Genomic DNA, 248,351 nt, shown 5'->3' with positions numbered 1-248,351 from the left:
GCATTACGCCAGAGCGCCATTGATCGAATTTGCTTTAATTTAGCACAACAGACTCCATCACTTGGAAAATGCGCTTATCTGTCCCGGCTCCAGTCTAGCCTTATAGTATTTTTATTTTACCGTATTAGATTGTTTGCTTGTTCGTATTTGCAAATGATGAAAATGACGGAGAACTTGCTGCAAATACTTAATCAGTAAATACTCTTCAACATGACGTTTGACAGTATGCTGCTATTCCACCGCAGTGAGTTTTCACGTTTAGCTAGGCAAATGAATCAACCACGAGAGGCAATTTTTGTAATTGTACTTAAGTGGCCGAGCAACACAGAGCGATTTACACATTGCAAAATGGAATTGTTTTCTTACATCTTCTTAAAAGAGCGAGTCAGCAAAGACTCTCAGCGTCGTCAACTATACCTAAGAATAGCTTTTAAATATTGCGGCTACTGATTGCCAGCTTTAACTTTCCTTCAGTACCTCTGGTATTAACCACCATCATCTACGGCAGAAGCCATTCCGCAAGGTTCCAAATTTAAAGAATTTAGTCCCACGCGAATTCATTCCGAAAAAGAGAAAGAAGTTGGCACTTTCACGAAGGAATGCTTGACTTGACCCGTGCGGCGACGACTTTGCAGCATTATTAGCAACGATTAAAATAGCATTCGGCACATTGTGTTACTTTGCAACGTATGTTGACCAGGCGAAACCGATTCGCTGGTGCAGTCGCTGCTCTCGCACACACGGTCGACGCAGCGGCTGTTTTGCGGAGAACAGCAGCAACGCGTCAATTGGTCATTAAGCACGCGAGAGAGGCGAGACGTTTGGATGGAGTTTCGCGCGAACCCTTGTCTGCAGCAAATCGCGAGGCCTTGTTTCTGTACAAAGATAGGATAAGCCTTGTCCCATTTATTTTATGTACCGCCGTTCAAGGCATAAAGCTTCCGCTAATTACTGGTGGTCACAACATGACGTTCAATAGTCGCACAACGACAGAAGGAAAGTAAAGAAACATTCTGGAAACAAGAGTGTATTTTCATGCCTGAGGATGTCAATAATCTTGATATATTGTGTAAAGAGATGATTGTATTAAAGTACATTTGGACCGAGAGCCCCGTCCACGTCGACGTTTTGCTGTTCCTCGTGAGAGTACCAGATACGGGAAGGTTATTCGCAAATATTACATTCCAACATTTTTGATAATGGTGTGTAGAGATGTTTTCCATAGATGGCCGCAAAGCTAAGAATAACCTTTTGAAGTTTAATTCATTTAAACCTGTCTTTATCATTTTTCGTATGTTCCCATGTCTCCAGCGGCCGGGTACTGCCCTTCAAGCCGAAGATGTTACATTTAAGTATATAATCGCCTTGCTTCAAGCCCTCGTTAGGCTTTGGTAGGCCAGCTTTTGTACACTGTTGTTATAATCTGATAAACAATATTATTATTATTATTATTATTATTATTATTATTATTATTATTATTATTATTATTATTATTATTATTATTATTGTTGTTGTTGTTGTTGTTGTTGTTGTTGTTGTTGTTGTTGTTGTTGTTGTTGTTGTTGTTGTTGTTGTTGTTGTTGTTGTTGTTGTTGTTGTTGCTGCTGCTGCTGCTGTTGTTGCAAGGAACTTGTCTTTAAGGGCGTCAAACGCTTAAAACCGTCTTTTTCGTGTGGTCCTGGTGACAGTCCACCTGCTTTGATCAAGACGTACAGGTCCTTGCTTGTTCCAGTGCTTACTTGTATTTTTAATTCTGCCTTAAAGACGAACATGTTCCTAAAGGCTTGGAAAACAGCGCGCGTCGTTCTAGTCACTAAGTCAGGGGTAAAAAAGGCTGCGAGTAACTGCAGGCCTATTTCTCTCCTATACGCAGCATCTAAATTATTCGAGTCAACTCTGCGCTCAATAATTTCATTCTCTATTAGAAATAAAATCATTGCTCAGCAGCATGGATTCATATCGGGACGATCCATAACCACCATCCTCGTTAGCTTCACGAAGCATGCCTCTCAAGCAGTGTATAGGAAGCGACAGCTGGGTGTCATTTATTTTGACCTGATTAAGGCGTTTGATGTTGTATGCCACAAAATAATCATTCAAAAGTTGATGCAACTTGATCTGCACCACTCTGTCACAGCGCTGATGAGAAGCTACGTACGCGACCGGTATACTGATACGTCAGCGTAGATGATCAGTCGCCAGAACTTTATGCGGTTACAAGTGGAGTTGCTCAAGGGTCTGTCTTGGGCCCTCTTCTTTTCTCGCTATTTATTAACGACGTTTCGGCAGTCCTTCAAAACTTTTCAATTTCGTTATATGCTGATGACGCGAAACTTTTCGAAGCGGTAAAGAAATGTTGATTGCGCAGCTCTTCAGAAGGACATAGGGAATTTTGCGTCATGGTGCGCTGCAAGCAAGCTGGTCATAAATGCACCAAAAACGAAGGTTGTAAGCTTCACGCGGAAGACTGAACAGGGCTTTATTTCCCTATAGCGTTAAAGACGTTCTTTTGCCAAGAGCTCAGGGAACGAAGGACCTTGGAGTGTACTTCGATAGCTCTCCGAGTTTCTCGTCCCACGCTCAACAGACGAGCAGCGCTCACTTCGAACGCTCGGCACAGTATGTCGGGTGACGAGAGACTTCAAACAACCTGGGCCATCTGTAACGTTATATAAGAGCGTATGCCTTCCAGTTCTTGAGTACGCCTCCGTCGTTTGGGATTGCACTTGTAGGTCAAATTGAGAACTTTCCGAAAATGCGCAAAAAAGTTCACATCTGTGAACAACGATTCTGTCAAAAGCATCCCATCTCCATCGAGCTAACACAGACACTCACGTTACCTATGCTCACCTGTACACGCAACAAATCGGATGTTCTTTTTTTCCCCACAAATTATTACACGAAAAAATCTGCTGCCCACACTTGCTTTCTAATGTGCGCTTTTACATTCCGCAGAAAGGCACAAGGAAACAGCGCGCCTTTCAGCCAACAGATTTTACAGCGAAGCTGTATACCTCTACCCTCCAAGGAAATTTTCGTGTCGTAAGCAAAAAATTCTCCATACGTCGGCCGGTTCCGGAGATAGTGCAATGCCGGGCCGACCCGCGAGGGAGGTGAAGCAGGCGTTAAGCATTCCCCATAGGTGGGCTGATCCCGAAGATAGTGCCATACCATGCAGGCCGACCCGCGGCGGAGGTGATGCAGGCGTTAAGCACTCCCCATACGTAGTCCGATGCCGAATATAGTGCGACACCGGCCTGACCCGCGGCGGAGGTGAAGCAGGCGTTAAGCAGTCCCCGTACGTGGGCCGATCCCGGAGATAGTGCATGCCGTGCCGACCCGCGGTGGAGGTGCATTTCGTCATCAAGGGGCCCACATGCACAGCCTCGCTGGTCATCCTTTTTCACAGAGTGGAAGGGCACTGAGATGTTTTTTTTTTGTGACCCTCTATCTAGAGTGCAGGTGACATACAAAGCCCATTCAGAGCGCCTGGATATCATGATGGCTAACTTTAATGCTTTCCTAAAAGGAGTGCCAGACGAATTTCAATAACAAACAAAAGCTCTTATATCTGTTGTGCGTTCCGTCATTCTGTAATCCTTTTTTTTTCTGTTTCTCCACTTTTGATTTGTATTCTCTTCGTGTACACATTTTATGCTCTGTTAAAATCTGTATCAGCGAAAAAGAAATAGTAAACAACACCTTTCTGGCGGAAATGGCGGCCTTTGCTTTCTTTGGGGGCGGGGAATTCGAACGTTTCCACTGTAAGTTTGCCGTCATGTTTCAGGCTCGTAGTAGTGGCACCATGGTTTGTGCTCGATCACAATTGCAGACAAGAAGTCGTCACCCTCATTGTGATACCGGATCAGATGAGTCAAGGCAGCGCAAAACCTTCTTCTGGCGGTGGTTCAAAATCTTGGGCATCCATTGCGCACACAAGAGCCGATGACCGAGAGGTATTATGGTGTGAACCGAACCGCGACTGATGTTCACACGCTCTGCCAGTTCATCGATGTTTATCCTCCATTCTTGTCTCATCAGCTCATCAACTTTTGCACTTGTGTTGGGGGTGATTGCACGATGGCTTTGGCCCGGTCTTGGATCGTCTTGGCAACTTTCACGTCCTTTTTCAACCGTTTGCTCCAATGCTTCACAGTGGCCAATGAAATGCAATATTCAACGTACACGGCAGCCATACGGCGAATAATTTCCTTTTGGGAAACACCTTCAGCTGTCAAAACATTCACGGCACCCCGCTGCTCAACTTCTGAAGTGTCCATTACGTCACGCAACCATGTTCAATCCAGTGTATGAGAGCATTAAAGAACATTTACCCTCACATCTGCGTTTCAGTTTTGTAAATGAAAGATGCCTGTGTGCTACGCGCATGCCTCGCAGATAATGAAGCGAACTATTATTTCGAGAGGTGGGTAGGCTCACTTTCATTTAACTCGCCCTCGTTCATTAGAAATGCGAAGATACAATGGAATATACAAATGCTTGATAAAGGGCAAAAAAGTGTCACTCGAAAGAAAGTTCACTGCACGTATACACAGAACCTCGCAACAAGATATTTAAATATACGTATAAGTCTCCAATGAATCTACGTATCTAAGAAAAAGTCACTCTTTATAATGCGTCAAGCAAGGCATGTAGCGCAATCACAGATTCACAGAATCCTAGATGCCGCCCCCATTCCATCCACTCCATCCGATGTATCACGTGCGACGAAAGGCGGCGTGCTTGCTCCCCGCTTTTCTCCTTTGAGCACGCAAGACTGAGCCACCATTGTCGGCTCACCCGTTCCCCCCCCCCCCCTCCCCTACTCTTTCACTCGCACATACAGCATGCGACGCGCGGTCATGGCGTTATTGCCCTGAAACTTCATACGAAACATGAGGGCGACGGCGACAGCAGGAATGCGCCTGGAGTCTCCATATAATTGCTATCACAATAATATAATAATAGTATCCGACAACCGAAGCGTGCCGTGGCCGATTACTTCCTGCAAGAGAAGTAACAAACTGTCACCATGCGACAATTCGCTGCGCTGCAACAATGCATCTTTCTTTTTCCTTTTGTGCGGCGGGGGCATCGAAATGAAAAAAAAAACGCAAAGAAGAGTATGGTGGCCACAATCTAATGCCTACTTTGGGCACCTAATGTGGCTACCGAATGAATATCGAAGAAAACGTGAGTCACTTGGTCCACCGAGAACCATACGCATAGTGCTCGGTATTTTACACCGGCGAGACAAAACTTTCCGGAGAGGTTGCGCTCAGGCGAACACGGTGTAATTCGTGAAGTCTTCACAGTGATGGCGGTAAGCGACCATTGTTTTTTTTTCTCTTCTGGTAGCCAGAAGGCGTCGAAAACTCTGCCAGGCGAGAATTCACTCTGCCAGAGAAAACCACACGCGCACAGAAGTACGCCGCGCGGTGGTTTCGGGGCAACACAAGAAAAACGCATGTGCTCTGGCTGGCTCTGGCAGCCCGCGAGTATGGTAGCGAGAATAAAAAAAAATTAAGAGGCTCAATGTATCCTCACAAATAAAAGTCAAAGTAGAAAAAATAAATAAGAACGTAGTTACCCTCGCTGGCTTTAGTGTCTTGACATGGATGCTTTGGCGTAGGTGAAAAAAAAAAAAATGTTGATACTTTTTTATGCGACATGACGGCACAAATGAACCACCACAACGATTCGTCTCATCGTATCTCGCTGCGTGTTTGCGTGTTTTGTCAACTTGTCTGATAGTGTGTTGATTTGGCTTGTCTCGCTGTATGTTCCGATCTAAGACTTTAGAAAAGTAAATGCACCTTTGGCGTCAAATGTTTATAACAACATTAAAGTTCCCGAATTGAAAATCTAAAGCATGACTTTGGAAATATCAATGCACCTTTGGCATCAAAAGTTTATTAGAACTTTATACCCATAAAGTGCCAGAATTTAAATCCAAGCGCTCCCGATTCCGCGGCCTCAGCGAGATGCCGCGACAAGCCCGGCCGCCACGCATTTGGAACTTTGTGCTCGGATGGAGCTCCTTGCGTTACGACATGTGACTCCCGGTGCATGGGCGTTGCCGCGAAATCCAGCCCGATTTCGCAATGTTCGCGCTAAAATCTTTTTTCGAGCGTGAAATGGACATTCTAGACAATATCGAGCATGATTTTTGGCGCCGGGTGTTGTTTTGGCCGGCGGCGCGCATGGACAGCACGAAAAAATTTCGGGGAGGGGGGCTGAAGCCCCATAAGCCCCCCCCCCTGGCTACGCCCCTGTTGGACACGGTAGATAAACAGCCATTGATTGATTGATTGATTGATTGATTGATTGATTGATTGATTGATTGATTGATTGATTGATTGATTGATTATTTGAACGAATGTGGGGCTTACGGTGTCTACCTCGCGGCGTCAACCATTTTTTTTCCAGAGTAAGCGTGACCATGAGATGGTTTCCACCTGTTGATCAGTCGAGAGAAAAAAAGAAAAAGATCGTATGCAGTTGCGAAAGAAGAGATGTTTATTTCGTAGGAGTTTCCACTGCAAGGCTTTCAAGAGTTCTACAGCACGTCTTGTACACAAAGACAAAGAACACAAATTTCATACAATACTATAATACCAGTATGTGAACACAATTTAAACGAATTAAAAAAATCTGATGCATCACTACATGCACATCTATGCTACAGTAACAACTATACCATTGTGTGCTTGATGCGGGGGAAGAAAGTGGTGCAATTTGGGGAAGAGTGAACGTGCTCAAGTGGCAATTTTGTGACGATTTGTCGAAGCCTGCCACCCGTTTTTGGCATATGAATATTATTTTCATCGCCGTTCGGATGGCCCAAAGTGCTTTCGATTCCTGTGGTTTGCGAATGCGGCCCTTAAATAAGTTTGGTGACACAGTTTCAATGTCCACACCAGATGTCAGACGCATCGCACTGCGGGACGGATGCGTACCCGTAAAAATCGATTTACCTTTCCAATACACGAAAAATTAGTCTCTATTGACAGACATTAGTGTCGAGGACACACTGTACGTGTACGCCTTTCTTTCTTGATTGAGAACGGTGGCAAACTTCAATGTAAAACACGAGGAGAAAACAACACATGGGTACCATATGAAACAATAACTAGTATATGTACAAGACATGTGCATGCTTTACATTTGATGAGCGAGGTTGGTATATATATATATTTATATAGACTATCTACACTTAAAGCTATGAGCCTAGATATGAACGCACGACGAGAAATCGGGACAAAGCTGCTATTGCGGCAGCGTCCGAGCGTACAACTTGCGTACAACAGGGAAAAAAAATTAAATCGCGACCACGTGACTGTGAAAAGTTTGCTGCTGTGCACAACTAGCGTGCAACTCGCTCACGGCTGGTGACACGCCTTGTCGGTGTTCCACTCCGTAATTCTGTCCGAGTAGAAGTATCAGAGGATCAAAATCTTCTTTTAGGAGCAGCCTGTCGCGTACGTTCAACTGTGTACTTCTAGTGCGGGTACTGGTTCTGTGCTAGCACCAACGGCGAATAGCAACAAGCTGGTAGAAAGGTATAAAAGTACAAAAGTGAAAAAACGCCTTTCAAATATCCACCGTTGGTTGCAGGCCTTTGCTGTGAGGCTGCATAGCCGTCTCTTTAAATGCGCTGTACAGTTTGTCACTGCGGCCTTCGTCACGATAGGACGGTGCGAGTTTTGACATTTTTCATGCTTGAGCATCTGGTGCGAGTGCTCCTGGCACACTGTTATTGACCTAAGGAACATATGTTGTTGATGGAGTCGATTGGGGACAAAGCCGTACAAAATTGACGCTCCAATGTCGCCATCTGTGCGAGGGACCGTGGAAAACGTGACGAAGGCAGCACTGACACATCCCCTCTCACACACGCTCATCACTTGTTCTTCGGAAGCCCCTCAGTTGTAAAATTCTAAAAATACATCTCAATCGCATCTCCAGCCTATGACACTCATGTTCTATAGCTTTTCCTAAAGCTCACTTCGCATAATGAAGTTCCTTTTTAGCCACCTACCGTGCACTTCAATTTTATTTCGATTTATTGCTTCACATAATATTTACAGCTCATCGAGTATGCTGCCAAGCTCACCATCGAATGCCAATAGCGTGGATCCTTTGTTCGCGCCCAGCTACCGCAGGTATTATCGTTCGTTGATACGATCAGTACTGGGTACTGTCAAGCGCCTCAACAAGAACGCCTCTGCAACGAAATGACCTGCGTAACGAAGCAATAATTCTATCCCGCCTCCATTGTGAGCTGCAGTGCACGACCTTTGCAACGAAGTGACCCGTATAACGAATGATTACGGAGGGCCCAAGCACTTAGTTATAAAGGTCAACTGCATCACGATTAGGTTCTAAACTCCTGTGATTTGGTACATTTTAGTCAGGCATTTCTTTTTTCCGAAATGACATACATTTCTGGCTTGCAGTAAGCGGGCCGCTCTGGGTATAGATGGTCGAATATATATCAGATTGCGGTGCTTTTAGCAACACTGTAGCTCGGAGAACTCTCGCCGACTACAGACACAATAGATTTGAAGCGGGCCCGAACGTGTGCTTTTCGTCCGCCTTCCAGTATTGGTCCGCTGAATAGCCAGTTTTTACTGGCGGGAAAGCTACGACGTGCAGAAAAAAAAAAAAAAAATGGTTGTTCGGCTGAACACGTACGCGTACACGGAGCTCACTACCGCAGCCGAAATTCGAATAGCAGACATAAAAAGAAGGTTCGACCTTCGCAATGCGTTAAAGGGACTCTAAATAGACGAGTAGGTCAAGCCTTATGAGTAAATTACATTTCTATAATACCAACAAAGCCACTCAGAGGGTTAGAGCAGGCTTGGTCAGCTGTGAAACGTAAGGCGGGCGGCGACGCCGGCTTGAAGTTTCTGCACCACTTCGCTGTGACGTCATTGATTTTGACGGCGAGCCTAGTTATTGCAAAGATGTACTTCCTCGTATTCTGAAAGAGCCAGATGTCTGTAAGCTAGTTTAGAGAACAGTCACTGCGCTACAACGACCGAAATACGTGAAAATACTTTGAGATACGTGACGTCATACTGACGTAACTGCGAAATTCAAGAAATAGAAGTTTGGCATACGTTTTACCTTCTAATGACGGACGTTTCACAGCGAAATTAACAAAAACACACTTTTCAAAGTATGCTTTATCAGTGTGATTTGGTTCAGGGTTTTTATTTAGCGTCCCTTTAAGGGCGCCTCGCGACGACCGGTTTCGGAACCAGAAAGGAACACACGTGGAGTGCACGGTTCAGCGCAAGCACACGGAAGGTGATGTAGCACTCGCTGCGCGATTTTCTTTTTCACTGTACATTTCACATTGCACTCGCATAAAACTGGCTTAACTTGCGCTCACAAACTTGTCAAATATACGTTCAGAACATTTACAAAGCAGCGAAACTAAGCTGCACTCACTGTAGAACGCAGAAAATGGCAGTAAGATTCGAAAGGCGCATGGCTAATGAAAGGATGCAAGCTCGATTACTAGGGAATTAAATACGCGTCACGATTCTTACATGGAGTAAAATGTGTGGGAAAAAGATGCGATGACGTTACCTGAGTATTGCTCGCAGGTGCATACCAGCCAAAAGTGGCACGTGTGCAAATAAATTGTTGCGCTACTATCAAATTAAAGCCAGAGGGCGCTTGTTGCCTTCAAATCTTAAGTAAGCATATTGTTTATACTTCTTTCTTGAAGGAATTTTTTTTTACAAGCTAGGCACACCTTGAACACGTTTAAGTCCATCAGAACTGCGACAGCTCCCGCTGATCATCGTGTGTTGTTGTCGAATCTCGTGATGTGTTCTTTATTGTTATTCTTTTCGTTGTGACGTTGTAACTGCGTGTCGTCAAGACTGTCAATAACGTCACTGCAACTTTTGAGGGACAGAATAGTCAAAGCTTTTATAGCGGCATCTCGGGCCTTTTACACGTAAGAAAAGACGGCATTGGAGGCTGAGGAAGTTTAATGCAAAAGGGTAATTAACAGCAGAGCTTCGTACCGGCGCAAGTTTCTTTTATTATTATTTTAACGCATGTAGTTTAGAACTTCTGACGTTTCACAATCATCTTTGACGACGTTTTCTGCTATACTTTCAGTGACAAATCTGCATCCAACGTTTGTTTTCTCATCGCGATGAGTTGGGAGAAGACGTCATCGCGCTTAATTTGCTGTTCTTCTCAGAATTACAGTTAGCACGTTAACTTATTCGGCGGCTCTGTGCGTATTCCTGTTTCCTGGGAAACTTAAGTGTGATCCGGCTTTCGCACCCAAGGACGGCAAACACACCTAAAATTTCGCTGAGGGTCTACACTTTCTAAATACCAGAAAGAAAAAAAGAAAAGGCTTTGATTTTATAGACGAGAGTCTTCATTTGTCGTCCACTAGCGCTTAAGTAAAATTACAGCTATCGCCTTCGTATTTCAGCGTTCAGTATCAACGTTCTTTGCCTTCCAAATTGTTTGTGCTATGCGTTTTGACACTGCGCTGTTGATAATATTCATACGTATTCTTCTCATCTGCCGATGTGGTGTGTTTGCTTGCCTTTCCTTGAGTTTAAATTTCTTTCCTTCAGCAGGTGCGTGCTTCAAAATGGATCGCTCTCAAAGCTGCATTGTATTCCTCGGGTCATAGTTTAAAGACGAAAAAAAAAAAGAATCTATGGCTACCGAGTTATGTCCTGAGTACGAAGTGAGTTGAAATGCAATTGCGCTTCGCAGTAAAGCAATGAGCTACTTTGCTAAGTCTAAAACGGGAGGGACAAGACTCGGTGCTACAGAGCAGGTGTGCTGCTCTGGACAGCATACGCCCGTCGCAAGAACTACTGTACTAGGCACAGCACAGCAATAGATAAACAAGGCCGACACAAGCTAGTGAGGTAGGTAAGGATTGACTGCGTGCGACGTCCCTCGATTGGGGACTTCCTAAATGCCTCTATACTTGCAATAGCTTTGTCGTTGCAAGTGCCCGTACATATGAAATATAGATGAAACCTTTAGAGTATAGCTAAGGAGATTAACTATACGAAATGGAAGAAAAGATTAGCTTGCCTATACTCTTCGCTGGCTACACGGAGAAGCTAATCGAGTGGTTTCTCTGACACGTTACAGAATTCGCCTTTTATATTCAGTGCGCTGTTTACGAACAGCCAGCAAATAAATAATTTGTGGGGAAGTTGTCCTTGTAATTTGATGCGTGCGACGTGCTGCTGCTCTGTTGAGATAAAGTGTCGGAGCCTTGGGTTAGGAACGCGTTCATCGCCTGGCATGCGATGTGATAAATACATTTCTTTGTATGAGAAACGATGCATTAGAAAAATGAGGGAAGGCAGCGGATACAATTTTTTTTTCTTAGAGGCCATGCTGCCAGTGAAATGATGTTAATAAATAACGAGTACAAAAGGTATTCGTGGTGGAAGCGTTTTTAGTTTAGTTGAAGAACAGAGTCTTTTAGAAAAAGCAGATGAAGTTTGATCGGGTGATGTTACTTCAGACGCTTACCGAGAACTCGGGACAAATAATTGCGCAACAAGTAAATCGCTTCAGGACTCAGAATAGTGATCAGATACACGTTTCCAATGCAAGGAATGAGCACAAAATAAATAGTGTAGAACAACCGTCGAATCGTTGAACATATCAAAGATGCGGGGAGCCGGGATCAGTGTACCAGAGCTGATAAATATTTGTCGCTAAAACTGGACCATGGTACTGGACCACGTATATTAATTTCCGACTGGGGAACCTCTGCTCCAACTGGATAAATAGCAGATAACAGGTAATAAGTAAGATTTTAATTTACGAAGGATATCAAGTGAGCACCTAACAACGTAGTTGTCTTAAACTTTCAGTTTGTAAACAGTACATGTTGGAACCTTACTACAGCTCTCAGAACAATTAGACAGCGCATATAAGAGGAAGGTCCTTCGCTTGCTTAATTGAGAAAAAAGAAAGAGGTAAAAGAAAGAAAAGTAACAGAGGAGAGCGAGGCTCGGAGTATTGATGCCCCGCGTTGTATGTAAACAATCGCGTGCTTTTCCTCTTTCAGATCTTTTGAACTCTTGCTAACGCCAGCGCTCCTGCACCTTACTACGCACAGGAACGTCGAAAGGAACAGAAATGCGAGAAACGTTCGAACATGTACCTGATACACGCACACACACGTAAAAAAAAAAAAAAGAGAGCACGGAATCTGAACAGCAACAAAATCCACTTTAGACGCCACTTCATTCGTCATAAGGCGTGCCTCAACATGTATATACAAAAAAAAAGAAATTACAGTGATTAAACTACCGTTTCTAGCTATGGCAGTAGAAAAGAATCAAAATGCATGGCTAGCAGTAGCTCAGTATATTGGCGCCTGCAGCGAGACGACCACATTAAGTGGTGCCGTATACAGGAACGAGGGAGTGTTCCCGGACGACGAAGCGAAAGCCGTGGCAGACCACGACATGCACTCGGGCATGATACCGAACAATGTGCCTGCATATGGCTCTCGTGTAAAAGGACTCTAATACCGAACGACTCGGCGCGCCCTCTTGTTTGTGCGGGATCACGTCTGAGGACGAAATAAGCGAACTGTCCTCGCATCGCGTCGCCGTTATGAGAAAGCATTGACGTTGTGAATGGCACACCACCCGGCTCGCCTGAGGCCACATCAAAGCACTCCTTCTTTTTCGGAAAAAAATGTAGATCTTCGCGTAGTCAGTGTTGCGAAGCTAGCGTAAACATCACAAAGCGCGCACTTCAGTAGTGCGCATTGCATCGGCACGTTGTCACAACTCCTCGAGAAACAATACTACCCTTGTGGGGTCACCAACGTCCTCTTTCATGACTGCGAACAGCTTTGTGTGCTTCACATAAAGATAAAAAAGAAGAAAAAGAACACAACAACATGCACATACGCGATGCTGTAGCAACTCGAGATAACACAGCCTTATAGTTCGTTCCACAAGCATACTCGGTCCACTCCACTTTGCGATGGTCTCCAAGCGTCGTAGATGGGTACATACAGTCCAGACATCAGCAGTGCGTTGATTCCAGCAAGCCGAACAGCATGGATGTCCCAGTATATAGCGCCCGCACTCGTCGAAGTGCGAACAAGCATTTAGCGCCCGCCAACAAACAATGTCGTTCATTGCAGAATTTTTTTTCTTTATCTAGAGAGCACAACAAGTTACACAGGCATATGCTTCCAACTAAATAAATGCAGGCCGTTCACATGCTTTTCGGATGTGAACAACTAGAAGCCAAAAGTTCTTGTATGCTTCAAACTAGGGACATGACCTTGTTCGTACTAATAGAATTTCGACGACATTGCGAACGTTCGTTGCCTTCTGCCAATCGAATACAAGGCCACAACGTAATAACAGATAAAGCGTGCAGTCAGTTTTCGCTGTTATGACTCGATGCCGGACATTAAACAGGATTTAGTTCATAGCAATTCCGGAGGACACCGTTAAACCAAGGCCACACGCATTCGGCATATACGAACGGAGCAGCTTCGTAGGACCACAAAGTTTCTAGGAGCCACTTGATCATATGGAGCGCCTCCCACTGTGTTTTTTTTTTCTTCGTACTAGAACAAGAGCTGCAGCAGTGCATTCGTTTCTGCGTTCGTCAACGATATTATCGTGCGCCAGTAAGCGCACCGCGAGAGAACAAAACGGTGAAGTGTGAAACGCACGACTGTGGTTCTTGTGCTAGCAAAATGAAGAACCCGCGTTGAACAGCATGCGCGGGACGAGGCAGTGACACTGGAGAAAGCACCGCCGTGGAACGCGCAAACAGTGCAGGAAGACGCGTCGGCCAAGTGCGAGCGCGCAGGTCACGGCTACCACTGCTGGAAGGCCATTCAGCGGCGATCCTGTCGGCCGCTGGAACCCATTAGACGGCACGCAATGTCGAAATATGTCGTTGTCGATCTCGAAGACGTAAGCAACGGCACTGCAGCAGAATTAGTCCGATGGGACCGGCTTTTCATTCTGGTGCTGTCACCGGCGATGTTGTGTGTCACGCGGCACGAGGCAACAGCCATGCCGACTGTCGCGCCGTTGGCGGGGAGGCCTCGGAAGTCTTGGGAGAGAACGACGACTGCTGGGCTGCTCTGTATAACGCAATAACGCAGGATGACGACCCGCGGCTTCTCGTCTACGGGACTCAGGGCTTGAAGTCCTTGACACTCCTGGGCAGGAAGTTCGTGCCCTTCTGTCGCGGCCGGCGACCCCTCTTGACGTGTCCGTTCTTGCCGATGGACAGGTACCACCGCCAGCGGGTGCCGCGCGAATAGCGCATCGACGAGAAGGTGGTGTACGAGTTGGGCAGCTCGGTCAGCTGGAAGATGCACTTCTCCGAGCGGCGCTTCTGCGAAGACAAAGAACAGAACGTCAAGACGTGAGCAGAGTTCTGTCTTTAAAGCACTAACTTGCACAAGCGTCATGACTAACGTGAAGAGGCTAGACTTTCCTAAACATTCATAATCATGGCAGGCTATAAAAAAACCTGAACTTATAATGGTATATATCAAATATGATGGGAGGTACATGTATATAAGCAAGCACAAGCAAAGAAAATAATAATAGTAATACAAGAACAGACAAAAAATACCCACTCAGCAGCTGCAACAAGTCGAGCGACTAATGCGAATGTAAAGGCGAAAAAAAAATGTCAGATGACCCAAGAGGAGACTGTGTCCAATATAGTTGATTAAGCCAGAACACGGACAACGGCAGCACGTAGCAGCGGAATCACATGAACATGTTATGAAAACACTGCTTAAGCTATTGTGCATTGTGTAGCACAAAATACAATTCATAAGTTGACGCATGCCACGTGACACGATTCATTGTCGCTGCTACAACAATGCTCCGAAGACAGTTTTTAATCGACTCCTTATAGGTTACTGTATAACTATGCATACCTTCTGTGAAGAACGCGACTGAAAAATTTTATGCAGGCACGTTGACAAGTGCAATAGTGTACTTTTGAAAATACATCTTGCTTCGGATTCATCAAGTGCTGCGAGAGGCACACTGGCGAACGCTAACAGCAAGAACGTTAGCCCGAGTCGCAGGCGCCTACTCTCGCATACGCACTTGCGTTTGCACACATACCATATGCAAGTGCAGGCGCAATTTTGAGTATTGAAATACTTGAAACAGCTGTTCGGCGGAGCAGTTGCGCGATGTTGGCGCAGCCGCATAGTAAGCGTGCAGAATGGGAGAACAATGGTGCCTTGATCACTCATCGCAACGGCTGTGTCAACTGCAACATTGTATCTGAAAATAACATGACGCGCCACTTCCCCACCATGTTTGTATGACATCTAGCTTTGAAGTTTTGTTTGGGCCATGCATTCGGGAGGGGGGGGGGGGGCTACGCAGCCTTTGACACTATCTGTCACTGCCTGTCCAGCTCAGCATAGGCAAATGATAAGAGATGATTTAAACGTTAGCACTATAATCCGTGTCTTGTGAAGACATGTAAGGACATAGGACAAACCGATACGCCAGCAAGCGGCAGGGACAAGCACTTGTCCCTGCCACTTTGTGTTTCCGCACTGGTTCAGTATCGATAATGCAGTACCAACATGCCCAAATCGCAACCTTGTTGGGTTATATACTTTGCGTAAGAGTATGAATGACGTGTAACCGAGATGTCCCAGTTCAATGTCGTGGAAGTGCCGAGTGAAACCAGTGCAGCAGAGTCTGAACACACTCGCACGTTAAATATACGTTTAAATTAGTTACTTTTGTTTTGAAAGCGGCGGGCCGACAAGAGAGGATAGAGCCATCGGCGGTGGCAAGCTTTGACGAGAGCCTGAATATGGCCGCGGTTGCAATGATGTTGCCACAGGTGAAGTCAGCCTGGCAGACATGACCTGCAGTTGTTAACCTGAGCGCCTCTTTCCGCGCCAAATATGTTACCATGTGACAAACAGTGCAGAAATCTTGCAGAAATCTTGCAGAAATCTTAGAAGATTGTGCAAAGCTTTCTTGCGCGCTATCCGCGGTTCACTGCGGAAGACTAACTGTCTGCACGTTCCTGAGGAAAGCTTCTCATGCCGTCCAGAAGCCTACTGCTTTCAGAATAGAAGCGCTTGCAAGACCAGATGAAGTGCTCTATGATCGGCCACTTCGTTGCACTCAGTGCAAGATGGGGAAGCAGCAGCGCTGGCCTTAAACATCTAATGCCGGAGTGTGCAGGCCGGTCCTGTTCTTTCTCTATATAGGAAGGTGGCTTCCATGAGGCTAAGTGCTTTTGCAACACAGGGCTGATGCGGTGGTTCCCGATATGAACGAAAGTGGCAACGGCTAGTCTTTTTATGCAGTTGGTATTTCACCGGAGCTCTCACTTTTGTCTGCCTTGAAAGCGTTTCTTTGCTTTAACCTCTGACCAAATCTATCATAACACCGTGGTGCAGACTGTGCCTCATGAAGAGGGTAAAATAACTTCTAAGTGTGTCCTTGTTATTGTGTGGTTAAGCATGCCTATCTAGTTCTCAAAGCAACTAAGTTTAACGAAGTCTTGGACGCATATCTAACGATTCTCTTCACAAGAGCGTTACACAACAGCAGGGACATCTGCCCACACGCTGCGCCAAGTTCTACTTTTTCCCACGATTTCTGCTTCTCAGCACAGGGGACATAGCCGTAACCTGCAATAAATTCTTACTAGTTGGTCGTCTTACTCTTCGCGTATACTCGTGTGTATTGCATTTCCTTTCCACGCGACAGAGTGGTCATGCAGGCTCGCACGAGGAAGTCCCGCTGTGACGTCTACTATACACGGCTTGTCGCTGACCGCATGGCGCATCCCCCTTTACTATTCGAGCGATTACTAATTTGTCTCGACGTGTCTTAGCGGGTAGTTTCGTTTGCTTCTACATAGTCCGAAGTGCGCAAACAGGTTTTCCGAATCGCCATTCTCGAGGCAGACAAACGGCTTAGCCTGTCCTAATGTCGATTCTTGCAGATAGTGCCAAAAGAAATCCGCTCGACTTTCCCGCCTTGGCGGGGGAAATGAGTTGGTCTCTGGGCCAGCAGCGTCTGATCCTTTTAAGCACGTGTTTTGAAACCGTATCCATTGTATGCAGTGCGTAGTCGGAGTGCACTACGCATAATAAAAATTTCACATTTCATTTTTTTTTTTCAAGGATTGAACTTTGTAAAGATAAAGCAGGGTATCCTCAGAAGGTTAGTTCACGAATGCAATAGTGAAACTGCATGGCGCTTTGAAACAAGGTGGCACACTTCAAACAAGGCTATAGTTAATAGCGCCTATCGTACTGTGGTAGAATCTCATACTTCCAGCTTGCACAGTGTCATGTGTCGTTCAGAAAGAGGAACAAAAATGCGACATTATCCGATATTAGGAATCTTCTCTTACACTTCTATTTTTCTGATAATGTGTTTCGAGATATATCCAGCCTCAAAGAGACCTCGCAAATTTGAATATTCGACTCAGAATCACTCTGTGCACGTTACCTGCACTTTGCTGTCCGCAATAAATGCCGGGTTTCCTTGACTTAGCATTTGAAGCGCTTGAAACAGCTTTATCTGTCGTATGGGATTCGACGTCGATGAGAAGAACGTTGTTTTCGCAGAGCACTCTTTATTTGCAACATAAAAAAAATCTGGGCCAAATACGTATACAACGACATAAAGCCATGGCTAATAACGAAGACAAAGAAGTTGGTACAACACATGTTCTTTGTAATATTTAGACACAAGCCCAAAGCCATGTTGTTTGTGACGTTATTTCGTTGCCTTGCAGGAGCACGCGCAGTAAGAAGTGCATACGACTCGTTTCTTCACTAGATTGCCGGTTGAATGTCAGTACTTGTGTTGTGTCTACGCCTTCGTCTTCAGGGCTGCTGAGCACGAGGTCGCGGGATCGAATCCCGGCCACGGCGGCCGCATTTCGATGGGGGTGAAATGCGAAAACACCCGTGTACTTAGATTTAGGTACACGTTAAAGAACCCCAGGTGGTCGAAATTTCCGGAGTCCTCCACTACGGCGTGCCTCATAATCAGAAAGTGGTTTTGGCACGTAAAACCACATAATTTAATTTTTTTCGTCTTAAGTGCATACGTGGTTATTATTATCCATGAATCGATACCAACTTGCCTAGTTTTCTATCATCTTCAGGCGCCGCCAACATTTATCTGTTGGCTTCATAGGGTTTTGACTGACAAAAAATCGGGCTCCATGGTACTCATTCTTCTCCTTTATCACAAATACATATTGCCTGTGTAAGCACTGGGCTTAGCACGATATATTCGATCTCGTACACTATTCTTTTTGTATTTCCCAAGAGCATGAAACCAGGATTTAAAAAAGAAAGTCTTATTCGCTGCATGAGAGTTTTCGCGCAAGTAAGTTTTTTTATTTAGAAGCTGCATGTGACAAACTCTTCAAAACCATTTGCTACGAGAAGCCGCTCGAGGCCTGCAATCGTTGTCGAATGTAAGAATTCTGAGCGGCGATATTTTCCACAGCAGCAACAGCACTGCAGTGGCTTTTCTGAACGTCACCTTGGAAACGCTAAGACTGCCAGTTTAGTTTTGATAGAACGCTGTGCTACGAGGCATGTCCCGGGGACCGGACCGGCGGACTCCGACAGGGCCAGTCTGGATTCGCTCTTGGCTTTTGCCGAAGACGCGCAGCTGCTAGTATGGCTTTGAATGCCCTTTCCTAATCCACCTAATAGGCCTTCGAGCCGACCCTTAACAAAAACATTTGAGCCATAATCAGCAGTGACAACTGTGAAGCTTCGTGCCGTAGGGGGTACATGATGGGGACCGAATACTTATATGCAGTGCACTCGGGCAGTTTTTACGAGTTCGTTTTTCTGTTGATCATTTAGGGTACGCGAGGTGGGAGCGCGATTACATAGATAAGCCAAGTTAAGCCAGGATAAGCCAGCCAACTACCGTTAAATGCGATTACATTTTATCCCTACACTTCTTCACGAATGCGCCGGAACAGAGAAAAAAGAAGGCAAAATATGATGAAGAGAAGAAGGGAATAGAATAAAAGAATGAACAAGCAAGATAAACATAAATTAAAGAAGACAATGAGAAAAGGAGCATTTCTAAAAAGGACGCGACAATCTCAGGACCTAATCCTCAGGACATAGACATAACCTCGACAAATCACCGGCAGACCGGGTGGTCGCAGGCGGGCGCGCCATCATCGCTCTTTTTCTCTGCGCGGTAACTTGGGAACTTTGCGATTTCTTCTTTCTTTTCGGCGTTTCGCTTTCTCCGTACCAGTTTAGAGAATCGGAGCGAATGAAAGAGGGGAATCAGGAAGCATCGAAAAGGGCGGCAGGGGGAACGCTGGCGGGCACGCAGCAGCTTGCCCTCGCCGTTCGTCGGTTGCCCGCATGCGCGGGCTGTTTACCTACAGCGCAGGCGACGGCTGCAGTGTATGCGGCAGCCGTCAGCGAGGGCAACTGTGTAGCTGCCAATGCCACGCGGGGGGGCCTCCCCCTGCGACAGTCGCGCGCCGTAGACAACAATGTCTGCGCGCGGCACACGTGCTCTGTCGCGACTCGGCTCTGGAGCCTCTTCCGCGTTCGCTCTCTCTTTCTCTCTCTCTCCTGCTCGGGGCACGGCGCCGGGACGGCACCCGAGCTCGGCGGCGTCGGCGGCGACAGAGACGCGACGGCGAAGGGGTGGAGCTCCGAGGCGGGACAGGTGGTCCGAGTCGGCGATAGAGCGGCGCACCACTCTCCGTGAGTGCGTTAAGTCAACGCCACCTAGGTTAAGCGCATTGTCAAAAGAGACTGGGAGTGTCGGAGAATATTCGGTGGTTGCGATGAACAGGACAAGAACGCTTCATTGCATGTGTGTGTCCGCGCATGCTGTGAACTTCTCTCCTTTCTTTAATCTTTCAGTCCCCCTTTCCAAGAGCAGGGTAGCCAACTGAGCTCAGTCTGGTAAACCTCCCTGCCTTTTCCTTATCATCTCTCTCTCTCTCTCTCTCTCTCTCTCTCTCTCTCTCTCTCTCTCTCTCTCTCTCTCTCTCTCTCTCTCTCTCTCTCTCAGTGCTAGGGAAAGCAAGAAACAAACACGATCGCCGACCTAGAATTGAATGCTTCTATTGTTGGGGACGAGAGCAAACTTATGACGAATTTTACCAGGACCCTTTTCCCAATTTGCAAGAGTGCTGCTCCGCATTGCATACGTATTAGTCCAACTTTTAGCGGTACCGGCCATCGTTCACGTGAAGACGAAGTACTCGCTGCACAGGCTGTGGCTCGTAGAGCCACCCACACATTAAAAAAAATGTTTTTGAGACAAGCAAACTATGCCCGCACGCGCTGGATGCAAAAACGATTGCGATATCAGCAAGCAAACTTCCTCGCGAATCCAGTGACCGGCGTCCCTGTCCTCGTGCTGCATGACATGAGTGACCAAAGACCCCAGACACTTGGCGCACAGAACCCTAAAGCTTGATGGTTTGATCTTTGCTTAATCAGTGCTACTCCTACTCAATCTACGGTTTATGTATAACAGTAATAATAAAAAAGGAAATTTATGTAATAACTGTAAATGAAAACGACCGCATGCTTCCTAGTCAACTCTTTTCTAACGCTGTACTTCTTCATTGCTGTCATCTGTGCTGTTTTTTCTCACAGAATGTCATTAACTGTGTCATTAACTCGCTCGAATAGGCAGAGGCTGACAGTGGGCTCGAGCGTCCCGAAGATCATGACTACGCCTACGAGCAGGCAGAGCGGCAAAGCTTTAAAGTCTGATGGAGAAGCATCACGGTTAAGTTGCGCGTCGCCTTTTTTTTTATTTTAACAACCATCGCAATAGCCGAAACCCATTCAAATTAAACGCCGCGCTGACGACAGCACGATGTTCGTCAGATAGCGCCGGGCACTGCGAATTAACAATGAATACTAGCTTTCATAACAAGTGAGTTTTATCACTACGAATATTTATGCTGCACTGTAAGACAGCTTATCACGAGAAGAAGCCTGACTAAAGGCTGCAAACTAAAATAAAGCAATAGCTCAGACCTAGCGAAAGCAACTTCCACAGTGATTGACCTGTGCGTTACGACGCAGCCCAATCTCTTAAAAAAACAATTTTCACAGCTCCCAGAAGAAGAAAAGAAAGTTGTGCGATAAAATAAACAGATGTATCAAGTTAATTACCCAGATAAAAATATTGTACGTGTCACTATCATAAAACATACCATAAGAAGCCAACAAACAACGACACCAAGGACAACACAGGGGAAATTACTTGTACTTACTAATCGAAATAAAGAAATTAGAAATTAATGGAATTGAAAGTGGATGAAAAACAACTTGCCGCAGGTGGGGAACGAGCCCACGTCTTCGCATTACGAGTGCGATGCTCTACCAGTTGAGCTACAGGGAACATGAGATTAGTAACTGGTCATGCACAGATGAAAACGCTATCAGACCAGTTGAGCTGCGCTCTGGCAATAAGCCAGCTTTCAGAATTTCCATTCACCAGTCGCGCTTAAAATTTAAGCAAGCGCACAGACGAGGAGATAAGGAAGACAGGCGAATGCATAGCGTCAGTGCCAACAACAGGCGCCGGCCGCACCGACTGATAGCATGGTTACGTTGGCTATGTAGGCAGTCCACAGCTCGCGGCTTCCGCTCAAGTGCCACTAGCACAATGGTTCTCTTAGTTTCTGGAAGTGCGGGCGCTTTTTCACGACGGCGTAAACGCCTTGAGAGCTAGGAATGCCGGTCTTAACGAGAAGACAAAGGACCCTAAAAATTACTAAACTGGGACGCGGAGCAACGACTGTTTCACACGCAAGGTAAGCATGTGTCTTCCCATGGTTTTGCGGCACTTAAATACGATCTATAATTTAGTATGTGAGACTTCTGAATGCCTCAGTGACTGCGCACGCAGCGAATGACATTAAGGACACGAAAATAATAATAAAAAAGGCCTAACCTCTAAGCGCGTGTGTGAGACAGAAAACAATCGGATTTCTTGGAAGGGAACGGCGCATTTGGCCTGGGCAATCATGCGCCGACCGGTGCTGGCCCCGAATCGGCGACCCACGGCCAAATTGTGATATCGTAAGACTCGAGCTCACTATATGATTTCCGTGGTAAAGCTGGAATTCTTTCATCTGCTTTCATTTACGCAAAGTAGAAGAGGCAGGAACGTGGAATATGCTATAGAGCCCGTATCATCGCAGGAAACAGTCGTAAACATAACCGCATGCTTGTACGGCAAGCTAACAAAAACATATACACACAAACTAACGCGGAACGGGGAGTCATAAAAACTGCATGGGCAGACGCAACGCCGGAGCCTAAGCTAGCACTTTCTTCTCTGGCTCGGCAAACAGTCGCGAAGTAAACGTTTGCGCTCTTCCACTTGGAAAAAAAAAAAGATGAAAAGAAATAAAAAGAAGCGGAGAGAAAGAAACGCTAACGTTGAGGGTTTAGGAGCTACTTTCGGCTGAAATGTGGGCGCGGTAACGTAGTTAGCAGAGCCCGGCCAGGCGGCCTAAATGGATGCCTCGTGTACTGAACGTTTCCTCGACACAGACATTTCTCGGCGCGTTCTTTTCTTCTGGGGATTTCTGGCCGCTTTGAGCTTGTTTCCGTCTCGCCTATGTCTTTGGCCCAGTAACTGAGGTGAATCAGGTTTGCAGACGGCGCCATGCCCTCCGAGAATGAAGACAAGCAAAGATGGGATAAGAGAAGTAAGAATGGAAAATGCAAGTAGTGTAGTGCTTTGCAGGCAAGGATCGATCCGGCCGAGGTCAACGTCCTTTTGGACAGGAGGGTTACAATGTAATCGTTGTGGTGAAGCAGGGAGAGGGAGTGTGCGCGGAGCAGATACTCCCCCCGCAGTGTCGTAGTTGGCGCGAGGCATATCAAAGAGCAAGCACGAGCACTGCCAACTTCCGGGGAGGAAACCCCTTGTATCGCCACGCCCGCTGCATTAGTGAGCACTTCCGTGTCATACCGAAGTATTTGCGGTATTGACAGAGGCAGTTTCAGAGTTCATGTTTTCAGCTTATGGGATTTAAGGAAAGTCTGTTTGGTTATAGTAGGTTTTGATGAACTAATAATAATAAAGGCTAGATGGACATGATATGCATGTTTGCCACATAGAGCTTTGTTCATAGGTTTTTTCTTTGTCTATACTAAATTGCTATGAGTGTTCGCGAAGCTCTCCTAAGAGAGACAGAAGAAAGGGGAAAGGCAGGGAGGTTAACCCGGATGAGTAGATCCGGTTTGCTGCCCTACGCTGGGGAGAGAGAGGAGATGTCCCAAGACGGCCTATAGTTAGTTCTGTCAGGAGAAAAGCTATCAGCAAATTGTAGATAGCTGGTATATATAAGTGGGTACATATATAATCTTCGTTTTTGTTGTCTGTCGTGTTAACGTGCCTGACAGAATGTTTTTTTTTTTTTACACTTTTCGCTGTGATGAAGGAGAAAAGTATTTATGCTAAAAATTGAATACGATACAGCGTTTACCAGAAATAATTGTAACAATATACCTTATCATAAACATGCAGCCTTGCTTTTAAATCGCCAGCATATTATATAGCTGAAATAGAAAGGTGGTGTGCGTTCCCAGAGAGCTATACATGTTGCGGACTGCCGCAAGCGCTGGGTTCTGAGAGCGTCCCTACCCAAGGTTCTCATTTTTGGTCACTCAGCGCTTTGCCAGGAGCATCTCATGCATCTAACGCCGGGAAAATATCATGCGTTCCCCCATGCGAACAGGATTTCCCATTACTGTCACTGCAATGTTTGTGAACCGCTTGAACACATGAAGATCGAGAAGGAAGGAAAGGCCGGGAGGCTTATTTGACTTTGTCCAGTTTGCTGCCCTGCAAGTGGGAAGGAGAATGTGAGAGTGAAAAAAAAAGAGAGAGAGACATGAGTCCTGATGACACTTTCACACGCACCAAGCCAGGTGCAGCCTATCTACGTATAGTCGGGCTCTCAACTCGAGCTCCTGTACAGTATCTGAAGAAATGAAAGAATTCGTTTAACTTATTACGCAATTAAGTATACGCTAGAGAGAGAAAGACGAAATGTGTGATTAAGTAAGAATAGGCCATAGTAGATGAAGGAAGAAGTGTACGGGTGGTTTCACAGAATATATATATATATCACTTTCGCCATAAGGGCGAAGCACTGAATGCGATAGCAACATGTTAAAATAATATTACACGAAGTGTGAGACTCGTAGCTGTAGTGTCAGTATGAATTGAAGTAAACGTAAGCTGCTAAAGTAAAAACGAGCTGTTGTACTACGGGTCCTCTGTTTGAATGCTGCCATCGGAGACTTTCAGTTATATATATTAATGAAAGCCAACGTCTTTCTTAAGCGACTTCACCAGCACTCTTCCGTATCGGGTATGTTTCCAACCCCTTTCCTAGGCCGATCCTGAAGGTATAGTGCGCAGTCTCGCCAACATTATTTTCAGGTTTGAGCTCTGTTATTGCTTCGCACTTTTAATATTTACGTCTGAGAAGATTTAAGACAAAAGGCATGCGCTGTCGGTGTTTTGCTTCGTGATATATTTGTTTGTGGGCTGCCATCATCAAAATTCTGAGGAATAATTTTGTCAAGAATGTGAGATCTGGTATGAACAACTTTAGTGATAGAATTGTGTGGCACTATAAACCGCATATACATGTCATACAGCATGGCATGGCATATGGCATCATCATCATCATCAGCCTAGTTACGCCCACTGCAGGGCAAAGGCCTCTCCCATACTTCTCCAACTACCCCGGTCATGTACTAATTGTGGCCATGTTGTCCCTGCAAACGTCTTAATGTCATCCGCCCACCTAACTTTCTGCCGCCCCCTGCTACGCATCCCTTCCCTTGGAATCCAGTCCGTAACCCTTAGTGACCATCGGTTATCTTCCCTCCTCATTACATGTCCGGCCCATGCCCATTTCTTTTTCTTGATTTCAACTAAGATGTCGTTGACCCGCGTTTGTTGCCTCACCCAATCTGCTCTTTTCTTATCCCTTAATGTCACACCCATCATTCTTCTTTCCATAGCTCGTTGCGTCGTCCTCAATTTCAGCAGAACCCTTTTCGTAAGTCTCCAGGTTTCTGCCCCATATGTGAGTACTGGTAACACACAGCTGTTATACACTTTCCTTTTGAGGGATAGTGGCATCCTGCTGTTCATGATTTGAGAATGCCTGCCAAACGCACCCCAGCCCATTCTTATTCTTCTGGTTATTTCAGTCTCATGATCCGGATCCGTGGTCACTACCTGCCCTAAGTAGATGTAGTCCCTTACCCCTTCCAGTGCTTCGCTACCTATCGTAAACTGCTGTTCTCTTCCGAGCCTGTTAAACATTACTTTAGTTTTCTGCAGATTAATTTTCAGACCCACCCTTCTGCTTTGCCTCTCCAGGTCAGTGAGCATGCATTGCAATTGGTCTCCTGAGTTACTAAGCAAGGCAATATCATCAGCGAATCGCAAGTTGCTAAGGTATTCTCCATCAACTTTTATCCCCAATTCTTCCCACTCCAGGCCTCTGAATACCTCCTGTAAACATGCTGTGAATAGCATTGGAGATATCGTATCTCCCTGTCTGACGCCTTTCTTTATAGGGATTTTGTTGCTTTCTTTGTGGAGGACTACGGTGGCTGTGGAGCCGCTATAGATATCTTCCAGTATCTTTACATATGGCTCATCTACACCCTGATTCCGTAATGCCTCCATGACTGCTGAGGTTTCGACTGAATCAAACGCTTTCTCGTAATCAATGAAAGCTATATATAACGGTTGGTTATATTCTGCACATTTCTCTATCACTTGATTGATAGTGTGAATATGGTCTATTGTTGAGTAGCCTTTACGGAATCCTGCCTGGTCCTTTGGTTGACAGAAGTCTAAGGTGTTCCTGATTCTATTTGCGATTACCTTAGTAAATACTTTGTAGGCAACGGACAGTAAGCTGATCGGTCTATAATTTTTCAAGTCTTTGGCGTCCCCTTTCTTATGGATTAGGATTATGTTAGCGTTCTTCCAAGATTCCGGTACGCTCGAGGTTATGAGGCATTGCGTATACAGGGTGGCCAGTTTCTCTAGAACAATCTGACCACCATCCTTCAACAAATCTGCTGTTACCTGATCCTCACCAGCTGCCTTCCCCCTTTGCATAGCTCCTAAGGCTTTCTTTACTTCTTCTGGCGTTACCTGTGGGATTTCGAATTCCTCTAGGCTATTCTCTCTTCCACTATCGTCGTGGGTGCCACTGGTACTATATAAATCTCTATAGAACTCCTCAGCCACTTGAACTATCTCATCCATATCAGTAACGATATTGCCGGCTTTGTCTCTTAACGCACACATCTGATTCTTGCCTATTCCTAGTTTCTTCTTCACTGTTTTTAGGCTTCCTCCGTTCCTGAGAGCCTGTTCAATTCTATCCATATTATAGTTCCTGATGTCTGCTGTCTTACGCTTGTTGATTAACTTAGAAAGTTCTGCCAGTTCTATTCTAGCTGTAGGGTTAGAGGCTTTCATACATTGGCGTTTCTTGATCAGATCTTTCGTCTCCTGCGATAGCTTACTGGTTTCCTGTCTAACGGAGTTACCACCGACTTCTATTGCGCACTCCTTAATGGTTCCCATGAGATAGTCGTTCATTGCTTCAACACTAAGGTCCTCTTCCTGAGTTAAAGCCGAATACCTGTTCTGTAGCTTGATCCGGAATTCCTCTAGTTTCCCTCTTACCGCTAACTCATTGATTGGCTTCTTGTGTACCAGTTTCTTCCGTTCCCTCCTCAAGTCTAGGCTAATTCGAGTTCTTACCATCCTATGGTCACTGCAGCGTACCTTGCCGAGTACGTCTACATCTTGTATGATGCCAGGGTTCGCGCAGAGTATGAAGTCGATTTCATTTCTAGTCTCACCATTCGGGCTCCTCCACGTCCACTTTCGACTAACCCGCTTGCGGAAAAAGGTGTTCATTATCCGCATATTATTCTGTTCTGCAAACTCTACTAATAATTCTCCTCTGCTATTCCTAGAGCCTATGCCATATTCCCCCACTGACTTGTCTCCAGCCTGCTTCTTGCCTACCCTGGCATTGAAGTCGCCCATCAGTATAGTGTATTTTGTTTTGACTTTACCCATCGCCGATTCCACGTCTTCATAAAAGCTTTCGACTTCCTGGTCATCATGACTGCATGTAGGGGCATAGACTTGTACCACCTTCAATTTGTACCTCTTATTAAGTTTCACAACAAGACCTGCCACCCTCTCGTTAATGCTATAGAATTCCTGTATGTTGCCAGCTATTTCCTTATTAATCAGGAATCCGACTCCTAGTTCTCGTCTCTCCGCTAAGCCCCTGTAACACAGTACATGCCCGCTTTTTAGCACTGTATATGCTTCTTTTGTCCTCCTAACCTCACTGAGCCCTATTATATCCCATTTACTACCCTCTAATTCCTCCAATAACACTGCTAGACTCGCCTCACTAGATAGCGTTCTAACGTTAAACGTTGCCAGGTTCAGATTCCAATGGCGGCCTGTCCGGAGCCAGGTATTCTTAGCACCCTCTGCAGCGTTACATTGAAATTACTGACATTGAAATTGCTGATGCAGCGGAAAGCATTGCACCGGATGCACATATATAGAACTGTGTATGTTGAGCGAGATAAGAGCTGCACTATAGGCATCGCAGGCAGTTATAACTGGAGGAAAACTTGGCAAGTGCGCCTCGAATGATAAATTGTTTTGTCTAAAACCGAAACAGCGCGAATTGGTAGGCTGCATGAAAGAGAGACATTCTTATTGAATGACAGGAAGTTATTCGGCATATATCTGGCGATCACTCAGGAAATGGTTGTTGTGGAACGACGAGTCGGTTCTGATGTACTTCGCTATAAAAACGCGCGAGATAGTGTCGAGCAGCCTATATTGGCTTTTGTGTGTGTATATATATATCAATTCTAAATATTGTAAGGCAGTTTGTCGTGTGCGTATCATGGACACGCATGCTTATATCGCCTTCCGTTTCCCTACCACGGTTGCGCTTTAAAACCAACAGCGCGCGCATGCGATCCCATAGATGAGATGAATACATATATATAGAAAAGTATCAGTCATAGCTCTCGTAGTATAGCCTTCTGAGCCGTTTCCCTTTTCTTTTTCTTCTCTTTGTTTTTTCTTTGAAAGAAGTCCTATTAGGGTTATTATAATTACACGAAGGTATTTCGCCCTCGCCAGCAGCAGTACTTGAGATAGCTATTCCGGCGGCTAGCTTCCCACGCTATGCGTGGCGCCCCCGCACCTGTTTAAGCTTTTTCCTAGACGCTAGAGCTACACAATATCCGCGCAACCTTGAGCGATCGGAAAGCGCGTTTTCCACCCTGGGCCGACGGAGAGGGGAGATTTCGTTCCGGCCGCGAAGCTCTCTACATCTCAGTAAGGTGCCTCGCGGTGGTCTCGTGCTGAAGGTGCCCTCTCGGTGAGCGCATATTTCCCCCCTCATCTTTTAAGAGATTCAATACATACAAGCATTTGTCTCGCAAACCAGATTTATTTCAAGGGAATTTCCCACGTCTCAATAATTTCTCTCGTCGTATACGAGTGCTGATTGCCGTGTTATAGTTTGTTAACGAAGCTTCCCCTCAAGTCTAAATATTTTAAGGCAGTTTTCCTAGTGTATAAAGCCGCTCGAGTTCACGCTGCTCCTCTGGCGGCCATTTTTTCAAAGAAATTATGCCTTCCAACCACTCAGAATCAGCAAAAATCGACTGCCGCGGACAACATCAGTCCCTTTCCACATAAGTATGAGGCTCGGAGTAGGAGCTTTGGCGCTTGAAAGTAACCGTTGGCTTGACGAACCAACCGACTGAGCTACCTTTCCGGGCAACATTGAAGGATCACGAGTTCAAATCACATGTTATGTTCCTTTTTTCTTCCTTTTTTTTCTTTTTCTTTTAATGTATTTTCCTTCCTTTTATCACTGTACGGAAACCCTCCTAAAAAAAAAATTATATATCCTCAATTATGTGTGGCCACACATGTGCAGGTCATAAATACCAGGTTCTCTAGCCGAGTGCCATCCATGCGGTATAACCGAGCTCAGATTGGTCCACCTTGACTGATCAAATAGGGCACCACTGTAGGTTAAATGAGGTGTACAACTCCTGCGGGACCCGCCGTGGTTGCTCAGTGGTCATGGTGTTAGACTGCTGAGCACGAGGTCGCGGGATCGGACCCCGGCCACGGCGGCCGCATTTCGATGGGGGCGAAATGCGAAAACACCCGTGTACTTAGAATTAGGTGCACGTTAAAGAACCCCAGGTGGTCGAAATTTTCGGAGTCCTCCACTACGGCGTGCATAATCAGAAAGTGGTTTTGTCACGCAAAACACCATAATTCAATTTTTAATTTAACTCCTGCGGGGACGGTAGAGTATCCGTCTCCAGTGCAAGAGGACCGTGATTCAAATCCCGGTGCCGCGCAATTCTCCACCGGGAAATACAAAAAAAAACCGTGTGTTGGAGAAAATTGCACAAACAGGCCTGGAGTGCGGCCTGATCCCGGTGACCAGAACCGGTAACGCACTCTCTCACCAGAGCAGGATTGGCCACCCTGGTGCAGTACTTGGCCACAACCTCCTATATGAATACAACAATCAAACCCCGGCCCTCAGTCCCCAGCAGCCGCGAAGCAACTGACCACGGCGGCGGTCAGATCTGTAACGCGGCATATGGCATACATATACCTAAATATACGGAACCTCACGACGACGCCTATCGTAAATGATTGCTCGGAGTATCTATATAATTGCTATTTCAAAAATATGCGGCAACACAGTATAAAAGTGACAGATGTCGTCAGCCAATGAAGAGCGCGAAAAAGCACGTGTTCCCTCCGCGCCAGAACGATCGTCTGCTCAGTGCCAAGCGCTGCAGTCTTGTGCGCACGCCTGGTAGGTTTTATTGCGCTGTGCGACAGAGTAAGGAGCGCTACGCTGGAACGAAAAAGAAAGACAGCACGCTCTGCGGCGTGTAAGTAGGCGCACAGATTAAAGTGAATAGGAGCTCATTCGAAGTGCTCTGTGCATCGGGCCTCTCTGTGCCAAAAGCAGACGACGAAGATGACAAATCTGTAGCGCACGTTTCGCACCAATCCTTCGAGTCCTTTCGACGACTCGTCTGGGGCGTTGTCCGGCATCCGGGGCTGACTTCTTTCTCGCGAGCGTTCGTTCTTTTTTCTCGGCACAGCCCTTTGAAGGCACCGCCGCTCGGATGCGCAATCAGAGCCCGCAATAAGAAATAATGTAGTACGCGTCTGCGTTCCTGGCCCGTAGCCATTCCCGCCGCACGTGCTTCTGGCCGCCAAATATTATACGCGCCGGCGTGAAAAAGAAGCGGCGTTCCCCTTGACGCAACAGCCCGAGTTTCTTGATTGGCGTCCCGGTGAGTTTGCTGCGACACACGCGTGCGCGCTGCGCCGCGGGTGTCGGGCGTCTCACCCGCGTGCGAAGCTCTCGCGGCGTACTGCTCTGCTCTTTTTCATTTCCTCTTCAGCTTAGCCAGAGAAAAAGGAGTGTGTCTCTGTGTCGTCGATGCTAAGCCGCAACCAGTTTCGCCCATGGCTCTCGTCACGGCCGGGCAGATTCCGGCGTCGCCCTCATTCGATCGGCGCGGCTGTTGTTCGCAGCGACGCTTGTGTGTACACCTCGTGGAGTCGCGTGTCAATGCTCACTCGTGTGCGGTGACCTTGCCTTTGACGCCGTTTTTGACGTGAGTCACTTTCCTCGTCATAAATGACAGGGCCGCACCACTCCCAGCTCACACGCACAGTGTATACGTTGCGTCAACGTGAGGGCTCGTATTTTTTGTTGCTGTACGCATCCTTTCGCGGTGAGTGCGAGCGGCGCCTTCTGCACTCACTCACTCACTCACTCACTCACTCACTCACTCACTCACTCACTCACTCACTCACTCACTCACTCACTCACTCACTCACTCACTCACTCACTCACTCACTCACTCACTCACTCACTCACTCACTCACTCACTCACTCACTCACTCACTCACTCACTCACTCACTCACTCACTCACTCACTCACTCACTCACTCACTCACTCACTCACTCACTCACTCACTCACTCACTCACTCACTCACTCACTCACTCACTCACTCACTCACTCACTCACTCACTCACTCACTCACTCACTCACTCACTCACTCACTCACTCACTCACTCACTCACTCACTCACTCACTCACTCACTCACTCACTCACTCACTCACTCACTCACTCACTCACTCACTCACTCACTCACTCACTCACTCACTCACTCACTCACTCACTCACTCACTCACTCACTCACTCACTCACTCACTCACTCACCATATAGCAACTTCGGCATTCACTGAGCCAGCGACAACCTCACGGGCTCAGCCAATGTTCAACTCAATGTTTAGCTTCGTACGCTTATGCTTCTGCTACATATTTCTTTCCTTTACCTACCACGGGTTTGTTTACCAACTGCACAGATTTGCTTGAACAGTGAACTGGCACCGTGAGCGGAAACCTCGAGAGGCCGGTCATGAAAGCAAGAAAAGTACTCACTTGTCCAGAGAGCTGTCCCTTGCGGTTCATGCAGAGGTAGCGTTTGCTGGCGACTCCGCGAATACTGTACAGCTTCACCGCCACTGCGTTCATCTCCAGGACGGCTGCGAGGATAAGAAGAAACAATGGGTCAAGCACCAGTTCATGTTTTGTGTTTATTTGGTGGAAGTCATAGAACGACAAGTGCACCTTTATCGAGATGATACCAGACTGGGATATTTTGCTGATTGGCTCATCCAGATAGATTATGAGAACTCTCTTATTATCGTATTAGCTGTTGTGGAGGGCATATGTCTCTATCGTACAGTCATACAGACCCTACCTGAAGAAATAATGAGAAATTACACTTCTCAGTACGACTAACGTCTATGATATATAAGCACAGCCCTTTCGAGGAACTTGGTGATGGACTCTGGCGCCTCGCAATCGAAGCACATCACAATTAATGCTCCGACGCGACGTATACTTGCGCACTTATGCATGTTTGCTCTAAATATATAAACTCTGTAGCACGCTCAAAGAATAGATCAGGGTGTGGCAATAAAAACTAATTGGGGCCACCATAAATCACTTTTGAGACCTTGAAAGCAGGACAGACGTTATACGCACGCATTCACCGGATGATGACCTGCATTGAACCTCGTCTGATCAGCAAACTCAACCTTTCACGAGACGAAGGCTCCTTCGAAGCCTCCAGTTTACGGCTCAGTATTGCTGTTTTGCAAACGCTACCCCTCCCACCAAGAGCAGAGTAAAGAGCGGAGTCACGCTGGACGTCAGCAGTGGCGCAGCTTCGCCAAGCATTTTCTTTTTATTCTTCCCCACCACCCCAGTTTCCTTGGATAAGACAGCCGTGCTGGCACGGAGAAAGGGGAGTGTTTCATTAAAGCTCACTGAGCACCCAGCGTTCGAAGCCGGGGCCTTTTTCTTCTTTGTTTCGCGTGGCTCAGACGTCTGAACGCCCCGTCGCCTCCGCAACGCCACTTCCATCCGCTTCGCAAGGCACCGGTCATTTGTCACGGTGCGCCCGGATAGAGTTCGCCACGACCGAGGAGGCGCAGTTTAGCCGCCGCCGCCGCCGCCGCCGCGGCGGCGGGCTACGGCGTGTGTAATTAAATGCCACCGTGGCCCCCGCCACCACTGTGCCGCGGAAGAGAGCGATTGCGCCGGCGAGATTGTAGGTTGCACTCAAGCAGGTATGCATGCACGCACGGGGCGTGCGTGCGTGCGTGCGCGCAGCTTCCAGCGCGGCGCGCTCCCCCGTGGGCGCTGACGTCTTCATCAAATAAACGGACTTTTATCATGACAGGGTGGGGCACGATACGACGCCCCGTGCGTATAAGCGAGCGGTGCGTTCCCAAGCGCGGCGGAAGAGTTCAATGAGGGAGGTGATTGCACGCGCCCCGAGCGACGGCGGACACTTGGGAGGCAGACCGAGGGATGGGTTCGATCCCCCCGAGACCGTTCCGCTCCCCCCTTCTGCACCCGATGCCGCAGCGTCGCGGACGCAGCTGTCTTCTCGCTGTAGGATGGCAGAGAGGTTGAACGAACCCTCCTCATCGCTCCGTCGTCTCTATCTCGCGCACAAGCTTCTCGCATTCGGTAGTAACGACAATGACGAAACTGAGACCGCATTCGTAACGATATTTTAGGTCGCAAGCTGATCTGTCATTGCGAAGCATCATCGCAGTTCTCATCTCGTTCTCGGTCGTGATTGGCCGACGCCCATTGTTACAAACGCGCTTCTTGCTTCGGAGCGCTTTGGCGCACGAAGCCCACACGCCATTCCTGTCGTTGAGCACCGGTCGTTAGCATTGTGTCCACAGCGTCTGTGTGGCCACTGCAGTTTCCTCAGACTGCACGTATAAGAGCAATGTCTGCGCGACAAGACGTCTGTAGTCAAAAGGAGGTAATCATAATGACTTTTGCTTCTGGGCGGCACTCAACGCTAAGGCCGAACGACGGGCATCTCTCTGAGCAGCACTGGTAATTTCCTTCGCTGGCAGCGCGCACACAGGCTGTGTGTTGTTTCTACGGTCTCCGTGCATAAGGAAGCAGCCTTTCTACGCTCCCAGGCTGTTGCATCGCCGCGGGCTGACGTGAGCAAAATAGCGCTGACCGCATTTTAGATGAGAGCGACGTACTCTGTGCATACACGCACACCCAAGCAATGCCGCGACATCGTCCGGACACATTAGGCGCTCGTTAAGGCGGCGAAAAATGCCCGAGAGCGCCGATCATCGCTTTTTCCGGGCATCTCTCCTGTCGCAATTATGCGTCCCCGAGAGACGAGCTCCGCCGCGAACCGGTGGTGCCTGCTGCTCGTGCGGGGAATGCATGCATGCATGCGTGCGTGCGGGTGTCGTGATTAAGCGCGGACGGCCCGCCTTCCGCGCGATGCCGCCGACAAGTTGCTCGGGTCGTCGCGAAGTGCCGTGACTAACGGGTTAGCACTTGAGACGAGAATAATTAACGCCGGATCAAACCGTGAGGCGGTGAAGACGAGCCGAAGGCGTCGGGCTTGGCGGCGAAGATAGACGGTGCGCCGTGGCCGGCTGCGAGTGGGTGCCGCGTTGAATGCCGAGACGGATCCTGTTGCACGGTGTTTTGACAAATCCGATTACCGAGTGTCTCGTGCTCTCCGAGGGATCCTTTTTTTTTTTCTCTCGTTTCTGAATTCCTTTTCCATCTCCTAATGTTCTTCTGTTGTGACGCGCCGTGGTGGTTCACTGGATATATGACGTGGTGGTCCTGCTGAGCACGAGGTTGCGGGTTCGATTCCAGACTGCAGCGACACATTTCTAGTGGGGGCGGAGTGCAGGAACGCTTTAACGTGCACATTAACGAGCCACACATGGTCAGAATATAAGCGGAGAACTTCGCTACGGCGGGTCTCATAACCTTATCACTTTCTATCGTTAATATCAATCAATCAATCAATTCTTCCATTCCCCCGCCAATTATTAACCACTATATATATATATATATATATATATATATATATATATATATATATATATATATATATATATATATATATATATATATGTTATCGTGTCTTTTCAGACCGTTATGCGAAGAGAGCTTAAAAGAGTAAAAGAGCGATTACTACGAGCTATGAATGCGCAGAGAGCTACGAGATTCATTTGAGTAGTAGCGAGTTAAATGCATGAGAGACTCCACATAAGGAATAATTGCAATTATGCACTGTCTGCAGCAGTTCCATATACGGCCTTCATATAGGTCCGGCTAAATTAAAGAAAACCGCTCAGTTAACTGCGTCGTGGTATAATCGTGATCTCATACAACATAACGGTAATATATGTAATCAAACGTAAGAGACCCATGCTTTGTTACGTATCTTCTTTAGTCGTGAGCAATACATATATTTTATACGTATGGAGCTCAGGCTTGTATACTTTGCTATCCCTCTTAATAACACAGTATATAAGAATAATAGTTTTTCATCCCGTCCAGCATTCGCCGCTATAATTGTGTACTGCTAACGCGCAAGTTTAGTCGGCGCACAATAATAGTTAATTGGATGGGCTCCGTCAAGAGTTGTGTGCTCGCCGCATATTCTTAATCAACAGGATCGCGTATATATTGCGCCAGATAGAACCATCCCACGCCACAGAATACACGGCAGGAAAGGTAACGCCCAACCGTTCAAGCTTGGAGTGCCCACGCTGACGATGACCATGCCGTCTGGCCTCACGTGGCTATTACGGTCATCAATAAGCCATGTTGGTTTCGATACCACGCACACGCGCATGTGTAGTCGGCTGCAACACAGCTTTCTCGGAACCCGCGCCCGACACCTCCCCTCTGCTTCTTGTGTAATCAATTACACACTGCGAGAGCGCCGCGCGTAGCGTAACTGTGGGGGAGGGAAGCGCGTGCTTAGCGATGCGTGGCCGCGTGTCCCAATGACCCCATGCTGAGCACGGGAGAGGGAGCGCTAATTAAAAACGCGGCTCTCCGTCCGGAGGCGCGCTGTGCACCCTTTCCCTGTGCACGGTGTGTACACGAGCGAGCGGAGAGTGATCTATGCTAAAGCAAACGCAATTACCTGCAGTCCCGCTTCGTTTGACCCGTCCTTTGGAACGCCGTGCGCATTCTCTGTCAACTCGCTTCCAGTTCTCGTCCGTCGAGAACCCTCGAAAAGGAAAGCTAAAAGCAGTCGGTGAAGGCCGCGCTCTTGAGAGCTCGCTGGCTCGCCGTTGCCAAGCCACCGCACGCACGGTACGTGGAGCTGCGACGTTGCCGAAGCGCGAGTATCAGTGGCAGCAAGCTCGACGCACAGTGGATGCGATTGGAAGAAGCCGAGGGGAGGAACGAATGGTGGGGGGGTCCGCGGTGGTTCTGGCGTCTTTATCGAACAGGGCGGCGGGGATCGTTAGGGGCGGAGGTGCGCGCTGGCACATCGCTGCCGCAGCGTCTCATTATTGCCGCCATGATGAGTGACCGTTGCGCCGCCAGTCACGGAGTTGCAGTAAATTTGCCCGCCCATTAGTCTTGCGCGCGGAGGCCAGGCTGGAAACCCGATCGTTCCTGCGCCGTAATGGACGCTCAAGTACCACTCGCGCATGCTGTCTATAGATTGCGGCTGTGTTCTTCTGGATGCTGTGCGTCGAGGCGCGGCACGATGCGTTTTCTGTCCAACCAGTGAAGAGGGGGCAGCGGGTCAACGCTGATCCCACGCATCGAATCGTCTGGATCGTGTGCGTTACCACGTGTAGTATAGCTTAGAGGTGCGTTTACCCTCCTCCTATTGCCCTTCGTCTGTGCATTCGCTTGAGACTGCATTCGAACCCATAGATGAGTCAAAATTCCGCAAGCGTCAATAATAATAATAATAATAATAATAAATGTTGGGAGTAATCACCTTTGAATATGCAGGATTATATAGCATACGCCACCGTGCTTGGGCTAAGTGCTCAAGTTTTGCTCTCTCCAAGTTTTACACAGCCACCGGGGCTGTGAGAATCTATCATCTGGACAATATATGGAATTTCGCAACCCTATTGAGAACGTACATACTCAAACATATTGTGAACTGTTATTAGCGCAAGTGAGATACGGTTCCCTGTTAACGGAGTCACTGTGGCAGAACGCAAAAGCTGCCAGCATTAGAATCACTTGCTGTTACGTTTAGTTATGTAGCTACCCCTCTGTCAAAAGCGTATAGAATTAGTCAGGTTGTCGTATTCTGGGACGACGGTGCAATAACAGCAAGATAACGTCAATACATAAAAAAAAGACATATCACCGCTACGTGCGCGATGTCACGTGCTGGATAAGGTGGCCTCATTGCGGCGCAGCGATAGCGAGGATACATGCTGATGCAAATGTTACCACTTTATCGGTAATGTCAGTGACAATTCGGATGCTAGCTTGTCTTGCTAGCTCCGTTGCAAAAATTGTCCCTTTCAAACTGATTCAAAATCTCTGTGCGACACAACCATTTTAGCATCCTTTCCCTTTTGACAACCGTCAGTACTGTGAGTTACGGCTGTGACGTCACTTCTAGAGCGCCGGTGACGATCTCTCTATTAGCCGATGTGAAAAACTGTCGAAGGGCTTTCGCCTTCGGGGTCGATGAGTCTCTTTCGAAGTGCGCGCAACCTTGACACTGAGTTTGGCTTCGCAGCGTTCCCCCGCCGAGAGCGCAATGGCCATTCAATCATGTTTTTCACGGGGTTCACGGATTCATCCATGGCTTCACTTCTACGCCCCAGCGGGTGGCACCTCTGAGGTGTCTCTCGATTTAGAGTCCAGCTCGGGCAATGCCATCGCCGGAGGCGTCGTTCACTATGTTTTCAACGACACCCACGAGTCGAGAAACTCTATAATTGGCAATTATAAATTGCAACAGCTTTCCACTGACACTTCTGCTTTTTTTTTTCACTCTGTGATCTTGTGACCTATGATCTTCGCTCACATACCAGTGTTTCAACATTAAGGTGAATGCTGCGCTGGAAAACAAATGACTAAGCGCACGCTCAGTTGTGTTCTTGAAAAATAATTACCAACCGTGCGGCGAATTGTAAACGGGTTTTGCTGCACCACCTGAACACGACTTATGAATACCGGATGAGCTGCACAATAGCGTGAAACTTGTTCTTAAGCGAAACCACGCTTATAACCTTTGTTCGTGAGCAATACGTGTTTCGATCGGTTCTGTATAGTAGTAAAACAGTGAAAGCGCTGAAATGATCTTCGATATTGTAGAGACAGAGTGAGAGCGTACGGTTCGCCTGTCGCGCGGTTAATGTGAAAATGTAGTTGCCGAACATTAAGCGGTTTTGAGCTATTATGCACGGGGTCCGAGGAAAGCGTCCACAAGGATGACGCTTTGCCGGTCGATGTCAATACGCGCTCGCGAACTTCAACGTAATCCTTCACAGCTTCTTCATTCGGAGACACGTAAATGCGAGACCATCAACGGACGCTGATGTTGCCGTCTCGGCACATTGAACGTCTCCCGTCAGGTGCAATTGCGGCATGCATGCATTCGCTCGCGGGCTATTTCGGAGCGGTTGATCGATTTCGGCGCGGAGTTACGGGACCCGCTTATTGTCCTACGCGGTCTGTGCTTGTTGACAAGACGCTGATTGATCGACGCTGCAGATGGGCTTATGAATCGGCATATACCCGTACTTCTTGCTTGATCGCCGCGACAGTGGACGACGATTTCATGGCGCATATAGCTGACGTCGAGAAGAGAACCTTGTAGAAGCCATCAAAGCTCGAATTATAATGTCACCCGGAGTGGTGGCGTAGTGGTTTTCGCGTTGCGCTGCTAAGCCCTCGGGCACACGATCTAATTCCGGCGGTTGCCGCTGCATTTCGATGGGGGCAAAATGCAAAAACGCCCGTGCACCACGCATTGGGAGCACCGTCAAGAGCCCCAGGTGGTCAAAATGAATCCGGAGTCCACTTCTAAGCTGTGCCTCATAATCATATCGTGGTAATGGCACGTAAAACCCCCAGTTTTCTTTAAGCTATACTGTTTTATGGAAGACAAGGACCGTGAAGGATGGCAAAAACAAGCGATGATGTAACGCCTCGTCTCTGATGTGAAACTGCATAATTAATAACTCGCGCGCCAAAATTTTGTTCGTGCAATCGTCCTTGAGCTTCTTTCTTAAAAGTTGCCTGCAATAGAAGATAAAAGAGTGTGAGAAATTCTGTTCTCACAATTTGCTCTCCTGCGTTGTCTGCGCTTCTTATATATATCATTCGTCGGAAACCAAACAGATAAAGAAAATTTAAAAAAAAGACAGAAAGATTAATCGGAGCCGATTGCGGATGCGCTTATACTTTACCCAGGAGGGACGGTAGAGTACAAAAGGAAAGGTGCGGCAAAAATAAGATTAGTTAGAGTGGAATGTAGCTATGTAGCGCCACAGATGTGAACCCGATCAGGGGGCGGACATCTAAATGTGAAGCGGCACCTCTTTGTGTGCGCCGGGAATTCCCCTATCACCCACGAAGGATATAAATGTACCCGGGAGACACAGCCGCGCACGGAACGCGCTACTTCCGTATATGGAATGGATGCCAGACATGCATGCTTAGGGGAACGGTTGAGCCCGCGATATCGCGCAAGTTCTTGTTAACTTGATCACTATATACATGAGGTGAACCTGAAGCATGCCAGCAATTTTTAACGGATCATGGTTCCGCCGAACACACGAAGTCATGGGCTTGCCAATTTAACCCCGTGGTATGTAGGCTCCATCCCCAGCCCCGCTTTCGAGCAACGGGATGCCATCCCTCGCAGCGATGACCCTGACGGGCTGCAATGGCTCGTCGGTCGGGCCCTGGCAGCGGTGGAAACTAGAGGGCGGCCGGACCAGGCTGCTCTCCCATTCGACTCGTAAAATTTTTATGCTGAATAAATTTTTTTCACTCAATCCGTCAAACAATGAAGCTGTTGTTCTATTCCGACAGGCTTTGTATATGACAGACTGCGTCGCGCGCTCCTTCGCATGTCTACCAAACCACTTTCTTCTTTTTTCCCTGTAAGTTGCACGTACAAATCACTGTCCCCTGCCCTCGGAGTGGTGAAGCGGAGTTACTTCCGGTCGATTTCTCGGAACACGTACAGATACTTTTTTCTTTTTTTTTTTCAGCTGGTCCTTGCAGCGTGAATGGACCTCTCGTTGCCATTGACGAGCAGTGTGTGCTTAACAAGGAAGCCAATTAATAGGTAGCGTATACAGAGACGATATCGCGCGGAGATGCTAGTTGTGTTGACACAGTGCGTTTCCTCGAAGCAACGACTCGCGTAATTTACTTGCGCTGCTCGCTGGCGTAAGCGAATAAAAAAAAGAAAGAAAGGCTGGTTGCCCGGTGATAGCTTTGGGCAAACACAGGTAGATAAGTAGATATTACGTACTTCATCCGACGGCAGGCCCTTAATCCTGACCGCTAAAGGGAGACATGTGTTCTTTCTTTTTTTTTTTTTTGCGCCACACTAAATGGGTGCTTCAATGTTGGCATGAGCGTAGGCGCGCCTAATTACACTACGATGTTAATTGCGAGTCGTTATGATGCTGCGTCTCGTAAAGCAAACAAGCGCGCACTCAGTACTTACGCCTATGAGTCTCCCTCCCCCAGCAGTTTATTCTTTTTGGACGAGCCCATCGGCTTTCTCCAGATTCAGTATTATGGCATTTTTGTGCACACATATCGATAAGGAGCCGCTTCTTGCCTCGTGCACGTCTGCGATTATCCGCTCGCGCTCCCTTGCCGGCCAGGAAAAGAAGCCACCGTGTCTCGGGGCCTCCCTGTCGCATGCCACTGTCGCTGGCGTCGCAGAGGTTCAGCAACAACAACACTGCCGGGTTCTGCAGACGGGTTTCTCAGAAGCCAGTGGCTCTCCCGAGGAAGACTGAACACCGACAAGCGTCCCGCACCCTTCCTCAACGCCTGGTGCCCAAATTGGTATCACTCGCTTTCTCCACACGCGAAGCGTGCTGTGACTACGTAAAGTGACTTTGGGGCGCTCCTTCAGTGTGTATTTGTTCTTCGGCGCGTGTATTATAAATGCGAGCGTCCCTGCTGATCTCCGGCTGGGTTATCGGGCGCGACGCGCTGAATAATATATACAGCGTTATTTTGTTTTTTCTTCTTTTCCGTCGTGTGCATGCACGGCTGTGCGCATACGCGTGGGTTGCTGATAAATGAACGGGTTCAATTAGTGCGGAACAAGTGATAGCGTCGACTTCGCCAGCGTTTAATTTCACCCCGACACCGCCGCCGCTGCTGCGACGATGGCCAGGTTCCGGCGCTGTCTCGAGGTCCGCGTGTCGCGTAAAAGTGACACTGGTAATTAAGCCTCGTAGACTTTGGTGTGGCCCTGCTGTATACTGCGGGTCATTGAAACGTGCGGCTCGTAGCCCGCAATGAAGAGTAAAAACTAGAAACGAAAATGGAGTCAGAGAAGACGTGTCCGTCGTGTCTTCGCGAGAACATAAGTTTTAGCCAGGGCCGTGCATTTCTGACGAGGTGCGGGGCGTTTTATTCACTTTTGGATTTGTTTATTCACTATTGAGATTGTTTATTCCGTTTTGGGATTGCCGAATTTCCACCACATGAGTTTACATGTCGCGCCTAAGGATTGGCAGTAACTTAAGTAACCTTACGTGAGTTGAATGCGAAAGCATTAGGACTTGTATAAGTTATCCCGTTAAATTAAAGCACCACTTTCCACCTTAATCCACCGTGCTGTAATTTGCACCAACCTTAATTCACTTTAATCCACCTTAATTAAATTTCGGGGCTGGGTCACGGCGTCCGTCCGACCCTGTGGCTGTTCACCGTGGGATTTTGCAGTACGAACCGCAGCAGCTCCAGCGCCGGAAACGTGACGTCATCACTTGGTCACGTGGGTCTTCTTGCCATCCGATGTTAATGCCGGACGCTTGCCAGATTTACCGCTTCATGGGGCATACAAGGCTTTCGCCTTAACGAGCGAGGACAACTCCTCCTATCACCCGCTCCTCTGTGCATTCGAGCGGCGTTATCGTGCCAGAGAACCATCACAAGTTCAAAAAGGATGCCGCAGTACCTGCTGACATCTAATTATTTAGCGAGCATTTATATGTGTTCGTTGGTTTTCAAGCAACGCAATTGGACTTGATTTGCTGTCGTTATTTCATGACCATACGTTCCGCATCTAAACCACATGCCAACGTCATTAAAGGAATGTGAAAAACTTGTGCACTGTTCGAAATAGGAACGCTGTTAATTAAAAGAGACTGCACAGCTAGCAACCTCACTCGCACATGAGAAACACAGTAGGCTGCATAATTTTAAGGGCATTCATGTGGAAGAGTGTTAAATCCAACTCGTGATACATACGCAGCTGATTTGATCAGTAGTGTGTAAACAAGAGAAGTCTTATTACACAGCCAACGTGCCGACATTTATTTTTTTTTTCAGAGTCCTGGCGAAGGCGAATTTACTTTTCGAAACGTTCGCTGCGGTCTTAGGCTTGCCGCATTCGTCTACAGTGTTTATATATTCCATCAAGTTAATAGTTTCTGTGACCACTTTGTTTTGTTTGAATGCTCTGAACGTCTGTTTGAAAACAGATGTTCACTCACGCCGTTAACTTTTTTCACGATTCTACACGAGCTAGAAAATCCTTGATTTTAGGGACCTATCGTCACGATCGTTCGACTTATAGTCGAAACCAGCGTGTCTTTGTATACTTAATCATTTATTCCGTTTGGTAAACTTCATAAAACAAAAACACCCCATCGCTGCGCGTGCTTTTCGTTTACATTATGTGACTCCTTGAGCTGACCGTGCAGCTGAAAATAAGGATCACTCTGTTCTTTATTGTCATAAGATGTGCGGCGCGTTTCATTTACTAAACCGCTTTTCATTGTCACACTGATCCTGTGCCCCCTTCCCGCGCAAGTGTCACGGACAGGGTAGCGGTCATGCCAATAGAGAGATCTGCGTCCGCACACACGCGCATCCGTTTGTAGAAATACGCACCCGCACTAGAGACACATGTTTCACCCCAATGAGAAATTGCCGTCTGTCTCCGTGCAAATAGCAGAGATGAATCGTCTCCCCAACGAGGCTCGTTCGCGCTCAGACACTCCGGGCAGGGACTCTTCTGTGTTTGTGTGCCGAGGAGGTGGTGTTCTCAGCGGAGCTTGTTTGCGGCGCAGCGGGAAGCTGATGAAAGCGAGCAGAAACGAGCGTTTTCGGACGCAGGTCACGTTGCGCAGTTGCGAAGCAACCAGGGGGCCAGTCGGCGTCAATCCGTGCTCACGCTTTTTTGTGTGACGCGGTCTCCCAAATGCTAACAGCGAACAGCTCGCTCCTCATGAAGCGCCTCCGTGGCTCTCGTGTGCGGCGGGCCAGCGGGAGGAATCCCGAGGCACACACCGCTGACACGCAGTCAAACTGCAGGCCTGTCAAACCGCGTGAAAGTGTCCCCTCGAACGCGCGCGTCCTGCCTCGCCCCATCCGGCGTAACGACGTCTTCGTCATCCTTCACCTCGTTGTTGTTGTCCTCCCGTGTCTAGCGACCGGATTCGAAACAAGGCCGAAGAAAGCCGTCGAGAGACAAATTCTCACGAGTCGGCCAAGAAGGGGACAGATAAAGGGGGAGCACGGGGGAGAGGCGCAGCTTTGTCCACGAAAAAAAGGAATAAATGAAGCGTGGCTAGCGGAGACGTGTGTAATGAGGCATGCTCTGACGAGTTCCCCGGGGGACTAGCGTCGTCCAACAAGCTCGCAGTAGCGAAGCCCCTGGGTGACCCCGCGATCTAGAGGTCTTGTCGCGAAATGAGACGCAAGTAGGAGCGTGACAACGGCAGAAATGCTATGGTATTTCTCGGACCTGCATTCATTTGATGTGTGCAGAGCGCCGAGTCGAAGTGAAAAGCGGCGTCACCAGAGCAGTCTGCCAAGTGTTAAGATCGAGGTGAAGAAATATATAGAAATGGGTTATCTGCTTCGTTTGAAGAGTACACAAGATAGAGAGAAAGAGAGAGAATAATGTCGGATCTTATGTATTCTTCCGTCTGCTACGTTGCGAGATGCATCAAAATGTAACCCTGAGACCCCCTCGACAGCAAGCTGTGATCCGTTGTCCTTGTGGCAGATGTGATAACGTCAGGGCTCCCTGTCCAGCCTGACACAGCTCACAAGTGTCAAAGTGAAGCCGCGCTGGCATCGAGGTGGTGGGTCGAGCGATCTCCGTCGTTGGGACGCATTCGCCAGCCACAACTGGTTCGCGTCAGCGACCGGCCGAGGTGTTCCGATGGATGACGGCGAGAGGCAGCTTGTCGCGGCGACGCCTCGGTACTCCCGCCCTGTCAGGGTACGCCTTGGCGAGAGTAGCTATCCCCACGGTCATCAAAATACACGGATAAGCATGGTCTGTGCGCATTCCCTCACGCAGGCTATCTGCGCACGCACGTCTACGGAGAGAAGCAAAGTGCTTATTCAGAGTGACGGTGTTTAGACAGACTGGTTTTGGTCAAGGTCGCTTTCATTGCGTCGCGTGGCTGTCGATCAGCACGGTGTCGCTTCTCTTATGTAAGCAGATAGTCCGTTCATGGCCTGTAGGTTCCCTATCAGCGTACCGCTCGTAATAGTCATCATCGTGGTTTGCCCTGCCAGGAGCACTCACGACCATGAGCTTGCCTTCGCTTGGAGAGACGTGTGCGACGGACATTGTGGTGTGGTACTATCATAACGCGCATATAGTGGTCCGCCATATAGTGGAAAGTGAGCCATGCAGGAGATATGCCTGTCCGCACAAAGATTAACAAATACAAATAAACCAAATGAGCTTACAGCGCCTTTCCAACAATTGGCACGCTGGACAGCTAAATAATAACCAGGGAGGAGGAGGAAGGAATAAATAGAGAAGGCAGAGATGTTAACCAGAATTGCGTCTGGTTGGCTACCCTACTCTGGGGGACGGGAAAGAGGGAATAGAAAGATAAGACAGAGAGAGAGGGAGGGGAGGGGAAGGAAAGCTACGGTGAGCTCTCGCACGCACGCGGATGGCCTGAGTGAGTGAAAGGCGTTCACATAGGCTAGTCGCCCTCAAGAAAGACAAAAGTGCCTTCATAGCTTTGTGGGCCGTTGAGCGATGGGGACGGTCTTCAAGTAGCACCTGCACAGACAACGGCCGATCGTCCAGCCGTCGCAATGCGATAGATAATGTTTGTCTTTCCGACTGAAATCAATGACAATGGCACAATAAATGTTCGATGTTCTCTTCCACGCCGCAGACGTCGCATGCAGCACTGTCGTTCATTCTAATCAAAGTAGTGTACGCCTTCGTGAAAGCTACTCTTAACCACAGCCGGTATAGAAGCGATGCCTCACGTCGGTGAAGACATTCGCATGCTGCAGACCGATTTCATTCTCAGTCATTCTAGGCTTTATTTAATCACTGGCGGGGATTACGACCCCGTCTGTATTAAGTGCGACCACGGAGTGTTCGCCACTCGGACACACATTCTCTGGGGATGCGAAGGTAACCCTCCCCCACAATCATTACTGCCAGCTCCCTCCGAGAAGGGTTGGGACCGGCTGCTGACAAGAGCAGACAAGAAAACAACTGGCACTCGTCTCGTGGGTCCAAGACGTCGCCCCCACCTGGGAGCCACACTAGGCCTACCTGCCTTACTTCCAACCCTGCAGTAACAAATAAAGTTCTTTCTCTCTTCTCTCTCTGGAGGTCGGAGTTGTAGTGAAGGGTTCAGTTTGTACAACCTGGTGCGCCTCATGTTTGGGATGTTCCACTCTGTTAAAGAGAGCTCGCGTGCCAAGTGACGAAGTGGCCCTGCTGGGTCTGTCCTGGAAAGAGGAATGGGAACGATATGTTGTTCTTGATGCGACTCTCGAACAGCTTTGTCTGCTTGATTATTTCCACTGATCCCGCAATGGCCAGGTAGCCACTGGAAAATCCAGGGAGAATAACCAGGAAATAATCAGGGAGAATATTTATGCCCTTCGGGCTCACACATTCAGTTTATACCACAAAGTCACAAAACGAAGTGTCAGCTCAGCCGGTGCTTTCTGACAGATAGCGAAGGAGCCTTATTTTGTAACGATCTACATCATTCTCCATTGTTCTTATTACCTGTCACGCCGAGTGGCCGATCCCGGCGGCAACGGTGGCGAGGCGACGTGCAGGCTAATGAGCCAGGGCGAAAAAAAAAATTAATAGAATCATTACAAAGTACTGCCCACACAGTCTCACGATTTGCGCCTTCTTTTTACGGCAGCACCGCGATCTCCACCATGTACGAGCGCAGAACTTCGAGTTCTCTTATCTTTACTCGACTTCGGGGTCATGCCGGCGCGGCGCAGAGTGAGAAAGCCTAAATAAAAGATCGTTCCCCGAAATCAACCACAAATATTTGAGAGAGAGAGAGAGAGAGAGAGAGAGAGAGAGAGAGAGAGAGAGAGAGAGAGAGAGAGAGAGAGAGAGAGAGAGAGAGAGAGAGAGAGAGAGGGGGGGGGGGGGGGGGCGATAAGCGAAAGAAATGCAAGGAAGTTAACCAGGCTAAATTCGGTTGGCTACCCTTCACTGTGCACGGAAAAGGGACGGAAAGATGAGAAGGACAGAAGTTCACAGTATGCAAGCACGCACACGCAATGAGGTCTTCACCGTTCAGCTTGTCACAAGCGGCCACGTAGGCTAGTTCGTCTGAAGAAGCGGATGCAGCAGCGCTTGTGTGGCTTCACACATAGCAGACGCTCGAAGTCGCGGTCGCATGGGTCCCAGAATACCAGGCGTGCCATCTAGTTTTCCTGAAGCTGTTCCAAGGGCAAACATCTGGCCTCCGAGCTATGGGCTGTGGCACAGCAGGTGATTTAGAGTTTCTTCTGTGCCATATGTGTAAGAACCGGCGCTGTCCGCGATTACAATTAAGAGGAAGCTTTAGCTCGGGCCCAACTCCGACGCGGCCTATTCAAATACATGTAAAAACGCAGAAACGTTTTTCGGAGATAACCCCTGGACCGATTTCAATGAAATTTGTTGCATTTGAGAGAGAAAGTTAAACTCTAGTGACTGTTGGAAGCGTATTTTTGATTTAGGGCTTGAATTTTGTTAAAAAGATTTTCAAAAATTCAGAAGTTCGAAAAATATAGAAGCACGAAGTTTAGAAACTAATAGCTCTGTATCAAGAACAGATATCACGGTTCTGTAAACTGCATCCATTAGATTCTTCAAAGCGGACAAATTTGATATGTCATTTTACATCTTATGTGGATTTATTACGTTGTTTACGAGGGTTCTGCACCCCCAAGTTGTAATTACATATTAATAAATTTTTAGAGATTCATGTGTAAGATGTCAAATTTGTCCGCTTTAGATGTGCTATTAGGTACAATTCATATCATTGCGATAAAATTTTTTCTTGCTTAGTTACGGAGTTATAAATTTGATAGTTTCGTTTTCTTAAAATTTGCGAGTTTTGCCAATCTTTAATAAAATATTGACGACCTAAATAAGAAATTCGAAACCAACAGTCACTAGATATAAAGTTTTTCTTTTTAATGCAAGAAACCCCGTCAAATTTCGTGCAGTGGTTGCCGAGAAAAACGAATTCTCCTTTTATATGTATTTGAATAGGAGCACCCGAGCTGAAGCTTCCTCTTAAGAATGAATATGATGGCTGATACAGTAGCGTCCTCAGGCAGTGCCAGCACAGCAGACACGCGCAACATACCATTCAGAGCATCGTTATTTAGTAACTGATAAATGTAATGTTTTTCTCCTTTCTTTAAAGGTGCGTATTGACATTTAACAGGACATGATACGGTAGGCGCTCCAAATTGCCTTTGCCGTGTTATGTCATGTTAACTACGAATCATAATAACAAAGGAGGCCACGTGATTTTCGTTGCTCAATTCCGGGAGCACAAGAATGGCCTTAGATGGACTATATCGGAGCACCTTCACATCCTGCAATTGTTCAGCATCGCAGGTCTTGCTACCTATATTGTGGTGTAGACAATTACTGTAGTTAAGTATTTGGAGAATGCACATGGCGGCATAAGACGACGATTATTTGCCTAAAAGCTGTGTAAGTGCATCTGTGAGCGCACCATCCTCATCGTTTACATGCCGGGAAGTCAAAACCAATTCCACACATAGATAGCATGCAACGACATTATAACTGATTGTTGCATATTGAAGAGGACGTGTATCTCTTACGTCTGCACAAGTTCGGTCTGGTTACATTGCTAAGCAACAAGCGCAAAACACGAAACCACAAGAACAAAAAATAAAAAAAGAGAAAAGGACGGATAAATCATCGTTCGGGGCGCCTTGCCCCCTCGAAGCTCAGCCGCGCGGGCGTTTAGCAGGGTAAACGGCCGTTGAGAATCTTTGACACCGTGACAACAACCGGAACAAGGCTCGCCGCATGCAGCGCCGCTTTCTCCGCTGTTTCGTCGCATTAGGCCAGCGTTACGCTCGTCCGTCACACCGCATGCAAGCCAACTGACAGGGCAGCCACAAAGGGAGTGCACGCGGCGCGTGCTCACGCGCACGGGCGAACGGCCGCGCGCGTCGCTGCGGTGGACCACCCTTTGAGCCATAATGGGAGACCCGCTGCAGGATAAACACTTTTGATGCATACTCTTTTTTTGTCCGCACTCCTACTGAGCATTGTCAGCCTTCCCACGCTTGGCTCCGGTTCGCGTGCGCCGCAAGAGCGCTCTCTACGCCTTTGCTCGCAGTAAAGCGTTCTGTAGCGAGGGTTGTAGCCGTTGTATGGCTACGATCCGTGAAGCCGAGGCACGTTCAAAACCGATGCCTTTCCCCAGACCCAACCTACCGGCCCTTCCTTCGGGTCAGTCTAACAAATAGCATACTCGGAGTTCGCAATTAAACGAGCAAACTGTAAGTGACGGCAAGCTATATTTCATGCGTCTAAAAAAAAAAAGAAAGAAAGAAAGAAAGAAAGAAAGAAAGAAAGAAAGAAAGAAAGAAAGAAAGAAAGAAAGAAAGAAAGAAAGAAAGAAAGAAAGTTAACCCGAACACCCTGCAAAGACAGCCGATCGCTTTTCTCCTATGCTCCATGCATGCAACTTAGCTGAAAACCCTGTGGCAGGAGCACATGTTATTGTTACATAGCGATACATTGGCAAACAAAATGTACTAAGATAAGGGAATGGCCTTCACGGAACGCTGGTACTGTACTTGACCAATGCGATACGCCTGTAACGAAGATATATGAGAGTGATATTTGACCTATGTGATGCGAATCTGCGGGCCTGTGCGAATAAGGCTCCGTAGCCGAGCACATACGACTGTCGTTTTCTACACCTTGTATTGTTCGTCTTTGGTGCTGTAGCATTCCTACCATGCAGCCCGAGCCAATCGATCCCTGTCGGCTCGACAGCGCGCGAGTCTACACGAATTAGAAAGCACCGACGAAGGAGTGCACCAGTTACACAGTGCCTGTGTTCCTAACAATGGTTGCACAGTGCGGGTTACAAGCTTTCCTTGTGCATTTATTTAGTTATTTTCTTCTCACTGTTTCGTGGCTTACCAGCGCTTTCGAAAAGCAGCGTCGCCACCGAGCCTACACTGCGAGCCAGCGCGAACTTAACGCCTCTGCGGTCCGCCGAGGTGAAACCGTGAGAGGCGGCTCCACCCATTCTCGATGCGGCATAATAGACCCCGTGATTACCGGCGACCACCCCGAAGATTTGGCAGCTTCGATGGGGATTCCACTTTCGCGCGTGGGGGCCCATTACACGATTAATGCCTGCAAGCAGTACGCGTTGTCCGTCTCCGGCCCTGTACTCTGGTATACACTTGTTGCAGCCGGCAATGAACCACTTCCAGGGTGCTTGCCCACAGACAGTGGGTATTTTTCTCATGACTGTGCGCTCCTGGCGAGCCGCTCCTTCGTCTGATGATATGGGCGTGACTGCTAATGAATAAGAATTGACGCCGATACTGAGGAGGGCTGGCGGAGTCACAATTCATCCACGGGCAGAGCGCGGGGCGAGGCGTACGCCTGGTAACCGACACGGGCTCGTTCACCCACGGGGAAAGTGCCAGAATGCTGGAGATTGCAGGCGAGTACGCGGGAATCCTCAGAACTTAGTTGTACGGGACGCTGGCTACTTGCTCTATGAACTCGTCGCGGAAAGCGAAAGTCCAGCGAGCGACGGTCAAGAAATGGGGCGGTCGCTGCTGCTTCTGCGAAGAATCACGGCAGAGGTGAGCAATCAGGAATGAGGGATTTGTTATTGTTCTTTTATAGCAATCTCTGACGCGGCTTCTCATTATAACAATTTACTGTAATGTTCATTAAAGGAGACGGGTAAGAGGAAAGTGCGCACTCCGCCTATAGCGACGTTACAGTATGTATGTGTTCGCAGAACCGTCGATTTCGTCACCAGCTTATCAAGTTGCAGCATTGCAGGTTTACGGCTCGACGTTTCTTTGTGCGCCCTTTCCTGCTACTGCACAATTATGGCTTGGTTATGATGGCTATCCTTCAATGGCGATTTGGACACTCCGTGTCGTTTACCATTGAGTTGTGCGTGCCTCTTTACGACTGCTCACGTTGCAGGCAGAACGTGTAGTTGTGTAAGTAAATGCAAGTATACAGAAGCGCTGCATGTATGTTCTCTTTCTCGCTTCGCGCATGCATCGTTAAAATGGCTTAAAATATTCCGGGTGCTAGGGGCCCGGCTAAACTTATTGCTCTATACCAGGACGAACTCGTTGTTCCGTGGTGTCTTATGTATACATACGTGCTTAGACCGTCTGTAATTTCATCTTTCATCGCACTTTCCCCCCTTCCTCTTTTTTTCTGTCATTCATCTGTCATCTTTCCTTAAGCTTACGCGTGTTTTGTACCATTTTCATACATATTTATTTTCGCTTTCAGATATCCGCGAAATATACGGTGTCCCTTCGTGCACGAGGGGGAAGCTATGCGAACGCTGAGTTATTTGCTTCCTTCAAGAGCCCAGTAATTATGCGCGAAGTATAGAAACGCTCCGTATGCCACAACCGCAATGAAACCTGCCGCTTTTGATGATTGCTGGACCATGCGACCTCCGCTGATTGAATTGAGAACGGGCATGTATGTGCGCGCATGGTTTCACTGATTCTTTCCCTCATCATTTCTGCCCCATCCGCCCCCTAAGGTAGCAAACCAGACGCCAACCCGTTTAGGCTCAGCACATTTCCTTCTTGATGCCGCCTACACAGCCAATAAAAGACTACCAAAGAAGGGAACCCATTGAGGGCTTCATGGGGGTGTGCCGGGAGGTTGAATTTGGCTGGTTGGACCCACTTACGCAGCCCGCGCATACTACAGAAGACGTAGGACAGGCAGCATTTGTCCCAGAGTCCATATCGTCCTTGTAGACTGCGTGCGCGCTGTGTACCATATACGCAGTCATTCGGGACGTCTTCGGCGGAAGTTGCGACCCAGAGCGCGACTAGACGGTCGCACGCGCCGCCCCGATTCTCCTCGTGTCGGCGAGCGCGCCGGCCAATTGGAGGAAATCACGCGAGCCCCTCGTTGAGACCCGCTGCTCTTCGGCCGGCACGGCGCGGACGACGCCAACTCGAGGTCTGAGCGAGCAGGACGCGGAGAGAGCGATGGAAATAGAAAGGGCAGGGAGCCACGCGGAGACGAGAGCCGCGTGCCGCACCTTATGCCGCACGCGCCGAGATTGGATCTGCATACGGCGCGAGCGCGCTTCCTCGACGGCGGCTCAATTGGTCGGGTTCAACAAACCGGACACCGGCTGGGCGCTGCCTTTGCGCGAGCACGCATGCGACACAATAGGCAGGCGAAGGGACGGCCTGACGGCAGCTGCGAATATCGGGGCGAGGAGAGAGAGAACGGGTTAACTCGGCGTTTCAGCGTCGTGTTTCATTAAAAGCATGCAGTGTTTTAAAGGCTGGTGTCGACGTTAGTTGCCGTAAGAGGCGCACCCATTATTCTCGGTCGTTCGTTGGGAAGTAGCCTTTCTGGTGCTTGCTGACGGTACCTCCTCTCTTATAGTTCGTGCAGGAGCGCGGTAGCAGATCGCCTAACGCCCCGCCCCCCTCGCCTCAACCTCCAATCATTGCCTTCTTTCTCACAGCAAACATTTAAACATTGAGAAGAAAGGACGTTGTACCGCACTACGCGCGCGTTTATCCGAACTGGAAGATCGCGCTTGCATATAGAGGCAAGCAGACACGGAAAGTGCTTGACACAAAGAGCAGCGACGCGGGCCAGGACAAACCCGGCGTGCAGGCGGCATCTTCAAAGGGCGCGCAACAGAAGCGTTTGTCTTTTCGGCTGGGTCCGGCAAACCGCACAACCTTCTTAGGTGTAGCGGTTTCAAAGAAGGAGACGAGTCTTGCATTTGATTGCCTTCGGAAGGGAAGAGGCGCAGCGATAAATTACTCCAGCTTTCTCGCCCACTCGAGTTTGCTTCTGAAACGCGGATGCAAATAGACTATCCTGAAAGAAGGCAAAAACGCTTTACTTTATGCATAATGCTTGCATAGTACCTTCACGGCCGATTCGGATTTCGGCATTGTACTAATTCGGATATCTCAGGCCAGCATCCATTGTGTACAACGTGTTGGGGTTCGGTATGAAGGACATACCTAATCGCGCCAAGCTAAATGATAAGAGTCACCGACGACGAAAAGAAAACCTTGGATGAATATGGAAAGATGGAATCGGCTACCAAGAAAGAGAGAGGGAGGAAGCGAAGTGCTCAAGAGAATGGTAGGGAGGTTGCTACTCCAGGCTGAGCTTAGTTGGCTAGCCTAAACTGAAGAAGCGGTAAAGGGTGATGAAAGATGAGCTGAACAGATGGTATCGACAGAAACAATGCTCCACGCTCTACTGTAGTCTGCCACGTACTCCAGCAATGTGATTGACGCGTTTCTAATGTTCCATAGGGGTTTCCTATGAGACTTCAGGCGAAGCAAAGTGATACTTAATTAAGGTCCGGCACAGTTTTTTTTTTCTTTTTATACGTGAACCTGATAGGTATCATTAACTAATATTGCGGTACTTATTATTTGCAGTTGAGATATTGCCGCGCTTTTTATTATGCGACCTTTGGATGATGCGAAAGATTTCTGGGCTTGCGTAAAATTTGTATCGTTGTGATTGTAGCAAACCTAATTTTAACAGTTTACAGAGGTCTTTGCACCCACCATTGCATTTTTCAATTTTTACAGAGGGCACGCATGCACAGGTTCGAGATGACCTCCTCTCCACTCATTGCAGCTCAGGTTCCTAAAATAGAAACAGCATTCACTTGGCCACATCTCATCCGGGAACGACAAAAGCGCCCCTTCCAGATCTTTTCCCTATCCAGCTAGCCCGGTTTTCACAATCCTGGCTGCGAGCCATTTCTGATTGACTAATTATATTCTGTACGTGTGTGTGCGTTTTTCTAAATTTATTGTTGTGATACTCGTACTGTGCGCTGCATTGTTTGCTACTTCGGCGTGGATTCTACCAAGGCTCTCTGTAAAGGGGGCATGACGAATTCTTAAATAACATGGAACGTGTTCATTCTGCCGAAAAGGCTTGGGGCAACGTCCTCGAAATGATCAGAACGAGGCCAGTTATTATACAGGGACGCCGTCACTGCAACGAAAATAACCTTTTCTCTTTTCTTGTTTTAAAAATTTTAGCTTTGAACTGAATTGTAATGTTCCTTTCTTTTCTTCTCATGTGCGTTTAAGGCTAAATATATACGCCCCGTTGTGATGGTTTTCCTACTCTCCTGAATACAACACATCCATTTTTTTCAAGAACTCGACCTTCTTCCATAGCTGCAGTCACTTTATGAATCTGCTTGCGTTAGCTTTCATTAGAATAAGAAAAAATAAAACAAGAAAACATTCTTGCTCAGAGACACGCTTCTTCGCGGGAAATGTTCCAGATTCAAAGATGCACTTTGTGTCGTATGTGACACCGGATGTGCCTTTACATAAAGGAATATGATAAAAAATTACGTATATGCAAAAAAGAAAAGATGCATGAGCGATGCGCAGAGGCATGCTTCCATAGACTCACAAAAAAGGAGACAGAGAGAGAGGGAGAGAGAGAGAGAAACAGACAAAAAAAGAAAGGAGCTCCCTGAGTAGCTCTGCAGTGGAAGCAAGTATATGTCTTTCCCTTCACGCCTGCACAGCAGAGTGTGTCAATCGGCATGTGTCTCTTCATAGCACATTACTGGGCTGCACTTGTGGCGCTTCTGGAACCGTCAACCCTTCTGACACAATGCGAAAATAGGCCGCGCAGACGGAAGAAAGTTTTGGATCTTTGCCGGACGCGCGTAGCGCCGCCGCCAAGATCAGGCGACGTCGGAAGCCTGCAGTCTGTGCGATGGCCATTCGCAACCGAGCCATGGATGCGTGCGCTCTTCTCTGGTTAAAACGGTGCAGCATGGCGGAAAGCCACATGTGGCATCAGCAGATATAACGCCTTATAAATAACGCTAAGCCTAAGAGTTTGTAGCGCTGACGTTGCGTAGGTTTGCCGACGTTCCCATTCTCATTCTATGACGTGAAAACTTACAAACGAGAAAGGTTTCGGCTCGACCGTCGCCTTTCCGTATAGGGATTTGATGAGCGACGCTCTCTGAACTTTGTCTTACATTAATGGGTAAACTGGAGTGAAGTTACCGCTAGCGTCATGTTGATCAGAAGCGGGATCATGCGAATTCGCGTGATCATTCGCGCTGGAGCGCCGTTTACTGTCTCGAGATGTCTCGAACGGCCAGAGCATGTCTCGCAGCATCTACTACACAGCCAGAATATTGTGAAAGAGAGTCTCGGAGACTTGGCGGCGCGTTATTGTAGTGGCGACGTCTTTCCTTGTTGAGAAGCACTCTGACCACGCGACTCTGACGAAAGCGCGTGGTGGACGTTGGTGTTCCTCTCCCGCAGTCTCTGTTTGATTGTGCGCGCTTTGTCTATGACGTCACAGCTCCATGCACTGGCACCCGTGCAACGTTCGAGATACAGTGATGTGGCGTATTCCGAAGGATACTTATTTTTCGATAACACGCATTCCGTACATCGCTCGTTGGCGCTTTGCATTCTTGATCCTTCGCGATCGCTTTCATTGGAAAGCAGGTCACCGTCGCACTATGTGATACGGGCCGCAGTCGATCACCGTCACATTGCTTGAGTCTACTTTTGGCTGTTGTGATTGGATTGTGCGTGGGGCGCCGCGGCTTTGGATCACGTGTACACAGCTGTAGCCCTGCTAACTTCTCGGCCTTGTGGAGCGAAATCTTTGACCCATTCTTTATTCTGGCTGACCTGAGTCGTGATTTCTCTCAGTTGTGCTGCAAGTTGCACCTACAACTCGCCATGTATTTCGCTATAGCCGCGACGCGTTCCAAAATGTCCCCTTTTAGGAACGGAAGTAGATGATCGTCATGTTATATGTGCACCTGTCCGGCGAGGCCCAAGCGATCCACTTAACTTCCAGAAGCAGCTATAAAGGCCTTCGCCACAACTCGTGCTCAGCTGTATGATCGATAGCTGCGCGGGACAACCGTAGACGCTGTTTCAACCTACACTGAACACTGGCCCCAAACCGCGTGCGGAACCTTGTTGTCATGGGAACAGCTGTGCAAATATCGCTCGACTTATGCTAATTAACTCATCTTGTATATTAATAATCAGTGTATCGCATTGAAGTAACCTGTATGTGGCAAGGAAAAGTGAAGCACATTATTTTTCTGGCAGCGATATTATTAAAGAGTATCGTGTATAAAAAAGCCCGACGTGGTTTCCTTCGTCCCCACCCCCCTTGTCATTCGTTTCTCACAGAATGCACAGTATACTGCAAATGAAATAATAAATTTGAGAAGAAAGGAAAGAGTGAAGGAGGGCAGGAAGGGCGGCATAATAAGTAATCACACACACGCGCACACACACACACACACACACACACACACACACACACACACACACACACACACACACACACGCGCACGCGCACGCGCACGCGCACACGCACGCGCACACGCACGCGCACGCACGCACACGGAGTAGCGGAGTAGGAGTATATAGGAGTAGCGGCCGTCACCACCGAAAGGTGAATGATCTGCTCCTTTTACTTTCAGGCTCCCGGACTAGTTGATACCGGCTCTGTAGTTTACGCATTGCTGCACGGTATTAGTGAGCTGTAGTACACGGACTGATCTGTGGCGCCCGCTCGGCACGTCAACAGCCAGCGACAGCTTCGCTACGTGCAGCTGTGCCGCAAAGCAGGCGCCGATCGAAACGCCGGCACGCCGACCACACAGTGGGCGCACTATACATGCAAATGGCCGCACGAGAGCGCCGGCCGTTGTTTGCTTACGCATTCCCTTCGTCGCCTGACGTAACAGATTGGCTCTCTGCCAGGGAGGTGCTTGAACTTCTTCACGCTCGCCACCACACGCGTAATAGCTGTAACGTGGATAAACCGGCTCGGCGTTCTTAACACGTCCGCGTGAAGGGTGTCGAGTTAAGCGAGGCTTAGTGGCCTGTCACTCTCGTTTTGTTTCGTTTGCATCGTTATACCTGGAGGTGTGCCTGGCATCTTGTTACGATTTCTTTCAAAGCCCAAACACAAGGGTTGTCATTGGCAATAAAGAACGAAAGATCGTCGAGGTACAATGACTCCAAATAGACTTTTTACGTGTACGGGTTGGAACGATATGAAATTAAACACTAAATCAGCGTTGATTACCATCCGTTATGCTTAATTTAGCGCTCAAAAACAGAATATACCGCGGGTAGATTCTTGAATACAACAATAATTTAGCGACTTACAGCAAGTGAGCTTTGAACCTACACATTCGCACTAGAACTTTTGCTTGAATATACCCTCCCTTGCATAGTGATCAACACTATATAATGGTTGACCTGACAACGCAGTAAATGAGTTGTCAGAGCAGATGTGCTCGGAACAGGCGTTAAACTGTGTGCTTCTAGCTCGTTTTGTTTCCCGAACGCACGCATACATCTACGCATTACAGTTCTAAATGTAGTTACAAATATATTGTTAAATATAAATATATAGTTATAAATATAGCGCTACATTACTGGCTCGTTTACTGACGCTCCGCGAATCACTCGACGCACAACTCGTGACGGAACTAATACGAGCGAAAGTAGGCGCGCGTGGAAGCGTATGTGCTGTCAGGACATCTTACACCAGGAAGCGCGATGCACTTGAGCGAGATAAGACCCTTATCTGAACACAGACGTGTACAAGGGTACGGCCTGCAGCAACAGTGTACGACAGAGCACATCGTTGCACTTAAGCGCCTATATATGCGTAACGCCAGCGTTGGTTTCGATACGAGTTGTTACGCTTGCTGCAGGAGACGGGAGTCCTCTTCGTTGAGCGCACAGTAAACAGGAGGTAAAGGACAAAGTTGTAACACTGCACTTACGCGTCGGTGCCTCTTATCTCGCGATACAACGCTCACACGGGCTCACACGGGCTCTCTCTTTCTTTTCTTTTTTGTGCACTAGCTCTTCGACTCCGAACTGGGTGGGTCGTCACGAGTCACGTTCCTCATGCAGCGCACAATGAATCTCTCGCGTCTCACACTCTCGAAAATTATACCTACAGTTACCCTACTCAGACGACCGTCTTTTATACATCTACGACGTATAACACATTACGTGATCTTTCTCACGGTTTCACTCAGGTTCTGTCCTGCTTTATAGTATGGCTTACAATGCCTAATGGTATAAGAAGATGGAGAGGTCGAAAGTTCCCAGCACGAACGAACATCGTTTAGTCCTCTTCACTGTAAAATAATTTACGCCATTAAAAGTGAAAAAGGGTGTAAATGTGCCTATAAATCGCACCCTTAGGGTGCGATTTATATAACTGACACCCTGAGGGTGTCAGTTATAGACACATTTACGTAGTTTTTCACTTTTTAGGGTGTAAATTATTTTACAGTGCTTCTCTCATTGCAGGGCGGCCAACCCGCCCTATATATATATATATATATATATATATATATATATATATATATATATATATATATATATATATATATATATATATATATATATATATATATATATATATATATATATATATATATATATATATATATATATCCTATTATAACGTTAGTGATGACATCTTTGAGGCATTTAACATCTAGTAATATTTAGATCACTAATACTTTACACGCTATATTTTTCTCGACCGTCTAACGATACGTTCATTTTATTCTCTGAACAGCGTGTTACCACAGCTTTCAGCTTCAATTCAATATAGAAAGCACCGATGTAAACCGACGCATTGGAAGTTTCTTTTCGTATAGGACACCTGCACCCACTCCCGCGCTTGTGTAAATTTTTGTATATCGCAACAAGCCTCAGTTCCCAGCCTCTTTGGCGAGGTCATCCTTCGCATCGATCAAGCATTCGATTTGTGTACGCACAAATGTACCCGCACGCGCAATCAACGTCTTCTGAAAGACAATACCAGGAAGCGCGAATCACGCGAAACGCGACGACTTGCGTTCGCGGGCGAACCCAAAGCACGGACTCGGGTACGCGCTTACCTTTTCCCACGCTCTTCCTTTTTGGCAGAAATTAAAAGTGCGGCTGCGCGCGTCCCTCAAGGTCGTCTCACAACGTGTCATTGTGTCGACGAGAGAAGATTAATGCAATATTGCCACTTTTCGCCTCTATTCGTCATTCCTCGACGTTCATTCTATTATCTCTACCGGTGGATTTCTTTGACTCGCCTCAATCAGATCACGACCACCATTGTTCGATGCCAGAAAGGTCACCCACAAGTGAAGCCCGTCTACCCTGCATGCCTCTACTGCCGCACGATACGACGCGAATGTGGCAGCAAAATGAACGCACGCGCAGACCAAACGACTGCGAAAAGAGCGAAAACAGACAAGACTGGAAGCTGAGATCATTCATTTCCACTTCCACGCACGCACAAACAAAGACTCACACAAAAATGATGAGGTGCCAGCCGTGGTCCTTTTAATTAGCTCGTGGCGCGTTTCGCGTCGTCAACGGATCACTTCCGCTCTGTGTCGTCAATTTCCCACGCGCGTGCACCTGCTTGTGCGAGCTGGAAGAATAAGATCGGGAACGTGACTCCGAGGTTGTCGCGGTCGTGTGGCGCCTGACTAATACTGTGCAGTGCTGCGGCAGCTGTGAATGGCTTCATCCGATCAGAATGTACATTCTTAGAGCTGTCCGCACGTGAAAACGATTCGGGGTTGGCCGAAATCATTGTTGTTCATTGACAGCACAATACTGCCCACCCAGGTATGTATAACGAACCAACAAATTCATAAGCTTAGCCTCTACTTAGCCGACACGTTCTTTTTTTAAAAATTGAGATGTATAAGACTGTATAAGATGAAATAATGCCCTGGTCAAAGCACGCTACTCCCTTTCGGCTATTTTTACGAAGATCACGTAGGCGCATGATACTTTGATAAATACTAGAAAGAAAAAAAAGAATTAATCTAAATACATATAGAATGTAGAAGGAATAAATTACAATTAGTTACGATGACAACGCGTATATAAAATGTGCACATAGGAAAGCACAGAAGGCTACATATACTACAAGTGACGTGCAGTTCGTAGCTCACGTAGACATTTTGCGCGGTACCTAATGTAATTGCCGAAACAATGCGCGGCTTTCAGAGGTATAAACTGCACAGTTACTTCGCGTGCCTATATTTTTTGCCGATTTCAGCTGCGTTCTCAAGCAGCAATGAGCGCCCCGTGTATACGCTTCGAGTGCAAACCGGACATTCTCCAGGGCGCCCCGCGTCAAAACCTGTAGCGGTTAACGTTGCGTCCAAGTGGCCCGGCCGAGCCTGTTTATACTCCGCGAAGGGGCCGCAGGCGACGTAGCGAAGGCGGTCCACTTGCTAATTGACGGCGGATTCACACAAGTCCAGCCGAAGCAACGGTCACCGGAGAAGAAAACACCGCTATGCGGTGGCCGCAGCTGATTCCAAGCAGAGATTAACGGCGACTACGTTTCGGGCGTGCGCCTGTGGTCAGCGCACCGCTAGCTGACCACGCGGCCGGCACGAGTTGCAGCGTGCGCAGCGCGGCTGGGTTAGCGCGAATTCGCCCGTTATTGCGACGCCCAGATAAGGAAAGATAACATCGTGGAACGCGGTCTGGCTTTTCTGTTCTTGTCTCGCGTGCACGGCTTCATTTCTCACATTACGATTACCCCTTATAGTTTTTGTTATCGTGCCTTTCTTTTTTTCACTGCTCTTCCAGGGGATGCAGTGCAGACAACCGGAACCTGCTCTGGTTGTACACTCACTGTATTTTATCAGTGTTGTTTTCTCTACCTCTCTCACTGTAGCTGCAGCAGAGCTGTGTTTGCTCTTCCGGGGTCTTCGGCGTCTTGGACGATATTTGCAGTATCCCAGTTTATGTTCCCTTTATTGCTACAGTGCATGGGGACAACTACCAGCGTTGTTCCAATAATTTGGTAAAATTGCTGACACCCAAGAATGTCAGTCCACGGTGATTTATAGCTATATACTAACGTACGATTCCCGGATAATCCTTATCGTGCATGTCTATGTCACCGGGTTGTTTACAAAGAGAAAAAGCGCCAAGTAAACCGCTCGCGTAATAGCGCACTCGCACCTTCAGCGATGTAGCGACATGATAGCGCTGTAGCGACCAGGAAGACGTTGCTAAAGGCGCGTATCACTAAAACTGAACACTGCGGCGGCGCTGTTTCAGATACAAGTGATACAAGCTTGACAGTTCAGTGGGGCCGCTGCTCTGTAGGGAACGGGTTATTGCATTCACAGCAGCACTCCTATACTCTCAAAAATATCGTTTCATAGCTGAGTACGGTAAACGTATATCAGGCTGACACACATACTCATGAGCAAAGCGGGAAAAAGAATAACAGAGTGACAGGCTGTATGTTCAGATGTTACGCTTATAACAGCTGTGAAGTGACACCATCGCGGCTTTTCGTTACACCCATGAAAACAGCGCAAGGACTGATCACATCATAGCAAAATTCAGACGCGCAAAGTCGTGTGCGAACCGACCTGCAGAACAACGTGGCACCAGATGAATTGCATAGGCTATAAAAAAAGGGAGAAAAATGCAAGAGAGAGATAAGTCATACGGGAAAGGCAGGCAGGTTAACCAGGCTGAGCCCGGTAGGCTACTTTGCACTGAGGAAAGGGGAAAGGGATTTGAAAGAGAATTAAGGAAGAAAGAAGTTCACAGTTTGCACTGTTACGTAAGCTTTCATCGCTGAGTAATTCACAGGCGGTCACACAGGCTGGTGCGTTTCAATAAACGCACCGTGCCTTTGTGGCCTTGCACATAGACGCACGAGGCCATGGTCCTAAGATCTTCTCCTCTGTGAAGGGCCCGTCGTCTAAGTGCCCCAAAGCTGTCCGAAAGGCAGCTTTCGGGCAGTTTTGGGGCACTTAAACAAAAGTAAGATGGGGCATACTGAAATCGCCTATGGGGTGTGCACGGTACGGGCTCAGTAAATTAAATCCCGAGCTAGCCGCAATGAGGTGCGCTATACCAAACGGCATCAAGCCAGAAAACAGCAATAATAAAAGAAGGTTACAAGAACTATACTCTGCCGAACCCGACATCCAGCACAGAGCCAAAGATAAAAAGGAAGAAAAAAGCTAAGCTTTCTAAATTTTCGCGCGGCCGAGCCACAGTGCCAATAGTGCGTCTCCGGGAGCGTGCGTGATTGACGTATGGGGCGCTTATAGAGCGCGTCGTGCCAGCGCTGGTGAGAATGCTCGTCAGAAGCGGGGGAGAAAGCACCATGCAAAGCACGTCTGTCAGTGTCACCGCGACTTAGCCCCGGGGTCAAGGCGCTCCATCAAGTCTTCCATGCACCCGCCGTCTCCGCACCATTTATGTTGCTGCGTACGCCTTGTTCATCTCTACCCCCTTCCATCTCTCTCTCTCTCTCTCTTCAGTATACGCATGCAGATTGGTCATGAGCTAGTTTCATACAGCGCCCCGCTTAACTTGGAGTGGAAAAGAACACGCTCAGCCGATGCGTCATTCCTCAGCTTCGGATCACCTTTCACCGAATTGAGGATGGCAGACGTCACCATCAAGGACAAAAATGGAAAATATGCTCGGATGAGAAATGAAACTCACTCTGAGTGAAATGCCATAATACAAGAAGATATATAAGGATGACTTGTTCTGCAGGACTGACGAAACTTTGAGAACATTTTATAATTTGTTCAGAGCTTTCGGCAGCTTGCAATTATTTCATTTAGCGTCTTTTGCGGGACAACGATCGATGTCAACGACGAAAGGAAGATCAAGTAAGCTTCGTAATATAAGGGCACACTTTTTTTATTCGAATGAGCCACACGTATACTCTTATATCACAAAAGCACCGTCGCAAGGTTATCCGAACGCTGCACTTCGTTTGTCGTAAGAGCAAGCGTCGTCGGCTTTGTGAGCGTCGCTTGGTTAATTACTAGCCCCATTTTGCGTTTAGTTTGTCACTGGCCAGTGCGCAATACCAGCACAAGCCCCGTTGCTCCGTCCTGTCCTAACTCGTGTCGGGTACACCTTGCTCTCGTTTGCGAGAGACGCATGCGCCGCCGCCGCAACACAGTGATTGGTTGCCTTCGGAAAGGCACGCTCCTTTCACCGGGCAAGGCGAGTTCTCTGGGTCCGTCGGCGCCCATGACTTCTGGCGCCGGCGCCCGTCAGGGGAAGGCGGCAGCCCGCGTACGCTGATGATATACTATGTGCGCGCAAATTTAAGGGTGTGTGCACCGGGGCAGGGGGCCATGTACGCAACCATTTCTCTTTCGGCGGCAGCTCTCGCTTCACTGCAGGGACGGCCCTGCAGCTTCCACTTGAGCTGAGACAGGTGTTTATGCAAATTGGAGCACGTGGAGAAGCAATGCTCACTCGCACTAGTACCGTGCACTGGTCTAGAAGTTGGGAGACGTGCCAAGGCGTTCACTAGCCAGCGGCGACATGTGGTTCACCTGAATTCAACTCGGGTGTGTTTTACATAAATATCCAGAGACCGACGGCTAAAAGCTGCATGCTATGAATAACGCGAAGAGCGGATAAGCTCTTTACACGCATACACATACACAGAGAAAAATGGAAATACCAAACAAACAGATGACTGACAGAGTGAAAACTTTCAATCTTCCCACAGACCTCGTTTGAACTTTTGCTGACGCTCAAAGTTGATGGTCTATAAACGTCGCACGAACTTCTATGGAACTATAGAACTGTCCAGCGCAAAATGACCTAGCCATGATTGCTTGTGGCGCATAACGCCTGCGGGACAATGTACAGAAAAAAAATAACCAGACGAGGCAACAGGCGCAGACATGTTTGTTACCCTGTAATAGTTTGCCACACGCGGTCGAACATGGGACTCAGCGAACCTTGATATCTTGATCGGCTCATGCAGCCACCGGCCTCAACAACAGTGCACCCATCTGACGAGGCCGGTTTTAGTTGGCGCTTGGGCGCGCATCCGCCTGCTCCCAACTGAAGACAGCCGGGCGAAAGCGTTGCCGCCGTGCCGAACGGGGTGGTCCGGTGTGGGTCACCGGGACGCAACAACACGCCTCGCACGCCGCCCTTCACCCCCGAACACGCTCTCACCCTCCTTCCTTGCGCTTGGCTTACAAACCGTCCCTGTTACGATGCGCTCCCCGCTGCGCGAACATGCGCAAATCGCGTTCGAATGATAAAACGCCGACGCCTTTCTTGGGCGCCGCGCACGATTTCGGTGTTCGCCAGTGTAAGTAGTGCGAAAAGCAGGCGACGTCCCACTTGCACCTGCACTGACGTGTCTGTACTACATAGAGCCGGCAGCGGTCAAGATGGCATGCGCCTTGAAGCGGCGAGAGTAGGGAACATGAACGACGTGGCGTTGCGCAAGAGCATAAACGCCGCTACACGCTGGAGACTATGGAACACGGAGTACGTGGGTATGATCGAAAGTAGTCGCAAAGAGAGAGAGAGAGAGAGAGAGAGAGAGAGAGTAAATCGAGGTGTCGCGACTTTGAGACAATTTGGTAACAACGGTGTAGGATTCATTCCGCTACAACTGATGACCAACAGAACCTTTTCCATGCGGTTGCGCTGAGGGAGTCTGTTGAGGAAAACCACTCTATGAGTTCTGATATAAAAATACGCTGAACGACAAGGGAAAACACGGTTGACGTGGCGTCGACGACTAAAGCAAATGATGTTGCCGCTGCTTCGGACGCACGGAGCCCTTGAGATTATTTCGAGGAATTCTGCAATTAGAAAGACGGCGCGATGCGAGCGTTCGACGAGAAAGATAACACAAACGGCGACTTGCCACGTATGTAGCAATCTCATCGCAAACACAAAAAGCCAAGCCGTCACAAGTGCACACGTGCCTTTGCGTTTGCTGGCGATTTGCTGGCCGGTGTTATTAGTACAGCCAATGACGTACGGGCGGCCACCGACCACGAACAACTCGTAGAGTGGTACAACATGTGCAGCTCTACAAGGCGTTTTCGTTCTGATTATATATATATATATATATATATATATATATATATATATATATATATATATATATATATATATATATATATATATATATATATTGCATAAGGTTCACAGGTAAAGAGAAAATGTGATAACGCTTGCCGGCTTGCCTTGCATATAAACGGTGCAAATATGCGAGAATGCATTCGTGACACGAGAGTCCTATTCAGGGCAAGTTGGTTCGCCCGTTCAACATGCCGAACAGGCAAGTGATATTAACGTGAAAGGTGCATTGTTCAGCGCGTCTTTCCTTCTTGCATCACCTCGCATGCGCTTTTCACCGTATCCATATAAGATTACAAACGTCACCACCACCATGCTTTTCCATGCAACAGAAGAACGGGAAGCTTGGCCGCCATTTTCTCAGCTAAGAACGCACCCTTTTCCTTTCTGAAATCACTCTCTCTATCTCGCCACATACGTATGGTTCGGAAAGGGCAGCCTATATATCAGCTTAAACTCATTTCACGTCCCTCATTAGCATCCCCCCTTGAACCGGAATGTGCCTGACAGGCCGAAGATTCTAATGACATAGTGGCACCGACGACGAAGCGAGTGTCTTCAGAGTTGTGTCAACGTCCCGTCTGCCGACCCGAAGTCGGAGGAAAGGGCACCGCTCATTCACCTCGGGGCGCGAACCAGGCAACTCCTCATCGGAGAAGTGCCAAACGGCCTGCTTCTCCTCATGCGCGCGAACAAGTGCGCTTCGTTTACGACACGTCACCGCCGCGTCGCCGTCTCGCGCGATGATCGAGTTGGGTCGCTGCTTTCGGTGGTTCACTTTTTCGGAAGGGCCGCGCGGGTCTCGCCGCGGGCGTCATCGGTCCGATGAATGAGCGCGCTTTGAAGAGCAGGCTACCCCACCGCGACTGAAGCGGCAGCGCGCGTCGCCCTTGTTCCACATTTCGAGAGCGTTTTTCTTCCTGCGGGTTTCCTTACTTGACACGCGCGCTTTCGCTCCCGTCTGGCGAAGCTTCGGAAATCCCCTCGCGACGGCGCTCGTCTTCCTGCAGACCTTGCGACGTCGGACAAAGAAAAACAGTGGCGCATACACGAGTGTGCGCGTATCCGTGTTCGCGTGCCCGGCCCCGTCTTCCGTTGTTTTTACTGGCGCTCGCGTTCCTACCGCAGAAGCACGTGTCTGGGACGGCAAAGGGTGGCAGCGCGTGCAGAGGCTGTTGATACAAACGAATGACACCAATTGAATGAGGGGCGAGTTAGTCCGCGCCAAGCAGAATACAGTTGAAGGGCTCGCGGTGAATCCATTGGTGGTATTAACTATGTGTACATTAGATTAAAAACGAAATAAAAAATAAAGCGAATATCGTTGGCCTGTACGGTACAGAGGGATGCTTCTGAAAAAGCGTCTTTGTTTATATATTCTGGGTTCCCACGGGGTAAGATCACGATCTGGTCTGTTGAGGCGCTCAGGCCGTAGGAGGTGGCTCCGGATTAATTTTCATCACCTGAGGCGCATGAGGTTCCTTAACATGCGCCTAAATCTAAGCACACGCCAGCATTGTGGATTTCTCCCCAATCGAAGTGCGGCCGCCGCGGCTTGGATGGATCGAACCCGCGACCTCGAGCTCGATCAGCAGCGCCACGCCATTGCCACCGAGCTAGAGGTATACGTCTCCGTTTCCCAGAAGGGTAGACTTGTGGATACCGGCCGCAACCAATTGTTTTGGGCCATTCGAAAGCGAATGCGCTTCGAATAATTCCCGGGCGTTGCATTGTTGTTGGCTGTGCGTGCCTTCTCTTTTTAACAGCGATGATTATAGTTTTTTTATCTTTATTCAGTATAGGCATGTATAGGCGCTGACAAGAGGGCTCTCTGAAAGTACTGAAGAAGGTCGACAGCTGCGCGATTACTGTCATTTTACCTGCCATGGCTGACGTCGAAGTGCGCTAACCAACGAGGAAAGCCCATTGGTTCGCGTGAGATAACTGCGCGTGATACATTCGGCGGCGCGGTCCAACCACGCCTTCTTTTCGGGAATATCTGCATGGTTTCTTCCATGTCGCTGACAGCTCTATATCGGTCGACGCACAGAAAAACGTTAAATGATCTGCGGGTTAATCTCTTCGCACAAGCTGTTTTACTTGCGGATATAACGAGACTTCGTCAGTGACATAGAAAAAGAGCAAAATTAACTTGTCCGAAAGGGAGACACCTATCAGCTGGCGTCCTATAGAGTATGGGTGTCCTACGGTTTCATTTTGGAAAGTGGCTGCTTTAGAACAGTGGACCTGGATCCACAAGGGGGCGCACTTATGTGAGCGCATGTTATGATTGAGCCGTATTTTTACAACGCAACAATCTTAGGCTCTTTAGAGATGATGAACACGTCTCACTTGTCTCCGATTCTCGTTTCCTAGTAGTACTGTCGGATAACACTTTCGCTTTGTGTCAGCAAACTTCACAGTTCAAGACGTGAGTTTGTCAGATTTTCAAGAGACAGCCTCTCTTGAAGCCCGGTTGTCTGCATTTTGTTTATGCAGCGACGCGGGCCAGGAAAAATAAAATAAAAAAGTGCATGTGTAAACAACATCTGACCCGATAGCGAGCCACCGTCAGGGATCCGCTGTTTTCTCGCGTCCGTCGCACCAGACAGCTGGGCGACGGATCCCGCGAATGGCTCTGCGATATAACCTTGGCCGTTGTCACGACGGTGACGGGCGCGCCTGCATCGTGCGCGCTCTCAGCACGCGGAGGTCAGGGAGTCGGTGAAAGAGAAAACAGGCCGATAAGGAGCAGGCATGCAGGACGATGAACCGGACAAAGCCGCAACCGGCTGTTCTCTTGGTCGTTCCGGAGAAGCGAATACATCACCGAGAGTTTTAAATACTTGATAATACTCTGCCTTGGTCCTTATCACATGGCCCCCCATAAAGTCTCCAATCAGTGCGAAAGAAAACTATACTGAGAAAAAAAAATTTGCTGTTAATCAGGTCAGCTGGGAAAACTCTCCCTTCATATGTTCTTTCCCATGTACTTTCAAATGTACGCCAGGACGCACAGATCCATCATCATCATCATCATCATCCTGGTTACGCCCACTGCAGGGCAAAGGCCTCTCCCATACTTCTCCAACTACCCCGGTCATGTACTAATTGTGGCCATGTTGTCCCTGCAAACTTCTTAATCTCATCCGCCCACCTAACTTTCTGCCGCCCTCTGCTACGCTTCCCTTCCCTTGGAATCCATCCGGTAACTCTTAATGACCATCGGTTATCTTCCCTCCTCATTACGTGTCCTGCCCACGCCCCATTTCTTTTTCTTGATTTCAACTAAGATATCATTAACTCGCGTTTGTTCCCTCACCCAATCTGCCCTTTTCTTATCCCTTAATGTTACACCTATCATTCTTCTTTCCATAGCTCGTTGCGTCGTCCTCAATTTAAGTAGAACCCTTTTCGTAAGCCTCCAGGTTTCTGCCCCGTACGTGAGTACTGGTAAGGCACAGCTGTTATAAACCTTTCTCTTGGGGGATAATGGCAATCTCACAGATCCTTAGGGGTGATCATTGATCGAGACCTCAGCTGGAGTCCCCATGTGGTCTACCTGAAGAAACGCCTAACGGCCATTTAACACCTTTTCAAGTTTCTTGGAGTGAGAACTTGGATTACGTCAGTAAACGCGATATTACAACTCTACGGGACGCTGTTTCTCGGATATCTGAGGTATAGCTTAACTGTACTGAGCAATACTTGCAGAAGTAACATCCGCACAATCGAGAGTGCACAGGCGCAGGCATTCAGGGTTTGTCTTGGATTGCCGCGCTGCACATCAACAGCGGAGACAATTACGTTAGCTCAGTATTACCCAATCACAACTCATATGACATTGGCAGTGCTCAGAGCATACATCAGGCACTTTGCCCGCGCCCCTTTCCCCCACCTCGCCGCGCTACCGAAAGACCCGCCCAGTGCCTTTTTTTGCCAGGAGATATCGGCGTACCGTGATTGCCTCCCTAGAGATTATACGCCTGCCGAGAGGCTCCTTGCCCCTCTTTGGTGTTTGGCTCGCCCACAAGTTTGACTCTCAGTACCGGGAATTCCAGCGCAAGCAGGACTTTTGTCGCCAGCTCTCAAGCAGCTATCTTTACTCATGGTGCACGAGACATGCAAGGACCATCTCCAGATTTACGCTGATGGCTCGACAACTGTGGACGGATCTACAGGAGCTGTGATCTTTCCCGAAAAAGCCGTGACCATACATTTTAAGTCATCTCATCGGACAACGTCGACTGCTGCGGAGCTTGCCGCACTCCGCATGATCCATGAATACCTACCTCGAAGATGGAGCATATTCACCGACTCGAAGGCAGCCCTGCATTGTTTACTCTCCGCTCTACGTCGTGAACCACAAGACCAACTTGCGCAAGAAATAAGGCTGCTATATATTTCCTCTGCCGGTTATATGCATGCGGCATTTATGAGTTCATTATTCATGATTATGAATCGATGACGGAGAAAGCAATAGGTTCAATTGATCCAGCATTCCACTCCGCTCTCTCTCTTTCTCTCTCTCTCTCTCTCTGTCACACACACGCACACGCACGCACGCACACACACGACACACACGCACCCCCCCCCTCCCCCCCCGCACACACAAGCACACCGCAAATACCCTGCCTCGGTCTGGTCCTCTGGTCTGTCCAGAGGATTAGAGGACCATCCCGTGCTTTGAGCCGCGTCTTCTAAGGCAATTTGTACTGAATATAGCTAAAAGATATAAAGACAGGTATCGCACCGTTCGTGGTCCTCCCCTCCCCCCATTTCACACCAGGCGTAGCAGTGGGCGCGCTAACTGCGTGTCAGCATAAATCTCCATTGTGGCATATCTGGAATCCCCTCCCTCGTCTGCGTTCTGCCGCGCCGCTCTGGTGGGCGTCGGGAGAGCCGCGCCGGCTTAAGTGGTTCCGACGGGAGCGCGCGTGATGAAATCCCTTTCGCGACAGACACGCCAGGGAAGCGCTGAAACACGAATGTCGCACCCCTTTTCCTCCGCAGTGCCGAGAAAAGACGCGCCGGGCATTCTGCTTTTGCTATTTTCGGCAGCCGCTTATATTTAGAGGCCGCCGCGAAGATTTGTGACTTTTATTCGCGCGCCTTCTCGCTCCTTGCTTAGCTCCCTGCTGTTCCGACGCGACCCACAAGAGAGAAGAAGCCCGAGAGAAAGCGCCGCGTCCGTTTGCCATTTTTGCGTCTTTGCTTCGTCTGCTTTGTCACCGCTGGTCGCGGGTACGTGAATAGGATCGCGGAAGTAGGGCCCTGGCTATGACCATAAGCGTGCCAAACGGCCGGCGGCGCGCTCCTGGGACGCGTCTGCCGCGGCTACTGGGAGCCGCCGGCTTTCTGGCGAGCGGGCGCTGCACCTGTATAGACCTCATTAGAATGCAACTTCCATTTGGCTCGGACGTCTCGCTATATATTTGCGAGGTTCCTGAGTATGCGTAATGGTGGTCTCCCTATAGTACATCGAGAATCGCCTACGCAGTCTCTCGAAAACTGTGCACCTTGCGGTGTACGTGGCAGCGTATACGCTTATTTATACTACACCGCGGATTGCTTCTGCGCGCAGCAGCTAGCACGTCAGCCACACACCGCTGTTGCGCGAGGAGATCACTGAGATAGTTCGGTATCTGATTTGCGATATTTGCGGTATTTGCAGTATTAGCGATAGCGAATATAGGTCGCTTACGCTTCAAGGACGACGTTTCAAGGTCAGTAAACTGTAGTACTGTACTCTCTAAATATGGCATGACCTGCGCGATGTAGTCACATAGCCGACTGATGCCCTCAGGAACCGAGCCCTTACTGTGGCTTTGTATAAAAACACGTCTGCAGCTTTTACGGGCTTGACTGTGCAGATTGTTTCAACAGTACTGAAGTTCATACGATTGGTGCTGCTTGGGCTGTTGGGAACGTCTGCCCTGTTGCGTTTCGCCTGCGACACGTGGTTTTGCCGGCGCAACTGCGGCGGGGCGGCAGACATTTTGGCCCGATCGTCGTCGCCGCAACACTCATCGCCAGGTGTTTCCAGGCGCGACTGCGGCGATGCGACCGCCTAGGGATCATCCTCGCATTCCAGTCATTGTGCCCGAAACAGGCGATGCCAAAGCAGGGATCTCATTCCAGTCATTGTGCCCGAAACAGGCGATGCCAAAGCAGGGATCTCGTTCCAGTCATTGTGCCCGAAACAGGCGATGCCAAAGCAGGGACCATCCTCTCATTACAGTCATTGTGTCCGACCGGCAGCGCCACGACAGGGTGCTACGAGATCGTGCTCGACATGGTGCTACGGCATCGCTACGACAGTGTGCGTCACCATTAGCCCATTGTACATTCACGTGCTCGTCTTTTGAGGGGTTCCTTCTTGCCCTCAACTGCGAGAGTATAAAAACAGCTGCCCCCGGACGCCAAAAGGAGGGCTCCGATTTCTTCTGTTGAGTGAAGTGCTCTCCCGTCTCTCTACTACGGTCAAACCTGACCGCCAACTCTTTGCGATGTTAAAATAAACAAGTTGTTTCGTTGTTACCAGTCGACTCATGCTTTGCCGGGACCTTCGGATGCTTCCAGTTGTACCCCAGGCCGCCAGGCCAACGCTACCCTTGGGGCTTGCGACCCAGGTACAACCACGGGCGTCAGCGCCGAGTTCCCAACAGATCGTACCAGCAGTCCGATCCCAAACATCTGGTTGCCAGCGGTGAGATCGCCTCCGACTTCAAACATCTGGTTGCCAGCGGTGAGATCGCCTCCGACTTCAAACAACTGTCTGCCAGCGGTGAGATCGCGAAAACGGAGGCCAGCAGCGAAGAGATGCAGTTGACTGTATGCTGAGCAGCTCAACGACGATCCGGGAGCAGTGCAACGAGCCCTGTGTGACGACTGGTTGCCTGCAGCGGAACGACTGCGCGGAATTCCTGCCTGCGAGGTTTGGTGAGTGCGGGACTTTCTTCTTCTGAGCTTTGCCAGGCTTTTGTTAGTGTTAGAAACAGAGCTGGTAATTGTGGTTGTCGTTGCTGCCGGGTTAGTTGCGGCAAGACAATAGTAAGCAGTAGAGAAAGCAGCATTCAGAGCAGCCATGGATTTGAAGTCGTTGCGCAAACCGAAATTGTTGGAGCTTGCAAGAGAGTTGGGTCTGGATGTCTCAGACAAACTAAGAAAACCGGAACTGATAAAGGCTATTCTTGAGTTAGAGGCTGAGGATGACGAGCTGTCGGAATGCCTTGAGACCATTGAAGAGAGAGAGACTGCAAAAAGACAGGAGCGCGAACTTAAAGAACAGAAAGAAAAAGAAGAGCGTGAACGTAAAGAACAGAAAGAGCGAGAGCAACAAGAGCGTGACCGTCAACACGCTTTGGAAATGAAGCGTCTTGAGGTAGAGATGGAACGCGCTCGTAATGGAAGTCAGGCACACGGTGCAGGAGAACGCGTATTGTTCAAAATGACGGACCTGATGCGGCCGTTTAAGCTTGGAGAGGACATTGGTTTGTTCCTGGTTAACTTTGAGCGAACGTGCGAGAAGCAGGGGTTCTCTCGGGAAACGTGGCCACAGCGCTTGCTCACTTTGTTACCCGGCGAGGCGGCCGACGTAGTCGCTCGCTTGGATAGAGAGGAGGCAGAGGATTTCGACACAGTGAAATCGAGTCTTCTAAAAAAGTACCGGCTGTCTGCGGAGGCGTTCCGTCGGAAGTTTCGGGAAAATGAGAAAGGCAGAAGTGAGTCATATACAGAGTTTGCGTATAGGCTTATGTCGAACATGCAGGAGTGGCTCAAAGAAGAGAAAGCGTTTGGTGACCACGATAAAGTTCTGCAGTGTTTCGGGCTAGAACAGTTTTATAGTCGGTTACCGGAGAACGTGCGATACTGGGTCTTGGATAGGCCAGACGTTTGTACGGTGGCTAAAGCCGCTGAGCTAGCCGAGGAGTTTGTGACGCGTCGGGCTCGCGGAGCTAAGGACGGTCAAAAGGGTGAATTTGGCTCGAAGTTTGAGAGGCCGAAGTTCACGCCCATGAGATTAAAGGGGGACACGCGTAGGGAGGATGCGAGTGAAAGCAGTCCGACCAAACGTAAAGAGACGGCGGCAGCCAAACGCAGAAAGCGGTTCGAGATGAGGCGAGCGCGCTTGTGTTATACGTGCCAGAAGCCGGGTCACTTTTCGGCGCAGTGTCCGGAAACGACACCAAAAGTTGTGTTTTTTTCAATAGGCAGCACTGACGAGAACATGAAGCTTCTCGAGCCTTACATGCGAGACCTCCTCGTGAACGGGAAAGAGTGCCGAGTGCTTCGCGATTCCGCAGCTACGATGGATGTAGTTCACCCGTCTTACGTAGAACCCCATATGTTCACGGGCGAGTGCGCGTGGATCAAGCAAGCCGTGGAAGCTCATAGCGTGTGTCTGCCAGTAGCAAAGGTGCTTATTGAAGGACCTTTCGGAGCGCTTGAGACGGAGGCGGCAGTGTCATCTATGCTGCCACCCCAGTACCCGTACCTATTTTCAAACAGGTCCGATCACCTCCTGCGCGAGAAGGGGCTTTTGTTTGGTGAAGCTAGTGTTCAGGCCTTAACCAGATCGAAGGTTCGGGAGCTCGCTGCAAAGGCGGTAGTTGCGGGGCCGACGTTATCAAACAACGAAAAAGGGTCAGAGGCGCAGCAAGCTGATATTCCGAGCACGCCCGAACTGAATAAACTTGAGTCTGTAACGTTAAAGGCGCCAGATACTGGAGAGGAAACGCCCGACGCGGGAAAGTTAGAAGAGCTATCTACTGATTTGCTCATCGCGCCTACGTCAGACGGACTTGATAGGTTGCTAAAAGTCAGCCGGACGGCTTTGATAGCCGAGCAAAAAAAGGATGGCAGCCTGGAAAACGTGCGCTGCAATGTCAAAGAAGGTATCGCCAGGAAAACTGCGCGTTTTGTGGAAAGAGGTGGAGTCCTGTACCGGAAGTATCTAGACCGCCGAGGAGTGGAGTTCGATCAGCTGGTCGTGCCTCAATGCTATCGTCAGGATCTGTTGCGCTTGTCACATGGGGGTTCGTGGTCCGGACACCTAGGAGTTAAGAAAACTAAGGACCGTCTCTTGCAAGAGTACTATTGGCCAGGGTGTTTTCGGGACGCAGACCATTTCGTGAGGACATGTGACACTTGTCAGCGGGTGGGCAAACCAGGGGACAAATCGAGGGCGCCGTTGAAATTGGTACCTATCATTACGGAGCCTTTTAGACGGCTCGTTATTGATACTGTGGGACCTCTGCCGGTAACAGCCACGGGGTACAGACACATTTTGACTGTGATCTGCCCAGCGACAAAGTTCCCTGAAGCAGTGCCGCTTAAAGAACTCAGCTCAGTTGAGATAGTTAATGCACTACTGTCCATATTTGCGCGAGTTGGTTTTCCTGCGGAAATTCAATCAGATCAGGGCACAGTGTTTACTAGCGCTTTGACGACAACTTTTCTCGAAAGGTGTGGGGTAAAGCTGTTACACAGCTCAGTGTACCACCCACAGTCGAATTCCGTTGAGAAGCTCCACTCCGTCATGAAGCGCGTGTTGAGAGCCTTGTGTTTTGAACATCAAACTGACTGGGAGCTGTGTCTGCCTGGGGTGATGTTTGCTTTAAGGACCGCGCCGCATGCGGCTACGGGGTTTTCGCCAGCTGAACTGGTGTACGGTCGCTCGCTTCGATCTCCGCTTCGCATGCTTCGAGAATCATGGGAAGGTAGGGGCGACGACCCAGTCGTGGTGGAGTACGTACTTAAGCTCCTCGAACGCTTAAGAAGGGCACAGGAGTTGTCAGGTGAAGCAATGACAAAGGCCCAGCAGAGGGCCAAGGTTTATTATGATCGGACAGCCAGGGCCCGTCGTTTTGAGGTTGGCGATGAGGTCATGATATTGCGCACATCGCTAAACAACAAACTAGACGTGCAGTGGGAGGGCCCAGCGCGAATTGTTCAGGAACTGTCGGACGTTAACTACGTGGTAAGTCTGCCAGGAAAGCGGAAAGCACAGCAAGTTTACCACTGTAATCTGCTCAAACCTTATAGACAAAGGGAAGCAGTGGTGTGCCTGATGGTAAACGTTCCTGAAGAGCTTCCGGTCGAGCTTCCGGGACTAGGCTCAGTGACGAACAGGGAAGACACCGGTCAAGTCATTAGTGACCTTATCAGTAAAGCATCGCTGTCGCCTGAGCAGAAAACCGAACTACACCAGCTATTACAAGAGTTTCAAGGTCTGTTCTCTGAGAGGCCTGGTAGGACTTCGGTACTTACTCATGATATAGAACTTACCTCCCCAGAGCCAGTACGATCCAAGGCGTATCGGGTGTCACCCCGCCAGAGCGATATTATGGAGGCTGAGGTAAAGAAAATGCTACAGCTCGGTGTTATTGAGGCAGGTGAGAGTGATTATACCTCCCCTTTGATTTTAGTTGAGGTACCGGGCAAGGAACCTCGTCCTTGCGTCGACTACCGCAGGCTTAATTCCATCACTAAGGATCAAATTTATCCGATCCCTAACATCGAGGAGCGCCTTGAGAAAGTTAGTAGCGCTCAGTTTATTTCCACCCTAGATCTTGTCAGGGGTTATTGGCAGGTTCCACTTACAGAAGAGGCTAGTAGGTATGCGGCGTTCATTTCACCAATGGGAACATTCCGTCCTAAAGTGTTGAGTTTTGGTTTGAAGAACGCGCCATACTGTTTTTCAAGTCTCATGGATAAAGTGTTGCGGGGACAGCAAGAATTCGCTTTACCGTATCTAGACGACGTAGCGATATTCTCCGCATCCTGGTCTGAGCATATGGCACACTTGCGGGCAGTGCTAACCCGCCTGCGCGAAGCGGGCTTGACAGTCAAGGCTCCTAAGTGCCAGATAGCACAGGCCGAGGTTGTCTACCTCGGTCACGTGATTGGTCAGGGTCGTCGCCGCCCCTCTGAAATAAAAGTGGCCGCTGTGCGAGACTTTCCGCAACCGCGCACCAAGACCGATATTCGGTCGTTCTTGGGTGTCGCCGGCTACTATCAGAGGTACATCCCTAGGTACTCTGATATCGCGGCTCCCCTGACGGATGCTCTAAGAAAGACAGAGCCTCAAACAGTCGTCTGGGACGAGACCAAGGAAAGAGCTTTTAGCGCCCTAAAGAGTGCCCTAACAAGCCAGCCTGTGCTACGATCGCCAGACTATACAAAAGGGTTCATTGTTCAGTGCGATGCTAGTGAGCGAGGCATGGGCGTTGTACTGTGCCAACGGGAAAATGGAGAAGTAGAACACCCCGTCCTGTATGCTAGTCGTAAGCTGACCAGTCGTGAGCAGGCGTATAGCGCCACCGAGAAAGAGTGTGCATGTCTCGTGTGGGCCGTTCAGAAATTGTCATGCTATCTAGCCGGCTCGAGGTTTATCATTGAGACAGATCACTGCCCTCTCCAATGGCTGCAGACCATCTCTCCCAAAAATGGCCGCCTCCTGCGCTGGAGCCTCGCTTTACAACAATATTCCTTTGAGGTGCGTTACAAAAAGGGGAGTCTCAACGGTAACGCCGATGGCTTAAGTCGAAGCCCCTAACGTAGGAATCAGCCTCAAAATTGTTTGTTACTGATGTTTTCTTCCTGAGGCAGGATTTTTTTTTTAACATATTGCTTTTGTTTAGTGTTTCAAAGTGATGATATGCTTTCTAGTGCAATTTTTCAATTTGTGGACGCGTTCTGAGTGATGCTAGACTACTGTAAGGAACTAGGCAGTGGTATAAAAAGGGGAAAGAGCCTGGCAGGGCTTAGTGAGGGTTGTGCCGTGCTTGCTGACTGAGCGGTTGAGTTTCAGCGTAGTTCTAACGCTTGCCGGGAACGAGAACAAAAATGTGAACTCTCCCGAAGTCACTTTGCAGTGTCCCGTGCGAACCTGAACAAGAGAACGAGGCCTTCTCTGTGCGCTGCGCTCAAGAAACGTCGAGGGACGCCCGACTTCGGTTATGAGCATCATCGAGCGACATCCCTCCGGACAGCGGATGCAGTCCCCTGTCCATCGGGATCTCCTTCCCCCGGCGGGGCGGTCTGTTGCGTTTCGCCTGCGACACGTGGTTTTGCCGGCGCAACTGCGGCGGGGCGGCAGACATTTTGGCCCGATCGTCGTCGCCGCAACACTCATCGCCAGGTGTTTCCAGGCGCGACTGCGGCGATGCGACCGCCTAGGGATCATCCTCGCATTCCAGTCATTGTGCCCGAAACAGGCGATGCCAAAGCAGGGATCTCATTCCAGTCATTGTGCCCGAAACAGGCGATGCCAAAGCAGGGATCTCGTTCCAGTCATTGTGCCCGAAACAGGCGATGCCAAAGCAGGGACCATCCTCTCATTACAGTCATTGTGTCCGACCGGCAGCGCCACGACAGGGTGCTACGAGATCGTGCTCGACATGGTGCTACGGCATCGCTACGACAGTGTGCGTCACCATTAGCCCATTGTACATTCACGTGCTCGTCTTTTGAGGGGTTCCTTCTTGCCCTCAACTGCGAGAGTATAAAAACAGCTGCCCCCGGACGCCAAAAGGAGGGCTCCGATTTCTTCTGTTGAGTGAAGTGCTCTCCCGTCTCTCTACTACGGTCAAACCTGACCGCCAACTCTTTGCGATGTTAAAATAAACAAGTTGTTTCGTTGTTACCAGTCGACTCATGCTTTGCCGGGACCTTCGGATGCTTCCAGTTGTACCCCAGGCCGCCAGGCCAACGCTACCCTTGGGGCTTGCGACCCAGGTACAACCACGGGCGTCAGCGCCGAGTTCCCAACAGATCGTACCAGCAGTCCGATCCCAAACAGCCCGCACTGCCATTTGTTTCCGTCAGTTTAGTTCTTGTATGCGTGGAAAAAGAGATATGGCTCGAATGTATGCGTTTCAAAATTTCCTTCCGGAAATTAGTTCCCGCTTTGGTTGCTTTGTGCAATATATCTAAGTCAGAAGTTTATCATATAAACATTGCGGCTTTTACGCAGCATATAGAAACTTACGGGTCGCTCGTGCATTGTAGTGCAAGGCTGACCACTTTTGGGCGAAGTGCCCGACTGGTATTCATTCAATCCGGTGTAGTTATAATATTTTAATGGAGGAGGTGGACGGGAAGGGAGTGGTCTACACGACACCTAGCGCACGCATCTACTAATTAAAGCTATATCCGGATGCTTTTATCGAAAATTAAGCTGCGGAGGTTTCCGTACAAAATACTTTTAAAAAATACGTGCCAAAGCGCTTTTAATACTGGACGTGTCTGTACATAAAGAGATCGTTTGTCTACGATCTGTCGCAAAATGCTTTTTGAAGTAATAGAGATAAAATATGTTATTTCTGACAATAAAAGCTGACACAGGGAGTATTTGTAATAGGCCCCGGCGTACGCGTGCAGGACTACAGACAGACCTCAGACGTACAGACGCCGTATGCTGCCCGTGACAACCTTTGCCGCTGTCTTGCGATAGCACTGTTCGATGAAACGGCGCGACCGAGGACAGTAAGTGCCTGTCGCATCGAACAATAACCTTCCCGGAGAAAGCGATGCGTCGGGAAACACGATTCCGCCGCGGCTTCGCTTCCTCCGCACGCAGCGTCTGGGACCTGTATGCAACTGCTTGTGTCATTACACCTTGGAAAAATGAAACTGCCGCTCCGAAAATGTCGGCGAGGATTCGGCCAAGGTGGTTGCGAAATTCACGCACTCGCTGCAGCATACGCAAGTATTCATCAGTTGCTGTTGCTAACGCTGCTTACGTGCATGCGTTACACTGTCTTGTCATCTTCTCAAAAGGATGCATAAGCAACTCTATATGCTGTGTTCCAGTATTTGCGTAGACGGCAAAGTAGACGGCTAAGCGGAAAGCGGTCACCTTAATTCTCGTTTTAATTCTGACCCAGAGGTCAAAGACAGCTTCGCGAAGACAGCATCCACGTTAAGCACGATGCTGGCTACCTCGCTGTCCCAACAAGATGGCAGGTGAGCAGGGAGCTTAGAAACTCGACGGGAAGGTCGTCTGCACACAAGAAGACGTAGTCACGCTTTCCTATGCGCCTAATGTAATTCAATTCGTGTTTTTCATAGGTTCGCACGCGCAGAAACTTAAAATACACAGACAAGATATGCTTTCCTTCGTTTTTTTTTTTCCCGCGAGCTGGCTTCACGTCGCAGAGGCGCTTTCCGTGCCTCTTACAGACGGTTCCAGACGCGTTCCATTACTTGTGCTCCAAGCTGTCTCCTTAGCTGTCTACGTAGACTGCCTCCGATGCTGCCCATAATTGGAACACTGAGGAACTATCTTTCTTGAAGAGTCCACTTTTTGTTTATATATTTATATTTTATTGACACTATATAAGGTGATATTGGCGCACAAATACGCCGCCGGCGATTCCTTGGCTCTTGAATAGGTGGTACATACAACGTACAGGTCTGTGGTATCGAGTGCAGCTGTAGTGTGTTTCGCAAACTTAGTTTTTTGCTTCTTTCCTCTCTTATCAAGCCTCTGGTCACGGTACGACTGACCTTCTTTTGATTTTCTTGAAACAATTAAGCTTCACTTAATATGTTTCTTTATACAATTTTTCTCTTGGTTCTGATATTTAATTGCAGAGAAAACTATGAAAAGAGAGACACATAGCATACTGTGCTCGAGGTGTTGTTAACTATTCTACTCATTATGTGAAAGTTACGCTGTTGTTGTTGTTAAAGTCTATGACCAAGTTCTCCCAGCGCGGAGTTCGTACGCCTGACCTTTATTGACCACGGCGCCTGCCAGGACACTTATTTCACCGTAACCGATGGCCGTTAGTCGGCAGTCTAACCACTCCGCTGCCAGAAATTCAGGAGTCTCACAGACGTCAAGCTTGCTCTCCCAGTGCCAGTACCGTGGGAATGACAGATCGTGCATCGCATCGGAGGAAGAGCCACGCGCGCTAGTGTCTCGCCCGAAGCTACTTTCTTTTTCCATTCTACATCCGAGGAACTTCCATTTCGCGCCCACAGCAGCTCTGAAAAAATGTCGCCCTCCATCATGTGGCAAGGGTCAACGACAACGTGCTCGAAGCACGTATGCAAACGTATTTAGCATGGTAGCTCTCCTTCTGCACTTTTCTCTCTACAAGCGAGCAATTCAATATCTGAGACAGCGAGGCACACCTCAACTTTTTTGAAGGATGACGTGCCTCTTGCATACGACGGACCACCCTTCTGCGAAAGTTGACCGTAAATCCAACTCCGCCACGAACTCGCGTGTCTTCACCGCGCGCATTCGGGGGAACGAGAAGCGACACAATGCGGCGGTGTGAACAAGATCGTAAACGACGCAGCGCTCAAGTAGTGACGATAAGCGTAACCAAAGACTCGGCAAATGAGCATACGGAAGCGCGAGAGTGTGAAGGCGCGACTGGTTATGTCTGCCGCGCAGCGTGGGACTCGTCTACGGAGAAGCGAAGGAGAGCAAGCGAAGAACACGTGTCTCCTCTACCTCCCTCCCTCCCCAAGCGACTCCTGTTCCGCGGCGTCTCACGGGTGGTTACCACTTTAGGACGACGGCGACATTTGTTTCGCGTCTCGATGTTCTCGACCGTCTGGCCCAGCTGTAGGCTTCCGGCCGCGTCATCGCCAACGGACTCAAAGCGGAAACGTCCCCTGCAGAAGGAAGAATTGTGACCCCTGTACCCTGTACTAACGCGCAAGAACATAGTCATACGCTGCTGGTAGTAGTAGTATAATGGACAGTTAAAGCAGTTTGGAAATGCGATCTCGGTTTGAAGTATGACTCGGTAATGTTATCAACGTCGTTGTTATCAACAAAGTTCCCGGGACTTCTCAAAGAAATGACCACACGTAAGATGGACAGCACCTTTGACATGTAAACAGTGCATGCTTGTTAGGGAGAGTATGCCTCACTTATACAGAGTGTCATGATTAGCAGCTTTACGAAATCACACCCCAGTATTTCCTTCCATGCTTTTTTTAAATAAAATCCTCTCGTTAATGCCTCCAACGTGAAAATAAATAAATAAATAAATAAATAAATAAATAAATAAATAAATAAATAAATAAATAAATAAATAAATTTGTCATTTCTGTATTCAATATTCTGCCGTTGTCCTCCAGTGAATGCGGCACTAGAAGCCAGTGGCACCTTCTTATACCAATGTCTTCTGCATCTTGCTGCCATTACAGCTTCTCTATATCTAGGTTTCCGAGAATGCTGTCTTATAGCACTTCGACATACTCAATGTGTTTTACTGTGGATCGTTCGGAAACGGGCGTATACGTATTTATGCGTCAAAGCACCGAGAACCAACCTTTTCTCGCGCAAATTCCGAACGGAGGTGCAGCCACCGTTAAACTGTCCCCCTGAGGGAGATCTAAGTTAACATCAGTCGTAATCTGGCCTCACTTGCAGCTTCGCCGTGAACAGACACCGCGTCCTTTGGTTCGAGGGCCCAGGGAGATTGATTCGCCATAAGCGACTCGTAAAGTAGCGACGAGCGCGTCACCAACACACACACCTTGGGTGTGAGAGATTAAAGTGACGCCTTTAATGCCTCGTCCCCCGCCCGACCCGTCTCTTCTCTTGGTCTCTGACTCAGCCTATCGCACGAAGATCAGTGACTCGCCCTTCGCACAGCTTTAGGGCACTTACACGACAGATATTTTTTACAGAAGAAAAGATTCTTGGACCGCGGCCTTGTGCGTCTGCACTGTGTGCAAAGCCACAAAAGCGTTGCTGCGTTTCGTGGGGTGCACCAGCCTGTATGGCCGCTTGTGAGGAACCGAACGATGAACGCTTCATTGCGTGTGTGTCCTTGCACAATCTGAACTTCTCGTTTTTCCCTTCCCTTTCTCCCTTACCCACTGCAGACTAGCCAACCAGCCAACCTCCCTGCCTTTCCCTCATCACTTCGCCCCCCTCTCTCTCTCCTCTGCATTGCGCCTTACATGTACATAATTGTAAGTGCAGGTCAAGTTCTTATTTACTGTGAGTTTCATTGAATTTGAGCGATTGTGAAGAGGTCTGAGGCCGTATTCACAACGCTTCTCGTTCGTAGGTGCTCATAAGCAGGCCGCCTTCGCTAATATGTCCAGCATCAGGTTTGGCTGGAATTCGCTCTTACGAACAGTTCTAGTGTAAGAGCTTTCTGTGGATACAAACCCTGGTTGTCTCTACTTTGCTATTTCTCTTGCTTTCTCGTTCAGTGCCGTCGTAGTCGTCTGCGATATTGAGATAGCCAGCTCTTCAATAGCCAAACTTCCCATGCGTCGCACAGCCTCTGTCTGACTTTCCTTCGCCTTGCGATTGACCTACCTGCAAGCTGTTATATGCGGTCCTTCATCGTCTGCAGCTGTAGTGTCGTATCTAGTGCGATACTTGACATGGTACAGCGATGTTCTGAGTGGTGTGGTATACCGCGGTGTGGGGTGGTGTAATGTGATGTTCGTTGACGCATAATGACTAGTGGTGGCACTGTGGAGTGGCGCGGTGTTTGGTGTGGCGTGGCGTAACGCGGTGCTGTGCGGTGTAGATAACTGAAGTGCATCGCAATCAGCATTATCCGTCTTTATCGTTCCTTTAAAGACGAAGGCACCGAAAACGAACCACCACTGCGCTTTGTCGTCTGCCTGTCCCGCCATTTTGCGTGCACCAGCGCCCTTTGTTTACTGTCGCAACGAGCACCGCTTCCGCCTTCGGCTTTATGCTGACGCCAAAACCTTTCGAAAGAGCAAGAGCAGGATGGAAGACGCGCACTACACCTGCTCGGGATGCCCTTTCGTGCTCTACACCAGTGTGTGCTGGCCGGCGAGCTCGGCGCGGTGCACTGTTTGGCGCCGTTGTTGACGGGTCGCTGCTGCTGCCAGCGGCGGCGGCGACGGCGGCGGCTGCAGCTATTTCCAAAGTGCGCGCCAGCGAGAGAGCCCCGAGGTTTCTGACCCCGCCGCCGGTGCCAGTCGGTACATAGGGGAGGAAAGGAGTGAGCGTCTTTCATTTCGAATCTGTGCAATCAGGCAGGCGAGGCAAAGACGTCAGCGGCCTGCCGCTGCCTAGAATTTCTTAATTTATGCGGCTGCCCGAGCTCGCTCTAGGCGGGTCGAGTGTCGAGTGAGTGATTGTCCGGAACGCGTGCTTTCCTCTACTTTTCCGAACCCTGTTGTTTGCCAGTTTCGTCTCCTTTCTTAGGTGCACTCTTCGAGCGCGCACAAGAAGGGTTTTGTTGAAATAGTTGGCCTATAAAAGGGACTTAAGAGGAAGCCGAAAGACAACAGAACTAACTAGCAGGATGAACGCTCGACGGAGGATGGAACGCCAATAAGGCGAGCGTGTGATTTTCACTGCACGATACGCCACGATAATGCTTGATTATGTAGCAATTCGTTGCACGACGTCAAGAACACATGACGAAACAGGCGATGGGGGCGACGAAAGGGGTCTGTTATTTGTACTCTTTTTTTCTTTTCGCTTTGTGCGCACTGCATTACGCCACTCCAACAAGCCACGTCATCTACCCTCGGGATTATGGCGACGTTCACAATCTTTCAAAGGGCGCACAGCACAACCACCATGCATGCACGCAGTACAGCAAAGGACACGCTCTAGCGTCATCGCATTGAATCGTCGCACACTATCGCTAATGTTTGTCTGCCTCCTTTTCTGCGAATTAGCTCTTAAATTCCACCATTATTAACACCGGAATTCACGCGTCTAATTAGGAAAAAAAAAGATAAATGACGACAACAGTGCCTCAGTTAAAGTACTCGGCTCCAAAACATCGCGCTGTCTGTCAGATTTCTGCCAGAGGCTGTGCATCTGGCCGCTATTTATTCCGGCGAACGGGTAAGCCAAATAGTTACTTTCTGTAAAGGACGATGTCTGCACGCAGGCGACGCTAGTCCATTAAAAGCGCTGCAGCCGCAGAAGCTTTCTAACCGGTGCCAGGCTTGACTTAATTGTTTTACGACTTCAGCTTCACCTGCCGACAGACAGACTTCGTGCAAAATACACAAACTCCGTCCTCCGGTGAATATCTTAGACAGGCTCTTCTGTCGCGCTTCGCCTGCATTTACGGCTTAACCACAAGCAACTAACTGCTCCTGCTCACACAATGTTTGGAATGAGAACTCTGAGAAAGTGGTGCATTTTCCAGTCGATCTTCAAGAGCCAAGGTCGAGACAGCTTGGCCGCGTAACGAGACTTGCTGATAACTGTACTTCGGCTGGAAATATTGTAACTGGAGTCAAGTGGAACCGAATGAACGGAAGTAAGGGGAAAGAGAGGCACGAAGGGAAGTTAATTGAAAAGGCGCGTGGTTGGCAACCCTATGCTGTGGATAATAGAGAAGGGACAAAGTAAAATAGAAAAGGGGAAGGTAGAGGGTATACGCACGGCTTTACTGCAAGCGGTCACAGAATCCGGCTGAGTTTCAATGGCCTTGCATTCTGTTAGCTTACTGCACAAAAGCGTTCCGTGTCCAGTAAACCAAGAAGGACATGTTGCTGGGCTGTGGTAGGTGCGCTCGTCCTTGTGGTCGAGCGGTTCACGCAAGGGTATATTTATTTACACTGACAAAAGATGTTTTTCATCCCTAAACAGTGTACGATCTGACCGACTAGATTACCGCAGTGGGATACTGCGCTCGTTGTATGAAGGACAATGACAAAAACAAAGCGTTCAAAGCTATCTTTTCAGCCGCTATATGCACCCGACACTACCAGACATTTGAATACGGAACGAGTAAATGAGATAGGCTTCATAAAAAGCATTAATGCGGTATATTAAAAGACATCATTGTTCAGGATGGAATCCGTAAACTATCGGACAAGGTAGAAGCTCATTAAGGACACGGGCATATCGTGAATGATTGGGCATTGCTGAAACACTTGACACACACGCAGACCGGCAGGCAGGTGCAAACAAACCTCAAGGCCTTGCCCTGACGAGGAAAAAGGAAACGTACGAAACAATAAAACGGAACAATAAACTCGAGCATATAATATACCGCATTTCCATGTGACACTACAGAGTTCTCCAGGGCAAATGTTGCAGTGCAGTGAAAGAAAGAAACTCACTTCTGCAGAAGAGAATCAAGTATTATGACCAGCAACACGATGCGATATGACACACACTGGCCGAAACTGAGGCCGAAGTTACGCTCGTCAGACAGTCTCGTCACGAGCGTCTCGTGGTACGCTAAATGCCTTTTGTCTCTGCTAGACAAGGTCATCTACCCTGAGAGAGAGTTAAGGGAGAAGAAACTGTGCAATAACGTCACGAACATTAACCACCCACGAAGTCGTCGGAGAACGCAGGAGGTTCAGCGAAAGGCTGGGTGGGGATGACTCGAAACAACGCTGCTGTTCCTACGCTTAACTAAAGAGCCCGGATCATTCCGACCTCCACGGGAGAAACGCGAGAGCCAGGGTTAGAGATGGGGGCGCCCTCATTATCTTCTCGTGGTCTCTGAATCTCAGCTAGGGGAAAAGCGGACGGGCAAGAAGCCTGCTTTCAATCACGACGCCGGGCTTGAACTGCTTTTGGCCCTTAACCCGGTTTAACGGACACGACATCGTGTCCCGAGAAACAACTTGAAAGATGCGCGCGAGAGCGGGGAAAGTCACCAAATTGGAGCTCCGAAGCTCTGCGGCGATCTTCCTTTTGGTGTTCTAGTTTTCTTCGTCCGCGGAAAGCCCCGCTCCCACCATTGCGCGCTCTTGAACTGCCCCGGAGAGCATGCAGCAGTGGAGCGCCGGAAATAGAGTGACTTATGTTCCAGCGGGTGAATGCCGGCCTCCGCTAGCGTCGCCAGAAAGTCTCAGAAAAAATGAAAATAAAAAAGAGAGAACAGTCCCGTTAACCTCTCACCAGTATCGTAATGGGTAAAGAGCGTTCCACGGGAACGCGGATGAAAAACGGCGCGGCATCGAGACACAGACACGAGTCGAGCCTGGTAGGACAAAAAATTTGCGTGGTTGGAAATTTTGTCTTTCAAGAAGTCTCCCAGACTCTGACTGGTGAAAGCGCACTCGATCAGGCGTCAGTCGCTCGCCGGTTGCTGTCCTCTCTGACTCGCTTGTCTGTAGAAAGCGAACATGCCCAAGGAACGGTTCCGCTTCCCGGTGATCTTCCAAGTGAGCGTTTGGTGGGCTTGCCGTTACCGTCTCGCCTTTTTTGGCATCGGCCTGTTTACAAGCTATCTTGCCCTTCGCAGAAGTTTTTTTCTTTCGTCTCACCTTCTCCTGTATAACTGTAACTGACCTAACGTCTCTGTGGGCCCATGCTTGAATCCGTTTACTTTGTCTGAATGAACTTCGTGTGTTGCCAATCCCCCTCCCCGTCTCCCCCTTAGCTTCAATTACCTCGAGAAATACTAAAATACTCTAAGAGATCCGCCGTGGTTGCTTAGTGGCTATGGTGTTGGGCTGCTAAGCACGAGTTCGCGGGATCGCATCCCGGCCACGGCGGCCGCATTTCGGTGAGGGCGAAATGCGAAAACACCCGTGTAAATAGATTTAGGTGCACGGTAAGGAACCCCAGGTGATACGGAATTTCCCACTACTTGCGTGCCTCATAATCGGAAAGTGGTTTTGGCACGTAAAACCCCATAATTTTTTCTAATACTGTAAGGGGTTCGTCAGGCGTAGTTGCGGTGTTCACTTGCTGAAAGTCTCAAACCAAACATTTCAAAAAGCATCTCTTAGTAGCCTGCAGAGCCTTCCTCGCTCAAGTCCTCTAGAGATTCAGCGAGACGCATCTCACAGTATTTTTGTTTTAACGACCATAGAAACTTGATTACATGAGCGGTGCGATGAACTCTGGGACCAGGCAATGACCTTTGTATAGCATCAAGATCCTCAACTGAAATGTGGCATGCAACGAAGAAGATAAATTATGCCTCTGCGATCGGTTTCCAGCTGAATCGTCTATGGCAGCACAGAGTTAAAATCAAAAGTCGTTTGCTTGTAAAGTCACTTCACCGCATACTTTTGTGTAAGGCTGTGAAGCATCAAGCATGGGGGGGGAAAAAGTTTGGAGGCTGCTGACGGCGAAGCACAGCGAGCATATATGCACAGAACTTAGGGATAATGCCTAAAATTACGAGTAGAAATAAAATCTAATACTACACTTTAGTCAATCGCGAGGTGTTCTTGTTTTACATTCTTCAATCCAGCGGTCGTATATTGTAACGACCCGTCCCACTTCGCGTTCTTGTTTCCTTTTTATTAGTCTCACCAAAAAGGCCAATGCTAGCAATATCGGCGGCATAGCGGCGTCAGAACGAATGACGAAGGGCGATAAAAACAACAAAAAATGAAGTGAATAGTTTCAGTATGCAGCCCCGCAGCAAGACAGTCCAAGGACCCGTGGAGTGTTTTGTATGATTTGCCTACACGTGCGCCACTCGTAAAATTGAAACTTCACTCTAGCGTTGCCAAGTTTAATATGGTCTGGTTGTCATTGGAGAGCGTGGGCGACGCCCATGTGGCCCTGAAAAATGCTAGAGTGCTAGAGCTAACGTAGCAAAGCGCATAAGCGGCCAGATTAGTTCTATTTTTACTGCCACCGTTTTACAGCTGCTCCTGTGCTCCCTTATCCAAGCAAATGAAGTCGTAACCGCCGTTTTACTGCTGCGGCCGAGACGAGATGAAATAGTGCTGAGGATTATAGTCTCTCTCACCAAATATGTGCAGTGTTACGAAAGCTATAGAGACGTCATATGCAAGTCGGGGCCACGAATTCATTCGTTAGAATGGTAAGAAAATGGCACATGGACAATTGTGTTCCTGGCTATGATATTTAGCCAGCGAACGAGAGAAGGCCAATCAGGAACCACCTTTGCGTGCGAGTGACTTCGTATTTTTGATTCCTGCATGGCCCGCGTCATTTCCACAACACTGCACGGTATAGTGACCCCAAGTATAGCAGCATCCATGCCGCCTCCACTCCATCTGAGGCCAGTCAGTCGTTTGCGGGCTGTATTTATATACATTGTAAACGTTGACTAGTAAAACTTGACGCTGACGCGAAGGCCCGAGAGTCGATGCAAGTTCCGTTCGTCTGCGAGTGTGTGTACGTGTTTTTATGCAAAGCAGTGGGAAGGGGAGAGTTTATCCACGTGTTCTCCGAGCAGATAGTAATAATGAAAGAAAAGAGCCCTTCCGGTTTCAGAACGCGGGTCGTAAGCACGCGGTGAAGCCATTTATTTCGTATTCCGCTAGCGTTTTGCGGCGCTTTGGGGCCGTCTCTGAACCTACCGTAGCCCTCGATAAAAGGCGCGCTGGTGGCGAGCTGTATCCCACCGCTGTATCCACCGCTCTGTCCCTTCAAACTGTCATTTGGTGTACCGGCTGGCATGCTACCATCTCCAGACTATGCCGTGAAATGCTAACTCACGCGGGCTATGATAATTCCTTTTTTTTTCTGGTCTTTCTTCTTTATTTTTTTTTTTTTGCAACCGAGCAGCGATAAGTCTAGCTCAAGAATTTATGTCTGCTCGTCAGAAGTTTTCTCTCTCTCTCTCTCTTTCGGCAGAAACCAAATTATAGGTAAAAATAGGCTGCAAAGGGGGTGGGGGGAAGTCACTGTTGCAATAGCACCGGAGACAAAGAACGCTGGAAGTATTGATATCAATTAAGTCGAGAGATCAGGGCCTGCCTTCACACAGACACAAAAAAACGAAACAGGAAAAAAAAATTATTAGGCTAATAGCGCTAGATGTCAGCCAATCGTCATGTCAAACATATTTTATCGATCGCGGCAGACCAATGACAAGGAGCCCTAGCAAACTAAAAGCTTTGTGAATTCGGCACCATGCATCTGAATATTCTTTTTAGGTTTGTTTGATCGTTTTCGTTTAATGTTTCTTCATATCGTCTGCATTCCCGAACACTCATTATCCTGGAAGTCTGTACGACCTTGGGCTAGAAATCACCACGCTTCACTTTCGTAAGAACTGTCTATTTCCACATTTTAAGAGACGAGTTTAATGACGTCGACCTTATAAAAAAGATCAAAGGAGCCAACGAGCGATCTCCAAGACTGGCGAGGCTTTTGAAATAATAATTGATTGTTCAGCTCGAGGCTTCATAGTCGTATACTTGTTTCAGCAGGGGAACCGAAACAAACGATGTACTAAAAAACAGAGGAAACTTCTTCTAGCACTTATACTGTCACTATAGGGGCCTGTTGACGTCACTTGTGTATTCCGAAGCAGGCTTAGCGACAAACTTTGTCTTTAGTCTTTCGTATGTGCAAATAAAACAAACGGCCGTGCTGTCAACTAGCTGCCACTTGTAGCCTCTTAACGGGAGCAGGTCCATCAGTTTTCTTGGTTGGGGCAACACAGCCCTCATACGCTTGCCTGCACACGTGTGACGTGCGCCAGTCGTCCGGCCGAACCTTAGAGAATTTGATATCACTATCTTTCTTTCCTTCTTTTCACTCTCTCTTCTACTTCATTTATTGATTCATTCATTTTTCTTTTTCGCTCTCGCTCTGACCGCGCTAGTTAGGCTCATTGAAATTCCTAACTGGCGTGAAAGAACGCTCAATTCTGTCGTGGCGCCTCGTTCGACAAGCGTCGTAAAACACTGTCATCAAGTTGCAGGCCGCTTCAGGCCAAAACGATGATTCGGGTACATCGATATGAACACTTGTCTCTTTTCGCGAGATTATACCCGGAGATATGGTGCGGGCGGCTCGCTAGCTCTGCTCGACTCGTCCTCGGCATAAATCCCCGCCTCATGAATTAAAGCTAATGCCCCGATCGACGCCAGCAATGGCAAAACAGCGTCGCGATTGGCCAGAGAGAAATACCGGCGTCGAACTGTTTCATACGTGATGTCCCGCTAAATCCATGCAGCGTATCGGAAGTTACGAGGATTGCAGAGGTGGCCGCTAGTGATCAGAGGAACGTGATATCAATTTGACCACAGTTTATGCCGCATATTTGTTCTTTTGCACCAATGCGGACACAGGGAAATGTTTAATGATTTCAGGAATACGAAAGAGCAGCTAGAAATGTTTGCCTGGCAGCGCCTCTTACAGGCACATCCAAAGGACAACGGTGACATATGAATGGACGGAAGGGTAAACATTAAATTGAAGTCGGTATCGTTGTTAAAGACCTGCAGTTATACATTAGGAGCACGAACAATGGTTGAAATTAATATACCCAGCTGTTTGGCGTTTGTGCAATTAGTCGATTTTCATTAAAGGACACACACGCGGCCAATCCAGAGCAAGCCTTTCTCAAAGGATGCCATTAGTCGTTGCGCGTTTTCGCGCAATTTATACATGCTATTCTTTTGCTACGTCATCTGTGCGGACCGAGGCGACTTTCTAGACAGTGAACGACGTTGCCTGGTGTGCCACGGAGAGACAGCGCTTCCACATGTTCCCTATTCTGACTGAACAACGCCTGCCATAGCTTAAATAGTGTTGCACAGTTTTACAGAGACCGAGTGCAGAGCCGGCCCACGGTCCTGCAGCTGCGGCCCCAATTAAACGCAGAAGAATCCAGTTGGACGTGGCTCCTCGATGTATGGGCTCCAGTCACCGTGTCGGCACGCTCATCAGTATGACAAACACAGAGCTCCCACGCACTGCGATCTTCGGCGCAGCCGCGGCGCTTCGAAAGGAGCTGTCAACGCGAATTTACGACGGTGCGAAGCCAGGCCTCCCATGTTGACTTAAGCGGAGCAGCTTATTAGCAGCTTAAGGCAGCGATAAGAATTCTCTCTTCGGCCGCAAAATTCGGCGAAAAGAATGGACAGTGTTCTCTGTTCGGTGAGATGCTCGAGCGTGGTCTGCAAACTTCATAGCTGGCCTTTTTTTTTCTCTCTCTCTCTCTCTTTCGTTTCTTTTTCTGTGGGAGTTCTGGAATGCGTGATGTCTTCATACGGTGACCCGTATTGGTATTGGCGGAGACGAGGCGTATAATAAGCGAATAAAGTAGGATTACAACAGCCGCGGGCTCACGGGAAAAACACACAAAGAGGCGTCGCCCTAGCGTGCGCGCAGGACGACAAGAACGCGCAGGACTCTGCTGCCGACTCCAGCGCCATGGTGCGCGAGAGAGAGAAGAAAAACTATACCACCAGAATTTCGGGGCGCGTGAGTCGAGGTTGTTTCATGTCGATAGAGCTATTGACTCAGCATACGAATTGTGAAAGGCCTCGTCTTCGAATGAACGGGGGGAGGAGGGGGGAAGTGACCTTAAGGTGAAGAAACAGAACGGCACCTCGGCACGCGAATGTCGTGAGAGCAGAGCGCGACTTTTGATAAATGTTTTACTTCAACAAGGCAAGAATGAAATATTCTTTGAGGAAGTCGTAAATGGAAAACATATATTACTCGGTCTCATGGGTATCATACGTGAGTGCGGTAATCCAGTAGCACGAACGATGTACACTGTCTCACTAATACTGTACAGTGCTATAGAAGGGAGTGCTGGCACTAACTAATGAGGACAAGGGCGTCGCGGCGTTCTTCCTCTGTTCAACAGATGTGGACGACTGTGCAGAAAGGGCACTTGTGCCAAACGCTCACTCGGAATTATGAGCACTTCTGGTAGTTGGAAAGCAGATGGCGTTTTAGTGAACGAATGTGGATCATTAATGATATGCCGAATTTCGGCACTTCCACCGTTACGTCTATTCCTCTGCACTGCATGGATTTTGTCGTGCGCATTGAGCATGGGTAACATGTGGGCAACGCGACTATAAACGTGGAGTATTTAGTAGTGCATTGCACTCCGGAACATTGCCTGTCACCGCCGCGAAGTGTGCAACGAATAGGCCCGCACTTGTCTCAACGACACGGCGTATATATACAGCTTTACCGCACATGGATGTCTTAACTTTTGAATGGAGCAGCAAGTTCTGTACATGGGGCTTTCGCACGCTATACACTGAAGGAGCCGTCAGCAATGCGCCAGGTACGGCGAAACGCTATGTAACTTTTTAGAACAAGTACGCTATATGCGCAAGCGCCCGGAGTCTAGAATATAGCGCGACGAGGCCTTAGGATCTTCGTTCCAGGGAGGCAGTTGGCCGTCTACGCTTGTGCATAAACGCTACGTTTCGTAACGTGGCGTGTTCCGGGAACGTTATATACACCGAACCTTATCGACCGTAAATGCAGATCTTAGTTTTCTTTTGGACACACTCGCACGGCATGCGTATTTCAACTCCGTGCTCAGCGGAGCAATGGCCTCAACTAACCAAACCAAGCATTTCATGATGGCTTCGTTTGGTTTGTGTATACCAGCAGCTAAAGCGCGAGAGAAGTTCGGCAGGCATATCCGCTCGTTAAGAAGGAAAACAAGAAGCGATCGCTGCGAACAAACCCCCGCATACTAACTTCCCTTTTACAGACAGTTTCTGGAAAAAAGGTATGTATACGCCACGGAAAGAGTTGCCTTGCGCGAGTAGTTTACGACGTGCGGCCCTCTGTCTTCTTGTTTTCGTGTGCGAAGCGTTCCGCGATGAGACGCGGCAGAGAGGAGGCGTTGGACGACGTTGTTCTCGCTGCATGGCGCCCCTGCAGCAACATGCCGCCAGTAACCCGGCCGTCCTGCAGCAGATCAGCTCCCAACCGCTTTTCTGCGCCTGTTCGTCGGACTTGGGTCGTACGTCAAGGTCCTCATCACGCTGGCCCGCGCTCTTTATTGGTTGTTGCCCGTTTGGCAGCGCGGGGCCACTGCCTGGCGAACACGAGTTGTTTCGCAGCGCCGTGCCACGCCACCGCATGCAGGGCGTGCACACAAGCCTTTTGACGAAGATGGTTTGTGTCCGGCGTTCCTCGCGTTCCTGTGCAGAGCTTCGCAGCAGAGCACGGAGCACGCATGCGGGCGGCGCATGATACGTCTCGGCGATTTCTGGCCGACATCACCACGTCGCATACGACCAGATGCTTCACGTTTCGGGTCGAATCTAATTCCAGGCCGTGGGCACTCGATCGTTGCAGAACTTTGCCCACGCTACGCTGCACCATTGCTTTGCGACTTCGATGGCCGTAGACGCACGCAGAATCTCCAGAAAGTAGGCAACCGACTGTATATACGCGCTTTATGCGTGCGGGTAACACGCATTGCCTGCCGTTCAGGGGTTCATCTTTATACGCGAGATGCGGGCGCCCCGCCGTCTACACTTCCGTCACGAAAGGCGAGCGTGAAAGACGGCTTTTAGCTCGCGTAAACACGACCTACCGAAACCGCAGTCCCTTTAATCGCACCCGGACCGTGCCCATCGAAAGGAAACGAGGGCGCGGCGCCCTATCCGGATATACGGGAGGTCCGCGAGGGTAAGGTACATTTCTTTCGTGCCCCGCGTCTAACGAGCCGGCGTGCCAGGGACGGAGCTCGATGTGTCATGCAGGTCTGTGCACTCCGGATACACGCATGCTCTATCGCTTCCTATACCGAGAGATGGGACCACTGACCCAGGCCCTCGTATCTTTGGAGGACATCCCAAGCGCAGCACTCTCACCAACTGCGGGCCGACTAAGAAGAGCGTCTGGCGGCCCATCGGAGCGGCGTCTCGTCTGGTAGCGGCCATGCATCCTTGTGACTGACCAGACAGGGCCATGAGATGGTCCGAAGAAGGACGAGGAGGAGGTGGCGGCTGCCAAGGGGCTAGAGGCGAGACTGCCCAATTATGGACCCCTAATCACACGCCTGCGCCTCCCGCCGCAGCTTCCTGCAGCTGCCCATGTTCGCATCCTCCTCCTTACCATCCACCTCGGCGGTACGTCCTGCGCGTTCCTTCCAGCTGAGTTGCTCCTCCAGCTTTTCACGCCGAGAGCTTTTGATGCTTCCGAAACGCCATGCGTTTTTGCTCCTGCGTGCGCGAATTTGTTTGTTCGTTCGTTTGCTTGTTTCCTCGCATGCGCGCGACCTTTTCCTTTCTCTCTCGCGCCGCTGCGCACCATAGTTCGCGGCGATCGCTGTTGCTTCGATTGGGGGGGGAGGGCGTCGGGCTGCCCCCCGGAACGTGTCCGGCGCGTCTGCGAGTGACGTTCCAGCATGCGAGCATTCCGACCGCGCCGATAGCGTTTGCCTGCTTGCTTCTTTTTTCTTTCGTCTGTGCAGCATTGCACGCGCGCTTTGAATGAATGGCACCGTCGCCTCCAGTCATAGTAACCCGTTTCCATCTCCACCAGGCAACACTCATTTGTCGGCAGCTCTCGAAGCTTCGTTCGGAAGGTATTGCCGATGTCCCTTTCGTCTTCTCAGCTCCTCAATCTACTCGGTGTCGTTAAACGTTTTGTGTATCTTTGCAGTGTCTACATTTGCAGTGCGCCGCGATGCCGCCCAAGGTATGACCATAAATGTCGGCAGAATTGCGGAAGGGAAGAGGGCGGCCGGCATGCCGTTGGCCGTGCAGAGGTCAGGACGAGACGCGCTGTGCGGACGATGGCCGTTCCTCACAGGGCCACTGACATTTGTTGCCAGGCCTGTACAGTGGGCAGCAAATAGTCCGCGTTACTTCTGGCGGGGAAGGAACGTGTACCAGGGAAAAGGAAAAGCATATATATGTAGCAGATCGTCCTCGATGTTACCCCAAGGAAAAAGAAAACGAAATAATACATCAGTGTTGAAGTACAGGTGGGGAGGTCATTTACTGTGTAGAACGCATGCCACTGGTTCATTGCAGTATCAGAAAGGGTGCCAAGGCGACGAAAACGCAGCGGTTCGCGGCAAAGAATTAGACGGAGTGATTCAAATGAGTAATTTTGCGAACACCGGATGAGTATACGGCTGACGCAGGCCAGGGGTCGTAGACCTCTAGCAGATGCGTTCGCTCTTCTGTGGTTCTACATCGGTTGATGATAGCGAGTACCATAATGTCGAGGCTTAGAGCAGCGTTCCGTAATTGCTAAGTAACTTCCCATTATTTTGGAAGAATATCATGTCTACTCTGGTCCTGAAAGATGTTCTCAGTTCATATAAATCGAATTGCGTTGTCCCTTAGTTTAATACTTATACAGTTGCTTAATTGTTAATCCCACGCTGTGCCAAGTAAATTTCAAACGGGGCAGTAAACCCCTGTGCGCAGAATTGAGCGCCGGGTCGACATCCGCAACGTCATTTGCTCAGAGCTCCGTGCGTTAGGAAAGCACAATAATAAATCTCTAGATGTGAGCCAGTGATGTATACTCTGTGGCGCACTCTGATATATACTGTAATTCCGAGAAGATGAAAAAAATATTGGAACCGTTCGTCTAGTATACTATACCTATGCGTATACTACAGTGCACTCACCTAAACGCGCCGTAACAAAACGGCCTCTTATTGGACAAACAAACGAACAAGGCAAGCGAAGGGAGCAAGCAAACAAATAGAACAAACTTCGGTGATAACCGAACTGTCATAGCGGCGGCGTGAAAGAGCCGGCGACGCACTCGCACGCAAACAGTGGCTGCAGTGGTTAGAGAGTCGACCGCTGGAGAGGTGGTTTGTTTAGCTGATGGATGGGCCCGGCCCGACACACTCAGGTGGACGGCGGATGAAATGACAGGTTGTCGCTGTTAGCGGTGGGCCTCCGCTCCTCCTCCTCTACCCGAGCAGCTCGTGCCCTCTGCCACGCGTGTGGCGAGTCCCACCACTCGCCGCTCAAGTTCGCAGCGATGGCACGTTGACAGGTGTTTCGCCCCGCCATCGAGCGAAGACTATTCTTCGCACGAAGGTGGTCTTCGAGGCCTCCCGTCTTGGCCGGTCGTTCGCTCTCCCGCGAGGTGACGCCGCGATTCTCGTTGGCTTTTGCGCTGGTTTTTCGTGTGAGCGAGTGTACGCACTTGGGTTTTCGCTGTTTCTTGCCTGACACGAAGGCGGTAATTTGCACTTGACTTCGAGGAAAACAACGGGTTGAGTTGCTACGCCTACTAGTTAGGGCCGTTGTCGTCGTTAGTCGTACCGCTAAAGGGGGCCGGGCGTGTTCGTTCATCCCTTTGTGTTCGTGGAGCGTGCGTTGTTACATTGTACTAGCGCCTTCCAGTCGTTAACGCTACGTCGACGGGAAATAGCGGGGCGTTAACTGCGGTGGCCTGTTTTCGGCTCCACTAGCGCTATGGTTATTGCTGTGGTGATTTTTAGTCTTACAAGAAGGTTCTAACTACCTTGTGGCCTTGCGTTCTTTTCAATGGTTAGGTTTCTGCAGCTTGCATTTCGGAGCGTCGATGGCCTCCAGCAACGCAAGTAAATGCATTTTACTGCGAACTGGTTTCACTGTCGAGAGCCTCAAAATAGCAACCGCCAGCAAGAAAACAGTGTAACACCATTAAAAGGCGGCTCAACTTCTCCGCAATAGCTGGGAATATATATATATATATATATATATATATATATATATATATATATATATATATATATATATATATATATATATATATATATATATATATATATATATATATATATTATCGGCGCACATACATACGATCGGGTGGGCAGCGTTTCTAACCAGCCAGTTTTGCGGAGCTAGCCCCTCCCGCTACCTTCAATTTCAGTTCTTCTTTCTGTACTATTTTGTTTCCTTCCTCTTTAGTCTCGCGGAATCGGTCGCTGGTTCTGCATGATTCACGCGACAGCGGGACCAGTTGAGCTGTAGCGAGTTGGAGAAGCAGCATCAGCAAGCGGGAGCCGGAAGCAGAGCCACCAACGTACGTGGTATATACGCGGGGCGACCCGCGTGGTTTTGTCTCGCGGCAACGACGACGCCAAGGAGGCGGCGGCGGCGACCACGGACTGCATTGCGGTGCGTTTCGCGCGACTTGCGGCGAGCGAGGCACGACAGGCGCCGGTCGCGCGGATGCATGCGCGCCACCGGAGCAGCTGTCGCCTCTGTCACGCTGGCTTTGTCGCGCACCGGTGGGCGAGAGCAGGTTGCATAACCACGAGATGACTTTATCGCCTCGCTATTGTGGCTGCCGAAAGGCACCTCTTTGACAACGGAAGGCGCGAAATAAAAAAATAGATACAGAGAGAACATGAAAATCAGAGACGTTAACCAGGTTGAACCTGCTTTGCTACCCTATACGATGGTGGAGGAGAAGGTGGGAAGAAAATGATAAACAAAGATTTGTGAAGGACTGATGTGCGTGCATGCATTATGTATATCGATAGTTTTGAGCATCGATGAGGGTTACGCGGGAAGGATACCGCACACTAGCATGTTGTTAGTTTTTGGGTACAATAACAGAAATACACGCACAATATCTCACCGTCAAAGAAAATCCTTAAGTCAAGAACGACTTAACTGAGAGTAACATTGCAAATAAAGGTAGCCTAAAAAAAGTAATGATGTACAATGGAAAATATCAAAAGGTGGCATGGCCGCTACGCTTAGCGCTCTCTCTTCCCATATCGTCATCTTTAATGGAAGTGTACATAAACTTTCTTCCATGACGGCAGAATGAGAGCGTGAATATGTTCCGTGTCAGGAAGGGCCAGCACAGAATATGGCTGGCAAATGTATTTCTGAACGGACTATACACGGGCAAACTGTAGTCAGAAGTTAACTTTCTGGCCATATATACAGTATTCGTAACTCAGTGAACATTTATAACTCCGTGAACGTCGTCCATCGTGTGTCAGGCTCCCCCACTGTCTGATATCTTAATTTCTCTGCTACATTCATACATTTATGTTAACAACAACCAGAATGTGCTGTTATCGGCGCACACAGGGAACGCCAACAAAAAATCGTCTGTGCAATTCGCAATGTAAATAACCTAATGTTGCCGCAATACTTTGTTTACTGCCAGAGCAAAACTTCGTGGTAATAAGAATGACCGGCGCCATGCTGCAGGCAATTGAGAAGCGTGCGCATATGTGTTGTCGGTCGCCTGAACGTCAGTCGCAAGCCGAATTACACGTTTTCCACCACGAAAATCGGTAATTATGGCAGTGTCACACGTTGAAACGATGTTATGATGGCAACAATAATAATAATCCGCACTTTAGCAGAATACCTTGCTGTCATGTCACTGGTAACTTTAGTCACAATGGTTGCGTTAGCCCTACAGGAAGGAGCGAGTGTGCGTGCGTGTGCGTGTGCGTGTGTGCGTGTGTGCGTGTGTGTCTTGCGACAAGGATCTCCTAGATTTAAACGGGACAGCGGTGAAAAGGTGCTATAAAAATAGAACGCCGGAGCGTGTCACGTGCAGGTAGACGAAGGTCCCCCTGACTTTCCGGAAGGTGCTGACAATCGTAAGATAATCTGCAATGTTGTTCGCGGCGTCTACCATAGCCGGAAGAAGCAGCATGTCGCTTACGTCGATGTTGGAGGCTGACACATCTCGAATAGCCGGCTAGAACACTCGTTGAGGTCGACCTCTCACTTTTCTCCATATAACAAATCACCTCTTTCTCTCCAGAATCTTTACTATTGACATGTACGCAGTGAAAAATTGTGTTCATGCTTATGCGAAAGCTCGCGGCACACTTTGACGGGGAGACATATGCGGCCAACTGGAAGGTCTTCAACCCCGATCCATGCTCTATCACTGAAGGTCAGCAACCTCCAGCATCACGGAGAGGGTATTTCGTGAACGGGAAAAACAGCGATGAAAACACGAGCGAAAAAAAAAAAGAAGATACATGGCGTGCAAATATCAACCCGGAACAGATGGATTAGGGGTGTCGACAACAATCAATCATCTTTTGCGACGCTCTCCGTGCGTGCGTAAGCAAGCTCCGTAGTCGTATCCGCTTAGTTAAGTTGTCGTACAATAGATGGGCGTTTTTGAAATTCGCTTTCGCAGCATCCTCGGATATGCAGTAATGGGACAGGACCTTCGCGCACTGTGCACACGGTAGCTTCTGCGCACTGGTCGCTCAAGCATATGCGTCGAGGCACGGAAGCTTTCACATTCGCATCCTCACGTGCATGGAGTTATTCACCTGCATACGCGCAAAACTCTTTCAACAACATCGGACGTTGTTGCGGTTGTTGCGAACGCATGCCGGTATCCTCATGAAGGGCTACGACAGCGATTGCTGCACAGTATATAACACCCGTTGATGGAGTTTATTGTTCAAAGGCGCGGACAATCACAAAATTCGTAGTGGAGAGGTTCGTGCAACGTATGTAAGGCTGCCAAATATCAACAATTCAATCATAAAGGAAAGTCATAGCAATCAGCCATAAAATATAGTTACAAAAATCGAGCAGAGGAATAGTTACCTTTGTTGACGGTGGTACTGATCAAGGTTCTGATTCAGTAGCCATTTAAAATCATTGAAGATAAGAAAACAAAGGGATTAATAAAATGACCTGGGCCTGTGGTCTAGCCCCTGTGAGGAGCTCAAACTTCTCTGTAGTTCCCCTGAGCCTGCAGCGAAGGCTTGCCATTTACTGTGGCTGTGTCCAAGGACAAAGGCAACGAGAGAGAAAGCGCTAGGTGCCGGAATATTGACGGACAAGCCGACATACTACGAACGGTCAATTACGGGCAGTGCTTTACAAACCACTCGTGTAGTTTTTCTTTTCTTTTCTTTTTTTACAAAGAAGGCCTGCACGCATTAGTTTAATTATTATAGACCGTATAGCAGCGCGTTGTGGCAAAAAAAAAAAAAATTAAGTGGCGCCTATCATTAGAAACACCCTCAGTTATCGAAATTATAACTCTTACTTTTACATGTGTAAGACACGGCAATGTTCCGCTAATACTGTGCATTGTTTCGAGGCCGGTCACTATCGCCTCAGTTTCGAGTCCATTGCGCGAAGTGGTTTGAATGTACGAAATAACCGAAACCTCAAACCTCCAGAAGCTAGCATCTCATTTATTGCAATTAGCATATCTTCCTCATTCTTTCCTACGGGACGCGCCCTTGCTTGCTGTGATACCCTCAAGTCGCCTTATTTCTTCCTTTTTGGGTCATATACGGTTTCTTCTTTTCTTATAGATTTCTTTAACGTGTGGTCAGCGAACAACGAAACTCTAACCTTTAGTTAGAAGGTTTGTTTTTGCGTCGCGCCGTCCTATTAAGCTACTTAACGGGTTCGCCGATATCACCTGTTCGTATACGAATCGGCCGAATCCCCACGAAGGCTACACCGAAACTAAAAGGACATTTTTAAACAAACTTTCTGTGTGTAAAACAAACAGGGACAAAGAAAAGGAGCAACGCAAGGACTAGGCCGACTCGCAGTTATGCTAAAAGGGCAGCTGGCAAAAACCAAACTGGAGACCTCGTGAGCTATGTAGTACAACCTTAGCTCTTGCATTCGCTTTCGGTCGACTGACGTGCGCATAATCTTGTTCGGCACCCCGCACGAAGAAAGCGTCGGTGGTTCCACCAAAAAGGAAAGTACATCCTCTCCAGTGGCCCGTGTGTATCGACACCTCGTGTCGGCCGGGGCATCTTTCGAAGTAGCACTGCTCTTAATGATAACTCCGCCGAACGGGCGGACCGGTTTTGCTCGTTTCGAGGATTATTCTTCCTGCAGTGCCAGCGATGCAGTAAACAGGCGCAGAAACAAGAGCATGGTCGCCGGCTAGTCTTCCTCCGCCGCGCAGTTTGCGGAGCATTCTCTATACCGACTGCGTCACTGCAACGGTGCGAGGTTGTTGCCGAAGGCGTGATGCTCCCTATTTATTTTTCATTTTTCTTGTTCTTTCATTTTTCTTTCTTGAGAGCAACGCATGCAGACCGTCGATACCGAAGCTCATTACGGGGCCTGCCTTGCGGCTTCATTAACACCGATACTCGTTTGGGAGTTCTTTCGTACGAAACAGTGGCCATTCGCTCTATAGCTCTTTGCTGGTTCCCTCGCACGCGCTTGAGCGTCCGGCTTAAAACCGTGCACCGTAGTTGAAGCTGACTGTGGTGCCAGCTAAGCGGTAGTCCGAATTAAGAAAAAGAAAACGATAGCGATTGGCACTTGACTAAGCTTTGCCGATCCTGTAGTTGGCTACCGTCGATCACTCACTGGTCATTCTCAACGGCCAGCGACATGTTTTCCATGTCGTCGTCCAATGACGAGCCGTCATCACGAGCGAACAGTCGCCGTGAGCTCGATCCCTCGCTGTATCTGGCTCCAGCCGTAGCGTCCACAATGCTGCACCGTTTTTAGTGAAAGTGCGAGAACACACAGCGTAGAAGGATATACAGAGAGATAGATATTTCTTTTCCAAAGCAAGAAAATACAACTTCCGCATTCCTTGATATTTTCTTTCCGCTTATCCGATTTTCTGTCTGCCAAAGCCAACAGAAAGACACTGAGCCGAAACGCCCTCTTGGTGCAGAGTTCAGGAGATGCATGTTTATTTTCTTAGATGTCGTGTTCACAGCCTTCTCGTTCACGCCCTTCTAATGCAACCTCTCTGCCCTCCGGCGTCTTCGCTGTGCCTATGTGCTACAATGCAACCAGTGCGAAAGTCACCGCCGGCCTAAAAGAACCGGCTTCTTCTCCCGGCAGCTTAAAGCCCGGGCCATCGATGTTTTGATGCCGTTGATAGCGCGAGCTTAAAATGGGCCGGAGTAGCCGGCGTCCCGTAATTCCCTTTTCTCATTAACAGCTGCAGCCTGAACCACGCTCCATTGTTCTACGGGAAGTGGCTTATCAATCATCGTCTGTCACAATATGCCAGCACTGGCTGGCATACGCCTGAAAAGCGCCATTCCGGCTCGGAAATGAGTAGAAAGGAAAAGCATGGTAAGCTTATAAACCGCCACTCATGAGGTCGCTGACCAGAAGTTCAAGCGTGGCATCTAGTCAAGCGCCGCCACACTCATCCCTTGGTTATTTGCACCACGATGTTTACGATGTATGAAGGACGCATGCGTTTAGTGTTACGTTTAGTGTATGTTACGCGAGATAAATCGCTTCTCGCCGCGTTGACTGGATATCCTTAGGCCAATTGCGCATTGGTAATCGTCTGGTCACTCCTCTGAAGCGCTGATTGCGTGCGTGCCTTAGGATGTCAACTATATTGTGCAAACTCGTGCTGTTATCTCACACGCCTTCTATGTGTACGAGAGTAGCTGACGGTTGCGCTCGTGTAAACACAAACAAACAAACAAACACGCACGCTCGCAACGCGACGACTGACTGCAGTGTTGGTGCTGCAAGCAACCAAACTTTGCTGCGCTGCAAGATTGCAGTGCACCTTGTATATGAAACCACAGACGGCCACTGCCATATGTTGGAGGGTTTCTCCAATAAGGCGTCCTCTCAAGGGGGGTCCCGTCTCCGAGCGGAGAAGACCTAAAGCAGAGCAAGGAATGCGAGGAGACGGAGCGAGAGCGTGGCAGATACGCAACCGTGTCGACGGGCACTCGAATTCAGTCGAGCGATCACCTTATCGCGAGCCGCGGTGCCTTTCTCGCGTGCCCCACGTTGCGACAGTGTTGCGAGGTGATCCTAGACGAAAGGGCTCGCGGCAGCTGTTGACGGACTACCGGGGCTGCCTTTATTTGAGTATGCGGATGAGCGACCGATAAGCTTCGCTGCACGCGTCGTCTGGGCGCGCTCCTCTTTCTCCGACGCTCTTCGTGTGTCCCATTGAGCGTGACGTAATCGAATTGAACGAAGCTATGTCCGGCAAAAGAAATTCCGGATACGCGTTCACGATGACCCGATTGGTGAAACGACCTTTGACTAAGAAGGTGAACAGGTTCGATGTATCTGGAAAGAGTAGTGGGAGCATGGTCTGATACATTTGCATGAAAGCAGTGTTTTAAGACCGTGCTCACGTCATGACTAGCATGGAGAAAATTCAGAGCTTTTCGTTCGTAAACGAAAATGTTGGACGCATTACGACGGCGGCCGGCCAATTGGAAACAGCGCTTGTAAGTGCTGCTTCGGCCGGCCGTCGTAGTAATACGTCCAACATACTAATCGCTTCCCTTGAATCTGTTCAGAATCGTGCAGCCCAGTTTATTCTATCAAATTATTCCCGCTACGCTTCTGTATCCACAATTAAGAACACACTAAACCTGCCTGATCTGCCTTTACATCGTAAATTTCTTCATCTCTGCCTTTTTCACAATATTGTTGGAATCGCACCGCTGGCACGAGTTGTTGGGAACTCGGCGCTGACGCCCGTTGTTGCACCTGGGTCGCAAGCCCCAAGGGTAGCGTTGGCCTGGCGGCCTGGGGTACAACTGGAAGCATCCGAAGGTCCCGGCAAAGCATGAGTCGACTGGTAACAACAAAACAACTTGTTTATTCTAACATCGCAAAGAGTTGGCGGTCAGGTTGACCGAAGTAGAGAGACGGGAGTGCACGTTACTCAACAGAAGAAATCGGAGCCCCCTTTTTGGCGTCCGGGGGCAGCTGCTTTTATACTCTCGCAGTTGAGGGCAAGAAGGAACCCCTCTATAGACGAGCACGTGACTGTGCCGCTCGGGAACAAAGGGATGAGAAGGTGGCGTAGCCGTCGTGTCGGCGCCGTTCGGGCACAATGGGAAGAGAAGGTGGCGCATACGTCGTGTCGGCGCCGGTCAGACCCCCTCGCTTCACAGTTGGGGGAGCTCCTCTCCCCGGCTGCCGCGCTTCGACAAGCGTGGGCACCAACATGCACATACACACACACACGCACATGAAGACACGTGGCATTAGAACAGGCCTGGACGCGCTTGGCGGGGAGGCGTAGCGGCGGCGCCGAACGGGCCAAAATGTCTGCCGCTTTGAACGAAGCCCCGGCGTCCGTTGCAGCCGCGCCGGCTAAACCGCGCGTCGTAGGCGAAACGTAACAATATCTATCATCAAAATGAAGTGTTAAAAAGCTATCTTTTTCTTTAACCGATGCACATTTCATCGCTTGTGGACCACAAGTTCAAGGTTGGTGTGCCATTTTGCCGAACCAACTTATATAATTGTTCTTTCATTCCCAAAGCCAGCGCATAATGGAACCACCTTCCTGCATCCATCGCAGCCATTATCGACACTAAGTTCAGAAGTGCCATTGAAGATTACTTATTTTGTTAACTTGTATTTTCATAAACTGTATTATTGCACACGTGTATATGTATTAACCACTCCTTTCTGTAATGCCCTCGGGCTGTGAAAGTAGTTGTAATAAATAAATAAATAAATAAATAAATAAATAAATAAATAAATAAATAAATAAATAAATAAATAAATAAATACATAAATAAATAAATAAATTATTAAATAAATAAATAAATAAACATTGGCTGACACTACGAATAGTTCTAGTGTGTGTGTGTGCGTGTGCGCGTGCGCGTTGTGAAGTTGCCAGTGTGGTAATCAAAGGCTCTTTTCTGAATAATCATTTTACGATCACATGGTTGGCAATTGCTATTCGCCAGGATACTTCTGCTGGCACACCGCTGTCACATGCGAAATTATTTGCAAATTCGACTGTCGAAGTACGGCATTTGCTGCTCCCCCAGCCCGTTTCTTGTTTTCTCCTTTATCACCCTATTGAATGTCCACCGAGAAATGGTGGCATTATTTTGCTGGCAGTTTCATCAAACAGCCGATCAGACATAGCTGGTTGGTTCTGTTGATGTCGTCATGATTCAAGAGCTACGGAACATACAAAGTAGAATTCAGGAAGCTTTTCATTTCTGTATAGCGCTTTTGTTATAATATCGCCAGCTGTTGGTAATGGACAGCGCCCGTTCTTATTCGAACCATCCTTGCGTGGCGTGCGGCCTTCTGAGAGCGAGTTTTGGTGCGAGGAACCGGAAACGTGCACGGAAGACCAGTGGAATAACAAACAAGTAAAGGTGCAGGCGTGACTACGGAACGATGTACGGAGCTGGGTGATACGGGACGCTTTGTAGAAGTAGTGGCCGAGGCCAAAGAAGGAAAGAGCGAGTGGTTGCAGAGGCTCCTTTCCTGCATCGGAAACGGGACCGGCTGCCAGCAATGAATGACGAGGTGATGAATAAAACAATATCGCCAAACTATATCATCTAAAATCAGTGCAAGTGTCGAAATAATAATTACTCATGCAAATCGCCATGTAAAAAACGAATAGGAAAGAAAGGGGGGGGGGGGGGAGGCTAGCCTACATACAATCAATGAAGCGAGGAATTCTTCAGCGGACAAGCAAAGAGGAAAAGGGGCACGCGGAAGCAGCAGCACCGCTGAATGTTGTCATATGGAGACAGAACAACATGATAAGCTTGTTTACACCAGATTAGACAAGCGTTAGAGGGCGAGTGCGAAGCCACGTGCAGGCATGCAGGTATACGAATGCCTTGCGGAGTGCTCTCGTATTGTGCAGAGAGGCTCCTTACAGTGCAATACAGCTGGAGGGCACACTGCTCCTAAAGAAATTTATACACAAGGGCTAGATGGTGCACCTCCACCTATAATGACACAATCTCAGTGTGTTAAATAGACCAAGAATCGGTTGGTAGTAGCTAACGCAAAAAATAAATGCAGCTATTGAGGAAACATATGGCAGGTGTAGGAAATCGTAGTGTGAACGCCTAGTCAGCCTCGCAAGAGCAGGAAAAATTTAAGCCCTGAGGCTGGCGTTCCTATTTCCGTTCCCTTCCCCTTCTTCCAACGTTTACGTGCAAAATGTAACGGTGAGTAGCTAAAGTTCCAAGCACTGTCCGACTGTACAACCAAACGCTATAACAATCTAAAGCAGTGAACATCTGAGAAAGATTCTTTTTATACGTTCGAGGAGGAAAGCAATAAAAGAAAGGTTATCGATCAAAGAGCCGGCTATCTTAACATTATCAGTAATAAATGCCCACTGAGAACGAAAGAAAAAGAAACGTAAAGATAAAGGAAGAGAGAGAAGAAAGAACAGAAATATGGAATGTAAATAAAGAAGTAAGGGTAGGCGTGGCCGTTCAAAGACACAGAAAGAATGCTTCAGTGCTGCACGGGGAACAAGAATAAAAAGAACAGCGTGCACAGTTTGAGATCTCACGTAACAGGTGGACTAGAATTAAAGGATATTTCTAACTTTGGACGGAGCGAATTTGACCGATCAATTGAAATACGCACATCGCAGAACGATCATCACGATGCAAGAGGCTAAGACTCGGTACATCGCGACTCTTGTAGTAGAAACCGAGCCGCTGTCACATGGAAAGCGTTCGCGACATGCGCAATCAAACGACAAGTCGGTTGCGACGTGCGCTAATGCAGTTTAATTCACCGCTCGAGCACACGTTGACTTTTTCTTGGGTGAGTGTGCTAATGCCAGCACGCATTCCAATGTTAAGAGCGATAAAAGGGGCGGAAGCTTGGCGGGAGGACTCCGCAGTTTCGTCCACTCCACACCCTTTATACGCAAGACTTGGCAACAAATCTCACACCATGCATAAATGCTCGAAGTAAAACGAGGCCGTACGGCGTTACACTCATCCTATGGGCCGAGGCATATTTCGCGGCCAGCACGCGTCACCCTCTAACTGAAATGAACCGCACCGGCCGCCGAGAGCTCGAATAGATTTCGTGCTGCAGAAAACTGAGAGATCACTGAGAATGCAAGAGAAAATAGTTGCTCGACCACAGCTCCGTTTGGCTGACTTTGTGCAGAGGCGGCAGATGAAGGCGCGGAAAGATTCATGGTACGAAAATTATTTAAAATACTATTCGGTTTGAAAACGTATATACAGTTGACACAGAGAAAAATAAGGTGAGAAGCTGGGGCTCGCAACAGCTACACTATACCGAATGGGGCGCAACGCTTGCCTACGCTGCAGGAAGGAAGGCGTAGAAATATAGAAATTGAAGATGTGAAAAAGAACTAAACAAGAGAGAAGACAAAATGACACATGAAAAAGATTCGAGTGAACCAATGAAGAAAAAAAGGTGGGGGGGGGGGGAGAGAGGGGGCATGAAAAGACACTTCTGTGCAAAGTGAGGCATATAAAACAAAATGAATTGACCTTTTTATTCAGCTTGTGTTCTTTCCGAACCATGAATCCCTGCCAGTTTTCTCAGCTTTTTGTAATTCCAAGAAGGGAAGAATGAATGAAAAAAGTATCCAAAGATTACAATATTCCCTAATGCGAAATTTGAGCCCAGCTCGATACTGTTTTCATTTCGCGGTATATCGAGGCAGAGAATTTGAGACCGAAATCACCGCACCGACTGGCATTGGGCCAGTGTCGTCAACGCCTTCGCAGAGGAAGGGCAGTATGGGAACGCTGGCATGATGAGCGGCATCGGAGCCAGCTGTGGACGACGACGACGACGACGGCGAACGCGCTAACAGTGGCACGAGCGCGTTCACGCGGTTACGCCGAGGGACGCCGACGCTCAACCCAGGAACGGGCGCCTAAGAGCTGCGCTCTAAATGTATAGGCTGGCACGGAGCCCTATACTGCACAGCAGCACCTTTAGAGCCATTCGTACTGAGCGCAGGACCACAGTCCTCTACATGCAATGGCACGCCACTTATATGCGAGAATACTCTGGAAAGGCGCAAGAAGGCGTGATAAAATTGAACAACATAGTCGGCGCACACAATCCTGTCACCTGGTCAGACAACCAAACTATCTAAATACTTCAACTTGTCAAGAAGATCAAGCGATGGCGCACACTCACCCAGGTATTGGACCTCATCTGTGAATTGCTTATACGCTTCGAAAATTTCACGCGCATAACCTTTGTATCGCATAAGTATTCTGCAATGCTCGAAATTCGGTGTACAGCTGCACGAAGCTGCATGAACGGCTCTTTCGCCCTGTTTTGAGAGCCTGTGCATGTTGGGTAAGTCGTTCAGGCACCGGCCTGTTGATGTTATATAGTGTGCCCTCGTGTTCTCCAATCTTGTGCCGTCTTCTCGCACTGTTCCCAAGTTCAGTTTGGGGCCCTTCTGTGTAGTTTACACTTTGTATAGTGTGATTGAGGACGGACTTCTTTTTCGCGCGTGAAAACGAGAGAAGTAACAAAAAATGGTGCGTGATAGTCTCGTGCCCTTCTCGGACGTCGTCGGACACCACAAGAGGGGCTTTCAGCCATTTCTGTTGAAAGCAACATGTGTGCTTGTAAAAGTTGTGCTATGAAGCGGACGACGTTAGACAATTGAATAACGTCGAAGTTGATCGTGATAAATACGCACCTGTAAATGAAAAATGGAGGAAATCGTCGGAACGTCGTTGAATCTTAATTGTCTCGTGTAAGCATAAGCGACCGTGAGCGAAGCTTATCGCATCGCCCGCTCTCGAAAATGTGATGACGACAGCGCGGTGCCTCGTCTGCTGAACGCACTGCTGCCTCAGCTTCAGTAACAACTCCCTCGCGAGAATGCAACAGCCATGCAACGCAATATTCGTCGGCAAAATACCGAAAGCACAAACTAAACGTGGCCTTGCGGTATACGAGCTCATTGATAATCCCCGTATCGCGCCGGAATTGTCCAAAGTGCGTGTTTTTGGCGTGGCTAGCAAGCCTAGGCCAGTGAGCAAGTGGGCTCGCAGGGCGTTAAACCCGCATCTCATGCCTCACAAACGCGGGCGAAGCGACCGCATACACAACGCTGTGTCGAAAGCACGTTTCGTCTCACAAGTGTGCGAAGACAAACATACGTGCCACACTTGAGGACAGGAACAAGCATAAGGGGGGGAGGATATAGCAAAATGTGGGCAGGACTTGGCGCGAGTTATGGAACCGTTCCCCCGCCGGATTTCGCAACAACGTCTCTCCGATACTCCGCAGATGGGAGTCTCGCGCCTTCAAAAATACCGGTCGGCTAACACGCGGGCTCTTGACCGGGTGAACGACATCTCGATGGCCAGCCTCCGTGCGTCTTCACGGCCTCCTCGTGTGGTACCCGACAAACGGCTGAACAAGAACGGCACCGCCGACGGGGGGTTCCAGAAGAAACACAAACAGGGCATCGCGTCTGTGCAGGTGGCAACGCTCATTTAATCGCGCGCGTATCGTTTCAGCAGCCCGCTCCTTTACAAATCGGTGCCCCCCTCTGCTCGTGGCGTTACACATACACGCACTCGACTAAAAAGAGAAACAAACGCGGCCAGCATCGATGACGCGAAGGTCATTTTTTTTCTTCCACGCCCATGACTTATGGATTTTCCGTCGATGCGATGCTGACGACCCCCAGGTCGTTTACATCTCTGACATGCAAGCACGGTCAGCGGCTATTTTCTGACGCTTATTGTTATTCTTTTTGGTGGCCCTGGAAGGACCGGCAAGAGAGAGAAGAAAGCACGTGTCGGGCTGAAAATTGTGAATTATCGTCGGAAGTTTCTGGCTTCGGTGGCACTCGCCTCTCCTCCGCCTTCGAACCTCATTTCTCTTCACTCTCTCTTCCGTTAACCGCATCACTAGAACTGCGCAGCGCTGTCCAGGCTACGAGGCATGCATTCACCAGCGTGCTGAAAGAAGGGGTGCCGAGTAACGACGCTGCTTATACGTTGCACTTGTTTACGTGGGTCACCCTCTCCAGACAAATTATGTTCATCCACTAAAGCCCGCTGATGTCACTCCGCAAGATCTGTGGCACATTCCGTCAGCTATTTTCATCACCGCAGTGCGTTCCACCGGACTTAACTTCATACTTATGCTTCTGCCACGCAGACTGGTCAGTCTTGGTCGAGAATGTGCGTGGGGCGTTTCTCGAGAAACTTTCGAAAAACGAAAATAACGGGGCTGCAGTTGAATTCGAGTAGAACCGCCACGACTATGATGCAATTTGCAATTCGATTCCTATTCTGCTTCAACTCTTTATCAGTAATTGACGCAAGGGCCACCACGTTACCAGGAGGACTGGCGAGTCGGTAGAGCAGGTTAGGACCTAATTAGCCTAATAGAATGTAACCTAGCTGTGCCAGAAAAGGTTATAACATGGATATATTATCGTTAAACAAGCTTAAACAAGGTGATTGCGGAAGCGGAGGCGCTTCCCCGGCATGCACTCGCTTAACTGGCTTCAATCTGAAGCTCCGCGATACTGCATGGTTCTCGGAGGTTAGCGCACATGTAGGGCTTGGCGAAGCAGGACGGCTTCGCAACGTGGCCGGCGTAGCGCGCGTATTCACCGCGTTTATCAGCGCCGGGCGCCGCAGTTTATTGCTTTTTTTTTTTTTAACAATCTGACAGCGCGCCGTCGACGGGCATGTTTTGGTGGGCGCGCGGAGAAGCTCGGCAGCTCGCTCACTTTTCATCGCGCTTTTCGCGGCTGCCGCGACCGGGAGCGTTTTCACGGTCTGCGCCGCGAGGCCCCTTCTTCTGCGCTCTCTTTTTCTTTCCCTATACACACACTCTCGTTCGCGTACTTTTCTTTGCTCGCGTTCGCCGCGAAGGCTGGGTTGGCCCCTTCCTGCATTTGTTTCTATTTGGAGCCTCCTTATTCAACGCGCGCGCATTTGTTTCGGTGGCCTTGACGTGTTTACAAATTTTAATCGGCGGCAATGAGAATGTGAAACATGTTTCACAGTGTTCCAGCTGCTGCCAATTAGAGCCTCGTTCTCAGAATAAGACGGGAAATCCGCGTGGCGTTATAGATATGGCCAAGAAACGCTTGTCATGTTAATGTAAACACGGCAATTACGACGGCGTGTTGGCTTAAACAAGACGGAACAGCCTCGTCTCTATTCATTCCTGAGCATAAGTTCGGCTACGGCGGCATAGTATAGTAGTTGCGCAACAAGCCGCTCAGCTTTCCAAAGCGTAATGATGATAATTGCGTCTTTCTTTCCTTACACCATCATAGTACATTTATGTGCGAGACCGTTTTGAGGTATCAGTTTGCCCCTTTCATCTGTGCAGTAGTTGAAAAATTAATAGCGATATTTTGTTTTTGACACTTGACTAGCCATCCCGCCCTTCTGGTGAGTAATATTCTTATCAAAGTGCTGCCGCCAGATCATCAAACTCGGCGCGCATACGACAGCGTGGGTGTTTTTGATTGCTACCTAAATGTCTCGTACAGTCAAGCGACATGTGATGATAAGACATCACAAATGACATGCATGGGGGAGAAACGACTTACATCCATTATCCAACTCAAAATAAGGCATTGCGTGACAAGTGTATAGATCGGTTTACCAATGTCACGTTATTCCGTTGTAAAATGCATGCATTAAAGCTTCAACGACGTTACTTTGCGGCCTGCAATTCATGCAGCGCTGCATAATTAACCCAACTAAGCAAACGAAATCAACGAGAGCTGCGTTCTTGTTATCAACTGTATAGCTTATTGAAAGCAATATGACAAATAAGTACACTGACGTCAGTTATTTTATCTGTTGAGCCTGCCTATAAGACTAAAACCTCAGAATCACTTTCCTGTGTGCGCAAAGCAGACCAAGTAGTTCTCGTGGCCTAAGTTCGATCAACTTGAGCGTTAGGGCTACACGCGAAGCTTTTCCCTCTTCCTTCTTCAGAAAGCTCTCTGCATGAGTATTCCGCACGCGGGTAATACAAATTTCACAAATACAGGAATAAAGGGCACGTCTCAAAAATTATTCGTAGTTTCAGTCAGTATCGGCTATATATTCTTCAGGAGCCATCCAAACTTTTTTTTCGGCCTATCTACGCGAAATGAACATTTTCTCTTTTGTTTATCGCACTGCGTCAGTACAGATGCTCTCAGGAGTCATAGAGAACGGACCATTAGCGAGCCATTTATCAAAGCCCCACCGCACGAATCGCCAGCAAAAACGCATCGAGTTTCCTGTACCTATAATGCCGGCCCCGAGAAAGTAACATTGACGCGTGCCCCTTATTTGCAAGAAAATAAAGCAACCCTCCGCGCGCCGCCCAGTTGAGATGCCGGCGATAGCGGATTTTCGGCTGGTCTTCCCAATGCCGGCATAGCGTGCGGCTACTTTTCTTTTTCTCGAGATGGTCACTTGCTACACCGTACCCGCGGCGGCGCCGATAAGCGTCGGAAAATATGTTCTCTAAGGCGCGCGATGTCGGCTTCGTCTCCGCTCGCCAAGTAGGAACTGCGCGTATATAAGCCTTTCCTTGCCTCTCGAAAGGCGAGAGAATGGCACTTTGATGGCTGCGAGGAAGAGGGAAATAAAAGAACAAAACGGAGTATGACCGGCAGATCACCGCGCGCTGTGGAATCTTTGAGCCCGACCTGGGTCCTTCGCCTGTCCTTTTTGCTCTGGAAATCAAATCCAGCTGCCTCGGTGTCGAGCTGTCTCGCAACAGTGCCGGGTACTGAACTGGTTTCCCCTGGGGGACCACGCGTGTGTAGAGCTTTTATGGGGAACGCGCGGCGTCTTCTTTTAATGCAGCCCTCTTTCTTTTAGCTTTAGCCGAGAACGTCACGCCGCAGGCACAGGGCCACGCCGGTGGTGAGAACGGAAAGGGTTAACGACCCACCCGGCAAAGCCTGGCCGAGTAGTGCGCGCGGTTCGCCTCGCGGAGAATTGTGCGGCACAACGCGTGAGCTAAATCATTGGCTCGCGCTCATCTGTGCAAGCGAAAACGGCGTGGGATTGGGTGTCTCCGCTTATAACAACAGGACTGCGCGCATTGACTGCCTTGCCTCGCTGTAGATGAGGAGGTTGTGAAATGTTCTGGGCAGGGAGAACCGATGGTCCATCGGCGTGACAGAATGGATGCGAAGTGGTTTGAAACGCGCAGTCGACGGCGGCAGTAAATCAACGGAGTCTCTCTACTTAGCCCACAGACGATGTATAGACGAAAATATCCCCCCCCCCTTTTTTTTTAAGGTTGAATTTCACGTTGCTATGGCTACCGACTGACCAGCGCGCGCGAGATCGCGCCAATTCATCTATCTACCTACATGCACATATATTATAAGTCTTCCTTTAAACGCCGACAGCTTTTGCGAATTTGGCCTCGTATAAATCGATGTGTGCTCAACTAATTCACGGTTTAAATCAGCTGATGACATATTACGCAATGAGAAGAGGCACCAAACGCCTAGGAGGTATTACAATGATGCCGTGCACATCTTCCTTTCAAGTCCATTATTTTGAAACATTGGCAAACGTGGAAGTGCAAAACACCAATGGCTGTCGTTGTACTTCTTTATGAAAGACCGTGGGCGGCGTCATTTCAAAGTGCGAGGTTGGTTTTGTATAGCTATTTTATGTTACAGTGATACATTGAATGGCTATTACTCTCTCTCTCTCTCTCTCTCTCTCTCTCTCTCTCTCTCTCTCTCTCTCTCTCTCTCTCTCTCTCTCTCTCTCTCTCTCTCTCCATCTCAACTGCATGTCTCAGGCGAATGTAAGCGGATCGCCTTCAATTTCACCGCTCGTGCTTGTCTAATTTAGGTCCGTCGTCTACACGTTCTTGTATGGCTCCAGTTCTTCCCCGCGGCTTGAAATATTATCCCCAGCTTCTTTCTCCCCCAGATCGAAATATTACCACCTGATCGTTCCCTAGGCTAGACCTATTACCGATTCGCCGTGCTTCGTACTCTTGCGAGATTTATGTGTGGGCGTCACGGATCTTTGCAAGTTCCAATTACATTCCCTCGTAATTACCGTCCTACAGTGGCCTCTGTGATCATTATCGTCAGTGTGTCACGTCCGCTCGTTACTGAAGATTTCATGTCCACCGAAACACTCAAGCGCAAACCGGCTGTGAAAACATGTAGCAGTGAGCTAGGCGACCTGAGAGAAGTTAAAATGACCGAACCCTTTAACGGCCGACGTGCCAATATCGCATGCAATAGTAACAACAAGAACGGACGTAACGTAATGGAAGCGATTCGCAGCAAATCTACGCATATCTCGCCGTGCTATCTAATATATGCGCGGATTTGGGAGGACGAAAACAAGTTGTCGCTCACGCGTTTTGCGCCAGAAAGCGTCGAATCGACGGAAGCCACTGCGCCTTCCCACCTCACGACACGCGAATCAGAGTTGCGTGCGTGTAAGGCGGTGGGATTATAAAGTCAAATGACGGATAAGGAGCGGAGTGGCGGCGGCCCGCTGTAAGTGGCCATTTCTCGGCGCGTCTATACAAGTGGGGCTCTCCGCCGCATAATCCTTTTCTTTTTTTCCTTCGCGCCGCCCGGTGGTCGGTCTTCACTCTGCATCGGCGGCGCCTCTGACTTCCATTCAAGCAGCACATGTATGCACACCTTTTCTGGTGAGAGGCAGGCGAGCAAGAGGGCAAGAGAACACGCGTCTCTCACTAAAAGTGTGCATGGCCGTGGTTGCAGCGAGTGCATGCAGACGCTGTCAATTCCACGTGTGCGCCAGTAAATACGTGTATAGTAGCGCGTTTCCATTGTGTACGAATGGAATCCGCCGCAGCGGTTCAGTGACTACGGCGTTCTGTTGCTTAGGCTGGCGAGTTCGACTCTCGGCACTGGTGGCACGGCAATGAGCTTGCTGTGGTAAATGTTAATCTGGAGCCGTGAGCTACGGCAATCCGTCTCTCAATACGTATCTCATAGCCTTCGTGTTTCCCTGGTGCTTTAAAATCAATCAAGCAAGCAAGCAAGCAATCAATCAATCGAATACGCTTGAATTTACATCCAGTTGAAGCAGGAATAGGCGAATAGACACGCGGCCAACCACCCTTTATTATCAGGCGGGAGTTCGAGCATTATGCATAAATACACACTACCAAGTTGTTTTGGTTTCACTGTCAGCTGCGCAAAACACCTCGGCGTTCAGCAGGATGACGTAAAGTTACTTCAGGACCTCAGAAGCAACCGTGTTTCTTCGTACATTGTACAGATATGTGCAGCCCAGTCTGATGCGGTGGTTATGAACTCATGAACCAATATTTTCCTCGCATCTCGATATAATTTAACAAAGCAGTGCTCATGTTGTTTTGTGACAGGTGGGTAACTTACTGAGTAGATATCGATGAACTGGATTTCCTCTGCATCAATGTGCGCCATGCTGTATACCCAAAGCGAATCAAGCCGTTTGCATTGGATGGTGCTATACGCACGAACTTACTGTTTCTTTCTTTCTTTTTTTTTTTTAGACACGGCAATTCACCTTGACGTTCCTTAATATCATACCCCTGAAGGACAAAATTAATTTTTTCGAAACGTTGGCTCCAGAGACACCTATCCTTCGAACACTATACATCATTTATCATTTCATGCCGTTTTTTTTTTTCGGCATATAAGCCATGGTCTCAAACTAAGTATTTAAGTTATCAGTTCCAGCTCTATCTCCTCGTTATTGACTTCTTTATGTGTTCTGTTCACCTCCTAATTTCTCTCCGTGTAACCGTCTTCTTGACGTTATCGACAGCCGACGGCACCGGCGTGGATGCCGACACCGAGGAGCCGCGATGTGCGTCGGCTTGCTCCGCCCTGTTGATTGGCTGCGCAAGCTCCACGGCACTGCACGCTTTTAGCAGGAAAGCGTATAAGAGACGCGTTCGAGACCTTGCGGCGCCCTGCTGCCAAAGCCGACATTAATAAGGAGCGTGATCAATCGAAACACCGATTGGCCCGGCCTTTGACCGTCTGTTCGGGAGCAGCTTCAAGCAGACGGCTATCTGAAGGCCTTTCTCCCTTCTTTTCGCAGCGTACAGGCATGAATGCACAACGGAGACACGAATCCTGGAGAGGAGAATGATGCACGGTAAAGAAGCAGCGGGAAGCCAGAATGATTGCTAATGAGTGGCCACACCGAACATAATCGACAGTTCGCTGTGCACGTAACAGTGCACGTTTGCGCATCGTGAGTTGGCGGCGCGAGTAGAAGAGAAAAAATTGCTCGCTATTGAACACGGGCGTGCGCCGAAACCAAATTCATCAGGTGGCGAAATATCTTTTTATTCTCCTGGCATAGGGGGGGGGGGGGGGGGTTCGTTTACATTGGGTTAAGTTTTAACCTGGTGGTGACGGAGTGAGTAACGCGACTTTGCCAGTGCCATCAAGATCTATTAGCTGAGGTAGCCAACGAAGTGGGCGAGCGCGTAATTTATCTTACAGGGATCCGAAGTCTAGAGCAGATACCGAGATCGTGGGGGGGGGGGGGGGATGTCGTCCTAAAACAAGTACGAAATGCAAGGACATATACAGGAGTCCTAGCTGTTACGCTTGATAGTTGCTTAATGTGCGAAAAGGCAAAGCGCGCCGCTATAGTGTGGGGATGCGGGATTTTAAGTCGGATAGGCTTTGTGTGATGAGAACATTACAGAGCGACATTACTAATTTAAGTGCTGTCTATCGAGTCCATGTTGCGCTGGAGTGGAGGGGAACATTGCTCGTGCTTGAAGGTGCGTGAGCAAGAAATTGTTGATAGGCTTGGGTAAGTTGTTTCTAGATTTTACGAGGTTATGCTAGGTTTTGCTAAGTTGTTGTCTCGGCGGACTTAACGCTGGAAGTTTTCGAGCAGTCGCAGGCCGGGATCACTTTCTCGGCGACGTCAAGCGTTCAGGCGCCGACTCTCGCGTTTCCTGGGCTGAAACTCGGGATTCTCGACTCGGCGTCGCCTCTTCTCGGCCCCAGATTCGGCGCGGCGTTCCGGATCAGCTCGGAGGCGACACATCGCTTCTCGCTTGGAAGTGCGGCGCTCTTCCAGGTAAGCTGCTTCTTCGTCAGATGTCCAGAATTTCTTCGGTCTTCCCATGGCAGCAGCACGTACGCACGGAGTAGAGGAGGCGAGAGGCGTTTATATAGGTGTTCTGTGCGAGAGGTGTGTCGCCACACCGGCTGTTCCGAGCTTTCACTCGCCTGTGACGTCCCGACTCCGCCTTACGCGCGTGGGGTGCGAGAAGGTTAAGTGGCTCGGTGCTCTCGAACGTGGTTGCTACGCAACGCGAGGCGGCGCACAGCTGGGCTGAGTTTTCTGGTAACGCTCCACGGCGGAACTAAAAGCTTAAACAACTCCGCTGTTATAAAGATTGCTACGTCATGCTTTTAAACGTGCTTAATATTCTACAGAAAGGATGGTTCAAAAATAAATAAATTATGCGGTTTTACGTGCCAAAATCACTTTCTGATTATGAGGCACACCGTAGTGGAGGACTCCGGAAATTTCGACCACCTGGGGATCTTTAACGTGCACCTAAATCTAAGTACACGGGTGTTTTCGCATTTCGCCCCCATCGAAATGCGGCCGCCATGGCCGGGATTCGGTCCCGCGACTTCGTGCTCAGCAGCACAACACCATAGCCACTGAGCAACCACGGCGTGTAAAGGATGGTTCAGGCTACGTTATATTTGAATGGGATGGTGAATAAGTAAACGAATCAACCTGTCGAATGATTTCAATGTAGGCGGAGCTACGGTACAGCTATTTCTGTCGCGTTAATTTGTACACAAACGTGTCTTACAAGACAAGCTCATGGTTATGAAGACGCTCCTGGCAAGATCAACAAGTCAGTGCAAGCAATTTACTCGCATTCTACGCAAGCGGGAAACTTCCATTTTTGTATCGCCTGTTTAATTTCACTGGCTTGTTGATCTTGCCAGCAGTTATATTTGCTCTCTCGCGTAATGAGAACATTCACCGCGAGAGAGCAAATATAACCGGTTGTCCTCTGTGCCACGATTAAACACGGTTATGCCAGCAAAGTAACAGAAAGCAAGCAAAAGAAACGTGCGAGTTTCGTTTCGCCCGCTTCATCGTCTTGCGGCAAGGCCAAAACAGAGTGCGGCCTTCCACAGCGGAATTCGCACTCCACGCATTCGCCACAGCGGGACGAGAACGTCGCCCTTCTCTGGCGCGCAACATCTTCGCACCGCTGACACCCTGAGCGAGCGGATCTGACGCTGCGAGCTCTCTCCTGCTCCTGACACCTCCAAGTTAGCGACAGAGAGAACGAGAGAGAGTGAAGAGAAAGGGATACGATGGGAGGAGGAGGAGGAGGGTTTACGGCAATGACGGGGAGTACAGGGCGCCTTAGCGTGCTCAGCGCCGGTGAGGTGAAATGAGGGAGAGAGACAGAGAGAAAGCGCAGGCATCCATGGCGTAAACAAAGCCAAAGATGCCACTGGCTTCCCTCGCGCCCTGAGCTTGACATTGGCAACAGCTCTAAATCCGTACTGATGACGGTTGGGAGAAGCTCACCGACGAGTGAGGAGGAATAGGTGGTGGGGCAGACTAGACACGCGAGTGAAGGCAGATGGGAAAGAACAAGCGAGTAGTTCTAGGAGAGTACGGTGACATCTTTTATAATGTATGGATTACGCAAAATGACACGAAGGAAAAGAATTGGAAAGGGACGTAGATATATATATATATATATATATATATATATATATATATATATATATTGTTGGAGGAAGCTAAAAAAACTATGAAAAAGAAAAAAAAGGTGCTTGTTATGAAAGAGGGCGAGTGACATCTCCAACTGCAGACGCCATGACGTGACGAGAGCCGGCGTACTCGGCATGACGTGGCAGATGGCCAGAAGGAGAACGAGCACAGAAGCGAACTGAGGAGAGAAGCCGGCTGAGAAAGTGAGAGAGAGAGAAGGAGGAGAGTGCGCGGAGGTCGAGAAAAGCGCACAGCGAAGAAATGCAAAAGCAGGAAAAGGTGAGCGTGTCCCTGGCGAGGTCTGCCCGATGAGGCATGGACAATTTCCGAAAGGAAGGTAGGAGGTGATTTATAGCGACCGCGCAGGTTGATCGCCACGATGAGGACGCAGGGGGGAGGGGGTGGAGAGGGCAGTGACGCGCATCGGCCTGGAATCGAGAGAGTGTTTGCGAGCGAGTGATTTAGGAGAACAGTGAGACGGGAGTGTGTACGTAAAATGTCGACCGAATCGCGGGTTCTCATTCAGAGGCGCGTTCTGTCTATCTGGAGAGTTTGCTAGAATCTGCCAGCCATGTTGATTAAAACGTTCAGGCCCGTTTAATTTCAAGATAATGCGGCGACTTGATCAAGGAAGGCAGAGGGACAGCCTCGAGCGGGAAGGAAAGTTGATATCTCTGTTTTCTCCCTATAAGAAAAAAAAGAAAACAATGTGAACTGACCGTGGCTTCGAGTGACAGGAAAGCTTTCGTCCATTTTCGTAGAGATAGCGTTAAAATCCTTCCTCCGAAAAGCGCCGAAAAAATAAAACCGAAAGAAAGCTGCATTGAGGCCTAACATTTCATACCTTCTTATTTTTATTATTCGACCAAAAGTCTTGGATTTTTCGCTTCCTCACTTCCTCCACTCAACTCGTGCTGAGGAGCTCCCGGCTGCTGTCTTCTAAATCAGTTAGCTTACGCATGCTGCATGCGCTCCTTGAGTAATGCGAAAGATCAATTGGTTCTGTCAGTCGTACCCACAAAACTGATTGCAGTGTGGGCATCTGATGTACGCAAGAAATATCAAGTGACGGCCCGTTCTGGCATTCTTTCTACTGTTTTCTATGATATTATTTAACATGTATGTATAAGCAGAAAAATTGTTCTCATGCGCATTGAAATCTTATTCCATTTAGCAAACGTATATTCGAAACCCACAGGCAAATCAGTTTAAATTTAACATTTCGCACAAGTACCTCGTGGCAGTCCTGACACGGCGTGACAAAGAAATTACACAATAGAAACAGCGCTTACTATTTCCTCATGATGATTAACATTGACGCGAGCTGTCACGCTGCATACTAAAATAAAATACAGCGGTGAAGCGGCGATTTGTAGAAGGTGTCGTCGTGAACAGGACGTTCATAGATGCCTGCTTGACTGGGCAAACATAGTCTTGTGGTTCCAGCAATCTTTTCCCGTGGATAGTATTTGTTTCAAGACGTAAAAAAAAGCAATCGTCGAGTATCGGCTACTGAAGAAAGACAGATCTCAGTGCGCTGATATGCCGGAGGAACCCTATAATCGATATATCTAAACGATGTGAGGAAAATAAAAACATAATCATAAAAAGCAACCGTTGGGGTGGGAGGAGAAGAAAAAAATACTAATGTATTACTGTTCTGCCCGCGTCTGTTCGTCGAAAGTGTTTTTTTCTTCCTTTTATTTCCCGCTCCAACACATTCGTTCTCGCCAGTGCCACCGCGTCTCAGTAGGCGGCAGAAAGCGGTCGACCCACTCCGTCAGTATACATATGCACACACATTCTCGTTACAGCTACGGACCGAGCGACACATTCCCTGTCAGTGCACGGTGGGCCGCATCAGTTTTATTACGGGCACACTCAACAGCAGCCAGTACGGCCTTGTGTACACACACACGCGCGCGCGCGCATGCGTATTCCCGGAATTTACCGCCGTCACCGCGCCGTCCCTCTGCATAGTCGCTTCTCCCCGCAGCGCACGCGGTGTCGCACGGCCGCTCGCGAGCGCGTGTGTGCGGGTACCGCGGGAATACAAAGTAGCCCGCAGGCGCCCAATGGCATCATTTTTCTTTCGCTGTCCTCCGCGTGGCCTGTGCACTGACCAGCTCTGTGCACCGCGCAGCCGCACTGCCGCGTCGGGCTTCGCCGCACGGCTGGTGCCTTATCGGTGGCGACCGCCCTCAGCTGCCGCCCCGGTGTGGTATACCCCTTCACCGGACGTTACGGAATCTTGATTGATCCGCCGATCACAAAGCGCTAAAAAAAAAAGAGAGAAAAGAAGAGAAACCGAGATGGGGAGGGCAACGAGGAGCGCCTACGCGGCTTCCTTTGCGTCGCTCTCCGCTGCGCACCTTTCGGACAGCACATGACGCTTAGGAGTGCTAATGGATGGGGCTTTCGACTTCTGCCTTCGGACTACCGCTGACGCCTGCTCACGCGGTATCCCGCACGTTCAAAGTCAAGATGGGGGCAACGCGCTTGCTTTCCGACAGCGAGAGCCTGTAAAAGCGCGGTGTCGATATGGAAAAACAAAACAACGAGCGAACCAACTAACATATTGACCTAGGAATTCAGTTCGTAAACGTCGAAACTCACCCTACTTCAGTTGCTCGCTTGCGGTCGTGATGTATAATCACAAGCATGAAAAGCTGGCTTTCCTGCTCTCGCTAATGCTTGCCCTTGAAGGTGGCACGCAACGATATAAGCGTGCGGTCCTGATTGTAGGTCCCTGTCCAACGAAATTGCACCTATGTGCTAGCCGAATTTGGAAATCGTGAGAGGCCATATAGTATAAAACTGTATTAGTTACAGTTGACTGTCTTGACCAAACGTTTTTACTGCAGTCTTCGCCCAGCTGCGAGAAAATACGCAAATGTCTGAGCCGAGCGTTCGGGCATGATCGGGTCACCTAGCTGAAACACCCGTAGCCCTCAACCGAGCTGCCCCTGAGTAACGCAGACAATATAGAGAGTGCAGTGGTGCCTGTCTGTTGTTCTGCAACTTGGTTCGGTACTATATAAAGGTGAACACTAGCTGTACGTAATGTCTTCATTGTTCTTTTCTGGAGCTAAGTGCGTCAAATGTTACAATACTGTAAGAACGCTCAGCTAAGACACAGCGTGTTGTTGACACAATGTTCTGTCGAATATTCTTCTTCAATGTTTGACTGACGAGTGGTGCGAACGAACGAACAGCGTGAACCCAAGCGAGATGGTCAACATGACCGTCTTATACCAGTGTCACATGAACATTTTCGATCGCTATCAAGCACGATCCGGATTGTAATTCTCGACCGCGATTCGCTCCCGCGTGCAGCTTGCGCAAAGGAGCCAATCACGACCGAGCATTCGATCCAGATCGGGCTTTGTCGCCATCAAAAGTGCGCCGTGTGACACCCGCATTGCATACCAAAGCAAGTGCTCGCTGTTTGCCCGTTACAAACGAGTACCAACCGACTGAAACGTTTGTAACCAGACGTTTTCGGGACACGGCAATAAACGGAACGGGGACAGCGTCCGGCAATGATGGACATCCATAACTGCGCGTCCGTTCGAGTTGCATTGAGTTAAGCCGGTGCGCGCGCACCACGCCGTCTACTACCAGCTGCGAGAGAAGGCGTCTCCCGCGTGCTCCGAACGCGTTGGCAGGGAATGCGTTTGCCGCAGCTCCGTTTATTTACCATAAATCATTGCTTTCTCTCCCGCAACACGGTTCCCTCTCCGCTTCCCACTCTCGTCGGAGCTTGGTGTTTCGAGTTCGACCTCCGCTTCTCCAGACGCGATCGAGCGCTCTTCCGCTTTCGCGCGAGCAGACGAACCCTGCCATGCGCACAGCTCCATATTCAGCCTCGTTATATTCGTTATCTCTAAATATGCTCAGCGCTTTAAAAGCCACAGTTTATAGGATCGAAGTGCTAGCTGTATCTGTTGACACGAAGCAAAACCTCCTCTGCTCTATCTCCAGCTGTCTCCCCCCTTCCACTCGTTTTCTCTTTTTATCCCCCTATACATCCCCCCCCCGTGCAGGGTAGCCAACCAGAAGTACAATCTGGTTAACCTGCCCCCCCCCCCCTTCCTTTGCATCCTTTTCTCTATCTCCTCTGCTTCAAGAAAAGGTAGGCCCGTGTCTTGATTATCGCGTCATTGATATTGGCTTTCCACCACTGCTGCATCGTGTGCTACAAGTAGCTATAGTCTTCGGCGTGCATCGATTGGTTAAAACAACGGAAGCAGACGCAAAAGAAATTTATTGGGGGGGGGGGGGGGGCGTACATAGTATATTACGGTTATTTGTACATCAAGGGCCTTCTTCATGCGCGTGACAGCGCATGATAAGCAGAAACGTCGTGAAATTGCTGAGTGCCTTTCGCTTTACTGATAGATTGTGTTGGATGTTATGCCCCAGAAAATCGTAAGGCGGCAACCGCGTAAAGCGCATTGCCCACGTGTAGTAGGCGCAGCGGCGTCTGTAGCAATACATGCGCGCTGTAGCCACTGCTGAAGCACATAGCCTTTCGTTGCTGCTTTAAGGTAAAATCACAACGCCTATCTGCTCCCGATGTAGCCTGGTAATCGCAGCAGCGAGGCGCCGCGATTGCAAACACGCTTAAACTACTTTGTTTTGGCGTCGCTTAAGTGTTGCGGAAAGCCCTTCATCAGCGCACAGCTCGCGGCTTCCACGTGCTGCACCATTTTGACGAAACCGGAAACGGGAGCATCTTTTTCTCCTCCGCTCAACACGCCCTGCGCCGTCGCTCATACCGTATATCTTATGTCCGTGTCTGCAGTGTTGGGGTAAAGCGGTTCCTGCGGGTAAATTACGGCAGAGACGATAACAAGACATTGGGGCTTGGCCACGGGCGGCAGCGCAGCCCGGCGGGGTGCAGACGAGGCACGGCTTGCCCAAGCGAAAGCTTGACGAAGGGGTGCGAGTATGTCTACATGCCGGTTGCTTCCGCTTGGTGTGCGTGAATATAAACACAAGAGCGCAGGAGCGTGAACGAGCGAAGCAGTTCCGCATGCTCGCCAGTGGCTTTCCCTTCTCATGCGCGATATGGAAGTAAACGAGGAGAACTTGCTCTCTTTCGATATTTTTTTTTTGTCTTCTAAAAGAGTGTTCGGCGCTTCAGTGCCCCTTTTTTGCGCGTAATAAAACGAAGTAGGCATTGCTACCTAATCATTGTATTTAATCGAAACAGTTGTAGTAAATTGTGGTTTAACGCCCCGAAACTGCACAGTTTACGAGCGACTCCGTAGCAGAGGGCTCCGAATTCGTTTTTATCAGATGCGGTTCTTTAACGAGCGCACATAGCATGGTAGACGAGCGTTTTTCATTTTCCCCCGATGAATGGAACCCACGGCCCCATTTTGAGCAGCACAGCGCCAAACAATTCTAGCCTACAGGCGAAGCGGCAGCTACGGCATGATGACATACTGGCTTTTATAGTGACATTCACGCGTCGTCGACAACAGCTGTCGTTTTTTCCCACTGGTGACGAAGCCTGATATAACCTAGTGAGGCTTCGATCATTACTTAAAGAAAAAAAATAGTAGATAGGGAGTACTTGCCCTAAAGAGGTGCGCTGAATATTTCTTGCGAACGACGCAGGCACTGGACCACACTCAAAAGCAACGCTAAGTCGAGATGTACACTCATGAAAACGCGCACGGATGGGAACGAAAAAAAAAAAAACTGCGTTTTGACAGCGCACACCCAGCTGCTCGAGCTAATCTTTCCAGACTGCCATCAACATTTATACGTATGCACAGGCGAGTACGCGAGCACGGTCACTGAACCACGTTTATGACACAAAAAATGGGGGGGGGGGGGAGATTCATAGAACCAGTGCTAGCGAATGGTCGCTGTGAGCGTAACACAGGACAGTACGGGTTCCCCGAACCGCCGCCCGCCTAATGAGAAAGGAAAAGACGACAGAAACAAGAGTGCGCTGCTTTGCGCAGCTGTGCTTGCACCCTCGCTTCAGTGCACTCGTAATACTATTGCGCGTGTACGGCGCGCCACTCTTCAATCGCTCCGGTCAGAAGGAGTGGCCGCTTCAGGAAGCGGCGCGGGAATAACGTCACATAGTCCGAGAAGACCAGATACATTCCGTGCTACCGGAACCCCGTAAGAAAAGAAAAAGAGACGGTAAAAGAAGAGAGAGAGAGAGAGATAAACACCGGCACGCGAACCACCGAAGCACTACGAGTATTTGCGATGCGTCCGCAAGAATCTTGCGACTAGCCCGTGTATAGGAGAACAGCCAGTAGCGGCACACGCAGACGCGGCAATCCGTGGGTCTCAAAGGAGGGCGGGGAGGGAGGGGGATTACGCTGCAAGACCGCCACAACCACGCACGTCGGCAAACGACTTCGAGTGCACATGTGAGTGTGCGGCGGCGGTCAGTGCGGCGGCGAAGGGAGGGACGTTAAACCCAGCGTATCGATCACGTGCGCGCCGGCCAACACCGAAACCCCCCGCCCGCCTGAAACCACGCTCGCCACGTTTCTTTCGAGAGCCCGCAGAACAAACTGAGACCTTCTTTGCATCGCGCAGTGGAGGGTATGAAACGACGCTCTGCCTGAGGGAACATCCGTGTGCCAAAGGGGTTGCACGTACTGGACAGGTCAACGTACGGGCGTGCCGAAGATCTGCGCGTAGTTAAAAGTCCTTACCCGTAGCCTGGAAAGTCACTATATGGCCCTACGTTCGGCTCTCGCGTCCAGATATCCGTACCCGCGCAGCAAATATTTAAGCTTAAGTGATGCGTTGTAGGATGCAAAACCTTCAACTGCACATAAACTGCATGCGTGTGTTTGACTGTCGCTCGCGTATTAGCACGTCCAACTTAGAATTTTGCAGCTATATGTGCTTGAGGCAACATGTTCTTGATGCGCATGGGCCTAACTGGGCGTATACCTCGCAAGGCGAATTTGCGCAAAGTGAAAATGGGCGCAGCTGCCATGTTTATACAAAGGAAAGCTTACACGCATCCGCGATGAACCTGTCAAACGGATGTCGTTATTTTAAACGTGCAGATGTGACGTAATGAGCGCAAATAACCACAGGACATAGTATCGTGTTACTTCTTTGTTTTTGTCGATGATATGAGACAACGCACAGTTCTTTACTGCTGCCATGCACATTTCAGTTCTTAGATTACTTTGCTCCTCAATTGCACATATGCGGTTCCTCAGTCACCAAAGCTGCTGAAAATGATGTGTCTGTTGTCAAATGGATAGGATTTACTCTTTCATCTCTAGAAAATTCTCGTCAATTCCTCAGCCATGAAACGCCAAACGATACAAAATCAAGACGTCTCACAAATGTAGATTATGATCACGGTGTCTACCCTAAGGCAATGTCGCGCACTTGTCTAGAGTTGACCAACGCATTCAAGACACTTTTTTCTTGCATGGATTCTGCCAGAATGATTTTCCAGGATGTGGTTGATAATTGTGGAGGCTGTTCGACGCGGTGTCATTTTAATTCCGGCTGCAGAGTTCTACTTTAGTCTTTAGATTTGTCCTGTTGCAGTGTTCAACTTTGGTCTTTAGATTTGTCCTGTTGCTCTCCTTTCCTCTTTCCTTTTTCCTCCCCACCTTCCTATCTTCCATTCCTGTGTTGCTGTCACCTCCCTTCAGAAGAGTAGGCAGGCGTTGTGCCCCTTCCGGTGGCAGTTGCCAGCCTGCTCCTCGCTTTCCCTTTCCTGTTACCTGTGTATATGTGTTCAGAACAAATAATAATAATAATAATAATAATAATAATAATAATAATAATAATAATAATAATAATAATAATAATAATAATAATAATAATAATAATAATTTTCCAGCTCCGACAGGGTAAGCCAGATAATTTTGTGAACCTGCTAAGGCGTTAGCCTACATCGATGGCCGCAGTGTTTATTAAATGCTAATTGCAAAATTCGTCATACTTTACAAAATAAAGTGTGCCGGATGAGTTGCATGATAATATATCTCATCGCGATTACAAAAGACAGGCATTAAAGATAACGGTTGCCATTTCTGATAACATATCGTACTTAAGCTGCACTGAATATCGGCTATAACCTACTATTATGTCAGCACATATCCGCTCATAAATCAATTATGCTCTAAATGCGGACAGTTGCTGCTAAACGAGGTCAAATTTATCCTTATATAACAAAGACTCCGTGGTGGCTTAGCGGCTGTGCACGAGGTCGCGGGATCAAATCCCGGTCGCGGCGGCCGCGTTTCGATGAGTGCGACTTGAAAAAAACGCCCAGAGTCTCCCACTAGGACGTGTCTCATAATCACATGGTGGCTTTGGCGCGTAGAACCACAGAATTCAGCTCAAATGTAAGCGCTGGTTCGAGTTTTTCAGCATTCCAGGAGGAGGTGTGCAATGCGGTGAAGAGCGTATCACATCGACCGGAGCGCGTGGTGCTGCACCCGAACACTGACATTTTATGGCTCAAATAAAGAGAAATTCCTGTGAACATCCCTAGCAGGTCAAAATGCAGGCGATGTCTACAAGTGAATGCGCTCCGCAACTTGTTTCTTTTCTCTCGTATCACCAACGTATACATATAGGCAGAAAACATGTTAAGTGTTTCCGAACCGAATTTTTAAAACAAATTAATAGCTTTTCTAAACCAGCCTTAGGACTTTCGTATTGTCCTGAGATGTGACCTCAGCAATGAAAGCAGGACGGCACAGGCCCGTCGCGACTATGGCTTTGCTCTGCTGAGCTTGAGGTAGCCGCGGCCGCATGTTGATGCGGGTGAAATTAAGAAAAAAAAAATGCTCGTGTACCTAAATTTATATACACGTTAAGGAACCCCAGGTAGTCAAAATTTGTCCGGGGTCTCCCACTACGGCGTGCTTGATAACAATATCGTGGTTTTGGAAAGTAAAATTCCAGAATTTAATTTTTAATCAGAACAACACGGGGCTTGCTGAATGAGGCATGCGCTGTGGTCGTTCGCAACACAAGGGGCCCCGCTGGGCGCCGACAGCAAGCGCCCGCGCGTCACTGGAACATCTAGTCCATCTAGGAAGTCACCGAGCCACTAGCTATTCACTAGTGACTTCCAATTCACTAGTACAGGTAAACGTTGTAATATTTCATGCAATCTTCCGAAATAAATGTGAAAAAAAAAACTGAATTTGAAGGTCATACGGTGTCACACAAGGGATTACGTTAAGCGATAGATTTTGCGGAATGGAGGTGCCATCAAAATCCCTCTGAATGTAAAGGCCACGACTGCGCTTCCTTGGGTGTCACGCGCAGGTTTAACCCCCGGAGGCTCCGACATAAAGGACGCGAAGATGCCCGGTGTGTTAGGCATATTGAGAATGCTACCGAAAACTGAGAAGTAGGTTGACTCAAAGATACGTACGAGAACTGCGTCCCCCTATGTCAACAAGGTAAGCGGCTCGAGACAAAGAACGACAGGTCAAATGACACCAGGGTCACGGAAAGATTATGGGGTTTTACGTGCCAAAACCACGATTTGATTATGAGGAACGCCGCAGTGAACACGGGTGTTTTCGCATTTCGCCCCCACTGAAATGCGGCCGCCGTGGCCGGGATTCGATCTCGTGCTTAGCAGCCCAGCACCATGCCAGGGTCACGTCCAAAGATTCTTTAGCATTAAGCGGCTATAAGCAGCATTTGCGCCAGATTCAGAAATATGTGCCAAAGACGAAGCCGTTCTGGCAAAAAGTTGTTGCGATAACAAAGCAAGGCTATAGAAATATTTAAACGAACAAGAAACGCATTCATGGGAGGCAAAGTCTTCAGTCTCTCGCTCGACGGAAAGAAACGATGTCGAGAGAATAAACGAAAGCAAAACATCGACGTGCATGAATGTCAAAAAATAGATAATTACTGTTATCACCAGCTTCAGAAGTGTGTGCTTCAAAATACGACACTACGGTCGCTATCTAAAGAAGATTTTCTGGAAAATAAACTTAGACCTCATAAGTGACTATAACATACACCGGCGGTTTTCGTAACAGCCGCGCCTCTTCTCGAACACATTCTTGTCCGTCAGCAGTTCCTCATCTCCCCTTCCCGTCCTTCTGATGCACTTCACCCGTGGAGTTAGTTCTCCATCGCCCACTTTAATGAAACAGGCCAAATTACCAACCGTATGATCGGAAACGAGCGTACAACGGAAAGCTTTTGTGCGAACGCTGGCATGATACACAGCGTTGCATCCCGAACACGTCGGCTAGCTGCTGCGTTATATAGAGTGCGTAAAGAGGTTGCGTCGCGGACACCAGATAAGCTCTGCTTCAGGAATGAAATAATGAAATGAAAAGGCGTAGGCGATATGAAGAGGGACTGCCAATGCAGCGCAAGCGCGGATTGCTATCAGTTTTCAAACACGTGTCGCGATAACTGCCGTCGGTAAATTGTATTCGCGCCATTCATCAAAGATAAGCCGCACGACTCCGATCCTCCCTCATCTTAAGCTTCACTTCGTCGGCGCTTTCTGCTTCACCGGCTCGCATTCGTAACGCTGAGGTAACTAATGGACTCGGCTCGACATGACCGACGCCTATGAAAGCACTCTCTCCGATGCCACGACCTCCCCGAGCCCTCGTAGCAAAATGGGACCATCGGGATTTCCCGACCTTATCGCGCGGGTAATCAATAGTTGAAAAGAAAAAGAAAAAAAAAAGAAACGGGTGCATAGACGTATATGTGAAAAATGTTGCACCACCGTTATGTACACAATAAACGAGTTTGACAGTTGTAAAAAAAAGGAAAAAAAAAACACGTGTAAGCAAGAACAAACAACGAAGTTAGTCAAGCGCGTGCTAAAGTTTGCGTAACACGCTGACGTCAGTACGCTGAGAAACCTCACTGTTGCTCGCGGTCGGCTGGACACCGAAGCACGTCACTCTGAATGCTGACAGCCTAAATTAGCCGTAAAACGCTGCAGGTCGCGTCAAGCAATAAGGTTAGGTCGCGCGCAGGTGACGTGCGCCGTCGACAGGTTAGCATGTATCGAGGTCACCTCGTCTCCGTTTACCGCCTCTGGGATATGCACAGAGTAATAAAACGTGGCGAACTAGTTCAGCCGAGCACCATTTCAAGTGACGGCACGCAATGCATCCTCCTTTGAAAGCGAGCGCGCCGACCTTGCTCGACTCGCCAGGCAGGGTCACCAACTCGCTACTATATATCTAAGGCGACGATTGTGTGTAGATCCGCCCCGGTGTCCAGGCATAAGCTTTCACTTTGGATAGAAGCCCAACTCTTGCGCAACCTTATATATATATATATATATATATATATATATATATATATATATATATATATATATATATGCGCCTACCAGCAATTTAAGCATAAAACGCTAGCGCGAGTTCTCATGAACAGTTCCGGACCACGCGCGCGCAAACCAGGCATCCCGGGTCGCGCGCACATGGTGAGCATATTGAGTTCTTTCCTATACCAAGTGGTAAGGTTCACGATTAAAATAAAAAGAAATCGTTTCGTCGTAGTCTTTGTGCCATAGTTTGTAGCTGAGCGCCGTTCGTGCTTCGCCTCACAAATGAGAAGCAAAAAAAAAAAAATTAAATAACGCTAGAGGGGGGAAGGCAGGCGTGCCGCACCGCACAACGCGAAAGCCATGCGGTGCAACAATATAGAAGGCGCAGGGGAAGCAAAATTGAAGAACGAGAACTGGTCTAACTCCACGAGCGTCGGCATTTGGTTGCGTGCTACGTGCTGCAGGGGAGCGTCCAAGGTGCCGTCGCAGCGAGAGCGATAAAACAGCCGGGGAGACGCGAGGGGTCACCGGCGAACGATCGAGACTGGCGACAACTGCCATCAGGGTGAACTCCAAACAGGACCCACGAGGGCACGCCGAGAACCTATTTATCGTAACTTCCGTTTATTGATGCCGACAAGTTGCTGTCAGAGGAAATAAAAAAAAAAACTTCGCTTCGAATTCTACTACTGTCAGTGTTACATCGTAATCTGGCGAACGTGGAGCTCTGCAGCTAATCTTGGCCGTATCAGTATCAGTCAAGGCAGACGGCCTCGATACACTGTTGTGCTCAGTGGGCGCTGAAATATATGGATGCGCATGGAAGATGTAGCTGACTAGTCATGAGTAATTATTGCGACGAGAAGTTAAGTAGCCAATGCAGTGTAAATGCATCAAGGCCAACACTGGATAAAGAAGAGAAAAATAAAAGTGATGCAGATCGGCAGCAATCAACTGCGTCAAGCATTGACACAGACGACCGCCACCGCCTCCGCGCTATCACATGCTGGTTGTCGCGGCATTCGTCAGTCGGCTTCTTCGGCGGGACCGGCGTCGGTCGGCGGAAATTCAGCGCACAAAATCAAAGCGATCCGCACACCGGTGCTCAGAGTGAGAACTGCGGAGGAGCACAGAGCCGTGCACTGACCGTATCGGTTCCGGTCCTCCCTGGTCCCGTTGACCTTCCCGTTGGCGTGGATGACCAGGTTGTATCCGGTGCGGCAGTAGAGCTGCAGGTAGCGGCTCGTGCCGCGCGGGTGCTTGACGGCCTCGTTGGCGTCGCTCGGGTCGTCGGCCACCATCCCTCCACCACCACTGTCCTGCTCCTCGGACGAGGAGGAGCCTTCGCCCAGTTCATCGGCGTCCGCACTAGCAGCGATCGCGGCGGCACGCGCCCGTCCGTGTCGCAGCCGGCGCACCGTCGTCTCCTGCGAGCTGTCGCTGCTCGCGTTGTCGTCGGAATCTTCGGCGCTGGCGTCGACGCCGCGCGACGACGCCGCCGCCGGAGCAGCGCGCGCCTTCGGCGAGGCGGCGACCAGAAGGAGAAGGAGCATCGCGAGGAGCACCACGACCAGGTTCCGGCATCCCGGCAGCGGCATGCATGATCATCGCGGCACCGCGGAGCACTGCACAGCCTGACGGCCCCTGAGCCGGCGCCGCTTTTGAAAGCTCCCCTTTGCCGCGCGAGCGCACTACCCCCTTCCCCCGCGCGCCGCCTCGCGATTGGGCCGCCCCTGCAACCCCTTCGTCTTCGCCCTCCCCCGCGCGGCTCTTTCCCCGCGCACTGCTGCCGTCGCGAGAGCGAGACGTCGACGACGACGCGCGCGTCAAAGCCGCGTGTCTCGCGCGCGCGTGCGTCCGCTTCGGCGTACCGCGCCAGCCGAGAGGAACGCGTTACAACTTCTCTCCGGGGTCACCCCTCCCACTTCTTCCGCGATTGCTCTGCGGCTTCTTCTTCCTCTGTGATGCTGTAACACCGAATGAGTCACGTGTCCGGAGCTGCCATCAGGGGTCGCACTGAATCCACGCGCTTCTTCGTTCCCCCTCTCCGAGGAAATTCCGCCTCCCTCGCCGAATGTGTTTGTTTTAGTTTTCCGGCAAAAACGAGCGCGAGAAAGCGAAAATGCGGCCACTGAGGCGAGCCCGTTTCCTAATTTGGTTCACAGATTCTCCGGCGTGGAACGCTGCGATTCGAAGAGCATCGGCAGCGATTTGTTATTCCTCGTAGTCGCGAATCGGTGTTGAAATTGGAGATACCGCCTCACAGAATGAAATATGGGTCGCTTTTCTTAGCGTACGTGAAGAAAGTACGCGTAAGACTTTCTTGGTCACACAACTCGCTTAAGCCGTCTTGAAAACGTATTCCTAATTTCTTACCAAACATATGTAGAGTATCGGAAAGGAATCTCTGAATATTATGCAACTGGATCAAGAGAAGCGTGGGTCCGTGACTTGAATTCCTAAACCGGGCAGCAGCTCTTTCTAATTTGTGCCTGTTTCGTACCCTCACATTGACATGCGCTCATACCAAGAAACTTTCGAGTTTCTTTTTCTTTCTTTTCCTTCTTTTTTGTTCTCGCTTTTTGTCTGACCGTCAGTGCTGACAATATTAATTAGGCCCCTCCTTTCCTTAACTCTATATCAGACGCGCGAGCCATCGCCTCTACAAGCGTACGTTTACGGACAGCGGCGTTTATCTCGAGCTACTCACGCGGAAATTCATCCGGCTGGTTTTGCCGTCCGTTCCCTTACACTTGTTCTTACGTTCACTGACAGTTTGGTCGGCTTAGGCAAACAACCCGGCACTTAGCTCTCTCCGGTGTCAAGGCTGCGTGCCGCGACGCTGGGCGATTATTGATCATTAAAGAGCGAGGGTTCGTCGCAGGCAAGAGGCATTTCTCGCCCGCGCACGGCAGCAGCAGTGCAGCCGTGCACCGCCTGATAAAACCGGGCCCTGCACCTGCGTCGCCGCCGACATAAGAGGAGGCTCCCGTCGCGAGAAACCGGCAGCTGCTCCGACGCACGACGACAGGGAGCCGCGCGAGGAGAGACGTGGTTCCGCTCCTGCGCGGTGCTCTGCGCCTGGTTGCTCCCGCGCGAGCGCGCTGGACTTGACGCGCTCCCAGGCGAAGGTACCGTACGGCGGGCCCGCGCCGGCCGCATCTCCGAGAAAACGTACGTAGCGCTACGCTCGTCGTCGGGTTGACGTGACCCGAGCGCCAGCAGGTCACCACTGACCTAAGCGCAAGACCTGCCACAGAGTTGGCCATGTCAAACAGTCTGTTGCACGAAGTCCACTGGACGTTCTTACACTAGCCTTCTTGTCTCATTGGTATGTATATTACGCGGTCGTCACCAGCTTTGTTTTTCTTCCTTTGACATTCAGTCCTCAGCAATTAGTTGCCAAAACAAAACACCACATTGGTTGTAACAGAATTTTGGTTGCCAGGTGTGCGCATCACATGACGGGCCATACTGCTATTTTTCCTCTTGATTTCAGCAGGAATGTCATAGATTTGCCATTGTTCACTACCTGCGCTCACGTTCGTGTGGATTGACGCAATTTGGCCTCCAAAAAAGTAGCGATGGTTGCCGTCTTGGTAGTGACTGTTGTCAGTTCAGTGACTTGTCATAGCGTTTTATCTATGGAAGAAAACTGACGCGTAGTCCGGCTTTCTGACGTCACTAGTACAGGATGCAAGTAGGTGAATTGTTTGAGGACGGGTGATATAGTTTGTACTCAGTAGCTGGAGTTCCAGTTTAACAACTACGAATTTCAATGAGCGTTGACTTTGAAACTCGAGTAGCGCGGTAGGTGTCCTTCATATGCATACAGGCCACTTTGTCGCTCTATCCAGGTTATCGGTTGTCTGGTTTCTCAGGACATTAATACTATAAGTTTATTTTCTTATGCTGCGTGTACGTTAAGTTTTTGGTTATTATTAAGCGTAACTCATGTTGGCGGAGAACTTTACGCAGTTTAAGGCGTTTTATGCTTTCCTTGTTCTCGAAGCAAGGGCTACCCTCTCATTGGCATGTCCAAGTTATTGCTTGCGGCGTTTAGGCCTTCAAGCTATAGCTTCGAAAAGCAAAGCGATTTATTTGTACAAAGCCAAAATAATTTTCTTTCACCATATTTTTTTACTTGTGTGTTCATGACCTAGGTTCATTAAAAGGTTTAGTTCACAGTAACCCCCTTTTCCTACTACGGCTTCTAAGTTTACACTGACGCTCTGTTGTTTGTACGTATTCGGGCTTGTAAGCCACTTTATTATTTTTGTATGTTGTCAGAGCTCCATTGGTGTGAATTCTCTGCCCTACCCACACTCTCTGCTTCAGATCCTCAGATGTCCTTCATAATGAACCTTGCATATCGGAGTAATAGGCTGCATGGCGCAGATCTCGTGTGGAAAAAAAGTCGCTAATTTGTGCATAGTCTCTTGAACGCGGATGGAATGTTGAAGCAGTGCTTTCAGCCAAGCCTCGCTGCGGAAATCCGCCAGACACTGAGCGTTCAACAAAAAATAATAATAAATCAATAAGAAGTCCCTTTCCCCGAATGTAGCCTGCGGCTCACGTAGGCATCCAGGGCACGTACGTCCTCGAGAGCACAGTGTGGTTGACCATTAAAAAAATAAAGCTACAGTATTGAGCTCGAAATTAAGACCAATGCGAAATGAGGTAAGCGCAAAACTGTAGCACAACGCAGCGCATTGACCGAATGACATTTTGTCGACCGCTTATGAACAAATAAAACGACGTACGCACAGCACGTAGTCACCGCGATGCTTTTGTTTTTTTCCGCATGCATAAACCCACTTCCTGTTAAGCCTGGCAGTGATGTACGTCACAAGCAGGAAAAGCAGGACTGAACGCTGTCTCTCATCATGCGCTCATGCGTTACCGGCTGCGCGTGGAGGTCCGGACTCTAAAAGTAAAAGTGAATGCGCTTCGTATTTTCGTTGTTGTTCACACTTGAAAAAGTTACACGCAGGCATTTGAACAGATTTTTGCGTAGTAATCACTCAGTGGCTTAGCTTTTGCGTTTATCAACCGCATCTGTCCCGTTTAGCGACTGCGAACTGTCCGAACACTTAGTCGAAATTCTTTTGTACAAATACAGATAAGCGAAGCAGTTATAGTCTTGAAAGCGATTAAGCGATAACGTTTCACGAAACTTGCATCATATTGGCGCCTTATCGCACCAGTACGCATATATGTTATTCGTTATGCAGCAAAACTACCAACTCGTAATAAATTTCATACAGGCCCGCCGCGTTGGCGCAGTAACTGTAACGTTCTGCTGCTGGGCGCGTGGTTGCGGGTTCGATACCAGGCCGCGGTGGCCGCATTTCGGTAGGGGCGAAATGCAGGAACGCTCGCTTGACTAGATTTAGGTGCGTGTTAATGAACCTTCACAATTAATATTGAGCACTCCACTGGGACATCCCTCATGACACGCTGTGCAGTTCCAAGGCGTTAGACCCCATAATCGCACGGAAATATGTTTCTACAGAAACGCGCGCATGCACCTTACGCATTCAAAACAGTGTCCAACAAACTACCACCAATACGCGGTAATATTAATTTTTCATGTTCTCAGGTCAGAGAGAAAGAGACAGAGAGTGTGTGTGTGTGTAATGCTAACTGGACAGGTTAGCTTACAAGCTTAACATTTTACTCCAGGTCACTGTTCAATCCTACAGCATTGTCTTCGTATAAAAAACCACACACTGTGTCGTTCTGCATATGGTAGTGTAGACGAGATGACAGAGCGGCACGTTGGTGGCATTTCTGAGATGCGGGTGCTGCATTCCTGAGAGGCAGTATATTAAAATACACGTAGTTACCTTCTTTTTCTTTTTTCCGCCTCTTCCATGCGTACGAATTAACCAAAGCTCACGACTAGCCTGAGGGCTAGACTGAAGTTAAAATTTGCGTACAACTGTCAGCATACTCTCGAGAAGTCGTAGCCACGTACCCTCGAAAGGGTGACAGACCACACTGACGTGAGAAGCAATTGAAGTTTTAGGTGTCGTAATCAGAAAGAGAGAAGAGAGGCAGCGAGGTTGACCAGATAGCAAAATCCGGTTTGCTGCCCTACGCTGCCGAACATGGAAGGGGGAGGTCGAAAGATAAGAAGAGAGAGATGCCACAGACACACGATCACAGCTGGTCACGATCACTGCACGTCATCACGTGCAGCGCAGTGAACACCAATTCAGGCTAAAACTGTTATAAGCAACAGATCCGTTGTTTTTAACAACTGTGGAAGTGCCTGCGTAGCCCTCTGCTGCGATGGCTTATTATGTCGGTATTCTAAAATGGTTTGCTCCGATAATGGTCATTGATCAAAGCGACCTAGCGCAGTTGCGAACTATCGTCTCTGTACATGTACTGCAGCGAGGACAGTCGCAAAGAACGCGTTGAAGGGTCTCCTCGCAACCACAGTCATCGCGCGTGGCGTTGTTGGCCGTCCCAACGCGAAAAACAAGGCTTCGTAAAGGCCCCTCCTAGCCGTGGCCGACAAAGCAGGGTGGCCTCTCGTCGGAAGAGTCCATGTTGCAGTCAGATTTTTCAGCGATCTGAAAGGGTGCGGCAATTCAAGTTTTTCTCGCTTTCGTGCCGCGCACTTGGGTTTTTCGTTTTCTTTTTTCCCCCCACTCCTGCGCGGGCACTTTCAGGGGGGTGTAGACGCGCACGCGTTAAGGAGAAGTTTAAAACTTGTCTGGCTTAGGAGGTGGCGAGGTGGAAACGCGAAGGGCTCGCGCATCCGGAGCTGTACCGAAGCGGGAGCGATAGTGAGCCAAGAAAATAAAACGAAAATCACATGGATTTATACGCGATTGGCATCCTTACGCCATTTACAACACGCGATTGGCATCCTTACGCCATTTACAACGCAGATCAGTTCACTGGGCATAATTGTTTTCGCTCCTTTCATTCAAGCGTAAGTGAAGCGCACTTGTACGCTCCCCGACGCTCTGAGATACCGTGCTTTGCATCGCCTTCTAGTGAGAGTGCAGCACACTGTTTCGTGTCACCTTTTATTTGAAAATTGTCTTTACCCTCTTCAGCAGCTCAGAGGCTACGTTTCTTCTTCTACATATAGCGCCGAGTCGCGGGTTCGATCCCCAGTCTCGTTGCCCGCGAGTTCCGATTGTCGTGGATTGTAGAGACGCTCGTGTGCTTAGACGTACCTAAACATTAAAGAAGACGCCAGATGCTCTAAATTGACCCGGAGCCCCCAAATGGCGACGCCTCTTGTAGGCCAGCTGCTGCTTTGGGAAATTAAACTCAGTCAGTCAAAATGGCGTTTCGTGTGTACTATAGCTCAGGCACTGGATGAGCGCAAGCGCGTCGAAACACATCTTTAATAGAACGTGGTAGTCGGTATACGCGAACACTTTCTCGCTGCTTTATCGTGGTGGAAGTAGGCTCTACGTCAGACAGGTTCGCGCGGATATTCTTTCTGCCCGAGAATTGACGATAACAGCGTACGTTAAGCGCTGCACTCAGAAGGCCCCCTAAAATACAGCAGTCCAAGATGGCGCCGCCAGCCACGCAGAAGCCGAAGTCGGCTGCTGAACGACACGTGCGCGTGGGCGTCCGCTCGCAGGAAAAGCACGGTTGGTCAATCTGCTTTTTTTTACATTTCGTACCGAGAGCGCTTACGAAACCACCTCATTAGCGAAGCCGCGGTAATTTAATTGTGTTCTTGCCGTTGTGCTTTTGTTTTGCTTCCTGACGCAACTAGGATGGGCGGGGCTTCGCGATTCAGCGCAGACAGGGTGAATGTCACAAGAGAAGGTCGCACGTTGTCCTTAATTTCCGCCGGTGCTTTTTTTTTTCTCTCGTGTATTCTTTTGCCTACGAGCGAGCACACGAGGTGATGATGGCCGATGAGTTATATCTTCCTCGTAAAAAACGCCGCGGCGGGCGTTTACTCTGGTGAATATAAAAAGGAAAGAAAACGCGTACGTGACATTCCAAACCTAAGATAGTACCGTGTTATTCGCTCATTGAGCACATCGTTGGGTTTTTTTTTTATCGGTTTATGCACCTCTTGTGTTTCCCTTCTGCTACTTTTTATTTCCTCGTAAAAGGCAGCGCTTGCTTCACGCGACGCTGTTTGTTTCCCTTTAGCCACCATACGGCGCGCTAACGTGCAAATACGGGGGTGGTGTAAACGGCGCCGCTGAATATTCATGGGGATGTTTTCTCTGGCGTTATACACTGCTGCCGCTGCCTACGTGAGCGGCGGCGCGTACTAGTCAAGCCGCCGTTAAGAACAAAAAACGCGGCAGGCCGCGACCGCTAACAGGCGCGGCAGCTGCGGCGGCCTCTAATCCGCGCAGAGGTCGAACGCGTCAGCCAGCAGGCCGATCCTTGGTCGCGATCACGTAGGCCCCTCGCTGCTCGTTTCACTGTACGACCCGCGATCGGGAGCGTACAATGGTTTTCCTTCCGCACCGCTTGGAGGCGGAAACGAGGGTAGATTGCGGGTTACACTGCATCTCAGTGCAGCGTGCGAGTGGCCGGTGGAAGCACTCTCCCGCCGCCGCCGCGCAACTCTCCGTCTAAGCGACCAAACCAGCACCACCGCCGCAACCAGCAGACACAGCATACAGGCCGCCCCCTTTCTCTTTTCCCGTTGTTCATTGTCCTACTGCGCTCGAGTCCTTCCGTCCCGACAGACCTCCCCCCTTTCCCTCGCCCTCCATCCCTCTCTCGAGTCTGTTATTCCCATTGCCCTGGCGCCGTCTGTGTCTGGTCTAGCCTGTGCTCCATTACCAACGAGTAACTTCGAGCGGTGCTTTGCGTGCGTGCGCTGGGCTTTTCGAGGCAGCAGCAAGAAAATTTCCCGCCGGCGGAAACACGCTCGATCTGATTGCGCGCCCTTTTATATAGGCACCAATCGGTGCCTGTTCAATTCTGGGACAAAAAGTAACAAGCTGTCCTCCTTTTTTTCTTTCCCTCTCCCTCTCTTCCTTAATTTATTTTCGCTCCTTCACAGAGTGGCAGGCGCGGAAGGAACAACAGCGTGTATGTGCCTACGTGCTCGGCAGGCGGTGGCGTAATGGTTGCACAGCTGACAGGAGAAGCCTTGTGTCTGTTTTGAGTGCGTGCGTTGTGTTTGTCTGGATGCGTTCGTAACGCGAGTGACCCCAGCCGATCGCTCGCGCCGCGCCCGACTGACTCGCGCTAGCGAAACGCGAGGCCGCTGCAAGGTGAAAAGCTGCACGGTTGACGTACGTTGCGTTCTCGTCTGCTCAAAGCTGCGTGCTGGAAAAACAAAACAAAAACGAAACAACACAAAGAGGAGCGGACGTGTAAGGCACCACTTGCGCTGAGAAGACGCGTGTAGGCAGAACAAGTGCGTGAAAAGAAGATTGGTACCGGCGGGACAGAGTATGAACAATGCTGGAAGGCTTCCCACCGATTAGCGCACGTTTTTGGCAAGGGGCGTCGTCTTCGCGCAGCCCTGACGAAAGCGCGTGCCCACGTCAGAAATTATGCTCCAAACCAACCATCATTCCGGCAACGTTCGGGTTCCATTTTGATACATCGAAGATCCTTTTTTTTCTTTCTTCATTTCATTTGGAGCTGATTCTTCCGGTTCTCATTGTGTGCGTCTGCACGCCGTGCAAAAAAAAAAAAAAAACTGTCATCATTACGTCGTCATGTCAACGATGAACTAAACTAAATAAATATTGAACAGAAGAAGACACCGTCTAGATCTTGGGAATTCCCTTCCACCGATGCTGATGTCGTCGTCGTCAGGCTATGTAAAGCTGTTTTAGGTCGCACTTGAGGATATCTTAAATTTGACCCTCTGATTTTTCTTTCTTCACTAAAAGATTTCACGAAACACTAGGAAATCTTGCTGTGTGCTGTGAGAAACATAGTGCGTCGTGTACATAATTGTGTACACGAAGATAGTGCATCAAAAGCAAAAGCACTGATTAAAATAATCATATTTGAAATGTATCTCATACATCTTGAAACACTTATTGTAATTGTTCTGTAATTTTGAATATATCTACAAAATGGTTTTAGCAAAATGAGTGGGAAGGTAGACGGTTGGGTGCTTTACTCGGTGTCAGTATGTGGTACGTATCAGGTACACTTCTTTCATTTCTTTTTCGCAATGTCTTTGTGCTAGGCATAATTTTCAAGTGGCTGGATAAGTGGTTTTCACGCTTTTCAGAACACGAAATAGCTGATGTTCTCATATTTGACGCTCCTGCAGTGAGTTATCGCGTGGGGTCCACACTCTGTAAACTTAACAAAGCTCACTAAAGAATTGAAAATTCCTAATCTTTTCTGCAGCTGTGCACTTTCTATGATTCTGAAGAAGCAAGAAATGTTGCAAAGGTGAGTTTTCAATCATCAATATAACGTGGCGTCTGAAAGGGTATGACGTACGCTGCAGCCGTAGTCAGGCGTAGCGCTGTCGAAGAAGATAGCAACCGCAGTAGACAGAGGCCGTTGTTACGATTCGCCTGCGACACGTGGTTTTGCCGGCGCCAACTGCGGCGGGGCGGCAGACATTTTGGCCCGATCGTCGTCGCCGCAACACTCATCGCCAGGTGTTTCCAGGCGCGTCTGCGGCGATGCGACCGCCTAGGGATCCCCCTCGCATTCCAGTCATTGTGCCCGAAACAGGCGATGCCAAAGCAGGGATCTCATTCCAGTTATTGGGCCCGAAACAGGCGATGCCAAAGCAGGGATCTCGTTCCAGTCATTGTGCCCGAAACAGGCGAAGCCAAAGCAGGGACCATCTTCTCGTTACAGTCATTGTGTCCGACCGGCAGCGCCACGACCAGTTGCTACGAGATCTTGCGCAGCGCCACGACATGGTGCTACGGCATCGCTACGACAGTGTGCGTCACCATTAGCCCATTGTACATTCACGTGCTCGTCTTTTGAGGGGTTCCTTCTTGCCCTCAACTGCGAGAGTATAAAAACAGCTGCCCCCGGACGCCAGAAAAAAGGCTCCGATTTCTTCAGTTGAGTGAAGTGCTCTCCCGTCTCTCTACTTCGGTCAAACCTGACCGCCAACTCTTTGCGATGTTAAAATAAACAAGTTGTATCGTTGTTACCAGTCGACTCATGCTTTGCCGGGACCTTCGGATGCTTGCAGTTGTACCCCAGGCCGCCAGGCCAACGCTACCCTTGGGGCTTGCGACCCAGGTACAACCACGGGCGTCAGCGCCGAGTTCCCAACAGATCGTACCAGCAGTCGGATCCAAACATCTGGTTGCCAGCGGTGAGATCGCCTACGACTTCAAACAACTGTCTGCCAGCGGCGAGATCACGACAACGGAGGCCAGCAGCAAAGAGATGCAGTTGACAGTATGCTGAGCAGCTCAACGACGATCCGGGAGCAGTGCAACGAGCCCTGTGTGACGACTGGTTGCCTGCAGCGGAACGACTGCGCGGAATTCCTGCCTGCGAGGTTTGGTGAGTGCGGGACTTTCTTCTTCTGAGCTTTGCCAGGCTTTTGTTAGTGTTAGAAACAGAGCTGGTAATTGTGGTTGTCGTTGCTGCCGGGTTAGTTGCGGCAAGACAATAGTAAGCAGTAGAGAAAGCAGCATTCAGAGCAGCCATGGATTTGAAGTCGTTGCGCAAACCGAAATTGTTGGAGCTTGCAAGAGAGTTGGGTCTGGATGTCTCGGACAAACTCAGAAAACCAGAACTGATAAAGGCTATTCTTGAGTTAGAGGCTGAGGATGACGAGCTGTCGGAATGCCTTGAGACAATTGAAGAGAGGGAGACTGCAAAAAGACAGGAGCGCGAACTTAAAGAGCAAAAAGAAAAAGAAGAGCGCGAACGTAAAGAACAGAAAGAAAAAGAAGAGCGTGAACGTAAAGAACAGAAAGAGCGAGAGCAACAAGAGCGTGACCGTCAACACGCTTTGGAAATGAAGCGTCTTGAGGTAGAGATGGAACGCGCTCGTAATGGAAGTCAGGCACACGGTGCAGGAGAACGCGTATTGTTCAAAATGACTGACCTGATGCGGCCGTTTAAGCTTGGAGAGGACATTGGTTTGTTCCTGGTTAACTTTGAGCGAACGTGCGAGAAGCAGGGGTTCTCTCGGGAAACGTGGCCACAGCGCTTGCTCACTTTGTTACCCGGCGAGGCGGCCGACGTAGTCGCTCGCTTGGATAGAGAGGAGGCAGAGGATTTCGACACAGTGAAATCGAGTCTTCTAAAAAAGTACCGGCTGTCTGCGGAGGCGTTCCGTCGGAAGTTTCGGGAAAATGAGAAAGGCAGAAGTGAGTCATATACAGAGTTTGCGTATAGGCTTATGTCGAACATGCAGGAGTGGCTCAAAGAAGAGAAAGCGTTTGGTGACCACGATAAAGTTCTGCAGTGTTTCGGGCTAGAACAGTTTTATAGTCGGTTACCGGAGAACGTGCGATACTGGGTCTTGGATAGGCCAGACGTGAGTACGGTGGCTAGAGCCGCTGAGCTAGCCGAGGAGTTTGTGACGCGTCGAGCTCGCGGAGCTAAGGACGGTCAAAAGGGTGAATTTGGCTCCAAGTCTGAGAGGCCAAGGTTCACGCCCATGAGATTTAAGGGGGACACGCGTAGTGAGGATGCGAGTGAAAGCAATCCGACCAAACGTAAAGAGACGGCAGCCGAAGCCGAACGCAGAAAGCGGTTCGAGATGAGGCGAGCGGGCGTTTGTTATACGTGCCAGAAGCCGGGTCACTTTTCGGCGCAGTGTCCGGAAACAACACCAAAAGTTGTGTTTTTTTCATTAGGCAGCACTGACGAGAACATGAAGCTTCTCGAGCCTTACATGCGAGACCTCCTCGTGAACGGGAAAGAGTGCCGGGTGCTTCGCGATTCCGCAGCTACGATGGATGTAGTTCACCCCTCCTACGTAGAACCCCATATGTTCACGGGCGAGTGCGCGTGGATCAAGCAAGCCGTGGAAGCTCATAGCGTGTGTCTGCCAGTAGCAAAAGTGCTTATTGAAGGACCTTTCGGAGCGCTTGAGACAGAGGCGGCAGTGTCATCTATGCTGCCACCCCAGTACCCGTACCTATTTTCAAACAGGTCCGATCACCTCCTGCGCGAGAAGGGGCTTTTGTTTGGTGAAGCTAGTGTTCAGGCCTTAACCAGATCGAAGGTTCGGGAGCTCGCTGCAAAGGCGGTAGTTGCGGGGCCGACGTTATCAACCAACGAAAAAGGGTCAGAGGCGCAGCAAACTGATATTCAGAGCACGCCCGAACAGAATAAAATTGAGTCTGTAGCGTTGAAGGCGCCAGATACTGGAGAGGAAAATCCCGACACGGGAAAGTTAGAAGAGCTATCTACTGATTTGCTCATCGCGCCTACGTCAGACGGACTTGATAGGTTGCTAAAAGTCAGCCGGTCGGCTTTGATAGCCGAGCAAAAAAAGGATGGCAGCCTGGAAAACGTGCGCTGCAATGTCAAAGAAGGTATCGCCAGGAAAACTGCGCGTTTTGTGGAAAGAGGGGGAGTCCTGTACCGGAAGTATCTAGACCGCCGAGGAGTGGAGTTCGATCAACTGGTCGTGCCTCAATGCTATCGTCAGGATCTGTTGCGCTTGTCACACGGGGGTTCGTGGTCCGGACACCTAGGAGTTAAGAAAACTAAGGACCGTCTCTTGCAAGAGTACTATTGGCCAGGGTGTTTTCGGGACGCAGACCATTTCGTGAGGACATGTGACACTTGTCAGCGGGTAGGCAAACCAGGGGACAAATCGAGGGCGCCGTTGAAATTGGTACCTATCATTACGGAGCCTTTTAGACGGCTCGTTATTGATACTGTGGGACCTCTGCCGGTAACAGCCACGGGGTACAGACACATTTTGACTGTGATCTGCCCAGCGACAAAGTTCCCTGAAGCAGTGCCGCTTAAAGAACTCAGCTCAGTTGAGATAGTTAATGCACTACTGTCCATATTTGCGCGAGTTGGTTTTCCTGCGGAAATCCAATCAGATCAGGGCACAGTGTTTACTAGCGCTTTGACGACAACTTTTCTCGAAAGGTGTGGGGTAAAGCTGTTACACAGCTCAGTGTACCACCCACAGTCGAATTCCGTTGAGAAGCTCCACTCCGTCATGAAGCGCGTGTTGAGAGCGTTGTGTTTTGAACATCGAACTGACTGGGAGCTGTGTCTGCCTGGGGTGATGTTTGCTTTAAGGACCGCGCCGCATGCGGCTACGGGGTTTTCGCCAGCTGAACTGGTGAACGGTCGCTCGCTTCGATCTCCGCTTCGCATGCTTCGAGAATCATGGGAAGGTAGGGGCGACGACCCAGTCGTGGTGGAGTACGTGCTTAAGCTCCTCGAACGCTTAAGAAGGGCACAGGAGTTGTCAGGTGAAGCAATGACAAAGGCCCAGCAGAGGGCCAAGGTTTATTATGATCGGACAGCCAGGGCCCGTCGTTTTGAGGTTGGCGATGAGGTCATGATATTGCGCACATCGCCAAACAACAAACTAGACGTGCAGTGGGAGGGCCCAGCGCGAATTGTTCAGAAACTGTCGGACGTTAACTACGTGGTAAGTCTGCCAGGAAAGCGGAAAGCACAGCAAGTTTACCACTGTAATCTGCTCAAACCTTATAGACAAAGGGAAGCAGTGGTGTGCATGATGGTAAACGTTCCTGAAGAGCTTCCGGTCGAGCTTCCAGGACTAGGCTTAGTGACGAACGGGGAAGACACCGGTCAAGTCATTAGTGACCTTATCAGTAAAGCACCGCTGTCGCCCGAGCAGAAAACCGAACTACACCAGCTATTACAAGAGTTTCAAGGTCTGTTCTCTGAGAGGCCTGGTAGGACTTCTGTACTTACTCATGATATTGAACTTACCTCCCCAGAGCCAGTACGATCCAAGGCGTATCGGGTGTCACCCCGCCAGAGCGATATTATGGAGGCTGAGGTAAAGAAAATGCTACAGCTCGGTGTTATTGAGGCAGGTGAGAGTGATTATACCTCCCCTTTGATTTTAGTTGAGGTACCGGGCAAGGAACCTCGTCCTTGCGTCGACTACCGCAGGCTTAATTCCATCACTAAGGATCAAATTTATCCGATCCCTAACATCGAGGAGCGCCTTGAGAAAGTTAGTAGCGCTCAGTTTATTTCCACCCTAGATCTTGTCAGGGGTTATTGGCAGGTTCCACTTACAGAAGAGGCTAGTAGGTATGCGGCGTTCATTTCACCAATGGGAACATTCCGTCCTAAAGTGTTGAGTTTTGGTTTGAAGAACGCGCCATACTGTTTTTCAAGTCTCATGGATAAAGTGTTGCGGGGACAGCAAGAATTCGCTTTACCGTATCTAGACGACGTAGCGATATTCTCCGCATCCTGGTCTGAGCATATGACACACTTGCGGGCAGTGCTAACCCGCCTGCGCGAAGCAGGCTTGACAGTAAAGGCTCCTAAGTGCCAGTTAGCACAGGCCGAGGTTGTCTACCTCGGTCACGTGATTGGTCAGGGTCGTCGCCGCCCCTCTGAAATAAAAGTGGCCGCTGTGCGAGACTTTCCGCAACCGCGCACAAAGACCGATATTCGGTCGTTCTTAGGTGTCGCCGGCTACTATCAGAGGTACATCCCTAGGTACTCTGATATCGCGGCTCCCCTGACGGATGCTCTAAGAAAGACAGAGCCTCAAACAGTCGTCTGGGACGAGACCAAAGAAAGAGCTTTTAGCGCCCTAAAGAGTGCCCTAACAAGCCAGCCTGTGCTACGATCGCCAGACTATACAAAAGAGTTCATTGTTCAGTGCGATGCTAGTGAGCGAGGCATGGGCGTTGTACTGTGCCAACGGGAAAATGGAGAAGTAGAACACCCCGTCCTGTATGCTAGTCGTAAGCTGACCAGTCGTGAGCAGGCGTATAGCGCCACCGAGAAAGAGTGTGCATGTCTCGTGTGGGCCGTTCAGAAATTGTCATGCTATCTAGCCGGCTCGAGGTTTATCATTGAGACAGATCACTGCCCTCTCCAATGGCTGCAGACCATCTCTCCCAAAAATGGCCGCCTCCTGCGCTGGAGCCTCGCTTTACAACAATATTCCTTTGAGGTGCGTTACAAAAAGGGGAGTCTCAACGGTAACGCCGATGGCTTAAGTCGAAGCCCCTAACGTAGGAATCAGCCTCAAAATTGTTTGTTACTGATGTTTTTCTTCCTGAGGCAGGATTTTTTTTAACATATTGCTTTTGTTTAGTGTTTCAAAGTGATGATATGCTTTCTAGTGCAATTTTTCAATTTGTGGACGCGTTCTGAGTGATGCTAGACTACTGTAAGGAACTAGGCAGTGGTATAAAAAGGGGAAAGAGCCTGGCAGGGCTTAGTGAGGGTTGTGCCGTGCTTGCTGACTGAGCGGTTGAGTTTTCAGCGTAGTTCTAACGCTTGCCGGGAACGAGAACAAAAATGTGAACTCTCCCGAAGTCACTTTGCAGTGTCCCGTGCGAACCTGAACGAGAGAACGAGGCCTTCTCTGTGCGCTGCGCTCAAGAAACGTCAAGGGACGCCCGACTTCGGTTATGAGCATCATCGAGCGACATCCCTCCGGACAGCGGATGCAGTCCCCTGTCCATCGGGATCTCCTTTCCCCGGCGGGGCGGTCTGTTACGATTCGCCTGCGACACGTGGTTTTGCCGGCGCCAACTGCGGCGGGGCGGCAGACATTTTGGCCCGATCGTCGTCGCCGCAACACTCATCGCCAGGTGTTTCCAGGCGCGTCTGCGGCGATGCGACCGCCTAGGGATCCCCCTCGCATTCCAGTCATTGTGCCCGAAACAGGCGATGCCAAAGCAGGGATCTCATTCCAGTTATTGGGCCCGAAACAGGCGATGCCAAAGCAGGGATCTCGTTCCAGTCATTGTGCCCGAAACAGGCGAAGCCAAAGCAGGGACCATCTTCTCGTTACAGTCATTGTGTCCGACCGGCAGCGCCACGACCAGTTGCTACGAGATCTTGCGCAGCGCCACGACATGGTGCTACGGCATCGCTACGACAGTGTGCGTCACCATTAGCCCATTGTACATTCACGTGCTCGTCTTTTGAGGGGTTCCTTCTTGCCCTCAACTGCGAGAGTATAAAAACAGCTGCCCCCGGACGCCAGAAAAAAGGCTCCGATTTCTTCAGTTGAGTGAAGTGCTCTCCCGTCTCTCTACTTCGGTCAAACCTGACCGCCAACTCTTTGCGATGTTAAAATAAACAAGTTGTATCGTTGTTACCAGTCGACTCATGCTTTGCCGGGACCTTCGGATGCTTGCAGTTGTACCCCAGGCCGCCAGGCCAACGCTACCCTTGGGGCTTGCGACCCAGGTACAACCACGGGCGTCAGCGCCGAGTTCCCAACAGATCGTACCAGCAGTCGGATCCAAACACCGTGTTCGCGGTAGGTCACTTTTGAGGACGCCATTACCACAGCGCGTTTATTGCGTAAGGCAGCCGAAGTGAATGCAGTATCAGGACTTCTGATTTATTTATTTATTTATTTATTTATTTATTTATTTATTTATTTATTTATTTATTTATTTATTTATTTATTTATTTATTTATACTGCAACCCTAGAAAGGTTATCGCAGGAGTGGGGTACACAGATCATCAAACATAAAGAACACAATGTAAATTGCACGAATGCAATAAAAAAATAGGAACCATACATTGTCCTAAGAAGTACAAAGTAAGCAATCGTCGATTACAGCAATGAACTCGTTAAATGGCACGTTTCAAATGTCAGGGGGAACTGGTTCCAGATTTCACTGGTTCGGGGAAATGAGCTATATTGACATTTCTCAGCCCTTGTGTACAGTGCTGTAATACTCAAAGGATGAACATTTATTGTAGTAGACGGTTTAGCAAACTTGATGTATTTAAAAGCTGAGCAACGTTCAGAGTAATAGTAGTGCAAAAAAATTTAATACTTTCTACGTGACGCCGTTCTGCAAAAGAAGGTTCAAGAAAGGCAATTTAGAAGAAGAAGAGAAGTCGTTATCATAACGCTGGTTGGTACATAGGTATAATGGCTTTCTAATGCACTGGCATTATAGGAGTGTCGAAGTGGAAAAAATTATTCGGATCCCACGCACTGTTGGGATCGATGTAAGCGAAGCTTCGCATGCTGTTTTCTTTGATTGACGATAATTAGCAGTGATGTTGGCGGCGAATGTGTAATTTCTTCAGCGTTTAGTCCAAATGGGAGAGCGCTGAGTTGATGTTAAACGTTACCTTGCGTGCACCGCTGCTGCTTGTCTGCGGGTGTCCTCGACGCTGAGTGCGCACTTTGGAGTCATTTTGCTGGCGCCTGTTTACGTGCTCCGTCTGCACACGTGGCCAGCACGCCAGCGCCGAGCAGTCTCTTCGCGCTATGGGCGATTGTAAGTGAGAAGGGCGGTATAGTTTGAGCTGGCTGGTAATCCATAGTCTAATAAATTTAACAATAATAAGTCGTGCCGTCTTCGTTCGCGCTTTAAGCTTATTGGTCGATTGTAATGTTTACACTATCACCGCCCAGCACCTGCGTTTTTGTCGCATAGTAAAGCAAGCACAGAATGTGTCATACGCACAAACAGTGAAACTCTGCCGCGGTGGCGGCGGCCGGGATGCGCCGAGGCGAGCGCCATCTGGTGGTGTTGCAAGATACCCAGTGGCGCGCGCGAGCAAGGCCACAGTAGTAACAGCAGCGTCCGGAAAGTCGGGAGAAGAGGCAAACAACGCTTAGCTTTAAAAAATACGTATATATATATATATATAGTTGCAGAAACGAAGGAGCACACTTACGAAAATTTCATTTTTAATGTGTTAACGTTAAAACAGTAAAAATGACATTTTCGTAAGTGTGCTTCTTGGTTTCTTCAACTACCTATGCACCGGACCTACAGAACGTTTCCTTGACACACACACACACGCACACACACACACACACACACACACACACACACACACACACACACACACACACACACACACACACACACACATATATATATATATATATATATATATATATATATATATATATATATATATATATATATATATATATATATATATATATATATATATATATATATGATATTCAAGTGTCAGAACGAAATTCGCAGAGGGGAAGCTATAACTCATGCAGAGCAAGATAGGCACATAATTTTTCTTGTTCAAGAATGTTTCAAACTGAAACAGCAGTAGTGTTTTATTTCGTTTCATTGTTGTTGTTGTCGTTCTTGTAGCGCTACTGTGCATTGTCTCGTAGTATCGCATACACTCTCCTGACGAATAAAACAACAATAAGTCTTTCGAATAAGATAGTATATACCTGCGAGGAGGCAAACTTGATCGTATCGACTGCAGCAGGCGAGGACTGTGTGTGCGCAAGGCCACAATGTGTGCCCCTTTAGTTATTAATCGTTGGCTGCAGAGGAAAATCGAAATCGCAAACACCGCCGAATAAACTAAGCGGACGTTTGGTTGTGTTTGCTTCATTGGCTGTGCTTCGCTAGCTACCTGATGACCAGCTTAAAAATAAGGAGGCATTTATTTACGTCTCCATCTGGGAGCTTATCAGCGAAGCGAAGTGTAACGATAATGGCTTCGTTAAAGCTAATGTACGGTTCTGAAAGCACGGCCTCGTCGGTATCTTAATTAAAATCTCAAAACGCTGGCTCTCTTTTATTGCCCCGGTGCTCCGATCAAAGGCCGTCAACCAGTATCTGGTCAGCCTTCTTTCTTTCTTCTTTGTCACACCCGTTCTCACTGCAAACACTTTACTGCGCGTGGATGCTGTGCTTCTTCCTGCTGCGAATCTCGATCGCAGATCTGTCACGTGAGACCTTTGAATTTGCGAACACTGTTTCGTCTCGGGGAAGAACAGTTTCCCGATCGGCTCCTGCGCACGCGCCGTCTCTGGCGTAGAGCTGTCTAACAAAGCCAGCCGAGGTTTGAATTTGTTTGTTTCTTTTTAGATTGATGCGTACTTAGTCACTCGTGATGAACCACAGGGCCGACAGTGTTACATCTGCCGCCATGTAAAGGGCTCCAAAGCAGCTAAACAGTGGACTTGCATTCACGTTTGTTGCGCAAAATCGAAGACGCGCACACTGAGAAAGAAACGAAATAGGCGGGACCGGCGCTCGTCCCGTATATTTCGTCTCTTACTTTGTGGCACGCGTCTTCTTCACTTTTACGCTGCAAATGCGAATGCAAGCTCTAGCAACCAAATATGCCGCCTTGCCACCTTGACAGATCGAAGACCTCTCTAGTAGGTCAAGTTCTTGAGGTCATTGTCTCGCAAACAGCAGCTGCGTATATTTCTCGCATGTAGTAACAAAATGCCGCGTGCATGAATTGTAAGCATATTCAACATGTACTAACTGAGGCTATTTCTAGAATAAAGAAAACTGGAAACAAACTACAGCAAACAAAGATCATTCTACACTCTTACAACGCTACTCAACAAAATGCTGAGCGCAAACGCATTACCAAAAGACACCATAGTTCAGAACTTCATTGACGCTTTCTCGGTATTGTAAAGAAAATATATATGTTCTTGAAGTACTAAAGCGCCAAACAGACGACACAAGAAGAGACACGGACGAGCGGTTGTGTCGTCTGTTTGGCGCTTTAGTACTTCAGTAACATGCACCAACTAGCGCAACAAAAAGTTTTGCTGGAATATACGTTCTTATTTATTGCTTTGTTGCTTAATTCGGTGACCACTTCTTTCAAGTATTCTTTGTGCATCGATTGTAGAGATTGTTTTTAATGTGTTTGTCTTAACCAACTCTCTTGCGTACCACTGTCTCCTGCTTTGAAGAGTGGCGAGTTGAAGGCCAGTCAAGCTGACAAGTTCAGCTCTTTTCCTTTGGCTCGTCCACTTTCTATAGTTAAATACATATGATTTCGAATAAACCTTAATTTGATTTCTGCATTTCTTTGTCCTCATCCCTCGCTACACCGTAACGATACATTTCCTATTACAATCATTCTTTTTTAATTTTCTATTTTGGGTGCATTGAGTGCAAGTAGCCTGTATAACAAAGGTACGTAGAGGTCAGGGAAAGGAGAGGAAGATGACAGATGAACTACGTGTACAGCGCACACGCGATCATCGAGATGACTGTCAACCACGTGACTTTGTTACCCGTTGCCATAGCCACTGGGCTATGGCGTGTCATTACATGTTATTACGTGTTAAACATGTCATTTTCATCGCCAGATATCCCGAATCCAAATTCCGCAACGCACCAAATCTTTAACGTGATGTCCGTGATGTCCGTGAAGGTTCAATCGCGGCTGTGGTAGCCGCATTTGGGCCGCATTTCTACGGGGGTGAAATAAAAACAAAAGACTCCTGTACTTAGATTTAGGTGCACGTTAAGGAATCCCAGGTGATTAAAGAATTATCAGGAGACCCTCACTCTGCGTGCCTCATAATCAGGTCGTGGTTTCGGCACGTAAAAAACCCAATCTTTCAGAACGCATTCACGATTCTTCAGCGTATAGCGTCACCGATTTGGCCTCGTTCAGGCGGATGGAAACGGGTGATGCATCGTTGCCCCCAGCGACCCGTAGTGGGTCTGCAGACATTGACTTGGGCATGGCATCGCAAGGGAGCGTCAGCAGGATTTCGGTATGCTGTCGCTCTCAGATCGGATGCCGTGATTCAAGGCCTGACTTCACCCATTTCATGACGCCATAAGTTTCGTGCGAACTTCTGCACGTACTGTGTACGCGCGAGCTGGTTTCATATAATCCCTCCTTATTTTTCAATCCATTTACCTTTAGTGTAGCACGAAGGCTCACCCTCACCCTAAGCCTCACTCCCATAATTTCCCTTTACATTTATTACATATTTTGACTTCGGTCAAGGGGCTATATATTCTTTCAGAGTAAACGTGTTATTCTCATCGCAAGGCATCCCGAATCCAAATTCCGCAACACGCTACATTTTTAACGTGATGTCCGTGAATTGGGCGGCCATCACAAGTTTTCCAAAAACGTGGAGGACGACGTAATAGTACTGCGGAAACCCGCAAAGTGGAGAGCAGTAATTAATCAAGGGAAAATGAGACATCCACCAATCGTAGCAATTGCTACAAAGAAAACCCATACGGGTTCCTCGAAAGAAAAGACCTCGCAGTTGAAGAAAAATTCGTCCTGGTTGGGGACCCGAACACGGGACCACCGCGTTTCCGGGGCAGCCGTTCTACCATCTGAGGATTTTTCTTTCGAGGAACTCGTATCGGTTTCCTTTGTAGTAATTGCTACGGTTGGATGGATGTCTCATTTTCCCTTAATTAACGTAGAGGACGCTTAAGCTTCGCCTTTAAGAGTGGAACGCGATAGTCTTGCGCTAGCTGATTCCAACGTGAGCTTGCAAATTACTGAGGCAGGGGCTACAAGCACTGACTCATCTCAAGTAAAAAGGGGTTTGTGTATGAGTTTCCGCGTAACAGAATTATGTTCTCTCGTATATTCATATTACAATCGGACGCTATCATGTCTGCAGGTTGTGCGTGTCGTACTTAACGGATCTTCTGACGCATGTTCACGTGAAGAAATTCAATTAGTTCAGTAACGCTTATGCGCCACGCGGAAGGAGGGCCTGCGTGGTTGTGGTTCGGGATGGTATTTTTTGACGGACAACACCGCCGACGCGGACACCGGATTTTCTGCGACCCGGGGCCCTTAACGCTTTCGCGTTAAAACCCTTGAACGATGACAGAAATACTCGCTTAAAAAACCCCGGAAATTACGTTTAACCCTGCCACAAGTTTCAGGAAAAATAAAGCAAATAAAAAGCCATTGTCACCTTACATGACAGCTTTCAGAACATATTACTGTCGTATGTATGTGGTAATCCACCTTGACTTTGGCACGGGAAACAAGGAGTGAAGATTCTACAGGTGTTCTTACGACCAGCGCCAGAAGCACAAAACAAGTAGTCGCATACGCAGGAAAAGGATTATGCTAGCAGAATGATTGATCTCTTCGAAAGGAAGGTGTTCCAGAATAAAAAAATGCAGATCTAACGCGCCTGTTGGAATGTCTATGAAGCGAAACGTTTCTGAAAGGGGTAATAAAATGTTGTACAACTAACAGCGAGGCGTAGAAGTCTGTATATAACGTTTAATACATCGTATAGAAAGTTTAATCACTTGCACTTTTTATCTTCACACACCACACAGATCACAACTTTAATGTCAGGCAATATTTATGTTTATGTAATACGCCACTTCCAACTTATGCGAAAACGCAAACACTAAATCATGCGAACGCATAGTGTGAGATGTCGACGTAGCGATGTCACGACGATGAAGACCATGATTGATAATGCTAATAATAGTTTATTATTCAACGAAAGTACAAGATACAATGTGCAGGTTTGCCAAAGCCACAGAGGGCTTTTCTGGCATAGTCTGGCAGACAGCATGCAACCACATTTTTTTAAGATATAGAACAGAAAATGAACTAGTAAACGTACTTCAGGGTGTTACCAAGGTTACCAGGTTACCAAGCACATTATTTCATTACTTCGGTACATGGGAAAATACGGCAAATAATTTTGACATATCACTGACAGGTAATAAACAGTAATAACAGTATATCCTGAGCACATACTCAAAACGCTGCAAATACGGAAGAATACATGCATTTTCAAAGCAGTAGATACAGTACAAGAACAGAAAAACAAATATGCGGGAACAGAGATACTGTATCGCTTATGTGCTGCAGTAAGGTAAATCTAGGCTCCTGAAGGATCATTTAAGCTAATGTTTAGTTGTAGATAACAATATGGTACGGAGCAATCTGTTGAATATATTTTTGGCATAAAACTCGCGCGTTCTTTCCCGATATCTGGTCATGCAGCGTGGTATTCTGTCTATTCGGTCTAAGGCAGCGAGGTATGACGTACGGTATCTTGAACTGATCGTCCCAGAAATGTCTGACGATGATTTCGATTAACAGAGAGTTGAAATTCGGCATGGCGAAAAGGAAGGAGTGTTTATCAAACTGCAAATCGTAAGGTTCCGCCTTTAACAGAGAGCGCAGTAAAGCGTTGATTCTGTTTTGCCATCGAAGGGACCAGTGACTGAATGCTGTAATGCTATAGCGGAGCGCACTATAAGCTACAACATGCAAAATTGCTTTTCTTATCGATTGCGGCTTGTAGTAACATGTCTTGTATAACGAACACAGCACCGCGCGTAATCTTTGGCAGATATAGTTACGATGCGTATTCCGTGCAAAATCACTGTCGAAATGTATGCCTAGGTATTTCATCGAGGTTGAGTAATCAATTGGATCACAGGCACATGAGGAGCAGCAGGTTGTATGAGGTAAGATTCCCTGATTAAGTTGGACCTTCTTTAGGGGTTGTGAAAATAGATGAGTTTTGTTTTAGCGACGTTGGGGGAGGGGGGGGGGTAATAATCAAATTCGCTGCAATCCAGTTCATTTTCTTAATTGCAGCATCTTGTAGGTAAGAGAACGCGTCTGTGAATTACGGTGCACAGGACAGAAGAACAGTGTCGTCAGCATACTGAAATAACGGAACAAGAATGGTAACAGAAAGACCATTGACCTAGATGTTTAACAGCAGTGGACTTAGTTTCGACCACTGGGGTACACCTGCTTCGATTAATGCCTTATTACTTCAGGAATGACCTATGACATACGGTAACTGGTCTGTAAGAAATTTTTCAGTAGTGATAAGACAGAACCACGGAATCCTGTTAGGGAAAGCTTTTCCAATGACAGGTTATGACATAGACTGTCGAATGCTTTGCTCAAGTTTAAGAACAGTGCGCATGCAACCTGCTTTCGGTCAGTGCAGAGGTTAAGTGCGTCGGAAAAATTATCAAGAAGAAATTGCATGCCTTTTCCCCTTATAAAACCATATTGATTGGGTGACAAAATGTTGTGCATATCCAGGAAACTGTTGATGGTCAAAAACAGGTGCTTTTCTGAAATTTGAGCTAGACAAGCTAAAATTGAAATGGGCCGATAGTTATGAATTTCATTTCGAGAACCGCTCTTATAGAGCGGAATAAATTCTAACAGTCTTCAGTTTTACAGGAATTTCGTTGGTGTCAATAATGCCGTTGTCAATTGATAACAAAACGTATTTAATGATCGAGTAGTTACGCCGTAGCTCAATAACAGAAATACCATGAATACCAATGCAATTAGTCATTCTAAGGCTAAAGACAATCGATTTCTGATCAACTTCTGGGTGAGAAGGGAGGCACGCCAATTCCAGAGTGCAAGTTTGCAGAGTGCACCTACTGTACTGGTTCCCAACAGCTCCTGACGAACGAGCAAAGAAACGATGTTTGTCGAAAAAAGAAAGATGCGGAGAGGTGTATGCACAGAGAAGTAGGTCACATGTTTAAATATACATGCATAAGCATTAATACTACATTAATGCCTTAAATGAAAGAATAAAGGGCTTTTCTACCCCTTCTGTCACAGTGACACATACCCATTCTGAGAGAGAGATGGAGAAGTCGTAAGGGAAAGGTAGGAAGGTTGACCAGGCTGAGCCCGGTAGGCTAATCTGCATTGGGGAAGTGGGAAAGGGGATTGAAAGAGGAAAAGGAAGAAAGAAGGTCAGTCTCCACTGTTACGCACACAGGTGTGCATCGCTGAGTCAGTCACAGGAGGTCGTAAAGGCTGGGGCTTTCAGAGGTTTTCTGTGTGCCCAATACCCAATTCTGGGATATTGGTAAAGAATGGGCACCTACCCAGTGGCGCATACCCATTTGCTCCAACCCGTGGAACAAATGTAAACAAAACAAACAACAGAAAAACGAAGTAAGCCTTTGAATATAAAGTGCTATTTTTAAGAAGTATGTGTGCTTCCGAGACGCCTATGAGCTCACGTTATAGGTAAAGGTGTTATGTTGGCATATATTGCCTAATTCCGCAGAACAGAGGTGCATTCACTTGCACTACGTTGTAGGTCAGAAATATGTGCTATATAAGCCGGAGCGTCTGGCGAAGAGATACCGGCCGACCCAGCAGCAGCAGCAGCAGCAGCAGCAGCAGCCATTTTGTACATGTGTCATTTAGTTTACGTGTAACTGTGCCTTTCCGTGGTTATACGTGTTTATATGTTGGTGCGTGAGGACTCGGACATTACTTACGTTGAAAACGTGCTGTGTTTCGTTTCTTACATGTTATCGTCCCGGTGGAATTGTGCCGTGATTATGACTCGGTGTTCCTATCGTCTCTCGTCGAAATAAACTTTTTCTAAACACGCCAAACCATTGGGGATACAAATGAAGGTATCTTCAAAAATGTGTTATTGTCGTTGATGATAATGTTGCCTTTAGCGGCAGATAGTAAACGCGAGAAAGCGGGTGCGCGAGAAAACAGTCAAGCAATGGTTTCCAGTTTCAAATATTAAGAAGGGTGCCTCGGGTGCTCCTACCTAAATCCCTGTAAAAGGAGAATTCGTTTTTCTCGGCCACCACGAGGCACCAAATTTGACGAGGTTTGTTGCATTTGAAAGAAAAACTTAAAAGCTAGTGACTGTTTCTTTCGAATTTTTGATTTAGGTCGTCAATTATTTATTAAAGTTGACAAAAATCGAACATTTTCAGAAAACGTAACTATCAAGTTTACGACTCTAACTCAGCAACAAAAAATGATATCACAATTCCGTGATTTGCATCTAATAGTACATCTAAAGCGGACAACATTAATGTGTTACACATAAATCCTAAAAAAAAATGGTAATATGGAAATGCAGCTTTTGCAGAACTCCTATACACAACGTAGCAAGTTCATGTAAGATATAAATTGACATAGCACATTTGTCCGCGTTGAATGATCTAATGGATGCCGTCTACAGAACCGCGATATCTGTTTTGAAGCATAGCTATTAATTTGTTAACTTCGCGCTTCTATTCTTTTCGAACTTTCAAAGTTTCGAAATTTCTTACAAAATTGACGCCCTAAATTGAAATTCCGCTTCCCACAGTCACTAGAATTTAACATTTTCTTTCAAATGCAACACATTTGATTAAAATGGGTCCAATGGTTATCTCAGAAAAGCGTTCTTGCGTTTTACATGTATTTGAATAGGCAGCGTCGGAGTTGGGCCCGAGCTAAAGCTTCCTCTTAAGAGTAGTTTATGCTCTTACAGAGTTCAATAGATCACATCACGCAGTGAATTTCTATCAGAGTCCTTCAGTACTTTTTTAGGACTCCGTTTCTGTGATTCTATGTGCATGGATTGGTAGCAGGACAAAAAACTTCTATAGCGCGCATTTATAAGCCTTTACACACTGCAGTGAGTGAGTGAGTGAGTGAGTGAGTGAGTGAGTGAGTGAGTGAGTGAGTGAGTGAGTGAGTGAGTGAGTGAGTGAGTGAGTGAGTGAGTGAGTGAGTGAGTGAGTGAGTGAGTGATTAGCTGAGCTGGTTGGTTAGCTGGTTGGCTAGCTGATTAGTTAGTTGGTTAGTTAGTGAGTGAGTGAGTGAGTGAGTGAGTGAGTGAGTGAGTGAGTGAGTGAGTGAGTTAGTTAGTTAGTTAGTTAGTTAGTTAGTTAGTTAGTTAGTTAGTTAGTTAGTTAGTTAGTTAGTTAGTTAGTTAGTTAGTTAGTTAGTTGTGTGCTCCAAGTGATGTATATGTGATTGATTATGTAATTACGCGGTAGCAAGTCCGTGTCCGTCAGTGGCTTCAAAATGGGGGGCGGTGCCCCTCTCACCATAGACTTCATGTTAGATCCTTCAGCGCGCTGTCATGTGGTTGTATTTAAGTACTTCGCACAGGGGCAAGTCACAAACGCCTGGCTTTGAGCATGTTGTTCTCTTTCTTCAGTTCAGTTTCAGTTTCAACTTATTCAGACATACATTGCCTGGGTTGAAAGGACCAAAGGCAGATGAACTCTGCCTGACTAGGTCCCCCCACCTATACTTTACCCTATTCTTTTCATTTTGCATTTGTTTGTAGGCTATTTCATTTATTAGACTACAAGTACTGTTGGCAGCATTTCACTTGGAACCAAGGAACCAACGAATCTCGTTGGCAAGCCTGTCAGACTTTCATTCAAGAGCAGCGAAAAGCAGCAGTCGAAAAAAAAAAAAGGAAAACAAAGGTCGGGAATAAAATTGTTGAGCACTGTTCACCTTCCTGTTTTTCGAAGTGGTAAAATTAAGAGCGCTGTTGGGCTATCGTGCGCGTTAAAAAGCTCTAAGGAGAAAAATTATTCATTCAGTGAGGACATTCTTTATGTAGCAGAGAAACCTTGGCTTGCGAAAGCTGAGTGAGGATTTGCGCTATAATTAGTTCGAGTTTCCTGCGTTTTCGTCCTTCTCTCTGAAACTTGCAAAGCTGTACGATTGCGCTGAGCTACTCATGAATGCTACTATACGCGCCCCTATTGGTTCAAAAAACGTTGCATTTGTGGCTGAATTTGCACTTCGGGTTTTTCTTTGGCAGTAGATTTTCAGTGAACGAACTCCTTGTTGGCCCTGATCATCTTGTGTACGTGCGTGTAGGCGACGAGGGTTTTACGTGAAGTTTATGACTTCAGCCTGGGTTTTGGAGAAAAAATCGGCTCACGGTAGCAGACGCTTGTATTCTTATAGTCGGTGTAACGAACAGTGATAACGCACGCATTGTACCCTGTTTTCATACTTTTCATTGCCCTCATTTGGCAGCGAACGAACTATTTCAGGTTTGGTCGCTTGAAAACATGCGTTGATCGGCTAAATCGAATTTATCGTCATATGAAAAGCTCACATTTGTGGAAGTGCCTGCCTTCCGACATTTAATTCGCGCGCTCTTGCTTCTAATTTTAGTTAAACTTTATTTTCTTTAATTCCAATACCTTGCCCTGTGGCGCATGCCGGTATGCTTTTGTATTTTGTAAAATGTGTTGTAATAAATAAATAAATAAATAAATAATGAATGAATGAATGAATGAATGAAAGCGCGGAGGCTCGAAATCTCCTCGTGCAAGGATTGAATAGCGGTTTATAGAACTTATTGACCATTAGCCAACCCTTACAACTGTCTGTCTGATCAGTTCGTTAGTTGGCAGCTCTGAGAATTCTCTCTCATGTAGCCTTCACTCCTAAGCGGTAGAGCCACAACAGTTGGTGAATGTACGGTGTAGACGACGGAGAAGAACAGTTCGGGCATCTGATAGGACATTCAGGTGCTCGACTTCAGGCCCCAATAACGGATGGTATAACGGCCGTCCGAAGTTCTACATCTACCTTTGCTGCCTGTAACAGCTGCAAACTTGAAGGAAAGTTACAGATGGTGCAATGAGGGCTGGGGTGGAAAATGACAGACGTAACGGTAAGAGATAAGAGAACGGTAGCGTTGGTTATAGAATAAACGCGGCTAGCGGATATGATAATCAAGTCAAGGGTAAGAGGGAAAAGTAGAGCTGGGTAGGGCGTGCAATGTGTAGCAGATAACACGTGGTCTAGTACAGTAACAGAGATGGGAGCAAAGGGAGAGAAATGCTGTCAATAGCGGCTGTTTATTAGATGGTGTGATAAGATTAGAAATCATGCAGACAGATGACGGAGTCAGCTGATGCAAGGCAAACGTAACAGATGAGAGGGTGTACGCCCTGCAGTGGTCTCGAAATTCACGACATAGGTTGACGAGGACGATGATCGGTGGCAGCAGCGCGGTGCAGCTTTACTGTGCTGCGCATGCGTAGATGCCAACCGGAAATGGCGGTAAGTCCAGAAATGCTTAAAGGAGCTAGTGGTATAAAATATTCTGAAGCCCGCCACAATTATATAGAAAGAAAACGTGTCTCAGGTTTATTCACAGTAGACTTACGAATCTAATGGCAATGCAATCGACGCCCGTGATGGCTGTTAAAGCTTCCCGCGGGCCGGCGCTCTGAGGTCGGCCGCGTCTTCCATATTCCGCCGCAAAGCGCGCGGCGACGGCGGCGAAGCCAGCGCCGTCCTCTCGTCGGAGCGCGCAGTCGTACGAGCGGCAGCGGCGGGCGGCGCATACACAACAAGGTCGCGCGGTCGACTCTCCTTCCCACCGGAGCACGTGCTAATAATAAGCATACCTTGCCGCTCCGGCCGGCCAACGTGCCGCAGTGCACGTAGCGCCGCCGCTGCCGCTGGCCGAGGCACAGAGCACGGCCGACGTCGATCGGCTCTCTGCCGCCTCCCCCTTTCCCCCGTTTTGTCTTTTTTCCTCCCCCGGCATTGCAAATGCAGAATAGCGGACGCGTCGCCGTGTGACGTCACGAATGCGCGGACGTCGCGTCATGCATACGTGTACGGCTCATAACGGCGGCTGCGCCGACGCGAGAGTAAAAGTCGCGCCGGATAAAGATAGCAGGCGACGCGAGCGCTGTTCGCGCGACCTAGTGACGTTAAGGTGCGAGGGGGAGGGTGCCGGCGACCGATGATGGGATTGCGAGCGGACGTGTGGAAGGAAGGGTTGTGCCGGTGCGCTAAGAAGCCCGCTCGAGAGGCGAAGGGTCGTTGACGGACGGAGTTGCGCGAGCGGTGCGGTAGCTTCCGAAGGGCGCCAACTCACGGCCCGGAATTCGCGCCACTGCTACGCCGTCGCCGCCTCGAATTGCGACCGGAATTCTCAAAAACGCGCTTCTTAGACGCTACTTGGCGACGAGCGCTATACGTTTCCGCTGGAAGGCGTAAAGGGAAACGAGCTGGTTAATCGCGACTACGTGCGGGGGCTCACGGGTCTGACTAGACGAGAAATCACGTTGCTCCTAGGACGCGAAAGTAAACGAGCGAGAAAATGTTCTCGGAAGAGACATCACCTTCTTCACGCGCGCATACTCCTCGGGGTAGTCCCGTCCAGTTTGGTTCATCTCTATGTGATGAGCGAAAAAAGAAAGTAAAACAAACCCCCTTAGTCACTCTCGGCTGCAACATGATTCTTTTGGAGGTCACGAAAATATTTTGCGATTTATAAGCGCCGAAAGTGCTTTGTTTCCCTTTCCCTTTACGGACGACCAATCTTCTGTGCGCTGACACCCGTTCTTATCATCGTGCACACTAATATGAGCGTAAACCACCATTCAGGTCATTTCGCAGCGCTCTTCAAATCATTCACGAAGACGGAGCACATTTACCGATGCCATGGCAGCCCTGCAATGCCTGATATTTGCTCTACGTCGTGGACCACAAGACCAACTAGTGCTGGAAATAAGACAGCTGTATATCACTTACTAGCAGAATAAGGACATGACATCACTGCGACATCATGGGCAATCAGAGAGAGAGAGAGAATGCATAGAAAGGCTGGGAGGTTAACGACAGGTAATTCCGGTTAGCTACCCTGCACGGGTGGAAGGAGTAGGGGGATAAAAAGAGAAAAAGAGTGGAAGGGGGATAGAGAGGAAGAAGAGCACTAACAAACCGTGTACACTGTAGAGCTGTAGGGGGTGGCGTTCACACACGTACTCCAGCGTTCCTCTCTCTCTCTCTCTGTGTGCGTGTGTGTGCGTGTGTGTGCGTGCGTGCGTGCGTGCGTGTGCGTGTGCGTGCGTGCGTGCGTGTGCGTGTGTGTGTGTGTGCGTGTGTGTGTGTGTGTGTGTGTGTGTGTGTGTGTGTGTGTGTGTGTGTGTGTGTGTGTGTGTGTGTGTGTGTGTGTGTGTGTGTGTGTGTGTGTTTAGAGTCAAGCTTTCTCTCTCTCACTGATTCGTCCGTGAGCGCCGAAAACTCACTGCAGGAAAGCCAACTTACGCATCGGCGTAGAACACTACAGTTTACATTCGCAATTGTACCGGTAAGAACAACGTTAACAATGTCATGCTGTCGACCAATGGGAAAACGCCACGCTACCCAAACGAACTGCACACTCAGACGAATGCAATGCATTCCCGGCCCTGAAGAGACGCAACTCTTCAGGTGGTTCCGCGTCGAGTCGCTGGCCGCGTTCTCCCGGTTGCGAAGCTCGGGATCAGCGGAGCGACGACGTCTGGTTTCCGTCTCGTTGATGCGCATGCTTGGATCGAATTACCTAAAGGTTGCTCTTGAGCACACCCATAGTTTGCCGGCGCAAATGGACAATGATGAATCATAGCCTCGGAAGTGTTAAAGCAAAACTTGCGTTGCCTCCTCGTTGGAAATGCGGCTTCAACGGCCGCGATTGAACCCACGCTATAGACATCTGTACCTGAGGTTTATGTCGTCTCCTGGCACAGTAAACTACACTCCCACCGTTTGCTATTTCAGAAATATGCATAGTTTAACATTACATTCTTCTGTAGCATACTGCTAATGCACATATTTATCAACGTGTCCCTCCCATGCAAGTTGAGTCCTGCACATCAACCATGCACGGAAATTTGGAAATTGATCGGTATTGCATCGTGATACCCGCCACATTGATACGCGTTCAAACTGTCACCTTCGCATACGCCGATGCTTCTCTGCCTGCGTCATTCGCGCCCGCCGAAACGGCCTGTTGTAACGCATCGTGAAACATGGTATATTATAACGTTTTCTTGTATGCTACAAAACGTGGAATTAATATACATTTTACAGGTTTATTAACGTGCATGTGTTCCCGTGTGCAATAAAATATGGACCGCAGGCTCACCGAAAATACTGACCAAATGATATGGACGGGTCTACTGACGAGTTCGCATTGCTAAGTTTGGACTGGCGCTCCTCAGTTTCAATTTACATTCATAGGCAAAGAAGAAAATCGTGTCGGCGCCCATGGTAAATCCGGAATACTACCCCGAGACCATTTATGAGTGGTTTTGGTCATCATGCATCTAAGTCCTCCAGAGGAATCCTGTTACGGTGCACACAGGTTTTGAGTCATCCCGCTTGAATTCTATATCGTGTTACAGTGTTAGGATACCCCCAATTATTTTTTAATCTGTCACCTGCAGCGAACATTAGTCAACGTGCAGACATATATATAGTTCTTCCAGTGCGGTGCCTCAGCCGCTGACTTTTGTCCTTCATACTTCGCGTTTTCCCCGATAGCATATCGCACAAATAAAACGAAACTGAACACCGAAACTGAACCCCAAAGCAAACAGTGTCGTGGACTGTATGTCCGTCTCATCCGGAGACCATCTGTCGTTCCTCCAGCACCTCCTCCGGCCACTGTCACTTTCGAACAAGATGTATTGGTGTTTGGGTGGCCACTAGAGGCTTTACATCAAGTGGCCTTCTACTCTATCTTTCGTAAGACCTTTTCCTCCTAGACAGAAGCTCTTTATAGGTGAAACAAGCTATTGAGACCGACGGCTACTAATTCAAACGGTCTAAAGGCCGTTCTGCTCATACTCTTCCATGTTTTGTGTTTAGCCATCGCCTTTCCATTTTTCCTTTCGCCGCTTACTCTGTGGGCCAGTGCCCTTGGCAGCGAGGCTGACGCGACAAGGGCGGCTGTCAGCGCGAGATTCACTTACGTGAGCTGCGGGTATGTTTGGCAGCTGCTGCTGCTGCTTAGGCAGGAAGCAGCCCAACAACAGCTCGCTTGCAAAACTCTTCTGTTATCGGACATCACAGACCGCTTGTCTTCGGACCCTTTCGCGGATAACCACGGCTAAGTAACACTCGAGGAAAAAAAAAGAACGTGCGCTCCGCCTCACATGGAGTTCGCGGCGCGATTTTGGCTCTCATGCAAAAGGACGTCACGCGTTGCGCCGCATAATGCTATCGCACTCTCTCTCCACAACTCTTTCCCTTCGGTGCGGTCGTGACTGGCGCGTAATCCGTAATGGAGACCCTCTTGTTCAGGTACATGCGACCTGGCTCCAGGATCAATTGAATGAATTATTACGAAGCTATTATCGTATACCGCTCATTATTGTTCTTCTCCTCCGCTTCGCCGTTGCGTACGTGAGAGGAAGCTTCCTGTGCGTGTGTGGAGGGGGGGGGAGGGGGCGTTGCATAGCAAACGTTGCCATTTTTTTTTTCGCATTGCTCGCGGACAGCTTTAAGCGTCAAAAGTAGGCAATTAACTTGAATTATTTTACAACATGTCGCTTTGACTCGTGCAATAGCTCCTTTCGTGCAATCTTTGATGATGATGTCACGAACTTGATCGGACACAGCTACAGGAATTCAGCTTTGTTACTCTTAGACATATTATTTTCCTTTGTATAGCAAACATCCCTGTGCGGTTCCTTTCAGTTCTGTGCATCTAGTGCGTCTGCCGTTCCGCACTTGCCATAAAGCAAGTGTAATGCACGGAGTTTTATTCATTACACCTTTCATTCCAAGATACTTGCGGAGGACGGTGGATAGGATACACTCCGTGCATTGTCGGGACACCTGGCAAAGACCGAGCACGTTCGAAGTACGTGTGTGGGAATTGCTTCATGCTTTGACAAAGTCGGCACCACTTGTTGTCAACCCTCACAGTTGCTGGGACAAGCTCCCGTGCACACTTCGCATGCCACGTCCCCTGGTGAGCGTTGGTGAAATTTTGCAGAGCTCCATCTTTTGAGGTGTCGGCAGTGGTAAAATGCACCCCTTAAGCAGATTCCTTCATTTCCTTAACGAAAAAAAAAACTGGGGGGGGGGGGGGGTCAACAACTGGAAACTACCTATAGAGGTCGCTCTAACGACCTTCAGGGACACGTAAGTGCGGCAACGAAGAATAGAGACAGAAGAGAGACAAAAGAACACGAGCGGGTGGGGGCAAAGTCAGCTAGAGGGGGAAGGCGGCTCGTTTGCGTGCGCTCGTCCTCGTGCATACTGAGAAGAAAGAAAGACGTGCTGTTCTTGGCAAGGTCCCTTCGCGTCGCGGCGGATCTCTTGGCTACGGCGCTGCTACGGCACGTCGGCCTATCGCGGAGAGAGGCTCGCTCTTTCCTCTCGCCCACAATGCCTTCCCAATGTCGGCCGCATCGCCGCTTTATCGGGGCGTTCCCCGCACCAGCCGCCTCGCCTGCTTCGGTGCGTCAGGGTTACAAGCCGCGCAGGGATTCCAGGAAGGACACGTCCTGTGCACTGCGCAATCTGTCGGCCACGCGTCCACCCGGGAGAAGACGCGCGCCATGTCCGTATACGGGCGCCTGATTCTTTATAGGACAATTCAAACCGGAGACTCCATCCACTTCAAGAGCCGAACTCGTCAGCGAATTATTGTCGATTGGCGGCTTTGGCTTCGCAAGTAGCTATTGGGAGTAGCTGCTGTGTGTGCCGTTCTCCTCCAGATAGTTGGTCGCGGGTTCAACACAAGAGCAGTGGCCGCATCTCGATGGAGACGGAATGCGAGAACGCACAAGTCTTGAGATTTATGAGTGTTTTAAAGCATCTCAAGTCGTCAAATATAACTGGAAATCATCATCATGGTATTCTTGAGAGCTTCTAATATGTTGTAGCGCAGGCACAACGACACGGACATAGAATGCGCACGAGACAACACACAGCGTTAACTTCCCAAGAACAGATTTATTTTCAGTTTTCACAGCCGCGCTTACAACACTTGAAACGTCATGGGATACCTGTACATATAAATGTGGAAAGTTGGGCGTGTTGGTATACATTCGTAATGGCAACAGCGCGAACAAGACGACGACGGCGTGAAAGGACACAGGGCACAGGATCCAGGTCCTGTGTCCTTTCACTCCGTCGTCGTCTTGTTCGTGCTGCTACCATTATGAATACCTGTACATTGCTAGGTGAGCACAAACAAAACCCCAGAAACCACAATCCCGCTTTTGAGGACACACTGATTTTAGAGAGGGTTTTGCTTAGCGCATGTGAAGATATTCTAGTTTTATCTTTTTTCATAATATCATCCAGGGTTTATAACTCATGCGTCACCAACTCGAAGTTGCTATGTTTCTAGCTTCCATAACCAAGCGCGTCATTTTAATACTGTGCTTGAAGGGGTATTTGACAGAACGTTGACAGTGAGTGGTGGCAGTGACAGTAATGTAGCGGTAGTCATGTTTTATTCGTCTTTAGCGTTGAAGACTTGCTCGCTGGCACTTGCTTCGCCAAAGTAATAGTAAGAAACTGTTCTTTTTATAAACAGTTGAGCAAAAAGTATTTCACTGCTGGTCAAAATGTCCGGCGTGTTGAAGAAATGTGAGAAAGACACACGTGATCTCTCGTTTACCAGTTCGATTCCTGCCGCTTTTATTTGTTTATATATACATTTTGGGGACCCCAAGACAGTGTCTTCTGCAGTGCCTGTTGCCTATCCTCTGTGTCTGAAGCTTCCCTTTTGGGAAAAGAGGGCACTCTTGAAAAACTGAAGTGTAACATGGACCAGGAACATAATAGAAGACGCTGTGTCCTCTATGGCTGCCCCTTCCTACTGTATTAGGTACACGTTGTCTTTTTTTTTTTTTAGCTTGCAGACGAGTGCAACATTTGTGAACAAAAAATAGGCATTTTTATATAAGGTGGCACAGACGTAACAACGTAGCGGTGCATTGTAGTGCGCATATATAACAGAAGGTGGGGCTTAGGTTGCCTAAGCACGAAAACATACCGGAGCAAATATTCGCAACAAGATGAAGCATTTGTGTACTGCAGCAATAATCCGGAGACCACTCAGCACATCCTAATGGAATGCGAAGGGATTCACCCAGTGCGACCCGGAGGTGCGCCTACTAGAAGTGCTTGGATTTAAAGTAGGCGGAAGCATTAACGGATCAACAGTTGACAAAACCAAGAGGCGTTTATAGTATTGGTGCGAAAAAAGAAGCAGGGAATAAATGGATACGACCAGGTCCGCTACATGCAGGCATAGGTAGCGATACAAGTTAAATAAGTTTTGAGAGAAAAAAAGGAAAAGATTATGGAGATGTATACAAATATACTGGAATGAAAAACGTGTACAGTATGCCTGATTATATAAAGCAGGCTAGGTGACTATTTGTCACCGTCCCGTTTGGGATGCCAATAAATCGTCGTCATCATCATTATCATTGTTACTACCATTATTTTAAACTTCGAACCTTGCAATGTTACGAGATCGAGCACAACAAAATTACCCTGCGTGACATTTCGCACCGGAATCGCTGATTATATAAACCTTCTTGTGCACCACGGCACTTTGCCGTGTAGCACGTAAACTTTGTTACAAAGTTGTAAAGCGATGTGTACTTTGTTTTCTTGCGCACTGATATAGCTACCAAGCATACGTTTAAGAGACGTCAATATTGGGCTTAGTTTTCGTATTTGTCGTGCTTGTGAATGCTCGTGGTCGCCCTTTTAAACTTTTTAAATGTCTTGAAGTAGAAACCAGCTCGACCGCCAAGAATTCCTATTGCACACTGACCACTTCGGTGTCCCAAAAAAAGCTCTTCGATGCGGTCTTTTCTCCTATTCTGAGTGAATCACTTTTATTACTTTCGCTTCGCTGTCTCACGAGTAAGCATCACAATCATGCTTTCCTCATGCAAATTCTTTATTCTTCATTTTAATCCCCTCGTCCTCCTTGCAAGGCGTTCGTGTACGAAAACCCTCTGGCCAGGTAGAGCTGACAAATATATTTGTCCTTTAAAAAAAGATTCCTTTTTGTCCATGTTCGTAGTTGGGAAAAAGATCACAGCCTCATTCAGCTGATGACAGATATAGCTCCCGACGCGTTGCACGCTCTGTCAAATCAGAAGAGGTTCGATTCAGTGAGTTGCTGCGTTACACCCGCCACTCTACCTCACGTGATATCTCTCCTTCCAGCTGGCATTGCGGTTATCTATACAAGAGCGACTGACAACGAATATTGTTTTTTAAAACTCCACGCGTGCGAGATAGCGCGAGCCGTAGTATTCGAAGCGCAACGTTAATCTGCGGGCGAAAGTCCTTATCGGCAGCTTGAAACAGACCTTGTGGCTTAGCGCGATGGCTAAGCTTTCGTCGTGTGGCGAGAAGGTCGCGAGAGAGATAGCTCGAAGGAGCACCAGATAGACCCTGCTCCTCGTGATACGGCATGAAAGTCCCGTCACCCGTTCCTTCCGAGCTCGGCCAAACAAGCAAGTTCTACGAAACTCGCAATACACTTCTGACTGAGCGTTCTCGAGAAATGACCAGTCGGTGAAGTTGTAGGCGAGATAAGCTATTCGAAGTGCACGAACAAAACTGTCAGTGTCGATAATTATATTAGATACAACCTACCTGCTTTGGAAGGATTAACAACATCGATTGCACTGGTCCGTGTCGTTATGCATTATCTATTACCTTTTTTGGCATGATGGAAACTTGCCGCGCACTCCTCGGCGTCGCGCGGATGGCAAGGTGAAGCTTTCAGTACGTGCTGATGAAAGGAAAAGTTGTCATTGACCGGAATGGTGGTCTAATGCTACTCACAAAACTCTTTGTAGCATTTCCTTCCATGAATCCCCTTTTATGTTGCAGTTTACATTCTCACAAGGGATACAAGTGCCCGGTGGTGTTATATACAGGGTGTGCAAACTATCATGCACAAAGATTTAAAAATATGCATGCGCCACGTAGCTGGACAGAACCAAGGTAATCTTCTTTGCCGTCGCTTGTAGATACTCAGATCATTTTTTGCATTCCGCCTAATTACATAATTAGCCTTAATTAATCAACTGATCAAATATTACAATTAGATGATAAGTGTAAATGAGAAAATTGTAGAGCAACATGAAAAGCTCCTAGTACAGCTTTCAGTTGTCCAATATGTGCTACATTCGCATATTTTTTTTAAAATTTTGATGCATGGTAGTTGAGACACCCTGTAGAAAGGGATCCCGCAGCATGAAACTGCAGCCTAAGCTCACGTTATCCTCTGCACAGAATACGTAAATATATATGCGTCAGCTGAGTTCAGAAGAGAAAAATAAACCGAGACACAAGTGATACAACCTCTTCGAAGTAACAAAAATTTACCTTTGCAGCATTGGGATAACATTCAGATATAGTCGGCAGCGTTTAATATCATGAATCGTGCACCTTGACCTTGCTGTTATCTTCGCAAGTAATTCAGAACAGAACTAAACGTGAATTAATATGTCGCGTGGCACTTTTGTGAATTTTCCATCTTTAGGAATGTGCGACATGGCGTTCAAACACAAAATTCATGCTACGATATCAAGAAAAGAATTCGGCAGACGTGACGTAGGTAGAGGATGGAGTAGTTGACAAAGATTTCAGATGGAGTGCTCCTGCACTCGCATATAGGCGATGTGCCGTCAACGTTGGCAAGCTAGCAGTAATGGCACTCCAAAATAGCCTTTTCTACAGCCCGGCACTGACAATAGTGGGCACCGATATAAGAAACGGGACCAATGCTGGACGCAGGGACCATAGATCTATCCTAGCCAACCTTGGTACAATGAGGTTCACTTTAAGCCTCCATTGGCCCTACCACGCCTGCCTCGCTACCAATGTTGGCCCATCGTATTGGGCTGACTGGAGAGATATCCTAGCGGTGTTCTACTGCATATATCCTCCTTAGACTCGAAGAGAGCTCAGGGACATAATCGCTTTTCAAGCCGTCTCTTATCCCCATTTGGTATGCTACGGACGTGAAAAGCAAATTATTAGTTCAAATATTGTGATTAAATGCCAGGAGCAGCGTCTCAATGTATACGTGGAGAAAGTAACCGTCGCCTCGTGCTCCTCAGTGCAAAAAACCGCTTTTCTTTATCTGAACCCAGTGATGAAGATACAACGAAGTTAAATAAATTGCATGTCGAACATAGTTGTTTCGGACATTCTTCTTTTCTTGTACAATGTCGGACTCAAACAAGCTTCTGATCATGTTGCAACTGTTGCGTCAAACGGTGTGTTTAATGCATCTTTTAAATAGCATTCCATGGGCACGAGCTGCTCCAGTCTTGAGTGATGATATTTTCTTCACATCATGTTTAGTTGTATTCTCGATTTTACATTGTACAATTTCGTGGCTAGCTTTCCTCTACATGCATTGTGTTTCGGGAATTGTATTGGTGTACTATATCAATTCAAATACACACAGACTCTAATGCCGGCTAGAGCTTTATGTAATGAAATAAATTAAAAGAAAGAACAATATATAGCTGATAGACATGTGATCTTGGTGTTATATGCAGAATTTTAATGTCAACTCGTAGTATTCTAAGCTCACTTCACAGGCATTTTTCATTGTCTATATATATAAAATTAGTGTCAGTTTTTACCAAAGCTGCCGGCAAGAATATGATTAAACTATTTCTATACAGTTTCGCATGTATCCGGCTTTTTCGAATTTTCGAAGTAATCGTTTCAAGGTCAATTTTGAAAAACTAATAAAAAGAATGTGCATTACAATGTGCAAGGAGTCTTGAAAAATATAGCCACTAAACGAAGCCGAGCGATAGGCACGTGTGCCGAGGGAACATGGACAGACGCTGATAGAGAAGCGTCTTCTTTATTGCAACGGTGCAATAAAGAAGCCGAGCGCACCCCATCCTGTCGGCACCGCTCCACAGCTGTTATCCAACTGCTCCACAGATTAAACATACGACCTCGTCCTTGAGCGGGACATTTGGCGAATTGTTTTCTGCGTGAACTTGTAACCTCTGGTCATTTACCTCCGTCTGTACCTACCGTACGAGCTTGGCTAACGACTGTGCATGATAACCCATATGCGGACTCGACACCAAGGCTGTCTGCTACCTATAGCAAATCGTCTCCTCGCTTTCAAATTTATTTATTTATTTATTTATTTATTTATTTATTTATTTATTTATTTATTTATCACAGTAAAGTGGCGAGGAAAAGTGTTGAGCAGGCATCTGGACTTGGCGATACTACATCGCTTAAACAACTCAGTAAAAAAAAATTGAGGCACAAGCGAAATTCCCGGCAACAAGCAAGAATTTAAAACGCCGGCGCTACCTGCACAGATGTGCGTCAGCATGACCTTCTATTTATTCATTTACGGCACTGAAAAAATAAACAAATAAAATAAAATTAAATTTAAGAAAGTCCTGACTGCATGCAAAACGACACTTCGCGTGATATGCGCTTACAATGAACAGAATTCGTAACTCTGCTCCGCTTGGCACACATAGGCTCATCCACTCATAAATAGAATTCAATAATAATCAAATGGTCATCACTCTAACTACTAATGCTTTCAACCCACTCTCAGGTAAAAAAAAATTAAGTAAGAAAAGTTACGATAGTAAAAGCTGTTGCATCACTACAACGCTGCTGGTATGGCAATCGTTAGAGCATTCTTGCTGGAAGTATAAACACATTATTAAAAGTTAAAGTCCACATCCACACACACGACAAATTTCTCTTTCGTGATCCTTCCTACCCTTCTAAAGGATCTCCGCAAACCTAACTTGCAGAAATCCAAATATTATATTATTCAGGGAAATCTCACTATATTATTGTTATTTGAAAGCATATGTACACTTTATAGGAAATGGGAGGAAAGAGGAAAGAAAGAGCACTATGACGAATCTCAAAGAATAAAGGTCACGCACAAGGGCTGACCACTGTTGGGCACGCTACTAAAGAATGTTAAAATCGAAGAAGTAGTGTCTGCAGTCTTCTCATTTGAAGACAGAAATATGCTACGAACGCGAACCTAATAGCGTCTAGAACACTCAGGAGAGGGCGATGAGCCTGATCACGTCGAGACGCACAACCACTAGGGTGCAAGCATTCGTCGAGTGTTGCACACCGCGAGACAAGGAGGCGGTAGTCGCTCAGTAGCGACGTGCACTGGGCAATGAAAGCGGAACACACTCCAACATTTGGGGCTGAAGTGTCTCGCAGCAGCCGCAAGACGTACACGACGGGCGGGCCACACGTCCTTGTCGGCATGGACGTTCGCGCACGTTCGCACAGCCAAGCCTTAGCTTGAGTAGTTTTGCTCAAGTACTCAAGTACGACGTATATCTCATTATATACGGCGCTTTGAATAAACCACGCATATCCTGGGCATGTTAAACATAAGTAACAAATCAGGCAATGATTGAGACAACCTTCAGTCATATTTAGGTTACGATATGTAGACTACATGCACAATTTCATTCCGGTAAATATTCGTTAATGCAGTGTACGGTGTCTTGTACTGATCAGCATTACAGTGGCTGTTTGCTGCACATGCTCGCCAATTACGTGCAGGAATGCTTTGCAAGGGCATGCTACTCTTATCAGTTGCTGTACCTTGCATGTCCGTCGCGGATGTTTTCGACACCACAGGTTCTCAAAGGCTACAGCGACCCTTATCGGCTTCTGTACCACACGCCTAAAGTATCCCCCACCCCCTCCCCCACTTCCATTAAAAAGGAGAGAAAAAAAACGATCCGTTTCGTCTACTTCTGCTAAGAGCAAGTAAGCTCCTCACGACCGCAGGATGCAACCACACAACACACTTCCACCGCGAGTGACAGCTCGGACTTATGAAGTCGCTCATGTTCTTTGTCTTGGTCAAACAGTCTTACGCTATGAAACTGCGCCCCAGAAAAACTCTTATCTGCTCTGCCAATCACAATCTCCCGACATCGGCGCGGAGACTACGGCTCGGTCACGGCGCCGAAAAGTTGCGCAGCCCCCTCTTGTCTGCTGCCCAAGCTTTTCTTTCTTTCCTTGTGTGTGTGTGTGTTTCTGTTACGTAATTTACGAACCCTCCCCCGTGTAAAAGAAGATGGAGGAGGCGAGGCCTCCCGTTATACCGCGAGCCCACCGACACGTTGACAAGCTGCTGCAGGGGGGCGCGATAAGCGGAAGCGTCACTCTGCGGGGAAGGCAGCACAACGACCGAGTCTCTGCCGCCGGTGAAGGGAACGAGAGCCGGTGGTGCAGTAGGGAGAAGGCAATCTCGGATTCACTTGGCACTGGTGTTCCGTTAAGCCTCCAACGCGCCCGCGCCGTCAAGCAATGCAGTTCAAAGGAAATGGAGGGGAGGTGGATCCATCGTGAGAACAACGGTTGTGAATCTCTTCAAGTTATACTGTCTCACGCGAACGTTCTTCAAGCAGCAAGGGATTGAAAGAAGCAATATCAATGAAGGCAACGGCTCGGCGCGTTAAAATCAGACAAGAAAAGCAAGCGGATAGAATAGTGGGTAAATTGGATAACAATAGCTGCGAGAGAGGCTAAGGTCGTTCAATGTCTGCCAGGTGCAATAAAAAAAGAACTAGCGAACGGGCGTGGCCGAAGTGCAACTGGCCACAAGGCCATAAAGACGCGCCGTTCGAAGCGTACGGCGATAACAATGGTGCCGAAATCAAAGCAGCCGATAGATAAATAGATGAACTAACGTTCTTTCCCGCTGCGGACAACGAAGCATCCACAAAGGCCAGCCAGAAAAGGCAGCGGAAAGATTCAAGCGACTGAGAGAATAACCGGAGCAACGCGGGGAGTGCAGAACGACGGCTCTAAGGAGCCGCGACATCGCAATCCCAGGTGCGCTCGGCGGGATACCAGAGCGAGCGGGCGAAACGGGCAGCGTGCGCGCGGGGTCTTAGGAGCTCGGCAGCAGCGTGATCGCCCGCGGTGCGCAGCTCCGCAGGGTCTCTGCGCGTCTTCGCTGTCGGCAAGTCGCGGTTTCGATCACGCCGCATCACCGCTATCTGGGCTTGGCGCGAAACGAGACTTCGACGGGAATGGGCGCGCGGCCGCTTCTCTTTGATCAGGGAGGCCGCTCCGGGAGGTTTCTTTGTTTAGGCGGCGTCCTTCACTTGCCCCGATCATGTAGGAGCATCGAGGGGCTTGGCTGTGCGGCATTCAGTGAGGATGAGCTCACCGAGAAGGCATCGCGTGCGAGACTTCCTGTTGCGGAACGGCCACCTTCGCGCGGTTCGTTGCTATTCTCGCTCCGAGATAATCGCAACACCAACAAAGTGGAGGAGCGAGAGCGCTGAAATGGGTTCCTTGTTGATAAACAGAAGCAAGCAACGAACAACGACGACATTCATTAGCGCTCAAAGGTGTCCGAATTAGAAACTTTTTAAAAAAAGAGGAGGGGGTGGGGAAAGGATGGAATGCTTGGTTTTCCATCGAGAAGGAATACGGATCCTCAATAGGCTCCGCAGTGGGAGGCCTTGAATTAAATGTGGCAGCGGACGGTTGCTGAAATGTGCGCAGTAGTTGGACGTCGCATACGTTGCTTTGGCTCCTATATCGCCCCTTTCCCCACACTATTTCGTGGCAAGTACAGCACATGTGGCCAGAAGTTAAGCGACGGAAAGTGCGTGTTAGGTGCATGAAGCAACGTGAAAATCGGCTTCTATATGCATATGTATACTAGGTGAGGATCTGTCATACGTAGCCCTTAGTATTAGCGATCTAAGCAAAGCACTGCACTTCTACCATACCCAGAACGACCGACAACGTAATACAAAGTTAAAAACGACAGCAACGAGTCACATACGGCTTGCAGGTGGCAGCGCTGCGTAGAACGAATTGATTAACACGCTAGCGCGGTGCACTCGGTAAGTGAGCGGCGTTGTCTCGTTACGAGTGAAGCAGCTGCATGTTACCCGTAATATTATCTCCGAGGCGGTGGCCCTGTTCCTTTCTGCTCTCTTTTTGCTTCAGTTTAAACTAGTTTGTTTACATTGCGCCCGGACTTCATTGCACTGGAATTCAGGGAGAAGTGTAGCGATCTACGAGCCCACTGAAGCCAGGTACGAAGCCTTCTTTGCCTTTTCCCTCGGAGTGTCTCCAACCGCTACGGCGGTAGTTCAGCCGAGAATGGCCACACGAGCCCTATGACCACTAGCGTGTTTTGAGGCACATGAGTGCAACACAGGAACGCGTCCAAGATTCTGCCAGCACACACCATGTGCATGACATCATCAAGCCGGCACAGCTAGTCCTTGAACATCAAGGCACTGACGGCCCGCCTCCGTTGACCATGGTGGAACCCAGCGAAGGTGAGAGCAAGAGGCCTCGTCTTGATGAGACACCCAATCAGGAGAACGACAGTACTTCAAACTATGAACTAAGTAATTCTGAAGCCACTGAGTGTGATGAAGAACCTTTCAAATTCGTGACATACAAAAAGAAGTGAAGGAATCCCGGTGTTGTTCCGACCATCAGAAGAAGGACACAATTTTTGGCAAGTGAATCCAAATCGTACTGCATCGGAAATTGTCTCGGCGGCAAAGGAAAGAGTTCGAACGTTCCGAGTAAGCAGAGATGGCAGTTTTTCAGTGAGTTTTACCTTATGTGGCATCTGCGAAAAACCCGCTTTTACTGCACGAAGTCGCAGGGCTAAGAGTTGAGCCCTACATACCGGCTTCGTGCACTCGAAATGTCGGAAAGATTTGTCACGTGCTACTTCAGTACACTGAACGGCAACTGCTCGAGTTTTCGAAAGATTTTGGAGTAGTATCAGTCCGTACTGTCCATACTGTTTGCTGCAGTGCGAGCAATTGTCACAGTTCTACTTCAGGCGAACAAGCTTCCAGAGGTAAAGGCACTGTGGGCTATGGAGCCATTAATGAGCCATCTGTCCACATCACTGCTGCCGGATGGCAATCCTGAATAGTCGTTACGAAAAGGTCGTAGTATTTCAGTGGAACGCTAATAACTTTCGATCCAAATCTGCTTATTTTCGCAAGTTAGTTGCACAATACAGCTTACGTGTGCTGTGCATACAAGAGGCTGGAGTACGTGATGATTTCCGTCTTCCTAATTACATAATATATAAATCCTCTCGCCCAGCTGGAAACAGTAGAACAATGCCCTGCGTTCGAAAAGATTCGCCCTCTCCCCTCATTCAATCAAGTAGTTCAGATTTTCCTGAATATGTAGCCTGCAAGGTATATCTCGCAAAACTATGTGTAACAGTCGTAAGCATATTTTTGGCATCACAGGATCAAACATTATCATATGTGGGGACTTTAACGCACAGAACGTAACATGGGGGAGTAACCACTGTGATTCCCGTGAGAATATCGTTCAATGCGCCGCGGAAAGATGCAGCCTGTCAGTTTTCAATGATGGATCTGTCACATTTATGCGGGGATATCTACGCCAGTTGCATAGACGTAACACACACACACACACACACACACACACACACACACACACACACACACACACACACACACACACACACACACATATATATATATATATATATATATATATATATATATATATATATATATATATATATATATATATATATGTATAGAAGCCAACAAACAATGACAGCAACGACAACAAATGGGAAAGTATCTATCTACAGCTCTTAATTGAAATAACGAAATGATAAATAAATGGGAAAATTAAAGTCGATCAAAAGACAACTGGCCGCAGCTGGGATAGGAACCCACGTCTTCGCAGCTGTCCTTGGTGTCATTGTTTGTTGACTTCTTATGATATATACTATATGACGTCTTTTGCATGAACTTGTGAATGCGGCTCTCGATCGCATAGTCAAACTTGCGACTTTACGCCTATAGCGCACTGATAACTAACCGTGTACTGAGATTTAGTTACACTTCAAGCGCCTAATTGCGAAAATATTGACCGAGAGTCCTCCACAACGTCGTCTCTCATTGCTGTCGCTCTCTTTGGCATGGTAGGATCGTGACTGGTTTTTCGTATGGCCGAATCGAGAAATTGAATCGTCCGATTTGCATTCCTGCCAGAAATATTGTTATTTGGTGCTTCTAAAACATGTTCAACTTTCCTTAATAATCAACAGTGAAACGATACAGTTAATAATGAAGGAAAATTCAGCATTTCTCTTGGGTGGGGGCGCGTTGTGCCGACTTTGCCCCGGACATGTGAAGGCTACACATAGGGAAAATGGCCGAGGAAATGGCGTCAAGGAACACTGACTTGCAGAGGCGAGGTGAGCTGGCGACTGGACTCTTTTGCGAAACGTCACTTCTGGACGTCATGTCGACGCTGACGCTGTCGTCGCTTTCTTCGCAGTTTATGACGTCACCCCGAAAGGACAGCTCCGAAAAGAAATCCTTGCAGAATACGGCCCCCGTGGGGACGAGCTCCGAGAGATCCGCCCCTCGTCGTTTGACGGAAAGTAAGAAAAATGACGCTGCGAACCGGCGTCACCGCGGAAAAACGTCGCAAACATGCGTGACAGGGACATATTTCTCTTCTGCATGTCGCAGCTGTTATTCGCAAAGCCTGAAGGAAAGTCTGTGCAGCCAATGCGTAAACAGCAGTCACCGTTTTGCGTCAGTATAATCCGGTAACGTACGTTAGCTTAATACAGGATGGGTGCCGTCGTTCATTCTATATCACTGTAGAGTTGCTGTGTGTGCTCCCCTCCCGTAGGGAGCATGCACGGTAACTCTGGGAAACGTAGTGGGAAGCGGAGAGCCACCTGCGAAACGACGACGACGACTATATGGAATCATACTATAGAGGTATTATTATTATTATTATTATTATTATTATTATTATTATTATTATTATTATTATTATTATTATTATTATTATTATTATTATTATTATTATTATTATTATTATTATTATTATTATTATTTCCTCATGCGAATCTACTTGGCGAATCCCGAGCCAGAAAACCATGTGAAGCCCACTTGAAAACAATATGATACAATTGACTAAAACCAGTAGATTTACGCTGTAACAAAGGCTGCAGTGAACGCGATGCGCAAACGCGAAGAAAACCACGCAGTAAAGGGTCGCGCGTTGACTTGCGAAGGACTCTTATTTACGAAAATCTTGCGCTAAACATAGTATTGAAGTATTTGTACGTAAGTATTCTGTATCATCCTTCGTTGGCCGTGGTTGCGTTGTCGGGTGTTAGGTCAGGCATAGGAGCCCGTAGTCCTGTCATTGTTAATAACAACTGCGAAAAAAAAAAAACGATTTTGATCTCTACCGTATGCCCTTTCAAAGTGGAGTTGCTACAAGGTCCTCATTGTTCTACTGCAAGAGCAGTGATTCTTTCAGACACAGAAGCATGCGGTGATTCTTGTGAAAGGTCGAAACCTTCAACACGTTGGGCGGGTAATAAGTTGAAAGCGACCTTCTAATCGCCATAACGTGAATGCACGCATAACGTACAGACGCACTCCTCCCTCGTGCAAAATAATAATAATAAATCAAAGTAAATTAGTCATATGGAATTAGCGGAATAGTTTCGTTGAGAGACAGCTGTCCACAACCTTTTGAAACGTTCCGTATGTGATTCCAATAATTCCGCAAGTTTTCGTGTAGTTCTTACGGAATCTATATAAATTCCGCATAAATTCCGTAACTTTCCCATAAGAATCATACGGAAAAGCTACGGAATTATTGGAATGCGTACGGAACGTTTCAGTAGGCCGACCCTATACAAAGATGCAGACGTGCCAACGGCACTGAAAAAAAAAAAAAGGACCACTGCGGGCATTCAAACCCGTTCGAAGGCAAGTAATCTGCCAGAATAGCCAACGCTGTGCTGCACTTCGTTCGCTTAAGAACACCTTAGGAATAATATGTGAGAATGAGTATTTCTAAAGAAAAAAAGTTGGACGGGCAAAGTTTAACCGGGTTCTGTCGAAAGCGCACAACTGTGACTCGTCGACGATTGGACGGACGCCTTCCGCAGACTACAAGCCCTTCTGAAACGGCGTCCGAAGAAGACGTCAGAAGAGTCCGCCCTTTAGAAGTCTAATAAAAATGTATGGCGGCCCGTGCAGGGTTGGAGACACGTGGTATAGACACGCCGACGGATGCATTGCGCGAAGGTGAAAGGTCTCCAGATGAACCCATCACGCTCGCGAGTCGTCGTCATGTCCCGGTGCCCGGATGGATGGCTACTAGCAGCGTTCCTGGAAGCGGCGGCGGCGGCGGCGCCACGGAAACGCCACACGGCAGCGAGGCCTCACTGATTGATCCCTTCTCGAACACTCACTCTCTTTCTCACGTGGGCTTAAGTCTATACAATTGATCGTAAGTCTGCGGCAGCACGACAAAGACAGAGCTTTACGGAACAATTGTGAAGCGTTCGTTGTATATATGACATATTCACACGTTCAACAACGTTCAACAACAAAAAAATACTATTCCTTTACGAACATTTCGGCCGGTGGCCCGTCCTTCACATATATATATATATATATATATATATATATATATATATATATATATATATATATATATATATATATATATATATATATATATATATATTATGCAATGACTAATAAATATCGAGCCCCTAGTTTTCCCTTCGTCACGTTCATATACATATGTAGCTCAAAGAATAGAAGTGCGTAGGGAAAAAAAATAACGCAGCTTAACTGACGTTTCGGGTGCGAAGAATATGGGCGAGAGTAGAGCATAGACCGATGGGCAACGGCCGACCACAACGAGTGCGTCACTAAACGCTACCACGAATCAGCTTCGAAAGGTCCGGTAACCATAGGTAGGGGCTATTTCCCAAGAGTCAACGCACAGATGGGCCCCGAAGGAAAGGAGGGGCGGCATTAGAGAAGCTTGCCTTACCGAGAATGACGTACCGAGACTAGCTACCTCACGTCATGGTTCCTCCTGTTCTTTTTCCCAAGGTGTCGGAAAGAAATGTTTTTTGCTCTGGTTTTGGTTTCGTTCTACTGAAAAAAGTTCTGTTCTTATTCTGCTCCAGAACGAAAAAAAAAAAAATTATCCGTAACTTTTCATAACGGTTTTCGTTCGCGTGCAAAAAAAAAATTTCAGAACAAATTAACGATAAATACGTGGTATCTATTTTTCTTAACAAGTGCATTATGAATTCTAAGATCATACTAGGTGCCTTGACTCGAGGCACTGAGCATGATCTCAGAAGCAGCCCGTCATCGAGTGTATACTCGCCGAAATGCGAGACCGCTGTTCCAATGAAACGAACTTAAACGAACATAAATGAACGATAAAACTTCGGTAACAAAGCGTTGTGCCCGTAGAAAACGAAACGATAAGCTCGCAAGCGTGCGAACCGAGAGTTATGCTACGGATGCTCATCTACTAGTGCACCGAGCGGTAGTGGATTAGTGGAGATTAGCCGAGCACTCGACGACCGGCTATCGCTCGCGCTATCCCTGCCTGAGATACGCAGTTATGCGGACCCCTGGGATGCGCGCTAATTCTGATCGGAATTCATAATTCTGACGTTGCCTGACGTCGGTGGTTTCGGATGGCCGACTTTCCCCTTGCACAGGAAATTGACCTAAAATATTTCGGTTTCACTCCGAAACAAAATAATAAATAACGTTTCGGTTACGTTCTCGTTTCGGGCAAAAATATCGTTTCGTTTTTCCTTTTTGCTTCCGTTCCATTCTGACACACTGCTTTTTTTCCCCTTCCTCCGTGCCTTTCGTTCCTCGATGGCGCTGCGCAGAGGCACGCCGATTTTCCAAGGAAAGCAACCCCAAAAAGCTGCCCGTTCCGACGACGTGAAAATACAAAGTAACGACATAAGCTCGAATGCAGGCCATCTTTGCAGTATGTTACTCCGGTTTTGCTTTTTCTTGCGTTTTTTTTTTTTTGCGTTTGTGTGCTCGCACCTCGTGCGTTAGCTCATTTGAAACGCCATTATTGGTGTTTGGGCGTGGATGAGCTCGTTTCGACATCGGGTGTTTCCCTGATGGATGAACTTCCAGTTCCTGGGCTCAGGCGGTCATCTATCGCCGGCACAAATATATAGGTGCAACTCAGCGGGGTCTCACGCCGAAGATCGCAAAAGGGACACGTGAGGAGGAGTTCGATTTCGTCAATAGAACGAAATCGGGGGGGGGGGGGGGGGACACGTTTAATATGTCTGTATGCCTGTGTGATCGATGTTACTATACATACTTATACACTCAATAATACTCGAATAGAATTCTACCCTCGCGCCCTCGCTGGTTACTCTGTGCTGACGGAAGATGTTTTTCAGAAAGTCCTCTCACCAAAGGAAGTGCTTCTGCGAAGTTGACGCCTAACATTGAAAGTATGCCCACGTGTCTGAACGCGACAGTTTTAACAAGCTTAATTAGGACAAACTGCGTTCTCGAATATAAAAACTGTATTGTAATTGGCCGTCCACGCTTTGCAAATTCTCGTGATCTTTACTCCTACCTACGCGAGCGCAAACTTGCCTTACGTGGCGTTTATTTAATTTTTTGGTTCAAGAACTTTTACCAACAGGCGTAAATAAATAAGAACTAGGTCACTCTAATCTTGAAAGCTTTCGACCGTGAGATATAATCATAGCATAATATATACCACAGTACGAAGCCAACACATGTGGACAGGTACAAGCACACAAAAACAAATGCAAAATAAAGGTAGACTTGAGATTAACGGTACATTTGTTTAGGTTGATCAAGAAATAAAATTTGAACTAGCGAAATAAAACGTTGGGTGGGTGAAGGCAAGAAGGGAAAGAACACATCAGGTGCACATACTGCATGTGTTCGCGAAAGAGGATTTTACTGCGAAGTATAGACAAAACAAAGCCGGTAAATTGTGAACAGCCTCTAAAATCCATGGCTCTTTGAAACGACGCACATACGTTAAGAATGACCCCCATATCACCTTGGCTTGATTCCTCGGCGGTGACAAAAAAATAAAATTAAAAAATTAAACATCCGTTTCAAAGCGCTTATTTTCGCTTCGAAACGAAAACCGGCTAGCCTATACGAGTAAAAAACGAAGGAGGTCCCGCACGCGTGATAGCATAATGCAAGATAAGCGCGGTTATAAACCATCCTTAACGTAATAATGACATTGATAAGCTTCCAGAGATTCCGGAAACCTTCACGAATTCTGCGCTGTCGTTGTTGTGTCTGCTGTTGTGCTGCAGCGCTTATCCGCTATTTCAAGAGGCGTTCGAATAGAAGGAAACGTTCCGGCATCCGCATCCCGCGCCACGTCGCAATCAGATCAGCGAAATCTAACGTTATTTCTCTTCCCCAAAACCAGCAGGACAGTCTGACAGGACCCATTTATCGCGCCCTTAAACCACATTTCTGCAAAGCCTGTAAGAACTGCAACAGGTCTACAGCTTTCGACTCCCAAAGAATACACACACACGCGCACGGTCACTGTTCTCAACACCAGTGGCCTGTTAAGCGACGCTATCCGCGGTTTGCTCCCCCCCCCCCCCCGATACATTCTCTCGTGCTTACCTCAGTGCAGGCGAAGAAGCGAGATGCTAACCTCCCACATGTCACCGAAGGCGCTATATAGGCACTCTTAATTCGTCACTGTGAATAACGCATCGGCACGTGGGAAGGCCGAGAATATCGGGGTTAGAAAAAGATCATCATTCGAACGTATGGTGACACGCATATTTCAAGAAAGGTGACACGGATATGACGATGGCCAAACTCAGTTCCAGGTCATAATTGGCAAAGCATCATTTCTGATAATCAAAGGTGGCATCGCCATCGGAACTTTACGCGCTTATCGTCGAGCAGTAATCTTTGTTTTGCAGGACTGTTAATACAATAAACGATGACGCGGCACGCTACAAGTGATTTTAGTCAGGGGCATCTATTCCATGTAACATATTAGGCATTTATTGTCGAAGCTTCGTGCCCGAAAGGCACAATAAAAGCGTGTTAAGCTTACGCATTCATTGGAGGAAAAATTATATTAACAATCCAGAATTTAATGTAACGGCGTTATAAAGCTATAAACCGAAGACCAGACGTGGGAGAGGAGCAGAGAAGTGGACCTAATGTGGACTCCTTCAAACAGCTGCGCTGGAGGTAAGTAATAGGAAAAACTTGACGTTGTTGGGTGAGTTGATGCATGTGAGTTTTACGTGTTGAGTTCAGCACAACAGAGACGAGTACGAAGACTGCGACAGCGCAGTGAGCTTATGGGGTTATAGGAGATGACAAAATACCCTAGAAAAAATTTGTGGTAGAGGGCCGTCATTTTATTCTGAACGCAAGCGAAAAATCTTTAACCCAAAGGCGTGCCAGGACTCACTCGGCAAGCCGCACAGACATGGCGGGCCACCGCACCGGATTCCGCTGACACTATAGTGACGCCACGGTGTTAGAGACGCCGCAGTGGATGGACCTGCATTAGCTTTGACCACCTCAAGAAATTTGGTGCTGTCGACGCAGAGCAAATCGATCGCTCCGTTTTCATGTACCTAATTCGAAGCTCCTGAGCTATAATGCTTCCTCTCTAAGTAAAGCGGTCTATTGGTCAAAAATACATGTTCGCAGTTTTATATTGACCTCTCTGTAGATTTGACCAACATTCCTAGAGAGAAAGAAAAAGCAGCAAAGTCGAAGGTCAGAGCATCGTCGGCGGTGCTCGACTTCGGCTGGGCAGCCACATGTGGACCGCCAAGAGGCTCTCGCGGATGCAGGCAGAAGCGCCGCGGACTGCGCGTCCCATGCGTCACGTCCAAGCAGATCGGTCCGGGGAATCTATCCCGGTCTGCACGGCGCCCGCTTTTTTTCGTGCGTGCCTGCGAACGTCTGTGCGCACAAGCAGTGCTGGTTGCGCAACGTGCGGCGGGGGGGGGGGGGGGGGTGCGGTGAGGGAGCCAGTCGTTTGTCTCCGGCGAGAACACGAGAACGACCGGTGACGACTTGGCTGCCCGTAGGATGCACTGTGTACACAAGCGGACAGCACACCGGTGCAGATTAAGCGACACCGATCAATCTTGCTGGGGGCACCCCGTCTCTCCTCACAGGGACCGGAGGCCCTCGTTTAGGGGCAGCCCACCTCGCAGGTGGTATGTGTGCCGCGGCGACTCCCGACGCTTCGAGGAGAGAGAGAGAGATGATGCGCAAGAAAGAGGAATAACGTGCGCAAAGCGCATAGTCACTACTTGGGCTTTGTCGATTTGCGTTCACGCTCGCTGAGAAAGGTCTTGTGGTTCTGGGGCCACACTTTCATATATACGAATGTTTTTGACCGCGCTTCTTGTGCTTTCGCGTTCCCATCCCGCTCACTGCGAAGTGAAGTTCGAGCTCAGATACGCGGTGCAAGAAAGAAAGACGGCAAAATACGCCGTACTCGAATTTGATCTTCGTTACATCGATTTTTGCTGTGTTTGTTCGCATACCTTGTCGTGACAATGTTCCACCTCCCTCCACAGGCGCCCCAGTGACCTCTCGACTTTCGGCTATGGATGCATGTTCAGTGTTTCCTGCGAGAATCATTGTTCTCAATGCGGCATTGGACAGTGAACATCAATCCAATAAAAATAACGTTTCTTGTCGGTTTCAGGGGTCAGAGGAGGATGCGCGGTGCGAATTTTAGCAGCGCTTATGTGTCTGCGCGCGTGCGTATGTGTGTGTTCAACCGTCGTGAGGCGAAGCGCATTCAGGCTACAATATCTGCCGTATGATTATGATACACTGTGCAGATGTAGCATGTGCGAAAACTTCAAAATTTTACCCAAGTTTTCGCTAAAGGGAGTCAGGGCGAGAAATCATTATTATGTATGGAGAACTTGTCTATGCATGGAGCCGGCGGCTCCAAAGCTTTTGATGCTGCTTGAATTAGTGAGTAAAGAAAGAAAGAAAGAAAGAAAGAAAGAAAGAAAGAAAGAAAGAAAGAAAGAAAGAAAGAAAGAAAGAAAGAAAGAAAGAGAAGGAAAACGTGTGGGCCTGTGAATAATATACACGAATTTTATCGTAGATGCAGACTATCATTACCAATAATATACTCACCTTATACAATGCACGTAAATGGCAATGGGGAATATGTACACTGTTAACATTGCACGAGGCGCATACATTCCATCAGCGCAGAGTTCAAGCACGAAGCGCAAGTCATTAGTCACAAGCATATTGAAGAACTGTGGACAATATCAATGTATACAAAAAGAAGTGTCGAAAGTAGGCAGTCTCGCTACGCCTGCTTTGTAGTTGATTTGCTTGGGTAGTCTTGTGTGCTACAGAAGTATATATATGTTCTTTCTTTCTTTTTTTCTACGCCTGTTCTTTCTCGTCGACACTTCTTGTTCGCTGTCAGCTTAGTGCTGCGAAAGTCACGTGCTTATCACGAAATAAATTCAAAAATTCTCCCGTTTTGCCCTCGAACGATCGTTCTTTTAGGCCCCCGCCTATGGAATGCTGGACGTGCAGAACGTCACATCGAGAAAAGAAAACTGTGGGACCAAATCCTAATTTTAATTTCGCCACGAATGGCTCTGCACGCCATTTTCATGGCGACGTGCACAACGAAAGAACTACTGTCCCTATATTCTGGCCTAGCAACTGAATCCATGTTGTCCCGCAACTCAACGAATAAAGAGAGAAAAAAAGAGGTGAACGGTAGAGAGGTTAACAAGATACATTGTCCGGTTGGTTATACTCTGCACAGGGAGACAGGGTAAGGGCAGAAAAGATGTCGAGAAAATAAAAAATAAAAAGAAATGAAAAATTACTAGAGTTTGTAAAGCAGTTCGAGACGACGTCGACTAAGACCAGGGTCCAAGAATTCTGGTTTCCGTAAGGGGGCGGTTGCATTCTTGTTGAGCGTGGTGCTAAATACTTTAGTTTGCGCATTTAAACAACGACAATCGCACAGAAGATGCGTTATCGTGGCCATTCCTATGAGCTATATAGGAGTAGGCAGTATAGGAGCTACTCCAAGGCATAGACGGCAAATGATAGTTACCCCCCGACGTCAAAACAGATGCAGCTAGAAAGCTCCATGCGATTTGTTATACGCGAGCTTACGTTGGCCCAATGGAGTTCGGCAGATGATACCAACCAGCGCCTTTGTTCCCTAAATTACAATCTAAAGGAGTGCCTTCCGCATGACTTAACGCAACTCAGTGTATAATAGGGTTACTATGATCAATGGCAGGTTAAACAAGCAGAATTGTTGTACTTTTATGTGAAATATAAATGGCAGCTCTCTTTCTATGGTGATGCTTCAGTCATTTCTTGTTTTTCGCGGCAAGCAGAATGCGCTAATGGGTTTTCTGCTATTACTCATCTACCGGCACGAAGCGGTTTTTTGTTGGCCGCACCCACACAAGCCGCATAGCCCGTTAAACTCTTCCTTTACCGCTTCAGTTCGCGCGCCGTGCGAGGTCGTCCCAGCGCGCCGTCGTACACAGCTTGGCGGCCGTCACTGCGCGCGGCTTACAAAATGGCTCATTCTGGGCACGGTAAGAGGTTACTAGATGTCGTCATCTACGGCGGAAAAGTTCAAAACTCCGGCCACCGTTAAAGCCCACGTATGCAACGAGCGCCACCCGCTTCTGCCAACGGCCATCAAGTTTCTTCTCCGCCTTTCGGAAGGCGCAGAAGGAGGCCGGCACTCGAACGAATTCCGGGCGAACATTACGCGTGTAGTCCCGCTTCGCCTGTGGCTCGGACGCCAAGCACGAGCCATAATTCTCTGAACGCTTTCGCCGACCAGACGATCAAAACGTTCGAGCTCGCAGAGAATCCCGTTTCTGGCTAGCCCTCTTTCTCGTACGCGCAAGGTGAGGGCGCAACGAGAGCTACGAATAGAAAGAAAGAAAAAAAACTGGCGAAGTAGGCGTGGTACGGTGTGGAGGGGGTTGGGAGAACGCAATTCTGATGGGGTAATTAGACGCCTCCCTCGGCTTTAATTAGCCGCCGCACCGCGTAAGCCGCGCGCGCCCTACCTTTCGCTTATGACCTCCCACCTGCGTCCCTCCGAAAACTTTCATTACCTGGATACACTGAAAGGGAGACAGTTACGGGCGACCATAAGTCACGGACATCGGACGCGCACTACGCTTACACCTGAGATTAAGTATTACACAATTCTGCTGCCGCGCGCTAACGCTTCAAGGAGAGATCAAGGTCAATGAAGTACAATGGCCGCAGGGCTGCGCATTGTGTCTTCGAGCACTGTGCGCGCTCTCTGGTGTACCACCGTCCGTTGCACGCCGATTGAGACAAACGGAGAAATGCGCAACGCTCTTTGAGATTTTTCCGCTTTTTAAATTATGCGGGCTTGTTTATGGAAGTACCAAGCGTACTGAGGCCGCTACTGGTGCCCGATGAAATGTGAGCATTTTAACGTCTGTTCGTGTTTAGGGCGCGCGATAATCACAGTTCTGAGTGTCACGCCGCACATTCTGCAGCATCGCCTGCTTACAGTGCTAACCAGTGCTTCTTACAGCGCAAGCTGTGATGGGGTCATCCCAATATTCGTTTCGGTTGGCAATGTTGTCCGCCGCCGCCTGTGTCTGTCGCAGGTATCGCCAGGGATGAGGGAAAAAAAGTTCCCGCTGGGATCGAATCAGGGCACTCTGTATGGCAGTCAGCTATTCTGTCACTGCGCCACGCAAGCTTTCTTTCTTTCGATTTTTTTCTTATTTAATATTTATTGCGTCATGTATATGCAAGAATCGTACTCGAGAAACGTGCAAGCACTAGCCAACACATCTCGTATTCATGGCCTAGGAAGCACCGTTAAATCCCGTTGGGCACACATGCACCAAACAAGAAGTACAACTAGCTTTGCTTGAGCAGCAGCTAGCAAGCGCTTGTGTGGTGCGTTTTCTTTAAGTGTGCCACGCTGCGGAAACATGCCCTATACACGCTTCCTAGCGTGGGAGGAGTCACGCGATGAGAGATGCACGTCGCGTAGCGTCGATACATGCATACTTTGCATTGCAGTTGCATAATATTGTACCAACTGGCACGCCATGTAGCAGTTACGTAGGCACGTAGGTACAAGGTAGATAAGTTTTGAGGAAGAAAAGGGAGATAAGGAGGGGTCAAGAAGGTTGGAGGTGTATACAAAAATGCTAGACTTAAGGAAAAGCATGTATAACATACCTGATTAAGTCCAACAGGCTAGGTGACCATTTGTCACTGCCCCTTTTCAAGGGGGATGCCAATAAATCATCACCATCACCAGCAGCAGCATCGTATCGTGCCACTTGTCGCGCGATGTAAGATGCGTGCCACGTAGCGTCAATACGTGCAACCTTTGCGCTGCAGTGGCGTTGTATTCCGCCAGGCGTCCCGACATGTAGCAGTTGCATCGTATCGTGTCACGTGCCACGAGATGTCACTTGTGGGCCGCGTAGTCTCGATACTTGTGTTTACTCCTCGTAACACGTTATGGCACTTCCTCGCAAGGTACGAACCGCTCTTGAAGAAGCGAATCGTATATATATATAGCTACGCGCGCGGCTGCAACCAGGCAACGTCGGGCTCAGCAGACCGCTGCGCCGAGACCGGCACAAGCCGCAGCTCGCCGTCGACGGCGGGCGGACAGTTCAGTTTGTTCTCGTGAAAACGACGCACAGAGACTTCGCCGCGAAGACCTTCTACAGTGCGTGCTGCTGAAAATGGAGCTCCTATGGAGCCGCTCCTCCAGCATGCGCTGTGACTGTGCCGCGTGTGCCGCGCAGGCCTGCGACTTTTTTTTTTTTTCTCTATCCTTTTGTTGACTCGATGGCGTAAGCACATAAGTATAGCTTAAACAACGATGCACGCTTTCGTAGAAATGATATCGCGATTCATTTGCGACAGAGGAATTTTGGCTAAATATGACAGCAATTTGAATCCGATTCCTTCATCATATCGTTACCTTTACGTCAGTGCGTTTCCTGACGTGAGGGTAACAAATTGGGTAATTTGTTAAGTGATGTTCGCGAGCCCATTTCGCCCTTGCTGACAGCTACTGAGAAAGCCGGCTCTTGCATACGTCGCTGATGAGAGGAAACTCAGACTGGAGTAAAAGCGTTTCGTCTATTGCACGATGCACACTCGACGCATTCCGAAATCGGTCTCTCCAGACGCCCCCTTAAGGTCTGCTTAAAACCCCCGCTGCACGGGGTCTTCTCGAGTTCATTCACGGCTGCGTCAAACTAGAGTCATGGCCCCACGGTCAAGTCACGATACAGGAACGCCTCCAGCCGTCGTGATGTAGGACCACCGTAGTCGCCGGGCCGCGGCTCTCAACAGACTCGCAGTCCGTGGCGCACACTCGAAGTCATAAATCGGGGCCCCGCCGTTCGCTGAGTAAACGATCGGCGCCCTTGTCCACCTCAGTGGTTCGCGCCCGCCGCGCGGATGTGCGAGGCGCTGACGGAGACGTTCCGGCCAACACTGCTACGCGAGTTCGAGGCCGCGTTTCCAGGAACACCACGCCGAAGCAAGCTGCATGCGACCCGTGCCGACCACGGCATTCCGCCCGCAACTCACTTTCGTTTATAGGAGCCACCAACATCGATGTCTATGCCACTGTATTCGCGCATTGTCACAGGCGTCGCGTCGCTATATAATGCCCGACAGTTATGTGTGGGGGGAGAGAGGGAGAAAGTTTAATGGACGCTGAAGGTATCAGCCCTTCTACATGCAGGCTTACTACTTAAGATGAGGCGTTTGGGATGACATGAAAAGGGGAATAAAAGAAATTTAAAGAAAAACTAGAAATATGTAAGCAAATCAAGTCCAAGCGTTTAACAGAAATTAAAAGAATGACTATAAGACCTGACTGGTGTAAGTAAAGCAGGTCATTCGTGGCTTGGATTGCGTCCCCGCTTTTCTCTCAGGGCCCTAGGAAATCACTAGTCCGTATTTTGTCCTCGTATACCAAGTGAAGTCTTTGCTGCTAACCACACGGTGGTATGTCTGCGACAACACGTACTTATTATCAAATCAGATCGAATCAAGGTTTATTTTCATTATGTTGAGATCATGCACAGAAACAATGACTGTGAAAAAAAGGAAGCTGTTTTGGAACAGCTTGATTATATCACAGCTGTGTAATAATTTGTGTCAGATAGGTCCGTAATAAATATCGAGTAGTTTTAACTCGGTGCACAGTTGTGAGTTAAGTTGCCCGATCTAAAAAAAGAAAGTTTACTCGCCATCTCGGCCCGACGAAAGTCGATGTCCCGCGAATCTGTTGCAAAACCACCGATACAACTACTGAGGGGGGTATGCAGTGTTTTATTGATGGTTCGGATGCTTGTTATGAGCTTGTTCTTTACTGAAACGTATGTTGTTCTATGAATGCATGCACTGGTATGAAACGTATGTATGTTGCATGAATGCATGCACTGGTTGCTTCACTTTGCTGAGCGCTTGTACGTGGGGAGCGCATCCCACTGCGGACAAGGCCTGTAAGGCTCGATTCAAGACCCCCTATCTTGTTAAGAAACGACGCGGAGACCGCCAGAGGGCAGCGGCGGAGGCCGCCCTCGAGCTACAGCAACAGAACTACGACGAACATTTCCCACCTGCCTCCCGCTCCCGCTCTCGAGGCCGGGCCCGGTCTCGCTCGGTTGCGGGGCCTCCATCCCGCCGGCAGAGCAGGTCTCGGAGCCGGGCGCGCAGCAAAACCCCCGGGCCGAGCCGTAGGCGTTCGAGCTCTCGGCGTCCGAAGCAAGCCGGCCAGCAAGATTCGGACCTACCTGACAAGGTGAGCTGGGCAGATGCGGTTAAGGGCTCGCTGAGACGCAAGGCTCAGGGAGCTACTGCCTCCGAACCCAATAATAAGAGGGACCCCAGGGATGTGGCATTGGAAGAAATGCAGCGCGAAAACGCACAATTACGTACGGTCGTGCTACAATTAACCCAAGAAATTCGAGAGATTAAACAGTCGATGGCGCAGACATCTATACCTAAACCTGCTTTAGTCCCGACTCCCGTCACGAACGGTAACGACAATGCGGCGCCGCCCACAAAGAAACGCGCGGCGGCCAGTTCCGAGTCTCAACAGCTCGAGCACCTCGATTCAGCAGTAAGTGATTGGCGCAAAGCACATGTCACGATAAATGACTGGCGGAAAGAACAAGAAGAAATGAGGAAGCTGCTTTCAGAAATTCAAACCGGGATCCGCAACATCGGCGTTGCGGTCAATAACCTCACTGCTCGAACAGACAGGGTTGAAATCCATATAAACAAAATCGAGACTCACATAGGCCTTCGTCCAGGCATGGAAATGATGCCCACCATGGGCCCTACAGTCATTCACCCTAGTCCTATTTCACGTAACGCACAAGTACAGCACCACGATGGCCAGCCCCACTAACGAGCTCGTGGTGTGGCAGTGGAACTGTCGGGGCTTCACTAAGAAGCAACCACTGCTGCAACAGTACGTCCGACACGCGCAACCCAAACCCGACATCATAATGATGCAAGAAACAGTAGGTACCGTACCAAAACTTCCAGGTTACACTGCGAATGCCTCGCCGATTCCCGTTGATCGCGGACTTGCAATTTTAATTCGGAAAGGAATAGTGGTGCAAGAACACAGCGTAAGCGGCACACATGCGGAAAACATGCTTGTAGAGCTCCTTCCCAATAGAACACGCAACCACAGTTTATTTCTCCTCAACGTATATAGTAATCCGGCTCACTCACGGGCTTGTTTCCTCTCTCTGTTCCGAGGGGCGCTTGCCTTGGCGGGCGCAAACCCGTTTCTGGTGGGGGGAGATTTTAACGCCCCGAACGAGGCCTGGGGCTATGGCTACACTACCGCCAAAGGTCGACGCCTGTGGCAGGACCTACATGATGCCGAATTAACTCTTATTACCGATCCCACGGCGCCAACCCGCACGGGCACCTCTACGGCACGGGACACGACACCAGACCTAACGGCGGTCCGTAACATCCCTCAAGCAATGTGGCGCAATACCTTTGAAGATCTCGGTAGTGACCACATGATCATAGAAACACGAATTCCTCAGGCGGGTACACCCCCTTTTCCTAAGCTATTCAAGTGGACGGACTGGGACAAATTCCGAAAGCAGCGAGCTGAACAGAGAGGTGAGGAGAACATCGATAACATCGAGGCATGGATGGAGACGCTCAACGACGACATGAACAAGGCGACGCAGACGCTCGCACCCGAATTCCAGGTTGACAAGATCGACAGCCGACTAGCCCACCTCTGGGAAGCCAAGACGTCACTAAACGCAAGATGGAAGCAGCAAAGGCACAACCGAAAGCTTCGTAAGAAGATCGCACATATCAATCGCCAGCTGGAAGACCATTGCCGGACCTTAAGCCGCCAACAGTGGTATGACATCTGCAACGCAGTCGATGGGCAGCTCCACAATGGCAGCACGTGGCGTCTCCTTCGTCACCTCTTGGGGGAAACGCAGAGCAAGTCTGCTCAGCAAGCAAACCTGCAACGCCTTTTGCACAAGGAACAGGCTACCACGAGTGATCACCAGCTCGTGACACGCCTGCTAGCCAAGTACTTCCCTCGACGGCCCGATGTTCAACACGGGGATTACACTGGAGAGACAAATGTGACATTCGATGAAGAATTTCACGAGTCAGAGATCCGCGCAGCTCTCCACGACCTTAATGGCAAATCAGCACCTGGTCCCGACAAGGTTACGAACAAGACTCTAAGAAACCTCGATGATGCCTCGATAACCGCTCTTACGGCATACATCAACAAATGCTGGCGAGCAGGTTGCATCCCAGAGGCGTGGAAACGCTCTAAAGCAGTCCTGATACCGAAGCCAGGCAAGCCGTCCAGCCTCGATCACTTGCGGCCCATTTCCCTCACATCCTGCGTTGGCAAGGTGATGGAGCACGCGTTCCTCTCCCGCATCAACCACCACCTCGAGGACACTGGAGCCTACCCACCCACTATGGTGGGCTTCCGGTCACACCTCTCCACTCAAGACGTCATGCTCCAGCTCTACCACGAGATTATAAATGACCCAACTAGTGGCAACCGGGCCATCCTCGGCCTGGACTTGGAAAAGGCATTTGACAATGTAGCACATGCAGCAATCCTGAGCCGCATAAACAAGCTCAACTTGGGTGCGCGAAGCTACAACTACGTCAGAGACTTCCTGTCGCGCCGCACAGTCACCCTCGCGGTCGGCAGCATGACATCCGACGAACATACACTAGGAAGCACCGGCACTCCTCAAGGATCGGTCATATCCCCGCTCCTTTTCAACCTCGTGATGCTGGGTCTCCCGGCCTACCTCGAGAGGATCGATGGCCTCCATCACGCCTTGTACGCAGATGACATCACCCTGTGGGTCAACAAGGGCAGTGACGGTCAGATAGAATGCACCTTACAAGCAGCGGTCTCTGCAGTCGAAACGTACCTCCAAGACACAGGTCTCCGACTATCTCCACTGAAATCGGAGCTGCTCGTCTACCGCTCGCGCCACCGGCCCAAGCCTACAGCCGAATGGCGCCAATGTGACGACATAATCCTCTATACGCAAGACGGCTCCTGCATTCCCCGAGTCCCGAAGATACGCATCCTAGGCATGCATATAACAGCCAACGGGTCAAACATAGAAGCTATTCGCAAAATCGAAGGCAAGGTTACCGCGGCTACCCGCCTGATCAAACGCATTACAAACAAGCACACGGGCATGAAGGAGGACAGTGTCATGCGCCTCATACACTCTTTCGCAATCAGTCACATCACTTATGTGGCTGCCTTCCACAACTGGAATGTCACTGAAAGGGAGAAAATCAACACCCTTATACGCAAGACTTACAAGATCGCCCTTGGCCTACCGGAGTCCACAAGCACTGCTCGTCTGCTACAGCTGGGGGTATACAACACGCTTGAGGAAATCGTGGATGCGCAAAGAACCTCTCAACTCGAACGCATGTCTCTGACAGCCACGGGCCGGTACATCCTGCGGAAACTCGGCTTCAACTACCACGTCCAACACGGTCAGAAACAGGTCATTCCACCTGACCTCAGCGACACGCTGATTGTCGCCCCTATACCTCGAAACATGCACCCCGAATTTAATCGGGGCCGACGCCAGGCCCGTGCCAAGGCACTGCTGCGCTCCTTGGGTGGAAAGAGGACTACGCGCTTTGTAGACGCCGCAGAATACACGCGAGAACGCCGGTTCACGGCGGTAGTCGTAGACGTTAGCTCCAGGCTTACGCACGCGTGTAGTGTCGCAACGGAATACCCCGAAACAGCAGAAGAGGTAGCGATTGCGCTTGCGCTTACCGACCCCCTCTGCGAGGTAGTGTTTAGCGACTCACAATCCGCAGTTCGCAACTACGCGCGGGGGCGCATTTCCTCCGAAGCTCTCCAGATTCTAAGGAAAGCTGGTCGACAGCACTTCGATAACACCGCCATCATATGGTTTCCAGCGCACGTCGCCACCCCCACCGATGAGGGCCTCATTAACTTGAACGAGGTAGCACACCGCTCTGCGCGAGAACTGACCCGCCGCGCAGAATCGGGGACCGCCTCTTCGAGTTCGGAACTGCTGGCTCAAAGCACGCGAGAACGCCTGGTCAGGTATAATGACATCACCAAGCACTACCAGCTAGGCAGGCGGTTGCTGCCCCCACCTCACCCCATGCTGAAACGTCGCCAGGCAGTCATCTGGCGACAATTGCAAACACAAACATTCCCCAGTCCGGTGCGATTGCAGCACATTTTCCCCGCGCAATACCCGAATGCTCTTTGCAAATTATGTCAGGACACTAGAGCGACGCTGTCACACATGTTGTGGGAGTGTCGGGTTACATCAGCTACAATGGCAGTAGCTCCGGAGGCTCTTGCGTCGAAGTGGGCCGCCGCTCTGCGCAGCTCCAACCTCAAGACACAAGAGTGGGCTGTCCAGCAAGCCCGAGAGGCGGCGACGAGGCAAGGCCTCGAAGTCCCCTCATGGGAGACCTGAGCCCGGGTCATCAAATTTGCCGGATTCAGAATAAAGTTGTTTCCATCCATACGTGGTCTCTGCCTTATGGAGGTATGAGCCATTGCTATATAATGATGATAGATGCTTCTTTTGAGCTTGTTCTTTATTGAAGCGTATACGCTATTCTGCACGCTGTATGCATGATTCTAATGAATGTATGCACAGTTTACTTCCCTTTGCTGAGTGCTTGTAGCCTCTATATTACGAGGGGGATGAACCATTGCATTTTTGCTTGCTTATACGGGGGTATGAGCCATTGCTGCTGATGATTATTTCTGTTCACGGACGGACACGAAAAATGCCGATCACTGGAAGGCTAACAGCTTCGCTCTAAAAAATAAAAAGAATCTACTGGTGTATATCTACACGAAGTCTCAAACGTTCAATGACGCCCTCGGCATGCTTGCCCATGCAGTCCCCGTGGGACGTTGTGTACGTGCACTGGAGAGGGTCAATGCGGAGAAATTGGATGCATACAGTGTGACGATCAAGGTCGGCCCAACAAGCAACTTGCGTTCGAGATCTTATGTGCGAGACACGCGCTCTAATTTCCTCTCGGGAGAAAGGGATCTGTGTGGTGACTTGCACAGAGTGGGCCTTCTTGACAATGGCGTCTCATGACGTTTTCTGTAAAGTTACAGTGGTCCAGGTAACCACTGCAGATCTTGTGACCTGCGCTTGTCGCTCACGTGTGTGCCGCATTTCTTTCACAGAGTTGTTGACTGTGTTGATTTGAGAACTGCCGGCTATGTATGTCGGGCTAGCCCCGCCTGCTGCAACACCACCACCACCAGCATTTCGATTATCAGAAGAGATGAGCGTGAATACGTGAAAATTACCCACTTTAGGGCAAGCTGAACACACACATGTTGCAATGCCGTCAGGATGGCTGCCGGCTCAGTTGTAATAGACGAAGTCCTATGGCACAGAATCTATTTGATGGTTTGGTTATGGTTGAGACTGTGCGTGATTCTAGCTCAAATATGCGCAGACGGAAGACAGGAGCGACAATGAAGACTAAGTTATCTTTTGTGGACAGCGACAACAGTGGTCCTAAACAATTACCTGCAGCACCAGTGAGATGTATAGGTTGTGCGGAATTATTGTGTACGGGAGCTGCTTCTGATGAGCGAAGTCGGGTATGTCCTTCCTCCATCAGCTATAATATCGTGCTCTGCGCAGTAATCTGAGTTTAACCGTTTTCATGGCCGACAATGAACTAGATTGCAGGCGATTCAGTGAAGCGATCCGTGAAGCAGATAAAGTAAAGGCGAAATCAATACATTGAAGAAATAGAAACAATGTTTCGCAACCTATGACATCGCCCGACGTTGTACGCCCGCCATATATACTGAAGCTATCCAAGAGGTTTTAGCACGTTTTTCTGATGAGCACGAAATCGCACGTCCTGTCAGCGGTGATCGCAGTTGTATGCGAGTAGAAATGCAAGAGCAGCTGCTTGCAAATATTTCAGCTAGATCCCGTGTTACTTTCAGAATTTACTCTTTACTGTGGCATCCTATGCGCGCGTTTTATTTCTAAAAAATAATTAGGCTGATGCTTTCACGGCTACTTTCTCTTTGCCCTCTGGGTGTCGAGCGTGTACACGAATCCAGTTACGTCGGCGAGTCACGTGCAAGCGATGTCGTTCGTGCACGGATCGTGCTATAGAACGCCCAGGTGGCACAAACCACGTTGAACGAGTTGACCTTTAACTTTCTGGTTCACAAGAAGATAGGCAACTTATTGATGACTTTTCGTTGTAATTGAATTCTGGGGTTTTACGTGCCAAAACCACTATTTTGTTATGAGGCACGCCGTAGTGGGGGACTCAGAATTACTTTTGACCACCAGAGGATCTTTAGCGTGCCCGCAATGCACGGGACAGGGGCGTTTTTGCATTTCGCCTCTATCGAAATGCGGCCTCCGCGGCCGGGATTTGAAGCCGCGACCTCGTGCTTAGCAGCGCGCCTTGGCGGGTTTTCGTTGTCGTGCTCTTTCGCCTAACAGCACAGTGCATAAGGTGTCCTCCATGCGGTGTAACTGGCGCGCCGATCGTCCCTGTAGAAGGCACCTAAGGCTGTACAAAGTAAGTGTTACTTGTACATGGCAAACATCACTGACCCTTGCGCAATATCAGCAACCACCTGTCGCATGAACCACTGAACTGCGACGAACCACTCCCGCAACTGCTATAGCGGCTTCTGCGGGAGAAAATAGCTTAAGCGCATACAGGGCGTAACCGCCGGAGCATCTGTAAAAGCGCTACTTTCAGCGAAATGAGCCTAAATTCGTTGATGATTTAAAGCCGTGAGGGACGGCTCAGTGTATACCTCAATCCGTTGAAAAGGCCGTCATGGCGTGTAGATGCAGCGAGTGAAGCTGTTACCCTTTCAATCCTCGGCGCTGAGATGCTATCGCCCCCTTCGGTCATGCGAAACGTGAGCCTTTGAGCAAGCCGCCATGCGTGCACGCACTATCACTGCCGCAGGCTGCTGCCGCAGTCACGCGGACGATCGAGGCGCTGTCGTGCTGCTAACTTCGCACGGCGCGCGAGTGAAAATAGCCAATAATCACAGGGCGTGAACGCGCTTTTTTGTTTTTCTTAATTAAATCTGGCTGCATTTTCGAGTTTGCTATTCCTTGGAAGGGACGAAAACGGCTATGCGGGCCTTACATAAACTGTACACAGAGAGCGCCATCCGCCCATCTAAGAAAAAGCCGAATGAATCGAAGGCCTTGTCTGTCCCTACGCGCTTCTTGTTAGCGGCGGTTCCGGTAGGAAGATGCACGAGAAAGAGAGAGAGAGTGTACTTATATATATATATATATATATATATATATATATATATATATATATATATATATATATATATATATATATATATATATATATATATATATATATATATATATATATAATCAGGCTCGCTCTTTCTTTAGCGCTGTCCATTCGCGACGGACCGAAGGCTCAAAATACGCGCACGGCGGTCTGCGCTGAGCGGTAGCGAGCGGCTGAGACTCTTGAGAGGAGCGGGGATTTATGCGGGCGGTCGGGGTCGTTCCTTTAACACCTGTACGGGGGCCTCCCACCGACAACACGTTATCTCTCCCTCTGACCGGCAGGGAACGAGGAGGATCTCTGTGGGACAAAGTATACTGCGCACTTCAGAAAGAAGTAAAAGCGTATCCGCCGCTAACACGAAAGGTATACACATGAACTCGCGGCGAAAACGAAACACGAAATGCGCAAAGAACACTTGCAAGCGATAAGAACGCGAAGTTATATCGTAACTTTGCAAGTGTCGATAACGGACGTCGGATGCGGCGGCACGCTGGGCGTCGCAATGTGGGCGAAATGGCGAAAGCTGTGCGCGTCTGCGGTGAATGCAAATGTTTCTTGGCCGAAGGAGAATGGCATTCAGGAATGCCACGGGAAAAAAATGTGAAAGAAAGAAAAGTAATAACAAAGAAGAAAACGTTGTAGTCCATTTGTCGAAGCCATGTAGGTGGTTGCCTCGCCGTTATTCTTCGCATTCTTGCCCGGCGCTTGGACGGCAGCCCACCGGCGACCAGAATTTAAAATGGAAAAACGAAAATCGAGAAAGAAAAAAAGAAAGGTTAACAGGACAGCGTGCTCAGTTGAAGTTGTTCCCTGATAGGCGATGCCAATGCCACAGAAATACCAGCCTGTAGAATATGTAAAAGCCGTTGAGTATATATACTACTGCGACAAGGTATATATAGCGTGTGCAAGAATAATACCTGTAGTTCATCTGGCCGTTTCCGCTGTGTTCGCTTGATCGCATGGATTGTTATGGTATAGCCTATCCTATACTAAAATCGCAGGAATAGATCAATCTGCCGCAGTGTACACCGTGCTTCCCTTACATGGTGGCAGAAAAGGGCGCACAGCTAACCTTAGTATGGAATCGATGTAGTTTCCCTTTAGTATGTCACATGCCATTGAATCTTTGGCTTGATTTGCTTTCCTCCGCGAGTGGCTCACTCTGGGGAATTGGCCAAGAATCGGGTGATTACAGAAAATATTATCCGAGTCTCAAGAGAATCGCTTTTGAGAAATTTTGAATGGCTAAATGAATGAAGTCAGATGAATTTTAAGAATTGAACAAGGAAATCGTCCCGATTCAATTATATACCCCGCAACTGCTGCACCAACATCGTCATGAGAATATCCCAGAGAACAGGCTTCCGAATATAGAATATCGGGAATCGTTATATTCAGTGCTATGAAACTTTCCTTCTAAAGTGTGTTTTCTTAATGCGGAAAAACGGCGGCGTGAGAGGAAGAAGGGTTCTGTTTCATCTTCACCACAGTATGAGCCCAAGGAAGAGGCTGCCAGAGCAGATCGATGTAGATAATAGTTTAATAGTTTAATAGTTTAATGCAGGTATTCGGCATCGGAATTTCGTCAACATGACTTCAACTTTCCTATTACGGCAGAAGTTTCTTTTCCGAGGAAATAGAAGGTGTCGGTAATCACTTAAATTTGTTAATGTTAGATTCCGATAATCTTGCATGATTTCCAGTCTCCTGAACCTAGCAACAGTTATGAAAGCAGATACAGGAGGGATCGGCAGAATAGGACCACTAATGGCAACTCTCGCCAAGATGTCTGCTAATTCATTGATAACTAATCCTTTATGACCAGGCACCCATACCAATATAATTAGTGTTAAGTGAGACGGTATCAAACAATGAAATATACGTGAAATATGTAAGCCGCTATTTTGCAGTGAGAGCTGAACGTAAGGATAAAGAATCCGTTATCGTTACAACTTCCGAGATTGATGAGTTCACTTTTCGCAGAGCCAATGTAACCGCCAGAAACTCAGCTATAAATACTGGTACGGTACGTAGTCAGAAAGTCTTAGAGAAGGACCAGTCAAAAACGCAAGGGAAAATTCCTATTCCAGATTTGTCTTCTGTTTGCGATGCAGCTGTCGCTACGACGGCGTTTATTTTTAGCTCCAGTAAGTGATTCTGTAATAGCCCATTTAATATATTGTAAGAGAGGTGTTTTGCATTGTTTGAGTATATATCGTCAAGAATAATCTGCCGATTCTGTCTCTCACTGCAAATAGGAGGGATCTCGCATAATCGTACATACAAGGGACCAACAAGTCCCTGAACGAAGACGACCTGAGGAGTGTGGAACCGAGGCCAGGAAGATTGAAAAAAATATTGAAGGTTGAGAAATAAAAATGATTTGTAATTTTATAGAAAATTCATACATATTTAGGAATGTTTGGACTGTTAATAACAGCAATCTGCCCAAAAAAGACGGTAAGTGTGTTTCTAGGTCTAATACATTGTTGGCAACGAGCTTTGGTAAACCAAGGCACAGGCGTAAAGCTTCCCGTTCCAGAAGAACAAGGAGAAATAATTTATATGCCGGCGCACCTGAATATAGAACACATCCAAATTCCAAAATTGGCCGTATGCACATTTTATAAATCATCACAAGAGAGTTCCTCCGCATCCCCTATCGACTGTTGCAAAGCCTTCTTATCATTCCAACCGCTCGCACTCTTGTTTAATTTATATATTCAACGTGCGCGCGCCAACTAAGCCGGTTATCATATATTATGCCCAGGTACTTTACCGAGTCCACCTGAGGTATATTCTGCAGGCGGTCGATAATGTTCTATATCTATTGGGTTCATTAAAGGTAAAACTAAAATTGATCATTTTCAGACGTTAAGGGTGAGGCGAATATTCTGTAACCATGATTCTATGGTGTGCAGGTATGTCTGCTATCGACTATATAAAGAGTGGATGTCATTGTCTGATGCAAAAAAACGCGATGTCATCTGCATATACATATGTGCATATGTCATTATGGCAAGGTATACGCGTAGTAATATATTAAACAACTAAAGTGGCGTGACAGCTCCTTGTGGAACCCTACGCGAATGTCGATGTCTATTTCACGAACATTCTTTTAGAGAACAATAAAATTCTCGGTCATTTAGCAACTCATTAAACCATTTTGTTGTAGATTTGTTAATCGATTTAATAAACCTTCGTGTTCTACACTATCATAAGCTTTAGAAATATTTAAGGTTACTAGAGCTGCTCTAGCGTCGTGCTAATTTTATTCGGCTTTGTACGTCCACATGAGCGTGCCAAATGGAACAGCCAGATCTAAAGCCAATTTGGAAAGGGCTGAGTGCATCTTTGTCCTCTACTATTTTCATAAGGCGAACATTCAGAATCATTTTTATTAATTTAACCAAATTAGAAGTTAGAACCATTCGTCGAATATTGTCGAGCGCAAATCCGTCACTATTATTTTTAAGAATAGGAATAACTTTAGCAAGTTTCTAACTGGAACGTATCCATGAAAATTGAGTAAAAAAGTTTACTACGTCTATAAGAACATCTGGGGACTCCTAGAACAAATTTTTTAACATTTTTGCGGTTACTCCGTCAGCACCTGGGGTAGAACGTGGTATATTGTCCACTGCCGTAGCCAGTTCCATCATAGTGGTCTCAGTAAAATCACCTGGATTCGTAGCTTGGGACATGGCGATTACAGGGAAGTGAATCGACTTTCTGAAGCCTTTGCGATTTCTTCTAACATCTGCGTCATTTTCTTTTTAGTGAAAACCATCGAGTCAATGTTACTCGGACGCGGAAGTATCTTTCTGCTTCAAAGAAAATTGAAAAGTACTAATCCAGGCTCCTATCAAGCTCCTCTTTCTCCACTTCAACCATGTCTCTACTACTTGTTTGTTTGTTTGTTTGTTTGTTTGTTTGTTTGTTTAACTTCCTAACAGGTCGAGTGAGTCAATTACTCAGTCCTTGCTTGTGGCCCGATGAACACACCCAGATTCCCCCTGGACACGTCTAGACGAAGGTTATGTGAACCAATAGGCCTGATTCAGGCACGACAAGGCGATTCGACCCGGCTTTGTCGGGTTCATGTACATGTGTCTTTGTAGAGAACTCGGAACTCAAAAAAGGCCACGCACAACGCACCGCACGCGTGCGGCCCGCAAGCGACGATATTGAGAGCTCTGGGCTCAGCAGCACAGCAACGCTTATTGCACATGCTTGTCTTTCTCTGTAAGTTCACGTGTGGGGCTTCAGCTTAAATTCAGGCTTGTGCATTTCAGACGACGCAGGAGCCTGTGCAACCGATCCTTTTTCACTCTATGAATGACCTCGCCAAGTATCTTGTTCGCGTTTCTCGTATTAATATCGATCAATGTGCTCCACAAGCAGCGCGATTGGGCTGGCTGGTGCAGATCTGTGGCTGTATGCAGAGCACAACTGGCGGAGACAGGGAAGGTAGCCTGCTCAAGAGGATACAGGTGACACGATATGTTCAGTGTCGTGGCCTGTATCTCGTGTCTTCGTCGGTCTTGCACTGCCTCTAGCGGTAGTATACCTGCCGCGAACAAGAGAGATAAAGAGTACAAACCCAAGGAAAGTCGAGGGCGTTAACAAGAACTCGCTCCGGTTGGCTGTCCTGTACTGGCGGAAGGAGATGAAGGGGGTGGGGTTGCGGGGAGGGAGGAAAATTGAGCTGTACGTAAACACGCGAGGATAAGAGCAAAAATGTGTTGCGACTGGTCAACTCATTACACCAGAAGCGGAATCACTTCTCCGCTGCAGGTCACGCGCGCGCCTTAATCCCCACGTGTGTCTGCTCGTAATATTTCTCGGGTGGAGGAAGCCTCTTCGTAGGGTAAGTTCCACGAAAAAATGTGACAGTCGCTCAAGTATCCTATGCGCGATTTGTATGTCTTATCGAAGTTATCACCTTAAATTAAAGCTATATGACTTGGTCTAATGGGTACCAATCTTAATCCACTTTAATCCACCTTTATGCGCTTTAATTCACCTACATCCATTTTACTTCACCGTGGGATTTCGCAGTGCGAGCCGCTGTAGGTCCAGCGCCAGGAACATGACGTCATCACTTGGTCACTTGGGTTTTGGTTAACGCCGGACGCCGGACGGACGCCGGACTTCTCGCTTCACGGGACATATAAGGATTTCGCCTTAAAGGAAAAGTCACACTGAGGGGTGTGAAAAACTCCACGATGGGAGCGACATGGGATTTCCAACACTATCAGTCCATGCGCTGCTCAATCCTCAGCGTTTTGCTGCAACCGACCTGTCTTCTGGGAAGGAAAAATAATAGAAGCACTCATTTCTTCACTCGTTTAACACGCACCAAGACGTATTTGCAGCACATGGGACGTTTTCGGGCTTCGCTCTTAGGAGAATGCGTTCTTATCGACATGCGGTCGTCGTAGGCAAGAACCGACCGTATACTGCGCCGTTTCTCAGCAACAGAACGTTTTATTCGACAGCCTGCTTTCCCATTCGGCGCCCATCAGTGGAGCGTCCTCACAGCTCGGGCCAGCCACGGACTCCCCTCGGACGCTTTCAAGGACGCCTGCCGGTATCGTGACCGTAGTCTGATAACCGCTGCTGATGATTAACTGCTGATGCATGGCTAACAGATGCGCCGTCCATTTTTCCTTTTGACCCATCTGTGAAATGCGATGTCACGTTCAAAAAGAGGTTGTAACGGTTTCGAAATAAAGAATGCCTTTATGTGGGTTCTGACCATGTAGGAAAATATAAGGCAGCTGCTGCGTGCATCGCGGAATTCGCAGTAGCTGACGCTGTGTCTGAGTATAGAACTGCGGCTGCAAAAACGGCTGCTGTATAAATATTTGCGCTCCGCGACGTGCGCTTGCGCAAGTACCTTTGCGAAGAAGTAAGTGTCTTACCTGGTTTGGTGCAGCTAACACGGAAAGATCTTTTCTTTTTTGTAGAAATGTAAGGTTTTCGTAAAACGTACTGAAGCCACGCCGCCTGTGGCCCTGTTGTCTGACACCGTATATATAGAGACGGACAACGCTGTTCACTCTTCTGAGCTTTGGGCGTCGGGACTGCTGTAGCAGCTCCGCTACAGCGCCCAGCCGCGTGTGTTGTCTCTCACGGCGTGGCTACGAAACTTTTGAGGAGTGTACTCCCAAAGTGCCGTGCGGAATAAGATTTGTGAGCAAACCTAATATAGTGATGTGGCGACTGTCACGCTGCTGTTTGAATATCGTTGCAAAATTTACATCAGTCGTGTAGCCAATTGATACAACCTGTTACTCTTCCTGTTGCATTATCTCCTTTCAAACAGCACATAAGCAGTCGCTATAAGAGGCGCCACGAAGCAAGAGGCCACGATTTCGCATCAATTTCGGTGCTTGCGCTTCATTATGAATTTCGAATGACAAGTCCACACGTCCAACCAGAACGCGTTAAGAGATTTCGAGTTGAACACATCTAGGCAGCTGCAGATATTTCTAAACCTGACATTCATGGAGTCTGAGCTTTATTTCGAATCGAGTTTTATGCTTCATGTACGGGTCGCGAGAACCTCTTCCTGACACTTGGCGTGAGGCGCACAACCAGAGTTACTGATCGCGGGAAAGAGCGCGCGGCGGGTCTGTCCTGAGGGCAGTACAAAAAAAGCTGTCTGGGGCATCTAACTCGCCTCACAAATTGTTATTTCATGCGTGTAGATGTCGGAAAGATTACTTTTGGAGTCACTTATCAGAGTAAGGGGCACTTCCGTCATTGAGTGACAGTTGAAGAAAAAAAAAGAAAAGGTGGGGGGAGCAGTTTTATTTTGGTTGAAACCATAACTACTGTGGTTTCGCGCAGCAGTTATAAAAAGAAGTAATATAAAATTGCAAAATAACGTCACAAGTTTAAGAAAACAAAACAGAGAAAGAGCTTGACGAAAATTATTTAGAAATTTATATCAGCATTTAGCCACAACCATTTGCCCAGAAGCGTTGACGAAAGAGAAACAGGACAACTTTTCTATAAAGCGCTTACCGACCACAAAGATAATTGCACCTTTCTCATCTTCAGTCCTTGGAATTACCATACGTAGTTTTAAGTGATCCGTAAGGTAGCATGCGTGAGTAAGTAAATAACCAATAAGCAAACAAGTAAGTAAAGAAAGAAAGACAGGAATCATCTCTACCTGCATCCAGAAGTATGTTGAGGCAAAGTGCTCCATATATATATATATATATATATATATTCTAAGAAGCCAACAAACAGACACCAAGGACAACATAGGGGAAGTTATTTGTACTTATTGATTGAATTAAAGAAATGATAAATTAATGGAAATGAAGGTGGGTGAAAAAACAACTGGCCGCAGGTGGAGTATACGAACCCACCTCTTCGCATCACGCGTGCGATGCTCTTACTAATTGAGCTACCACGGCGCCGTTTTCCCATACACTTTCTGGGGTATTTATATTTTACCACTGGAACTAACCCTGGGAGCGTCAGCCAACGCCACCACTCACAAACCTAGGCGGCGGATGTGGAACAGCCTTTCCGCCGCAAGCATTACAAGTACGTGATGTTTGGGTGACGGTAACTGGCCAATAAACCCACGCATGCTACCTGAAGGCATCAATGTTGCCGGATTCGAGACACTCGTAATGTAATGAACGAGAGGAAAGGAAACCGATGCGTCTTCCTTCTCCCTAAAGAACAAGGATAAGAAATCAAGATTTGCGTAAAGCATGAACCTGAAGTGTAACTATAACAAAAGGGTAAACCAGAGCGATGTCTTACCTACTATAGCCCCTGATGAAGCCTTTTTAAAAGGAAGCACACGTCTCCTTTTTGAGCTTGAGTCCTCGGGAGTGCGCTATACCTGCATTGGCGTAATGCAAGAGTCACGCGACCTGTGCACGTGTATAAATGCGCACGCCGACCGTCCACCTGTTGGGCCCGTGCTCGCCGAGGGTCGACGCACCCTGGCTCTCTGCCGAAGGCTGTCGACGGCCCGGTGCTGGCGTTACTCTTTCAATAACCCCCCCACTGCCTCTTCCGTTCCCAAAGCCGAGACGCAAGCTCTTCCGTGACGCATGCAAACAAGAAAGGGCGAAGGACGCGCAGCGCGAGAGATACAAAGTGTACACTTCGCGTGTACCCCCTTCAGCACCGCTTTCGCGAAGCCATTGGCAGTCCAAAAAAGAGCAGAAAGGGCACGTCAGCGCCGAGGCCGGACTGTAAAAAAGAGTTCTGGCTCGTGCTGCGGGGTTCCGGCTGCGAGCTCTCACGTGTTTCTGACCAAGGGCCCGCCGCCCACGACGTCTTCCATGTGTATAACCAGCCGCGATCTTGTTTAGGCTTCGCATGGCTGTTTTTTTACCGCGCGCTATCAGGGTTTCTTGATTCTTCGACTTTCGAACGCGTGCCCTCGCTTCCTGGAAGCCACACGGTTCGGCTTCGCTCGCGTGCCATCAGTGTTTAGGCTGCTCGCGTCCCGGCGCATCGGACTGTGCGCCAGTCGGGGAAAGGCCACGACTCTAACGAGAGCCCCGGGATCGTTCGTTTTATGGACACGCCGTGATTGAGTCCATGTTGCGAACGATTGGTCCATCTATCTAGCGCGGGCAGCAGCCAAAGGTTACAGTCGTACTCGTAAAAGCGCCATCGCTTTGAGTAAGTGGCCTCGAAAGTTGTGTCTACTTTGCAAACTAATAAATTAAGAACATTCACTTAAGCCGAGCCGTACAAGGACTGCCACGACAGCGAGCTGTAAGAGACCGCGAAGGGAGGAATGAGCCATGGTTTTAAACACGAACGAGTCAAGAAGAGTGATTTGGAGAAAAAGCGGGACATGAAGGGTAAACAGATGGCACTCGGGCACTTTTTTTTTTTTTTTTAGGCTCTGGTACTCGATGGTTTTAGGCTTAGGTTTAGAAATAAATAGAAAATCGGGGAAATAAAGAAGTCAAAATACAGAAGTATGCTCAGTTAAACTAAATATCAATATCAAAAGTGTCGTAAAGGACAATTATTAGACTACTACCATATGTCACTTCATCGATGACTTGTTTCTGTATGGTGAGTCCTGTTTCTGTATGGTATCGCCATTTCTTGGCGGGTCTCATCGACGTCATGTTATCATTTACATGCTGCTCACTCATTATTTTGGTTCTAAGATCTTTCTCTCTGTTTCTTTTGTTTGTTTGCTTGCTTGTTTGTTTGTTTGTTTGTTTGTTTGTTTGTTTGTTTAAAAGCCGACAAGACCGATTATGCAAACAGTGACTAATTCGCTCAGAAGTCGTTATATACGCGCACTGAAGCAAAAATATATCTATAGAGAAGAAAGAGAGCAACTAACACCTGGTCAACAATGAATTGTGACTCCGTTTCTAATGTTAACGCTTAGGTAGCGCAGGTTCTGACAGGCACCGAGGACGTATGTGTTTTTGTACCTTACGCAATGACTTGTAAGAGTTACTGCCCTGAATGCCCTCTTGGCGTACAAATAATGCGTCGAGAACAAATTGCCAACGGAGGAAACAAAGACATATCAAGAGGAATATTTCTTCATGTACTTCCCAGAAGGCATAAAGCACTCAAAGGAGGCATAGAAATAGAGAGGTAAGGAAACAGCTAGGATTTCGTATACCTACAAGAAGACCAAGTTAGGTGTTGCAACCTGCGAGGACGTGGTGAGGAAATGAAAATAAGGAAGCATGACATTGGGGAAAGGGTGAAGTAGGTGAGAACGAGAAAAATGTGCGAGTAAGAGCAGGTCGCTCAGAATTGGATCTACTAAGAGCACGTTCACCCAAGTTGCTTGTCTCACCTGCCCTGCTGCCCGCACGCCGAGCACTTGTCTATCTCATCTTTCTTTTTCTTCTTGTGACACCATGACAGGATCAGCAAACCGCACGGCTTCCGCGAACTTACAACACCTGAAGCAGCAGCTATCAGATTCAGTTCTACGGCTGGGCACAGAGAGGAGATGTGTGGACACTCCGTGGTTTTGGATATATAGACTCGCATGACGAGAACGCGTTCGTGTGTTGCACACCACTCCGCCAAACTAACATAATGTCCAACCGCAGCAACCGGGAATCAAGACCGTGAATTCTCGCCCTCGGCGGAAAGCGTGTAGTACGCCGTTAAGTGCCACACAATACACAAAAGACGCTCCATCGTCCGCAGTTCTGTCGCCTTCGTCTAAGGCATTACACAATAGACTCGATTTCTCGGCCTTGGACCTGGCTGGCACGGCGACATTAGCGCCTAGCTCACGAGCAGAGGACTTTCAGTTACAAGACTGCCCCGCTGTTTCCGCTTCAAAGGTGCTTGACTCATTTCGTTCGCACGTCGCCTACTTTCATCACCTCATTATGTCACGTGACAAAGATAAGAATATAACAACAGATAATCTAGAGTGTAGTTCGCACGCGCAAAACGCTATTAACCAGGGCCACACCCGACGAGGCATTAAAATAATCAATCAGATGTGTGCGCAAGGCTCTCAATAAGATGGGTGGAGTACAGACCAGACTTCCTGACAGCGCCCCCTTTACTGGTATATTTCCTACGTGTGCACCGAATCTGCGTTCCACTTCCGCCTCTCCTGAAAAAGGATATGACCAGCCTTGGACAGTATGTGCGTAAGCCTTTGCAGATAAAATACGAGACACAAAATCAAATGGCCTGCCATTACCTTGGCCTCGGTCATGGCTTAAAGTCAGAGAGGATCAACGCCTCCTCCAACCAGAATTAACGGGAAGCCCGGCTTCACGTCTCCTGTAAAGATTAATGCACCTATGCAAATACTAATAGGCTACGCAAGAGCGATGACTGCTATTGCTAGGTACGGTTTAATTGGCTAGATTTTCGAACCAGCTTACTTGTTATTCTATTTACACGGTATGCACATACATACATACATACATACATACATACATACATACATACATACATACATACATACATACATACATACATACATACATACATACATACATACATACATACATACATACATACATACATACATACATACATACATACATACATACATACATACATACATACATACATACATACATACATACATACATACATACATACATACATACATACATACATACATACATACATACATACATACATACATACATACATACAATGAACAGTCCATGGAGGTTCCCACTCCTCTTTTCTATAAGCTGACTGCTTAAGCACTGATTTCTTTAGTTCAACGTTCTCGATATTGTTTTTTTTTCGTCGCTAAACCTATTAAACCCCACTAAGCACCGCTCGCATGGACACTAATAAAGAAAGGACGCACATGGTTGAAGCACTGAGGATATCAGAAACAAAGAATAATTTCAGTATTTGTTTATGCAACGGTCACAATGCATAATCTCGCAAATGACAAATTCGTAGTTAAACATGTTGAAAATAGCTTGTTTTGTTGCCTAATTCTCCTGTGCGGGCATTATTGCATTCTATTGTTTCCGCCTTCTGACTAACTGTGCAGACGGGACGATGCATTTCGCCTTGTTTCGTCTTTTTATTTTTTCTCCTCGCGGTTTAAAACAGGATTTGCGGTGTTCCGGCGCTGTTGTTGCGAGTGCTATTTTCGGTTGTTGCGCTTCCTTGACGCATTCCCTCCGCCGTGCTAATGTTTTGAGCAACCAACGAGACATTTATGGGCGAACGTACAAAACGCAGAGCAATCATGCGCGAGCTGCAAGGATGCAGGCGTTGTGGAGGAGGCCATGGAAAAGAAGCCCGGAAGAAGCTCCACTACTGTGCAGCGCGTCTCACTAATACCGTGCATCGTTACATGGTATACGAGGCACCCTTAGGCGTTTATTATGGCGCCGCGAAAATTAGCGCGGAATTTGAGTGGGACAGTGGCCACACCACCGGTCGCTGGCGCGAAACGCGATTCGCGCACTACAGTGCAGTTCTTGCACCGGCCTGAGGGACCGTTTATGGTCCTTCTGCGGGTGTTCCGGCGTGCGCGCAATGTTCCTTCTCTCCCTCATTTCCTCTTTCTATTCAACGTTTTCTCTTACTTCGAGTGTCGGGTAGCAAACCGGACGCTCGTGTGACTAACCTTTCTGGCTTTCCTACCAAATTCAAATTAATTTTGTTTCGCCAGAAATGGTCTGGATGGCTGTAATTAAAGAGCTATCATTGCTTCCTCTCTCTCTCTCTCTCTCTCTCTCTCTCTCTCTCTCTCTCTCTCTCTCTCTCTCTCTCTCTCTCTCTCTCTCTCTCTCTCAATGGTGGTTGTAATGCGCACAGGTGCACACTCAGAAGGACCATGAACGATCGCTCCAGTCGGTGCATTTCAGGAACTGCACTATTGCACGAAAACCTTTTTGAGCCCTTGGACAGATGCGTCCACGGTCCCAGTAAAGTTCCGCACTAATTTCCCGGCGCATTGGTAACTGCCTTAAACAATGGAAATAGGATGTGTTCAGGGAGATATTTGACATGCATGGTTTGAGAGTATCCCCTTTCTTGGCTACGTGCAATATTTGTCCCTCTATGGCGGATGATCAAAACTGTTCTTGAAGTCGTTCTCCAGAAAATAGTTCACTTGTGGGGTCACGGCTTCCTCGAGATACTAAAGATTCTCGAAACGGTGTCGCTTTCACTTTGCAAAGCAGAAAATACGAAGACGGTTGTCTGTGCAGAATGTCAAGTTACCAAGGCGGTCTACAAAGGTCTTCGGTGACAGGCCTCGTGTTCCGTGGCGCCACTTGCATGTTAAGTGCGTTTACCCGAAAGGAAAACTCAAAACTTTGCTGCCACTTTACACAATGCATACAAAAACCACTAAATTTAAGCAGGATTTCTTGTTCGTTTGAAACGCGTTGATTATGCGGCGAAATAACCCGGCCTCTAGCACCTTAACCTGAAGAGTAAATAGATATATGGCGCAATTATTTATAGAGAAAGAACGACGAGTTGGGCAAGTTGGTTAAGGTTAATGATTAGCGGCAGCGAAAATGACAAGGACGAAGCGACAAAGACAGCGTTGACACGAGTTATAGAGATATGACCTGCCTACAGAATTCTGTTTCAAAATCTCATCGCTCGAAAAGGCAGTCAACCAAGCGCAGCTGTCTAAAGCAGCTTTGCTAAATTACAAACCTGACAGTTGCCAAGACCTTTGCCCGTCCTTACCAGGTATCTCTGTCTTTTCATGTGTATATAGAGAAATGCTCTTCGCAAGCGAAATAACTGAATAATGCCTTGTGCGTTCAATGGCACGTATATTCACTAAATTGAACTTCTGGTCGCTTATCACACACATATCTGTTACCCGACCGCGGTCTACGTTAACACGGGCTCAACCCTGCTTTCGGAAGCGCACGACGTGAACGCCGATGTGTGCGCCGCACAGTGAGCGCCCGTGGCGGTGCGCTCGGCGTTCCCGCCTGGCTGGCAAGCCGTGCATGACGCGCTGCACCCGATTTAGTGCACGTCGGAGCATGCACCCCTTCCGCAGCTGCCGTACAGAACGGCTCGCTGTGTGAGCAGCAATGTTATCGTTACCGCGGGATCGGCCATAAATTGAATTCCCGGATGCCCCTACTAAAACCGGCAAGATGAAATCACTCAACTTGATATTATAAATATTTCGATGCGCTATACCACCCTCAGTTCTTTTGTTGCCTCTGCCTGCACTGTTCGGTCTTCGCCACTTGCATTTTTTTTCGTAGGGTTCACTTCCGCCAGAGGCGTTGTGTTATGGCGGAATAACTTGGTCTGTCTTTGATTATACGATGTAAGCGCATCTTTCATGCTTTGAAACATGCCTATGACACGTCCGGATACGTATACTTAAGGCTTTGCTGAAATTCCACTCAAAATTTTGGGCTCTAGATAAGGGATCGACGTTGGGATAGTTGGTGTTGCATTTGGACGTGGATATACAGCGCGTAAGACGAGGACGATTGAAGATCAACAACACATGCGCTGACTAACAACGTTGCCTTTATTGCAACGAGGCAATGTACAGAACCAGGACAGTCCCCCACGTGCGCGTCGATCGTGTCGTCAAGGATAACAAAATAATTGATATAAAGTTTTCTAGTTAAAGGGTGAATCATCGATTTAAAAAGAGTGGTTTTTCCTCAGGAACGGACTACAGTGCACTTTCTAATAAGGTGCGCTTCCTAATCTCGCGCTTGCACGAATTCCGTTAATTCCTTACTTCCTTAATTGGAATTCCTTATTCCGAGTCGAAAGTTATTAATGAAGGGGTACCACAGGGCTCAGTACTGAGACCCTTGTTGTTTTGCATTTACATTAACGACTTACCTGATGTTCTTAAGCTTTCTAATGCTATTACATATGCTGATGATAGCACTATTTCCATGTCAGATGAGGCCCTAGCAACCGTACTCCTCAAATGGAACAATTAACTAGCGAAAGTTGTAGAATAGTGTCAGGTAAATCAGTTAATTTTAAACCCTGTCAAAACTTTCAAACCCTCTGGGGATGTTGCCGTGTATACCAAGTAGCCCTCGACCGTCACCTTACTGCTGCCAGACTGTGTGTCATTCCTTGGTATAAAATTAGATCCTAACTTAATGTTTACTAATCATATTGCATTTGCTAAATAAACAACACATTTCGGCATTAGAGTACTGGTTAAATCATGAGCATGTCTTTCAGAACACGCATTATTATCTTTATATTTGCGTTCATTCATAGTCATATCACCTACGGTATTGCTTCCTTCAACAAGTACAAAACCAGGCTACTCGCATAGTCACCAACAGTTCCTTCTTACTCAAATGCTCTCCCGCTACTTCAGGCTAACCTTTTACTACCTGTATCCGGCTTGTCTAAGTATAATTTAAATATTCTCTTTTTTAATTGCTTAACAAACAGATTGCTTACTAATTAGCACACTACAGATTGCTCACCAATACCAACTGCACTAGTTTTGCGCATAATTTGAACTTTATACTACCTAAATGTAACACCAACTATGTACAAATGACATACTCGTTTTCAGTGTTAACAATATAGATTAACTTACCACATTCACTTAAACTAACATCATCTTTGAATGTATTAAAATATGAATGAAAAAGTTTTATTTTGTGTTATTAGTTTAATACCCTGTAATATATTATTCTGTATAATTATGCTTCTTGATATATGTACTTTTTTTTCATTTTCTCTTACCAATGTATTGCATTTCGCATATTCGTTTGTTTTCCTCGAACTTATTAAAAATCTTGCTGCTTTAAACCGCGTCTTGTATGATTCTTTCTTTCTTTTTTAGAACCGAGGATCCCGTTCCAACCATTGATTTTGGGACCGTTATCTGCATGCTATCTGTTACACGACCATTGTTCATCGTCATCATCATCAGCAGCCTGGTTACGCCTACTGCAGGGCAAAGGCCTCTCCTATACTTCTCCAGCTACCCCGGTCATGTTCTAATTGTGGTCATGCTGTCCCTGCAAACTTCTTAATCTCATCCGCCCACCTAACTCTCTGCCACCCCCTGCTACGCTTCCCTTCCCTTTGAATCCAGTCCGTAACCCTTAATGACCATCGGTTATTTTCCCTCCTCATTACATGTCCTGCCCATGCCCATTTCTTTTGCTTGATTTCAACTAAGATATCATTAACTCGCGTCTGTTCCCTCACCCAATCTGCTCTTTTCTTATCAGTTAACGTTACACCCATCATTCTTCTTTCCATAGCTCGTTGCGTCGTCCTCAATTTAAGTAGAACCCTTTTCGTAAGCCTCCTGGTTTCTGCCCCGTATACGTGAGTACTGGTAAGACACAGCTGTTATACACTTTTCTCTTGAGGGATAATGGCAACCTGCTGTTCATGATCTGAGAATACCTGCCAAACGCACCCCAGCCCATTCTTATTCTTCTGATTATTTCAGTCTCATGATCCGGATCCGCAGTCACTACCTGTCCTGAGTAGATGTATTCCCTTACCACTTCCAGTGCCTCGCTACCTATCGTAAACTGCTGTTCTCTTCCAGGGCTGTTAAACATTACTTTAGTTTTCTGCAGATTAATTTTTAGACCCATCCTTCTGATTTGCCTCTCCAGGTCAGTGAGCATGCATTGCAGTTGGTCCCCTGAGTTACTAAGCAAGGCAATATCATCAGCGAATCGCAAGTTACTAAAGTATTCTCCATTAACTCTTATCCCCAATTCTTCCCTTTCCGGGTCTCTGAATACCTCCTGTAAACACACTGTGAATAGCATTGGAGAGACCGTATCTCCCTGCCTGACGCCTTTCCTTATTGGGATTTTGTTGCTTTCTTTATGGAGGACTACGGTGGCTGTGGAGCCGCTATAGATATCTTTCAGTATTTTTACATACGGCTCGTCAACACCCTTATTCCGTAATGCCTCCATGACTGCTGAGATTTCGACTGAATCAAGCGCTTTCTCGTAATCGACGAAAGCTATATATAAGGGTTGGTTATACTCCGCACATTTCTCTATCACCTGATTGATAGTGTGAATATGGTCTATTGTTGAGTAGCCTTTAGGGAATCCTGCCTGGTTCTTTGGTTGACGGAAGTCTAAGGTGTTCCTGATACTATTTGCAATTACTTTAGTAAATATTTTGTAGGCAATGGACAGTAAGCTGATTGGTCTATAATTTTTCAAGTCTTTGGCCTCCCCTTTCTTATGGATTAGGATTATGTTAGGGTTCTTCCAAGCTTCCGGTACGCTCGAAGTCATGAGGCATTGCGTATACAGGGTGGCCAGTTTTTCTAGAACAATCTGCCCACCATCCTTCAACAAATCTGCAGTTACCTGATCCTCCCCAGCTGCCTTCCCCCTTTGCATAGCTCCCAAGGCTTTCTTTACTTCTTCCGGCGTTACTTGTGGGATTGCAAGTTCCTCCAGACTATTCTCTCTTCTATTATCGTCGTGGGTGCCACTGGTACTGTATAAATCTCTATAGAACTCCTCAGCTACTTGAACAATCTTATCCATATTAGTAATTATATTGCCAGCTTTGTCTCTTAACGCATACATCTGATTCTTTTCTATTCCTAGTTTCTTCTTCACTGCTTTTAGGCTTCCTCCGTTCCTGAGAGCATGTTCAATTCTATCCATATTATACTTCCTTATGTCAGCTGTCTTACGCTTGTTTATTAACTTCGAAAGTTCTGCCAGTTCTATTCTAGCTGTAGGGTTAGATGATTTAATACATTGGCGTTTCTTCATCAGATTTTTCGTCTCCTGTGATAGCTTACTGGCATCCTGTCTAACCGAGTTACCACCGACTTCTATTGCAAATTCCTTAATGATGCCCATAACATTGTCGTTCATATCTTCAACACTAAGGTCCTCTTCCTGAGTTAAGGCCGAATACCTGTTCTGTAGCTTGATCCGGAATTTCTCTATTTTCCCCCTTAGCGCTAACTCATTGATCGGCTTCTTATGTACCAGTTTCTTCCGTTCCCTCCTCACGTCTATGCTAATTCGAGTTCTTACCATCCTATGGTCACTGCAGCGCACCTTGCCGAGCACGTCCACATCTTGTATGATGCCAGGGTTAGCGCAGAGTATAAAGTCTATTTCATTTCTAGTCTCGCCATTCGGGCTCCTCCACGTCCACTTATGGTTATTCCGATTGTGGAAGAAGGTATTCATTATCCACAAATTATTCCGTTCTGCAAACTCTACTCATAACTCTCCCCTGTTATTCCTAGAACTTATGCCATATTCCCCTTATGCTGCACTTTCCTCCAGAGGATTACGAGTTCAACACCGACTTACTGAAGTCGCGTGAAGTGCCTTTCAAAGCAGGCCGTCGTTGTAGTAGTACGCAACGACGCCGGCAGCGCGAGCCCTCAACAGCAGGTCACGTTCATCAGTGCTTAAATCGTTGAACTCGAGCCCAGCATCGCGAGCTAATGTGTCGTTGTCAGGGTCATCCATTGCAAAGAGCGTCGAAGTTGGCGTCATAAAATAAAGAACCAGCTTATCGTCGTGCGCTTTCCCTTCCGCTAGCCACCATAGTTCCGCTTTCGCGCTGTTGTGGGCTCTGTCTTGGCTCTGTTTCTGGCCGAGCGTTTGCGTTTTGTGCAGAAAAGCCGTAGCGCCGTCTGCGGGAGCCGTTTTACTCACCGACGGAACAACGTCACTATGAGACCATGACGTCAATACTCTTCGATCGGAGAGCGGGTGATTTGAACTGCGCTAGAGGTGCACGGACGAAACAAGCGTTTCGAGGTTTCTGGGATGGTATTTCAACAGTCCACGTTTACGTAATATTAACCTTTAGTGTCCCTTTAACGTGCACCTAAATCTAAGTACACGGGAGTTTTCGCATTTCGCCCCCATCGAAATGAAGTAAAAGAACAGTTCATCGTCAGCACATGCATGGAAAAGAAATGCTGCCAGGCGTAATAAGAAATCAAGCTCAGCTGATCCTTTATCAGAAGTAAGGACTTTGTCATACACAAGGCTTTTTGAGCAACCTGTTTCCGCAGTAATTGTAGAAATAGTTGGGGCGCCATAGTTGGAGATTTAGCACCTCGAGCTGCAAAAGTAACCTGCATAGCCGAAGCCACAGACCCATAATCTGGGGCGTCTAGCTCTCGTAGGCTACGCATAGCGGTTTTTTCATCCTGCCTCTTCTTCCTCTTCTTCTTCTTCTTCTTCTTTGAAGCCGGTCATTAGAGGCCTACAGTGTTTCAATGACTGTATACACACGACGGTTTCGTGCCGTAGCGGTTAAACAGAAAACCCAAGGAATGTAGCAGTAACCAGCTTATAGAATTGGCACTGTTTGCTTCTGTTCACGAAAGTTTTAATTTTATTTCATTCTTTTTATTTTTTGCCTAACTCCTCTCCAAATGGCAACATACTTTTGTTTCAAGTCGATACACAAACTATGCACGTTAACCTGTTAACTGCATAGACGAGCAAACGTAAACCTGTTACATTATATGCTACAACAGCTGCTCGAAAGGGCAGACACCTGAAGGAAGCTACGTTGCAAAATCAACACCGACTTATGAAAATTTGTGCGCGCGTCTGCAATTTGTCTTATATGTATTCACTGGAAACACAATTCGCATGGAGTGAAATACGAGAATTTCTGATAGTAGGAAGACGCATATGTATGAGCTGTATAAATATAGTGCAAAAAAGCTTCTATTGACTATGATTGTTTTCGCTACTTGGTTATACAACTGCAGTCAGAGTTATAATAATGTATGTGTTCCGCAGACTACAACCTTGTGAAACTACTTTCACCGTGCTGTTCTAGATGTATTTCTTTCCTCTTCTCTTTGAGTGCTTAAATTATAACCCATGTTAATTTGCTGCACTGTGTCGAACAAAAATAGCGCTGTCAGCATCCTCTTTCACAACATTAATAAATGTGCAAGGCAGCTTCGCCGCATAATACATGCGCTATGCGTGCTGCCAGCTCGCAGAAAAATGAAGCCCAGACTAGGATCTTTAAAGGGACATCTGATTGACCTCTAAACATTGACATCTGCAAACGTAAAGGAAATAAAAATAAAAACTTTCGATATATGTTTATGTTACACACGTCGAATAGCACACAGACTAATTGTGTCGCGAGAGTAAATTAAGTATGCCACGAAACAAACAAATAAATAAAAACGGGTGCGACGCCGCCCCATTCAAGTTCCCGAATCCTTGTGTCGTAACAAAATTCGTCAATGGCCGACCAAGACTGTTTAATCTTCAAGAATTTTTTGGAAGTCACAGTCGTCCGTCCACCTTTTCTTTCAGATGCATGGTGTCGTGCCTAATCTTTCCTTTCTGCGCGAGCTTTTACTAGCAGTGCCCCAGTCGAGCGGAGAAGCCTACTTTCAGAAGCCCTCGCAACGCCTGTCAAAAGAAACAAGCAGGTACTATAAAGCGTGCGTTGCGGTGTACCGCTTATTTTTGTTTGTTTGTTTATTACCGTGCCGCATTGATGCTAATCACATTTCTTTCACCGTGAGCGGTCTGAACACGGTACACTGAAAGATTGCCGTTCAGTACAGAGACTCCTGGCTGAATCTCCGCGGGAGCATTCCCCGACTTTCACAACCGACGAGTCGCACAGACTGCTGCGAAAGAAAGCTCTGTCTCAATCTTCACCATGCACGTGGCGGTGTCGTGGATCGAGGACTGCGTTCCTGCGGCGGCTGTACGCCGACGTCTGCCGGATATCGCCGAAAGTAATGCGCGCTAATACTCTATTTACGATCGTCTTGAAACACTCGCTCTTCGCTTCCGATCGCCGACTGCAATCGAAGCCGAGAAGCTCGCTCTCGTTCTTATTACTTTTTTTCACATGCCTCACGGACCTCCTGCGGCGCGATGCGCTACCATGTATGTCACATATAGCTATCACTCTAGCCAGCAATTGCGTGCTGCGTTTTGGAAGCTAGGAGACGCTATACTTGTTCCGTGCCGCACAATATCTATCTATCTATCTATCTATCTATCTATCTATCTATCTATCTATCTATCTATCTATCTATCTATCTATCTATCTATCTATCTATCTATCTGTCTGTCTGTCTGTCTGTCTGTCTGTCTGTCTGTCTGTCTGTCTGTCTGTCTGTCTGTCTGTCTGTCTGTCTGTCTGTCCGTCTGTCCGTCCGTCCGTCCGTCCGTCCGTCCGTCCGTCCGTCCGTCTAAGCTCTAATCTAATATAATCTGTAACCTCGCGGAAATTCGTATGATTCGTATGCATGCTCTCCGTTCCAAAGCGTACCGTGCTCAGGTCTCAAGAAAAAAGTTCCGGCAGAACCGATCTCACGACGAATGTCGACGTTAATGCGACTAGCACTGAAGCAACGTAGCGTCACACCGTATTTGCACCACCGAAGCGCGCCATGTACGAGGCGTGTGTGCAGCCGGGTTCCTGTCTCGCGCTTCCCACTGGATCTAGTGGCGCCGCCGCGAAGCCTACGCGTGGCGCCCGTTCAACTCGCGGGTTCAGTCCCACCCAGCACAGGATAAATCTCAAACGAGGTCTTTTCGTTGAAGAGCGGCACACACCCAGTGCCACATACTTGACCCAAGTTAGCGTAAAATAGGTTCATTGAAGAGCGGCACATACCTATAGTTAGACATAGCGTGCGATCCAAGTTGGCCCGACAGTTGGTTTTGAACCCTATTCCCTAAGCACAGCAGCCCCCATACTGTACCAATTAAACCACGGACTGCCGAGTGCGTGATACTGAATACCTCCTGTAAACACGCTGTGAATAGCATTGGAGAGATCGTATCTCCCTGCCTGACGCCTCTCTTTATTGGGATTTTGTTGCTTTCTTTATGGAGGACTACGGTGGCTGTGGAGCCGCTATAGATATCTATAAATATAGATATCTATATATATATAGATATAAATTATTAGAAGTAATAATACGACACATGCACTGTTTGTTATTATTGTTCGTCCTGTTTCTCGCATTGCACTTCTCCTGAGTCTGTTTAACAACCTTACCAGGCTTGATACTCAAGTTAGTTTAATAATTTATATACATACATATCATGGACCATAACACAGCCAACAGACAATGAAGCCAAGGAAACCATCGGGGAAATTGGATGTGGTTGAAATTGAAATGTAGAAAATAATAAAGAAGAGGGAAATGAACGTAGACGAAAATAGAACTTGTCGCAGGAGGGAGCCGAACCCACAACCTCCATGTTGCGCGTGCGTTGTACTAGCAATTGTGCTGCAACATCATCTATCAATTCGTCCATTAACTTGGGTATTTATGCTTACTAGATACAGTGTTAGCCAGCGCCACTCAGAGCCATGGTTGGCGGATGTGGAACATCCTTTTTTGCCCGATAGCGTCACGTAAGACGGGAACATAGAACCACCGGCACGCAGTAAAAAAAAAAAAAAAAAAGCCTCCTATGCTATGTACCTAATGACATCAAGGCTGCCAGATTCGAGACCCTCACAATGAATGAATGAGAGAAGAAGAAAAACCGAGCTGCTCGATTTTTTTTTTTAAACTAATGGGATTTTATATGCCAAAACCACAATCTGATTATCGGACACGCCGTATAGTGGGGGACTCAGGAAATTTGGACCACCTGGGTTTCTTTAACGTGCACCTAAAACTAAGTACATGAGTGTTTTCGCATTTCGCCCCCGCCGAAATGCGCCCGCCGTGGCTGGGATTCGATCCAGCGACCTCGTGCTCAGCATCACAACACCCTAGCCACCAAGCAACCACGGCGGATTCGATTTTTGTTAATCGTGACGGTAATACAGCCAACGGACAATAAAGCCAAGGACAGCATCGGGGAAATTAGCTCTGGTTGAAACTGAAGTGTAAGAAATAATTAAGAAAAAGGAAACGGAAGTGGACGAAAGGATGATTTGCCGTCGCTGGGAGCCGAACATTGTGTGTGTGCATATGTATATAGTTAGGTACATACATATGCATGCTATATTTAAGCACTGGGTGTCGATCACGAACATTATTACCCAGTATGGAGGTTCACAATTCAAGAAAAAGGGGGCCACCATTGAAATTCGCAGTAACATAGGCATCTATTTTTTGAAAGTCCCATTATGTTATTAGAAGATCTGACGATTATGCAATTAGGTATAACAAGGAGGCTCCGCGTTACATAGCGTACCGACAAAAGCGGGGTTATTTCGAGTTCTCGGCGTCTACCATGCTGCAAGGAACTGTAGGGAGCAGGGGATCATCGTGTCGTGTGCTGCTTCTAATCCTCTTCCGAACAACCCCGACGTGTCACGAAGACCGCTCGCAATCTTCGTCTCTTCCTCAGAGCTCTTTCTTTTTTCTTTTCTCAGTAAAACAAGGAGCCTTCTTTGATGCCCACCTTAGCGCCTGCGGTCGGTAGATTGCGGCAGCATGCGCTCGCAAACGATAAGGAAACGATGCGCTGCCCTCGCGCGTTGATTACCTAGAACGTATACAGCACCGCTTCGGATCTCACCTTCACGCGGATCCGTTTCTCGCACGGAGTTTGTCAGCTGCGTGGTCCGAAAGATGTTGCCTTTAATTGTGGCATATCACGCAGGCTCGCGAGGTGTTCGCCGAAGACTGGGTATGTTTTATTCAAGACAGAGTGGCTGCCTGAACAGTGTAAATTTCACGCGCGCGGCGTTCGTATAAACAGGTGTTTCGAGATAGCTCGGCTCCTCAAAGAAAGTGCGTCTGCACGGCGCACACACCGTATATGTACGGTACGCGTGATTCCTATGCATGCGCGTACACCGTATGGGCTATGTATGCGTGTAACCGCGCCGTGTGCGTGTAACCAGCGCTGCACGCGTGTAACCGCCCTTGCTACCACTTTGACGTGCATCTGAATATGTAATTGGCGGATCCAGAGGAGACACACCTCTTGGAAATACCGATACTCATGCGCCGACGACAAACGTGAGCGTCCATAAGTGGCCGGACTTCCCCGATTTCGCTATATGGCCATGGTGCCGGAAGTGTGTTCACTTCACTTCAGATTATTGCTGCCACTTCAGTCACGTGTTTATCCTTACATCTGCACCCGAGTTCAACCACACCTCGTATGACAATCCTTGCCTATGGCGGGTTCAATTCTGTATACCAAAAAGAAGGGAACGATCATCAATGCAACAGAATCAGGCACAAATAAGCCTGTGGAACATGTACCATCGTAGTCTACCTTCCCTCTTCGTAATTCGAGTGGGATCTCTTTCTTAATTGCTCAATCAATCAAAGGCGCGTTCCTTTCCTTCGCCGTATCGTCTGTCACTCTAAAGGTTTGTGCTAACAGCTGAGTCCATGATTTTGTTTGCACTTTCTTGAAGGCTGGGTCACCAAGTTGTACGTCGCAAGCGCATAGAGTTTATAAGTATGTCATATATAAAAAAAAAACTTGAAAGGTGAGCATTGTGGTCTGCGGTTACTTCCGCGGCTTCTACCGCTGCACGCACCGATGCGTGAAGTAATTACTTTGTGCAGGGTGCGCGGAGTGGTGGCCACTTTTTAATGACAAGGCGCTCAAATTGCGTCGAACCAAATTTTCGCATGAATGCACCGGATACCCGCTAGAGCACCAAACTCGGGAGTTATGCCGACTTGAAAAGCCAAGGCCAATCGCAGTTGTGCGTGGGCTGCGCCGCAGCGAAATCTTTCTTTCTTCCTTCTTTCTTTATTTCTTTCTTCCTTTCTTCCTTTCTTTTTCTTCTTTTTTTTTTGTGTCCAAGAGCGCCAACTATTGCTCTGAAAAGGCGCCGTGTGCGCATAGAGCATTTTAATTATAATTGATTGGGTACCCCCATTTTGAAAACGCTCCGTGATTATATGCCTTCTATCACTTCCTTCTGAAAGGGAAATCACCCGCAGTATGCGACTTTCTCGTCCTTCCCGAATAGCCTTCATAACGCTCTCGCCGCTCTCAGGTTGCAAAATGTGCCATAAAGCAATTCATAAGACATTCATTTAAATGACAACGTATAGTTACTTAGTAAAACAGCTATATTGGTTAATCCACATTTACATACTTTCATATTGCTGCAAGTAAGCGTTGACGAACAAATTTTATGTCCACTACACTATCTTTGAAATTTTCGGCTTTTCCCATATAAAGCATTTGGCATATAGCTGAGGATGTGGCTCCGATGTGTGGCATCCATGTAGTTTTGTAGAACCTCTGTGCTGACCAGTATTACCAACTTCGTCCAAAGTTTTTAAATTATAACTGTTACGAACCTCGTTTTGCTGAATGTAATTTCACCCTACGCCGATTTCAAAACTTAAATATTATTCTGGAGTTTTACTTGCCAAAACCACGTTCCGAGTCACTCCATAGTAGGGGACTGAGGATTAATTTTGACCCCCAATGTGCACCCAATGCATGGTACACGGGCATTTTTGCAAGTGCGTGTAAACAGCGTGTCCAGGACCCTAAGGGGGCAACGGGGACACCAAAGCTGGAATCCGGACTGATCCCAGCTTTGAACTAGGCCCGCACTGCCCGTTGGGTGCCCTGGAGATTCGGCGCCACCTGCTTTATTATAATCTCAGGTGCTCTCCTGGGATGTAACCAACGCAAGAGGAAACATAGAACACACAAAAGGTGGCAAGGTCAAGCGCTAACTTCCAATTGGCGTGTATTACAAAAAGGCACGAATATGCCTTTTTGAATATGAATAGGCCTTGGCGCGCTCTTATTGATTTGTGCTGCTCATGCTAACTTGCACAATTATATCTGGTTGTGATCAAGTGCGCTAGCTTGTATATTAATGCCTTTTTGTAATAATTAAACGCCAGTTGGAAGTCAGCGCTTGCTCTTGCCGCCTTTCTTGTGTTCTGTGTCCCCTCTTGCGCTGGTTACATCATCATGGAATACAAACTAGCCCGGTCTTACGCCTTGCTCTCCTGAGACCTCCGTTCGAGGCTGACCGTCCTCTATACGGGCTCCTGGAGTGTCGGGAAGCTGAATCTGAGAGAAAGAGACATTTTCCCCTAGCATACTGGCAGCACATCCTTATTCATCCGGTAATGTTTCTCGGTCCAGAAATGTTTATTGAAACCAATACAGTCCTAGGTTTCCTGGATGATGTATTAGCCCAACGAATTCGTAGCGCATCCTCTGTTCAGAGGATGCTGCTGTGATAGTATTTTTGTATAGCACATCTCCAGCCCCTTGTATTTCAAGGGCCCTGGTGAGCCATTTTTTACATCTGACATATTTTATATATCGTATCATTCTTTCGTAATGCATTTTAATGCTCATAGTATACATCATCAGTCATTGCCATAATATTATTACACGTAGAATTTACGCCCTTTACAGCGACTCTATTTAGGCCCCTTTACAGCCATGTCACATCAACTTCATAGAACTCATCCTTCCTCTGCAAACCCACAAACACTGGCATGGCGCTCTTTAACCACACCTGGCCCATGTGTCGCTAAACAACACACATTCATTTGACACCTCCGTTTGCCAGAATTATTTTCATTTTTGCATGCTAAATGAGCTCATAGGAGCAAATCTGACAGGAAACACAAACAGTTTCCCGCAGAAAGATGCGAGAAAGAAAGAAGAGGCGCGTTCTGCGCGCCGCCGGATAGAATTCCCTGCAAAGAATATCTGCCTACTTGACCAGAGAACACCTACAACCAACTTGGCCAACCAACTTGACTCTACGATGGTGCGTTAAACGACGGCAAACCAGCGGCCGTGTTTGAACTTACTCTAAATTGGCGCCTCTGGCGCCGCTAGCTTCCGAGATTTGCGCGCCGACCATAGTTTTGCTTCGGCTGCCCCACTCACCGCTCTCCCCAGCAAAAATGTGATGCGACGCGCGGGCGCGCGGCACGGCGCGCGGGCTTGGCTACGCCGAGAGGACGCTGTTAGCCGAGGCGTTTACCTTGCATATGCTATACTAAAATCCTGGCGTACCAGTGACTCCGCCACTCTATGACCTCCACCATCCGCCGTGCAGCTTAATCTCGGAGGCCACGTTTACGATTTTAATTGCTGTTCACATTACCTACCATCTATAATTATTTTTTTAAATATTGACAATAAACATTAATTAAAAAACTAAAGAAACTAAAGTGGCAAGAGGCTACCGAGAGCCAATATTGACCTTGACGCAGATGTGTAGAGAGCTGGCACCGCTAATCGCCGCCGTCTGGCCACTCAATATAAACCGAAACTAGCTGTCTGCAGATATGGCGACGCCCATTTTGCGCAGCAGTTATGTTGCGCTTTTCATCAGAAAAAGCATAGCGCGACAGTCTTCACGATGCATGTCTCACAAGCGAGTATTAGAGAGAACACTTCGCTTTGGCGTTCCCATGAGTATTGTTGCGTCCGCTTCAATGGCTGCTTACCTGCTAGTGAGCAAACGACCCCTGACTGTGCTGGCCAAAAGACCGACCAAGGAAGCGAGGGATGCTGCGATTCGAGTGAGTAACTTCTACCGGCATGTACTGGATCGTTCTATTTAATGTATGAATTCTCAAATTATCTTTGATATTCAGGAGGATCACGAAGAAGCCGAACACGCGATGCATTTGACTCAGCGTGAACGACGATTCATTCGGTTTGCCTCGGTTGAGTACGAGGGCCAACTTTACATGACCCCCGAAGACTTCCTTGAATCACTGACCGAGTCGGAACCAAGACGTGAGTAGCAGCAACACTCTGGGCGACTGCAGTAGCTTAAGCTACAGCTATATGAGCTCGTTTTCTGAATTTGCATTCTTGTGAAGTTATGCGCTGCCGGTACGTGAACTCAATTAATTTCCGCCTGTTCCTTTTGCCAGCCCGATTGCACAGGCATCACCTGTCCAAGAAAGAGCTCGAGCACATGCTTGACCAAACACCAGCAAGAAAGTACGGATCTACAAAGCTTTTCAGAGACCTGAGGGAGCGCGGTGAGTTGTGGCTGTTTATATCACGGCCGTAGCTTAAACTTTGATTTGCTGCAAACAGTCTGTAATATAATATATGACATGATTCTTAACATTCTTGTTTTTCAGGAATCATATCATACACAGAGTACCTCTTCCTACTGTCCGTATTGACAAGTAGGTGTTTGAGAACGTGCGCCACGTACAGTACGATATAGCCCTTTGAATAAATTTCGTTGCTATATTTGTTACAGAGCCTCAGTCTGGATTTAGAATTGCGTTCAACATGTTTGACACGGATGGCAACCAGAGAGTTGATAAGCAAGAGTTTCTGGTGGTGAGTGAATGTTGAAGTGGTATTACTTAATTTATTGTATGTAGTGTATGCATATATATTGTTATTGTATAGTGCATGCATATATATATATATATATATATATATATATATATATATATATATATATATATATATATATATATATATATTGCTTTAATTCAAATACAGTGCGAGTCTGGGTTGGTTCTCTTTTGGAGCACGTCGCATATCATAAATACAGGATGTTTTTTGCAATAGGTGATTAGAATCCAGTCAAGACACTTGAGCATTCGTATAAGTTACATGGCCAAAGTTAATCTATAACACAGTGGGTCAACTCAGGTGAACTGCCTTCAAGGCTTTATAATTTTCAGTTCCAGCCCTTTCGTGTATTCTCAATATTTAAGAAATTTTTGCTCAATTATGACATGTGACACATCCGAAATATTTATAGAGGTGTTGGCTCATCTATTTCATTTACATATGCATTGCATTTAAGGGCATATTATATATACTAAACCAAAGAAGTCTCTTTGTGTTATAAACATGTGCTAATATGCTCTAGTGGTAGACTTCACCCTTGTTGTTAATATGTTTTGGTTTGTCTGCAGATCATGACTTGCCTTACAAGGACAGTTTTTATCACATTAAGATCATAGGATGTTGATTATCAGTTGTTTTCAGACACTTCGCTCTACTTCTCAAGTTAATAAACAGCGCACTAAAGCCCAATTAGCAGCTCTTTCTTTGCCTTTAATAATGCTGATGACTTCGAACTTCCGCTTTTTATTTTATTCAGCAAGATTCGGAATTTTGTCAGTGCTTAATAAGCAGCACCTCTGCCCACTGCGGTCCTACGATCGATCTCTCAGTGCACAGTTTTGGGAAGCTGTTTTGAGTGCATTTCGTAGTGCAAGTGCTCACTTACTGTGGCAATTCTCATTCTTATTGAATGCAGTTGGCATATTGACTAAAGCTCTCTTCACTTTTCTTGGTTGGACTCTATGCATTTGCACAGTTACTATATGTAAAAACAACACATACTGCGTTTTTTTTTATTTTTCGTCGTGATGTGCAAGCATGTGAGCATGAAGTATTTACCTTTGTTTTATTATGACAGGCTTGCACATGCTCAAAATGTCCTTTATATCCTTTTGTCTTCGTTTAAACTGACTTTTTTTTACTCTTTATGTTGCATTTCTTTTGCACATACGCATGTATGCAATATCAGGTCCTGCAAATCCTTGTAGCAGCACTTTTTTTCAAAAAGTCTGGAAAGCTTGGAATTTTTGCAGATGTTCCTCCGGATATTGTAAGTTCATTTTGTTGTGTTTGGGTGTGTCGTTTCTCTCAGGCTTGCAGAAAAATGTTTGCATGAAAGTTGGCTTTGCTGGAATGATATCATATGGCTGTCGCTGTCTTTCTGATTTTTTTGTTTCATCATGGATAACCCATCTGTGTGCTTAGACAAAGTAAAAAATTTCACTTTAGGCTGCGCGAATATAGCCACTTCAAATGGCAGCATTGTGTGTTTTGCAATTGTGTATGATGTGAATGAGTTTTGGTGTCATTGTTGTTAGTTGTGCTAGCAAAAGTTGGCAAAAAATTTTAATGCATAAGGAACACACACCGTATTTAAAGCCAGGTAGCTGTCAGCTGTTGACTCACTAAATTTAGTCTTGTGATGTCTGAGCGCTTGGAATGCTAAAGGCTATACGATTTTCAAGTGAATGACGAGGAGTGCTGGTGATATTTTATTGGAAATTTATGTTATGAATATATGGTTCCACAGTTAGTCTGAGCAGCCGTTAATGATAACACCTACCATAAGGACACTGAAACACTGTCATCAGCTGTCAGTGTGCTTTTTCTATAATAAATATCCCAAGAATGTGGCCTTTGAAGATTGCACGCATGATCCTAAGAAACTTAGTTCTGTGTAAGCTGAAGAAAACCACATATTCTGAAATTTAAATATGACTTCCAGCCCTTTTTTATTTTGTCACCTGTGTAAACTTTGTGACCCGTCCCAAACAGTTTGTTTTTAGTGTGAACACATGCAAACAGATTCTCTCTGCTAGGTTCACTCAAGAGAAACAATAAGCGAGGCAGAATAGCTTCTGGCAGTGTGTAGGCCATTTAAGTGAGAGCTCCATAATTTTTTGCCAAATTAGTATGAGTGCATATACATTCTGCTTGAAAGTACTAAGGAGATGGCAAGACCTGCTGTTTGTTTTGGTTCCTGAATGTGAACAGCGGAGAGGTTGTAGCATTTCACTGCATCATTTGAACTTGCTGCAGTGGCTTAGCAGCTACGTTGGTCTAGTGTGGAGAATGAAGCTGCAGGTTCAGTTCTCAACCACAGTAGCAGCATTCCGATGGGGTTGGAATGCAAGAGCACTCATGTACCTTGCTTTGAGTGCACCTGGAAAAATCCCTTGTGGCCAAATTTAATCCAGAGCCTATATGGTATCTCCCAGAGCCCCTCTGTTGCTTTGGAATGCTAAACCCCATTGATTGATCGATTGATGCAATCAGTCAGTCAGTCAACTGCATCGCATCATCTGCAACCACATATTTGGATTCTGCATTATGTGTTGTAGACTAGGATTATGTCCACATTCCTCCGCTGAAAAGCATTCGGTTGAGCTACTTAGCAGGTTAGGACCTCTTGGTTCCCCTCCTTATGCCAAGATTAGCTATGTTGGTGGTTTGCAAGTTCTCTTATATGTCTGAGTATCGTAAGCTGAGCCAAATGTGTTATCTGTTGTTTTGTGACTGCTGCTTTATGCAGTGAACACAATGCTTTGAGCGCCTGCACTTGTGTTCTAATTGTTCCTGCATTTGCACTCTGGTCCTGCACTTATTGTTGCAGGTGCCCAGCCTTTGCACTGCACTGGCCACATACACTCAGAGCGAGTAGTGCAAACTCTCTGTTGATTGCTATCAAGCCACACTCTTGACTTTTCCCACCCCTCTGTCACCTTCTTCCCTCTTTTCCTTAGCTTGAAAAGATATTTAGCACTGTTGCACGACGTGGAAAGAGGCTCACAGGAAATACAGATGTGCCTGAGCTGGTAAGCATGTCCCTAAGATGGCAACTAGTCACTTCATGTCATATAAATGGTGCGTCTTGAATTTCAGCCTAGTGTAGAGGCAATTTGTGTCTCCTTTGTTATCTCCATGAAGTTATCTCTAAATTTTAGTGTTTTATATAGCTACGTGAGATATTTAAATTTAAGTTTCATGGCTGTTTGCTTTAAGTACATTCAGAATAGGAATTCTCAGCTTGGGGTATCTTGCATAAAAGGTACATGTTAGGTGCACCACTTACTTTAATAATGATGTAACTAACTATGGAAACTAATACTCTTCTTTAACTGATTCTGACATGCACGTTTGTGGTGCAAAGTTGAAGATAGTGCACAAGACTAAGCCATTTTTATGATTCTCGTAACAAGGGTGCAACCCTGATTGCAATAGTTTTCACAGCTTGGGATACGAAAAAAGTTAAAGTCCCGTTAATGGTCTCATTACCAATGCATCCGTTCTAGAACTGAAACAGTGCAGCGCTGAACTTCAGGTGGAGCTTCAAAGCGAAAAGTAAATTAACCTTTTCATGGCCTCTTTTCTCTGAAAGGTTTTGCAAATTGAATGTACTGTTAACATTTTTTGCCACAACCTTTGTGGCTTGGGTTTGCCAGCAGAGTTATTGAGGCTGTACTTTTCACTGGGAAGCAGGTGAGCAAACAAGCCAACTTTGGAGATGCTTTGAGGTTGGTGATTAGCTGCAGCATGATCTTCATCCTGAGTTTGAAGCTTTTGTAGCATTGAGTCATGTTATGGTCACCACTGTTACAGCGCAGTCTAGTTCCCATGTTAGAACAGCCCAGCAACACAGTTATGAAAGGTATGAAATGTGTCCCATATTAAAAGGCACCTCTTTGTGAATATATTCCTAGGAAATGTTTTTGAATGTTCCTTGCATTAACAGCAACTAAATGTTTTCACTGCCACACCTAGGTGACCTTCTCTTCCCTTTCATCATTTCTATAATACTTGAAGCTGTGTGCTGCACCTACACAGGATAATTCCCACCATGCTGTGCACATCATCAGGCAGAGCTTTTGTACTGGCATGGCCTCGAGGTCACATTTCAGGACCCTCTGCTGTGCCACCCATCCCAGAGGCCTTAGTATCAGTGCAGTGGCATCATTCTTTACCACCAGATTACACTACTACTCCAGTGATGAGATTTCTTCACTTTTGCTTTTGCTAGAGGCACTGCTTAGTGGTGACACTCAAAGTAATCAAACCAGTGTAATTTGCATTGTCTTCTGCGTAAGAGCAAAGAAAGGAGAGGGCGGCATGTTGAAAATCTGAAAGGGCACGTGGCTTTTCAAGTTAAGTTGTGTGCCCCCAGCTGCACATACAAGAATAAGAAAATCATGACATCATCACTGGGTTTCTGTGTAGGTTTATTTTTCATGAAAAAGAAAACACCATTGCAAGGTTCTTTTTATAGTTTTTCTTTAATAGTTTTCTCTCTTCCTTCCACGTATACCTTATTTGTGTTAGGTTGTGGCTGCAACTTGCTGTGTGCATCCCAGTCAGATGTGCTTTGTGTCTGAAAAGCTGTGCTTTTTGTGGGCAGCTGTGAAAATGGCGCAAACATTGCTGCACTTCCTTCAGTTTCTGTCAGCAATTATCTGTTATGCTGCCCCATGTGTTGCAGCGCTTACCTCAACCACTTGAGCATCAGTTGCAGCAAATTGTCTTTGCTATTGTGCATCCCTTTGAGCATATTTGTTGAAGCTTACAGTTCCCTTTCTCAACCATAGCTTCATGTGACTTCCATACTGCTTTCACATTGTGCACTTCTGCAGGAAACTTCCCATAACACAATTGAGAGTTGTCATTCTGTTCTCGCTGTGTACACAGTCATTGTTTTTTTGTACTGTAGCACAACCTGTATGACATCTGCCATTAGAAGAAAATGTTGACAGTACTATGCATACAAAGTAAGCCTTAGAAAGCACTTGGAATTAATTTGAAACTTTACTTAAAATATAGCATGAGGTCTCTCCCCCCTCCATTGTGCACTTGAATATGCAATCGGCTGAACCACTGCGTAATTAAACAATGTGGAAAAACCACCTTGTTAATGTCGGGAATTGTGTTGGTGAATAGCTAGAGCCCAACTCAGTGCAACTAAGGTATTATAGGCAGTGGCGTAATATTAAGTTTAATTATGCAGTAATAAAACAACTGAAACTGAACTGCAAGAGAATTAAATGGACTTACAGATAGCACTACGTTCATTGAAAAAAATTTTTTTTCCACCTTTCCTTTCTATTTGTTTCTTTTTTGAAGAGCAAGAAAATATTCAGTATTCACTTTGTCATTCAAAGCACGCATTTCCCAATACACGTAGTGTTCACTTCTACTAGACAACTTCATTATTCAAACCCCTCTAAGAAAAGCTTTCAGTTGGCCATTTGCCGACCATTGTCTCCATTGTCTTAGTGACCATCTCCCACTAGCACAAAACAAGAAGGGCACTTGATACATGTGTGTGTTGTGTGTGGAATTAACATGTGTGTTGTGTGTCCCACCTTTACCCATCACCAGAGATTGTACTCACTTCCATCAAGGCTTCCCGTAAGGCCTCGTCCTGTGGCGATCAGTGTTTGTAATCATGCATGTAACTGATAGCCTTTGTGTCCTTTCTTGAAAGCTTCTCGATTACTTGCTTCTCCTTTTGTTGCACTGGCTTTGCTGGAGGTTTTGAGCATAAAACCCAGCTTAGGCAATTGTGCATTTTCTTGGGAATTGTTTGTGTCCCCTTCAGGCACTTCATAATTCAATTAAAATAAACAGATTTCTTGCATCTTCAGCATTTTAAAGAACATTTGGCACCAGAACAAATGAAAAAATTTGATTTTTTGATGAGTTTTCTTGCATCCACGAATGTGGACTCCATGCCTAAGAAATACTTCATGTGGGGAAGCACAATGTACAATTTTATGTGCAGTGTAATTGAATAATGCCTGCTGCTGTGACAAGGTCCAGGGTTTGATTCCTGGCCCGTGCGGACACTTGCCGATGAAAGTGGAATGCAACAAATGCTTATGTTGCGAGCTTTAGGTGCACAGTAAAGAACTTACTACTGTTGGTCACCCTCCACTACAGCATTGCCTGTATAGGCCCTTTGTTGCTTTGGAATGTCAAACTCAATGAATGAATGAAAATGATCAGTCACTTGAGGAACTTGCTTGACACAAATCATTAACAAAAGATGAGAACTCTCTACATGGCCACATACTTGGGCTGTGAACAGATGCCCAGATGTCTTTCTTCCAGCTCTCTTCTCCAGAATAAATTAACGTAGTAATCATCTTTGTAGCATAAGTTCAATCAAAATTGTCTTAAGATTGATGCAACATGCTTTAAAGATTAATGGTTTTAATTAGTGATTCCGTTTTTTAGGACAATGTCTTGATGTCTGTAATCGTACATGCAGTGCCCGCAGGGTGGTCCGCAGGTGTTACAGGCTGCCTACCAAAACTGTCTGTATTGGCTTTCTCATGAAGCTTGCAGTCTGTAAACATTCTGCATTGATAGTACATTTCAAGACACCTATTTGACATCCTATCGTGATGACACTGATCAGATTCAGCAGTCTTGCATTTAAGGTTACATCGTTTTTAGTCCCACATTTTCTTTTTTTTTTGCTCAATTTAGCAGTATGTGTATGTGTCAGTGGTTTTTCAGGTGAGTGATGGTGCATTGGTGCAACAATATCAATCCACACTGGTTACCAAGCTAGTATGCAAGTTTCCATTGGAAATGCACTGCCATTTGCGTTTTGCTGGATTTATTCGAAAGCCTCAAGCAACGAAGCTTCTGACGTCCTATTAGTCCCTCCTATCCAGTCCCTCCTGTACCTTCTATGACAGTTCCTCCTATAGGCTGCCTTTATCTGCTTGCACATTATAAGCATCCATTCAGTGTGATCATGTGTTGTTGCATTATGACAGCTTACTTCTGCTGATTGCTGGCTGATGTGCTTCATTGCATCTTGTTTCAAAAGTGTTTCAGTTAGTACATATCTAGATTGCTAGCATTTGGGACTTCACATTACCCATTTTATGTTGTGCTATGTGTAACAGCTAGTAGACTCAAGTACACTTGAGTATTGTTATAATGAAGCCACATCTGGCACAAGAATACCTTAATTATATCCATTACTCATTATAAGCATGTATGTATTAAACGCTGATATTGGTGAGAAAAATTTTAAATTTACTTCAATATATGCAATAATTCATAATGTTCATGTTTGATATATCTAAGTTGGACTGTATACTTAAAGTAGCGTTACATGCTTATTTTCTTGATGCATGTAAGAAATCAGCTTATTGTCAATCTGTGCATGCTGTTTGATGCTAATTATCTAGGGAATCATTTGTGCTGACAGATGTCAGGATTATTAAAATCAACGGATCCAATTTGCCTTGCTTTACGTTTAATTACCGATCACTTAAAACATATTTGAAATGGATACTAATGTGTCCCAGGCTTCATATTACCTGTGGTGGTGGCATGATTGGGCGCTTTGATTGAATTTTCATCTTGTGCTGGCAGCCAATGCTGGCATTTCTTGTGAATTCCTCTGGCTTTCCCAGCTGCTTCATTTGTTCGTTTTTGGCTTGCAACAGAGTGCATTCTGTGTTTGTGCTTTGTCATGCAAAGTAGTGCCCTGTAGCAAATTTTTGCATCGAGGCTTTTGTCATGCTTCACTTGCTTCTTTGCAATTCTGTGTCATAATCTCATGTTTTGCTACTTGCGTGTACGCTGTGCATAGTTTTAGCAAAATTTACTAATGCCAATGCATTTGACTAATGAGTGTGAAGATGTGTAAACATTATAAGTACACTGCTGGAATTTACATGCATGATAATTTGTTTTTCTTTTTCTAGCAACTGAAATATTTAGGAATTGATGGGTACCAGCTAAACCTAATCTTTTACTACTGCATACTTTATCTTGATGGTAGACTGTGGATTTGCTCTGTTTAAGTTGGCACTTAAGCATTTAATTTGGTGAAGGTTTTCATTTGTCGACTATTTGGTTATTGCTCCTTCTGCTTTAAGTACTCATCAGTTTTTCAATTTGCTTGTAATATATCACTGAGGATAATTTGTCAACTTTAATTTTAACTGTCATGAAAGCAAGTAGCGAAGCCACAGCTAAATGTCAGGCATAATAGTGGAAGACCACTAAATTTTATTAACTTGGAAACTACATTGTAGCTTTCTCCTTTGCACTGTGCATTTTTTTACCAGCTCTAGTTCTAAAAGTAAACAAGCGAGCACATTGGCTGCTTCATGTTGCATGTATGACAAAATACAAATTTTCCTAGGAGAACAGTGAAAGCAAAGATTACAACATAGTAGACACAACATTGCTTGTGCACTTGTTTGGGAAGAAAGGCTCGGACACGCTTAAATACGACGACTTTCACAGGTGAGTGCATGTGATGGCAAGATGCGTTTTTTATCTTACTCTAGTAGATAGAGTTTGTGTAGATTTGGGAATTGATGATAAAAGTACAGAAGGTGTTCGTGAACATTTTAGTCATGTACTGCCACTCGCAGCATATTTTTTTAATGATGCAGGAATGAAAAACCTGAGTTCTTTTGTTGTCTAGGCATACACATTGAAAATCGAAGGTATATACAATATTTAGGTTGCACACACAAGCCTAGAGTGCGTTCCTCAGTTTCTGCATTCATGCTTCTGTGACTGGCTGTGCTATTCATAAAAATAAAGCACCTCTGTATTTGGAGATTTCCTTGATTTTGTTTCCGACTTCCTCACAACTTCCATATTTATTTGGATCAAGACTAAACCTGCATTTGTGTTGGTTGCATTGTTGTTTGTAATTTCGTTGTACATTCTTGTGCACAGCAATTCCAGTGAGAAAAATGTGTCAATGACTGTTTAGGCAAGCCCCGCTGAGATTTGCAGTGGCTTCCTTTGTTATGGCTTTTGTAAACATTACTCTGGTGCCGATGCAGGTGGGCAGTCCGAGTTGTTTACACACAGATTTATGGTCGTACAATTAATAAAGTTGGCATTTCCACTCTGTGCCACTCACACTTTGAGTTGTCCTTGTTCTATATGAGTGTTACACTTAAATAATTATAAGAATTATAAAATATATAAATTATAAATTATATAAATTATAAATTATAAAATAATTATAGATAAAACCTAATTTTCTGAAAATTATGATGGTACTTGTGCAGTAATGTTGCTAACATACACCACCTCTCTTTTCAAATGACAAGTTTCTCCATTTTGGATATCTTTTAAAGAATGTGCGGACATGATTTGAGAATCTGGCTTTGTTTCTTTTTCAATAACGCATTCAGAGTGAGAATACTCTCAAAGATCAAGTTGGTTGCACTACTGTTTCACAGCCTGAGGTACTGGTACATTTTGGTAATCTTATGTTTGTGTTAGGAACACGAGTATATAATTAAACACAGTTTTCTTTCTCTAAATGGTATTTCCTCTTCCTTCACTAGTTTCTGTGCAGAAAACAAAGGCATGTGTTGATGAACCATTAGTACATATGCATGGCCTTGCAAATGGACCTGTCGTTCACTGAAACATATTCGCTGAAGCATTTTATATGCCCAGGTTTATGGACAACCTTCAAACAGAAGTGCTGGAGCTAGAGTTCACAGAATTCTCGAGAGGGATGCCGACCATCTCGGAGGTGGACTTTGCACGCATCCTACTTCGTTACACGTACATCCACAGTGCCAACTATGAGGCCTACATTGACAGGGTTAAGGACCGTATCCCTGAGGAGAAGGTTAGTATGCTTGGAAAAAACTTGCTTCACTGGATTTTTTCATAAAGTTTCTATATAAAATTACTAGAGAGAACTCTGGCCCTGAGATGTTCAGCTACTATGGGAATACAGTAGTGGGTAGTACATGGATTTGTTTAACTTTTGAGTTTGTGGCTCCAGGTGTAGTGTTAATTATTATGCTTTATCTTTCTAAGTTTTCAAGAAACCATAGTTTTCTAAACAGAGAAAGGCAATAAATCTCTGTACACATGCATAGTCATTGCGAATTGTTTTATTTATAATGCAATATATTTCTAAAAATAATCGCCTCAATTGCAAAATCACAAAGCCGTTTGAAGCCAGAAGGATAAAGTTTAGGCAAATCAATGTACTGTCCATCATTTCCATTCTCTTTAATAATTTGTGCGAGAAGCTCTGTTGTTGTTCTAGGAATGTGTTACCTGGGTAATGCTGCTACTGCGACATAGAGTTGAAGAGCCACAATAGCTGTAGTGAGCAGTCGTTGCTGGGCATTGTTCCATCCATGAGGTATCTCATTCATTTGCAATCTATCCTCTGTCAGATTTTACATGACATAATCAAGTCTGTGGGGATGCGCGACTCTCACGCATCCCCTAGCTGATATGCTGTTTTCCCGCACGACTCGCGTGGCCTGGCGCCCGCGGCGGTCGGAGTGGTACAAGCGCGGTGCGAGAGATGGCGCGAGTGTCGCGCCGCGGCGGGGTTACTCGTGTGCCGGGAAGACAAGGGGCTCTCTCTTTGGGTTCGGTAAGCAAGCGGGACGGACATGCCGTCTGCGTGTGCGCCGTCCCATGCTTCTGCGAGACCGTCTCGCGTAGCCGCCTTGGACACCGTCCGCGTGACCGTACACGCGAATGACCAGGCGTTGGGATCCAGCATGGGGCGAACATATTCGCTCGCTACCAGGTCGCAGTAAGTCGGACTTCTAGATTTGTCGCGCGCCCATCGGCATGTTTTGTGGATAGCAACTCGGCTAGCAGGCATTGATCTATGAAAGGTGCAATAAATGCCCTTGTGATTGTTTGCACTACTGTGTTGTTGTTCCTTTGTCCCAAGAGCACGGGTGTGAGAGACTCCACAAGTCGCAACAGCATTTAGATCCCTAACTGCAAGCAGTAAAAATTCATTCAATGAACAACATTGAATAAAGGGAAAATCAGACATCCACCCGTTCGTAGCAATTGCTACAAAGGAAACCCATACGGGTTCCTCGAAAGAAAACGCCTCATTGTTGAACAAAAATTCGTCCTGGTCCGGGACTCGAACCCGGGACCACCGCCTTTCCGGGGCAGCCGCTCTACCATCTAAGCTAACCAGGCGGCTAGCAGATGGCAGGGCGAAGTCGAATTTGTCGACAACACGAAGCAAAGGCAAGTGTTTGACGTAGTAGTTCTCCGCAGAACTACTACGTCAATGAACAACATTGAATGAATGAGCAACAGACATGTAAAAGTAAGGCTCATTGCAAAGAAACACTTTACTCTTTGCATACTGCCAGCACACCCCTCCACATCCTGTAATGTTTCTCAGCGCAGAACCATTCTTTGACATCAAAGCAGTTATAGGATTTTTGAATGATGTTGAATTGCATGATTTTAGCCCCATAAATTCATAGCATGTCCTCTTTCGAGAGGATGCTGCTTTGATAGTGGTTTTGCATAGCACATGCCTCCAGGTCCTTGCGTTTCAAGGGCTCTGATAAGGCAGTAGTGCTTCTTGCAAACGCTTACCTCTGACACATTTTACTATATTATAATTGTTTCACAATGTATATTTTGTACCCATAGTACAGCTCACTAACCATTGGCATAATTTTATCTTATATAGGTTTTATGCACTTTACATCGACTGTTTATTAGGCCCCTTTACAGCCACGTAACATCTACCCCTCATTACTCGTAGCTCCATTGCAAACTCATTAACACCGGCCTGGCACTCTTTGGCCATATTTGGCCCTCGCACCACAAAGCACCACATTCATCATCATCAAGGCTTAATGCAGGCAATCATTGATAATAAGAATCAGAACAATGTCACTGTTGAATCATGGCTTAAAACAGAGCACACATATTGTAATTGGAAAAGCAATATATGCTTTTGGGGCTATCACTATAGGACTGCATTCCTTGGATAAGTGAGCAGAGATGATGACCATAGCTTGAATAAGTTGCCATAGCAGACGCTTCATCGTGCTGGAGTGAATATATCTTTGAAAGTGACAGATCAGGAATGTGGCCTCTGCATACAAGGTACACTATCATGTACATACAAGCTTTTGGTTACAACCATAGCAGCTGTGAGAAAAAAATAAATAGCTTTCAAATTTAATTTCTATTTTGCATTCAGAGCTCAACTACCGAGTTACAATAAGCAATGTAAGATTTTTTCCAGGAATATGTGAGTCTGCTAGTTCTTTCTAATGCTCTATAATTAATTTTCTATTCATGCAGTGCACTGATTCTCAAATTATCGTGAGAGAATTAGCCTTGCTGGGTGAATTGTGCTTTCTTTTTTTTAGGTTGTTTTATGTTTCTTGTTTGCAGGGCATCACCTTTGACCAGTTCAAAGCCTTTTGCCAGTTCTTGAACAACTTGGATGACTTTTCAATTGCCATGAGGATGTTTACATATGCAAATAAGCCAATATCACAAGGTACCATCATACCCCAGAATTAATTTTTTTCCATGTGGTACTCAGTGATTGTTCTGTCAACGTTTCAGTTTTCTTTAGTGAAAAGGTTTGTGTTCTGAAAAAGGCATAGTTGCCATTGCACACAGGCTGCTGTAGCTCACATGCACCAAGTTGGGCTTCTTTTATTTATTTATTTATTTATTTATTTATTTATTGTTAGCTGCTGTGTGGAGATACCACTAGCGTTTAGTGCTGAAACTCAGTGCATTGATGACAATTCTTCCCTTCCAATATAAAATTCCTGTGTTCAGGTGTCAAAAGTAAATACACTGTTATCATCACCAAGGATCGCCACCAAGGCTGCACTGTTGGTCGTCAAAAACTAGCCAAAGGAATTCTTACATTTACAGTAACGAGGAACATACTCATTGCAAAACTGAGCAGGAATTGTTGAATTAAGAAAACTTCAGTAGAAGTATAAACACTTGTGAAGAACTGAGTGTAGCTTGAAACCAGAATGCAGAAACAGAAGGTTCAAATATATTTTGTAAGCAGTACTTTCAGTAAGAATTACTCCAGATTTCAGCTTGTAGGAAAGAAATGTTTTCTGTAAATTATTCTGCTACAAGAAGAAATGTTCATGTGGTCAGTCTGCAACTTAGCAGATGGTTGCACTGCCATATTGGCCTGTTAAAAGAGCATTTTGCCTGCAGTTACGTCGGACAACATGGTAATGAAACGCCGATTGCATTTGTACAGCCATTTTCATGCATACGAATCGACTGCAATGCCATGCGTTTGGTTGTTACAGATAGAAAATAGCAGCAGTGATAGAGCAAGATAGTGGCACTCAAGCACTTCCATAAAATAGTGTCATGGTACTCGCACTGCCCTCTTGTGGAGTGCAAGGCGCCGTATAACAAAGTAGCACTTGCTTTGAGCAAGCTTTTAAGACAAGTTCCTGAAACAGGCCATACTGGCAATGGCGAAGTCACTGAAGAAGTAACTGTGGTCTAAATACAGTGTGTTGCTTGTCAGCCTTCGCTGTTCCAATTTTGCTACAGCATATATGCTGCAGTTAAAGATGCTGTGTCAAATCATCATTAAGAAACTGCCTATGCATTCCACAAAAGGTGCTTGCTCAGGGCGAACTTTAAGAAATGCGTGCTATCGCCTCACGTACCCCCCTTTAGCCATGCCTAGGATTTTTTTTTACAAATTTTAATGTTCACAAGTTGGCAAGTATGTAAATCTGCTGTGTGTTGGGTGTTTTTGGTATGCGAACTTGGATAACATTTCAGCGTCAGCGAACAAGGTCAAAAGGGAGACGTAGACACCATGATGCGCTATCGGGAGAGAAAAAGCTACACACTGTCACCAATTGCCACCCATCTGGGCTCCGAACCACCTTAACACTTTCTTGCTGTCAGTATTAAAATCTAATGAATGGTTTAGAAAATTACACACATATGAGTTAGTATGACATGAGAAATTGCTTTTCTGAGAAGCAGCACTATGTAAAGTAGACGCCTTAATTATAAAGAGTGACCACTGGCCAGTGATCTATGCAACTGCTTTAAAAATTGCCACCTAAGAAAACCAAACTCTAATAAGGAAAGCAAATGTGCAGTGTCTTAGCTGTTCGAGTTGCAAGGAAGCACCCACAATGCAACAAAATAGTGACCTGGAAACTATCTGTGACAGGCAACTGTGGAAAATAGGTGCCAGTGGGAGAGAGGTTAATATTTAGCTATTGATTTCACCACCCATGTTTTAATGTCGAAGCTTTAGGTTAAACATAGGTAGGTGGTGTTGTTGAGATTTTGAGGAACAAGTGGATTTGGGCAGGTTATGTAATGCATAGAGTAGACAAACATTGGTCTGTTAGACTAACAGAATGGATGCCAAGGCAAGGGAAAAACCATCGCGAGCAGTAGAGGATTAGGTAGTGTGGTGTTATTAGGAAACTTTCAAACTTCTGATGGATTCGGCTGATGCAAGACAGGATAATTGAAGGTCACTCGGAGAAGCCTTTGTCATGCAGTGGATGTAATGCCGCTGATAATGATGATCTCTCATGCTTCTCTCTTTGTCATATTCAAGAGAAAGTGTGCAAATTTTCAAAAAGGTGCACACAACAATCACCTAATGCACCTCTCAGTGCTGCCATCAAACATGCCAAAAATGGACTGATGTCCTCCGTGCCTGACCATGTATTGTGCCACAGATAAATTCAACTTACCTATTCAAAGGCATCCAAAAACATTGCATTACAATATGAGCTTTGGCATTAGTGCTTGGGAAAGTAACTACTTATTCATAACTAATTGCGTAGAACACGAATATATAAGGATGAATTGTCCTTATGACTGTTAACAACACACAGCTGGTTTCATTCATATAGAGTGCTCTGAGTGTTCATTTTGTTATTTTTAATTTTTGTAGCATAACAGCTGGGACTTGTTGTATGTGTCTTAACAATAGAACTTTAACTTACTATTTTATTTTGTTATTCTTGCTGTAGTGTGTTGTCATTTCTGTGGGCCATGTTTACTGTTGCCTATAACAGAAAATGCATGATTAAAAGCACAATGAACGTGCGGATGAACGAACCAAAAACTATCTCAGCATACTATATAAAAGGCAGGAGGTGCAGCAAGAAGCATTACATTTTTTTTTTTTATTGCACGTTCAGCCTTGTACCATTTTTCATTGTTTCTAATTTGTCATTTTTCCTGTTTCTCACAGAGGAGTTCCACAGAGCAGTCAAGATCTGCACTGGCCATAGCCTGGATCCCTACCTCGTGGACACAGTGTTCCAGATATTTGATGCAGACGGTGATGGATTCCTTTCGTACAAAGAATTTATCGCCATTATGAGAGACCGCCTCCATCGTGGCTTGAGGGTAAGGAGTATCTATCATTTGTTCTAGTCAAATCTGCCTACCTGTATGAAACGTCTTAACTGCAGAACTCAAGTAATTAAGATGAGTTTTGTAACATTGCGACAAAGGTGATGCTGCAGTTAAAGTTGAACAAGGCGACGTATCGTGCCAGTTGTTGGTTCCTAGTTCACCATTTTGTCTCTCACAGTGCCTCTTGTTCTCTACAAAATATCAGGTATATGTTTTGTAAATACATTTCCATTTGCTGCTGTCTCCTTACACTTTCGCGTAGCAATATTAAATGACTGGTCATCTAAAGTACCCTTCCAGATTTTCTTGCACTAAGGTTCTTGCCCTGACAAGCTGGCCTCCTTGCCTTCCCTTGTAAACAAGTTTTTATTGCAGATGCCGTGCCACCGTACTGCTCTACTGTGCTTTTATTGAAGACTTCTTGTTCATATTTTTTGCCATACCTTTGACATTCAACCACAAACCATCTAGAAAGTTTACATTTGTCAACGTTATAGTATACCAAGCAGATAGTACTTGCATCTTACTACATGCATGTACCAAGCACATGATTGATGACATCTTTTTTTCATGTTGTGTCAGAATACAGTGCATTTACTTTTTGTTTGAGCACTGTTTTTGTAATTCATTATGTGTTTGTGCCTTGCATTATCTTGGCAAGTGTGAGAGGAAAGATGTTTTTTTTGGCTTCACTTTATGGTGCTGCCTATTTTCCATTACATAATTATTCTGATTCTTCATCTCGATGTTGTTAATAGGAAGTAAAGGCATTACTTGTAGTAGGTCCTAAATATCTACAGGCATTTAAAATACCCAACTTCTGACTTCAGAAAGATATCCTGTGCTGTCAGTGTTTTATGGGAGGGAGCAAAGGGGCACATTTATCTCATTTGTTCGGTGCTGCCTTCTATCTAAAGGTTTCAATACTTTGTGTGAGAATAGTTTTGGAAGTGGGTACCAAGTGGTGACAAACATGCAAGAGCTGAAAAAATTACTGTAATTGTTGAAGTGTTTCATGAATTTGGCCCACACTTGCGCGTGATAATGAAGTTCTCAAGATGCCCAATAACTTATTCTTCTTTCCAGCACTTATACATGCACATTTAGCTTGCAATAAGCACCTATTTTTGTACCTTGAGGTGGCAGCTAGTCTGCAAGACTTGACCTTGTCAATGCATGTGCAAATAACATGCACATGCAAAAAGGTGCTGGTGCCATTTGTGTTCGACACATAGGCGAGAAGTGCACGCAAGCTTTTTGTGTATGGCCTGTGCTGTGTCACTTTATGCGTCAAGCTTCTGTTCGTTTTATAAGGGAAGTGGTTCAGTATAATTTTTCATTGAGATTATGAGGATCAGCGGGACAAATGCGTCCCACATTTTTTAAATTATTGGCTTGCCGTAGAGAAATAAAATTCGTTGTGAACCATTTCTGAGCACCTCATTTACACATACCACAAAAATACTTTCTAGAGTTTTGTTAGAAATATGCACCATTATACAAAGGGTTAATTGAGCTTTATGTTGTTCTAGCATTTTGTTATGTACTGAGTAATGCCAGTACTGTGTTTCGAAGTTCACAGTGCTTCTCAAGAATTTTGCATGCATCATTTCCCTGCATTTCAGCACAAGCCTTTCACATTAGTAAGTACAAATATGCCAACAACTTAAAATTCAGGTAAAGCTAGCTGACTGTGTAATTCTTTCATTATGAGTTTGCAGTATTATTGCAGAGAAATCAGTGCTTACTGAGTATAGTGTTTCATGTTACTAATTCTGACTTCTAATGCTTGCTGTGCCTTTGGATTACCAGAACCAAAATTTGCAGCCATTAGGAAGGAACATGTCTGTCTAAGTAGGTGTGCAAATTGAAATGTATAGAAATAGTTATTCTTGGAAAGTGGGGCCATGTGCATACTGCAAGCCCATCTCCACCTGCAGTGTGCACCACCTAAAATATGCGAGGCATACAGCATAAATTGTGGAGTGTTGCGTGACTATCAGACAGCATTTTTGAAGAGAGTGTTGTATGAAAGCGTATTTCTTGTGATTACCTGGCTGTGGCCTAACATTAAAATATAATATTGTGGCATAAAAAACGAAGTTCTATAATGTACATAATGTCTAGGCTACATTTAATGTGCTTATTGGTAATTTGATAAAGTTTACAGTTTTCTGACAAAATAATTTGAGTTGGCAGAGGTATGTAGAGAAAAAAAAAAGAGCACTGCACAAAATGGAGTGCCTAATATTGCGACTTCTTAAAAAGCATAATGGCTCAATTTGTTCTGGCTCAATTTGCCTTTAGTCTACTGCTGCTAAGCAGAAAGCCATAAGTTGAGTTCCTGATCATAGCACCAGCATTGCGATAGAGGTGGTATTAAAAAATGCTACTGAACTTATATTTACGTGCCCATTAAAGGGACACTGATCATGAGAAGGAAATTTACAGAAGAACAATAATGCATTGAAGTGCATACGCAGGCATTACAAAATCCTGACTGGGAGCTTACCACTGTCATTGAAAAGAAAAGTGTAAAATGATTGCGTTCTACTGGTGCTAATATATGGGGCAGAAACTTGTTGGTTAACAAAGAAGCTTGAGAACAAGTTAAGGACTGCATAAAGAGTGATGGGATGAAAATTGTTAGACATAATATTAGGCATGAGACAGGAAGAGAACGGTATGGATCAGAGAGCAGATGGTGATAGCCGATCTTCTCGTTGGCATTAAGAGAAAGAAATGGAGTTGGGTACACCATGTAATGCATAGGATAGATAACCGGAGGACCATTAGAGTAGCAGAATTAGTGCCAAAGGAAAGGAAGTGCAGTCGAAAATGGTGGGAAACTAGGTAGGGTTATGAAATTAAGAAATTTACAGGTGCGAGTTGGAATTGGCTAGTGCAAGACAGGGGTAATTGGAAATCACAGGGAGAGGACTTATCCTACAGTGGACATGATGATGGTGAAAAGGACACTAAAGAGAGAAATAATTCGAGCTTTATTAGCAAATTTCTCTTATACAACACCAAAAAAGCCACTCTTACCTTGAGAGGATGCTTGCTAAGCCTGAAAGGACACAAAAACAAAAGATGGTTGGCAGTACAGCCTTAAAGTTCCCACACCAGCTTGCCATAACATCATAAATTTTGACGGCGTCTACCTGGGTCTAGTTAAGTTCTTATTGTTAAAGGTGGGCTGCATTGTATTGTAAGAGAGCCAAAGGCTGAATTCAGCAAGTCTCAAGAACTTCTATTGAGCCACAATGGCCTAATATTAATAAACAACCCTTCAAAATCTGTGTTGTCACACTGACATACGCATGCCGAAATTCTGTCACAAAATTCGAAACATGGAACTTTGCCCTTCATTTTCTCTTCCAGTGATCAACCCATTCGAACAAATTAATGAAAACAGCATTTGAAGGAATACTTTATAACTCTAAACTGATTCAGTGTTTCTCTCTAGTGTCCCTTTAAAGAATGTCAGGATGTTAAAATATTTGGCTAATTGCAATGTAACAGATGCTCTTGTGCCAGCATGGGCACCAAAGGGGGAGCTTGGGAGCCCATCTAGGTGTTCTATGCTACCTGGTGAATATTACATGTGTACAGTTCTACTAATCAAGTACATAAATTACTAAAGCTCACTAACCAACTTTATCATCAACAATTTTGGAGTCATTTTGCAATGCAAAACTGAAGCCATCTAGTACACAAAACAACCATTTTCCAGTGATCTTGTTCCATACACTACTATCAAGAAATATGCAGCACATTGGATTGGTGTTCTGGTTAACATTTATCGTGACATGTTTTTTCACAGTTCCAATAAGTGTTAAATACCAATGCAGCTACAACACATCTAAAGTTGCGGCAGCGACAAGAAAAAGCTAGTTTTGCAAACGACACCTGGGAGCTCCGCTTCCTCTACTTCATTCCACAGCCTATTTCAGTCACCTATGTAGTGTAAGACGTGGCGTTTCTTGAATTTATATGTTCTGCGTAGAAATCAACACCATTAATGAATCGTGAATAAGTAATTGATTAAAATCTCACAATAAGTAATATATGTATATAATATATGTGGTCATTAATTCATACAAGGGTGGATCAAATATAAATGCAACTTTTTTTGTGGAGTGCATTCTGTCGATCGATGCATGCTGCCGCTTGAGGGTATGTTCAGTACATGAGTCAGGAGTCACGTGAGTAGCCAGCCGGCCTCATTACATTCCTTCATTAGACAGTCGTACAATGTCTGAGAAAAAGGTTCACCCATTCATTGTGCAACATATAAGTTGATCGTGGATATATAGAATTGTTGCCTATATCGAATCCTTGAAAATTCCATTTAAAAGGATAGCACTGTACTGTGTGCATATCGAACTCGCGTTCACTGCTATCTCCAATATATTGAACGCTACGCTGCACCTTTGCAAGTGCATTTCTCCTAACAGGAACGCAATAACTCCTCGCGCTTTGTCGGAAATAGCCATACTAATGAAACGGCACTGTTTTGGTAGAGGCTGTCACATTTAATCTAAAGAGCAGCAGCAAAAGTTAGCAAGATGTGTCTTTCAAAGTATGGATGGCTCGGGCAGCAAAGGTCTTATTTGCGCTCCATAATGGTGGATTTCCTTTAGTAAGCTTCACCGCAATACAGTAGTCTAATGTCTAATGCAGTGAAACACAACAATAGCGGAAAGACCGCCGTGCAGTGAAGCATACTACCTGCGGTGGTTCGTTATAAGAAAGGGGATTGCCAGGCTGCTTCAAGAACGCAAAAGACGTCCTGCTCCGATACGTGCCTTCCACAAGAACACATTGATGGCGCTCTATCTTTTCACTGAGTGACTGCGGGCACGGGATGCCGAAATGAATATGTCCACACCGACGGGTCTGTCTTGCACATATAGAGTTCCCACAAACTATATTTTCAGGTTCTGTGAGCATTCAAAACGAATGCGGTCCCAACCACCAGTTGGACAGATCTTTACATCACAGCTTCAATTTAACAAAAGCGAGCTTTAAGACGAGTTTTATTCGTACATGCAGGGACATATCAGTGGGAATGGACTCGGCTTCTCTGCGGGCTGAAAGCTGATCTCTCATTGCCAACGTATGACGATCGGCCGTTTTAAGAGCGTATTATCAACAGACACATGGCCGGGCACGATTCGCAGCACAAGTGTGCTGATGGTGTCACGTTGCCTCCACAATGTGCCCACTTCTACTACCTTATCCGGACTAAAAACACGCAACAAGCACTTCGACATGCACCGCGGTCTCATGGCCAGGCGACGTGGGCTTTTAGGGTTAGCATTGCAGAAAGATCATTCCGCAGCACGTGACTAGCGACATTTGTCTGCAAAAAGCAAAAAATCGGTAAACTTTTGTTTGTTCGATGCAGTTTTGCAGAAACAAATCGGTAAAGGTAAATTACCGAGCTTTTCATGATCTCGAAAGACTGTCCGAGACGTAGAGTTTTCGATAAGCTTCAGATAGGCATATTGTATATTTCAAAAATTTGATATATCAAACTAGTTCGAGATTGCTTGTGAGTGTGTAAAACTGACCTAAATAGCACACAAATTCACGACACATTTCAAGGATCCAACACCGTCAAGATGTTATGTGTTTGCCTGGCATAAGAAATTCATGAAAGGCTTTGAAGAGGTTGAACACGAGAAATATCGCCATCGAGCACAGACTATTAAAACACGACTGCCAGCAGGCAATCTGCTTGCAACTGTTTCTTTTTTCTACCACAGTGACATTTTGCCCACTGATTTCTTGCACGGATTTGCACCATCAATGCTGCATATTACTTTGAGCTTTCAAGTGAGGTTAAGCTTGCTTATCACTCCAAAAGGCTTGACCAGCCAATACATAAAGGGATGCTTCTCCATGACAACTTCAGACTGCACACTGCAGCTGTCATATGTGTGCAAAATTTAAGGAAACATATAGATTGAACCTCACTGGAACACTGTCCTTATAGCCCTGACTAATTGCCCTATAACTTTCATCTCTTTGGGCCACTCAAGCAAACTCTGGGAGGCCAACAATTTGACAACACTGTAGTGGAGGTGTAGCGCAACTGCCTGCTAACACAACCCACTTTTTTTCATGATGACGAGATCAAAAAGCTACTAATTCGCGTTGATTATATATATATTTAAGATCACCGATTCGTAATTTACATATATAGGGAAATGGTTTGGAAATGCTTGTCGCCCACACCCCACCTACACAAAAATAGAGAAAAATTTAAACTCTCCACCTATATTTGCCAGATGTAGCATCCATCAACACTGGCAGTATAGAATGGCAGAATGAATGTTTCTTTAAATTCTAATTGCTGATTTCTTCCTTGTGCACTGTTTTTTTATCTCAGAATGAGCTAGGCTGACATTCCACAATATATACTCTTGTAACTCAGTACTTTAAAGGAAAGATCACCAATTCTACAAATACTGGCTGGGTTGAAATGTAAAATTGGATTATTGCAGCTTCATGCAGCTGTTTATATTTGCTAGGTGAGCAGGCTAAATTATGCCTGCTGTATGTTTTTTTTTTCTGTACACCAATGTAAATCTATATGTAATAACTTTGTTTTTGTTTTCCTGCAGTCTCATCTAATATCAACAGAAGGCTGGGATGCATTCAAGCTCTGCATTAAAGAAGAAATTCGGAGCCACTAGAAACTTGTTCTGCTGTTATATTGTTAATTAATGTATGGACATCATCCGCATGCATTGCATATTTATGAATTTTGGCTTACCTGCCACTCTGTTGCTTTGACCCTTATTTAATTGTGCTACAAATAAAAGCGTTGCTGTGACTTATATGTTGTCTGTGAAAATTTTCTTACCTGATGCTACACAATTCAATGCTGTTACATGAAAAACAAAGCCTGATCATTTATAACCTACAGATCTTATGTGTCTTGACACAGCAGTTAAGCTGTTTTGGGCTATGTGTCTGGAAAGTTGCCAAACATTTATTAAGTATTTGGTCCATTTAGAAGGAAGAAAAGTGGGGAGGATGCTCAGTGTCTTTCATCATGCGCAAGGCTCCGGGGTGGCAGGTAGGTAGGGGGTGGGGGCATTCTACTCCGAGTGGCGTGGGTTGCCGTGTGGTCACCCAGGCCGCTGTATCTTGTAAGCCATCTGCAACAAAATGCGCTGTGTTTTCGCGGCTTAGTTTGCGTTGATGCAAGAGGCAGTGTGAAGGTGAATTCGCTCGCTGCTGTGGCCATGCTTCCTCACTACAGCCTTTTGATGAGTTTCCATGGTCATTGCTTGAGTGAGACATGTTCATGTTTGCTTGTGTGTGCATGACACCACGCTTGTTAATTTAGTTATTATGCTTATGTTTACAAGTTTATACAGCTGATAAAATCATCTATGATAAAACTATTATCCTTACTTCATATAGCTGTTGACTAATTAGCTGTCGCAATTGATGCTTAACCTTTGGGGCAAAATTGCAACTTCTTTTATTAATGCGAAAGCGTTATAGTATGCCCCATTTTGTGAAAATTTGGCGGCGGCGTGATTAAAACATTGTACCATAAATGGCTGACAGCGCAAAGAGTAAAAACATGTCAAGAAATGATCAGATTGACGTCAAATTTCTCAGTGTCTTACACAACCCGGCGTCGTCTCTTCCCTATATGCAAAAGCTCACGTAACACTTTTGATGACGTGCGGGTCGCTGTCGTCATCGTCTTCTATATCGCATGCTAATGTGCGATATAGATTACGACGGCGACCCACACATTCGCACTTCTACCATCTACCATCCGCACTTCTAGTTCCAGCATTGCAGAGCAGGTTGCAATTGCTCTTGCATTGACGGACGGTGTACATGAAACGATTTATTCAGACTCCAAGGCTGCTATCAGGGCCTTTCAGATGGAAAGGGTGGCTCCCCGGGCCCTACATATCATCCAAAATGCTAAAGACCTCAAACATCGCTCATTGGCCTGGTTCCCTGTGCACCTTGGAACCACTGAGGGTGCCTCACTCAACCCCAACGAGAAGGCGCACTTGGCTGCACGAGGTTTGACTGACCGTGCGGCGGGTAACATGTCCTCTCCTGGGTGACTTGAGCCTCTCTGCTCTTACGAGATCTGCAAGCATAATTATCTCTCAAGAAGACTCCTGCCTTTGCCGCACTTCTTGCTGTGCAGGGCCCAAGCAGTCACTCTCAGACTTCTACAAACAAGGACTTACCCGAGCCCCACGGCAGTGCACACAGTGTACCCCGAACAGTTCCCAAGCCCGGACTGCCCCCTGTGTACACACAGAAGGCAGTCCTGTGAGGTGGTTAAGCAGACTCGGAGCATGTCCTGTGGGGCTGCGCCTCTGCCGGTCCCCCTCTCACCCAAGAGGGAATTATGAAACTTATTAAGGCCCAAGACCAGACCTCTCGAATCCTGGCAGTCCAGAGGGCCCGCGAGAGGGCCGTCAGGTTTCACCTGATGGTCCACGAGTGGGCCAGCCATGTGATGTTGAGTTTACTCGCATTTATTGTGGACCGAATAAAGTTGTTTTACTCACTCGCTCATGCTAATGATCCTTTAATACAAAATGGCGTCATTGCGCAACACTTTTGATGATGTGCGGGTCACCATCGTCATCAATCATGCTCTAACGACCCTTCAATACGAAATGGCACTGCTGCGCTTTGCATATCCATTTCTTGGCCAATCCCCCATATACTGGGTAGGAGCTACATACTTGACAGGAAGCAACAACTACAACAGCGCTCGACGCCAAATCGTGAGTGTATATATGGTCTGGCCCCCTCTCCGATTCGTCATATGTGTAGGGGAGATGAGACCACAGAACATTTCTTTATTTCTTGTCGACGACTTATTAGCTTAAGAAAACAAATCCTAGAAATATCACTCTGCCTTCTTGGATTAGATTGAACTCTTCAGAATGTACTATCTTTGGGGGCCTCTACACTTGGGCACAGTGGTGGGAAGCTTAGCACTACCATCTAATATTTTTTTAGAATCAATTAGATTTAAACTCTGAATATAAAATTTTTAGGTCTCCTTTTCTTTCACCCCAATTGAATTGTTTTCTGTTTATGGCTGTGGTAGCATTTTCATACTTACAAAATTATGTAGGCTCTCCAATCTCTATCTTACGATTATAACTTAGCCAGCATAGAATTTTGCACTCTTCGACATTTCACTTTGACCTACCCGATTCTTGGCCAATCCCCCAAACTGGGTACGCGCCTGTATAT

The 248,351-nt window shown here is 47.4% G+C and overlaps 2 protein-coding genes across 5 annotated transcripts; one reads left to right on the top strand and one right to left on the bottom strand.

Annotated features, from left to right (window-relative positions):
* Nucleotides 1–6,496: 6,496 nt before the first annotated feature.
* LOC142585846 (fibroblast growth factor 9-like) lies at nt 6,497–130,294 on the bottom strand. The gene is made up of 3 exons (XM_075696900.1): nt 129,797–130,294; nt 31,660–31,763; nt 6,497–14,406 (listed from the first exon to the last, which is right to left on the bottom strand). The coding sequence occupies exons 1-3, from the start codon at nt 130,245–130,247 to the stop codon at nt 14,203–14,205; spliced, it is 759 nt and encodes a 252-aa protein (XP_075553015.1). The 5' UTR covers nt 130,248–130,294; the 3' UTR covers nt 6,497–14,202.
* Nucleotides 130,295–222,601: 92,307 nt separating this feature from the next.
* MICU3 (Mitochondrial calcium uptake 3) lies at nt 222,602–245,932 on the top strand. Of its 4 annotated transcripts, XM_075696896.1 has the most exons (12): nt 222,603–222,862; nt 222,938–223,082; nt 223,223–223,333; nt 223,439–223,486; nt 223,564–223,646; nt 224,857–224,937; nt 226,631–226,702; nt 232,051–232,154; nt 233,337–233,514; nt 236,079–236,187; nt 238,915–239,072; nt 245,717–245,932. In XM_075696896.1, the coding sequence occupies exons 1-12, from the start codon at nt 222,626–222,628 to the stop codon at nt 245,786–245,788; spliced, it is 1,398 nt and encodes a 465-aa protein (XP_075553011.1). In that variant the 5' UTR covers nt 222,603–222,625; the 3' UTR covers nt 245,789–245,932. The 4 variants fall into 4 exon arrangements, with proteins under 4 accessions (XP_075553012.1, XP_075553011.1, XP_075553013.1 ...); XM_075696897.1 differs by lacking the exon at nt 226,631–226,702 and having other exon boundaries at nt 222,602–222,862; XM_075696898.1 differs by lacking the exon at nt 224,857–224,937.
* Nucleotides 245,933–248,351: the final 2,419 nt, after the last annotated feature.

The sequence above is a fragment of the Dermacentor variabilis genome, chromosome 6 (assembly GCF_050947875.1).
Source record: "Dermacentor variabilis isolate Ectoservices chromosome 6, ASM5094787v1, whole genome shotgun sequence".
Lineage (NCBI taxonomy): Eukaryota > Metazoa > Arthropoda > Arachnida > Ixodida > Ixodidae > Dermacentor > Dermacentor variabilis.
Note: the sequence above shows the minus strand (reverse complement) of the source record. Positions and strands in the feature narration are given on the sequence as shown.

Bases quoted from the DNA above. Each gene is read 5' to 3' on its own strand.
- MICU3 (XM_075696896.1), top strand. From the start codon at position 222,626: ATGGCGACGCCCATTTTGCGCAGCAGTTATGTTGCGCTTTTCATCAGA. The intron at 223,487-223,563 runs GTAGGTGTTTGA...TATTTGTTACAG, and splicing joins CCTACTGTCCGTATTGACAA to AGCCTCAGTCTGGATTTAGA. The intron at 232,155-233,336 runs GTGAGTGCATGT...TTATATGCCCAG, and splicing joins AAATACGACGACTTTCACAG to GTTTATGGACAACCTTCAAA.
- LOC142585846 (XM_075696900.1), bottom strand. From the start codon at position 130,247: ATGCCGCTGCCGGGATGCCGGAACCTGGTCGTGGTGCTCCTCGCGATG. The intron at 31,764-129,796 runs GTCAGTGCACGG...TTATCCTCGCAG, and splicing joins GGAGGACCGGAACCGATACG to CCGTCCTGGAGATGAACGCA. The intron at 14,407-31,659 runs GTGAGTACTTTT...TTGTCTTCGCAG, and splicing joins AGGGACAGCTCTCTGGACAA to AAGCGCCGCTCGGAGAAGTG.